The 288,358-nt window shown below is 42.7% G+C and overlaps 2 protein-coding genes and 1 pseudogene across 4 annotated transcripts; all 3 read left to right on the plus strand.

Annotated features, from left to right (window-relative positions):
* Window positions 1-17,129: 17,129 nt before the first annotated feature.
* On the plus strand, window positions 17,130-142,625 carry Atp13a4 (ATPase 13A4). Of its 3 annotated transcripts, none has more exons than XM_059277258.1 (30): window positions 17,130-17,409; window positions 64,576-64,749; window positions 75,383-75,529; window positions 79,232-79,302; window positions 79,388-79,468; window positions 81,090-81,159; window positions 82,614-82,748; window positions 85,189-85,258; window positions 94,187-94,321; window positions 96,748-96,918; window positions 98,580-98,737; window positions 99,362-99,550; window positions 101,789-101,850; window positions 103,834-103,984; window positions 105,704-105,790; window positions 106,027-106,180; window positions 107,286-107,397; window positions 111,168-111,292; window positions 116,194-116,357; window positions 117,365-117,487; window positions 118,759-118,838; window positions 120,197-120,239; window positions 120,550-120,659; window positions 122,771-122,867; window positions 124,725-124,797; window positions 130,653-130,824; window positions 131,490-131,683; window positions 132,728-132,816; window positions 136,206-136,286; window positions 142,202-142,625. In XM_059277258.1, the coding sequence occupies exons 1-30, from the start codon at window positions 17,347-17,349 to the stop codon at window positions 142,400-142,402; spliced, it is 3,582 nt and encodes a 1,193-aa protein (XP_059133241.1). In that variant the 5' UTR covers window positions 17,130-17,346; the 3' UTR covers window positions 142,403-142,625. The 3 variants fall into 3 exon arrangements, with proteins under 3 accessions (XP_059133241.1, XP_059133242.1, XP_059133243.1); XM_059277259.1 differs by lacking the exon at window positions 17,130-17,409 and adding an exon at window positions 23,134-23,304 and having other exon boundaries at window positions 75,483-75,529; XM_059277260.1 differs by lacking the exons at window positions 17,130-17,409; window positions 64,576-64,749; window positions 75,383-75,529; window positions 79,232-79,302 and having other exon boundaries at window positions 79,384-79,468; window positions 82,649-82,748.
* Window positions 142,626-163,328: 20,703 nt separating this feature from the next.
* Atp13a5 (ATPase 13A5) lies at window positions 163,329-287,322 on the plus strand. The gene is made up of 30 exons (XM_059277338.1): window positions 163,329-163,619; window positions 183,633-183,806; window positions 185,596-185,742; window positions 185,947-186,017; window positions 186,126-186,206; window positions 194,474-194,543; window positions 199,446-199,580; window positions 205,125-205,197; window positions 206,120-206,248; window positions 211,798-211,968; window positions 214,497-214,654; window positions 217,174-217,362; window positions 220,985-221,046; window positions 224,401-224,551; window positions 235,111-235,197; window positions 235,799-235,955; window positions 239,629-239,746; window positions 245,387-245,511; window positions 246,496-246,656; window positions 248,391-248,507; window positions 249,587-249,666; window positions 251,966-252,008; window positions 254,862-254,971; window positions 258,569-258,665; window positions 261,351-261,423; window positions 271,046-271,220; window positions 273,930-274,132; window positions 282,390-282,478; window positions 285,105-285,185; window positions 286,871-287,322. Exons 1-30 carry the CDS (start codon window positions 163,560-163,562, stop codon window positions 287,129-287,131), a joined length of 3,648 nt encoding a protein of 1,215 aa, XP_059133321.1. The 5' UTR covers window positions 163,329-163,559; the 3' UTR covers window positions 287,132-287,322.
* LOC131922830 (large ribosomal subunit protein eL29-like) lies at window positions 242,759-243,252 on the plus strand (annotated as a pseudogene).
* Window positions 287,323-288,358: the final 1,036 nt, after the last annotated feature.

The raw sequence follows: 288,358 nt of genomic DNA on the forward strand, positions 1-288,358 counted from the left end.
CTTCAGCGGGGCGGTGGTGGCGCACGCCTTTAATCCCAGCACTCAGGAGGCAGAGGCAGGCAGATCTCTGTGAGTTCGAGGCTAGCCTGGTCTACAAAGCGAGTTCCAGGAAAGGTGCAAAGCCACACAGAGAAACCCTGTCTCGAAAAACAAAACAAACAAACAAACAAAAAAATTTTACTTCATTTTATTTTGGGGGGAGGTTTTAGGGGTGGATGGTTGATACAAGGGGATAGAGAGATGGGTGGGATCAAGATACATGGTGTGAAAGCCACAAGAATCAATAAAATGTTTTAAAAAAGCAAAAAACAATCAATAGAAATGTATTCATATCTTGATAATGAGTTGATATGTGATAAGAAATACATTTTCTGTAATAATAGTCTATAAATTATCTATCTCAGGAGAGAGAAAATGAGGAAAAAGTATGTTCCGTAGTCTATAAAACATTGAAATGCGTGTGTGTGTGTGTGTGTGTGTGTGTGTGTGTGTGTGTGTGTGTCTGGTGTGTGGTGCATGGTGCATGTGTGTGGTGTTGCATGTGTATGATTGTGTCTGTATGTGTTTGTATGTGTGTGCGCATGGTGTGGGTGTGTGTGTGTGAGAGAGAGAGGAGGCACATGTGTGCCGTGGCCTGTATGTAGACATTGGAGGGCAGTCTTTCAGGAGGTGGCTCTCTCCATCTACCTTGATTTTGAACCAGCGTCTTTCTCGTTTCTGAGACTGCATTGTGTTCTCCAGGCTAGCTGACCTGCACACTTCCAGCTGATTCTCCTGCTCTGCCTCCCATCTTGCTGGTGTTTGGAGACTACAGATGTGCACATCTGGTCTTTCACATGGGTTCTGGGTATCTAAATCAGGTCACTGAACTTGTGCAGCAAGTACTTCTACCCAACTGAACCATCTCTCCAGCCCATGAAGCATTTTTTAATGTACCTTTTTTTTTTTTACAGTGAACTTTATTATGGAATAGTTTTAAGTTTAAGAAGAATTGTGAAGACAGTATATTACATTCCTGTCATGTATTGATCGTCATGGTTGATTAAGTTGATGTTGGTAATTAGTTTTAACTATAGTCTATAATTTGTTTAGATTCTTTACTTTAATCTATTATTCTCTATGTGCTCCAGGATCTCATGAGGATACCACATTGCATTAAATTGTCATATATACTTAGTATATTCCTGGCTCTGACATTTCTCAAACTTTCTTTCTTTCTTTTGAGGGCTTTGGCAGTTTGGAGGGGGTCGATCTGGTCTCTTCCAAGGGACCTGAGTTTGATTTCAAGCACCCACATCAGGTAACTCATAATTGCCTGTAATTCCAGGGGATCTGACACCCTCTTCTGGCTTCAAGGGACACCAGCACACACACACAGCATACAGTTACACAGACAAACACACATGTGTGTTAATTAATAAACTTTAAAAATGTGCATAATGATACTCTCACACTCAGATGGGAATGATGGCGTAATGGAGGCAGATTCTGGAGGCACCATGCTCTTCTTTTTGCATTGAGGATGCACATTAGGCATGGCCTGCTATTGTGGGTGTTGATTTAATCACCTGGGTAGAGTGTGGGTTTGGTCAAATTTCCTGACTGCAAATCTTCCCTTTCTCCGCTGTTAGCTACTTTATGTTGCTGTGGATAAAAAACAAAAACAAAAGCAACAAAACAAAACTTGATCAAATCATCTTAAAAGGAGGAAATGTTCATTTGGCTCATAGTTTTGGAGACCTTAGTTCACGGTAGGCTGGTTCCATTGCTATGTGCTGTGATGAGGTAAAGCCCCATAGTAGAAGGAGGAGAAAGATGTTCATCTTATGGCAGCCAGAAAAAAAAGAGGGGAAAGGAGAGGGTGTGAGCAAAGCAGTCTGTCCAGGAACAAGACATTCAAATTCAAAGGCATTGCTTCAGTGGCCCATGTCTTTCCACAAGGCTCCTCCACCCCCTGACAGTCCATTTGGCTATGAACAACATCAAATCATCTCTCATTTTCTCCAACTGGACGCTTAGGCTCCAACATACGCGCTTGTGGGGGACATTTCCTATCCAAACCATACTATTTTAATTTTCTGTACTGTGCTGTTCGGAAGGAAATCACCACGAGAACTCTACACTTAAAGATGGGCAGTATGTAACCCTCCTTCAGGGGTCAGTATAGCACGTATTATTAGGATCCTTCATGAGAAATTTATCTCTTCTACTTCATACGTTCGCTTATTCTATTCTTTATTACTAGGAGTGAGAACAATGAACATTTATTTTCAACTCTGAATTACAATTCAGTATGACCACTTATAAATTCATGGCTCAAAGTGCTGCAACGTTGGCCTCCTAAAGTTCTTCCAGTCACGGCTATACCCAGCTGGCATGTATCACCAAGTTTTTAGTACTTTACTTTCTGTAAGAAGCTCCAGGTCCATTTTTTACATTTACTTTCTTAGTCCTAGAGGCAACCATTCCCCGCAGTTGCCCTTCTTGGAGCAGGGTGTGAGAATGTTCTAGATGCTAGGTTTACATCCACTTATGCACACACTTGAGCATACCTTTCATTCTTGTGAGAGTCCTGTTAGTTCTGAACCCTGTTGGGTAGAAAAGCAACCTTTGTAGTCAGCCTTCCACATCTCCTGGCTAGCATAGATTTGGGGTGCCTATGAGACGTTATGTGCAAAAATACTAGCTAAAGCAGAAGGGTGTCATTGTGATCTGTAGTCTGGTGGCAGGTTTTGTGTTGAGTCTCATTTCTTACCTCCCAAAGAAAGAATCAGCTTTGCTCCAGGAATCAACAGTTCTCTGAAGCTCCTTGGCAGTCAAGGCATAGTGGACGAGGCATTTCAAGGGTCTCTTTGTAAGTGAGGGTGCCACCACAGACCAGGGGTTTACATGGTGCCACCCTACCCAGACTCACAAGATCAGAGGTGGGGAGGCTTTTAGAGGAAGCTGCCAGGCTGACCTCAGATAGAACCAGGATCCATCAGTCATGTTTGGGAGGCATAGGGGCCAGGTGGAAAGAAAGGATCAAAGGCCAACACTGGGATAAGAAAACTAGGAAGATGGTGATTGGTAGAAAAATGGGGGTTCCAGACCATGCTACCTAAATTCGCACTTCTCAGAGTGGAATAACAACTGCCCCACAGTGTTTTAATATTTCTTTCATAATTAGAATAAACTACGTTACATGTCAGACTCCCCGTCTTTGGGAATAATATTAATGTGTAACTCATGGCCTCTGTCAAAGAGACTGTGATATGTCTCATCAAGACAAACAAAAGACTTAGGCTCTATTGGACATCCAGTATAATTTAAATAAATTATACTATAGTGAAATATATTTCTAATATATTACTTTGTCTGATTATAACATGGAAGCAACTTTATTACAGAAAATTGGATGACATATTCAAACAAATAAAGCAACAAATTCTCCCATTTAGACGGTCACTGTTAGGATGTTTGCTAGTTCTCACTATCTCCCCATTGGATCCTCATTTTCAGTAAAATTAATGTTGCATATGATAATTTGCATACATCATTTTCCATTTAATATGTTATCCTTTTACATTATTCAGTAGTCCAGGAAAACTTTGTGCTTGGTGACCATAGTATTCTGTCATATGGATATATTCAACTTAAACAATGCTTTGATGCATTTTTATATACATAGATTTTAAATGCACCGAAGATGGTTTCCTTAGGAGCAATCTCTAGAAGAAGAATCAAGTGCTTATAATAACAATAAGTGCCTGCTTCACTGAGCTGTTGGCCTGACAGTGAGTTGTGGCGACTTACAGCGGTACAGGGTGATGGCAGATGCTCCTAGTAGGTGCAATAATTGTAGTATATGCTATATGATAAATATTATCAAATAATATTTCAGAATATTTTGTTTTTATTTTTAACAAAAGTCTAACATCAAACACTTTAAGAATCAATTGTTTTAAAATGAAAATTTTGTGACTCACAACACTCAGCTTTGTAAGTGACTTCTGGGGGCAAGATAGGCACATGTGATCAAATCTCAGGCTAGTGTGTGAGTGCCTGGGTGTGGGTCATGTCTGGAGAAGAAAGAGAAAGGGAGCAAAGCTCAGATGATGCTTAACATCTTTTATGGGCTTTCAGACCCCAGCAGAAAAGGTTCTGGGCTGGACCACCAGACAAAGTCATATAATATTGAAGGCAGATTATAAGACTCCTAGGTTACATTTATAGTGTGTAAGGAGGCAAGACAGTAGCCACTTGTGTTAATTATTCAGGTATGAAGAACGTATAGGCAGAAGACCATCTGTCCCATCACAATCCTTAAAAAGATCAAAGAAAGGAATTCCAGTGAGCTGTAATTAAGGATAATCCCTGAGCTATTAAGTTTCAGTAAATCAGAATACAGGATGAGCAAAAACAGTAGGTTGAGGAAATAAAGACAAGTAGATTACTTCTAGGAAGCCACTGTCTAAGGTGTGTTGGTAGATGTAGTGAGGAATGATTGTCATCCCACCACTTGGAAACTGAAGGAGGAGGATCACACATTTGTGGTTAATCTGGGCTCCATAGAGATACTCTCAAAAGCTGAAAGGAGCCCAGTCAGTCCAGATGAGAAAAGTTTATTAAAACTATATGTATTTTATACCTGTAGTTATGTGTTTTATATATATAAACGGTTAGTGGTGTGATTCCTTGTGGCTTTTCAGACATTCTTATAGTTGTTTTTCCCTCCCTCCCTCCTTCTTTATTCTCTGCTTACCCCCTCCTCCTCCCAAAGGCCCCCTCCTTTCCCCATTTCCCCTACCAGATCACGTGCATACTGCTGTTCCTCCCTCTATTGCTCCTCAACCCCCCCTTCTGGGAGTGGTCCTGGTTTGCTTTCCTGGTTTCTGTAGTTACATCAGGCTATGTAATCACATCTGAAGATTTGGGAGCTAGGAGCCTCCAATGAGAGAGAACATGTGACATTTGTCTTTCTGGGTCTGAGCTACTCACGCAACACAATCTTTTCTACCAAAGACTATCTAACAAAAACCCCCAATACCAGACATGAGAAGCCCCGCTTTGAGTTGTTGGCTGGGACTGTCTAAGACATTCTCAAAACATGCAGCCTATTATTGTTGTCATTGGTTCCCCCCAGAGATGGAAGGTAAGTCTCTATTGCTGAAAAAACCATGCACTTCAGAAACAGCACCCAGAGACCCCTGATCTGGAACTGACCTGAATATCCCATACCTGAGGACTAACTTCCATGGTACCCAAAAGCATCATGAAAACTTCTAAAGGAAGGAGGCAACCAACAGTACCCAGCCATGACACCTATGGACCACATCAATGACCAACACGGCATGATGACTTTTCGGATGTAGTAGTGGCATGTGTACCTTGGCAGTAACCAAAAACTCTTTGATTGGATTTAGGACCCTCTCAACAAGAGGGAAATCGTGCCTGATACTGGAAACCTGATTAACTACTCAGTGCTACTGAAGTCATGGTTATTGGAGGAGAATCTACAACCACCACTTTACTAAACCAGCATAAGAACAATCTATAAACATTTGTCCTTATGCCTACAGATCAGTACAGTCTTCTCTCCTCATTAGGGAAATGTCTCTTTGTAATACAATGTAGACCACTACGGAAAACCACAACCAATCAAAGTGCAGAGTTGTGGGACTTAGCCCCAGTGGACACATCTACAGAACATTCTTGCACATAAGGCCCAGGGAATGTTGAGGAAGAGGGGATGGCAAGAGTGTAAGAGCGGGGGGGATCAGGGAGTTTACTAGGAGTGTTATCACCTCGTATATCAAAAGCTGCACCTATAAAGCCTCGTCAAAATGGCTACCCAAATGTGAGCCGAACAAGGAGAACACTAAGAGACACTCCAGAGCAGGTGGGGACAAGCTCTGGAGGTCTCAACCCTATCCAAAGAACTATAGGCAGCTGAGAAAAGCTGAGAGCAGGAGAGGTGGTGGTTTTTCCCAGGGAAGAGCACACTGATTGCTTGTCCAGTGCTGAATGGTTATATATATCCCATATATGTATATATATATATGTATATATATATCACATTATATTTAGGAATACACACACACACACACATATCAATATAACAATAAAAAAGAGGCCATGAATTTGAAGGAGAGATGGCAGGGGTATATGGGAGGATTTAGAAGGAGGAAAGGTGGGGTGGAAATGGTATAATTATAGTTTCAAAAATGAAGAAAAATCCTGAAATGAAATGCATGGCTACAACCCAGGGGGGACCGAAAGCCCCTCAACACTCCTTTCAGCTGCTACATAGAACATAGGCACTCTGCTCTCTATCTGCTGATTCTACTTCTATTAACTCCCATGATGCTCATGGCAGCCTATAACCTGGAATGCAAGGGGCATGTGCCCCTGCACTGAGCAGGACTCAAGCTTTAGAATGTTGGAGGTGTGGAGCAAATAACATCCACTCCATCCTTGCTTGTTCAGCTTTGGATCAGGCAGTGAAGTGACCTGTTATGGATCTCACAGTGGGAGATAAGGACAGGGCATGTTTCCTCCTGTCCATCCCTAAACACTTGACCCTCTAAATAAGATGTGATTTATGCAACCTCCTGGCTGCCTGGTGCTAGTAGACAGGAGGAAGAATGTGGCATCTCATGGACAGAGTGGGTCACTGGGCTGGGAATAGGACCAGCCAATCTCTACAGCACCTTTTTAAAATGTTCAGTTAATTTCGCTCTCAGGGTTTTTTTATTTGCTCAGCGATGGTGGTCTCAAGTCAGACAGGAATGCTCCTAGAAGATGGCTATGATTCTCTCTCCTTCCAACACTCTCTGGGGCCCTTTCCAAGGTATCAGCGACTCAGGGTACTGTGATTTCCCTTCTACATTCAGTAGGCTTAAGCCATAGAAAAGTTAGGGCCACCATAGAAGTCAAAGGACCTGGTGATTACAGTCCATTTTGCCGCCCATATGTATCATCTCATCTCGCCTCATAGTAACCCCCCCAAAAGCTTATTTTGAGAATAAGAAATGTGTCTAGGACCATAGAGTAAGATGAGGCAATAACTGAGACCAAACCATCTGACACTGAGACTTATTGTCTTTTCTGTTTCACAGAAGTATATTAGAAATCCATTAACGAACTAGGCAGCCCTCGGGAGCAGAGGTAGACAAATCTGTGAGTTTGAGGCCAGCCTGGTCTACAGAGCGAGTTCCAGGATGGCCAGGGCTAGAATCCCACAAAGAAATCCCGTCTTGAAAAATACAAAAAGAGGAAAGAAATACAGCAATGTACTCACCCACCAGCTATGACGCACGCCACAGGTGCATCTGTGTATCCATGACCATCATGAACGCAGCTGAAGTCCTTACTCTCCGCCACTGGGCAGCAGCTTCCATCTGCGACTCTTAGATTTTCTCTTGGGAGCAAACTGTCAGTGTCTTATGCGGTGAGAAATCAGATACCTGGAGATGAGCAGCCTGTACTCTGCACCTCCTGTTCCTCCAGATAAATGCTTTCATAAGCTCCTACAACTGTGTTTCCCATGACCAAGGTGAGCTTCGCTACCAGTTGGTTCAGCTCACTTTGGGATTTTTGACTAAGCAATTTAAGATCTGGATGATTCTCTAGACTGTCAAAATTAGTTTTTCCACACAGTTGTGGGCACACACACACACACACACACACACACACACACAGAGTCTGGGAGACTGGGGGATAGTTTAGTTGGTAAAGTGTTTGTACAAACAGGGGACCTGAGTTCAGATTTGCAGACAGTAGAATGAGCTGTGTATGGTGGTATATGCCTATAATCCCAATATTCAGGAGTTGGGAGCAGGGTGGTCAGGAAAGGTTTTATTTTTTTCAATGAATATCCTAGGAAGATGTAGTCTGGCAAGGCTTGCCTAGATCTATCTCAGAACTACCAAATAATAACAAAAGTTACTAGAATGGAGTAGAGAAGAGCATACTTATGCATATGTCTATCAAAATGGCTTGTCTGAAGATTTTTGAACAAATAAGGGGTGTAAGTGAACATTTCTCTCCCATCTGCCAGTTCCCAAAGACCGCAGCTTCACAAATTACTACACAGAGGCTGAATATGGACTATAAATGCTCGGCCAACAGCTCAGGCTTATTACTAAGCTAACTTAACTCTTATACTTAAGTTAATCCATATTCCTTATTTACACTCTGCCACATGGCAGTACCTTTATTAGCATGGCACGTTCATCTCCTGCTCCCTCTTCGTCTTGCTGGCAACCCTTGACTCCACCTTTCTCCTTCCCATCATCCTTAGTTTGGTTGCGCTGCCTGTACTTCCTGCCTGGCTACTGGCCAATCAGTGTTTTATTAAACCAATTTGAGTGACAAATCTTTACAGTGTGCAAGAGGATTATCCCACAGCAAAGAGGGAGATATTTGTAGAGAAAAATGAATTAAAAAAACTGAACAAAAACTGAATATGAGTAAAAAAACTGTGTATAGTTATGAATGTCTGAAATACCAGAGTTGAGGAGGGAGAGTCACATGGATCCCTAGAGCTTACTAGCCATCCTCCCATCTCCCATCCACCCCCATCCTCTCATCCATCCTTCCCCTCATCCATCCATCAAACCAGCCAGCCAATTTAGGTTCAGTGAGAGACTCTGTCTCAAAAAGTAAGGTGGAGGGCGGTGGTGGCACACACCTTTAATCCCTGCACTTGGGAGGCAGAGGCAGGTGGATCTCTGTGAGTTCGAGGCCAGCCTGGTCTATAGAGTGAGATTCAGGAAAGGTGCAAAGCTACACAGAGAAACCCTGTCTTGAAAAACCAAAAAAAAAAAAAAAAAAAAAAACAAAAAACAAAAAACAAAAAAACAAAAAAAACCCCTAACCTTAAAGGGCTAAAGAGATGGCTCAGTGGTTAAGAGCACTGGCTGCTCTTCCAAAGGACCTGAGTTCAATTCCCAGCACCCACATGGTAGCTCATAACTGCCTGTAACTCCAGTTTCAGGGGATCTGACACCCTCACACAGACACACATGTGGGCAAAACCCCAATGTACACTAAATAAATAAATAAATTTAAAAAAAAGTAAGGTGGAGAGTGTTTGAGGGATCCACACTACAGTAGGTAAAAACTGACTCTCAAAGAGTGTCCTCTGACTTACACACACACACACACACACACACACACACACACACACACACACGTACATTAAAAAACATCTAAAGGGTCTGTTCACTTCAAATACTCCCTCATAGACTCCTTTATTTGCTCACTTGTTTAAGTTTTGAGTTCTTTATGTATTTTAAATACAAATTCCTAATAAGATGAATATCTGGCCAAGATTTGCTTTAGGTGCCTCTCCACTTTGCTGATTACGTGTTTCGTTGTGCAGAAGTGTTTAAAACAAGGGAATCCCATCAGTTAAGGCTTGCTATGCTTTTCTGAGCTATTGGAGCCCTATTTGGGAACTACTGCATGCCCAGATCTTGAAGTGTTTCCACTACACTTTCCCTGCCAGTGGTTTCCAAGTTTAGAGATTACACTAAGGTCTGTCATTCATTTTGAGTTGATTTTTGAGTAGGGTGAGTGATAGGGTTCTGTTTTAGTTTTTTTTTGTGTGTGATTATTTAGTTTTCTTGGCACTCCTAGTTAAACAGTCTATCTTTGTTGCGACACACATTTTTGGTGCTTTTGTATTGATGACTGTAGCTGCGTGGGCTTATTTCTAGCTCGCCTATTTCGTGGGTCCACAAGTTTGTTTCTGTGTTATTTTTTTGCTGCTTTTTTGTTCTGAAGTATATTTTGAAGTAAGATGGTATGATGCTTGTTCTTGCTCAGGATAAATTATCTGTATACTTCACTTCTAGAGCAGGACAAAATCTAGAGCAGGTAATCTAGAGCAGCTTCGATTACCAAGTTTTCTTCAAAATGTCATTATAAACTATTGGACATTTCACTGGGCAGGTTTATGTTATTTTATGTATCCTCACAATAGTCCCACAGGATTAGACATTGCACAGGACATGTTTATATTATTTTATGTATCCTCACAATAATCCCACAGGATACTTACTGTCATAGTATTATCTCATTTCATAGGTTAGAAAATTAAAGTTTAGGTTAATCAAGTATCTTGCCAAGTTTGCCACAGGCACGGAATGGTAGCTCTGTCATAAGATGCCTGATTCTTAGGGTAGACTTGGTTTCGGTGTAGAAAAGCTTTGGGAGATGAATGGCGGAGAGAACAGGGAACATTGACTTCAACCCTGAGTCCAAAGACTCTTTTGTCTAAACCTTTTTATATGCACCACATCACACACCAAGATGTGTGTACCGCTTTTACAAAAACCAGATGCAGGATCTCCTAAAGCCTTAGGGTCATTGACACACCCCACCAGTAAAGAACTATTTTCTGCTGTCTCCTGTGGGATGAATAAGGTGAAAACAGGCAGAACAAACAACAGACCATGTGACCTGCCTATAACAAGACTCCCGGTGCCAGAGAGACTGGTTGGGGATGAGGAGAAGTTGGCTCCGTTCCCAGGGGCGGAGAAGCACAGGTTCACTCAGTGGCAGATTCAGGTAGGAAAGGGGATTGCAGGCAGGGATGTCCCGAATCAGTGGCAGCCACAAACGCTTCTAATAGAAAGGAGGTCGTTGCGAGTTGAGCTGTTGCTTTAAAGTTACACTTGCCTTGGAAGCACATTTCAAAGTTACCTGCATATTATTAATGTTGAATTATTTATTTGCGTGTGTGTGTGTGTGTGTGTGTGTGTGTGTGTGTGTGTGTGTGTGTATGTACCATGTTTGTGCTAGTGCCATGAAGGCCAGAAGAGGGCTTAGGATCCCTAGAGCTGGAGTAACGGACAGTTGTGAGACCACTCCACCTCACACCTAAGGTCTGGAAACCAAACTTGGGTCCTGTGGAAGAGCAGGAAATACTTTTAACCGTGGCACCATTTCTCCAGCCCCCTTAAATGACCTGTTTAGTTGAGATGCTTTGTCAGAGTTGATGCAGGGCTTGAGGACAGCTCTCCTTTGATGCCACACTAACTGGGGGAAGGTTTGACCACCACGCTTCACTTTCCCTTCCCCTGGTTTGGAAATGACATCTCCCATTATTGATTTGTTTAGGACATAGAAAAGTGTGTCATGTAGAAATAAAAACCAAATTGTGTCCGTTGGTGATTTAAGTCCTCTCTCCTTAAAATATCATGGATTTATCTACTTGGAATCCCTTCTGACATCACCTCACTTGCTGACGACATGGAAAAGGGCAGCCAGCACCCTGAAATGGACTTTTGGAAAGACAGCCAACACAGAGACCCAGGGCACCCTCAACCTTGCTTCATTTCCATCCCCAGCACATGCTTATTCTTCGTTTCCGAGTGAGGCCTCTTCATGGCTTGCTTGTTCGCTTGTTCTGTTCTCTTTCCTGGTCACTCCAGACTCGCAGCAGAGGAACTGAACCCAGTCAGACTTCCTAGTCACAGTGCCTGCCTGTCTGACAGGAGGCTATGCTCTGTTATCCAGGCTCTGGCTTCACACATCCCAAACCTAAGGTTCATTGTGAGAACTACTGTTTCTCAGCCCCTGCCTGAGAGCCTGCCTCAAACCCAGACCCTTCCTAGGAGAGGACACCCACCTTTCTCTGGATGGGCTACCACTCCAAATTGGAACCTTGCCCCAGGCCAAAGGTTTCTCACCAGAGTTTGGCCTTTAGTGGACGGAGGCCACGGAGTCAACTTCTGTGTGTGTTTCTGAGTATGGCCTGTCCCATTTCTGTATTGGGTACACTTCAACCTCTTTACTCCTCCTTTGTCAATGGTCACTTGCTTTACCAAGCAGTTAACAAAAGACTACCACATGCATCAACTGCCTGGTGGGTTGAACTTTGTCGTTAATGCCTCAGTTTCCTTGGCTCACCAGCTAGACATGTTTAACCTAGGGGTGAGTGAATGCCATGTTCTAAGCCCTCTGCATGTTACACGAATAATTGGAATTGGCCCAGGATTTGACAATATTGCCATGACCATACTCATTGTTTAGTTCTGGAATATTCTACTTAAATCCCTGCCTTGCGAATGCGAACCTCTTTTAAATATTCAAAAGAGAGATTCCCCCCCCAAATACTCTTATGCTAGTCCCTTAAAAACAAACAAACAAACAAACAAACAAACAAAAAACAACAACTGAGTAGCAAGGTAGCTGTGGGTAAAACACATTATAGAAAGTGCTAGTCTTTACATGTGGCTTGGTTCTTGCAGATAGCACGACCAGTCATTTTCCAGTCTTTTCATAGGTCTTTCTTCACCTGAGCAGTGAGGATTTTCAAAAATTTTCAAATTTAAATACACTGCCATCATGGTGATTCTTTGGAAAGACCAAGTCTTGGTTCCTGTTTTCAAAGACTGTGTTTAACGACCTGGAGTTAATTGTCCTCACAGTCGCCCACCAACGTAATCTTCCCAGAAGGGAACCTTCTTACCTCCAGAAGGCAGCTTTTTTTATTTTCATGTTTTTTTTTTCTTCTTTTAAACAACAGCTAGCAAGAGAAGCTTTTGTGAATATGGCACAAGCCACCCCAAGCTGTCATGAAGGTCAGAACTCAACCCTGAGCCCAGCTGGTTGAGAGCAAGTCTTCTAGAAACAGAGTCATTAGCTTGCTCTTTTCTTTTGTAATTAATGGGGAGGCCTTGTATCTTTGTATTAGACCCTTTAATCCTAGTGTTGCTAAATGTTTTACAAACATTAATTAATTCAATTAAACTTCACACCACCACCTTGAGGCAGGTAATTCCTCCCTGGGATGTCTCGTCTTTGCGTGTTACAGTATTGTGTACCAAGTACACATTAGTGTGGATTAGGATAATTAATAACAACAAACCTCTGAATTTGGATCATGTTGGGAAGCTTTACAAATGTCAGATTTGGGCAATGAGGACTGAGGAGGAAGCCTGAGCCAGCTTAACGCCAGCGATGACCGAATAGAATCGATGCGCCTCTTTCCAGTTCGACAGCATGCTGAGGACGCGTGACCTTGAACAGTTCCTGTGACCTCTTTCTGACTCAGTTCCTACAGCTTTCAAACGGGGGCAATAATATATATTACTCACCACCCTGCCTCACAGAGGTGTTGCAAGGAGGAATGTTGTAATCCTCTGTGAGGTTCTCAGATGAAAGACGGAAATTAACATATGACGAAACATGACTGGACTTATCTTCACACCATCTAAATGGGCCAGGCAAGTGAAATATCAGCATCCTCACGACCTGGCAGAGAAACCAGTGCTACCATTATCCCGACTTAACAGCTATTACAGGCTTCCAGAGGTTGAAGACTGCTCCTGGGATAAAGGAAGGCCAGGCAAGAGATTCCAGATCGGCGAAGAGGTAGCTAATTACTTTTCCTTGCTTTTCTCCTGGCGCTTTTCTGTCTTACTTGGCGCAGAGTATTTGAGAAGAAGTGAGTGCTGAGAGAGAATCAGAGAATGGTGGAAACAACCTTCCCTCCTGGACAGCCTTCCCAGATCCCAGTGGTCGATGCCAGCGTACAACTCCCAGTTTCTAGAATGGGCTTGGCAGACTTGCTCTCGGCCTCCCTGGTCAACAGTCTGTTTGCTAACCATCTCATTTTATTCAGGACATCATCCTATTAACTCCATCCCTTCACAAAGCCTTCCCGGTCCTCCCTCCTTCCCTGAGTTTCCTCCGTCTTTTAAGAATCTTGTATGTGATTTGGGATTTTGGTGTTGGCCTTGCTTCCACAGGAGATTTCATTATTGAAGGTCATTTTCCCCTCCACATATGTGAGGACAAATAGCGATATGAGTTATACAAAACGGGCATCATCTGGATGGTCTGGAAGAAGCTTTATTCTTCCTCAGCCACAGGTTGTGCAAACATTCCATATTAGGACCCGGTTGCTTCAGCATAAGCAATTGTAGCCACTCCTACAACACAGGCTGACAGAACAGACTGTACATATTTATGATGTCACCGTTGTTCACTGTGGTAAGTCCAGACCCAGGCCTGGTATTCAAAGTCCTGCACGGGATGGCTTTATCTGTGCTTCTTGTCCCATCTTGCTCCCCTTACACCTTGTCTAAGGGCAGTGAAGGAGGAGAAAGTGACTCAGAACAAAGATTCCGTGTTTCTCTGTACCATGGATTCCTTCCTTCAAGGGTTCTTTCCCATGGCCTCTCTCCCTGCCCTGGACCCTATGTCTCCATCTACTGAATAATTTCCTGTCTGCTTTATAGTTCTTTCTCAAATGCTCCCTCCACAGAGAAGCTCTACCAGTCATGAAAGCCCAACACTCTTGCTGAGCACTTTGGATGTACTAAACAAACCTGTAGAAATGGTGCTGTCTTAGTAACAAGGACATGGATTGAGAGAGCTGCATCATTTTTGTTGACTTCAAGTGCCCATCTTGTCACTTGATAATTGCTTTCATGTACACACATTACTTATTTTCTGCACAGAGGTTTCCTCATCTGCTGAGTGAGCATGACCAGCACAGAATCAACCACAGTGCGTATTGTACAGAATGCTTAGAATGGTAATCTCTCCAAGGAAGTGCATGCATGCTAAATATGCTTTCCTACTGAATCTGCTCTGTCTCTGGGTTCCTGTGTGTAGCTGAGCAGGACCAAGTGAAGGCCAGGGTGCCCATGAACTTGCAGACACATGTAAAACTTAAGATTTGTAACACTGGCACTTTTGAGAGGCCTGAAGGAAACTTTTCACTACTACAGAGTTCTCAGTTCTTTGGGCCGTGAGTTTTGATGCATATTGATTTTTTTTTCCACTCCAAATCTTTTTAGTGATTGTAGGGATTTAACTTTCTACTCACAATCTTCTTAAATATTGTTAAGAGAATTTGTTTGTTGGGGTAAGAGTACATGCAGTTTCTCCTGTAGCCCCAGTCAGTTACTCACTTAACATCACAATTGAGAAGTTGCCAAGTGGATACAGGGTTCTGGTTGGAAGGAAACAATCCTAGTACTGCCAGTTCCACGGGGGTGGGGGGTGGGGGGGAATTAAATACATCTGCCCACTAGCTTTGCCACTTACCCTACCAGTTTGCAGAAGCTGAGATGCAATTGGAAATCTTTTTGTTTTATTATTTCCTTTGCTAAATATACTAAATGGTTGCTTGTTGAAATACAAACCAGTGTATTGTGGGCTGTTTACAAAGATGTACCATTACTAATTCTAGACTGTCTTCATTATCTCTGAAAAGAAACTATGTTTACATTGTGATTTTTTGTTTTTTATTAATTAATTTTTTTCATTTATTTTACATCCTGATGGCAGTTTCCCCTCCCTCCTCTCCTCCAATTCCCTCCTCCTCCCCCTGTCTTCCCTCTACCTCACCGATCTACCCCTCCTCTGTCTCCATATGATAAAATACTAATTTTACTTTTATTATTTGGTTAAATAATACTTATGATTTTTTGGAAATTCCAAGAACTATACAGTATACCTGCATACACTCAAATATTTATATACATTATTACTGTTACAATGAATTTTCTTAGCTTGCTTTTATTTTTTTTTACATTTATCTTATGCTTTATCATTTGCTCAAGAGCTCTCTCTGTCTCTCTCTCTCTCTGTATGTGTGTGTCTCCTTTCTTACACATCTGTATCTCAATCTCTAAGGGTTACCTATGTCAAGTTGGAGAGATCAGCGCCATCTGGAAGGAACAGTGTGTGGACACAGAAACCACCCTTTACTGAACATCTTCCCAGGCCCTATTTCTCAAAAACAAAGCTACATGAGGGAGATTCTAGTGTCATTATTTTTACTTTACATGCAAGCACATAGAGGTCGACGGAGTTTATGTAGCTTGCTATATCTCCAGGCAGCAAAGCTGCTACCTGGTAAGACCCAAATTTGAAGCCAAGTCCTCCAATTTTGAAGTGCATGTCACTAACCACTGTGCTACCTACCCAACGGATGCTAAAAATGAACATCTAGTCTAAAAACAGCAAGGATACTTTGTCAGTGCTGTCAGTACACTTTCACAGGTCACCGTTCCCTTCCCTCAGCATGCCTGCCATTTCCAGGTTATCAAAGTCAGTTCTTGTAGGTCAAAGGTCACACGGGAAGACGGGCTCAGAGATGTACCTGTCTTTCTATGCTTCTCTCAACACACCAGGACTCTCTACAGTTATCTCTGACTTATGTTCCAGCTTGCAGAGTAAGAACCTACCTACCTCCTAGCAAACTTATTTATCTATTTGAATCTTTACATTGGCCCGAGGATACACAAATGTGACTTGGTCATTTTATGCTTCTATGCTAAAACAAATTTTTGCGTAACTTGTGTATAAATAAAAAATGTATCGGGGGGTGGGATGGAGAGACTGCTCAGTGGTCAAGAGTACTCACTGCTTTTCCGGAGGACCTGGGTTAGATTCCCAACCCTCACACAGTGGCTCACAACCACCTGTAACTACAGTTCTAGGGGGTTGCACCAGGCATACACACGGTACATAGACATATATGCAGGCAAAACATCTATGTGCATAAAATTTAAAAAAAAATCAAAGAAACAAAAAGCAAACACCTCCCCCCAATTTTTTTGTTTGGCCACTTGAATATTTTGTTTCTGGATGTCTCTCAGAGTTTACCACAAACATTTGAGCTAAAAAGGATTGCCTAGAATAGTTGGTTGTACTTGTATGCCTTTACTACACGCTTTTCAAGAAAGCAAGCCTAGTTCTATACACACATTAAGTAGAATATTTATGTTGGTGTGTGCAAAAGGGAAATGCAATTATAAATATCTGTTGAGGTGGATGATGAATAATCTGTACTATTTGCAAGCATAACGAATGAGAATGGTCCTGAAAACCCATGGATTAAGGATTTGAATGAAGCAAATGAAATCCCAGCGCTGTTAGCCTCCCCACACCCCAGTTCCTTAGTTTCTGGGAATAAAGCAGCGACCTGGGAGTTCTTGAGCCGGCTTCTCCCGAGGGTCCTGCCAACCCCGCATTGTCCGGCTGGATTTGCAGTCAGATGCCTTAGGCTGGCAGACTGTGGGCAGGCAATGAGTTTTTTTCCCTGTAAGTTGGGTACAAAAAGATCAACATGGGAGTGGCTTCCTCGGAGACAGCTGCCTTGAGAGAATGCAGGAGCAGGGAACAGCCAGAAATTCCTCCTGGCACCAAGTGCCCGGGGGAGGAGTCCACTTTGCTAAGTATTGTCATTTGCTGAAAGAAGGTGTGTGCTCAAGAAGGCGTTTTTAACCTGGAGGATCATTAACTCTTTCATTCAGCGACCTGGAGGTGGCTCTGGAGTTGGTCCTGGAAGCGGCTGCAAGCAACGGTCGGGGAGCAGGAGCGGAGTGCGTTTCCATGGGGGACCACCTTGAGAAGGGCCAGCATGCTTTGCTCAACGAAGGAGATGAGAACGAGATGGTAAGATTCCAGCCACACTCTGTCCCCTTCTCCCAGTCCCCCTTCCCTAGCTTCGCACACGTACACACGTGAACACACTCACATACTTCACTGTGTGTTGACTCTGGAATTACAGAGTCAAGCAATCTCCCTGTCCCAGAAATGTAACTTCTGGCTGCTCGAATTTGATAGAATGAGCATATTGTGTTCATTTTTATCAAGATTGTTTTCATTTGAAGTGAAACAGAAGGGGAGAGGAACACGGGGCTTCTTGATTATTAATTTCTGAGTCTCCATTTTTATGGAAAGTTCTGTCTAGAACTCCCATTTCATCAGGTCCCCCAAGGTGAGGACCAGGATATTCCCTGAAAGGAAGACCTGAACCCCAAAGGCAAGGCAGCTGGCTGCTGGGTCTTTGACCCATTTCTTTTCTCACAGTCTTGCTGTTCAGCAGGGATGGTACAAAGCATAAATATTAACCATGATCAGCCTACACACATTTCATTTTACTTCAAAAAAACTTACTGCTGTCGAGATTGGTTACAGAAAACTTTGTGTAGTTCACAGTTTTAGAAGTGCTCCTGAAACTTGGGAACTGTTAGAAAATCAAAGATGATTCTGTTCTTGTTGAATTTACAGTGATATTTCTCAATTACAATGTAATCAAGAGAGAGTTAGAGATGTGCACTTGTATTTAATAAGGTCTTTTTACTAATTGTGTAAGCATAGCCTTTTATGCCGGTAATGATGCAATTAAAATGTGAAAATGTGATGCTCTCACTCTATAATAGCGTTTTATCTTCCTGGAATTAATATACAAACAACAAACCCGAAAGATATTTACTTAAAATGTTTTCTTGGTTAATTGCTTGAGTCCTGACTATTAAATTCTTTGTTCTAAAACTGGTCTTTCAAGTTTAATCTGCTTACGTGTTTCTATAGCAACAACATTTTTTTGGGGGGACATTCTGGAACAGATCCCATCTATCAAAGCTGAAAAAAAAATTATAAAGAAATAAAGGGCACCTTAATTCAGTTGGCTTTCGTAATCACGTCTTTACTTCTTTCAGACTTAACTATCAAGTAACAGTTGCTTTCAAGGCCCTACCCACATGTCACCAGAAATGACTTCCTGGCTTAATCTTGGCTTATGCTCCTTTCCCCTCCCAAGCATTTCCTTGAGAGACTGAAGTTGAGTCCTTATCCTCGTGTTGAACGCTCTGACCAGAAGGCAGGGACTTCTTCTGTGCCTTCCTCCTTGCTCGTTTGTAAACGCACCCATTTTTCTCCTCTTTCCTCATCTTGACCACACTTTGTCTTTGAAATACCATTGTGGATCACCTCCGTTCTTGAAGGCTAACCCCTCCCTAGCCTAACAAATGCTTCCGGTGGAGCAATTTGGTTACTAGTTGGTCTTTGTCACAGCACTGCCGATGGCGTGGGGGGTCAGCCCAGCTTTGTATGCAGCTGGAAGCCCAGATGAGTGCCTGGGCTGGGGAAGGGCCGCTGTGTGTTTTGGTCCGCAGTGTTTTGGACAGTAGTCTCAGCAGAGGTGCAGGCATTAGTATGCACCCAGCTCCTTGTCCTGTTCCGACTGCAGAAACCTGGCCACCTGCCTAGTGCTGAATCATTTTTCTCAGCACACTGTTCCTCACTTACAACAGTAAACTTCAAAAGTTGTCCATCATTTGTCATCTGTCTATCTATCTATCTATCTATCTATCTATCTATCTATCTATCTATCTATATTTATCACATATTTTTATTCTGGGTTCTGGCATACGAAGTATTTCCATGGCCATTTAGATTCCACCATGACCCTGGGAGGCCAATGGGGAGAGCAATGTACAAGGAATTTGCCTAAAATTGCCTCAGCCAGGAAGTCCAAGAGCTGGAGCATCACACAGACTAGCTGAAGCTGGTAGTTCTGTGTCTCTGGATCTGCACACAGTCCGTGGATACCTTTCCCGATGTTTGCTGGGGACACCGCCTCCAAATAGAACATATTGCTCTTCCTAATAAAGCAAGGGTAAGGAGAATGGCTGATCTTAGATCTCCTAAGCTATGTCGATTTACAGAATTTGTATTTGCTGAGTCGATTTGTCCCCTCTGACTTGTAGGCTAATCCCTTTTAGAATGCCAAGATTGTTTAAAAATGTGAGACACAAAACTGTTGACAGACTGTTTGTAAATGCCATGAGTGTGGACATTTCCAATTGTAATCCCTCAAATTTCAAGAAAAACTGACAATCTGGAGTTTCTCTCCCATATAAAAGAAGAATGTGAATATTCATAGGCTGAGAATAGATAGAATTATCTTTCAGTCCAGAATGAGAGAAGTGGGGACTAAAGAGCAATTGTAGGTGACCTGAAGGCAATGTTGCCAAGTGAAAATAAAACCCGAAAAGACAGAAGACCCTGATGGAGGACAGGAAAGTGCCCTCAGCAAGGCTCTTTAGCCAGGCACTTCTCAAAAGGCCTCAGAAAGATGTCTAGAGGGCACACCCTGGCCTTGGACTAGACATTCGCCTGCTCAAGCCCCAGTTTCCTTACCTATAAAAACAGGAGTGGTCCTTTTTACCCTAACTGTCCCACAGGGTTCTTAGGAGGAGTAGCTGAGAGCATCCATGTGGAAATGTTTTGAGAAGGAATGATTTTGGGGACTCATGAGCTGTTACTGTCTACACAAAGGTAGGGGTGACTCCTATCTAGACAATTAACCAGCTGAATGAACACCACTCCACAGCAACAAAGCTACCTTTTCTATTAATGACCAAATAAACATAAGTTTCTGTTTTCTGTTGAGATCACTTATAAATGGAGAGGTTGCTGTTCCCTTATACCTGTCTTGTAGGGCTCCTTGAGGGATGGTTCGTTTTTTTTTGTGAAGTGAGAGTATCAGGCTTCCTGGGAGTTCATGCCCCCACGAATTCCAGTGTTGTGCATTTCTCTTTGGAAATGACTTGGAAGTATTACTGTCCATTTCCTCACACATGACTGACAATGATAAGGTTGATCTGATCCAACCATTGATCGCGTTAATGACATCACTCTTTCTGGAGAAATGCTTTATTCTAGCAAGACTTGGAAACATGACGTCCCCTGATGTTGCTCATAGGTTCTTAGCAAGTAAAGGAAGAAACACTTGGCTGTTTTTCTGATTATAAAGGTGATGTATGTTTGTTGTGAAACTATTGAGATAAGAACTTGGGTCTGAAGAACAAGAAGATATGATCCACTAGTTTACACACGATTAATATTGCCATGTTGGTGACTTTCTTTCCAGGCTTACATAATGCATTCCTCAAACCATATCATCTAATGATTGTAGTACATTTTAATGTTATTGATACTCTTCTAATTCTGCACATGTGCTCTTGTAGTATGGAAATGCCAGGTAGTGGCCTACTGTGTAACTGTACATCCTGTGACAGTGTGTTGGTGCACTGAAAGGAACAATGTCGATAGCATTTATGCTACAGAATTCTGTGCATAACTGCAGTAGGCCTTCCATCCTGACCCTGCCAGCACATTGCTGAGCATACTGTTTTCTCATTAGTTCCCTCCTCCCTGTCACATGCATCCAGATACAATTTGGGTATTTACCTATTGTTTCTCCTATTCATTGTGCCCAAATAAAGTAAAACCAATCACAATCTATCTTTAATGAATGAATACAAATCCTTACACATATGCACTTTTTTTTTTGTTTGGAGGCAGGGTTTCTCTGTGTAGTTTTGGTGCCTGTCCCTGGATCTCACTCTGTAGACCAAGCTGGCCTTGAACTCACAGATCCTCCCAGCTCTGCCTCCCGAGTGCTGGGATTAAAGGTGTGTGCCAACGCCCCCCAGCGTACAAATATGCATTTTTAAACAAAGAATGGGATGTGTACTCCCTTTTGAAGGCTACCTCTTTTCGTTACAGCTAAAGATGCATGATGCTCTATTCTCCTTTTGACTCGGCACTGCATAGTTACTACCGTGTTTAACTTGTGTTTACATGAACAGTACTCCGTATCTCATGATGCTTACTTGTTAGTCCTAATTTTGCACTGGCTGTGATGGACAACCTTGGGCATTTTTGGACATTGTTCAGATTATTTCCTGAGAACAAATGCTCAGGGATAACATTGTAGCCTAAAGTCGATGCACAGTCTAACTTTTGACTGACACACAATACTCCATTTCTCCCTAAAAGCTGTGTTGTGAAATTTATACTCGGAGCAGCAACCTCTTTTTATGGATATTCCCTCTCTCCTACACTCCATCCTCCACTATTACTTTTTAATCTTTGGCTCATCTACTCTAGGAAAATGACATTTGATGGCTGTATTAGTTTCGAATTTCCCTGACGAGGTTAAACGTGTTAACTGGCATTTATGTTTTTCACTTAGGACCTCTTGTTTTTGTTACTAATGTTACTAGTACTGCATTAAACATTTAACCTTAAATGTATGCATTTTTAGCTAAGAGAATGGGATTGTTTTGTTTTGCTTTCAACATGATGCTTGCTGCAAACGAGTGGGGGTGATGTCCGAGGGTGTGTATGGGAAAGGGAAAAGGCACTCACAAGGACAATGTGTTTGGTGGTATGCTGGCAAATATTTCACGCAGTTATTATGTTAAGTATGAGAAACTACTAGTGAATATGGAAATGCAGGAGTCTCTTTTTCAACTTCCGGGTCATTTCTGAGTGCCTGGCCAGATACTAGTATTGCAAATCGCTTAGAGAGGTAGCCGCCTAGAGAGGTAGCGGGTGGTATGTGGGCTGAGCCACATTGGCAATCCCACTGTGCCATCACCTGTGAGTTGGGGCTGTTTGTCCTCACCAATTCTTTGGCTCGCCCTGATAGCTGATGTTTGTGTTTCTTCTCTAACACCCTGGAGCAGAAGCCCCTCCCCCTCCGACTTCACGGCCACTTACTTATTATGCTTCATGAGCACCTCTGAGATGCTTGCCAATGTTAACTAGTGGGCCCACAGATTGCATAGTGGAGGGATTGTGTTCAGGCTGAGACATTTTGTCAGCTGAAATGTTCAGGGAGCTGGGCCATTGGCCAAGTCTCATGTCTTTATTCTCAATTCATCGCTGCAGAACTCCCATGGAGCAAACTCATCTTTGATAGAAACTTGTGAGGAGTGGGATTTAATAACTTCTGGAGAGCAGGGATCCTGCTCAAGTCACCTTTCCATGGCCTTCCCCTTTCCTTCCCACAGCACAGTCCCCGGCACGAAGAGCATGGCACTGGACGGTGTAATCGCAAGCCCCATTAACCTGCAGCTTTCCACTCTGAGAAACGAGGAGGCAACAGGGCTCAGAAAGAGAACTGCCTTGAGTAATTAAAAAACAAAGCTAGAAAATTTGTTATTTATTTAAACCGGTCAATAATCCCATGTTTGTCAATTAGCTTTCCCCTTTCCCAAGTATAAACAGCTTATTCTTCGGAGTTAATTAGCCATACCACACTATCTTTCTGTGATACCTTGTTATATCCTTTCATTCATTCATGTATGAGCTCAACAGATATTTAAGCAACCTCTGGTCAGTACCAAGAGTCCTCTGGGCTCACCAGGAAGATCGTGAATGAATAATAAACAGCTTCTGCTTCCAAGAAGCTCATAGTTGAGTGGACAAGGCCAAGCACATAATTCGCAGGCCTCGAGCAAAATGAAAATGAACTGGCTGATGTCCAACAATTATGAAGAACTTCTGGGTGATAGCAGTGCATTACACTAAGCGCCGGGTCATTTTCAGTGTAGGGTCCTTTGTGACCACAGGGTATAAATACAACGAGCCTGTGCTGCAAGCGGTGTCCTCATGGAGTTGTGAACATACATCCGAGGGAATAAGGACTAGGGAGAAATTTGGTGACAGCAAACCTTAGGGAGAAAGGTGGCATGCCGTTTCCTCCAACGGGTAGGTAAGACCGTGTAGGGCTTTGTAAGACATTCCAATAATTTTCCTTCCCCAAGCACTGGTCCATGAAACAACTACTGGGCCCATGATGGGGACTATGTAATAGTACGTTCTTAGACTCCATTCTAGACCTACTGAATTAGAAGTCACAATGGTGGAGTTAGACTTAATTAGAATGGTTGGGTGCTGGCCTGATTGATACAATGTGGAAACCACAGAATATTTGCCACTAGGGGTGATATGGAGGGTTTTCATGGGGTGAACAAAGTTGGCTGGAGAAAGAACAAGTCAATGAAGAAATGTTTGAAAAAGTCTAGGCAAGAGGATCAAAACTAAACTAACGTGTTGTCAGAGAGGATGATGGGTAGAAAAAGGATTTGACAGTATTTAGGAGTCAGAATGAAAAGGAATTCATTATCCATAGACTGTAATCTAAGAAAGAGACGGTGAGGGACATGGCGCTAACTACAGATGGCTGAGAGTGTCCTTCCGTGAGAGGACATGATGGGATTGCAGACGGTTATAGTAAACAGTGAATTTTGATGCTGATTTGGGCCAAGTCTAGACTAAGAATATACACAAAGTAATTGACTTAATCTAAGTCTCACTATGCAAGCTCTGTCATCTCTTTTTTATTAATAGGAAAACTGAGGTATGGCACTGTTAAGTGACATGCCTAGGTTTATTTGGCTAAGTAAACGGTAAGTGATGGCTTCAGTCCTTGCCTTAGACAGTGGTTTGCTGTCTACTGGGTTCTCACAGTTCTAGATGCACAGTTTTACTTGTTAGCAGTAAAAAAGAGCTGAGCATATTGGAAGAAAACACCCCAGGAAGCTGGAGACCAGCATCGAAGTGTTGGCTCTGACAGTATTTGTTTTTATAACCACGAAACAAATTATGCTCACCTCTCTTTGACTTTGCCTTACAAGGCAGAGATAATAAACACCTTACTCATTCGAACCAGGGCTCAATGCAGATGATATCTTAAGGTTCTCTCCCACCCCCGTGTTTAAGAATTTAAAGAGGTACATGAAATCACTGTGTAGTTTAAAGAAAGTTTAATGCTGTTGATTTCTTCAAGGTGCTGTGGATTTGGTATTTTTCCTCTGTGTGTGTGTGTGTGTGTGTGTGTGTGTGTGTGTGTGTGTGTATGTGTATGTGTGTACGTGTGTATCTTTGATTTAGTTTTCTTGAGACAGAGTCTTGCTATGTAGCCTGGATGACTCTGAACTTATTACCCTCCTGCTTTAGACTCTCAAGTGCTTGGACTACAGGAATGCATTGCTACTCTTAGCAGTATGAGTTTTCCTAACTAAGGAAAGGAAAACACACTTGAAGATATTGTACTCAATGGGAACTAGAAATTTACAAGCGCTCTGTGGGCTTCTCATAGATGAGGGGGTAAAGAGTGTCAGTCAATAATTAATCAGCACCCGAACTTACAAGGTGTTGGGGCCCAAGGAAAAAAGCAAAGATGTGACCTGAGAAGCCAGGGACTCGGTAACGTGTCTCAAGGAGATATGCCCATGGGTCATGGCTTCAAGGCTCTGTGAGGATTCGCTCAAGTAGGACAACCCACTTAATGACCTACAGCTCCTTCTGAAGGCTCATCATATAAACCTTGGGAAACTGTCCAAACCATCACATAGTGAGAGATGAAAGGCTGATGAGGACATAGCCTCCTTAGCCCTGCTATCTGCCTAAGGCCGGTCTTCTGGACAATGAGCACAGCCATGGCTTGGATGTTCCCCCAGAAAAAGAACAGATAGGAGGCATCCTGTATGCTTTCCACAGCTATGTATCTCGAACACTCTCTGATCTTAGTGGGTACACATGGGGTCCTGGCTAAGACTGTCATCAATTTTTCATCTCTGGAATTCAGCTTTGGGACAGAGCCAGGCTGCAAGGTTTTGGGTACTTTATTCTCAAAATCAGTAGATGGATAACAGTGTGAATGATGAACTGTCCAGGATTGGAGGCCATCTCCAAAAGTACTCAAGAATTTAAGTTTGCATAGATAGTTTGAAACATATAGACACAAATAGTTACTCATATCTTCTTTTAAATAAAAGATGGTTGGTTTTTGCCGGGTGGTGGTGGTGTTGCAGGCTCTTAATCCCAGCACTCAGAGGCAGAGGCAGGTGGATCTCTGTGAGTTCAAGGCCAGCCTGAGCTACAGAGTGAGTTCCAGGAAAGGCACAAAGCTACACGGAGGAACCCTGTCTTGAAAAAAAAAAGATGATTGTTCTATATAGCCCATTTAAAATATTTTAATATCCAAAATGTGTTTATTGGGATCATTTTCCATGCATCTTGAATCAAGATGCTTTCAATGATTCCTCCTCCTGGAGGAGCATCCTTCTGTTAACCGTGCTTTTCTGCCTGTAGGCTGGCAGAGGACAGTAGAGCAGCCAACACACAGGCTACTAGGCTACTGTTTGTCCATGGCTAACAACCGTGGACACACACACACACACACACACACACACACACACACACACACACTCGTACACAATGATTTTATAATATCTTGCACATTTCACATCCATAAAGTAGGAATTGAGGCTCTGTACCAGGGGCTTTTTTTGTGTGTGTTTCCTCTTCTCCTTTTCTGGAGAAGGATGAAAGGGGACTCTGTAGAGGGCACTCCTCTCCTCTGGGACAGGCCTGGTCTAGTAGGGAGGCTATCACCAAAAGGCTATTTTTTTGAGAATTTCATATAATGTATTTTGATTATATTCACCCACAGCTCCTTCCTTAATCCCTCCCAGATTTACCTCCTCCTCCCTACCCCCCAAATCCATGTCCTTTTTAGAGAAAAAATAACCCATCAACTAATGTGTGCTTCCCACATCTTCCTGGGTGTAGGATCATCCATTAGAGTGTGGTCAACCTCCGAGGATCACACTCTTAAAGAAAACAGGTTCTCCCTGTCCCAGAAGCCATAAACTCTCCACAGCTTCTCAGTTAGAGGTAGGGGTCATGAACTCCTTCCCACTCCTGCTAAAACGTTGACTGGCTTGATCTTATGCTAAGTCTTATTCAGGCAACCATAGCTGCTGTGTGAGCTTATGTACACAGCGGTCCTGTCAAGTTCAGAAGACACTGTTTTGCTCTGGTCCTCCATGACCTCTGGTTCTTACAGTCTTTCTGCTCCTCTTCTGTAATGGTCTCTGTGCCTTGTGGAAAGGGGGCTGTATAGATGTCCCATTTGGGGCTGAGCATTCGGCTGACACGTACTCCCTGTCCTGGCTATGAATTTCTGAGGGAACCACCATCAGCCTCACAAAGAAACTGCTCTGATGAGGTCTGAAAGCTGTACTAATTTATGGGTACAGAGATATGAATTCAGAGAGCAGTTTGATGCCAGGCCCATTCAGCAAACTAACAGTAGAAGGCTCGCCCCTGGGTTTGTGAGCTCCTTAACCATAGATTCTTGGCCATATTTACAGTGCCAGGCATATGTTTCCTCTTGTGGAACAGGACTTATATCTAATCATGAAGTGGTTGGTTATCCTCATAACATGCCATTATTTAGCCCATGGGTGTATTTTGCAATTTTGGTAATTGTTACAGTTCAAAGTGCTCATGCCTGGGTAAGACTTTGATGACATCTCCATTCCCATAGCACACATAACACATAGCTAGGCGGGAGAATGCTTGCTGGCCAATGCTAACTCCTTGATTTTTCCAAGGCCTATGACCAGTGTGTGCAGCGTCTTCAGCAATAGGGTCTCACCGCCAAATTCTATTGGACAACCAGGAATAATGACAATAGCCTGTATTGTTTTGGGGGCCCTCTGGGACACCTATGACCAACAACTTGAGGGGATGTTAGCCTACTCCCAGAAGTAGACTTTTTATTAGGCAAGCTATGGCTTCTGGGATGAGCATAAGCCCCCGTGTAGGTGTCTTAGCTAGGGTGACTATCGTCATGATAAAACATCATGACAAACACAACTTGGGGAGGAAAGGGTTTAGTTGGCTTACACTTCTATATCATAATCCATCACTGAAGGAAGTCTAGACAGGAACTCAAACAGGGCAGGATCCTGGAGGCAGGAGCTGATGTAGAGGCCATGGAGGAGGGCTGCTTACTGGCTTGCTTCCCCAGGGTTTGTTCAGTCTGCTTTCTTATAGAACCCAGGACCACCAGCCCAATAATGGCACCACCACATGAGCTGGGCTTTGTCCTGTAAATCACTAATTAAGATAATGCTCTACAGACTTGCCTACAATCTGATCTTATGGAAGCATTTTCTCAATTGAGATTCCCTTTTCTCACACAACTTCAGCTTGTGTCAAGTTGACATAAAACTAGCCAGCACAGTAGGGTACCCCAGTTACATATATTGTATCATTTATAGGCTTGGTGATATGAAGGGGGAAGGCAAATAATGGGAAAGGATATTCAGTGGGGAGAATGTTGGGAGGAAGAGGAAGGGAGGGATGATTAACATTAAGGATGTTTGAAAGAGCCATATGGAAACCTACTATTTTATAGCACATTTCTTTTCCTTATTCCTGGGATTGAATGCAGACTTTTGTGCACAGTAAGCAAATTTTATTTCTAGCTCACTTCCCCAGCCAATGGCATAAATGTGTTTCAGTTTTGCTGTCCTTCCGCTTGGAAATACCCAGTAACCCAAAGATCTTTCAGCTGCGGGAAAAATGATCTGTAGACTTTTCCTTCATTCAACGACAAGAAACAATTTTTGTTTTCCATTTTCTCTAACCAGTCATGTATTCTTCTTACTGGCACTTTACAGAATACATCAATTTTTTTCTTCTTCCCCTCCCCTCCCCTCCTATCTCCTCCCCTCCTCTTCTGTCTCATTTCCTCACTTGCCCCCTTCTCCTTCATTCTTTCTTTCCTTTCTTTCTTCCTATGGGGACTTGTTGTGTTGTTCAGGTTCACCTGGATTTCCAGTGCTTAAATAATACTTCCACTTCAACATCCCAAGTATTGGGGGCTACAGGTGCATGCCACCACATCTGGTTCATCCATCCTTGCCCCCTGCCCCTCTTCCTTCTCCCCCTCTCTCTCTTTCCTTCCCTCTGTATCTTGATCTCCCTCTGTAGCCCAGTCTAGCTTCAAGTTTGCAATCTCGCTGTCACCATCTCTGGAGTGTTCTGATCACAGACCTCCACCACCACTCTCCTTTCTTCCTTTCCTTTTTGGTAATGAGGTATTTAACTTTTATTGATTCTTTGTCGATTCTGCATCATGCATTTCGATCCCACTTACCTCCCCATCCCCTTACACCCGCCCTCTGCTCTTACAACTATCCTCCCCAAACAAAACCAAATTTAAAAGAAAAACAACAACAAAGAACCCAAACCAAACCAACCAACCAACCAACCAACCAAACAAACAAACAAAAAGAGAGAGGAATCTTGTCCTGGAAGCTGTAATGTGGCCCATTGAGTCACATTTCACCCTTTAGTTCATTCATCTTTACTTGCAAGTGTTCATTGCTCTGAGTCATTAGCCTGGTTAGAGGCCTCTGGCTTCTGCTGTGCCACCGATAATGGGCTCTCACTGGGGCTCCTCCTGGCTATCCTGTTGCTGTCCTGTGTCATAGAGATCCTGCTGTTTTGGATCTGTAGGTTCATCCCCTTCACCTGCTCCAACCGTTCATAGATAGTAGTAGTAGATAGTAAGCAGCAGATAGATAGTAGTAGTAGATAGTAAGTGGTAGAGTGTCTTTTCTTCTACCTTTCTTCTGGTATCAATGGAGTTTTGCTTTTTTCCTGGGAGAATTTCCTCCTTGGAAGTAAATGATCTTTGTTACTTACTGTTTGTTTCAGAAGCTCAAGTCACTATGCAGAAAGAACCAGAGACGTGAGAAGGACTTTGTGCCCATCTGCTGGAGCCATTAGTCACCTTCTTCACACCCGTGCTGCCAAGGAGACAACCGTGCTATGTCCTTTCCATTCCAATCATCTGTCTTTCCCATGAGCACAGAGTGGTACATGTAGGGAGGAATTCTTAGTACCTATAAACAGGCTGGGCTTAAAATAATTTAGATATTACAAACTTTTTTCTAGCCCATATTTGACCTTCATGCACTTATTCACATTTTAGCTGATTTCTTTTATCTGTTTGTATGGCAGCCATCACCTTCTCTCCCATGATCTCTAAAAAATGAAAGCATCATTTTGTTCTGTCTCTTTTTAAGATACTTATTTATTTTTATTGTATAAGTATGGGTGTTTAGTCAGCATGTATATCTGGGCACCACATCTATGCAGTGCCTATGAAAACCAGAAGAGGATGTCAGATTCTCTGGACTTCCAGGTACAGATGCTTGTGAGCTGCCTTGTGGGTGCTGGGAGCCGAACCTGGGTCCTCTACAAGAGCAACACGTGCTCTTAACTGCTGAGCCATCTCTTCAGCCCCAGTGTTTGTCTTTTCTTGGAAGTTGGTTCACTTGATTGACTTGAAGTTTTAGCCGTTGGGTTGATTCAAGAAAGTATATGACTGTGGGATATCTTTTTTTTTCTCTTCTGGTAGTTATGACAAATGCTGTATTCTGTGCAGTGTTCTGAATTTAAAAGAAAAGTCTTTACGGGAGACTGGTTGAAGACTAGATAAACCATGGTTCAGGTAAACTGTTTGTCATAGTCATACCTAACCAGTTTGGGAACAGTGGCTATCAAAGAAAGTGTAGGAAGTTAGCTTGGCAAAGCTAGTCAGTATTGCTTACTCTTGGCATCATGATTTTCTATATTCTTTTTCTTACATGTCCTAGTCCTGGATATGTAACTGCTATAAGTTTTTTTTTTAAATAAGAATTTAAGTCAAATTAAAAATAATCTGTTTTCTCATCACCAAACCACAATCGATATAATAACCAAGACACTATGTCTCCTCCTAAAATTAGTACTTCGTAGTTAAGTTTCCTGAGGAAAGCAACTTAGATGATGCATAAGACAGTGATTTCACAATAACAACTATAAGTATGCTCAAGGAACTTTAGAGGATATGAATAAATGCTGAAATAAAAACAGTTGCATGGAATTAAAAAAATAATTCAAGACATGAAAATAGGATTTTATAGAGATAGAACTTCTGAAGAAAAGCCAAACTAGATTAAAATTTGAAACTAAAATTCATAACTCAAGGAAAAAGCTCAGTGGAAAGCTTTACCAGTAGAAGGGATCAAATGAAAGACGGATCAATCATCAGGGCTTGAAGAGAAGTAGAGGAACTCAATCATCAGGGCTTGAAGAGAAGTAGGGGAACTCAATCACCAGGGTTTGAAGAGAAGTAGGGGAACTCAATCACCAGGGCTTGAAGAGAAGTAGAGGAACTCAATCACCAGGGCTTGAAGAGAAGTAGAGGGATCAATCACCAGGGCTTGAAGAGAAGTAGAGGGATCAATCACCAGGGCTTGAAGAGAAGTAGAGGGATCAATCACCAGGGCTTGAAGAGAAGTAGAGGGATCAATCATCACGGCTTGAAGAGAAGTAGAGAAATTGAATCAACCAGTCAAAGAAAACATGAATCTAGGAAAATCCATGAGGAGACGATGCAGGAGATCTAGGACATTATAAAAAGACCAACTCTATGAATAATAGGTATAAAGAAGGAGAAGAAACTCAGGTCAAAGGTTCAGAGAGTATTTTCATCAATAGTGTAGAAGAAAATTCTCCAAATCTAATGAAAGAGATGCCTATCTAGGTGTGAGAGGTATCAAGGACACAAAAATAACAGGCCCAGAAAAGAAACTTCCCATGCCATATATGTGGGGGGCCCACAAGGGTTTCCTAGTGAGATCTGAGCTTGCTTTACACACAGGGCTGCGTTAGGAGATGGCTTGACCATGTGCGTGGTTATCAGGTGTTTGGAAGGGTCTACACTTGGCTGGGATGGGAGAAGTCTTTTGCTCCACCCCTTGGCATTCCTATAAAAAGCCCTTTAGAAGAGACAGAAGGGGCTGGTAGATATTGATCCAGGTCCTCCTGAAGCTATTCTGTGTTTCTGTCTGTGTTCTCCATACTATCTTTCTATCTAAATATTTCTTAACCCTCTCTCCTCAAGAATACCCTGGGAAAAAGTGGGAGCTGGCCTCCCACACATATAATAATCAAAATAATAAATGTACAGAACAAGAAAGGATATTGAAAACTGTAAGAGAGAAAGACCAAATCACATTTAAAGTCAGGCCCGTCAAAATTACACGACTTTTAAAAGGAGATCTTGAAACCCTAAGGGATTCAGACTGATTTCAGACAAGTTCTGAAAGACCACAGATGCCAGCCAAGACCACTATAGCCAGCAAAACTATCAGCCATACTTAAAGGAGAAAGAAAAGCTTTCCATGACAACAACATTTAAGGGATTTATGTCCACCAAGTCAAATCTATGGAGGATATTAATAGGATTCCTCCAGTCTGAAGAGAAAGTTCAACACCCCCAAGAGGGCACAGGGAATAAATGAACAGTTTTAGAACTGTTCATCAAAAGAGGTCTAAGGAAACTCCACCACCTCTACCCAATGTTAGGAATTAATAAACATTGTTCAAAGTAATTCTTAATTTTAATAGTCTCAATTATCCCTTAAAGAGACACTGAGTAGTAACAGAGAGAGTTAGAGAACAGGACCCATCTTTTTGCTGCCTCTGAAAAACATACCTCACCATCATGATAGACTACACCATGGAGTAAAAGATCGGGAAAAGATATTCCATGAAAATGGAACCAACCAAGAAACTAGCAGGCATAGCTATTTAATATCTGACAACATAAACTTCAAACCAAAACTAATCAGAAGAGACAGGAGGAACATGCCATATTCATCAAAGGAAAAATCTGCCAAGAGGACACTGCAATTCTAAAAGTCTTCCAAACATAGGGTGACCCAATTTCATAAAAGAAGGAATATTTAACCTAAAGACACAGATTAACTTCAACACATTAATAGTAGGTAATATCAGTGTCCCACTGTCACCAATAGACAGATTATCCAGATAAAAACTAAACAGAAAAACACTGGAGTTAAATGGCATCATAAATAAAATGGACTTAACAATGATCTATAAAATAGTCCATCTAAATGCCAACTAATATAAATTTCTCTCAGAAGCCCATAAGATTTTCTCTGAACTTGACAACATATTAGAGCACAAAGAAAATCTCAATACATATAAGACAATGGAAATAACATCTGTGTTCTCCCTGACCACAGTGGAATAAAGTAGGCTGCCAACAGCAATAGAAAGTACAGAAGCTACACAAACTCATGGAAACAAACAACACACCAATGAGTAACAATTTGGTCAAGAATAAAATCACAAAAGAGATTTAACAATTCCTAGAGATCAGTGAAAATAAAAACACAATATGCCCAAATCTGTAGGACATATTAAAGGCAGCCCCAAGGAGACAGTTTATAGCACTAAGTGCCTACAGAAAAAATGTTGAGAGTTCTCAAATTAATAAAACCTCTGAATGTTTTAGAAAGCCGAAAATAAACAGCACCCCCAGAAGGTAGACAGGATGAGATAATCAAAATGAACTTAATGAAAGAAATTAAAACTACAAATAATCACAGAAATGAAGAATTGGTTCTTTGAAAAGATTAACATGGCTGACAAACCTTTAGCTAAATTAACCAAAAGAAAAAGAGGGTCCCATTAACAAAATTAGATAGGAAAAGGGAGCTATTACAACAAACCCTGAAAAAATTCAGAGTCTCATAAAGATATTTAAAAAATCTGTATTCCACCACATTGGAAAATCTAAACTAAGTAGATGATTTTTGACATACAAATGATATAGTTAATAGTCCAAACAGACCCATAATAACCTCTGAGATAGAAGCAGTAATTAAAAATCTCCCAACTGAAACAATCTTGGGTCCTGATGGATTCAGTACAGAATTTTATAAGATTTCCAGGGAATTAATTACTCTTGGTTTTTCTCCAGAACTTGATGGTAAGATCCTATTGTTAAATACACCATATACTCAAGTCATAGAACATGTAATAGTCAAGCTGGTACTGACTGGGTTGTTTCAGCCCTACTGGCTAGCTTTCATAAGAGCTAGAAGGTGCTATGCACATTACTGGAGGAGGAAAGTAATCAATATTACCCAGCTGTGAATCCTGTGAGCCTCAATAAGAAAAGACCTGGAGAAACATGACCGCTTGTACAATAGTGGTATAATTGCTATGGGAGTAACCACACTTTCTAATTGTGTTTACTGTCTGCTCCACAAGATGTAACCCATGCCGGGCACTGTTATCGGGGACCAAGAGTCTGTGGCTAGATAGGTTATGACCCTTAGGGGAGAACTTATTACTATTGTTCTGCTAAATGAATATAGCATTAAATTGACTCCTAATGACTTTTGCGATACCCATTGTTTAGCGCATCTTTCAACCCTTATTAGAGAAGCTCATTTTTGTTAGTAGATGATGATTAATTCAGAGACCCACCACTGGCCAATATGCAGATGATAAGAGACTGTGAACTGTTCAACCCTAAATGGGACTTCAATATCACAGTCCTTGTTCCCAAGGCTCAGAGATCATTGGTAAAGAAAAAGCCGAGAGAAGTTAAGAGCCAGAGGTGGTAGATGACTCCACTGAAATAGTGTTTTCTGTAACATGCTAGGGCAGTTACAACATGTGAACTCATAGTGGCCTTGGCTGCATGCACAAGGTCTGCATAAGCTCAGGCTCTAAGATGACTTCTATTTCCAGCTCTCTAGCTCTACTCCATGGTTAAATGTCTAGCTTTTAGTATACTTTTTATACTAAGGTGGTTTTTTTGTGTGTGCATGGGGGAAGGTTTGAAAAGCTCAAAGACACACTGTTTCAGGCAAAACAAAGTTAGTTTGTTAGCTCAGTCAGAAGGTTCACATGTAGTACCATTTTCAGGCACATATTAACCCATGAGCATAGAAGGTGTCTCATGCTGGCTTTCTGTTTTCTTAATGGATAGACCTACCATTGCTGGTTTATTCTCTCATTCCTCAGGGGGTTCTCTGACAACTCTAGTGTTGTATATCCCCAGTATCAATCCAGTAGGAAAAAGAAATTTCCTTTTTCCAGTCTTATTCAAACACTCATTCCTTGTCAAGGGATCTGATGTACTTTTGCTCTTCATCTCTTCACATTCAGTGCTGTGGCCTGGAGAAAGCCATACTGTAGTCACATGCCTACTCTCGGAGTGAGTTAGACTAGTCCATCCGACATAGAGCACTTTAGCTGAAGATAGTGAGGATGTGGTCCGCCATGAGAAAATGGAGGTACTGGATACTGTTTTCTGCGGCTGAGCAGTCTAATAGAAATACAAATTAGTAAACACGTAATTGTCTGATAGACAATAAACAACAGGTAAACCAAACTCAGTAAATATGGTTTCGAATGGTCAGGTACTTGGTAGGCTGAGGCAGGAGGATCACAATGTGTTCAAGTCCAGCCTGGACTACTGATCAAGACCCTATCTTAAAAACAAGTACTTAAATGGTCATGTTCCCCAGGGTTGTTTATTTTCTTTGCCACAGGGTTTTTTTTTCCCACTAATTTGGATTTCTGTCAGCAGGTAAAAAAAGAGGCTTGCAGAAAGTATTTCTCTGACTTTAAAACTGAGATGTGTTTGATGATTAATGTGTAAAATACAGGAAATTCTAATACAAGAAGAATCACAGGATGTCATTATCCAAGGCAAATCCCATTAGTATTCTGTTTGATGTATGGACCCAGTCTTCTTCTCTTTTGTTTGGTATACTTTCTTGTGAGTGTTTTTGAAATTGGATTTGTAATAATAGTGCATAATTTTACATTGTTTTTCCCCATTTAACACTCATATACATATTCTTCTCACCAGATTAAAATCCTAAATAGACATTATTTAATAGCTGCATAATAGTCTTTAATAATTGCCCTTTGTTGTGCACACAGATGGTGTCTATTTATCACGATGAGAAACTGCAGTAAACATCTCTAGATACAAGTCTTGTCTGTGTCTCATAGAAGCTCTAACAGAGGGCAGTTTTTAGTTGTTGAATACCTCACCTTGTTGAGGTCTGCATATTTGTAGACTGCTAAGCTTTTAATTCCCCTAACAAGAGTAGAGCCTGAGATGAAAGAAGATCTCTTCTCGTCATTAGAGGCTCAACTGCCATGACTGGAGGTTTCATTACTCAGAAATTCTGTGTTTGCTGTTCACCAGTCTGGAGAAGTATGAAGAGGGACTGTGGGACAGGGAACTGAAGTTTCTCTTGACTTAAGGATCTTTCGAGCAAAAGACATCATGCTCATGTAAAGGATTGCTACAGCAGCAGACCCTGTTGGATGGGTGAATGGGGCTCCAGCAGCCACCTGGAGGCCTTTGCATTTCTCATGTGTAACCCACCCTCGCCCAACCCCAGCCACTGTTTCTATCCAAGGAGGAAGAAACAAAAAAGCTACAATTCCTTCAAATTACCTTGGCATAAAATACAATCTCCTGTGGCCACAGCTACAATATTTATTCTTTCATAGTCTCCAGTGTGAGGCTTTCTAATGTGTGAGGGGGAAAATTCAATCGTCTTCATTCTAAATTTTTTACCTACAATCTTAGTGCAGGAAAAATTTAAACTTTGCACTTTGCATGCTAACAATGTTTTAAAAATTGCTTTCATGGTGTCCATGAATAACTGTGTTAGTCAATTAAAAATAGAAAAAGAACATGTACATAAGTGGTGCAATATCTAATTATCACAAGGATACACTTTAAAAATTAATTTTAATGATTTATTGTTCAACTTGTTTACTGCTATATGTCCAGTGCTTGGAAAGTCCCTGACAACTTCCCAGTATACAGTAGATACTTTTGAGATAAATACTGAATGTTTGGTGGATATAACTGGTTTCAGGTACATTCTAAATTCATGTGAACATAGGACTTGTGACAATCAATTTTGATGATCAACCTGATGGGATTCAGAACCATGATGATAACAGAAGTATGTCTGTAAGGGGTTTTCTAGGTGAGATTAACTGAGGGGAGAAAACCTACCCTAAATATGAGTGGGTTCCCTTCCATGAACTGAGGTCCCAGACTGCATAAGAAGGAGAAAGTGAGCTGAGTGCCAGCATTGTCTCTCTGTTTCCTGACTGGACTTTATGCGACTCAGCAGCATCATGCTTCTTCCTCCATGCCCTCCCAGCCCACGTGGACTGAAATCTCAAACTGTGAGCCAAGATAAGCACTTCCCTATTTAAATTACTTTGGTCACAGCAGTGCAACCGACATAGCACATAAACCCCAATGTTAACAAGGAAGGATTAGAATTTAGAGAACTAGGTCACTGGGATTACTTTCCATCTACTTCACAGGTTTGCAGGGTTTCAGGTCAGGAGCCCCTTCAAGGGCTATCTAATGCTTTCTTATTGCTTACTTTTACCATCCCACGTGTTCCTAAATGCTCTCAGGGAAGTAAATTTGCTGAAAAGCAAACCATTTCCTTCTAAGACTAATCTACAAAACAACAGAACAAACCCACAACCTCTTCATTATGTTAGATTAAAATACGGTTCCGCTATTGTCAATCCATTAGTTCATCTTCTTTGACCTTCTCTGGCCACCTATCCAAAGTATACTTCTGTCTTCTTCATTGCCACAACTCACACCTCTCAGAATTCTTCCTAGCTGGTCCCTGTCCTCACGCCTCCAGACAGCTCTTTGTCAACCCTACCATACTCATTTCTTCAGATGCTCTTCATGTGACATGGTTCTTTGACATCAGCCTCAGAAGGTCTTAGAAAGCCATTATGCTTGATGACGTAAGGAAGTTTCCATCTCTTGGTGTCATTCTCCTTTCAAAATCCACAGAGATCCTGGGATTCCTGGGCATCAGTCAGGAAGGGTGAGGCAGGGATAACTGTCACTTCCTATCACTAAAGTCATTGTAGAAAAGGAGTCCAGAGACTAGTGACACCACCTGGTGACAGATCATTCTGATTGTGGCCTTATTGTTGTTCTTATCACTGTCATCATCATCATCATCATCATCATCATCATCATCATCATCGCCATCGTCATCGTCATTGATTATATATACTGACTACTGACTACTTATCACATTCAACATTCATTATTAAACATTTTGTCAAGGGGTGGGGGTAAGACAGGACTGCACTATGTAGTCCAAGCTGACCTGTCACTCATTTTGTAGCCCAGGCTGGTCTTGAACTTGGTATCCAGTAGTCTCAGCCTCTCCAGGGATGAAATTATGTGTGTGTGCCACCACACAGGGCTACTAGTTAAGCATCTTCATGTGAGTCTTTATTTTCAGATTTCAAAAATTCTGTTCAATATTCATAATTCGGTTACTATCACTGTACATGGAAATAATAAATGTCTTTTTTGTTCTCTATGGCGAATACTTACAAACTAGTGCCTGTGGGTAAAATATGACCCAAATTGTTCTTGTAAGTAAAGCTTTATTGGAGAACAACCACCTTGCCCTATTGACATTGCCTCTGTCTGTTTTGTAGCAGAAATGAGTAGGTGTGAGGAAGACCATATGACCCGCAGAGCTGAACATATTTTATTTTTTAAATGTTAAAAAGTTATTTAATTTTCTTCATACAATGTGTTTTGAGAATATTTTTCCCGCCCGATTCTCCATATCTTCCTACTCATCTATCTTCAAGTTCTCTCTCTTCCTCACCCACCCCAAATCAAAGCAAACAAACAAGCAAAAACCACAATAAGACAAAGAACAAAACAAGCATACATAAAAAACATGGAGTCTGTTTTGTGTTGGCTAACTTCTCCTGAGCACTGGACCTTTTCCTAGCGTGTGATTGATATACACAGTGGCAATTCACTGGAGAAACCCGACTTTCCCTTTCCCAATAGGTATCGATTGCAAATCGTTCTTAGTAAGGGCTGGAATTTTCTGTCCACTCGGCCTCTTTGCTTCTGGTACTTTGTCTGGTTTGCACCTATATGGGTATAGTGGGTTCTGTCACAGTCTCTGTGAGTTCATATATGTGTGAGCCTTGTGTCTGGAAGACAATGTTTCCTTGAACTCATTCATCATCTCTGGCTCTTATAATTTTCCTTCTCCTCTTCTGCATAGCTCCCTGAGCCTTGAGAGGAGGGGTTTGATGAAGACATCCCATTTGGGGCTGAGCTCTAAACGTCTCTCACTTTCTGCACATTTCTAGTCATTATTCTCTGTGTTAAATACCATTTACTGTAAGACGGAGCTTCTCTGATGAGGGTTGAGTGTTGCTCTCATCTATGGGTGTAGCAAAATGTCATCAAGAGTCTCTTTTTTTCTATGTTCATTTTATAGAATAATAGTAGTAGGTTTTCCCTAGGGCTTATGACCTGTGTAGTCTCAGTTTCTTGCAGTGTCAGGTATGGGTTCCATCTCATGGAATGGGTCTTCAATCTTCCTAAAAGTGGTTGGTTACTCTGTAACGTGTTTACCACTGTTGTACACTGTATCTTTCAGACAAGTCATTGTTGTAGGCCACAGGGATTGTAGGTGTGCAATGTTGATGCTTACCTGAAAACAGTTTCTTATTGCTATTAGACAAAAATGTTTGTTGACCCATGTTTATTATATTTTTGTTTCAAACTGATCATCATCATTATTATTTTTATTATTTTATTTTTTCCTTATTGCCATTGGTTAGAATCATCCAAGTGTTTTCATCCATAGGTGTTGTTTAGCAGAGAGCAGGAAGGACCTGAGCTGGGGTGTATTGAAGGGTCCATGTTGAGTAAGGAACTTCCTCTTCCTGTTCTCTGTTCTTCTTGCTTCTAAATAGATTCATATCTACAGGAGCTGAGAGGGTTATTCCACCTCTCCTTCATTTTGAAGATGCCCAGAGCTTCATTTACTGAAAATAGTACTATCATCTGTGGCCAAGGGCATGCAGAACCTTAACCCTATGCATGGAATTCTAGAAAGAAAGGTCACTCAAAACATAGACTAGTTCAAGTCTTTCATTTTGTTCTCTTTTGTTTGTAAAGGCACTAAGACATTCACATTCAGCTGTAAGAAATAATTTAGGGCTATCTTAGGTACCCTGTATCTAGGTTTCCTCATTGTTAGCAGTCAACAAAACTGTCATTCAATAATATAGTCAGGATAGTGAGAACTCGATCCTTCTAAAGATCACTCATGTTGTCTTTTCATAGCTACACCCACTTGCTTCCCTTCTGTATCCTTTCCTTAAGCTGTGACAACTAACACATTCTCTGTTTCTGTAGCTTTATCACTCCAACAATGTTATATAAATATAACCATACAGTCACATAAATTTGGAAAGGAGCTTTATTTTTTGTTTTATTTTCAGTATATTTTAAACTGAAATAGAATTACATCACTCCCCTGCTTCCTCTCTCCAGCTCTTTCCAGATACCCTCCCTGAACCCCTTCCCATTCCCCATCACCATCAATTTGATAGCCTCTTCTGTGATTATTATTGTTACATACACTGAAATGAGCTTTTGAAATAAGCTTCTCCAGAGGTACATTTATGTTGTTTATGTCAAGTTTTCCCCTTTTGATGGCTAAACAGTATTGCATGGTGCCATGGTTTAGTAACTGTTCATTCATCGAAGAACCTCTGTTTGTTGTTTCCAGGTGTAGCTTGCAGATGTTTTTCTCTATTTCTTTTCCTCTTCTCTGCAGACTCTTTCACAAAGAAAAAGGTTTTAATTTTCGTAAGTCCAGTGTTATAGTTAGAATTGATTATCAACTTGACACAGCCTAGAATCACCTGAAAAAGAGTCTCAATTGAGCCTTCAGGAATTTGGTCTGTGAGCATGTCTGTGAGGGCCTTTCTCGACTGTTCATTGGTGTGGGGAAGCCCAGCCCACTATTGGCAGCACCCCCACCCCGAGTCACAAGGTCCTGGACTGTATAAGAAAGCAAGCTAAGTATGAGTCTATGAGTGAGTCAGCAAGCAGCTTCCGCCAAAGTGTCTGCTTTAGGTTCTGGTTGAGTTTCCGTCCTGCCTTCCTAGAAGTCTAAGCCAAATAAACCCTTTGTGCCCCAAGTTGTTTTCAGTGAGAATGAGGAAAGCCCACAGTGTGAAATGTCCCTTTATCTCAAGTGTTCTGCATATCCTTTGAAGATAAAATGATTCTGAGTCTAAGAAGTCTTTCCTTACCCCTAGTCTTGATTTTCTCCATTTTCCTTAAAGCTTTATGTTTCATACTGAAGTGTGAGACTTATTATGAGTCACTGTTGGTGTGAGGTGTGAGAATTAGGCTGAGGTTTATATCCCCGCTTCTCTGGCATAAATGTCCAACTTTTTGAGCCCCCGTTGTTGAACAGCTATTTTTCCTCCATGGAATTGCTTTTGTACATGTGTCAGAAGTCAACGGTGTATGTGTATAGGTCACCTCCTCAGTTTTCTACTCTGTTCCATTGATCTGCACACCAAGGTTATGAAGCCTTGATAATGGCAGCTAGTTAATAGATCTTAAAATCAAGTGGATGGATTGCTATCATTTCATTCTTATTTTTTAAAAAATCATTTTCTCTAAGATAGTTTATGTTTCTGAATTTTAGAATTTTCTTGTTTATATTTAGAAAATATTCCTGCAATTTTGATAAGCATTGCATTAAATCTATATATCTATTTGGGAATAATTAAAATCTTTATTTAATTACTTACTTTAGTCACTTACTTTAATTAAAATCAACTTTGAGTTTTCAAAGACAAGTATGACAGACCCTTCACTTTATTCAGATTTCAGATTCTTTTTATTAGCATTGGAAGTATTCCACAAACATGTGTTTTCTTAGACTAACTCTTGTCTGAGTGATTGTACATAGTTCTGAATTTTTAATTCCAGTGTTCTCATATTCACTCTCAGAATATGGAAAGATGATTATATATATGTGTTTGTTGTATATTCTGTGAACTCACTTTAAAATTTTAGAAGTTTGTTTTGGTAGATTTTTTTTCATAGAACTTATCATGTGAAAATAGGGACATTTGATTTCTGTATGTCTTTCATTTCCCTTTCTTGTTTAGCTATAAATTCCAGCACGAAGTTGGGTTATCAGAGGAGACAGTAGACACAGCTGTCTTGTTTCTGATTTACACAGCAACACTCCATCTTCTAACATCAAACACATTTATTACATTGTTGTTTAAAAGATGTTCCCTGTCAAATAGAAAAGATTCTATTTTGTTCTTATTTTTCTAAGAACATTGCTTATCAATGGGTATGCATTTTTGCTATTTTAAAAAATATTGATTGATAGGATAATGAGATTTCTCTTCCTTAGCCTGTTAACATGTTGGTCTATTAAGCCAACATGGATTGATTTTATTTTACATGTTGAAGATGCCTCCTTTGGACTAAATCTTCTTTAGTTGTAATGTATAGTTCTATTACTGATGCTGAACTCTATCTGCTAGTGTTTTGTTAAATACAGTAAATAATAACGTTCTATTAAATAAATCAATGTTCCTGAGGAGTATTGTTTTATGGGTCACCTTTTCTCCTCTCTGTTGTTGTCAGCTCTGTCAATTCAATTGAGAGAGGTTTCACGTTGATGCTTTTGGAAGAGATGATGGTAGTAGTTCTTTAAGTGTTTGGTGGAATTAGTGAAACCAGTAATTTAAATACTACAATGTGAGTTTCCTTAACAGTAACAGAGCTACTCAGATTTTTCGTTTTCTATTAAGTTACAGCAGCGTCCGTGTTTCAAGGACCTGGTCCATTTCATCTGATTGTCTGATTCCTGCCTGAGTCATCAAACCCACGTGTGTAGCAAGCTTTCATTCATTTACATTCCTTTGATACTAGCAGCTCTTTTCTTCTCTTTCTTGCTTTTTCTCTTTCTGGTCTTCCCTTGTCTTTCTAGTGGTTTTCCAATTTCATTGTTCTTTTTAAAGAAGAGGCTGTTTGTGTTATTGAGGTTTGTGTTTCCTGTGTCATGGATTTCTGTTCCTATCATTACTGCTGCATTTGTTCCACTTGTTTGGCTTGTTCAGCTCTTCTTTTGCCAGGCTCTTGAGGTGGGAACTTAGATCGCTGTATTGGAATCTCGTCTTCTCTAAGACATACAGCCACTGCTGTAAATCCAGCTCCTGCACTGTTTGAGCCATGTCCCACAGGTTTTGGGACATTTCTTTCATCTTCCTTTAATTCCATGTCTTTTTAAAATTTCCTTTCGAGTTCCTATTGACTTGAATCATTTAGGAATGTGTAGGCCAGGTTCCCACTATGTCAAGATTTCTTCCCTATATTTCTGTTACTACTTTCCAATTTTATTCTGTAATGATTGGAAAACAACTAATATGAATTACATTCTTTTAAATCTGTCAGGTTTTTTTTAATGGTCTATAGGATGGTCTATCTTGGTATATGTTCCAAAAACGTTAAAAAAAAGAATGTTGTTCTCTTCGATTCAAGAATCTATAGATGATTCAAGAACATTGATGGTGCTCCTTCTAAAGAATTCTTTGATAATTTCATACATGTACATACTGAATGTTCACCCACCATTACTTTACCTATCACCCTCCTCTTCCACCGAAGCTCTTAGTACAAGATGTCTCCTATTTTGGTGACTTTTTCTTTATCTTTCTTTCTTTTTTTTAAAAAAAATTTATTTATTTATTACATATACAATGTTCTGTCTGCACACCAGAAGAGGGCATCAGATCTCATTATAGATGGTTGTGAGCCATCATGTGGTTGCTGGGAATTTAACTCGGGACCTCTAGGAAGAGCAGCCAGTGCTCTCAACCTCCGAGCCATCTCTCCAGCTCCTCTTTCTTTTTCTTTTTCTTTTCTTTTCTTTCTTTTTTTTTTTTTTTTTTTTTTTTTTAGTACACAAGATTGAAGTAAGGTTGCCCGCACGAGCATGAGTTGGGAACATTTACTGGAATGTGGCCGTTGTATCAGCATCTATATCGTTGAAGAAAGTGACACCTCCTCTCCTCCCCCTGCAACCATCCACTGCTCATAGTTCCTCAGTGAGGGGTAGGATCTCACAAGCCCCTAGCCCATGCAAGATGCAAGGGTGGCAGGTCCAGGCTCGTGCCGGTAACTATAGCTCGGTGGTTTCCTGAGTGAGATGGGTCCCATCACTAAAAGAGTTTTAGTGCTTTTCTCCAGCCCCTGCTGCTTGCATTCTCTCTGCCCCTACTTCTGTGATGTTCTCCAAGTCACACAGAGGGGAGACATAGACATCCTGTTTAACGCTGAGCACTTTACAGTCATGTATTCTCTGTACTTTGGTCAATTGTAGAATTACCGGGGAGTATTAACTGTTGACCACTGCAAGAATAATTTCTTTTTAAATGAAGGCTGAAGGCAACACTGATCTCTTTCCTTGTTTTATGAAATACTGAGAAAGGGGTGTTAAAGACTTCAACTACAATTATTGATCTTTCATGCCTCCTTTTATTTCTAATTGTTTTCTTTCTTTACCATTTTTCAGCTCTGTTCAGTGCATACACACTGTCTTAGTTAGGGTTTCTGTTGCTGTGAAGACACAGCGTGATGGAGGCAACTCTGATAAAAGGAAGCATTTATTTGGGGGGTGGCTTACAGTTCAAAGGTTTGGTCCATTATTGTCATGGCAGGAAGTGCATCAGCATGCAGGCAGACATGGTACTGAAAGGTAGTTGAGAGCTCTACATCCCGATTGGCAGAGAGCAGGAAGAGAGTGAGACACTAGGCCTGGCTTGAGCATCTGAGACCCCAAAGGCCATCCTCAGTGATACACTTCCTCCAACAAGGCCTCACCTACACCAACAAGGCCACACCTCCTAATAGTGCCACTCCCTATGGGCCAATGGGGACCGTTTGCCACATATTCTTGGTGGCAATCCCTATTGTCTTTTTATAACGTTCTTCTTAGTTTCCAGTAATTTTTTTTTTTTTTTTTTTTTTTTTTTTTTTGCTTATTTGAGGCAGGGTTTCTCTGTGTAGTTTTGGTGTCTGTCCTGGATCTCGCTCTGTAGACCAGGCTGGCCTTGAACTCACAGAAATCCACCTGGCTCTGCCTCCTGAGTGCTGGGATTAAAGGCGTGCACCACTATCGCCCCGCAGTTTCTGGTAATTTTTTTGTGGTAGAAAGTGTTACTTATCTCAAATCATAGCCTTTTTTAAAATCCACTTTTGACTAGTGTTTACCTAAGATAACTCTAATTTTTTATAGGTATATTCATTTTTATCTCACGTGTATGAGCGTTTTGCTGGTATGTATGTCTGTGGGCCGCACATGAGCAGTGGAAGGGAGAAGTGCTTCTTCAACTCCAGAGTGGGGTGTGAGAAGCAGAAATGAAAGCTTGGACATTACTGTGTGATTAGTCCCTTCACTCCTGAGGTCCTCCGTGAATCTGCTTTGGTCCGTCAGTCTTCTTATGGTTGTTTCCTGTGAAACGTCCAGGGTTTCTGGTTGATCTTGGTGGGAAGAACAGCGAAACACAAGCTACTCCACACTTTCAGAATTACCAATTTCATGAAAAATTTCCCTTTACTGAAAACATTTTACTTAGGCACATAAAAGATTATTTGATAGCTAATATCTTTCTTGATTTTGGTATTTTAAACATTTGTTTACATTTTCTTTAAGCCTTTTTTTTCTACATAAACTTTTTTCTGTGTTATTGAACTCAAACTTTGTTCATTCTAACACACTATAATTATTTCCTTAGGCCACTAAAATTTATTATACATGAATTTAATAATCGAATAACATTCTACATTGTGCAGATTTGTTCAACTTTCTTTTGCAAGGGTTGGGAAGTGAAATTCTTTCTTGTATGCGTGCATGCTTCATCCTTACCTTTAAAATATTTATAGACTTGTACCACTTGGTTTCAAATCGTTCCTCAAGACAGATGCCTGTAAATAATAACTGTATCATAGCACTGTAAATTATGAATACTTTTAAGGTTGTTATAAATTTGCCTGCTGCTTGCCAGGAGTTAGTGCCTCTTAGTGAGGGATCCAACCAGCTTGGTATAAGGTTGGGCTGGTTTGAATGGGAATGTCCCCCATAGGCTCACAGGTTTGAGTATTTGGCCCCTAGTTGGTGGGACTGTTTTGGGAATGACTAGGAGATGTGGCCTTGTTGGAGAAGGTGTGTCACTGGGGGCTTTGAGGTTTCTAAAGCTAAGGCCTGGCCCAGTCTCTCTCTCTGTCTTGGGCTTGTGGTTCAAGGGCTAGTTCTTAGCTGGTGCTCAAGTGCCATGCCTGCCTACCTGTCGCCATGCTCTCCCCGTGATGATAATGGACTCACTCTCCGAACCTGGAAGCAAGCCCCCCAATCAAATGCTTTCTTTTACAAGTTGCTTTGGTCATGGTGTCTCTTCACAGTGACAGAAAAGTAATTAAGATAATTATCGTCGTCAGTGTTCAGCACTTATTAAAGATTTTTTTTTTGTCCAGTTTAATAGGTTAAAAATTGAACCTCATGTTCACAAACCATTCAAAGTTTGGTGAAAGCCTGTCATCTATAAGTTTCTATAACAGGTACTTTTTTTTTAATCCCCATTTTCCTTTTTTTTTCTTTTTTTATTATTAAATTTTTTTTAATTCATTTTACGTATCAACCACAGATCCCCCTCTCCTCCCTCCTCCCGCCCCCAGCCTTCCCCCCAACTCACCCCCCATTTCCACTTCCTCCAAGGCAAGGCCTCCCAATGGAGTCAGTAGAGCCTGGTACACTCAGCTGAGGCAGGTCCAAGCCCCTCTCCCTGCACCAAGGCTGAACAAGGTGTCCCACTATAGGCACTGGGCTCCAAAAAGCCTGCTCATGCACCTGGGACAGATCCTGATCCCACTGCCAGGGGCCCCCTAAATAGTTCAAGCTAAATAACTGTCTCACCTATGCAGAGGGCCTAGTCCAGTTCCATGGGGGCTCCTCAGCTATTGGTCCACAGTTCAGGAGTTTCCATTAGTTTGACTGGCTATCTCTGTACATTTCCCCATCACGCTCTCCATATCTCTTGCTCACAGAATCACTCCTCTCTCTCATCGATGGGACTCCTGGAGCTTGGCCTGGTGCCCGGCTGTGGATCTCTGCATCTGCTTCCATCAGTTACTAGATGAAGGCTCTATGATGACAGTTAGGGTATTCGCCAATCTGAATACTGAAGTAGGTCAGTTCAGGCACCCTCTCCACTATTGCTAGCAGTCTAAGGTGGGGTCATCCTTGTGGATTCCTGGGAACTTCTCTAGTACCCTGTTTCTCCCTGTTCCCATGATGTCTCCACCTATCATGGTATCTCTTTCCTTGCTCTCCTACTCTGTCCCTGTTCCAGCTTGCATATCCTGTATAACAGGTACTTAATACCATTCTGAATACAAGGAGGAAAAAGGTATGTTTTGTTGGGGGTGGTGGCATGTGTCCATAATTCCAGTACTTGGGAGGTGGAGGCAGAAGGACTAGGAATTTGGCAACAGCATGGGACATGTATCCAGTTCCAGGCAAGCCTGTACTGTGGTCTCAAGACAAATGCAAAAATTAAAAATAAAAACAAGAAACAGACAAATAATAAGAACACCCAGCAATCAAACCAAACATAAAAGATAGGTTCTTAACCACAATGGATTAGAGTATAAGAATAATATTAGGTAGTAAGCATGAGCACTTACCCAACCTTGGGTGTTATGTTAGCTTTTTATGTAAAACATATTATTTCATTTTCAAAGGAACCATTGGGGAGAAGAAGCATGACCTGTTCGAATGAAAGCATGCCCCTTTGTGCTCCCATCAGCAACCATTAAATGCCACCATGAGAAGAGATGGCTTTAACAATGAGCTGGAAATGCCTTGTTCTCTGGCCTTAGGACATTCAGGGTGACAGCCCAGGAGTGTGTATTTTAGTAAATGCTCATGTGATTCTTGGGCATGTGGTTAGAAGTCCTAACTTTTGGCCCATCGGTGTAGTTATGGTTTGGAGATAGGAGCTGAATGACCACTGAACAAAGGATCTTTTTCATCAAGGGCAGGGAATTCTTTATCTAGCGGTGGAAAGTTATTTTGAGAGTGTCCAGCACCTAGTTTGGGTGGGAGGTTCTGACTCTCTGCATTCCTGTCTTATGAATAGCCATCACACCAAGTGAGGCTGGGACTCAACACATTTGGATGACATTTGTGCATCCAGTAAAACTTTCATGCCTCATGCTGCTCATCTTTTCTCAGCTTTATGCAATGCCCAAACCATACTGACTGAACAAACATATCAGCTCCCTGCAGCCTGGATGCTGAAGAGGTTTCAAATAGAGAACGTCTGATTCTGTCTCAAGAAAATGTCACTGTAACAGGAGGAACATGCATGTTTTTTTTTTCAACTAATTCAAACATATTCTGGTGCAAACTTCTCCAAATACTGTAGAAAACATGTGGAGGGTCCTTGAAATATTAAAATAGAAATAGTGTATCATACCCAAAAATATGAAACGAGTATATCAAAGACTTGGATACACTCCCATGTTCATTGCACCAGCGTTCACGATAGTTAAGAAATGACCATCAAGGGATAATGTGTCATACCTACATAAAATAATGTGATTAAGCCACAGATGTATGAAATTCTGTTATTTATGACACCATTGGTAGAAATGAAATCGTTATGTTAAATAAGCCATGCACAGAAAGATAAATACCATATTTTCGCTTATATATATAAGCTAAAATGTTAATTTGGAAATAGAAAGTACAACATCATGTACTTGATGTTTGGAAGGATATGGTGGTGGTAGGGGATAGAGAACAGTTAGTCAACACAGGAAAAAAGAAGAATGAGTGTCAGTGTTTTATAGTGTACCAGGGTCACTGTAGTTAGCAGTAATTTGTTATGTATTTCAAAATAACTAGAATAGAGAATTCCGAATGCTTCCAGCACAGAGAAATGAGTATTTGAGGCGATGGATATGTTAATTGGCTTGATTTAGCTATTACCCATTGTGTACATGAATCAAATTTCACAGTGTGCCTCATGGGTATGTACAATTACCATGTGTCAACTGACAAAACTCCACAAGTTCTACACAGGACATGCACTGGTCAGACTTTGAACTCCATAACACAAAATACTTGAGCAGAACAACTGGAGTGGGTGGGTGAATTTGATTTGGCTCATCAAGGTGACCAGAGAATGTCTGTGCTGTCTGACTTTTTCTGTTTCCCCTGTTTATTTTCATTTGGGCCTCAACCTATGGGATGGTGCCATTCATATTCAAACGAAGTCTTTCTTCCTTAGTTAATCCCTTTAAGACATACCCAGGGGAGTGCATCTTCTAGGCACTTCTCCATCCAATCGAGTTGACAGTCAAGGTTAAGCCTCACAGTAGCTGGAGGGGTCTAGGTAAATACTGTCCATACATTTCTTTCCCAGTCTCTCTCCCTTTCCTTTTCTGGCTTCCCTTGTCTCTCCTTCCTCATGTATCAAACGCCTGTCATGTACAAATCCCAGTGCTTTGTATTAGATATGTCAAGAGAAGTCTGGTTCCAAATCCAGTAGAGGACGGGGTATGGACCCTCCTGCTGTGGCAGCAGCATGCAAGTGCTGTCAGGACATAGGAAGCTGCATCCAACGTCTGGATGGCTTCAGTGAAAAAGTGCCATTTGAAAGGAACGTTGAACAGTCATGTAACAAGCCCCATGAGGAAAAGGACATTGGAAGCCAAAGAGACACTATGTCTAAAGATATTGAGATGTAAAGGAACAGAACGCCTTCTGTTCAGAGAACTGAATGTAGCTTGAAGCTGCTGCACAGTGTGCCTCTGAGTGTGGTGGGGCAGGATGGGGAGAACAGAGTGCTGAGACTGAAAAGATAATGGGGGAAGATAAGTCAGAACCTTTCATGTACTGTAAAGTGATTGAGGGATTTGAAGTGTGTGGTTAACCACACTTGTTTGCTCAAGTTTTATAGGCATAACACTTAAAGTCGAACATCTCATGAAGGCTGATAGACTTAGGCAAGTTAGGACTCTAGGGAGGAACTGAAATCAGATTTATGATTGAGGAAGAACACGGTGGAGCAGTGTGAGCAACCTCAGATGAGGACTGCCTTGGATGTAGTGGTGAATCTGGAAGCAGACTCCTTGAGCCAAGGTGGGAGTATCAGCAGGGGAAATCAACTTGAGAAACACCTAGAAGACAATCAATAGACCGTGGGCTAATTAGATGTTTGGGGAAGGAGGAGGAGAGAAGGAAAGGGAATTCCTAGAGTTCTGAGTCACGACTGGCTATGTAATGAATTATGCTGATTCCGGCGTTCCATTGTAGGCAACGTGTTTCGTTTTGACTTCTGATTAATTCTGACTCAGGAAGGGTCATAGAGGAAGTTGCTTTTGAAGAGTCCTTTTTGTTTTTTGTTTTTAAAATTTAGATTACACCTATTTACTTTGTGTGGGGGTGGGGTGGCGTGGGGTGGGGTGAGTGTATGGGTACACCCATATATGCCATACATGACACATGTGTTGAGGTCAGAGGACAGCTTGCAGAAGTTTCTCTCCTTCCACCACATGAGTCCTGGGGATTAAACTCAGGCTGTCAGCCTTGGTGGCAGGTACCTTTCTGGGCTGAGCCAACTGGCTGCTCCTGACGTCCCCACCTTTTCTTTCGAGACAGGGCCTCAATGTAAAGTCCAGGTAGGGCCGGGAGGTACTTGGGAAGCAGAGGCAGGCAAGTGGATCTCTGTGAGTTCAAGGCCAGCCTGGTCTACAGAGTGAGTTCCAGGACAGCCAGGGCTACACAGAGAAACCCTGTCTCGAAAAACAAAACAACAGCAACAAAAAGACCAGATTGCCTTGAAATTCATGATCTTCCTGCCTCAGCTTCCTGGTTGCTAGGATTGTTAGAGTGTGCTGCCTCATCGCCTGGCTCCCAATAGTACCTTTAAAGATTACTTAGACATGTTTTAATTTTTCCTGAGAGAAAGGACAGGGGTTGAAAAAACAAAAACAATTGCAAAGACAAGGCTGAACCCAGAAAACCTGCTTGAATAAAGTGTAGAGTTGGGCATCATGGAGCAGCCCCGGGAGAGCTGAATAGTTAGAGCCACAGACTAGGTGCAGTTCTGTCCAGTCTGATTCTGATTACACAAAAGGAGAGGAGGAAAAGTTACTGGATTGCCAGCAGTGCAGGAGAAGGCAAGACTCCCGTGCTGGTACATCACTGGCAGCCCTGAGATTCTGTTTTGGTTGTTGTTGTTGTTTTGAAATATGAATTAAACAATAAGGCCTCTATTACTACACACTCTAGAACAATACAAATGTCTTCCCAAGCATGAAAAACACCATGTGTAGAATCAATACTATCTATGAAAAACAGCAAGCAATCCAGGAAGATCTTTTATAGGGAGAGAGAGAGAGAGAGAGAGAGAGAGAGAGAGAGAGAGAGAGAGAGAGAGAGAGACAGAGAGAGAGAGACAGAGAGAGAGAGAGAGAGAGAGAGAGACAGAGAGAGAGAGAGAGAGACAGAGAGAGAGAGAGAGACAGAGAGAGAGAGAGACAGAGAGAGAGAGAGACAGAGAGAGAACTAAATTGACCTCACCAGGCCTGGGTCAAGAGAGACAGAGAGAGAACTAACTTAACCTCACCAGACCTGGGTCAAGTCCAAGTTCAAACCAGCAAAGGGGAAGTGTCTGTTATGAGAACCACCGTTCATGATTCTTTTCTATTTGAGGAGGGAGGGGGACATGAGATCAGCTTCTCTGAACACACTGCAGTGACGGATGCACACACTGGACCTACCAAGTAGCAGAAGTAGGGTGGCTCGTGTGACAGAAACTGGTAGTGATAACTCTGCCAACAGAGAGCACTGTGGCTCCGAACAGCTTCCCACACATGTGGCATACATGAACAATTTTTTTCTGAGTGGGTGTTGGAATGTACAAAGTTTGGCTCCTTTCAGTCAGCACCCTCCAAAGGCCTTAAGTGGCTAAAGGCCTTCTCATGTGGCCTGGCCACGTAGGCCTTTTTCCAGTATAAATGTTTTTGCATCGAATGGGGGTAGAATTATGTTTGAAGGTTTTCCCCACATTCTACGCACTTGTGAGACCTCTCTTTTCACGTGAAACTACTGGTACTGATTGTGACAGGATCTGGCGGTGAAGGTTTTCTCACACAGGTTGCACCTCATGGGGCTGCTCACCAGCTTTCATGTGCTGATACAGGCCCGAGCGGCTCACATAGGTTTTCCCATACTGCTTGCACTCAAAAAGCTTCTCTCCAGTGTGTACTGTTTGGTGAAGGATGCTGATGCCGCTGCCTTTAAAACACTTTCCACATTCCGCCGGGCGGTGGTGGCGCACGCCTTTAATCCCAGCACTCGGGAGACAGAGCCAGGCGGATCACTGTGAGTTCGAGGCCAGCCTGGGCTACCAAGTGAGTTCCAGGAAAGGCACAAAGCTACACAGAGAAACCCTGTCTCAGAAAACCAAAAAAAAAAAAAACCACTTTCCACATTCCTTGCACTCACAGGATCTTTCTCTATCTTGAACGGTGCCAAATGAAGGTAAACAGCATGAAGGCTTTCCCATACTTCTGCATTTGTAAGGCCTTTCTCCAGTGTGGATCCCTCTGGTGCAAAGTAACATCTTTGTGGTGGAAGATTTTCCCACATTCACTGCACCTGAAAAGATTCTATTCCTGTGTGCATCTTTTGGTGCTTCTTCAGTTGATAGAGATAACTGAACGCCTTCCCACACTCATTACACAGATGAGCTGTGACTCCATGGTGAATTTTTTTGATGACTGACTGAGGTTAAGTTCTCCTTGGGGGCATTCTCGCCTGTTCTGCAAGTGAAATGTCTCCTGTTAGAGTGAGTTATCAGGTGGCCGAGGGGAGTGAAGGCCTTCTGGAAGCCTGTCCCAGAGTCATTGCGTTTGAAGGACTTCTGTGTCCTCCATGATGTCCATGGGTGGGCTGGGGTAGGAAGGCTGATGATGCTTACTGGTTCTACACAGTTTTTCCTTGTTGGGGGATCCATAGTGCTGAAGGTCAGTGGGGTCTCTTGTCTTGTCGGGTTCTCCACACATACAGGGCTTCTCTGACACTTGTTCACAAGGAGTTTCCTCATCTTCCACTGCACGCCGACAACACAGAGAACTAGTTAGTGCAAAGTTTTTCATCATCACCTCACCATACAGGGTCTGGGTCACACTAAGGTGTTTCCATTCCTCTCCAGAGAAACACATGATCGATCACATCTTCAAACAGCACTAGGCTTTGACATGGCCTTTTACTCCTCCTGAGGTACCCTCCACTCATGGGGGTTGAGCCTTGGGATTCTTACAGGAACACTGAGATATTGTCTCTCCATCATGAAACAATTTGGTACCTTTACCTGATCTACAGTATCTACTATCATGGTTTTGTCTTTTTTGTTTTTTTTTTTTTTTGGGGGGGTGCATTGTAGGAAAACAACTTCAAAACACCATGCTAAGGAAATACCTTATTCTGTGTGGTTTAGAGTCAAACTTTAAAAGCCATATTGTGTGTGTGTGTGTGTGTGTGTGTGTGTATGTGTGTGTGTGTGTGTGTGTGTGTGTGTTTGATATGTATGTCCACATGTGTGTGTAGGTGTGTGTGCATATGTGATGTTGCATGTAGAGAAGTTGGAGGACAACTTTGTAGACTTGATTATATCTCCTTCTATCTTTACATGGGTCTGGGTATTGAACTTAGTTTGCCAAGAGTATACAGCAAGTGCCTTTCCCCACTGAGCAACCACACCAGCTCTAGAATCAACCTTTAATTAACACAAAATTATATCTAAATTTTCACCTGAACACAAAATAACAACACAAAAACTAGTTCAAAAATGAAAACTTAGATTACTTTTTTCCTGTGGGAATAAATGTAATTATTCTGAAATAAATAAACAAGTAGAGAAAATCATGAAAATAAAAGCAGCTGGAGATGAGGTCACGTTTCTGTTGTCTTTGTAGAACATCTGGAATCAGCAGGGTGTAGCTCTTGGCATGTAAACTTCTGTGGAAGACTGGATCCTCTGTGAGTCAGCTCTGTGAACAAGGGAAGAGCTGGGTTGAAGGAATATCAGAAGTACAATAATCTTAAGAGAGTGTCTTTACAGAGGAATATGGGATATTAAATGCTACACATTATGTAGCTATCAATATTCCATTGTGTAGCCATATAAAAGTTCATGAAATACATTGAGTTTAATGGATAATTACAGACACCCACTCACTACCTATCATGTGGTGTAAGAAAAAGAACAATGCCAAAGCAGCTTGAAAAAAGCAGCAGTGGTGGATGTGAACAAGCCCACCGCCGCCGCCGACATCAGAATGTAGTTTGGATATCAGATAAATACTGACTGAGCTGTGGAAATGGTGAGCAATGCATGAACCAGTGGACGGCAAGGTGACATTCATGGTATGGGTGCAGTTTGGTAAAAAAGAAGAAAGAGCAGGCACAAGTTGATGATTGTGGTGAATTCTGGGAGTATAGCTTCCCTGTTTTGAGCTGGGCAATCTGACAGTGGCTCCACTGGAGGTGGGTGTGTCAGGGAAGCCGGTGATACAGACGCAGAGAGAGCAGTGACCTGTAGCATCTCTATCCCGTCATCGTTGCAGAGCTCCTAAGAAGGTTTTCATCCCGGTCCTCCTGGCTCAAGTGACCGGTGGTGGCTCAGGGGGAGGACACACTCATCCTGGGGCATGATGTTTGTTGTCAAGGTCATTTTGCCACTGGTTAAAGAGTACTGGAGTGACTTTGGGAGATGACCATTTCTTCTCTGGTTTCTTTCTCCTTTATGCCCTTCTGAAGAATGCTTGTGGGGGTCTCAGTTCTGCTCTCTGAAAGTGGAGTTGGTTTGGATGTCTGTTAAGCAGTCACCAGGTCCTAGTACATGATTATCACTTCTGGCCTGTTGTCCAGGCTGGGCGTATTACAGTCTGCTTGCTTCGACTGAAAACTTTACATTGTAGTCCAAGCCCTTTAGTCAGTTACAACTTTTCCAGACCTGCTGTGTGGCAGAATCTCGTCTGCTTTGTGCCAGGGAGTCAGCAACCAACATGGCAGATGGAAGCTCTTTGGAGCTTTTAAAATCTGCAATTTAGTAACATCACACACACACACACACACACACACACACACACACACACACAGACAGACAGACAGACAGACACATACATATAGACACACAAATACACACAAAAAAACCACACAGACACACACTGGCACATATACACACAAACACACACAGAGACACACATAGATACATATACACACAGATACATACATACACAGATAGACACACAGACAGACAGGCAGACATGCACACACACCAAATAAAACTATCAGACGGAGAGAAGGGCTTCTAGAGATGAAAGGAGTGATGTGCTAGAAATGGCTTGGTAGCTGCTCCAGACTGTGGCAAGCAAAGCTGAGATCTGAATGATGTGGAGGGACCAACTGACCAAGATGTCTCTGAGAACTTACCAGTCAACGCTAAGTCCACTTTCCTCACAATAACAGATTCCATCTGAATGACATGGGCACACCCTCGATCCCACTTCATTCCTGCAGTAGTTTTTGGATACAGGGATTCTTACTCTGGTTTGTTTAGATGGGGGAGTCACTTCCAGATGATAACCTAACAAGTGGTAAACTAGGAGCATTACCTGTAAGTGTGTGCTGCCTTTCTCCAGCGCCCTCCTCCCCCTGTGGGTCCTGGGTCAGCATCCTGCACAGGGAGCAGGCTGTCTAGTTCGGTGGCAACCTCTGGTAATGGCCTGTCTGCACTCTTATTTTCTTATGACTCTTAGGTGTTGGGTTTTATTTTCTCTATTTCTCATACTTCCGGTATCAAATATGTCTATTTTTCCTCTCTTTACCCAGGCTACTTCTCACTAACTCAAATGATTCTCCTGTAATTCAATTCAATTCTGACTTTATCCAAAATTAGTTTCAAGCTCCATGGGCTTTATTCTCAGTCTGATAAGAGTGTCTCCAACCCAGGTGCTGGTCACAAGTATCAGGTCCCCAGGCTTCCCACCCTTAGGTCTGTCTTTGATACAATGTCACGTGGCTCCCATATGTCCCAAACATCTATGTTTGATAATGTACCAGAATGGTTCACAAAACTATGGAAAAAGTTGTACTTATTTATTAATATTTTTTGGTTATTATAAAGAATGAAAATGAATAGCCAGATGAAAATGTATGTGGGGTCTTGAAGGGTCCTTCCTCCGGTAGCTTCTGTCCTCATTGAGTTGAGGTGTGAGACCCTCTTGGTACTTCCATGTGACTGCCAATCTGAAGCTCTCTGATGCTATCATTTGGGTACTTATGGAGGTGGCACTACATAGAGAAGATTGGCTTTGTATCCACTCTCTAGCCTTTCCTCCTTCCCCTGAGACTGGAGGTGGGACCAGAAATTCCAACCCTTTGGCCACCAGTTCGCACACTGAAGCTCCCCTGAAGTAACCACAGCATTTCCTGAAGCCTACATTCATATCTCAGTGAAAGGGGCCCAACCAGAATAAAAGCATACACTGTGATCGTTTGGGAAATCTCTAGAGTTTTGGTTGTTTGTGTCGGGAACTGGGAAGAAAGATCAAATGTATTTCCTGTTATGCTAAGGACATGCCCAGCAAGTGATGTTTTGATTTCAGCATGACAGGAAAGCCTAGAAAATACCTCTTGCCCAGCACTGCCAGACCAAGAGATTAGGACGCTGTCTGCAGAAACCATCGTCGTCGTCGGTTTGGGTGGCCGTTGGGTGGAGTGCCTCTTGCTGATTTCTCCACACTCTGCAGTCTGAAGCTTGTGAAAACCTGTTTAAGGGGAACTTAGAACTTGTCCAGGCAGTGCACTCATTAGCTCAGTTGTGAACAATCAGCAAGTGTTCAATCCCTGTCTGGGTGACACCTTCTAATGACAGTATCAGAGGGCTGAGGAGGAGGAGGGCCAATCTTTATGAGAGGCAGGCTTGTTAGGTAGAAAGAATTTTAATTAAGAGGGATTTGAATCTGGTACCTACCAGCTGGGTGACTCTAGGTACATCCCTTGGCCTCTCTGAACCTCATCTTCCTTATTCTGACCCATGGCTGATGAGACTTTCTGTGTAGAGTTATGAGGGTGGAAGATATTTGGGAAAGTATGTATTTAGAGTGATGGAAACAGAAGAAGTTATTATTCACAGAAGCTGTGTTTTCATCTTTAGCCCACGTTTAGGTGAACAATCATCCACAGGTAAGGCTGTTACCACCTTGTCTGCTGCCAAAGGGTTGGACGGATTGCTTTCTGGACAGCTAAATGGGGAGACAAGGAAGAGTCTTCATAGCCCTGGATGACAGAAACCCTGGCTAAGAACAGGAAATGGAGTAATTAAAAGAAACGAAAGCCCCAAACACACGCACCTGTCCTGTCCTCTTTATAGTCGGGATATTCCCTTGATCTAATGCAATGACCTCTTGATATAAGGCCGTGACCTCTGCTCCTGATGGCTTCAGGATGCTAAATTTAGGGCAACTACAAAAGGCCCACCCATGGCTGTGGACCAGAAAAGATCTAGGTGTAGTTTGTAAGTGAAGTTTCCTTTGGGTAGCCATTAGATGAAGTAATAGCTACATCTTAGAACCCTAAATCCTTCCTAACCTAAAGTTATCTCTTCTTCCCATCTCCTCCCCTTTCCTCTCCTCTCCTCTCCCCTCCCCTTCCCTCCCTTGCATTCACCTCCCTTCTCCTCTCCTCTTCTCTCCCTTCCCCTCTTCTCCCCTTCTCTCCCTCCCTTCCACCCCTCTCCTCCTTTTATCTGCCTTTCTCTCCCTCCCTCCCTCCCTCCTTTTGTCCCTCCCTCCTTCCAGGGTCTTACTATACAGTACAGGCTTTGAACTCACTGCATAGCTCAGGCTGTCTTTGAACTCTTGATCCTCCTACCTCACATCCAAGGGCTGGGATTACAGGTGTGTGCTTTCATGCTCAGCTTCAGAGTTGCATTTTTAAACTGTGCACAACATTCCTATCATACCGTAAACTGTCATTCTGTCCTTAAGTGTCCTCCATGTTTCCAGACCCAGCACCTTCTTTGAAGGTTCGTTCCTCCACCTGAAGACCCTTCTCTTAGCCTCCTTTCCCAGTTACTGAAATTCTACCAGTTACTTCCAAGTCAATTTCAAGTAGCCATTCTCCTTCAAGGCTTATGCTAATTATCATTGTGGTAGGATCTTTCATCATTTGAAACTAATTTTGCCTTTTGTGCATTTCATATGACACTTAATATACTTTTTTTTGTCCTGAATTATAGCTATTTTAAAATTCATCCTCTCTCCTGCTAGACCTTTGAGGGTGATAGATTTATCTTTGGCATACATACCTTACCCATGGCCCTAGACGTAGTAGACAATTTTAATTGAACTAGAGTAAGACTTTCTCCTGGAGAGTACAACATGAAAATGCTTTGATGAGGTTTCCTTGGTTTTGGTGCTTGGCAGAAGTGCTGTTCTTTTGTTTTGTTCAGTAATCTTGTGATGGGGAGCTATGACCAGATAGAGTTGAGAACCAGGGACATGCCACGTCCCAAATAGAGAAGTGAAATTAGGTTAAATGAAATTCCGAGTAGCTTGGGGAGACTGAAGCTGCCATGGGGGCATGGAATTCAAGGAACTAGAAACAGTGTTCTTGGGTGGGATCGGGTGAGACAGAGGAGGAGCAGCCTAGGTGAGGTCAGACATGCAGGCAGGAAGAGGAAACCATGTGGGCATTTGGCTTCCTCAGCACCTCAGTTTCCTGATCTGTTGGACTGTATTGTAACCACTACCAAGCATGGTGTGTGCATCAGCTGACCCTTGTCACAGTACTGAAGTACCTGAGGCAGGCTGTTGATAACCAAAAACCAATTAACAAAAACCCAAAGCAAATCAAACCAAAAACCAACCAACCAACCAGGTTTATTTGGTTCATAGTTTTGGTGGTTGAAATAATAGCCTCAGGAGAGGCCGTATGGCAGGTATCAGGGTTGTGCATGGAAGGGAAGGCTTGCATCTCCCAGTGAAGTGCTAACCAGGTCTAACCTGGCTTAGGAATGAAATCAAATGAGACTGGTAACCCAGGGTGGTGTGGCCACAGACGAGGCTCACAGCTGATACGGGAAGCCAGAGAGTATTCTGGGCTCAGGCTCAGGCTGCTGTAACAACTTGCTGTTTCCATCACTCCAGATAAGCAGGTTTCTCTTCTGAGCCATGTCTGTGATGATATAGGGATGCTCACTACTTTCCACCCCTTAAAGGCTCCCGTATCTCCCAAAACTTCCACCTAGAAATCAAACTCTGGTCACACAAACCCTTAGGGGAGAAAAAAAAAAAACCTATATCCAAATCATAGCAGTAGTCAGTATTGTGTATGTATCCTTTCCTTCTGTAGAGTCCTAACTGAAAACATCCCAGTTCTCTGGCACTGAGAATGCCATCATAGGCAGTGGAAGCTAAAGAATTTCAGTTAGGTGGGGGAAAATGAAATGTCCACAGTGTGGGTTTTGAACAGTGGCACTGTTTTCCACTGTGAGGGATAGGAGGGTTGTCCTCCTCAGCATGGATGCTTCCCACAATTCCTGGCTTTTGGAACCTATATTCCAGAAGCAACATTCACCAAGTTGAGAGTGACCATGTCCTCTGGAAAACAAAATCAGACTGGATGGGTGCTGTGGATTGTTCTGTATGCTGTGAATATGTGTTGCTCTGATTGGCTGATAAATAAAATGCTGATTGGCCAGTAGCCAGACAGGAAGTATAGGCAGGATAAGCAGACAAGGAGAATCTGGGAAGAGGAAGGCTGAGTCAGGAGATGGCAGCCCACTGTCCAGAGCAGCATGTAATGGCACACAGGTAAAGCCACAGAACACATGGCAACATACAGATGAACAGAAATGAGCTGAGTTTAAGAGCTAGTCAGGCGTAAGCTTGAGCTAATGGTCGAGCAGTTTTAATTAATATAAGCCTCTGTGTGTTTGCTTGGGTCTGAGCAGCTGTGGACCAGGTGGGACACAGAAAAACTTTCAGCTACTGATGGGAATCATTGGCTCTCAGGGTGAGCGGAGAAGACACTCTTCAATCAGTGAGAGTGAAAACAGGACCTGACTGACATGTGGCCATGGCTTAGGGAAAAGAAAGCCTGGCGAGGACCACAGGAAGTGGGAGAGGCACTTGTTCCCTTAAAGGGCATCTCTTCTCATTCCGGATGGTTCTTTTTGCCCATTTCTTCCTAAGAACCCAGGAATTTATAATTAGACTGTCTATAATCTTTGGTTCATGACATATTTACGTTATTTGTTCATGTACTGCCTTAACTTAGTGATGAACCCACCACCTTATATAGTGTTTTGTCATCAAGGCTGCCCTTGAATTTATGATCCTCCTTCCTCAGCTCCCTGAGCACTGGGATTGCAGACATGTAAAGTGAACAGCCTGAGTGCTGTTTCCTTTAGGAACTGTATTTTGCATCATCCGACATAATACTCACTGTCTTGCCTATGAGTTCATTACCCCCTTTAAAATGAATTTGTTTTAAAGTGTATAAAAAAGTTATGATGCCGTTGTAATCCTTTGCACCTGCTTTTTCTACTGTTTTTCTCACTAAAAGTTCGCATGCATGATGTATGACTGAAATCCCACAGTGTAGGCAGACTGCAACACAACATCCCCACTCATTAGACAGTTTGGGTTATTTCGTGCATATCTTGTTGTGATCTCCAGCTGAGTCTCACAGTGTAAGAATCTGGGGATAATATTTTCACAATTTTGGGTGTACTTCAAAAGACAGTGTCTGCATAATAATTTTTATGTGAAAATAACTGGGGGACCAATTTAAAGTCTGAAGACTATTTACCAATTCAGCAGCAACAGGAATAACAGCAACAACAACAAAAACCCCTCCCGCTTCCTCACCCCCACTCCAAATTCCTGGGTTAGGGTACTTGGTGAGAATTTCTTACTTGAATCTGAACTTCAGATTAGCTTAGAAGCCTGTGGGATTCTCCCTTTGTCTAAGAGTAGCAAATGAGACATTACCAGGACAGAATTTTTGTAGGTCCTAGAGCAGAAGCGAGGAGAAAATCACAGACACTTAACACGGTCTACTACAACACGTGCAAATTACAGTGAAGCATTCTTTTCACACCCAACGTTTGGAAATAGGGGAAAGAGATTATCTTCAGGGAGGTAAAGTCTTAAAAATTTGATTTTTTAAAAAAGCTTTCAAATGCTTAATGAAGTCTGCAGAGAGATGCAAAGGTGTCTAGGCTAGCATGATTTGACTGTAATATGATTGAATGAATTAATGTGTTTAAAGGAAACACATAATGATCAGTCTGAGGGATGGTAGTAGAAAGATTCCAGAGCCCATTTTAAGAACCATGTTTGCACTGGACTCCAGACACAGGAAAATCCTGACTGTGGAAATGGTGCTATTGGAAAGCGACATGTTCTTGGTGTTAACACACCTTTTTTCCTGGTGGGCATGACAGCTGTGTTTATTGCCCTCTTTTGGCATGCTCAGCTTCTGAAATCTGCTGATCTTGAGCCCTCCTATGAGGGGTCAGTGTGCTGGAAGGTCCCGGGACTCCTAGGCTGAGGGCTACCTTGAGGACTTGTTGGGGTCTTACAGGACGACATCACACGGGGAAGATTCTTTGGAGATAGCTACTGTCCTGTTCCAGATGTCACTCTCACTTACACCTTCATGTTTTTTTGTCATCACAATCCTGCATTGACCAAGTCTTTGACTGTGTCAGGCCCACAGATATGTTTCTGAGGGTGAACTCCAGACGATCAGCTTGAGGTGGCCTCATGAACTTTCTAGAGCAGGGTCTTGCCCCTGTGAGGTGTGTGTATGTGTTTCTGTGTTTCTGTGAGGAAGAGTGCATGGGTGGGAGGTTAAGGAGAGCAATGCAGTGCTGTTCTGTGATGCCTGGAGCCTGCCATGAGTTGATTATTGTATAGCATTCTTTGGACATTTTTCTAATGTTAGTTTTTGGCTCATCAATCTCTTTCTGTGAGAGGTAACAGCAGTTGGGGAATTGGGGGGTAACAGAACAACTGCTTCAAGCATATCCAGAGATGTGGCAGACACTCCATAACATAAGAAGCAAAGTGGTACCAGATGACGATGATGGTACCATGCTAACCTTTACAACTTACACCCCTGTCTGTCAATAGCTCTGGTCATACAATATTTACTTCAAGTCAGTGAAATTAACTTATTTCAACAAGCAACAATTGAACATGCCTTGTGCACAATTTTTGACCCTTTCTACAGAAAATTTAACAGTGTATTACAGATCATGAGCCACTCAGGGAAGTGGCAGTGTCCTCCAGAGGGGGTCCAGGGTAGCCTAAGAGAGATGGATGGGGTTGGCTCGCCAGCATCACTGTCTACTCCTGTTATTCTGGGGTTAGTGATGGCACTAACAATAGGGCCCAGGACCGCATTTGGATGATAAGGGGGTGGGCCACCCGATGTGGATCTCTTTGCTTAACCTTACAGTTCTGTCTCTTCCCTCCTGTAACCTAGTAAGTGTCTAGAGACTAGAGACATTGTTTCACATCTGTCATGGTCCACATGTCTGCTATTTGGATAACACTTAACAAACTTGTTACATTAAGTCAAACTGAAATTAAGGACAGAGAAAGAAGGGACCGATTAGAAACAGCAGTTCACCCTATTTACTGTGTGTTGCAGAATCAGATTTGAGTTGTGTTGGGCCTTGTGCCTTGGGAAATACATTTAATTTTTTTTAACTATGTAAGAGGATATTTATAAAGTGCTTAGAGAGAGACTTGAAGATGCCCAAGAATTGTTAGCTGCAGCAGTGTGATCTCAGTAATTATTAGTTACAGGTAAAAAAAATTATGTATGATAACTTTGAACTTGAGCTTTCTTAACTAGAGAAGGAAGATACTAATTTCTGCTTACTCTCTTGATAATGAACATGAGGACACTTTCAAACACTAACAGAGAGGTAGGCACATTGGCACAGAGTAACTCATAAAAATGACACAGGGCTCCACTGCCAATATAAGAAAACATCTAAACACTACTTTTAGAAAGTGATAGAATGACGAGTCTGGGGAGTAGAAGCTGATCTATGCAAAGCTGTGGACCAGGAGAAGACATGGGAAGGACTCAGGGAGGCACATCGGTTAGAGTGGGATTAATAAGCATGGCTGCAGGTTGGATGTGGAGCCGAGCTGGTCCGGTCTTGGCAGCTGGAAAGCAGTAGCTTGAGCTTCCACAGAGAGGGAGGTACCACTTCAGGATAGATGTCTACCCTGTAAAATGAATTAAGAGCACTTCAGAAAAGTCATACTGAATTGGATAACGTGGACAGTTGCCCTTCATCTCCCATGACTGCACTAGTGTGCTAGGAAGGAATCTAGTAATTACACACTGGAGTACCTTGCAGCCAAGAGTCATAGACCCTCCTCTGTTGATGTAGTCTTCATCACGCGAGATAGAGAAGTTGGTGATGTCAAGTTTGATGTTTCTGGGAGCCCGTTTTCAGGTTCCTCATGGCTTTACCCAGCAGGTCCTCATAGAGAGGATGATTAGGACCATGGCCTGAGTGCAGGTGTCTGAGATGGTTTGCACTTGGCTGTGCTGGGGGGGAGGTCTTTTGCTCCACCCCTCAGTGTTTCTATAAATGCCTTAGGGCAGAGACAGTCATGGCCTGTTGGAATAGGTTCCAGGCCCTCTCGAGACTAACCTTATTTTCTATCTGTTCATCTCCATAATCTAAATCCTTCTATCTAATATTTCCTGCTGCTTGTACTCAAGAAAACTCTGGGGAACTGTGGGGTTGGTGGGTAAACACCCCACAGATGTTCAGTGCAGTTGTTACCTTAAGACACAGACTAGCAGAAGTACAGTGGTTAACACTAGGAATTCTTGGATCTAATTACCTGTAAATCAGGGCCTAGGGTTTCATGTCTGTGTTGGGGCTATTGGGACCAAGTCATAGTAATGTTATCAGGGGCATCATCATCATCATCATCATCATCATCATCAACATCACCACCACCACCACCACCACTTCCCCCACCATCAACATCACCACCACCACCACCACCACCATCTTCATCTTCATCATCATCATCATCATCATCATCAAAGCAGCAGTGGGAGAGATTCGGATGTAGACTTACACATGTTCAGTTATTTCCACCCTACAGTAACTTTGTGCTATCACTGTCCCATTTTTGTGGGTGACAGAGGGATTGCATAACTTATTAATATCCACATGCCTAGCAAATGGCAACACTGATTTCTGAAAATGAAGTGCCTCAGTCAGTCCTGTTGTGCTTCTACCCAGCACACTCCCTCGCTCTCCATTTCAGCCATTGTAACAAGCGTGAGTTCTACCTTGACTTTGTGGCATACAGTTGTGGGTCCAAGGCCACTCGCTTCTAGTAGTGCTTTTCTATTCTGCCCCAGATGGTTCTCAAAAGGAAGTTTGTCTAGATTATCAAATACCAGAGATGAGATCCCTCTTTTAATGTGTGTTTTTCAGGGTGGAGTAATCATCCTTCACAGCATGGAAGAGCTGCTTAACAACCACATGATCTCCACGGCATTTCCTTTTGGGTAGAAAATCCTTTTGTTACTGAACAAGGGAGTCGGAGCAAACAGCAGAACCACAAAGCAAGTTGGCCACTAATCCCCTGTGGTCAAATTCCTTCATTAAATACTGCTCTAAATTCAAGTCCTGTTTCCTGCTTCAACCACTCTTGAGGCTGCTAACCCCGAAGTCATTGGTATCATGTGGCTACTGTCATCTGCTAGTATCCACAGCTTGTCACATGGCTGTGGTCATGCTTATAACAATTGTGAATCAAATTCTAGGTGTGGTAGCTGACAGACTTGGGCTTGCCCAAGACTTAGCCCCAGAGCTTCTAGATGTGTGGCTTTGGACAAGACAGTATATCCGCTGTCTTGAGCTCCTTTGCATTATTTGTTCAATGAGGGGAGTATTATCTCATTTTAGGAATGACACAGGAGTAGGGGTGACTGGGGAGACTTAAGATCATATCTTTGAGCACCCAGGATAATGTGTAGCCCAGGGTAGCTTGGTGATTTGACATTGCCTTTCCTGGTTGAAAGGTTCCTTCTTGGAGGTCAGGAATCACATCTGAAACTTCTTGGTCAGGAATCTGACTTCATTCTTTCTACCCTCTCTCCTCCCATGCCTGTCTTCCCTCACCAGACCATTCACTCCCTACCTCCATTTCATCCCTAAAAGTAGTGTTTGTTCCAAGTTTGACCAACACTTGGAATCCTTTTTGTTCTATTTCAGGAAATATTTGGCTACCGGACTCAAGGCTGTCGGAAAGCTCTCTGTCTCATTGGATCCATCTTCTCTCTCGGAATCCTCCCTTTGGTGTTTTACTGGAGACCAGCTTGGCATGTGTGGGCAAATTGTGTCCCATGTTCCCTGCAAGAAGCAGATGTTGTGTTGCTGAAGACAACTGTAAGTATACATCTGTTTTTGTAGATCGTGTCCCTTTTTTTGGATACTGGGTTTTAAGATGTCTCCCAGGCAGGTGGTATATGGGAAGGCTCCTCCATCACTGTATACCTGCCCAGAACCCAGAAATTTGTCTACAACAGGATTTCTTAAGGATAATTACTTCACAGGGTAGTCCCTTTAAAATTGTGACTGTAGCAAATGTTAGAGCCAACATGTTGATTTACATGTTGATTGCTGAAGTAGTGGGTAGTGTAGAGTAGTTAAGGCAAGGCTACAAGCCACTAATTCCAAATTCCTACCGACCCTTGACTTTAAGCCTGGCACATAGATGCTTCTGGCCTTCACAGGAATGACTCTGGAAAAGGGACAAGGGAGTTTGAGAGATGAGGAGCATCCCACTGAAGAAGCTGCTGTCTCCCTGTGCTGATGAGGAGAACCATGGATTTTGATATGCTTGTGTCCTGTTCTGCAGAAATACTAGGGCATAAAATGCAACCATTTTGTCACTGAGGTCATTGCCAATCTACTATTTCAAGGCTGTGGCATCAGGTGAGGCTCTCCAAGCTTAGTTTCATGTCACTTCCTTGTGGCACTCATGGCACTGAGACCACATACATCATCCCCCCCCCCCACAGGAAAGCCAGGTCCAGAAGGGGAGGGGCTTTCTTATACATTAACTGATACAGTCTCAGTTCCAGCATTTGTACTGATAGGTGACTGATAGGTGGACATGGTACTCCTATTGAGAGAATGAAGTGACAGTCTCTTGGAGGATTCTTTCCTGACTAACCCTGTTATTCTAACAAGGCATTGGCACAAATGACCTGTGACAACAACCAATTTTGATAAATCAACTTCTATTGTAGTGGTTCTTAACCTCATGCCTTTAATACAGTTCTTTGTGTGTGGTGAGCCCCCAACCATAAAATTATTTTTGTTGATACTTCATCACTGTAATTTTGCTACTGTTATGAACTGTAATGTAAATACCTGTTATGCAGGATACCTGATATGTTACCCCTGTGAAAAGATCATTAGACTTCCAAAGGGTTGCTACCCACAGGTTGAGAACTGTAACATGAATCTTTTTTAAATCATATCTGATATCCATAAATCTTTTTTTTGTTTTTATTTTATTTTATTTTATTTTACAATACAATTCAGTTCTACATATCAGCCATGGATTCCCTTGTTCTCCCCCCTCCCACCCCCTCCCTTTCCCCCTAGCCCAACTCCCATTCCCACCTCCTCCAGGGCAAAGCCTCCCCCGAGGACTGAGATCAACCTGGTAGACTCAGTCCAGGCAGGTCCAGTCCCCTCCTCCCAGGCCGAGCCAAGCGACCCTGCATAAGCCCCAGGTTTCAAACAGCCAACTCATGCCATGAGCACAGGACCCGGTCCCACTGCCTGGATGCCTCCCAAACAGATCAAGCCAATCAACTGTCTCACCCATTCAGAGGGCCTGATCCAGTTGGGGGCCCCTCAGCCATTGGTTCATAGTTCATGTGTTTTCATTCGTTTGGCTATTTGTCCCTGTGCTTTATCCAACCTTGGTTTCAACAATTCTTGCTCATATAAACCCTCCTCTTTCTCGCTAATTGGACTCCCGGAGCTCCACCTGGGGCCTAGCCGTGGATCTCTGCATCCAGATCCCTCAGTCATTGGATGGGGTTTCTAGCACGACAATTAGGGTGTTTGGCCATCCCATCACCAGAGTAGGTCAGTTCGGGCTGTCTCTCGACCATTGCCAGCAGTCTGTTGTGGGGGTATCTTTGTGGATTTCTGTGGGCCTCTCTAGCACTTTGCTTCTTCCTATTCTCATGTGGTCTTCATTTACCATGGTCTCCTATTCCTTGTTCTCCCTCTCTGTTCTTGATCCAGTTGGGATCTCCCGCTCACCCAAGCTCTCTTTCCCTCAACCCTCGCCCTTCATTACCCCCACTCATGTCCAGGCTGTTCATGTAGATCTCATCCATTTCTCCATCATTGGGCAATCCCCGTGTCTTTCTTGGGCTCCTGTTTTCCAGGTAGCCTCCCTGGTGATATGAGTAGCAGTCCAGTCATCCTTGTTCCACATCTAGTATCCTCCTATGAGTGAGTACATACCATGTTTGTCTTTCTGAGTCTGGGTTACCTCACTCAGGATGATTTTTTCTAGATCCATCCATTTTGTAACATGAATCTTAAAAGGTCTTATTAATGGAAAAAACCTGGAGTCAGATACTGGGGTGAAAACAGAAAGATCAGAGAGACAGAACAAGCCACAGCCAACCTCACCTCATCAACTCCTCAGCCGATCCTGTTTCCATGAATCCTTAGACTGAAGGCCTCTGAGTCCTTATCCCTGAGGTTCTCAGTTGAACTGCTGCTAAAGGCCTCTAGTTCCTGGTTCTCATGCCTTATATACTTTTCTGCTTCCTGTCATCACTTCCTGGGATTAAAGGCCTGTGTCCTTCCTAAGCAAAGACATGAGATCTCAAGTGTTGAGATTAAAGGTGTGTTCCCAGTGTGGCCTTGAACCCACAGATCCAGACAGATCTCTGCCTCCCGAGTGACAGGATTAAAGGTGTGTGCCACCACTGCCCGGCCTTTATGTCTAATTTAGTGGCTTTCTCTGTTCTCTGTTCCCCAGATAAGTTTATTAGGATGCACAATATATTGGGGGGGGCACAATATATCACCACAGAGAACTGCTGCTCTTATGGGAGTGTAACACATTTTTATTTGTGCCAATCTTTCTAGATAAATATTTTATCTATGCAGCAAGAGAGAAGAGCAGCCCATTTGACAGCTGGTCAGTCAGAATCAAACAGCTCCCTGCCTCCTAATGAAACCAACAAAACAAAACAAAAACACCCAAACATGCCACATTGAAACCTGCTACCCAACACAGCTTGAGCTAACCTTTCATTAACCTCGGAGTCCAACCAAGTTTGTCTTTATTGGCTTGTGTTATAGAAACCAGCCTCGTCCTTTAACTGGATCCTGGTGTCTTCAAATCACTACATGATACGTGAGTGGTAGCTTAGGGACCAGCTCACAGGTTCGACTATAATCTAGCTAGATATTCTCGAAGAATACACTTCTAGACTTGAAGAGATCCAGAGGCTGTTGTGTAGTAAGTAGGACTAATTGGTATTAAACTGGAGCTTTACCTCAAGGCTCACATCATGAAGACTTGCAGAATGTTCAGGAGAGAAAAGTGCCAGGCACTTACCATTGGGCATTTGATGGATTAGAAAGTAGAGCCCCAGAAACAGGGTAGACTGTACCTAAAGTCACAGAAAGGGAGACAGGATGAAGTCCTCTGTATCCTAGGCCCTCATCCAGGGATGCTCCCACTACACTGCACTTAGACCACTTCTGTTCCCATCTCACTTGGCATCAGAATGACCTAAGGGCCTGCGGAAACAGATTGCAAGCTCCAACCCTCAACCCCTCAGAGCTGCCAATCTATAGTGTTTGGGTTGAGGCCCAAGAATGTGTGTATTTAAGAAGCTTTCAGGTGTTGCGAGACCTTTTGGCAAAGGACAAACAGTGAGAAAAAATTGCTATAGTTAGAACTAGTATCTATCAATTCACTTGTTCATTGGGAGAGGAGTAGAGACCAGGATATTTGATCTATGACTCAGCCATAGATGTTTATACAGTATGAAGAGGGAAAAAAAATCTAGATTTAGCCAGATGTTAGAAGTGGACTTCCTGTACATAGCCCGAGTGTCTCACCAAGGCAGTTGTATTTTCTGGGCCACTGAATGACGGGCCTTGCATATTCATGAAAAACTACCATTTGGGGTTCCTTTGAAAAAACATATTCCTCTCTCATACAATACATCCCTACCTTCTTTTCTCCTCCCTCTCCTCCTTCCAGCCCTCTTTCTCCTCTCCTCCCCTACCCCTGATCCACTCCTTCTCTGTTTTCCTTCAGAAAACAGCAGGCCTCCTGGGGTGTCAATCAAACACAGCATAACAAGTTACAACAAGACAAGGCACAAACTCTCATATCAAGGCTGGATGAGGCAACCCCGTGGGAGGCAAAAGAGTCAGAGAGTTATTAGGGTGTACAATACATTGGAGGACACAATATATTGGGGGACACAGAGAACCATTGCTCTTATGGGAGTGTAACACATTTTTGTTCGTGCCAGTCTTTCGAGATAAATATTTTATCTATGCAGCAAGAGAGAAGAGCAGCACATTTGACTGTCTTGGGGTTCCTTTTTTATGGTGGTGAGGATAAGCCCAGTGCCTTGCATGTGGTCAGCCAGTATTCCACCCCCGTGTTACGCACCCAGCTCAGGATCCTTTTATTAGGACATCATTCCATGTGAATTAAGAACCCATAAGGCTGACCCTGTAGCATGAAAGGAATTTAACTCTACATGGCACCAAACTGGCTCCCAGACAGCAACACTCTTGCTGCGTTAGAAGCAGAGCCACGGAAGTGGAGGAGCCACTTCCTGTAGCTCTGAAGGACTCTTGGCTGGCCAGCCCTTGCCCCTCCCCCATGCTGCTCACAGGGCCAGGGCACAGATGGAAATAAGAGGAAATGGGCAAGGAAACAGAAAATGTAAGTAGGAAAGTGAAGGAAATGGAGGGGCAAAGAGGTTAAAAGGAACAGAGAGGAGGAAGAGTGAAGTCAGAAACTGTCAGGCTACAGAAGAGCAGTAACAAGTAAAAACCAGAAGGTGCCTGTGCATGGGCTCATGGGAACTTGTGGGATTTGCTGTCAAAAGCCAGACTTCCAGTCCTAGCTCTGGAAGTTTGTTACCAGGTTTTCAGAACCTTGATTATTCCATTTGTAAAATGGGACTAGTGAAACCATTTACAAACTGTGAAGTAGATCATCCAAGCCAGTGTTCTGTGTGTGTGTGTGTGTGTGTGTGTGTGTGTGTGTGTGTGTATATGTGTGTGTGTGTGTCTGAGCGTATGTGTATGTGTATATGTGTGTCTCTCTGTGTGTATGTGTATGTGTGTATGTCTGTGCATATGTGTGTGTGTGTGTGTGTGTGTGTGTGTGTGTGTGTGTATTGTTCCTGAACCCCCAAAAGCTTTCTGTTCACAAGAGCTTGCTATTGTCAAGGCACATCTGTTCATCTGAATGTGTACTTTCTTCATCATCCTAGCATGCCTGTGCAGGGAACAGATGTTCTGGTACTAGGAGTCTACAGACCTATCCCTCACCAGCCAGGTGGTCTTTTCTAGTTTTTCTGTAGTTGTGTTTGCAAATGGATATACCCTGGAAAGAACCAGCACTTCACCAGTAGGTCTGGAAGCTACACCCATCATGAAGCCCCTTTCTTTCAATCAAGACTCTATCAAGCCCCTCCCACTGGCCCTCTAGAACTAATCAGAGACGCCTCAACTCCCTCCAATCTTGCCTTTTCCATCTTGATTTCAACTTTAATTTTTAATTACCTGCTCTTATGTGTCATTTGAAATGGATTTGCTATGCCAGAGACTCTCCAAATAAATGAGCTTCTAAATTGGTCTTTATGTAATTAGACAAGAACTCAATTATTTCCAACATTCGAGCTATCTGAGACTTAGAGAAAAAGATGCTTTCAGCATCAATAGTTTAAAAGTCTACTGCTAGGTTATTGCATTAAAACGACAACTTAAAAGATTTTGTTTGAATTATATTGCAATAGCTAGACTCTAACAAGTTTCCATTAAGAGGACGGAGTGACTCCTACCCAAAAACGCATTGTGTATCTGTTCTTCGTCTTATTAAAAAATCAGTGCTTGGTATTTATCATCAATCTCAAGCCGGTAAGATTACAGTTTATTATCACAGATACTGATTAACTAGTCATTTCTCTACATAAAAAGCCATGATGTGCTCGCTGGAAATTCTCCGTATTCAGCTTATTTTCAGCTCTTTTTTTTCTTATTAAGCAGTGCTAAGCACGAGATTTTTATCTTTTTTTTTCCCAAAAAGATGAGTGTAATTACAATCTTATTTCATAAATTTTAAAATGCATTTGATTCATCATTTACCTATTTGTGAATTTCAACCCATTTTTGCAGTGTTGCTTCATTTCTATGCAAATAACATGATTTACATTCGTCGGGGCCGTGAATTAAGTGCTCCTGGTGATTTCCATATCGTTGTTATAATTACAGACACACTTTCCCCTTCATTGTCATTGTGTGTCACATGTCGTCACAGCCCCCTGATCCGCAGAGGAGAGCTTCGTGATGCTTAGATATGAGGCCTAGATCAAGGCACCTCATTGTGATGTTCCAGTGAAGGAAGGCAAGGCCAGGGGCTTTAGTTCCAGTCTCAGAAGCTCTACAAAGCAGCCATGCAAATGCCATCTTGATGGCTACAGGTCCAGCAGGGCTGTCTGTAAGTAGTGCTGCTTTTACTTACAGGCACCTTCTCCCCTCTTCCTGCTCCGCGAGCTGGTCTCTCAAAGCCCACGCTTCCCACTCCAGCACAACACTTGGTTTTTTTCTCTGCTCTCACACATGAAGTTTCTCTAAGAACCACTCACGTGTCTGTTTGCTCATCCGTTCATTTGGTCATTCAGTAAGTGTTTACCAAGTTCCAACCAGGTACCAGACCTAGGCCGTGACCAGACAGATGGAAATCCCGTCCTTATTAAGAGACATTCCAGTGAGACGCCCTCGCCCCTGGGTAGAGCCTAGAAAGGGGGTGTTCCATCTCACTTACTGAAACGCCCTCATTCTTCAACGCTATACCACCTTCTCCCGTATGTCTTTGTAGATTCACTAGCCTCTCCAGTTCTGGAGGCAATTATTTTCTCTCCTCTTTCTCTGTTTTCATTTCTGACTGTCATGCTGGTATGGAATCTACTCTGTACTAATAGACTATTCACTTTTCAGCTTATATAGAATTCCATTGTGGTTATTCTAATTGTCATAACAACCCTGGAAAACAGTCATTATCGTGTGCATTTCAGAGTTGAGGTAACAGGAACCTCTCCATCCATTTTTCTTTCCTGCATAAACTCTGTGAGCATCAATTGTTGTGGGCTGCAGGTCTAGCTCAGGGGCAGGTATTTGGCAGGGGGAGTTCATATTGACAAATAAAGACATGATGCATGGAGTTCATCAGATTACCCCACAAATGAGTACGAAACTACTGAGAAGGTTAATAAGGAAAAACTCATGGTCACAGTAGGATTACATAATAGAGGCACAACCAGGTAAAATCTAGGAAGGACTCTTCTGATGTCTAAAAATAGGAGTCAAGAAGTGGTGGCGGCTGACGGGGACAGACACTTGGGGAGTGATCCACATAGAGGAACCCATGTGGGCAAGAGCTTGAACCTGAGCCTTCTGATTCTCTGAGCCGTACATAGGTCTTTCTTTCATTGCTCTGACAATGCTATGCTCTCATGATGTCTTTCCTTTTGTTGGATTATAAACTTTATGAAGAGAGAGGTCGGGGCTTACTTTTCCTCCTTTATAGTACCTGTGGCATACGGCCACAGCAGGTGCCCAGTACTTTACTAAATTAAATAAATGGAATTGAATCAATAATAAATAATCTTATGGTTCCCACTCATATTTTAGTTCTAGATACAAAAGTAAAAAGCTGTGTGGGAAGGCAGGAGGGTACAGCATCTTGATTCCCTCTCCTGACACCCAGTCTCCATTTCACTAGACATCCAGCCTGAAGGAGACAGAGCTGGCTTCTGAGGAATGACCAAATGTTGACAAACAGCTTTGAGGCCTTATTCTTGGGAACACAGGGCCATCAGCAGGGCTGGTTTCTGATGGGGCCTTGTCACGTCCTCACCTCCTCACCTAGCCTTTTCTGTTTATTTACACTTCTGCTTTCTTTCCCTTATCACATATGGCATCATGCTTACCGGAGTCGTGTGCCACCTGTGACCTCGGTTAACCTTAGTCACCTCCTCCAGGCCTCATCTCCAAATAGACTGGAAACTAGGGTTTCAGCATGTGAAATTGGTGTGTGTGATTTATTTCATAACTCGAAGGTACTTAACTCTTTCCTCACTGCCTCTGCAGGACAGTGAGGCCTCCACAGTTTCTTCCTCCTTGTGTAGACTAAACAGGGTGGTGCATGTCTTTGGAGTGCTAGCGAGGAGCCTGATGGCAGCAGGCATGCCCATGAGCTAACTCTTGGTGTCTGCCGCTCCAGAGATTTTGGAGGATTAGTTAGTTTACCCAAGACTCGCTGTCCACTCCGAAAACAACAAACAAGCCCAAACTCCCAGTGAAAACCCCAAAGACATGTTGGGCTGTTCTGGGTTTCCTTCCCCCTCTCCTCCTTCCCCTCCTCCTCCCTTTCTCCCTTCCTCCTCCTCCTCCCCTCTTCTCCTCCTCCCTCTCTCCTCTTTTTCCTCCTTCCCCTTCTTCTCCCCCTCTCTTCCTCTTCCTCCCCGCTCCTTCTCCTCCTCCCCTTTCCTTTCACACAGACCCCTCTGTCATATAACTTGGTGCTTTGTTCCTCCTCGTACTTTTTGGTCAGTGTGTCTTGGCAGAACTGAGACACTGGCCAGTCTATGATTCCTCCAATACACAGGGCATTCTCTATACACTTTCTGACTAAAACCAAAATTCCAGCTAATGCCAACCTTTGAGCTAAGTATCATTGGAAGATGAGATGAGTCTATCATAAACACCCACGCGGTAGAGGTCACTATTTTACACTGTACTGAACTCACCTCTAAGAAAAGTCCTCTGTTTTTAATGTCTCTTTGGACCATTAGATCGGATTACTTTTGATCTTAAGGCCAGCTCAGAAGCCCATTTTGTGTGTGGAGCCGAACTCTTACGCCACAGACGTCACAGGACTGGCCTAAACTGGAGAGCAATTATATTGCTTTTAAACTCCAAGAGTTGAAGTGGTTTTAGGAAAAGTTTAGAGTATGATAAGCAACAGACTCCACTTCATTTATTTACTTATCAAAGTTAAACTGGTATTTCCTGGTTCAAAAGGATGAGTTTACAAGAATTAAAAAAAAAAAAAAAAAACGCTGCTTCTTCGATTTGTCCGCCCAGGTCAAACACAAGTCTTCTCTGTACTTTCACCTTCTGGGAGTCATTCTTGAGTGGTTTGTAAATCTGCTCTTTGAGGTTCAAGGATTGATCAGGTTAATTCTTTTGTTGCAAAGATGTAAACCTGTTTAACGAGACCGAGGTATCAAAAGTTCAGACCTTCTAGACCAGTGGCTCTCAGCCTTCCTAATGCTCTACCCTTGAATCCACTTCCTCATGTTGATAGGTGGGCAGCGAAGGGCAGACAGGGGCAAGGATCTTGAGTACGCTGACAATGTAGAGGAAAGCTCACTCAGAGGAATCAGGATGCTTACCAAGATGTGAACCTTTGAGCTGGACCTTGGAGCATGGTTAGGCTCTAGCTACGTGACCACCAAGGAGAGGAGTGAGGGAGTGTGTTCCTGACCCAGGGAACAGCAGGAAAGAGGAGTTTTCTCTTCGCGATATCAAATACACCAAACCCAGGTACAACTACTGCAGCTTCTTCTTGTTACCTCTTGCATAATTCAATTAACTCAGGTATCTCCAAGGCAAGTGTGTGTGTGTGTGTGTGTGTGTGTGTGTGTGTGTGTGTATGTGTGTGTGTGTGTGTGTGTGTGTGTGTGTGTGTGTGTGTGTGTGGTGAGGATGAACCTCAGCTCTAATCTACATTCCTAGTCGTTAACTTTCTGGGTTAGGCTTCCATCATCATCATTCTTAGCCCCCAAGGTTTATCAGACATCAAGTGGGTGCCTATTTATCTTTCAGATAGCAGTTGCTCTTAGGATCACACCAGTCTCCAAGGGAGCTATGTGATACCCGTTCCCCAAGCTTGTACACCTACTTTCATTCTATGAGAAATACATCAGTCAACTGCAAAGGAAATGATTTCATTTGGGGTCATGCTATAAGGGCGCTTCTTTAATCCCACCTATCTTAATAGGTCAGTTACCTCTGTGCACACTTAATGCATGTGGTCAGTGTTCTTCAGCTTTTCACTGTACTCTCATTGAGCAGGGTCTCAGAACACCCCACCAAGGCCAGCTTACAGTCAGGAAACCTTGTTTGTTACTTCAGTGTGATCTAGGAGAAATAGGAGAGTGGAGAACCTTCCAAAGTCACTGTGTTGATAGTTTAGAAATTATTTTGTTTTCTCTTGAAGGGGGTGTGTCAGTGAGACTGTTCAAGAAAAAGTGGATTTTGAGTTCAGTCTTGAAACATAGGGGTGGTTCCATTCATTAGATTTCCTCATGCTCACAGGAACATACAGTCCCTTGAAATACATGAGGTTTGTTTTCTTCACTGAAATTGCCAGCTGGACTGAAAGGTCATGGCAAACTCTCTCTCTCTCTCTCTCTCTCTCTCTCTCTCTCTCTCTCTCTCTCTCTCTCATGTGAGAACGTGACTCTTCCTGTCTGGCTTTGGTCTTTGTGTTAGTGCCTTGGATTTCTGTTCAGATTCCTTAATAAATGACCACAAATCTTTGTCTCTCAAGACCCAGTGGCATTGTACGTCAATTTTTAATGATATACATTTCCATCTAGAATGTTCATTAGCTTTATAACTCACAACATTATACAAAATGATATTTTGCAGGAGGAATTTTAGCCTGATGACTTCTCTTAACTTCCTGGGGGTTTTGATGTCTATTCCCCAGGATGAATTCAAAATTTATTCTTGGAAAAAGGTAATGTGGATCTCCTTGTCAGCACTGAGCAGAACGTCTGGTCTCACTCCTGACCACCCTCTCATTACAGATGAGGAATACATCATAAACAGAGCCATACGAAAGCCAGATCTAAAGGTAAGTAAACGTAGTCTCTGAGATGCCAGAGAATTAAGGAATTGTTTATTTCATGTGTGTGAGTGTTTGCTTGCATGTACATATGTGTGTAATGTGTGTGCAGATGGAGTACAAAAGTGGCAGTTGAATATCTTAGAATTGGAGTTACAGATAGTTGTGAGTGCTGATGTGGGCCCTAGGAACAGAACCCAGGTCTTCTGTGGGAGGTACTCACTACGGGCTACTCTTAAAGCATCATTCCTATTTTATAATGTGTGTAACAAGGCTAGTGAAGGTAATCCTTGATGGATATACTAAGGAGTTTGCTTATTTCTGCAGAAGACCTCAGTTTGAACCGTGCTGTCCAAACGTGTTGGGGTTGCTCCCCTTTGTCTCGTTAAATGAGGACTGCCTGGGCTCTGACTAGTTCACACTCATATTAAAACGTACTTTTATGAGGCAGAATGTTCTCTTTCGCAGTTATACCCACACAGATAGCTGTTTAAATTAGCCTTTGAAGCTAAGGTCGAGGTTTTGAAATGAAAACAGTCAGTTGCTGAGCACCTCTCTACTGTCATCAGCCAGCTGTCTTGAACTGCCAACATAAACATACGCAAGATGTCAGTCTCCTCCGGGGAGCAGGGCCGCATCTGCGAGGTGGCTTTTCAGCTGAGAATGAGGCTTCCCAGGTCAGCCTTGTACGTGGCTGCAGGGTTTTTACTGCCCTGAAATATTAGCACCTTTAATAGTCCATAAGGCAAATGAAGAAATCCCCAAATAAACAGAATTCAAGTAAGGGCAGAGGTCCCCAAAAGGAAAGTTTTGATATCCAGTCTTGATGTCTTTATCATGTTAGTATATAGGAGGTTTGCTAGCTACTTCCTTCTTGACTCTTAAGTTTCCAATTTAGAAAATGAAAGTCATAATTCTCTTTCTGCCTTTTTATCGGGGCTGCTATGAACCTCACATACAGAGTCAAATATTAAGGCGATTTGTGGACTATAACAATCAATATTCATAATAAAGTTGGAAACTTCCATTAGTGTTAGAGTGTTAGGTGCAGCCATGATGACATTGGTGACAGTGGAAAGAGCATCCCAAGGTGACAGTCATTTAGGGTCTTCAAAAAAAATGGAGACAGGTTTTCAAACATTGATGAAGAGGAGGCCTGGAGGACTACATTGTAGGACTGGTAGCAAAAGGAAGACACTCTTATATATGTTCCAAAGAAGTGAAGAGCCAGTAGGTGGGGGAGCTAACTATTTGAATTCCTGAGCAGAAACCTGAAAGTCACCCACAGCAGATGCCCCATGTCCTAACTTCTCCTGGGGTAAAGTTCTAGAAAATGGGCAAATAAGGAAACTCACCTGCCAAAGCCATGCCTACTGTCCTTTGCCAGCTTCTGGCAATTCTGAGGGTGACGAAGGAGATAAAGTCCGGGCAGAGAAGTTGCTGGTGGGACAGTCACAAAGACTCTCCAAAGGTCCATTGTGGACTTTCAGAATTGTCCAAAGATAGCCGACCATTCCATTTTACAGCCTGAGGTTAAACTTACCAGTCACTTCTTCATTTCCCTTTCCGCAGGCTTGGTTGGTGGGTATTTTGTATCTATTATGTTGTCTCTTTTCCAGTCTGGTTTGATGTGAACCCAGTGTGTGTCAGGGGGCTCCTCCTACCCACAGTTTGTCCCTTAAAACGTTTCCAACACAGATCATCAAATTTGTAGAGTTAAAAACACAGGCAACCCTCACTTTGAGCACTTTGAATCCTAAAGTCATGGGACTTTCAGATTTACTCTGAGGCTGGCTTGAATCATATCCTGTGAGGACAGAGCCTGAAATGCCAGAGCCAAGATTCCAGCTCCTAGAGTGACATAATCAAAACCATTGTCAGGAGCAAGGTGAGGACGACTGAAGATATTGTGTGATGAGCACTAAGTAGAACCACAGGGGACCTTCAAAGGGAATTTAAATTGTGAAGGAAGAAACTGGAGGTTCCAAACTGGGCTGTGTGGGCTAACAAGCCCCAGGACTGGTTACTTTCAAATGTTCTTTGCTCCCTGTGTTTGACAGCTTATGGAGGACGGATTTTTCCCAGTGGCAATTTGCTCCAATTTCGTATGGAAAAATCAATTGGAAATAGACATGTTTTCAAATAGTTTCTTTTGTAACGAACCTCATTGGAATTTTTACAAATTATAACATTTAGCGCTTTTGCTTGACTTCCAATGAGAGAGACGGGGGAGGGGAGAGAGAGAGAGAGAGAGAGAGAGAGAGAGAGAGAGAGAGAGAGAGAGAGGGAGAGAGAGAAAGCTATACGATCATTGTATAGAATTACGATTCAGTAAGGCTTTGGAACTTAGAGATTTAAACTGTATTTTCTAGTTGACATGTGCTTTTACATAACAGTCATTTATTTTACAAAAATGTATTGAATACTTTTATTACCCACCAGTTAGAGGCTTTCCCCAGCTTTAAAATATACCTGATGGTTGACTATGACATTCATAAAAGTAGAATACACAGAAAGGAGCTGAATGGAACTTAGACCTAATCTGGTCAAATGCTTCAGTTTATTCCTGGGGAAACTGAGGCACAGGGAAAGTTAGTTGACATTCTCAAGGACACAAAGAGAGGCACAGCCAAACAGGAAGCCTCAAATGGCGTCCCTCAATTTTGGCCACACATTAGAATTACCTGGGGAAATTGAAAAATACTTATGCTCAAAGCACACTGTGGAAAGATTAAATCTTGGCCACGGGACTCAAACTTTAAAGCTCTCTAGATGCCTCTAGCAAGTACCCTGGGGGTGATAACCATTGCTCCACAGCAAACCAGGAGCCCCACAGTTTCTCTTTGTGCTTACCAGGTCGCCAGTTCTTGGAACTTGTATCACATAAAAAAATTGCTTAAGGGAATCAGAATAATGGTCACAAGGTCACCTCTTTCTCGGAGCCCTACTCCCTGGAGTACAATTGGCTGCCACAAGGTCTTTTCTCTCCTTGTAGGCACCTTGCTCCCCTTCATCAAGTCTTCCGTAGGCTGCTCTACAAACCCATCGTCTGCGAGGCAAGGATGTCTCTGACTTATTCTAGCATCTGGACTGCTTATCATGTAGCCTTAGTTTACCTCCCCAGCCTTACCCTTCATTCTACAGTCAAACAGGACCATTCTCTTGCCTCTTGCCTTTCGACTAACTGGCATATGGTCTCGTTGACCTACTCTCTTCAGTCTTCATTGGACCAAAATTCTTCCCACCCTTTAACATTGCAGTTCTGATGCTATCTCTTCCATGATGCCTTCAGCCACCTGTCTTTTCTGTATTTCTGCAGCATTTTAACTTCATTATATATACTTATATATAATATCATATTATTTATTTATTAAATATGTTTCTTTGGCCTATCTATTGGACTATGAAACAAACATCTATTTTGTAATTTTTTTCCTCATTAGTTTGCAAGGTAGTGAAATGTGGAGACTGGGTTTCATTTATTCACATATTTATCAGTATGGTGAAACATGCTGACCAGATGATGACTGCTAATCAAAATGCTGTTCATGTGGTGGAGGAGACCAGGATGGAAAGTTAGGAAATGAAAAAATTCTGAGGAGCATCGCTAACTTTGCTTCTTCCAGAAATGTCTCTTAGTCCCCGGGTTGCCGTGCATACTCCAATCTTCAAACTGTAGAACTCTTGTAATACATTTTTTTCTTTTTGTAGGTGAGATACATAAAAGTGCAGAAAATAAGATATGTTTGGAATAATTTAGAAGGACAGTTTCAGAAAATTGGGTAAGTTGCTTCAGCAAGTGTCTCCAAAGAACGCAGGCATTGTCTCACAAACATCACTGCTACTGGATTCTTTTTATTGTTTTAGCTCCCTGGAAGACTGGCTCAGTTCTGCAAAGATTCATCAAAAGTTTGGACTAGGTCTAACATCAGAAGAACAGGAGATCAGGTACTACAATGCACTGTGTCTATACTGGCTCCAAAGGGCTGAGATTGGTTAGCCAGGTAGCTCTACATGGTCTTGATTCACTAATAGCAGAAAAGGTGTGTCCCATGCATGACCTCATATATCTTCAGAGCAATCTTTTTTTTTTTTTTTTTAATGGAGTCAGGGGGTAGGACAGGTATGACCACCAATCCAACAGAAGAGATATGCAGTGTGAGGCTGAGAGAGATTTCATGACTTGAACAAGGTCACAAAAATGGAGACAGACAGACAGACAGACACACACACACACACACACACACACACACACACACACACACACCATTGCATGTGCATGCACAGGCACACACAGTGGGGGGAACTGACTGAGCTCCACATAATAGCATGTATAGTGATTTGGATCAATGTCATGCAAGGTGTGTATGGAGCTCCACAATCCAAATCAATCACTAGGCACAGAAACAGGGTTTTGAGAGGGCACTTGACTGTCCAGAACCTGTGCCTTTGAGCAAATAGCTTTTTCATTTGGGTCTTAATCCCCTCGTCATAAATAAGGAAAGGGCTGCAGAGATGGTTTGGCCACCAAGGGCACTGCACTTACTGTTCTTCCAGATGACCCGAGTTTGGCTCTGAGCATTCAGTTCAGGCTCCTCACAACCACAAGTAACTTCAGCTCCAGGGGATGCAATGCCCTCTTTTGGCCTCCATAGGCACTTACACACACACACACACACACACACACACACACACACACACACACACAATCTTAAAAGCGGAGGATAGAGACCTATTCCTGGTTTTTGGAAGAGATGGAGCTCATTGCAGCCTCATTTTTTTCCCTGCATGTTTGTAAGCAATGCAGAAATTGCAGTAGGTCCCTTACCCCTACTGAAGCAGAGTCTTGTTTTAATGAGATTACCCAAATTATGAGTGTTTACACAAAAAATGGAGGACGATAGCCTATGCATTTTGCAAAGCTGTTTTATCTGAGGGTCTAAATGGGAGGCACAGAGAATGGTTAGTAATATCCATAAGAAAAGTATTCATAAAGTGCCGTGTCTCTGCATAATCAAAGCAACACAACTCTGGATTTTCAGTTAGTAGGATGTATAATTCTGCATGTTGAGCTCTTTCAGAGAATCAAGGACTTTTCTGCTCACATTAAAACAAATATTCAGCCTCACAGAACTCCTGAATATGAGCATAAACAATAGGTATGGTATTTCCCCATCACTAAAAATATTCTACCTTCATGATCTCCCCATTCCATTTCCATGGAACAGTGGAGGAGAGAGAGTTGAGAACATATGAGTTCTGAAAGCATTTGAGAGAAAGTAGGTAATGTTAGATATCAAAAGCACCATTTAGGGAAATATTTAGACTTCAGGGAGTATAGTTCAATGGAAGCAACATAATCTGGTTTACTGCTTTTGCTCCTGGGACCCCCTCACACTCTTCAGTTACTTTGAGACACATGGGTGGGCTATGTAACAAGAAATACTTCGATTGACCTGGGAAATGAGAAAAGGAATATAGAATAGACCTTTTCTCTAAATGTGCGGGGGAAGGGGGTGAGATTTCTTTCATTGCTGTGACCGAGTAAATTGTGGTCTCTTCCCTGCAGGAGGTTAATATGTGGACCTAATGCTATTGATGTTGAAGTCACACCTATCTGGAAACTACTCATCAAGGAGGTAATTTTTCCAGGACTTTGCCTGGACATTGGGGAGAAAGTGATGAATCTTTGCTCTGGCCAGGTGGGAATCCAACTTGTTAATAAGTGACTACAATTTGTGAGCTTCTTTAAGAGAATGCCAACTCTGCTTTCTGGATACATCGTGTACTCTTTTCCTTCAAGCTCTTTGGGCACACTGTACTTCACAAGGCGGGCTGTGACTCTCATGTGTCCACTTCTTATCTGAAGACTCAGATGAATGCTGGGGTTTCCCCCTTTTTTAAAACACTATGCTGCTTATCCCATTTCAATTCTGTGAAACTAAAATCACATTTATTTTAGGAAAAAAGTTTTCTTAGACAACATATGCAATTACCTAAACATTCAAAACTGTAGGGAGGAAACCATATTTGTTTAGCCTCTCTGAGGTCTTCTGATCTCAATGTGTACGAGAGGGAAAGAATGGCTTAACCATCACTTAGTAAGATAAAAATGTTCTCTTGTGCTTTTATTGTGGGGTTTATTATTTTGAAACCGTATAGCAGTCCTCTGTGTCTTACTGATTGATATTCCATCTCCATTCATCTTTGCCTTAAAAAGGCTTCCTAAATTCGAGATACTTTCTTGATATTTCTAAACACGTTTGAGAATGACAGAAGACCAAGCAAATTGGTTGAGAAAGGTTCTGTGGGCTGCCTCCCTTGCCCGAAGCCAGGATTCCTGTTCCTGTGAGGCACAACATATTTTTAAGTCAAGCAGGACTACAACCATTGATGCTGATGTCTGTTCCCTCCCAGTGAACTAGATGTGTGGCTACATTGTGCCGTGTCATCTTCTCTCCCTACTTACGGAAAAATGCAGACTTGCTTTCCATCAACCCATCAATGAAAAGTTCTTTAGTGCCATTATATGTGGCAGCTGGTTTGTCATAGAGTGGACAACAGACAAAGTAGCTTAATTCTGTAAACCCAAGTGTGTCACCTTTCTGAAGTCCAGGGAGTATAAACAGGGGACGATAACATCTACTCTTCATCAATTACTCTGAGGCTTACTTAGCACAATGACATGCGAAGCACAACTCTGCAGATTGCTAAGTGTAGCCGTGATTAAAATAAGTGCTCCGGGGTCAGAACGCTTTAAGGATTTAGATTTTTGGCTCCATGACAGTCATAGCTGTGTGACCTTGAGCAAATTTCTCAAGATCTGAGGCTCCATGTCCTTATCTTCATAGTAGAGATAAGTAATAACTTCTGGTTAATGAGGTAATTGTGGGAAAGAAATGAAAAGATTCAGGTGATGTGGCTCAGCACATTGTGTAGCACACAGAAACTGCTGATTACATAGAACAAGAAGAATAGCATATCGCGTGGGGTGATTTAGGCCACAGTGCTGATTAGGAAAACAAGCCAATGAAGAGCCATGTGTGAAGCCCAAATGCCATTCTTGTCTTCCTGTCTTTATGTCTGCTAACAGGTTCTAAATCCATTTTACATCTTTCAACTCTTCAGTGTCTGTCTGTGGTTCAGTGAAGATTACAAAGAGTATGCTCTGGCCATCATCCTCATGTCTGTCATTTCCATAGCTCTGACCGTGTACGATCTTAGACAGGTGAGTTCCCCTGGGTCCTGCGCTTGACTTCCCTGGCTTGCTCTTAGACGAGAATCTTGAAATAGCGTGGCCCCATCCGTGTGAAACAAGACCATGTTCATGAAAACACAGCAGAACTGCCGCTGTCCAGAGGGCGACAGGAAGGGAACTTCCTGTACATCCCAGTCCTTGGGAAGATGGAGGAACCTGTGTTAATATGAAGTCCTTGATCTTTTTGTTTGTTTGGTGTTCATCTACCCAAGTTCTAGTTCACCACTTCAATTTCCTTATACTTATAGCAGGGGGTCTAGGTACTGTTGGAAGAAAACCATGTGGAACAGATATGAGTTGATCATTTATGAATCCATAAGTACCAACCTCTTCCTGGCAAATTTTCTATACACCTCTCATTAAAGTGTTCTCCCACGCTATGAGAATACATTTCAAACTGTCCCTCTTCAGAGATGCTTGTCTTTTCATCTTTGCTTTCTCAGCAAACAATCTCACAAGTTATTTTACAAAGCTGATGGAAGCCTAGTATGAAATTTGCTCAACTCCCATTTTGCCAAATGCTCCATTCTCTTCAGCCCCGGCTTCCCTTTCCTCTCATCACAGTGGAGGACATGCCTAAGAGATCATCATCTGTCTGTGCCCCAGACACCTGCTCTTACCTTTTTGGGTGTGTTCATGTAATCCACAGATGACTCTTCTTTCTGCACCTTCCCAAGAGTTTATCCATGTTTAACATTCTCCAGCTTCATCAGACTTAAACACAAAACTCCAACAAAGGACCATTTTCTCTGTACTCTTCACCCATCTTCAGTTACCGATGTAGCTTCCTTCTTCCTTTGAATAAAAATCTTGGCTCTTTATGGACACGCTCATGAACTGAACACCTGTCTTTCACTCTTTACATGCTGACATGATTTCTCCTTTCATGTCTCCATCTAAACAACTTTTGTTAAGAGCACCAATACAATTCTAAAGCCTATAGGTAATTTGAAGTGAAATAAAAAAAAAAGACATTTAAACTTAGCTAGTTATTTTCTCTTGTACAAGGAACGATAGAGTAACACAGTAAATGAAAATAGGATCCCTTTCCACAGAAAGAATCACCAGTGTCCAAGCCTGGACTTTTAGGACTTACTGGGGCCAGATGTTCTTTACACTTCAGCAATATTTTACAGACACACACACACACACACACACACACACATACACACACACACACACACACTCATCTGTTTTTCAGAATGAAAGTATGCCACATGCACTATTTTGCAATTGCACTTTAACTGAATATATCTTTAATATTGTTCCATATTGACACATACTTTCACAGTTTTATAACTGTGTGCTGACTATTTTGGCTACTGATAGAGTCTTAGGTGGTTTTTAGTCTTCTGCTACTAAAGCAAAGCTGCAGTGAGAATCTTTATATATATGGTTTCCCATACTTTACATCTGTAGTGACTTATATTACATAGAAACGTGTGTATAGCTTATTGTTTGTAAATATATTTATCTATTTGAGTATATGGCAAAAATACGCAAATATATTTAAATACATATTTTTAATATATATCTTTAAGTAAATTTGACAATAAGAGTCATATTTCTGTTGTTTTCCATTCTATCTTGTTTCTTAACATAGCCTTAGGAATATAAAAGGCTGCTTAATAAACGTTGGTTGAGTGAATGCCCACATGAATGAGAGGATGACTTAGTAGTGTAACACTCTTTGGCCTTATCCTACTGTACTAAACATTCTTAGGGCATAGTTATCAGATTTAAAAATAATTCAGAGAGTGTCTTTTAAAAATTTCCCATATGTATGTGATTTTGGTCATTGTAATTTCTCTCCCCTATTGCCTTCTCTCATTCTTCCCCTATCCCACTGAAACCCTTCCTCCAGCAAGGCCCTCCTCTGCTCTGATGATTGTGTGTGTGTGACCCACTGACTTCACTTAGGGTTGCCCGCATAAACATGGATTAGGAGTTTCTTTTTGGAGCATGGTCAACTTACCAGTGACTATACCACTGAAGAAAACTATACTCTCTCTCCCAGCACACCATTAACTCCCCACAATCCTCCTGGGAGAGCTGGAGCCTTGTGAGCCTGTCCCCTTAGGAAGTGTCTCAAATAATAATAGTAGGATGAAAAATGAAAACCTGAAATGATTGGAAAACGTAACCAGTCAGAAGGTCATTCACACAATGCTTTCTTATTAAATGTGGAATAAAACATTTATTTATTTTTGTCTCTTTGTCTTGATTCACTCTCAATGTAGTTCATTTATCACAAAAAAAACAAACCAGTGGGAAGACTCTGTTCCTACCCGGCATCTCCAGCTGGTAGTCTAAAGCCCTCCCGTGTTTACAGAGGGCTAGCTCTATACTGAGCAATACCTGGGGTCTATACTTACACAGATAATGTTGTCTGTTCTCCTTCTCTCTGCAGCAGTCCGTAAAACTGCACCATCTTGTTGAATCACATAATAGCATCACAGTCTCTGTATGCGAGAGAAAAGGTAAGTTACGCTATTTTATACCTAAGTGTTATATCCACAGGCAATCAGAAAGTGACTTGGTTTCTGTTTTCTGATTGTTCCCACCATCTCATCTGCATGTGCATTGTTCTTATACATCTGCTCATAAGAAAGAGGAATCTGAGATCTCTTCACCATAAGAAGGAAACCCATTTCATAGAGGTTGAATTTGCAAGGTACATAATTCAGTAGATTTTGACATATGTGTATACTCACAAAAGTACGGACATCATCAAGCAGACAGGACGACTTGTTGCCTATAGTTGTCTTGAGTCCATTTGTCCTTCCTCCCCCTTTGCCTCCCTCATACACAGTAGTCATTTATCTGCATTCTGTTGCTATAGGTTAACATCTCTATTTAGAATTGTACATAAAACACATTCTTTTGTCTTTTATAATATATTTTGGGTTAGTTTGGCAAGAGGAGAACAAAGTTCACGAAGATACATCTGCTTTTGTTAAGAGTATCCATCATACATTCTTTTTTATTTCCTAAGGTATGCCATCAGATGGGTATACATACATTCATTTAATTCACCTGTGGATGGCATTTGGATTATCTCACTTTTTTTTTTTGTTACAAACCACAGTGCTGTAAACAGTCAAGTGTGGGTCCTTTCACAGACATATTCTATCATCCCTTGTGTGTACCTAGTTACAGAGCAGCTAACCCCGGGGTAGATGTTCAACATTTTAAGAAGCTAATGAATTGTTTTTCAAAATGATTGTAGCATTTCCATTCCTACCTGATGTGTATGATAGTCTCAGTTCCATATTCTTGCCCCCACTCAGTGTGGCCAATCTATGTAATTTTAGCCACTTTAAATTATGGAATAAAATAAAGTATCTTATTACTTTAATTTGCATTTCTCCAATGGCTAATGGCCCTGAAGATCTTTTCAAGGGCTTATTTGTGACTCACACGCCTTTTTTGAAGTATCCATTTGTGTCTTTTGTTAAGCAGATTGTCATATTATTAAATGTTATCAGACATCTCCTCTCAGTCTATGATATATCTTATCATTTTTTCACAGCATCTTTTAAAGGGCAAATTCTTTTACATTTTAAAGTCCAGCTAATGAGCCTTTTCCTTTAAGGATTATACTTCTAGTCTAATTTCTAAGGCATCTTTGCAAATTTTAAGGTCACTGAGCTGCTCTATACAGTTTTAAGCTTAAGTTCTACATTGTGTTTTCACTATCTGCTTTGAGTCTGTTTTAGACTGAAGTTCACTTTTCTCCATCAGGTATTTAAGTACTTTGATGCCGTTTGTTTAAGAAGATTGATTCTGCACTAGCATGTTGCTTACAAATCTTTGCTAAGTGCCTGCTGTCTATGAAGGTGGACCACTTTGTGAACTCCATGTTTTGTTTTTTCACTGTCCTGCCAGGGTCACACAATGTCATTGATAATATGATCTGAATAAGTCATGTTAGTGCTTCAGTTGAATTCTCTTTCAGTGCTACTTTGGTGTATCATGCCTCCCTCCGGGGTTAATATGGATTGTTAATTTGGAATGGTCTAGAATCACCACGGAGATGAACTTCTGGATGCACCTTTGAGTAATTATGAAGATCAAGCTAGCCTCTCAGCCCGCCTGTGGACAATTATCTTTATTATGCTAACTGGGGTGAGATGACTCACTTGGACAGTGGGTGGCATGACTCTGAGGCCCCAGACTGAGTAAAAAGGAGAAAACATACTGGACACTAGTATTCCGCTTCTTTCTCCTTCTGACTAGATGCGATGTGGCCAGCTGTCTCAAGCTGTCAGACTTCTTTCATGGTTGGACTGTATTCTCTCAACCTGTAAGCTGAAATAAATCCTCCCCCTTTGAGTTGTTTATCACAACAAGGAGAAAAGTAAATAATACAGAAAATTAGCACTGCAAGGTGATGTTGCTCTGATAACATGACCATGTGGGTCTTAGGCCTTTGAGATTATGTGTGCCTACAATATGGAAGAGTCTGGTACTTTTAGGGAGAAAAGTCCTAGCGTGTTAGAAATAGAGCTTAATGTGCCATTCTGATGGGAACCTAGAAGACAAGAAAAGCTGAGAGAAACAGACAGTGGCTGCCTGTGCTCATGAGGTTTCAGAGAGGAACTAGGACTCCATCAGAAATTGGGCTGGGGTCATTCATGTGATATTTTGGTTTAGAATCTTGTTTCATTCTGCCCATGTCTGGAGAACTTGAGTAAAGTTGAATTCAAATGTAATGGACTAATTGGTTAGGTGGAGGGTATTTATCGACAGTAAAGTATTCACTGGCTGTTTCATGGCTACCCTTTCCTGAACTTATCCAGGTCTACAGTGAAAAGGAGCAGAAATGTGGGCAGAAGGATGTGAAAATGTGCAGTTGGTTGGGGAGGCAGAGAGCTTGACCAAATTGAACTTTGGAGCCACAGCACATACTGAAAAAGAGGCTGTAATTATTAAAGAGAAGTATTTTGTTCTACATTGGGGTAATAAGAAATATACCCTGGTGGCAAGACCCCATTCATCAAAGGTTGAAACTTGAAATGCAAGCTTATTTGAAAAAAGAGAGTTGAAATTGAGGATGCAGCTAACAGGAATCCCTGCTCCTATAAATCAATGGCCTAATTAAGTTTCCCATGGTTCATCTGATGGGGAAAGTTGCAGGTGTGGAGTAGAGCTGGCCTAAGAAAGAGGCTGTGTATGCTGTAAGTGACAGAAGTGGAAGAGTGGGGTTACTCGAGCCCTGTGGAGCCCATATGATTACATTATGAGCCCCAGATGCTGCATATGGAGCTGTAGGATTTGATATTTGCTCCGCTGCATTTAGATCATGCATTGCTTTAAGCATTCCTTCCTAAGGTCCCATTCTTCTCTTTGGAATTAGAATGTTTATGGCAGTGGTTCCCAACCTGTGGGTCATGACCCATTTGGGATTCGAATGACTTTTTCACAGGGGTCACATATCAGATATCCTGAATATCATATATTTACATTAAAAATCATAATAGTAGCAAAATTATAGTTATGAAGTAGCAATGAGATAATTTTATGTTTGGGGGTCACCACAGCATGAGGAACTATATTAAGGGGTCACAGAATTAGGAAGGTTGCGAACCACTGGTTCATGGTGTGACATTAAGTGCTAAAGGTATGCAACTTGTAGCTAAAAAAATTATGTTTTAATGGTTCACAGTTAAGAGTTTGTCTTATGTCTTAGAAAGACTTGAACTTCGGGCTTTCGAATGGCATTGAAATTGTTAAATTGTTAAAGACTTTGGAGACTTTTAGAGACAAACTGGAAGTATATCACATTATGAGCTAAAAAGGAAGCTTCTAAATGATAAGAGTGGAGTGTTATGATTTAAAATGATGTGTTGGAGTGACAAGTTGATAAGAGATGGTTTGTGATGATTACTATTATTGTCAACTTGACAAGATCTAAAGTCACCCATGCGTCAAGTCTGTAAGGGATTATCTTGTTAGTTTAGTCTTTGAGCATGTCTATGAAAGATTATCTTGATTAGGTTAATTGAGGTGTGTTGTCCAACCTTAACCGTGGGTGGCACTGTTCCACAGGCTGGGGTCCTAAGCTGAATAAAAAGGAGCAAGCCAGCTGAACACCAGTATTCATCTCTTTGCTTCCTGACTGTGGATGCACTGTGACCAGCTGTCTCTGGCTCCCACCACCATGAGTTCCTCTTTATGATGGACTGTATTTTCTTGGACTCTAAACTCTTCCTCAAGTTGATTATTGTCAAATATTTTGTTGTAAAAATGAGAAGATATAGTAACAAATACAGACTATTCTTTTCAAAATGACTTGGAAAACAATTTCTTTAATTGTTTATTTCTTTAAACTGTGATGAGATTTTGATTGGTGTTGTGTTAAGTCTGTAGTCAATGGTAGAAAATTAACCTATTTACAGCTCTGGATATTTTCTGCAGAGACATAGATTTCTTTAGGTCTCCTTGGATTCCCCTCTTCGGTAGTTAGCAGCCGTCCGTGTGTGAACCTTACACATTCTTTCTCAGATTTATTCTTAAGTATTTCAGAATTTCGATGCTATTATAAATATTATCAAAAGTAAATATTTATTCATTCTCTACTTATTCCCAGCATGCATTTACTGAGAGTGCTCAGCCAGAGTGTTTGGTATCTCATTTTTACCATGTAAGTCTTTGCTCATAGGTATTTTTCCAAAGCATACCTAGTGAAGAGTTTACAATAAAGTAAAGTATGAGTTCTTGATGACACTTACGACTTGAGTTTAGAACTATAAATGTTTTATTTTACTTTGAGGATTGTACTTGTGTTTCCCCTTTATACTGAAAACTCCAGTTCTCAGTGACAGCAAAGAATGGTTCATTTGTTTTATCCCAGTATATACAATCATCTCAAAATAATAAGCTGACATTCTCAGCAATGAAGTAATTCTGAAAAACAGTTTACAATGTTTTGAAGAGTTCCCCACTTCAATTGTGATAGCTCATTAGAAACAGAGCCAAATATACAATTTGATTTAATAAATTATGCTTCAATATCATTCAAAATAGTTCTCCGCATGGTTCTGCCAACAATGTAATAGATTCATTTCACTCATTTGTTTTAGGTTTTTAGCATCAGCTTTTCAAATTTATTTTTATTTTACATAGATACTCTAAAAATACCACCATGTTTTAAAATTTAAATTTGTGAGATAGAAGATATTCAGGCTAGTTCCACCTCTTTCTCTCCCCTTTGCCTTGTTTCTTTATCATAACTACTTTTGTTATTTTTAAATTTATTCTTACAATTAGAAATATAAGCAAATTATATAAAAAGCAATAGCTTATATTGTGCATGCAAAATAGATTATATAATTACACTGGTGTGTTTTTATGAACAAAGGTATACCAAATCTAACTATTCTGCACACACCTATGATTCCATGGACCTTTTATAACAGGATATATACACATTCTTCATTCCTTATGATTCACAGTCCTCTCATGTGGAGGAACCATTATTAATTCAGTCAGTCTGCTATTGAATGTTTTCCCAGTCTTACACCATCATAAGTAACACTGCAATAAAGAGTTTCTGTGCATGGCCCTTCATATTTTCATCAGTGTATCTTTGGTATAGATTTTGAGATACTAAATTTCTAGATTAGAGAATAAAGGCATGCACACTTTTGCTAGGTAAATATTGCCAAATTTCATTCAGTAGAGATTGTGCCAGCTTGCATTTAGATTGGCAATGTGAGGGTACCCATTTACTCACCACCGTGCCAACAGAATGTGCTGGCAGATTACTTGATTTTCTAATCGGAGGGGTAAGCAATGTTATCTCATGCATATCTGCCTCCCTACTCTTTTCGTTCAGAGACATTATAAAGAGAGACCGTTCCTATTTTCCAGAATGACTTAAAAACAAGTTCCTGAGATCATTGAGATGATTCAGTTAATACAGCAATTGCTAAGCAACCTTGAGGATGAGGGTCCTGCTCTTTAGAACCCATGTAAAAAGCTGGCACATGTGGAAGCCACCTGAATTCCCCGTGCTCAGGAAGCAGAGAGAGGGCATCTCTGGGGCCAACTAGCTAGTCAGAATCGTCAGCTCTAGGTTCAGCAAGAGACCCTGCCTCAAAAAAATTGAGTCAAAGGTGATGGAGAATGACACTTGATGTCAGCCTGGAGCGTGCACATTTGCACATGTATCCGCCCACCCATATGAAAACGTGCGTACACATGTATGTATACCACACATACACATAGACAAAAGAGAAAAGAAAATAAATAGTTGACATGTGGCTCCACAATTTCAACATAGCTCACTGTGCATTCTTTAGAGACCAGGACATTCTCCTGAAGAAACTGCAGTGTCCTCAGGAAGCTAACTGACACATGCTAACATGGTCTGCTCTTTGTCGTGTTTTCTCAGTAATGTTCTCTGTAGGAAAGGGATCCAGGATCACACAATGGTGTTATTTGCCATATATATTTTTCACTTGGTTCTTCTATAACCCATATTCTCCCATTCTGGGTATTTTATAAATTGTCACTATGTTTGGATTCGGCAAATCACAGATATGATGGCATGTGTGTGTGTGTGTGTGTTCCTTCTTATCAGGATATACATAATTTAAATTTGTTCTATTACTAATGATGTTAAGTTAGGTTACTTTAATTATATAGTGTCTGCCAGCTCTTTTTTTAAGTATGCTGTTTTTTTCCTTTGTAATTAATAGTTATATTGTTGAGAAATATTTTCAGACTATATAAATAGACTATCTCCATCAAATTTTCACCCACTAGTTTTATTATCTACTGATGTTTCCTGACTTAATTATTGCTTTTATACTTGATAAATAAGGATTTTCTAATTTGAACTTCTTAATTATTTAATTGCCATCTTGCTGCGAGGAAAAATCTATTTTTCTTTTTACTTATATACCCACTAACCTATGCCATTATGAATTCATGAAGCCCTATTTACTCAATGGCTTTATTATTCTTTATTCTTTATTATTATTTACTTTGTTAAAATCTTTTCAGATTTAGGCAGCCAGCCCCTTTATGTGGATTTGATATCTTTTTGGTCTGTCTCCATTGTTTGAACATTTTCCTATTTAATGGCACAGTGTGTCTCCAGCTTATAATTTACATTTGCCAGATTGTAATCAGCTTTTTCTTTAAGATATTTTCATGGTTTCATTTAGGGGGTGTGGGGCTGTGGTTGAAATTGAGAACTCAATATTTGGGCATGTAGTGTGCTTGTCCTTATTAGGGAAATCACTGCCCTTAGGCTTCCTCAGAAGAATATTAGAGAGCATATATTAACAAACTGACCAAGTCATATAATGTATAGACATTCCTACATATTTGCACATTACTTTATGATGTCCCCAGCTCCAAGTCATAGGGTCTTTTCAAGGCTTATGTCCTTAGTACTTGAACTTTTTTTCTTTTTTTCATCTATGAGAAACCTGGCTCTCACTGACTTCAGTAGATCTGCTTACGGTATTGGTTCAGCCTGGGTGTGACCAATCTTCCATCACTGTTGATGCTTCCACTACGTTCAGTCTCACTCCCATGTAAACACCTTCATCACCTGCCCAGACCCCCAACATTCCATAGCAGGGTACCACTGCTATGGTTGTATGGTGCCTACCTGGGTTCTGTTGGTCAGAACCAAGGGCACGCACATGACCTTTCATCCCACCTAGACTCCAACACCACCAGTAGCCTGCAAGCCATCTTTCCAGCCATGTGTGTAGATACATTTCCTGACGCTGTGTTGAAGTACCCTGACAAAAGCACCTTGCAGGAGGAAGGGGTTATTTGGCACACAGTTCCAGGTTGTGGCCTGTGGTGGTTTGCATGAAAATGTACCCCCCTCCCCATAGACCTAGATGTTTGACTACTTGGTCCCCAGTTGGTGGAACTGTTTGAGAAGAATTAGGAGGTGTGAGTGTGGTCTCAGAGGTGTGCTACTGGGGGAGGTCTTTGAGGTTTCAAAGCCTTGTGCCACTCCTAATGTGCTCTCTGCTTCCTGTGTATGGCTCTAGATGTGAGCAAGCTCTTGGTTTGCCGTTCCAGCAATCAGGTCTGCTTGCTGCTGTGCATCCTTACCATGATGGTGAGGGACTTTTATCCCTCTGGAATCATAAGCACCCAATGAAACATTACTTCAATAAGTTGCCTTGGTCATAGTGCTTTTATCACAGCAGCAGAAGATTAACTCATACATAGTCTTCATGATAGAGAAGTCGATGCGGCAGGACCATGAAGCAGCCAGTCCCATTGCATCGACATTCGAGAGAAGAGAGCAGTGGATTAATGTTTGCTAGTGCTCAGCACTCCTTCTCCCCCTCATCCGGTCCAGGCCCCAGCCCATGAAGGGTGCCACCCACATTCAAGGTGGGTGTCTTAGTCACTTTTCTCCTGCTGTGGTATAATCACCATGACCAAGGCAACTTAGAGAAGGGAGGGTTTATTTGGGCTTAGACTTCCAGAAGGTTAAGAATTTGTCACTGTCGTGGTGGGGACGTAAGGCAGCAGGCAGGCACGGTGGCAGGAAGAGCTGAGAACTCCTGTCTCTAACTGCCAACAGAAAGCAACGAGAGTAAACTCAACATGGCCCTGAGTTGTTATGCTCTCAAAACCCCTCCCCATGGCATACTTCCCCCTCTCAAACAGGGCTACCAACTGGGGACCACACATTCAAATGTTTGAGAAGATAGGGAGCATCTCATGCTAACCACCACAGTGGGTCTATACTAACCTGTCTGAGGCTACCCTCCCCAGAGATTTCCATAGGCTAACTTAATAGACAGTCCCTTGTTGAGATCGTCTCCCCAGATGATTCCAGATTCTGTTAAGTTGACACTTAAACCTAACCCTCACGGCAGCCTATATACTCAGCCCCATGACCTTTCTGAGACTGAATAAGGGAAGAAAGAAATTCAGGCATCCAGGCAGGTAACCAGGAAGGAAGGGAGGGAAGAAGAAAGAATGAATAAAACAAGCAACCTTTCAAATCTTGGGCATGCAACTTGTGCGTGCGTGTGTGTGTGTGTGTGTGTGTGTGTGTGTGTGTGTGTGTGTGTGTGTGAACTGTTAGTATCTGGCAATTTATCACACAGTTTCTGTACATCTCTTGCCTGAAGATGTCTTTGTACATGAAAAATATTAGTCATTTGTCTGTAAGCATCAAATATGTTTTCTGAGTCTGTCATTATCTTTCCTTGGCTTTTTCGTCCTTGCCACTCTGGGAGCTTTATTCCACGCGGTCTGTTTCTTCCCTTCTTTTTGTCTTCAGAGTGTGAGCCGATGCTGAGGACTAGCCTCCCTTTTTACATGTTTTAGCTGCTTCTCTGAGAATCCACAGCATGGAGCGGTGGGACTGTTGACTGCGGGAACATAACCTGACTGTCTGCTCACACTTTCAGCTGGAGCCCAAGACCTGGAATCCCGCCTCCTGGTGCCTGGAGATTTATTAATTTTGACAGGGAGCAGAGTGCAAATGCCATGTGATGCCATTCTGATTGACGGCAGCTGTGTGGTAGATGAAGGCATGCTGACAGGTACGGCTGGAGCTCCGTGTTCGTAGCCTCCTCCGGGCTGGCTCAGGGTGTATGTTATCATGGTTCTGGTTGGCTCTTCCCCTACCCGAATGACAGTCTTGCTCAGGGCAAGCTATGAGGCTCCTGTGTGACCTTTCTGCTTCTGCAAATCTTGCTTAGTCTTCCTGTGGTTGTATTTGTGAGTTCAAATCAGGACTGTTTTCTATGCACTCAAGTCAGCGCATTCAGAATTTACTGAATTTGTAGCATTTTCTTCCTCCACGAAAGGTTATGGCAACCTCTCGTTTTATCTGAAAAGATTGTGGGGATCATCAGATCTTTCAAAATCATGTCTTTTCTTTAGCATACTTGCATAAAATTCCCCTTATAAACTTGGAAGTTCTGAAAACCATCAATGACATCCTGAAATTCACAAGGCCAAAGCCAAGGGCCTCATAATTCTCACTGAAAATGTTAAAAAGTCCATGGTGCAACCTTGGACAGGTCTGTTACTCTCAGAATGTACACTGTGTGTTTTGCACTGGCTTTATTTCATTTTTAACTTGCATGATGAGCTGAGGAGTGGACCTTCGAGGTCAACAACCTACCTCACAGTCTTTGCAACTGAGATTCAGAGGGAAGAGACTCACTCAAGCTTGTATCATGATGATTTTGCACTTGCAAAGCATAATAATGGCATTTCTGTAAGATGAGGATGTTTTCTTCAGGGATGAAACTGGGACCAGTCTAAGCACTTGTAATGTTGTGTGGTTCCCATTCAAGTCCATAGCAACCCCTTTGGTTCCAAGCTGGCCCAAAAGGCATAAACAGAGACAAGAACGTTCATCTCTCTTCTGTATGAGCTTAAAGATAAAGTGGGTGGCATCATGGCAGATTAGGTTTATTTCCCAAGTATCCACCGACTCATAAAAGCCCATCAACGCTGGGACCTTCCTAATGCCCAGGACTATTTCTTAATGATCATAGCTCCATGCTGACTTTTTACTACCTGCTCTGCAAAGACCAGTTGGAGGCTCTGAAGGCTTTTTCCTCAGAACTGTCCCTGGTTGCTTCCACAGCTTCAGATTTACCTTGTATTAGTACTCAATTCTCTGAAGTGTGTTCCTCCCACCACACTGGCACAAGTTGCCAAAGTCACAAGTGCCATGTCCAGTGACTTTGCTCCATCTTGTTGACTGTTCTGTCTCATTTGGCTATTCTGACTCTCTCCCAAACTCTCCTTTTCCTGGCTTTTTCTAACATCCTGCTCTCTCTAGGTGCTTCTAGCACTGACCACGCCCATTCAGTTTGTTCTTTATCTTCTCTTTCTCTGTCTCCTTAAGTGCTGGCACTGTACTTTCACCCTTTGCTTGATTCTTAAATAAACTCTCTCTCTCTCTCTCTCTCTCTCTCTCTCTCTCTCTCTCTCTCTCTCTCTCTCTCTATCTCTCTATCTCTATCTCTATCTCTATCTCCTCCTCTCCCTCTCCTCTCCTCTCTCTGAAGCTTTACTTACCATGTCCAAACTGGTGAGTTCTGACTAAAAGTTCTGAGTGCCAGATCCAAATAACTATCAACCACACACAAAGCTTTTCAACATGGTTTTTCTACAAGTAGCTCCAGTCCACAGTGGCCCACAGTCAATTTCTGGTCTTCTTAGAATCTTAACTTTTATTATTATTGCCTGTCCTCTGTTCTGCCTCCAAGCTAGGGTCCAGGAAGCTGTTTTAGTTCTCTGTCTCTATTCTATGACCTGCTGGTGTAACAATTCTCTCGATTTTTGTAGCATCTTACTTCATATTTCTTGAATCTAGTACTTTCTTTCTTTTTCCACTCACCTGCTGTATTTCAGGCTCCATCCCCTCCAGCTATGACTTTTATGATCACCTCCCAGCTGACTGTCCACCCACCAACCCCATAAGCCTTGAACTCATCTTTTGCATCATGGATAGAGAATTTTGTCTTACACGTCATTGTAACACTGCTCTACAAACTAAAGCAGTTAACCATCCCCCTGCTTCCTGATGCCAGGGCCTACAGAAACAAGTTCAACACTTAACTGTGTCATACTCGGGGTTCTCCATGTTTGAGCATGTGCATAGGCCTTATGGCTTCGCACTCCCTACATCCCACATTCCATATCACACAGCTTGCTCTTCCATAAATGTCTTTTCCCAACCCATTTGAATGCTTATGTTTAGCCTAAAGCACATATAGTATTTATAATATGACATTTTACTTATTTGGTTACATACTGCCCTCCTTTTCTAAAGCACAGAACTCTCAACAACGTGACCTATACTTGTCTTGTATCCCTAATACCTAGGCTACCTTGCTCCATGGTAGGCTCCCGATGAAGTTCTGTGACCCACGAGAGAGTGTAGATGTGATTGACAGGAGGAAGGCATCCCACCTCACAAAGTGAGCTAGATACTTGTTTCCTATAGGAGAAAGCATCCCTGTCACTAAAACTCCATTGTCCCAGATGGCTAGCTCTGCACCCTGGAAGATGCAGACAGAAGCAGATCCCAGGCGGCACGTTCTCTTCTGTGGAACAGAGGTCATCCAGGCCCGGGCATCCGGCTCTGGGACTGTGAGAGCAGTGGTCCTACAGACAGGTGAGCATCTTCTCTGTAGGCTGTTTGCAATGACACCTTTCTGCTCAGTGTGTCTAACACCTTAAATTGATCAGGTTGGGACCAATCTTTGGACAGCACAACAAGTATGTGTAAGTCTGTATGTTTTCAATGCTGACTTGCTGACTGAAGGGTGGCATCTGCATCTTAGTGACATAATAGCGGCACAGATTACAGTCATCACTGTTTATGTGCTTTGCAGTTTATAAACACTTTCTGTACATCAAGCCAGCAGCAAAGATGCATATTGCTTGACCCCTCCCCATTGTGCACATGAAGAGTCTGAAGCTTGAAGTCAAGTGGTCAGTTAAAGACCAATAAACTGAAAACGGGCAAAGCTGGACCAGAAACCCAGCATTTCCAACCAGAATCCCAAGTTCATTCCATGTAGGGAGCTAGAAACTAAAAATTTAACCGTGAAAGCTATTAGAAAGGTATAGAATGTGGGATGCATCAATGCATCAATATTTTACTGGGCCACTCAATTTCAGTTCAATTGAGGGAGACGTGTGTGTGTGTGTGTGTGTGTGTGTGTGTGTATGCATGTGTGAGCACTCCCAGGGTCACTTCCTTAAAATTAAGCTGTGCTCTGAAGAACTGTGTTCTGCCCTGGGTATGGCAGACCCTATCACTGGTGTGTACTGAAGTTAGAGGTAGGGGGGAAGAAAGCCAGGGAGAGGACTAGGCTCCGAGGGAGATAATACAGTTCCATGTTAGCCGTATGCATTGTCCTAGACAACAAAACCCTGTTCTCTTTAGGTTTAAATTTTAGCTTTAGATTCTTTAGAGCATTGGCTCTCAATCTTCCTAATGCTGTGATATTTTAATACAGTTGAGGTGACTCCCAACCAGAAAATCATTTTTGCTGCTATATCATAACTGTAATTTTGCTGCTGTTATGAATCATAACGTGGATATTTTTAGAGACAGAAGTTGGCCAAAGGGGTCGAGACCCACATGTTGAGAACTACTGCTCTAGAGAAGACCAAGGCAATGTAGACATTTAGAAGATTACTAACAGTGTGGTTTGTTATCTTGAAAATGTGGAACATGTGTGTGGTGGTATTGTGTTCCCCAAAATATTGTGTACCTTAATAAACTTATCTGGGGTCAGAGAACAGAAAAGCCACAAGATACTTAGGCTAGAAAATGTTTGCACACGCCTTTAATCCTAGCATTCCAGAGATAGAAATCCCTCTGGATCTCTGTGAGTTCAAGGCCGAATTGGAGACAGCCAGGCATGGTGACTCATGCCTTTAATCCCAGAAAGCAGCCTTTAATCCCAGAAAGCAGCCTTTAATCTCAGGGAGTGGTGGTAGAAAGCAGAAAGGTTTATAAGGCATGAGAACCAGAAACTAGAAGCATTTGGCTGGTTAAGCATTTGGCCTGGTTAAGCGTTTGGCTGGTTAAGCTTTTAGGTTTCGAGCACAGTTCAGCTGAGAGCCATTGGGATGAGGACACAGAAGCTTCCATTCTGAGGAAACAAGATCAGCTGAGAAAGTTGGCCAGGTGAGGTTGGTGAGATAGCTGTGGCTTGTTCTGTCTCTCTGATCTACCAGCATTGACCTCAATACCTGGCTCAGGTTTGATTTTATTAATAAGAACTTTTAAGATTCATGCTACACATGTGTTTGTCATTTCAGGGTTCAACACCGCAAAGGGGGACCTTGTGAGAGCCATCCTTTACCCCAAGCCCATGAATTTCAAGCTTTACAGGGATGCCATCAGGTTCCTCCTGTGCCTTGTAGGGACAGCCACCATTGGCATGATCTATACTCTGTGTGTCTATGTGCTCAGTGGGGTAAGCCTTTGTATGCTTTCACACACACACACACACACACACACACACACACACACACACACACATTCACTCTCCTCTACACATTTTATTTCTATGTGCCGACCTTATTTCTGTATGTTGACCTTTTTTCAAGGACAAGCAGACTTAGAGCAAGCTAAACTCCAAAGACTCCTTACAGGCACCCAGCTCCACCTCTGAGCCATTTGCTGCTCAGTTCTGTGATAGCAATCAGAGTATAGTACAGGAACAGTTTGTTTACTGAAATGACAGCATGATTCTGTTCTTGCACATTTCCCCATTCTTTACGCTACTTCATATTTAGTTTTAAAAGTGAAATATTTCATAAAAGTAGCATTTTGTAGCTATCAGATGAAGAACTCTAAATGCAACCAGATGCTCAGTGCTGGCAGAGCCACAGCGAACTGGTGCATCTCTGGTCACAGCAGGACGGATGTAGGTGTTCTTGGTGTACTCTGGAGAAAAGATATCAAGCACCATAAACATGGTCAGACCCTTTGCCCCATTGACGCCATTTCTCAGCATAAGCAGAGAAGGGAAAGTCACACGCACGAAGCTGTCCACTGCTGATTTAGTTCTAATGACTGGACACGCTTTCTTTTCCAGGAACCTCCTGAGGAGGTAGTGAGGAAAGCCTTGGATGTTATCACTATTGCAGTGCCTCCCGCCCTCCCTGCTGCCCTGACCACAGGCATCATCTATGCCCAGAGGAGGCTGAAAAGGAAGGGCATATTCTGCATTAGCCCCCAGAGGATCAATGTATGTGGACAATTAAACCTTGTCTGCTTTGACAAGGTATGTGTTTTTCATCCTCCCTCCCAGGGCCATTTATCACTGCTGTTGTAATGGATACATGCTTTTCTCTTTAGCGAGGCAGAAATAATAGGGAGGTTATGGGCATCTGACCTTATTTTATCTCTAGTTGTGCGGGTGTGATCTGGGAAATGAATTTTCTGACCCTGAGCTTTTGAAACGAGGGAGTAGACACTGAATCAATGAATCTTTTAGGGTCCTCTCAGTTGAGAGAGTCTATGAAAAACAATATATCAAAACATACTCTGGCCGGGCGGTGGTGGCGCACACCTTTAGTCCCAGCACTCGGGAGGCAGAGCCAGGCGGATCTCTGTGAGTTCGAGGCCAGCCTGGGCTACCAAGTGAGTTCCAGGAAAGGCACAAAGCTACACAGAGAAACCCTGTCTCGAAAAACCAAACCAAAACAAAACAAAACAAAACAAAAAAAACATACTCTGTTTCATGCAGTCAAAACCCCCACACAGAAGCACATGCACACACATGCACATTCACACACACACACACACACACACACACACACACACACACACACCACCCTCCCCCCATAATTTAAGTAGTTAATTATGTTTTCTGCTATATCTCCAATGCTTAGAACATTGCTTGGCAGTTGAGTCAATGCTCAGTAAGTAGTTATTGAATGATGGGATGAGGAAAAAGAAAGGGCTTATTAAACTGTGTGTCAATATGAAACTTTTGCTGACAATACAGCCATGCAGCAAACCCTAGTCTACATTCCCAGCTGCAGTTTACGCTTAAAATGAACTTTTGGTCGTCTGCCACTTCCCCCCGAGCAGGCTCTCCTTTCTTCTTTTCCCGGGGTTGTTTGTGCTGTATACACTAAGTAGGGGATAAAGTCGGGTTGTGAGAGGACTGGATAGAAACAATGGCAGCATAAGAAGGTGAGCAAAGGCCCAACATGGCGGCGGTAGGACAGCGCAAGACAGTATGGTCTGGACCCCAGCAGGATGCTAGTATTAGAAGAGAGAGTTTGTGAACCTTGAATGTCTAGTCAACACGATTTTATGTTTCTTTAAGCTACAGGGAACCACTGGAGGTCTTTGCTGCCTTCTGTTCCTTTTAGTTAATCATTATTTGTTGAAGTAAATATAAGATAATTTGCCATGTCAATCATTTGAAGTGCCTAGCATACCGCCTGCCACTAAGTACATTCTCGCTGTTCTGTGACCGTTAGCATCATCCATCTTGAGAAACATCTTTATCTTCCCACACGGAAATTCTGTATCCTTTAAACAGTACATGGAAGGCTAAGAACATCGATGGGATGCAAACTGTATTTTGTGATTAGTGGCCAATCAGAGAATCACACTGAGAACAGAAGGGTCGGATGGCCTATGTCACCGTGTGGTACCATTTTATGATCAGAGCAGTAATGCAAGGGAAAACTGTTTACTAAGGATGTCATATTGTGAGTTTGAAAAGAGAAACAAGAACGGAAGAGATAATTGTAACATAAATTTGAGCAAAACAATGAGCAGTAACTGTGAATCTTTTACATCACTATTATTAGCTCTTACTGTGGGCTTGCTATTAAACCAATCACTTCCTATTTAATATTCAAGACAACTCTATATGATTACGATCATGTTGTAGATAAGGATTCTGGTGTTGGAGGAATTATGTGATATTTCCAGTTACATAGATGGTATTTCAACTTATCCTGAGCTCTTGGTTGTTATACTACACTAAGACAATTATCATCATGTACTTTTTTATTAAACAAAAAAATCAGTTGGTTAGGCTATTTCTTTAGACTTCTTTTCAAAGTCTTAGCAGTGCTTTGTGGGTACAATTTCAACTCCATTACTCAGTTTTGATGACGTTCTTTTAGCTTCTGCTGTAAAAACAGGGATCTACCCATTTTGTTGTTTTAACAGTCTTACCAAGGCTTTTCTTGCTCTTCCATCTACAATTAGATGTTCAACATAGTCTCTTGGAGGTGAGAGGAGGTACCTAGTCTTTTTTACCACAGAGGACACAAAAGTTTACAGTCAATGCAAGCTTGCCATGTTTGAATTCACTGCAGCTTCTTCCTTGGAACCCAGATACCCACTACACAATACCTGTAATGTGGTTCTCCTTAAAGAACCCGTGTTGGGAATACCTTTGTGGTGTATATTTCTCTATTAAAATGTATTGTATTTGCCTTTACGACTGTGTGAGCAGATTTTCCATGCAATCCAAAGTCTTGTTTCTGTTCAGACAGGCACCTTAACAAGGGGCGGCTTGGATCCTTGGGGAGTTGTGCCCTGTGACCAGAATGGGTGAGTACCCTGGGCTAACCGGTCTGTGGTTCCGGTGACTTGCCTCTTCCCAGAGCCTTGCCTTTGTTCTCTAGATGACTAAGGGAGACACTTGAACTTTGGCTTTTGCTAAGCAATGATTACTGAAGTCCGATCTTTTTGTTTCTCCCCTTAGAATGTTCCAGGTCTCTCTAAAGATGCATATTAGCCTCAAGTCCGTCCTATATCACCCACAAACTGAGGAGGCGAGGGCGAGTTTGCAAACACTCTCTGAAGTGAACTTTGCTTTAAGCCTGTTTGGCAGAGGCCGGTATTGGCCTGGTGTCAGTGATCTGGACAGCACCAGGACACTGTCCTTCACAGAGGTGACGTAGTAGGGAAGGCCAGCACTGACTCTGCATCCTGCTTTTCAGGAAGAGACTGTCTATGAGAAAGTAGCTAGTGTACCCTGTTTCTTCGTATCCTGATTCTGAGAACCGTCACCTCTGCCTGCCAGAAACTGCTCATTGAGAAAAGATTCCTTTGTGTTTGTGGGTCTGGAGGGGGAGAGGGCTAGGAGTGGCCGGTGGTGGTGGCGGCAGTTTTCAACTTGCTGTCTTAGAGATTTGCAGACCCAGCCCTCTTGTGGCCACATCTGAGTTTGATTCCATGTCTGCTGATCTTCTCCAGTGTCAACCTTCAGCGTGGTCAGAACTGAAGTATGGGGCATGCGGCACACTGTTGCTTGAAAATGAAAGCATTTCCCTCAAACTTGAGCCATAAAGTATTTCACGAATCTAAGGTTGATTGTAGTTCTTTTAGTAATGAGATATTTGAATTAATTATTAGAGAACTTCATACCGTGTATTTTGATCATATTCACCCCCTACTTCAACTCCTTCGTGACCTACATTCCCTTCTCTACCCCACCCAACTTTGTGTCCTTTTTCTCTTTTCAAATGTATCAAGTCCAGTTTGTGATCGTACTTCTTTTATATAATGCAGAAGACATGCATATCCATAAAGGATTTTTTTTTTAGGCTGGGCATAGAGGTACAGACTTGTAATTTTAGCTATTGAGGAGGCAAGAAGATTTCAGCCTCCAGGCCTGCCTGGGCTACAGAGCTAGCTCAAAATCCAAAAGATGCCAACACGAGAGGAGGGAGGCCTAGTCGATTCTGAGGGACTCTAAGAAACGGATGTTGCCTCTTCCTAGGAAGAAACTACTGTCATTCAGACAGTCTGTAATGTGACCCCACCCCACCCCAACTACTGTGCTACACGTTTGGGAAGGGGCTGCCCAAGAAGGCTGAAGAGGACATTCCTCTAGTGGGGCCAAGGATGAACTCAGCTACTTATTCTTTCAATTAGTGAAAGAGTCTTATGTACCACGTATGAGTTTTATTTGTGTGGGTTTTAGACAAAGTCACTTTCTGTAGGAAATCATGAGGCTAATAGTGGCAATATGGACCCAAAAAACACCATTGTTGAGGAGGAGATGCACACAGTCCTTTCCAGAATGATTTTATTGTTCATTTCTTTGTCATATGACTTGTGAATTTTCCAAGAATTAACCATTCATGCCTTTATTTATATGTTTATCAATCGTCTACGGTGGACCAAGTGTCTAATGTGTTAGGAGATAGATACAGAGAATACGCCCAGCCCCATAGGCTTGAAAGTGGTGTGTACCTAACACACCTGGAGTCTGCCCATGACTGCAGAGAAATGACCTAGTCACTGGGGCGGGAACAGACCTCAGAACAAAAGTGGCCTTCTAGTTCTTTCCAGCCTCATGGATTAAGTAAGTCTGGGAAGAATAATAAGTTGGAAAAGGAGCATGGGACAGCCTCTGAGCCTTTCTAGTATTCCTGAACAGACCTACAGGGCAAGATGGGTAACACACTGCTATCCTGCAGAGACTAGAGGGAAATGCAGCAGTGTGCATTACATCAAAGACCTCCAAGAAGCTCCATTTTTGGCATGAGGGCCCAGGACTGAATCTTTTTCTCTCTTCTGTCTCAGATTCCAGGCAGTCTACAGCTTTGCCTCAGGCAAAGCTTTGCCCCAGGGCCCACTGTGTGCAGCCATGGCCAGCTGCCACTCCCTGATCCTTCTTGATGGGACCATCCAGGGAGACCCTATGGACCTCAAAATGTTTGAAGCCACCAAATGGGTAAGTGTCTGACTTTTAGAGAATGCAAGAAACTTCTTTAATGCCAGCACAACACAAGCTGTATCACAGCCCTTTAATACTTCAAAAATGTGGGGTTTCCAACATGATGTAAAGGGCAAACTGGTCTAAACCAGGCTTTCTGATTTGAACCGGGTGTAATGTAGGTTTGCTGTGGGATTAAATGAGATGGTACAATAAAAATCTTTGGTATAGTTGTAAGTTCCAAAGTATTTGATGCCTACTGTAAGTTTAGTAGTTATCAATGCCATTATAATCCCTATGTAATTATTTCCTAGTTCTACCAGTCGGTGAGCTGGTTTCAGAGTTTTCTAGAGTTAATTTGGTGAGGTGATGATATGTTAATTATTACAATTTCACCTTTCTATAATATATACGTAGGTCAAAGCATCTCATTATATCTCATAAATGTACACAATTGTAGTTTCTCACTAAAAAAGGAAAGGAAAAATATGCATTCTGGTGCATGGGGATTAGAAAACACTGCTCTCCATAGTGCTTGGGTAAGTTAGAGAGTCACGGCAACCAAGGGTTTTATTCCAAGTTATTGACTATTCCTCTAATTTCCAAGACCGACAACAGAAATTGATTACAGAGTCATCCTCCCCACCCACGAGGTTCCAAACTAGATCCAGGAGCAGACACTCCTGTGGTGTAAGAATCTTGCTCTTTAGTTCTAGTTTCAGCTCCCCCACAACCGATGCTCAACCTTGTGCCGTCTTCCGGCGTGTTAGGACCTTGCTTCTCATGGCCGTGGCATGAGGAGATGGAACCAGACAAGTGATATCCATATAAAGGGTGCTAATCTGTCCTCCAAGGGAACTTTATTCGGGAATAGCCTGTAAGGACTGTCTCTGGCATTGCTGTGGCTGTGGCCAAAGCAGGGAGGAGACATGGTTTCGGCTTCTCTGTTACCGCTAAGCTTTTTCCCTGACATTGTGTGCAGCCCAGGCCCTGGGGACTGGGTGAGCACCTCTGGAAGAGATGACTCTGGAGCTTCTCCCTCCTCTAACAGATGTGATTGCCTTGCAGTCTCTCATCCACTCTGGAATACTGATTCTGTATCTCTAAGTAGAGGCTACAGTTTTCCTTTCTGATACTCTTTTTGTCAGCCACCCAATTAGATGATTACAAAGAACTTTAATATCTTTAGGTAAAAAGGTTTCCTCAACTATAATTTAGAATCATTATTACAGTTGTTCCTAGACCAGTGATCATGCATAGGGCAAAAATATGCCCTGCTCAGGCCCCTTTAGACAGATAGGGAACAGCAAGATCAACCGTGACTCTAGGGAAAGAAAGACCATGAGGTACCAGCTTCACACAAAATAAGCCTGGAGATTCAGACTCAACATTTCCAAGTTAAGCTCTTTAGAGGCAGAGAATGAACCTTTCTGCAGCAATTCCAACAGCGAAAGCCAGATAAATTGCATGAATAATTCAGAAGTGCATGTCCTTCAAGTTCCAGCATTTCCACTGCCTTGTGCGTTTTGTTTTGCTTTCCTGGAGTGGAATAAATCTGATTTCACTAGTCCAGCAGCAGCAGCAGCAGCAGCAGCAGCAGCAGCAGCAGCAAGAGGAGGCCCATCAACACACTGAGGTGGTTGAAGGCAGGTCTCCGCAAGAGGAGGGTGCAAACTTAGTATCAGTGTGTGAAGAATAAACAAACCCCGACAGTGAAATATCTCATTTGCGAAACAGGAAATGACTATTTCTGGGGATGATTTCCACATCAAGGGAATGCTGGCACACACCATGGTCGTTAAGCCGACAGACACAGTTGGCCAGGTAAGCCTTGCATGCCAGTCTTCCCATAGCGCTCACACGGGGGGGGGGGGGGGGGGGAACCTGTGCCCTACCCAAAGTGTTGGAAAACTCATGGATGTGTCTTGAACGGATGATGTGAAAAATGTGTTCTATTTCCCCATTGCTTGGTAAAACAGGGACCGAGGGTGGAGCAGTTAATTCCCAATAGCTAGACTCTTGGCCAGCATGTGCCTCTCCATTGCCCATCCACCAACCAGGTCCCAGGGGAAGGACTGGCCATCCTGCGTCAGTTCCCATTCTCATCAGCACTGCAGAGGATGACAGTCATTGTCCAAGAGATGCAAGGCGACCGGCTGGCATTCATGAAAGGTGCCCCGGAGAGAGTGGCCAGCTTTTGCCGACCCGACACAGGTTAGCTCATGGACGTGGGATACAAATGGCGAACTTCTCTTTTCAGCCAAACTTGTCCGCACAACACTCTGGCTCCGACTGCCAGCTGGACGTCACTTAGTGGTTGATTCATGGGTGTTCCACGCTCCATACCAAAAATCAAGCTTAAAATGTTCACGTCTGTATTTCCCAATTTTTCGTCTTGGGTAATGACCACCTCCACCACATCCCCCAGTTCCCTATTTAGGACTCATCCCTGATTCCTCCCTGCTAACTGCATTGCTACTCTTTGCATTTTTCCCCATTGATTGCCTTCCACAGCCTCCACCAGATTCTCAAATCCCTTTGAGAGCCTAGCTACGTCTTTCATGATCTGCGCTCCCCACCGTACATTCATGTTATGGTCTCCTGCTTCATCCCTCACGTCTCGGGCTTCCTCTGAGCTGTCTCAGACCCTTGTACCTGAGTACATCAGGGTCTCTCAGCCAGAAAGCACTTTCCTCCCTTCACCTGCCCACCTCCTCCCCAAGCGCAGGAGCTCCCTCAAAGTACTCTGCACTCTGTTGCATCGCCAATAATGGCAATGGTCATTTTGGGTTTCGTTTTAATATCAGTGCACTGTTTTTAACCCAACTAAATAGAGCAGGGCTTGTACATAGAATACCCTTAGCAAGTATTTGTTGTTTAAACTGGAGAATAAAGAATTCCACACATTCCCTATTCTTTGTTTTTTCAAGTGCTTCTGTCTCATGGTAGACGTTTCAGCTTTACTGGATCTTAAGATGTTAACACTGATAATACAGTTATGGTTACAATTTCCCATTGCCTTGCTTACATAACTTTTTTTCTTTGATTTTCCAAGACAAGGTTTCTCTGTGTAGCCCTGGCTGTCCTGGAACTCACTTTGTAGCCCAGGCTGGCCTCAAACTCATAGTGATCTGCCTGCCTCTGTCTCCCGAATGCTGGGATTAAAGGAGTGAGCCACCACCGCCCGGGTTTATGTAATTTTTTAAAAGCATGCTTTCTTGGGTAAGAGTTGGATTATTGTGAATAATTTCTCTACCCATGCTGGCTAAGTAAATGCTGCATACTAATACCGTTTTCATTGTTGTTTGTTTTTAAACAGTACCATCTAGCTTTATTAGTGAACTTCAGACTTACACGACACAGGGGTTCCGGGTCATAGCTCTGGCTTACAAGAAGCTGGAGAGTGACTGTCCCACAGCTGCCTTGATGAGGTAAAAGGGGAAAGCTTTCCTGAAGAAGATGGTTTGGGCAAGATGCATCTGACTGGGACGGGAGGCCAAAGTTCTGAGGCGGGCCCAGCACAAGGCCATACTCATCTTTTGTCTTTGGTGTCTCTGAATATGGTGAACAGGGATACAGTCACCCAGCCCTGCCCAAATCACAAAGCCAATGTGAACACTGGCAGAATGTATGAGATACAGCTGCACAAAATGTCAAACATAGGGTGACCTTAGGGCTTTGTGAAAAGTTATGTGGACATAACCAGTGTTGTAAGGGTTTGAAATTGTGGTCCTGATCCTGATATAATGTAAATTGGTTAAAGCTTCACATTTGCTTAAAAAAAAACCTTTGTAATACAAGATACACAGCTATTGAAACAAATAACATGTCAATTGGGTTTAAGTAATCTAGGTAATGTTTCTGGAAAAACAGGAAAACCTTCCAAAGGGTCATACTGGAGAAAGTTTTGACATGTGTATCTTGAAATAAGGATGCACAGTTGCTGAAATGGACTTCAGCAGCAACAGTTACACTTTGTTGTTGTTGTTGGGGGGCTATCCTATTTATTTTGCCTTAAATTCCATTTCTAGTATTTTTGTCTGCCACTACTATTACTGCTTTTGTAGGGTTAATCAAGGCTCATTTTTAATTTTAGTGTTTGAAACTCAAATAGTCCCACATACTTATTTTCAAATTCATCTGACTTAGCATTCTTTAGTTGTAACTATATTTTGGCCTCTTCCCTTAGCATCTTTGAATTTATGTGTGCTATTTTCTGCATACATTATCTGTAAAACATACCCTCCCATGTAGGAGTTAAAAGGAAGAAGAAAACGGTCCATTACAAAAAAAAAAATAGTTTAATAAATTCTTAGCAAATGCCAGTAAAACTAAGGGAACAGGTTGTGGGCTTGGGAGATGGCTCAGTTGGGACTTGTCTTGCAAGTGCAAGGACCCGAGTTCAATCCCAGAACTCACTAGAAATGTAAGGTTTGGTGACCCGTGCTTGTAATCACACTGATGGAGAAACTGACTGTCCCTGGGCAGACTGGCCATCCTAGCCTGGGTGGAGAGCTCTAAGCCAGTGAGACACAACACTGGAGACTGTCCTCTGGCCTCCACGTGCACACACACACTCATGCATACACATCCCTCTTCCCCAGTGAACACACGCGCGCGCGCGCGCGCACACACACACACACACACACACACACGGAACAGTTGCTTATATCTGAGAATAGATTCAATGAGACTACAGTTGACTTCCTGCAGTGTTCTGTGTAGCATAGCCTCAATGCCTCACACAGCCTTGCTGCAAGGAAGACAGCTCAGTGAAGTCATTAACAACTCCGGGGAAAACATAGAAGGAAATGGTATAACTTCACCTCAATATGCATAGTAGTGATATTCCTGCAAAATTTCGGGGTTACAAAAATACTTCGTGTTTATATGAAAAACATAGCTGAGGGAAGTATACTAGTAACATTTTTATTACTATTTAGTGCAACAATATTGACTATAGAGTGATAGTATGTCCACTAACAGTAGATTGACGATTCAATATAAATAATACAAACTGCTGGTGACTTAAAACGTCCCTGAATGCTCAGTCAAGTATTCAAGAGGTGTGAGGGATGAGTAACAGCTCTTGGTGTGTTCATCATTGCACACAATCCTGCACACGTGCTAAGACTTCCCCCCTGAAACATCGCCTAGAGTTACTTCTGTCTGTGTCACACCCACCATTCCTTCCTAGTGTAGCTGCTACAGGCTGTACAATGCTGTGACCATTTCTTTTCACTTCTTGGCTCAGATTTAAGAAGAGTGAAGGGATGTTAGAGACAGCAGGAACTTTGGAGAGCCAGCTGGAGAGCCAGCTGGGGTACCACATGGGGACAGCAGTTTATTTGAGGTCACACAGCAAGGCAGTGGTGGGCTCAGGCTGGAACTGTGGTTTTTGATCGTGTCATTCACTGAGCTCTACACTGGCCACATGCCAGAGGAGCTAGAAATGGGAGTTCCAAGATGGCCTTGGGTGCTTGACCTTGCAGCCATTTTCTTGGCCCAATGTGGTAATTGATTATTGACTCAGGTCACATAATCTCTGAAAATATCTAAATCCTGTGGCCTAAGTATGAGGCACAGAAAGACTGTAAAACTCTAATCAGGCTTCAGTTAAGTTATCCTTGAAGGGAAGTTCAATTATCTCCTTCAGGAAGACAAATCACTATACCGAGAAATGCCTGTCCCCTCCTCCGACCCCACAGACCTCTGATTTTTGTGCCTGCCATGACACAATTTCCAGCTTTGTGTATGAACAAGGTGGCCATGCTCAATGGTTTCCTCCCAGTTGAATGTGGAATCTTAGAGCTGGAATTCCTGCAACCTCTGCAGAGTTGCCCCCTTTCCTCACCTAGGAGGTGCTTAATAGGCACTGATGGGTCTCACTGTCTCAGTTCCCAGGAAGAACGCAGAAAGAGCAAATGATTTCACCTTCCTTGTACAGCCAAACATGATCACCAGCAGGCAGCAAAGTGTTCCGAGTGGGTGGTATTTGCTGAGCGGTTCCTGCATGTGGGCATCAAGTGGGCATTAATGAGCAGAATCTTGACTCAGGTGGGCTTCCATTCCGGGATTAGAGGCAGATCAAAAAGCCAATACTGAAATTGCATGAATAAATAGAGAACCGGCTAATCCGGTTAGAAGTGAGATGTAGAGAGAGCAGCTGTTCCTCTTTGGAGAAGCCTTGGAGTCAGGCAGCATGAGGTGGTACTCAGGACATGCGGAGGATGTCTCCCACAGATCCTGGAAACTAATGTTTGCCATGAATTGAGAAAATCTCCAAAAGTCTGGAGCAAAAGTCTGGACATGATTGAATGCAGAGCATATCCATGGTGAGTGGTCCAGCTGGAGCCAGGAGGAGAAGTTATTGATGACTGAAGTTGGACTATAGTTTGGAAGATGTTCGTACAGGGACTGAAACACTATGCTCAGCGTTATAGGGAATGCCACCCTCCTAGATCTGCTCTGAGGTGAGGAGCTGAAACGCATCACTTCCTGCCACCTAGTGGAGGAAGGTGCCACAAGGTTCTGGGAGCATCTCCAACAAAGCTGTGGCCTTAGCTGGTCCACAGGCTGGACACACAGGACAAGCTTGGCATGAAGGCTTTAGCAGTTGCTGTTTTGATCTGCATTTCAGCATGAACAGGGAGTGCTGGGGTCGTGTTTCTGTGTCTGTGTCGAAATAATAGAATCGTGGGAATGTTCAAGTCTCCGACCCCAAATGCATTTCCTACACTTGATCCTGTAGATGCTATCATGGCAGCCTCCCTGAAGTGTGGGGGTATTCTATGCAGAGGAGTAGAGCTTCCAGCTGAGGAAGAAGCAAGGGCCCAGCTTAGCTTTAGTAAAGGGCCCATTCACTGATCTCTACCATACCTCACGAGGCTGGAATGATATCTGTACAGCCCTGGTTTCTGGAGAAAGTCACATTTTGTTTTATTTTTCTTGTTTCTCACTTCATTGTTGTGACTTTCTCTCCACTCTGTGGTGAATAAGTGAGGAGAGGCGTGTCAGCTCAGCCATCGCAGAGACCCCAGCAGTCATGGCTAAGTGTAGTTAGACCCCTGACTCTTCCTGCTCCCAGGCAGGGTTGTTTGTGGCCGGGGACAGTGCTGGAGTGGGGCTGTTCCAGTGGGGAGCCCAGTCTTTTTGTCGTCGTTACTGTAAGAAAGCCCCACATGCTTTTCTGTTTAATCAGGGAGAAGGTAGAATCAGACCTGATATTCCTGGGATTACTGATCTTGGAGAATCGACTGAAGGAGGAGACAAAGCCTGTCTTGGAAGAGCTCATCTCTGCCCGGATACGGACTGTGATGATCACAGGTATAGAGACGAGTGAAAACGGGGGAACCTGGGAGACACATGGGGGGTTGGATCACTTAGCAAACATTGCACCAATACCAAGGCATCAATTTAGGTGTCAGGTGTTGGCAATAAAAGGGCCAGGCTACTCATCAAGCTTCCATCATAGTGAAGCAAGAGAAAACCAATTCATCAGGTAGTAGAACGAATGTGTTGAGGTATACAAATTGGGGCCCTCTGAGGACTAGCGTGAGGATCTAGTCCCATCACACCACATTGGAGTCTGAAGCAAGAGAATTACCACAATTTTGAGGTCATCCATGTTGACACAGTGAATTTCAGGCCAGGTTGAGTGGCAGAATGAGACCTTGTCTAAGGAAAAAGTAAGCAAACAACAAACCCACAGCAAGAGGCTGGAGAGGTGGGCCAGCAGTTAAGGCACTTGACGCTCTTGTGGAGGAATAGGGTTCTGTTACTAGTGCCCACATGGCAGCTCACAGCCATTGGGAACTCCATCTTCAGGGCTTCTGACTCTCTCTTCTGGCCTCCATGGGTACAGGGCATGCACATACATACATGCAGGCAAATACACACACACACACACACACACACACACACACACACACACACACACATACACACAATAAAACAAAAGGAAAAGAAATCAAAACAAACAACAAAAAACACATAACAAAATAAAACCAACAAAACCCCAGATAGAGAAGTCTGGTAAAGGATGTCTGGCCATCCACTCTGCACAAAGTACTTCCGAGAAGCCTCTGCAAGTGGCCGTGTTTGAAATAGGAGCGGGATAACAGGAAGATATGGGCCATGCAAAGATGACGGTTTTTGTTGTCAAGTCTTCAGAGAAGAATCGTAGTCGGTGTGGTCTATAAACTATGCTGGCAGCCCATCAGTAATGGAATCTCTAATTCTGTTTAAAAAGAAAAAGAACACGCTGTCATCTCAAGTCTACTTTGAAGTCTAAGATCTCATAAACAAGGAGGTAGTGGGAAGGGATCATTCTAGGGAAATATATGACATTACTTAATGAATACTCTTGAACTTTTCAATAAGGGAGATATTACAGGTGAAAAACTGATTTCCTAATTTATATTTCGAATGTCTTGTCTTTGGTCTTCTGCTGTCACAGTGCCTTAAATTCCATAACTTGTGTCATTGACATACATCCTCTCCAAAGCACTCACACCTCCTGAGTCCCAGTCTAAAGCTAGGGTCTCTAAAAGTCTTTTGTTTTGCTTGGCACTTACCCACTCCTGAATCCAGACCCCACAATCCACAGCACTGTGTATATTTTGCTTTCTTCCTTTCTAAATTCCAGTCTGACTCCTCGGCCTTCTTGGGGGTAGTTTGGTACCCATTAACATTTTCTTTATCCAGTAGCCCTTGCTATTTCGAACATCATTAGCACTTACATTACATATTGCCTTAGTTAGGGTTTATTGCTGTGACAAAACACCATGAGCAAAAAGCAACTTGGGAAGGAAAGTGTTTATTTGGCTTACACTTCTATATCACTGTTCATCATCAAAGGAAGTCAGGACAGGAACTCAAACAGGGCAGGAACCTGGAGGCAGGAGCTGATGCAAAGACCATGGAGGGGTGCTGCTTACTGGCTTCCTCCTCATGGCTTCTTGCTCAGCCTGCCTTCTTATAGAACCCAGGACCACCAGCCCAGGGATGGCCCCACCTACCATGGTCTAGGCCCTCCTACATCAATCACTACTTAGGAAAATGCCCTACAGGCTTGCTTACAGCCTGCTCACTCTTCACCTACATGTAGCATTTCTTCTTTAACTTCAGAGTTCAGGAATTATTAACTGGGTATTCTCATATATTTTTCTTTTCCTTTTTAAAAACTAATTCAGTCTGGAACATAGCACTTTTAATATGCTTTTCTTCCTCTGATGAAAATATTCTCTACGGTTCATTTAATTATCCCCTTTGTTCTGACTTCATTATATTTTTATTCTGGAATTTCTATTTTTTACACGACAGGTCATTACAGGCCTGTGAAAGTCTCCTGGATCCATTCCAACAGTCTCTTACTAATTTCCTTACAAACTGCTGTAGTTTTATATCTTGCCCCCTTCTTTATGGTTTGAGGAGGGGTCACTTTCCGTCTCCAAATCACGATATAGTCCTCAATAATGAGCAGTGATCATTACCTCCCTCACATCACTGGTTGAGCTGAGAAGTGCTTCGGATTGTGTCTTCATATGGGTGTGGCTTTAGAGGTAACCCGCTCCTGGCCTCACCCTGGTGCAGCATTTGGGTTCATCTGTCTGCAGCAGCTGCTGTACCTCACCAGGCATCTGCTCTGTTGCATCGTTTCCCATCCAGCTGCTGGGGTCTCTAGACTGCTACAGGTTTTCCAGTTTCCCTGCCATGCCTGGGCTGTTCATCCCACTCAGCAGGTCTTCTTTTGTCTTCCTGATTTTTATGACAAATCTGTGGTCATTTTAAGCATCATTATCTTGTGTGCAATGTGCTATTTTCCCCTAACAGCCTTTTGGTTTTATCTTTGACTTCCAGCTGTGTGAGTATCCTATGTCTGGGTATAGTTTTCACAGACTTTAACCTATTTGGGGCTCTCTGAGCTTCTTGCATTTACAGATTTAAATGTATTACAATCATTGGGGAGTTTTCTTCTGTTATTGTTACACACACACACACACACACACACACACACACACACACACACACACGTTTCAATCTCTTTATCCTCTCATCAGTCTCTACTGAGAAGAATGCACGTCCTTTTAGTAACTCAAGCCTCCGTTCATTTAAAAAGGTGTTCTTTGTTCTCTCAAGTGTGTAATGACTCTTGACCTACTGAGTGCATTGAGTGTATTAAACAGACCTAGTGAATAAAAAGCCTCAAGTGTTACAGTTTTCATATCTAAATTATTAATTTTAACCATACATATTAATTGATTGAATATTTCCATTTGTTTTATAAATGGTCACCTTAACTATATAAAGGATGCTTACAATAACTTCTTTTAAATTTATTTATTGTCATCATTGTGTGTATTACGCGTGTGCTATGGTGCACAGAGGACAAATTAGTGGAGTCTCTTCTCTCTTTCCACATTCATGAGGGTTCCATGCCTGGAGTTCATCATGAATAGCTGATTTTTCTTCTTCTTCTTCTTCTTCTTCTTCTTCTTCTTCTTCTTCTTCTTCTTCTTCTTCTTCTTCTCCTCCTCCTCCTCCTCCTCCTCCTCCTCCTCCTCCTCCTCCTCCTCTTCCTTCTTCTTCTTCCTTCTCCTCCTTCTTTTGTTTTTGAGACAGGATTTTTCTGTGTAGCCCAGAATGTTCTGGAACTCACTCTGTAGCCCAGGCTGGCCTCAAATTCACAGAGATTTTCTTGCCTCTGCCTTCCAAGTGCTGGGATTAAAGGTGTGCATCACCGAGCCAGGCTAATAGACTATTATCTGATCATTTCAACATAGAGTCGGTCAAGGATGGCAGTGTTGGTGCTGATTTTTAACACTGATGATTGACCAGGTTGGTTGTTGTTACTGAGTATACCCAGGGTCTCAAATTTTGTTGTAAGATTTTTGATTTTTTTAATACCTTGTGTAGAATGTTCAGTCTCTTGCCTGTTGTAAGTAGGCGTTTCAGTATTAGCTTTTTAAAGTGTTTTTGCTATTTTCATCTGCCTCTCTCAAGTGTTCAGGTATTTCTCTGGCAAATAGGGAGTGACATTTCATAGTTCAGTTCTTGAAATTCTTGCTTTCTGTTGGTCTGCACCACACATGACCTGCTCCACATAGAGCCTGGAACATACATGGTTCAAACACTGAATAAGTTCCCTTCTGCAGCTTTTGTCTTTCCATGGTTTTCGTGACAGTCGACACCCTCCAAGGGCCCTTTTGTCCTGGCTACTCTAGCCAGAAAGACTGAGTTTCTCTTGGTTGTTGCTACCTGAACAGTTCAGAGTAAATACTAGGATATATACATACTAGTATACATACATACATACATACATACATACTGGGATAATATGTATATACAAACATACTAGGATACATACATAAATACACACTAGGATACATACTTAAATACACACTAGGACACATACATACATACACACTAGGATACATACATAAATACACACTAGGATACATACATGAATACACACTAGGATACATACATAAATACACTAGGATACATACATGAATACACACTAGGATACATACATGAATACACACTAGGATACATACATCAATACACTAGGATACATACATGAATACACACTAGGATACATACCTACACACTAGGATACATACATGAATACACACTAGGATACATACATAAATACACACTAGGATACATACATGAATACACACTAGGATACATACTCAAGTCGGGCACATCAGAGGAAAGAGACAAACACTTGAGAATCCCACCCCTTGTTAGTTTGCTTCTTCAAGCCTGATTCCCTTCCACAGTCTGCCAGCTTTTGTTTACTTTCCAAAGTCCTTGGGTAATTGCTTCTGTGGTTTTTGTTTAGTTTTCAGTTGTAATCAATGGGAGAGATAGATGGTAGCAGACTGACTCTATTTCAACCAGAAGAGGAGCCACTGGATATGATAGCAAACCAAAAGACTTCCTATACATTCATAAAGTTTGTAACAAATAGCAGGAATACGTTTTGCTTGTAAGTTTTCCTTCCTACTTGCCCACAAAAATATGTGGGTTAGTTATGAAGTAACATGATAAGAAAGAGCCAGAACCAGAAGAGGGATTATGGAATCCCAGGTCAGGCTGGGAAAGACTAGTAATTGCCGTCATAGCTAATGTAAGAAATGAACCCTTAGCCTAGCTTCCCAAGTCCTGTGTGCACTGGTGTCTCCTCACCATCATCTTGGGATGCTCTTTCTTGATTCTAGGCGACGATCTTCAGACTGCAATAACAGTGGCCAGGAAGTCTGGGATGGTTTCTGAAGGCCAGAAAGTCATTCTTGTAGAGGCAAATGAAGCCACTGGTTCTTCATCAGCATCCATCTCTTGGAAATTAGTAGAAGAGAAGAAACATATCCCACTCGAGAATCAGGTATACCTCAACACAAGGAAGGCACTCAGCCGGATTATCGGACTTGCCACACAGTGGTGGCAACAGTTGTGACTAGAACAAGTTTTGAGACAACGCCAAGTCCATAACCTTCTCCAGGTGTCTAACAAGTATGAACCTAGTCATGTCAGTTTTCCGCTCTTCCTACTGTAGTCTAAGGCACAGGCTGTCTTGGCTTCTGAAATTAATAATTCTTTTACTCTTAAAAACCTTTGGCTTTAGCTGGGTGGCAGTGGCGCACGCCTTTAATCTCAGCACTCAGGAGGCAGAGCCAGGCAGATCTCTGTGAGTTCAAGGCCAGCCTGGTCTATAGAGCAAGATCCAGGACAGGCACCAGAACTACACAGAGAAACCCTGTCTCGAAAAATCAAAACAAACAAACAAACCAACCAAACCATGGCTTTTTACTAGAAAGAATACAGTAAGCAGAGCAGTGAGCTCAACTTCCCACACTTTCCCTCGCCTATCAGCCACTCCATTGGGTTCAAAGGGGACTTCGTCCCTTGGAGAGACCCGCTGTGTGCACTGGATAATCAGACTATGTCTTCAGGGTAGGAAAAAAAATTGTTCCTTTATCTCCAGTCTTGTTAGTATTCTATTTCCATTGTGTCCTTATAGAGCAATATTAATTCTGTTAGAAAAAAAAAACCCAACAAGTTCTCACTTCCAGGCGAGGGTTGTTAAGTTGCCATGCTTTTGTCTTTGATACTCGAAGTGTGTGAAGTGCACTCATCTCTGGGACTCGCAGGGATCACACCACGATGAGAACAGGACGTGAGTGAGTGCTGTCCTCTCATCAGCCGCCGGTGCCTGTGGCGTGTGAAGATCAGTCCAGCAAAGAAGCAGTCCTTCTTGGAGGGGTCGGGGCTGGAGGGAGACTTTTGGAGAGAGACCCTGGTGTCACTTCAGTCCTTCCTGTAGGATGTGCTTGTGGTTCTAACCACTGGAGCGATCGGAAGAACATCAAACGTTTGCACCTTGCTTTGCAGGACAATTACATCAACATCAGAGAAGAAGTCCCAGATCATGGCAGAGAAGGGAGTTACCATTTTGCCCTAAGTGGAAAATCCTTCCATGTTCTAAGTCAGCATTTCAGCAGCTTACTGCCAAAGGTCAGTTTTAAGGAAACAATGACATTTCTGTGAGGGTGATGAACATGTCACTTACATAGCCCGATCCCAGATAGTTTCAAAAATTGAAATAGATAAAATACAACTAGAGTCGTGTGGTGGTGGTGCACACCTTTGATCCCAGCACTTGGGAGGCAGAGGCAGGCAGATCTGAGTTCAAGGCCAGCCTGGTCTACAGAGTGAGTTCCAGGACAGCCAGGGCCACACAGAAACACCCTGTCTCAAAAAACAAACCAAAATAAAATTATACATAAATAAGTAAGTAAATAAAATAAAGAAAAAAGTACAAGTTAGTTATACATTTCACAAGAGAGGGAAATATTTTTGCAAAGTTACTGGTATTTCATACTAGATTTGAAAATAATAAGCATGAGGAGTCAGCTTTATACCAGCCCTAGGACTAAAGCAGCAGCATGGAGGATTGGTTTGGGGCGGCACTCACCATGTCGTCATGGTGAGGGCATTTAACAGTTCAGTAGGCACTCAGCAGTGGGGGCAGAGAGCCAGGCAAGGATAGGAGAGTGCTATTATGTGTGTGGTAGATGACTCTTGTTCCAAAGGGGCCAAACTTAAGACTCTTTTACAAAGAATAAATTTATAAGAGAGGCAAGTAACTCATTTGCAAACAAATGACTCTGATTGAACACTGAGCCGAGTTCACAGCCACAGAGAGCAAGGAGCACATTGCTCTCATACTGGAGAATTTGAAGTGTGGAGAAGGGAAGCAGAGCAGGCCATCTGACCTTCAAACCGGCCATGTTCCATGGCTCACGAAGTTTGGGGTACCAGCTGAGCTTCCTCATTGGTCAAGTTCAGAGGCATGACTAGGGCACAGATAGTCTCTGCGTCGCCACCTGGTGGTTTTCTGCCAGTTGGGAACAATTTTTGGGAAGCAGTGTGTGTTTGCTTTCTCCTGGGGCCCTGCTCTGTTTCTCTGTTGTGATTGCCTGGATTCCATTGGTTCAATTTTCCATGAAGCTCAAGACTTTCCAGAATCATATTCTCCATGGCAGCTGGGTTAAATGGCATAGGGCATCATTTTTATAAATACTTGTATTTTGTTTCCATTGGATTTATTTGGTAACAAAAGTCTCAATGTCCATCTTCAAATACAAAATAAATAATAAATAGAAGTATTTCCTTGGGAACAAGCTTTTTTCCTATTCATGGACATTACCAGCAAATGTTCTATTTTCAATTGCTTTGTGTGTAACTTGCCATGATAAAAAGATTTCCTTTTTTCCCCACGCTAGATACTGATGAACGGGACCATCTTTGCAAGAATGTCTCCAGGTCAAAAGTCAAGTCTCGTGGAAGAATTTCAGAAACTGGAGTAGGTTCTTTGCCTATGATGAAGTGATGGAGGCGTGGCAGTCATGGGGGATGGACCAGGCACAGGGAGCTGTATAGTTGGGTTAGGACAGCGGTTCTTACCCTGGGCAATGGACCAGGCACAGGGAGCTGTATAGTTGGGTTAGGACAGCGGTTCTTATCCTGGGCAGATCACAGTCACCGGGGGAAACTTAGAAAAAGTAGTAGTAATGGTTCTACACTTCCCAGTGGTACTGGCTTAATGGCTCTATGGGGCTGGAACACAGCATTTTTGCAAAACTCCCCACACCATTCATCTTTGCACTCGAAGTTGAGAACTGCTGTATGAGAATGTAGGGCCATGATAAGGTATGGTGGGAAATGAGACAGGAAAGGCAAGTGGAGCCCAGCCATTGAAGGAGCAAGAATTTAGGCTTTATTCTGATAAGCCACCATCACACTTATAACACAGAGAGGTTCATCAAATCCCTCAATACTAAAATATTTCTTTGCTAAAGTATCCATTCTCTCACATCATTAGAATGCTTCAACACCGAAAGTCTCCTTTTACAGATGAAATGAGTGTCCGGTGTTCATCCCTTTGACAACTTATTTCCTGTTAATAAAACCTCATGGGGGACCATTATCAATGTGATGCCCCTTCTAGCCCCATCCTCCTAACGATGTGATTTAGTCTTCAAGGAAGCTTCTCTACCCAAGAAGCCCCATCTTCTCATGTTGAAAACCACGAAGGGTCTCAGAATAAACTAGTTACCTTATAGCAGTGTGAAAGCCAAGTTTACAGCATGTGCTGTGAGCTTGCACAAAGAAACCAACCACTCATAACCTAAGTCAACGGTTCCAGACCTCAAGCAGACTTCTGCTTTCTTTCTTAACTTCTGGGCCTGGCACTTCATTTCTCAGCTGAGTGACCACTGACAGGGGACATTTCCTCCAACAAGCCCAGTCTTGGTTTCTCTTTTGACTTTCAAATGCTTATGATTATGACTTTACTAGTCACTTTCCAATCTAACATTTGATGTTAAAAATGGCAAAACGAGGACATAAGACTCCAGACCTGGTTTCTAGATAAAATCCTGTGGCCCCCCCAACTGTATCATCTCTTCACATAGTTGTGATCACTACCATTTTTTGTGGAGGGAAAAACTGTTCTCAAGTCAGTGAAATGCCGGTGAAACACTGGGAAGTCCAGTGATGTGTGTCACACATTGCTTTGACTAGTCTCTTAGGGGGAGCTTTCCTACAGTAAATTGTTTAACTCCTTAAGTAAGGATGGTTACTTCTTTTTTTTAACTAGAGAAATTAGCTTTATGGATAAACTAGCTTTGATTTCCTCTACAATTCATATTTCTCTTTTAGCTACTTTGTGGGTATGTGTGGTGATGGAGCCAATGACTGTGGGGTAAGTAGCTGTGGCCATAATTTCTCAAAAATACTTGGGATGGATATCATTTTCATAGACGTATTAAACTGACACTAAGGACTTGGGAAGGTTTTGATCAAAGCCACAAAATAGTCAATGGTTGCTGTATGTTAAGTAAGGTAGAGCTTGGTTTGGAGTTCCCTCTTCCTTGGGTAGGTGTCCTGGTGACACCTTCTCTAGCGCCACCTCCTTCTTAGGAGGAAGACAGGGTAAAGTCTGGCTGGGGATCGCAGATTACCTTCTGTAGAGGTGGGCATACATCGGCACTAAACCGACTCTTTGTTTTCAGGCTTTGAAAATGGCTCATGTTGGCATCTCTCTGTCAGAGCAGGAGGCATCAGTGGCCTCGCCTTTCACTTCCAAAACTGCAAACATCGAATGCGTTCCTCATCTCATCAAGTAAGCAGTCACTTAGCCCAGTCTTGTTCTCGCTTTTGACTTCCAGGTGCAGGTAATATTATTCTGAGGAAGTGGAAGAGCTATGTGTTGAGAGGTGCTTTCTGTAAAAGTACATTCTCCTGCCTAGTGGACTTCAAAGGAGTTCTAAATAACATGGGAGAGGGTGGTACCATTACCAGTAAACGTCGTTGGTTGGATTGTTTTTCTAAAGGGTTGCCTGTAGCTAGAGTTTTCCTGCCTGGCCCACAGTCAGGACAAATCTCTCTCACCTGCCAGTCCCACAGCCGCTCAGACCCGACCAAGTAAACACAGAGACTTATATTGCTTACAAACTGTATGGCTGTGGCAGGCTTCTTGCTAACTGTTCTTACAGCTTAAATTAATCCATTTCCATTAATCTATACATTGCCACATGGCTCGTGGCTTACCGGCATCTTCACATGCTGCTTGTCCTGGTGGCAGCTGGCAGTGTCTCTCTGACTCAGCCTTCCACTTCTCAGCTTTATTCTCCTCCTTGTCCTGCCTATACTTCCTGCCTAGCCACTGGCCAATCAGTGATTTATTTACTGACCAATCAGCAACACACTTGACATACAGACCATCCCACAGCACTTGCCACTGCTTTGACTTGCACTAGCAATTACTAGTTTAGATGCTTTGTCTTGGGAGATCAGGAAACCCCACTTGATTTCCTTCCCTCTTGGCTCCTTGCATTTCCTTGAGATACCCTCTTCACCTCCAGTTTTAAAAAAGTCTTTATTAGTCTCTGGACTATTTATCAGTCCCACTGAATTTACCTTGGTCCTGTGTTTGTAAAGCTGGTGTGTTTGGCTTGAATGATAGAAACAGCATTGTAGCCGATCTTGGTCATCACAGCTAGCAGGTGTTTATAATTTAAAATGTACTTAATAGTCTATTATACTTAAAAAAAAATAGCCTGCAGATGGAGACATGGCTAGTATTTCTATTGTAAATAAAGAAGCCAAGAGGAAGAGAACATAACTGGTATACCTGTGCTCAGAGACCACAGAGAGCTGGAAATCATGTGTTTTATCAACTATTATACTTTTTTCTGCTGTATTAATGTAATGATTTGGCTAGCTTCCTTTGTTTAAGATGTTTATCCGTGCACTTGAGTAGGGTTTGTTGAATGGGAACTTAGTGCTGGGATTTAAGGGAGATTAGCAAAGACAGGTCTTACAGAGATTCCTGTTTGCTATAAAAAAATGGGTTAATGTGAAAGGTCTTAATATGACTGGGGAAGAGGAATTGGTTGCTTTAGACTGTCTTGGGGAAAACTTCACTTTAGGTGAGAAACGGGAAGAAATTACCTCCTGGGCAGAGCTAAAGGCAGCAGCAGAAGATGGTTTGAGGATCAGGTCTTGAACTCATAGGGAGTTAGTACACCAATCGTGAGTAAATTGAAGTCTACTGCCACCCCTATAGGAAATAGCAAGAAGTGATAAATTCCATGTTTTGTGCTGGACTGTGGTATTTTTTTCAACATCAGCCAGCAACACCAGCACAAAGGAGCATGCTCATTGTGTTCTGTCTGTTGAAATCTGATGCACAGGTAATTTGAGCGCACACATTATTTTTAGTTCAGTTTTAGAAAAAGTTGGAATTGCTGAAGTGAAATTTGGATCAAATGTTTGCCAAATTCACGAAGCACCTGCTTGAAAATGCTCCTAGGCCTTACTTATTTCCCTAAGTTCACAGATGCAGTCACTGAGACAGGGGGATGGCCTTCCAAATCACAGTCGCATGTGCATATGAGGTCTGAGACCGGCTCCCAGGTCTCCTGGCTGTGAGTTCAGGCACTGAAACAATTCCATGCATAATGGACGAAAGCAACTGTAAACCGGAGTCCATGGGCAGGTCAAGGCTGTGGACACGGGCCCGGAACTGCTCTTTCCTGAACAACCAGCCATTTAGCTCCCACTGGATCAAGGCTGTCCAGGGTTGGAGACGAGCTATCATAGATCCAGATGTCTGGCTTTTTATCCATTTGTTTTTATTGCTGTGCAAAGCCTAGATGAGAAGAAGCACAGAATGACATCCAATTTCTCTCCATCATTTTCCTCACTCACTTTCGTTCTTTTCTTCCACAGGGAAGGCCGCGCAGCTCTCGTTACATCCTTCTGCATGTTTAAGTACATGGCCCTGTACAGCATGATTCAGTATGTTGGTGTTCTGCTGCTCTACTGGGTATGACTTGGGACAAAGCCTTGTTGAGTGAGAGCCGAAGCAAGCAGTTGTTCACTCGATGAAAAGAGGGTGTGGGTGCACCCAGGAGCCTCCTAGAAGTGTCCTCGAGAGTTCACAACACAAATCAGGACTAGACAGACATGGTGGACAAGCTGTGGCTTTCTGCTATAGAAACAGGTCACGGGGGGGGGTAACTGAGGAATGGAATGGAGTGGCATGTTTATTCTCACTGTTGCTTTCTCCTGTGTGGACCAGACACCTGCTATTCCACTCCCACTGGCTACAGAGTGGATTCTGGTGCTGGAGTCGTGCTCAATAACCGGTGTTTGAGCTCCCTTCTCTGTTCCTGTGATAAAATATGGACCAAAAGCCACTTAGGAGAGGGAAGGGTTTGTTTGGCTATCCATCCCTGAAAGGAGGAGTGTGGGGCAGAAAAACCAATGGAGGAACATTGCTTCCTGGCCCAGTGGGCTGAGCCCTCCTCTATCAATGAATAATCAAAAACACATCCCACGGGCAGGTCCGCAGGCTAATCTGATGGAGGTAATTTTTCAGTTGAGGTTCCCTTTTCTAGGTATGTCAGGTGGAAAACCAATGTTAGCCATCCCAGCAGGCTTCCCTAAATATTGGCGATTTACAATTTCAGGGGTGTAAACATACAATAGCAGCACATACTTATGTACCACATAGACATACTCCGGGAGCATAGATAATAGAAAAAAAACAAATGGAGGAAAATAAATAGGCAGTATCGAGCTTTGTATATACCCTAACTTCAATTTACCACAATTAATTTAGTGATATGTTTGCACGATTTTAGTGTTTAACAACTAGAGCTTAACATTCATGAAAACTCAGCAATTGACTTTCAAGGGTAAATAAGCCAGCAAAGCTCTCATTCTTAAGTACACAGATCTGAAAATTGGTGAATTATGATATAAAAGTACGTGTATTTTGTGGTGGCTCTTATTTTTTTTTAACAGGATATAAAAGGAGAAGAGATGTCACTGTTGTTTGGGAACTCAAGATGTAATTCTTCCCAGTAATTCCGAGGAAGGGGACCATCCCTGCAGATATCTCATCCAGGCTCCCTTCCCTTCATGTCTGTTTTCTCCTAGGTCCATCTCTTGGTCTCACTGCTTTCAGATAGGTTTTCAGACTCTCTCATGAGGGGGCTGGAGGTTAAGCTGCTTGTAGGAATTTGATCCTATTTTGGAATGCTTTATTTATTATTTTGGAATAGTTTATTATCCTCAAAAGTATAATTCAATATGGCATACTATGATCTCCTTTCCACTCATGTGTGAGAGCAGGGGAGCAACATCCTTGAAGACGGGGCCTTGAACACTCTTTTGCAAGAATAGAAAGACAGTTTATTAAAAGCATGTAACTCTCGCCTAACAACACCCAAGACACACGTTGTGAATTCAGTCACTCTAACTTCCCATTAGTGAAAATTGTGTAAGGCCACCAAACAGCTGGTACACATGACTACTGGAGGGGGATGCATGGTTTGTTGTGCTGGACCAAACCCACATTTTCTGCTAGTCAGCAGAAAAGGGAAAAGATGGATCTAGCAGGTGTTCCCCAAAAACTGGGTAGCCCTGATGCAGGGGACCCCACCTGGGAAGCACACCCAGGAGGCTCTCCTGGAGTGAGAGGCTTTCATGGACTGGGGGAACCCCCTCTCCCAACCACCACTGCTCACCAACCCAAACAGGTCTAAGATCATGCCACATCCCAAATAAGCTGCTTGAAAAATTAAAGTAGTAGGGAGACACTTAACGCAACTTTTGCTAAATCTTATCCATAAGAGCGCCATTTTTTTTTAAAATCTGCTTTCCTTTTTGTTTCCAGGAGACAAACAGCCTTTCAAATTACCAGTTTCTATTCCAGGATCTGGCCATCACCACTCTTATTGGTGTAACAAGTAAGAGCTTTACACCTTTCTTCCCGGAGGTTCTTCCCCTGCTTCCGTCCCTCAACCCTGGGAAGGTTTGTCTGTCATGAAGACAGCAGCAGTAGCAGGAATGTATGACTTAGTCTCAGAGACACAGGGTGGGGCCACAGAGTGCTCAATTCTATGAAAAGAAAATGCTAACAAAGGGAAAAACTAAATTTTTGCCTTTTCCACAAAATAGAGCATTTCTGCAAATGGGCACCAATCAATTAGAATGGGAAAGCACCTTGGAAACAGGAAATGGGTGGAAACTGACTTCAGCTTGCTTTTAGGTACAGGTGTAGTTGAAATGTGTCCCACTTGTAGAGCTGAATGGCTTTGATCTTTCTGACCTCCAAATTGAGGCTGCTCAGCATGGAAAGTGGCACTTAAGGGCAATTCTGCCATTGTAGGACTCCTGCTTCCCACCTTTCTAATGAGTATGTGGATTGTCTCCTACGTAGGGAAAATTTCAATTTATGAATGCATTTTCAAGCTATTTTAGGCTTGCAGCAAAGAGGACACAAGTTTGTACCTTTCCCCTGAGTGTACATCGCTCCATCTTGCCCTCAACCTCACCCCTTTGTCAACCTCACCCCTATTGTCAACCTCACCCCTGTCCCAAGAGAGGCACATTAGCCGCAACTGCCTTCCACACATCAATACATTATGATTCCTGCCAAGTTCATAGTTACATTGGGCTTTAATCTTAGTCTCCAACTCTATGAGTTTGGACATGTGTCAGGTGACAGATGTCTGTCATTGCACCATCAGACAGAATGTTTACCCTCAAATGTTTCATGCTCCATTTGTTCTCCCTCCCCAGAGCTTCTGACAGCCACTGTAGTCTTTTCATTGTCTCTACACTTTTCCAGAAACTTCAGCAGTTGGAATTACGTAGTCAGTAGGCCTTCAAGCTCAGCCTCTTTCGTACAGTAATGCTGTACACTCGACCTTTCTATACACTTTACATAGCTTGATGTTCACCTCTGTAGCAGACTGAATGACATTCTGTGGTCCCTGTGTCATAGTTTATTTCTCCATTTACCTACTGAAGGGCATCTTGGTGCTTTCATGTTTTTATAGTTTAAGCATAAAAGTGCTTTGAATGTCTGTGTGCAGGGTTTCATGTGAACATAACATTTCAGTTACACTGTCCACTTTGGTTCTCAAGTTCAACAGCGATACCCTCTTAAGAGCCACCCCAGGCACCGGTGTCTGGGAGGGTGCCCATGCCTAACTCTCCACAAAGGTCCAGATCTTTCGTTAGCTCTTTGACATGTGCTGTGGCTCTGCTTCTCTGCCTTTTCTCCCATGATTTTAACGGTTCTCGTGACAATTCACTCTAAAAACATGTTCAGAAATACGAAAGGACATGCTCAGGTGGAGATAACTGCTAATTCCACTTCAGCCACTACCCGCTGCTTGCTGCTGCGAGGTTCCCCTTGCCTTTCTGCTGTCCACAGCGATAGCCACTTCTCCTTAAAACACCGGACTCTCAATATCACAGTGCTCTTTCCTTAAAGGGTTTCTTTTCGCTTTAGTGATACCACACTCAGCCGAATTCGTCTACCACGTAAGTGACACAGCTTCCATCTCTTTCCTTTTTTTTTTTTAATCTCCTTAAACCCTGTCCTCAGAGTATCTTGTCCTCAGGTTGCACCCTTGCTCTAAGGGATGTCAACTAGTCACATGACTTTAAAGTCATCTGTGTGTGATGAACGCCCAGTTTATAGCTATAGACGAGATGATTATCTGGAGCTTTGGAATGAAGCATCCAGCTTTGCATATTTAATGGAGCCCACACATAACATACTCGAGCCAACCTCTTAATTCTGCCAGACCTAATTATGTGAACTTACTGAGTATCATGTTTGTGCTACTAAGTGCTCCAGGCCTTTGGGCAGTCCATGAGATAGCACTGTTACCTCCTTAGCTGTTCAAATTAAAGACCTGTAGTCATTCTGGCTTTTTGCTTTTTTTTTTTTTTTTTTTTTTGTTTTGTTTTGTTTTGTTTTACCCTGTATGTCTAATACATATGACATTCCTGTAGTGGACCGAATAGGAATGAACCCCATAGGCTTGTAGATTTGAATGCTTGGTCATCAGGAAGTGACACTATTTGAGAGAGATTAGAAGGTGTGGTCCTCTTACAGCAAGTGTATCACTGGGGGTGGGCTTTGGGTTTTCAAAAGCCCCAGCGAGGCCCAGTGTCTTTCTTTTCCTGCTGCTTTTGGACCAGGATGTAGAACTCTTTGCTACTTCTCCAATACCATGTCTGCCTGCATGCTGCCATGCTCCCCACCATGATGATAATGGACTAAACCTCCGAAACTGTAAGCAAGCCCCAGTTAAATGCTTTTCTTTATAAGAGATGCCATGGTCATGGTGTCTTTTCACAGCAATAAACATGGACTAAGACAGTCCCAATTGGGTCTGTCTCCAAGTACATCCTGATTCCCTCCCTATCACTGTCACCTCATTTGTTGGGTGGGCTGTACCAGGCATGTGTAGCCATGTTCTCCTACTTATAGGAGTGTTAAGGATTTGAACCCAGGTCATCTCATTTTAGCAGCAAGTGCTCTTACACACTGAACTGGCTTCCTACTCCCTCAATGATTCTTTTAACATCATTTATTTTATTTCCTGTGATATTATTCCTTTTGGCTTCTTTTAATAATTTCTAATTAGTTTTTTTGACAGTCTCATTTCATTTAACTACTGTTTTCCTTAGATTTTTGTTCATAGTTTCACTTAGTTCTTTTTAAAATAACAATGTTTTCATGTGTTTTTATCTTATATGTATGGGTGTTGCTGCATTAACATCTGTGCATAATGCGTATGCAGTGCCTTCACATGCCAGAAGAGGGCATCTGATCCTCTGGAGCCACCATGTGGGTCCTGGGTATTGAACTTGGGTCCTCTGGAAGAACAACCATTGTTCTTAACCACTGAGCCATCTCTCCAGCCCCTTCATTTAATTTTTAAGAATATATACAACAGCTAATAGGAAATTTGCATATAAAATCTAATGCGTGGGATTCTTTGATGTCTTTTAGCTTGCTTTGTTCTGAGCATTATTGTGTATATAGTAACTTTGGGTATAAGATTAAGCTCCTTTTCTAGGTTTTATAGTTTTGTTTTGCTATTGGTTGGAAGTTATAGTCATCCATTTATTACTGAGTTCCCAAAATTGTATTTGCAAAGTCATATTGCTGTAATCAGAGGCCACTAACATCTCTGTTTCCTTTAGCTCATGTTTTGACAGAGACATCTTTGAACTCCAGCAGTTAAAAAATAAATGAGCAAACCAGCTTCCTCAGCTTTTGCAGATTGGATCTTGCTGTCGTGTGTACTCAGCACTTGACAGACCCACACTGAGTCTAGAGACCATGCAGGGCTGTGAGCTTTGCATCTGTAAGCATGAACCAAGCATCAGGCATGTGTCTAGCTTTTGTATACCAAAGCATACATAGATGCTATTGAATGCTCTGATTTCTCCAAGGTTCTTCAGCTTTCAGTGGTTATATTAGGCCCATTACATCCCTTATCTTTTGTAGAGACAATCTTGAGTATTTTCAAGCACTGCATGTCAATTTATTTTTATTTTTGCCCTGAATGAATTCCATATTAGGAGTCTCATATTAAGTGAACTGGAGATGAGAATCTGGAATCATTTCTTCAGGTAGTTGCCAGGTACGTTATGGCAGACCTGCACATGAACCTGTGGGTAAAGTCTACTGTGTAGCTTCCGTGACTACGGACCAGAGAGCATCTCAGGCAGGGTACCATCTTTAAGACTGATCCCCAGCTGGTGAAGGAGTGGGGCAGGCACATGCAGACATGTGACAAAACTCTCCTGTAATTTTAGTGAGGCGGCTCCGTGGGTAAGAGCACTCGCTCCCAAGCCTGACAACCTGAGACCCATCCCTGGGACCCACATGGTGGAAGAAGAAAATGATGTTAAAGTTATCTCCTACCACACACACACACACACACACACACACACACTCACACACACACACACATCATGGTGTGTGCTTGTGGGCACACAAGCAATAAACAAATAAATAATAATAAAATAATGAATGAATGAATGAACATAAAACATTTTTAAAGAGTTGAAAAATCCTTACCATTTTAAGTTAGGCCTTTTTTTTTTCTTAATTCACTTTCTGCTTTGTTGCTACAGACTTTTGTATATTTTCCAGAGCTCTGGCAAAGGTTGGTTTGGATGGTTTTGCGTATTTTCCAGTGTTCCTCTGGGGAGGGAGCTCTCAGTGTGCCTTCTTCATTTTCCTGATGCCATTAAACACTGGGAAGCATTTCTTCACCGTGATTGTGTTACAGACTGAACTTGATATTGATATCATGACGAATATTGTTCTGGAATTTTAATTGCTTTGATTAGGATAAATTTCCCAAAGTGGAAACCAAAAATGGAATGTTTTTCCATTTTCATATTTATTTCTTTGTTGGCACTGAAGTTTTGTCTCAATTCACATTCCTACAAAGTTCACTAAAGGGTGCATGCTCTCTTTCTTTCTTATCATTTAATAGTTTTTGCCAACTTAATCAGCCATCCCCCCCCCAAAAAAATAAAAAAAACCTAAAAAACCCAGGCATCTTGTGACTGTCCTGTGTCTGCTCTTTTGAAAACTTCCCCATGACTTGTATTTGGAACCGTTAACTGCTTTGTTCTCCCAGTTTATAATGCTGAACTTGATATTGATATCATGACGAATATTGTTCTGGAATTTTAATTGCTTTGATTAGGATAAATTTCCCAAAGTGGAAACCAAAAATGGAATGTTTTTCCATTTTCATATTTATTTCTTTAGATGTTTGAAGTTGTCTATTTCTTTAGATGTTTGCACCAGAGAAGTTATATCATTCTTTTATTTCAAGTTATTAGTTCTTTAACAATTTTGTACCATATGTATGTATTTATTTACTTATTTTATATATGTATGGGTGTTTTGCCTGCATGTATGTCTGTGTACCATATATGTGCCTGGTGCCTGCAGAAGCCAGAAAAAGGCATTGGACCCCCTGGAAGTGGAATTACAGATGATTGTGAGCCACCATGTGTGTGTTGGGAATTGAACCCAGGTCCTCTGGAAGAGCAGCCAGTGCTTGTAATTGCTGAGCCATCTCTCCAACCTCAGACATTATTATTTTTTTATCACATTCACCCCCTCACCAAACTCCTTGCGGTTCACTCTCCTTCCTTCCCACCCAACTTTGTGTCCTAAAAAAAAAAAAAACAAAACCTATCCCAATGATTTGTGCTGCACTAATATTCTTGTATGTGTGGCCTTCCATTGGAGCGTGGTTGCCTTAATTGGGGATACATGCTTAAGAAAACTGACTTCCTGTCTCCCAGCAACAATCCAGTAGCTCCTCAGCCAGGGGCGGGACTTTATGCCCAGTTCCCCTTCCCATGCTGGGATTTGGTCTGGCTTACACTTGCACAAATCTTGTGCATGCTGTCCCAGCTGCTGTGAGGTCACACATGCAGCCACCTTCTGTGTCCGGAAGACACTGTTTCACTGTTGCCATCGAGGGCCTCTGACTTGCACATTCTTTCTGGCCCTTCTTTTGCAAAGATCCCAGAGTTTGGGGAGAATGGGTTGTGATACAGGTGTCCAGTCTAGGACCGAGCACTCCACGGTCTCATATCCTCTGCGTTGAGCAGCTATAGGTCTCTGTGTCAAACACCATCTGCTGCAAGTAGAGGCTTCTCGGGCTGAGGGTTGGCAGGTGCATCGATCCTGCCACTCTTACCGCTAAGAATGCAACATTTTCCTGCTCTCATGCATGTAAACCTTGGATTTATTTTGTAGTGAATCTGAACGGTGCCAACCCCAAGCTAGTGCCTTTCAGGCCTGCAGGGAGGCTGATCTCCCCACCTCTGCTGCTCTCCGTTATCCTCAACATTCTTCTCAGTTTGGCCATGCACGTCGTGGGCTTCGTCCTCGTGCAGAAGCAGCCTTGGTACCTCATGGAGTTGCACAGGTATCGGTGTGGCCTCAAATCCAGCTTCTTGAAGTCTGATTTCTGTCAAACATCATCTGCCCTGCATGAAGAGAACCAACTGGGTCTTTACCTACCCAGAGTTTCAGTTCCTTTAAGTCTTTTGGGAAAATTTCCAACAACCCTCTCTCTGTGCTTTTATCACACACCATTGACTGTGTTGTTTAATAGTGAGGGTGGCTGGAGGTCATAACTCTCCTGTTTGTCCTAGTTTAAGGAGCCCAGTTTAGGCCATGTCTGGTGAAATGATTGAAATCTTTTCCTTTCAAAATTGTTCCTGTTCAATGATAAAGTATATGTCACCCTCTGTATGACTTAGGAGTTCTTAAATCTCCTAAGGGAAGACTCACAATTTACTCATCTCCTCCACCCCCTGTATCCTTAATATACATGATGGATGCACAGCAGCTTAATGAGCAAGTAGACAGTTGAATCTGCCTATGTATCTATTTACCACTTCAAACAGACAAGAGTATACATCTGTCTGCCCTTATTTTTCCTTTATTTTTGTGTCTTTTTTTTTTTTTAAACCACAATGGAGACAACTGAGAAATATGGGATGTTTGCTCCAGACACCGCTTGCCACGGTGGCCAGCAGATGCAAATGTGTTCTGAGGACTCTGTGGCTTTTTTGGTTTCCTTTATAGTGCCTGCACAATGAGAAATGAGAGCGTCTCAGCCATCATCACGTCTCCTAATGCTCCTGAGAAAAACCGAAGTCACAGCCCCTTTTCGAGTTTTGAGAATACTACTATATGGTTTTTGGGAACCATCAACTGTATCATCGTGGCCCTCGTATTCTCCAAAGGAAAACCGTTTAGGCAGCCTACCTATACAAACTGTGAGTAACACTGTCCGGAAGCAGCATGACGATGATTTGACCATCGCTGATCATTAGAACAGGCATGCTCAGGTCACTCAGGAACCAACCCGCACAGCTGAGTCTCAGCTAGAGTCCCCCCACTTCCACTCCAGAGCTCCAAAAAATTCTGGAGCCTCATTCCCCTGCCTCTCTCTCTCTCTCGTCCCATCAAAGAGAGGCTTTCTCTTTTCATCCTGTTTTGCCACCGGAAGTTGTCTTTAGGGATTTCTCTTGGGATCATCTAAGTTGGGAAGATCGATGCAAAGACCAATCTTTACTTGTCCGTGTCTGTCCGGATTCATCCTAGGGATGTGAGAAGGGGCACAGCCCTCAGCCGGGATGGCATTGTTTGGTGGCAGACTCGGAGTAGGTCCAGCCCAGAGGAAACTCATTATACAGCATTGGGGACATCCTTAGCTGGCGGAATTTGGGGCAGAGAGGTTGTTTAGGAGAAGTGGGTGCCCTAATTCGTTTCTGAGACATGTATTTGTGTATTAGTATTAACCCTCTAATTTAAAAAATTCAGGAGCACAAGTTGAAGGATCAATGTCCTCATACAAAAATGTCCCAGGAAAATTATTTGATCTTTTTCCTCATTGGGATGAAGAAGCAGTTGAATGCTTATCTTTATACAATCACAATTTAAAATTTCATGTATTTATGGCATTCCTGGTTTTCCAGAAATGGATTTGAAGCAGATGACTTGTGTTAAAGCCAGCTACTTGAATGCCTTTAAAGCACTCATTGAAAGGGCATTTTATCATTGCTATTCTCTATATATTTACCACCTGCACTAATTGAAACATAACATACATATAAAAAAGGCCCCCCATCAAGGACGTGCATAGAAATTATGGAGGTGAGACCCATTGCATAGAAATGAGTGCCTTCGTTCAATATGCTGTATTTGGATGCAGAAGTCAAGTAAATGTAATCAGTGTTAACCTAGAATATATCAGTCAATAGACTCATGCTTCACACAGCAACTTCCCAAAATGATAGCCTGTGTTCTTGTTTCCTCAGATATATTTGTCCTTGTACTGATTTTGCAGATGGGTGTATGTCTTTTCATTCTATTTGCGGATATTCCAGAGTTGCATAGGCGTTTGGACGTAAGTATCTTCTCCGGAATTATGGTGTCATGTATTTTTGTCACCGGCTTCTGAAAGCAGGTCACTGTTGGAACTGACATGGACTTCCAACACCGGTTATGTACTTTGGAACTGGCAGAGTTTGAAAGAATGCTAAACTGTATCTAATTTTTACTTAAGCTAATCAGGAAATAAAATTCCATCAAGTGTTGATTCTGAGACTAGAGATAGCCTTCAAAAAAAAATATTGAACCATTTTTCATTGAAAACAAAATCCCCTGTAAGACTGGTAAAAATTCTACTTATATATTTTCTCTTTCAAATGCCATTTAAAGAAACTTTGCCTGCAACCATCTTTAGGTTAATTCTCAAATCTGTACTTACTTTGAAAAATCATGCTTCTCTGTATGTTCATAGTTATATCTGAAAGGGTGCTTTCAAAGAAGCTTGTTCCTGTATCTCAAGCTCTCTCTTACATTTGAAAAAATGTAACCAAGACAACTTTGAAACCCTACAAGATATCATAATCTTACCTACTCAAGCTAGGAAAAGCTGGCACTCTGCAATAATAAAGGAGGGAATGTTTTGGTTTGGCGAGAGCTGGTGTGGAGTCCATGGCAGTGGGGCTACAAAGGATGCTGAAAAGAGGCATTGTCCAGTTTAAAACCAAGCCTTCTTATCACATAAACATGGGTCTATTTTAGAAAATGTGGAGTATTCAGGGAAGAAAAATGATAATACTATCTGCTATCTTTCCATCTTTTAAAATTCATGTATTGTAAATGGGTTTTGCCTCAAATTTATAAAGTTTATTATGAATTGAAGCATGTTGTTTCACAACCTAGATTTTTAAAAAATGAGTAATACATTCACATGGTTTAAAATTGTTTTTAAAACGTAAATACTCTAAAATATCCTTTCCAACCTAGCTTCCCTCTGGAGGCAATGCATGGTATCAGGTTTTTTTTGTTTTGTTTTGTTTTGTTTTGTTTTTGTTTTTGTTTTTTTACATATATTCACACTTTATTTTCTACATATGCAGAGAAGTACATGTATTTCTTATTTGTATGAATCTTCTCCCACAAAAATTTTCACAATAGTAGCAAACTGTCCTGTTTGTCAATATTCTGGGATGTACATATCAAAGTGGGATGTGTTATGCAAGAAATTCATTGTAGAAGATATCTGTGGGAGAAAAGGGTAGAAGCCAGGGAAGACAAGGAGAGGCATCACACTGCCACGAAGACCCCGAGAAGAGTTGGTGTGACTGTAATGACTTAAGGATTAAGCTGAGATTGTTCATCAGGAATGTCTGGCATCTTACAGGAGAGAATCTCAAGAGAATCCATGCCATCCTCATTTGCTGGCCCTGAGTAGCCCATGGGAAGTACAGTGTTGGAGTGGAAGTTGTGGTAGATTTTGAGTATAGTGTTTGGGTTGCCAATATTTATCTTCCCATCAGCGGGAGATGTGAATGGAACATTTTCATAGCTGTGTGTATTTATCTTCCCATCAGCAGGAGAGCTGAATGGAATATTTTCATGACTGCTACAACCACATACACAATCCTGTACCTTATTTCTTTCATGTAACAGTGTTTTTTGGTAATTATGTCATGCTAGCACATAAATTTCCATTGTTTTAAGTGATAACATAATATTTTGTTACATATACGTATGTATATTTCGTGGTATAGATTGTATATGTATCACAAGTTATGTGCAGTCCTTTATTAATTAACATGTAACTGTTTCTAAGCTGTTACCCTTAGAAAGACACAGTAAAAGAACCATGAACATATCTTTTTAGTCATGTACAAGTATGTCAGGAGTAAATTCCTAGAAGTGGATTTAAAATAATAATTTTGAGAGCATTGTTCTCCATAGGATTGCATCAGCGTTTACTCCCATCAGCATATGAGGCATTGTATAAGACATGTAATACACAGCAGAGTGTACTTTGCTTATCCATCCAACCATCTATCCATCCATCCATCCATCCATCTATCTACCCATCCATCTACCCATCCATCCACCCATCTATCCATCCATCCATCCATCCATCCATCCATCCATCCATCCATCCATCTACCCATCCATCCACCCATCCATCCACCCATCTACCCATCTATCCATCCATCCATCCATCCATCCATCCATCCATCCATCCATCCATCTACCCATCCATCTACCCATCCATCTACCCATCCATCCACCCATCCATCCACCCATCTACCCATCCATCCATCCATCCATCCATCCATCCATCCATCCATCCATCCACCCATCCATCCACCCATCTACCCATCCATCCATCCATCCATCCATCCATCCATCCATCCATCCATCTACCCATCCATCTATCCATCCATCCATCCATCCATCCATCCATCCATCCATCCATCTACCCATCCATCTACCCATCCATGCACCCATCCATCCACCCATCTACCCATCCATCCATCCATCCATCCATCCATCCATCCATCTATTAGTTCATTCTCATACTTATGTATCTGGCACTGTGCTTGAAGAGGGGTTGGAAGAAGGCAGAGGAAGCGTGGAAAGAGCTTGATTTCAGCTCCACGTGCTCCTTTGGCAAGTAACCTTGTAAGGCCACAGGCTGTGACACTATAGGCATAGCCTCAAGAGAGCAGCCCTGACCCAGTACTCCAATGCAGGACTTGAATGAAGAGAAACATTGCATTAGAAGGCAGAAGGCCACCTTGTCCACAGTGGAGGTTCCACACATGTATCCTCAGAGATGCCTGGGAATAAAAGTCACATTCCTGCATTCCCTCTTCAAAACAACACAAAACAATCAGATAAAAAAGGGTTTGCTATTATTTATTTTCATTGCAAAGAGACCAAAATTAGAAAATGCAGAAATTTTAGATAAAAGAAAGAAACTGAGAGAAAGAAAAGAAAGGAAAAAAACCTAGTCATAATCCTCAAATGATTAAATATCAGTTTTCCACACTTACAAGTTTTTATGTATATGTGTATGTACAAGTATATGTATGCAATACGTACTATATACACGTGCCATTTATATTCTAGATTTATTTAATCTGGCATGTCTGTGTGTCAGTGTGTGAACTTGTGCAAATACATGAGGGTGTCATGGAAGCCAGAATCGGGTGCCAGTCCACCTGGAGCTTGGGTTACAGGTAATTGTGAGCCGCCTGATGATGTGGGTTTTGGGAACTGAACTGTTGAGCCTCCAAATGAACACAAGTGCTCTAAACCCCTGAGCTACCACTTGCATATGTGTGCGTGAGTGTGTGTGAGTGTGTGTGTGTGTGTGTGTTTCCACTGTGGTTTATAGCTCACACAAATGCCCAGTGTGAACATGGAAACTTTTCCAGCGCATGTGTTCTGAGACTAACTGCCCTTTGTCTCTTCTCCCAGCTGCTCTGCACTCCTGTCCTGTGGAGAATCTACATTCTCATCATGATCAGCTCCAACTTTGTTGTGTCCTTTGCTGTGGAGGTGAGTGCCCCTAGGCTATGTGTTGTGTGTGTGTGAGTGGGGCCCGGTTCTTTAGGAGCTTGAGAACGAAACAACTTCAAGGTGCAAAGGCTCGACACTGTGATGGTTGGTTCTTCCTTTACTCTACGGGCAAAGGCATGGGACAATGTGCACGCACATCATCAGGCGGCTCACAACTACCTGTAATCCAAGCTTCAGGTGAACTGACACCCGATTCTGGCCTCCACGATACCCTCATGTATTTGCACAAATTCACAGGCTGATACACAGACACGTATAGATTAAATAAATCTAGACTATAAATGGCACGTGTATATAGGACAATGTGCAGTGTGCTTTTCTCTGATGAAGAAGCAAGCATTGGGTCTTCTCATCTGCAAAGCGTGGCAGGGAGGATGCAGTCACAATCCTTGAGGTTCTAGTCATTCTTCACATTCCCCAATATGGGCACAAACAGAATGATTCACATTTTAAAATTGAGATATGATTTGTGCACTATAAAACTCACCACTTTAAAGTAAACAGTTCAATGTGTTTAGTATAGTCGTTGAGTGTTCAATCATCAACATTACCTTAGTTCCAAAAACCGTTCCTCACCCCCAAAGAAATCATGCAACCCATTAGCAATTGATTTCCATTCCATTTCTCTCCTTGACAACCACAAAAACACTTTTTGTCTCTGTGGATTTTTCTGTTTGGGAAATTTCAGGTAAATAAAATAATTTCGTACATAGTTTTATTTATTTATTTATTTATTTATTTATTTATTTATTTATTTATTTATTGTCTTCAGTACTGAAGACTGAACCCACAGTCTTATACATGCTAGGTAAGCACTCTACCACTAAGCCATTCCCACAACTCCCCATTTTTTGTTTGTTTACTTTTAAGGACAGGGTCTTACAATATAACCCAGGCTGGTTAGAATCCCCAGTCTTCCTGCCTCTGCCTATTGAGTTTGGAATTGTTGGTGTGCTCCATTTTGCTTCAGAGGTGTGGGCCTTTCTGTGTCTAGCTTCTTGCATTTAACAGCTTGTATTGTTCCCAGCTGTGAAGGGAAACAAGTCTCACAGTGAGCTCTCACAGCTTTCTTTCTACAGTTCACATTTGCTCCGTTTTCTTAGTGAAAAGAGCACGTACCCACTTTTATCTCTAACTGTTTCACCCTCTCTTCTCTCAGTGATTATCAGACATAATCTGCCTTCTTCAAAGCCTGGTATTGAAAAGTGGTACCTAATGAAGGCATCTGTAGAGAAGAGAAATGTGGAGTTCTATCTGTCTCCATTTTTTCTCTGAACTGTAGAACTATCGTGTTCCAGCAACTGGGGTATTCACAGTGGGCTGTGGGTTCCTTACAACCTGACTTCACAGCTAGTGCTGTGAGGACAGAATCTCTGGGAACATTCCACCCTGTGCAGAGCAAAGACCACCATAGTGGTCAGTGGAAGAACAGAGCCCCGAATCAGGGCACTGTACCCTCTCTTTGGAGGTTAAACCAGGTTATGCCACAACAGAGCGGGCATCATACTCATCGGACAGGCTTGGTAAAATGGGAAGCACAGATCATCAAGACCCCCCCCTTCCCCTGCTTTGCTGTGTCTGGCTCAGTAGATGTGAGAGCCTGCCCATCCAACAGGTTGCCGGGTGATTCTGCTGTGATGGGTTCTGGCAGCACACTCTCCAAGCACTATGCCAAGCCATACATTCTCCAAAGCAACCAGATTCCTGTGGGTGTCCTCAGATTGAGTTGCAGAAAGGGGGTTCCCACCATTGAAAGCAGTGGTTCTCAACTTTCCTAATGCTGTGACACTTTACTATGGTTCCTTATGTTGTGGTGATCCCAACCATAAAATTATTTTATTGCTACTTCATAACTGTCATTTTGCTACTGTTATGAATTATAATGTAAATATCTGATATGCTTTGGGGAAGTCACAACCCACAGGTTGAGAACTGCTGTTTTAAGGATACTCTCCCGTACATGTCTTGCTGATTACTCTTTTCATTTGAAACATATTTCTCCATATCTGCATATTGACATTCTGTTCCATCCTCTACAGCACAATTGCAGGACTGACCTCTTCATGAGGTCATGATCCCTGGGTCTGCTAGGCAATTAACAAAACTCGCTAAGTGCAGCTTAAACAGCAAAGACATTTACCAATTTGGGAACCAGACTTGAGGTGGACACTTCAGGACTCTCACATACCAGAGGTCTGCACCTCTTGGTACCATCAACCTTCACTGTGTCTTTTCATGCTTCCTGCTCAGGTCTCTAGCCCAGTTGTGTGACACATCTGTTTATGGGCAGAAAACAGGGGAGGTTTTACTTCCTCAGATATGAATGTACTACCAGGAAACACAAGTTTTCTATGGCGCATCAGACTTCTTCATATGCCTCATTAGTTAGGGCTGTCTCATTGTTATTCTGAGTAGAAAGGCATTCTGGGTAAGGGAATCCATGCTCGAACAGGTTGACTTAGATGGTTTGCTTGTCTTTCTTCCCCAGCTGGTATATTTTCAGCAAAGAGCACAGGCGCAGTCAGTCCTTCTGGTGTGAACCCTGGTTCCAGCTCTTTGTTGATGCTTGACTTTGGGCAAATTATTCTATTTCATTAGGTTTGTTCCCTCTACTGTAACATGTTACTAGAAATCATACCTTTCTTTATATACATACAGATGGAAATGTGAGCAATGAGAAGCACGTAGTATGTGTTGAATAGTCATAAACCTATCTGGACATGGGGGCAGGGCTGCCTGTTGGTAATCCTAGAACTTGGGAAGCTGGGGTAGGAAGATCAAGAGTTTGAGGCTAGCCTGGGCGGTATGAGGAGAGTCAGTCTCAAAAGTCCAAACCTAAACAAAACAAGCAAAAATAAAAAAGAAACAAGGCTCCTCAAACACATCCAAAAACAAATACAAGAAAAACACAATGTAGGCAAGAAGCCATCTTCATCTCTTATGACACCATTTCTTACTTTGTTTCTGTCACTCTTTCAACCATGTCTTTATACACTTGTTCTTTCCACAACAGTTCACTGACCTTGTGACATATCCCAGGGTATTTCACCAGGAGAAAGCTAACAGAGGGATAGGACTTACAGTCTACAGGCAGTGAGCAGACACGTGCTAAAGTTAGTTGTGCGTTCATGCCTTCTCTTGCCATTAAGCTCTGCTGGTAAGATCTCGCATTAGTAGCTATTGCATTTAAAATCCTACATTTTATTGCATTTAATCCTGCAATCACTGCAGTGAAAATTCTAGCTGGGGCTGAGTAAGAGTCATTTAAATTAAATGTTAGCAATGACCTTGTTCATACCCAGCAGTTGGGATGGGTCACTGATACTCATAAGAGCAAGGCATCTTCTTTGGTTCTCATGTTGAGTGAGAGATGAAGATACACACATGTGTGTTTACTATGGGTTGCCAGCAACTTCTATATTGAAAAATTAGACACCTTAGACACCTTTCCTATGACATTCAGTTGTTCACTAACCCCTTTCTCTGTGATCAGCAAGTGCTTAGAGACAGGGTAGAATTACTGAGTCTTTGATAGAGGACTATCATGATTGAGAATGATGGAGGCTGTTTTCCTACCTCATGTGGCGAATGAACCTAAGAGAGGAGATAAAGACTGTCATGGGCTCAGCAAGATGTCTTTCCTTTAAGTGACTCTGAATGTGTGCCAGAAAGTGCAAAGGAATGCTGGGTGAACTGAGCTAAATCCGCCTTACTGGCCTGCTTGTGTTATACATAGTCCAAACAGTTTTCTCAAGGGTAAGCATAATGTCTGACTCTCTTTACAGCATTTTATGTATTGTCTGGTTTGCTGAGGCCTGGCTCTAATGCTAAGCTTAGAGTATCCCAGAAATCGAGTAGGTTCAAGTGAGATCTTAGTGTATGAGTCTCACTCCCTGCCTGTTCAGAAGCACGGGAGCTGATATAAATGGTTTTAATAATGCCCATCTTTTTTTATTACTGTGCATGCATGTGTACGTCCATAAGTACTTAAGAATTGAGTAGTTAGTTGGAAGAGCTTACAGAGAATTCTTTTAAAGAAATGGCTTCTCATCAAAGCTTTGCTTTGCTTCCAGCTATGCATTTCATTTACAAGGCAGAATCGCAAGGCGGATCACCCATCAGTGAAGCTTTAGCTCTTCTTTGGAGAGTGGAGAGGGGTATAAGTAGCATGTTAGAAGGAGAAAGTTTCCACACAACATGGAGATTCCCATCTCATCTCTCATGTAATTTCTTTGAAGAAATGCTTAGATTCCCTACAACTGTTATATTTAAAAACTCAGAGTTGGTACCAGTGCCCCTGCCTTCTCCCAGCTCCAAGGAGAGCTACAGTACTCCTGTTATGGGCAGGCAGACTACAGGTTGGCCAGATGCTGAAGATGGCTCCCTGGGTCTTAATTCCTTCCAAGAGGCCTACCAGTGTTCAGAGGTAAAGACTCTGGCAAGCTGTGCTTCCTATCTTTACTATGCACAATAAGACTAAAATAACAAAGATGGGCAGATTGTAGGAAAACTACATCTCCCATAGTTACTCATTAACTCAGTGCACAAAAGATACCTGGAATGGACATCAAAACCAGTTCTAATTTTATCAGTTTGTTCTCCTTTTCTTTTATGAAAATATCTAAGATGCTCAACTTTTGTACAAACTATGATAAGATGGAACGCGCGAGTGCGCGTGTACACGTGCGTGAGCACACACACACACACACACACACACACATGCATTCTGGTGCGCGCACACACATGAACCTCTTCTGTGATTTGGCTTATGACTAGTTTTCCTTGATGTTCACATTACTTCATGGAATAAAATGGCAGTTCAAAGTGTTTGTAATAGATTTGTGTGTGTGTGTGTGTGTGTGTGTGTGTGTGTGTGTGTGTGTGTGTGTGGGTGTGGGTGTTTTGCCAGAATGTGTATCTGTACACCATGTGCATGGGATATCCAAGAAGGATAGAAGAGGACTTCAGGTCCTCTGGAACTGGAGCTACAGATGGCTGTGACCTGCCATGTGATGCTGGGAATTGAACTCTCGTCCTCTACAAGAGTTACTAGCAGCTAGTGCTCTTAACTGCTGAGCTGTCTTTCCAGCCCCAACTGTTTTTTGCTATGCATCACTTTTATAATATTAACAAGGCATTTCAGTGAAGGTGAAGGCAAGTGAGCAGGGCCTCAGCACACAACCATTAGTTAAAGGAGTAGTTCAGGGGGCAGGCAGAGGGTGCTAGCCCTGCCCTGCTCTGCGCCGCATTGTAAGGGCAGTTGTATAATCCTTACAGCACACACAAGGAAGGGATTATTATTTCTAGCTCAACCGGCTCAGGCTAATAGACTTCCTCCTTCATGCTGGGAGTTGGTCACAGGTGCCAGCCTAATGACTTGGCCATAGTCTTACAGTTATGAAGCGAACCTATATTTCTCTAACCCCAAGACTGAGGCCTCTATTTAAATTTCATTGGCCTGTGCTACCAGATGGCAATGCCTTGCAGAGGTGTATCAAAGACACATCCTGCATCTTTCTACACACTTGGTTCTATGAGATGCTAAAATTTTTTTTTAATAAAATGTCACTTTATAAGGCATAAAGTTAGATGTGGTATGGTGTGACATACAGTATTTGAATGATTTTAAATTCAACTTAGATGTGAGATTCCCGAGAACTATCTTGGAGGTAGGCTGCTTCCAGCTGAACTCCCAGGTTTTTGAAAACCCCTTCTTGTAGCTGAGTTCCTTAAGTAGAAAAGTTTGAGAATCCAGCTGCAAAACTTCTTAAGATTTGCTTAGGTCCCAGGCTTTTGTTAAGCTGGATCCAGGCAAACGTTGAAAGAGTATCTGATTGTGATCTATGGAATTAGGTAACTTAAATCACAAAGATGGTTTATCTTTTATCTTACAGGAGACCATTATTGAAAACCGGGCGTTGTGGCTAGCCGTCAAGAGGTGTTTTGGTTATCAATCAAAAAGCCAGTATCGGATATGGCAGAGGAATTTGGCAAATGACTCAAATTGGCCCCCACTAAACCAAACCTCCTGCTCTGACATGCAGGGGGTGTCCTACAGCAACCCTGTGTTTGAGAGCAACGAGGAACAACTTTGAAGGAGAGCAGTATCTGAACAGTCATCAACATGAAGATAAAAGGACCAGTTTCAGAGACATTGAAGCAATTTGACTCTTCACACTATCAATTGGAGTTTGTTGCGGGGGATAAACTTCCAATGCTTGGTGACACATTAAAGTCCATCTGCTTAAATGGAGTCTGTGCAGGACAGTGTCCCCAGAAGATGTCTTTCCTCCTGGGTTCTGGAGCATTGGTGGCTCCTATTGAGAATGAAGTAAGGTTTACAATGGGCCAAAAGACTGCCAGGTATCAGAGGGAAAATATATGTTAAAATAATTCTTTCTAAAAATAAATGAATCTAGGGAAGGTCATACACCGTGTGCTCTGTAACATAGTAAGGGTCAGTTTCCAGTTGTCACTCGATGGGAAAACTAACGCAAGAGAAGCATCATCTAGTCTCACCTGGTTCCAGACTCACAGCCTTCCTTCTCCTTTTGGCCTTCCTCTGCATATTTGCTACAACGACACCCACCCCTTCATCCCAGTGACTCCTCACACTAGAGATTTTCTCTTGCTGGGACAGCTGTCCCCAGGGTGGTGAGCACTTCAGAGTGACGTCTCTACCGTTGCAACACGGGGACTCTATGTTCACTGGAGCAGGGGTGGAGGGTGGAAACTGGAGACAATATGGGGAAGGGTCCCTGTTTCACCCTCAGAGCAGCAGCTCTTCCCACTCCTACCCTCAGGCCATTAGCAGAGGCTTGGCCCAGGAGCTGGGGAGGGCTGTCTCTTGTACCTAGGTAGGATTAAAGAAGCCCTGTGACTAAGGAGGCCCCTGCTTAGAAGAGCTTCACCATTGTTTTAATACTGGGCTGTTTCTATTTTGTAAATTTTTGTGCTAGAGTCCCCCTACTTTCAGGCCCTACAATGGTATACTGGTCTCCCTTGTGTTCTGGGGACAAGGCAGAAGGGTATCAAAGGGCCTAAGTATTGATTACTCCCTGACTGTATGAATGAACCCATGGGTCAGGGGCCCCTCATCTTCCTTACGCTCTGCTCTGCTATTTGGAGGATGCCCCTTCTTGTGTGTTCTGCATTATATGTTGACAGTGAGCAACCTGGGTCTTTCTGGCTTAAGACTGACCTGCTTCTAGAAAACAAAATTTCCCCTTATTTTACCACCACGGACAACTGGATTATACGGGATTGACTCAGTATAGAAAACACCCGGATTTCTCTTAGGCCTGTGGGAAACATTGAACTTCAGGACAACATCCACACATACATTTTTTTTAATTTAAAAATTAAGCTCATACAATGTATTTTGATCTTTTTCCTCTCCTTCAACTCCCTGCCAGCCCCACAGACCTTCTCTACTTCTAGACATTCAATTTCTTATTCTCTTTCTCTGTCTCAAACAAAAAAAAAGAAAGAACAGAAAAATAAAAAGAAACGAATATCAAACGAACAACAAACAGTACAAAACAAAAAACAAAAACAAAAAAACCCCAAACCTAAACAAAAGCAAAACCATGGTGATCTGGGGATACATGCCTTTAATGGAGGCAGACAGACCTCTGTGAGTTCAAGGTCAGCCTGGTTTACACAGCACACGTAGAATTTTTAAAATAAGACAAAGTGTCTATTATAAGCATGAAATTCTTAATGAGTATTGTGAGAAGGGGCCATCACTCTGGCCCAGAAGGTCTTCACTGTTTATTTATAGCTCCTCAAAGTATTCCTCTCCCCACTGAGCTCTTGTGAGAGTTTGGGATTCCATAACTGCAGCTGATTTGGGGGACATAGTGTCTCCTAGTCAGAGGATACCTCATTGCTTCTGCTTTTCAAATAAGGCATGTAGAAAAGTCCCTGTCCCAAGGCTGTGGGCTCATTATCCCCCTTGATCCTGAAGGAAATATTTCCGTTTGCTTCTCCACCGATATGGCGGCTCTGACAGTCTTTATAGATTGACAGATTTTCTTATGTTCCAAAAGAGAGGGCGAGTGCCTCTGGAGGTCTACAATGTAATCATGAAGAAGGATATCACAGACAGTTCATGCTTAGATGATTCCACTGCCAAGGGCTTTTGCGCCCACTAACTGGTTAAGTTCGTACAGTTCTGGGACTCCACAAGGAAGGGCTTACCATCCTCACCAAACAAGAGATATGAGGAGACCCAGGCCTCACACAGATCTCCTAAATAAGCCACATGCTGCTGCTTAGCAGCTCCCAATTGCAAGACCCCCGAAGGGCAGGGTGTTGTTCAGCGTGACCTCACTGTTAGGCAGAAAATGGGCTTCTTACTCACAGGTTGAATGAAGCAAGCCTTTAGTAATAACAGACCTCTGTTTAAATGAATGCCAGGTGTACTGCCAGGCCCAAATTAGAGGTATATATAAAATAAAAGCAAAAAAATATAAGCATTTGTTGGTCTTTCTGAACTTTGAGTTGCTCTTGCCTTGGTCCTCAGAGGTTCCATTGAAAGCAATTTATAAATGGAAGCGTGGAGATGGCTGAGTGGCTGGTTCTTCACTAGTTACCCACTCTTAAAAGCCATTGCCAAGGGACTCAATTTGATGGCTATTTTTGGGACATCTTAGAAGCAGTGACTAAAAGAGGAAGGTAAGGTCAGCCTGGGGGAAGCCCCGAAACTAGGGAAGCTGCACTTAAGTATTTGAAGAGTTATCATCCAAGGGAAGGACAGGACTGTGCTGAGCAGGCAGATGAAGAGGAGGGGATGAAGAACGCACAGGGACAACTTCAGGCTAACAATGACCATTGCCCTCAGGGCGAGCACACAGCCTGAACTCCGTGACATCAGAGACGCAAGGGACTTCTCCAAGAGTGAAAAGAGAAGGAGGTCACACGTCTTAGTGTGGGTTCTGTTGCTGTGAAGAGACGCCATGGCAACTCTTATAAAGGAAAACGTTAATTAATTGGGGCTGGCTTCCACTTTCAGAGGTTTAGTTCATTATGTTCATGGTGGCGTGCAGGCAGATATGGTGCTAGAGAGTGAGCTGAGAGTTCTACATCTTGATTTGCAGACAACAGGAAGTCAACTGTCACTCTGGGCGTGGCTTGAGCATATGAGACCTCAAAGCCCGCCCCCACAGTGGCACACTTCCTCCAACAAGGACACCTATTCTAAGAAGGCCACGCCTCCTAACAGTACCACTCCCTATCGGCCTGTGGGGCCCAATTGCATTTAAACTACCACATCAAGTATCAGCTAAGACTCAGCTAGCTGCAAGATCTTTGTCAGGCTTGGCATCCTCGGTGTCTCTTCATTATGCTGTGATATGGACCAAACAGGCAGAATAGGACATGTGTTGAAGTGGGGAGGGTATGAAACATGAGCAAGTGTCCTGAACATGAATGTGGCACTTCCTGCCACTGGTACACTTTTCTGTCCAAGACTTGGAGGAAAAAAAGGTTTGGTCAAATGATACAGATCATTTGAGGGATCCCCTGTAACCTGCAGAGAAGTACAAAGACTGGGTTCTCCTGCTTACATGCACAGAGGTCTGAGACGAACATGTGTCCTACTTTTGTGTGTTTTCAGAAGCGTGCATGTGCACACTTGCTCATGTGATGAGGGAAAAGTGATAATGGACTCAGAGCTTTTTGTTTAGTGTGCGCCATAATAAATAGCCCGCAAGGAAGATACAAGTAAAACCTATAACCATGGTTTGCTAAAATCTCTCCTCTCCTCTCCTCTCCTCTCCTCTCCTCTCCTCTCCTCTCCTCTCCTCTCCTCTCCTCTCCTCTCCTCTCCTCTCCTCTCCTCTTCTCTCTCTCTCTCTCTCTCTCTCTGTCTCTCTCTCTGTCTCTCTGTCTTTCTCTCTCTCTCTCCCCTCTCTCTCTCTCTCTCCCCTCTCCCCAGTCTTTCACTCTTCTTAACAAATAGATATGGTCCATCCCAATAGTGTCAAGTCAACATAACATCTGTCACAAAGCTCCAGACGGTCATGATGTCACAGAGGCAATTACTTCCTGCTTTACATACAGGATGTGTAGTTTATAATATTTATTCGCTTGTTTAAACTTCATTATCATGGAGAAAAGCAGGGTGAAATCTGCTGTCTTCCTCCTTTAGGTGAGGCGTCAGACACTCTCGGAGTCTCGTCATATAGCCAAGGACACGCAGCCAGGGGTAGAGGGCTGGAGTCAGACACAGGTCTTCTGTCAGCGGGTTTCCCTGCTGTGGGGTTCTTTAACATTGTTTTTCTCCTAGATGAGGAGCTGGGAGCACAGAAAAGCGGGTGTCATGGGAACTATCCAATGCAGTTGCCATCATGAGTATAATTTCCTCCAGGAAGAGTTTTTAGTTTCTCACAGAAGTTCTCCGGAACTGCCCCATCCATCACAGAAAAGGTCAGCTCCCACAGCTGAGAGTAAAGTCATAACCGTTTCCTGTGGGCAGAGGAAGCCTTGGTTTCTGACTTCAGCCTCCACCGGCAGAAACTGACATTTCTGTTAGAATTTGCTCAACCTCTGCTTTGCAGAGCTTCTCGGGGTCATCTAGATTCTCTTTTGGCTTTGAACTATGCTCAATTCATGTGCATAAAAAGATGTTTGAAGGTTGCCACCATACAACATCCGTCTGCCCTTTGGTTCCCATTACACTTGTCCAAATGACCTTCTAAGTGTGATCAATAGAAAGATTCTCTTTAAAATTAAACATATGTGCAAATAGCCAGAAGAGAACGCAACTCTTTTATTATTATTATTTAATTTTATAATTTAATTTAATTTTACATATCAGCCACGGACTCCCCTGTCCTCCCTCCTCCCGCCCCCTTTCTCCTGCCCTCCCCCCAATCCACCCCCCATTCCTATCTCCTCCAGGGCAACGACTCCCCTGGAGATTCAGCTCAGTCTGGTAGATGCAGTCGAGGCAGGTCCAGTTCCCTCCACCATTCACCCAGGCTGAGCAAAGTGTCCCTGCATAGGCCCCAGGCTCCAAAATGCCAGCTCATGCAGAACAGGTCCCGGTCCCACTGCCTGGGGACCTCCCAAACAGTTCAAGCTAATAGACTGTAACTCTTCCAGTGCTGCAGTGATAGCCTTCGGAGTGAGCCTCCAGACCTTCCCCTGCACACCACGCCTGGTGCTCCCCGTGGTGGTTTAGAAGAGGAACACCCCTCCTAGTGTCAGGAGTTTAAATACGTGGTCCCTAGTTGGCGGAGCTGTTTGGGTAGGTTTAGGGGGTGTGGCCTTGCTGGGCTTTGAGAATGTCAAGACTTAACGCCGCTGTTTCTAGCTTGCTCTCTGCTTCCCGCTTGGGATTCAAGCTGGGAGCCCTTAGCATCCAGTTCTAACTGCCATGCCTGCTGCTGCCACACTTCCCTGCCATGATGGACTCATCCCTCTGGAATCTTAAACTCAAATAAACTCCTCCTTCTACGAGTTGATATCGCTGCCTCCAGGACCAGCCTCTAGGCAGCACAGGGCTTGAAGGGAAAATCCACAGCATTGGCGGATACTGGACGTTTTTATCTGAGGGGGTCAGGCAAAAAGACACTCGCACATTCTCTTGATCGTTTCCTTCTTTATTCATCAGTCTCTTCTGATAGACTGACTGGGCTGGATCTGGCCAATTGGATTTGGCTGGCTTCGGGAGTGAACAGTCATACAAAAGCGTATTTATAGATTGTTACATAAAATATTTCCTCATACCAAGGTCCCTAACCTAATTTACATGTCTTACTGAGGAAGATCACCACCTGCCTCCATGAATCTAGTTCTTCATTAAGCATTGGGTACAATATACAATATTACAAGAGGCCCAGGTGTGCCTGAGGTGTCTTGTGACCAAAGTCATGGGATGGCTATAAGGCCCCCTCAGCAAAACAATCGTTGTTTTCCACAAGGGTTCTTGAAGGTCGAGGTACTTCTAAAAATCATCTGTTCATTCTAATCTCTATCCCATACAGTGATTTTGTTAAATTCCTACAGAGTACAGGAAGCATGGTTTGCATCTCCCTTACATGATTAAAAACAAAACCATCCCAATATCCCATATACATTTATGTCTAAGGAACTTATTGCAGATCAACAGAGAATAAGCAGACAGAAAGTATCTTTTCACAGACAACTCTCTTGCTGGCAGGCGGCATGCTGAGGTTACCAAGAAAGAATTCTATCGTCTGCCTTGAAAGTTAATCTTACAAGGAATCCTACAGGAATCACAAAGCTAAACTTTTGTACATAAAAGACAATCAGTTGGCTGTACTTTAGGCCCTCAGGATGTATACCCATTTCTCAATAGCATCTTATATCAGGAGACTGAGGGCAGGAATATGTACAAGGAGTTAATCATCACCTTTTATCAACAACCAACCTTAACAGTTGGGCGCTTTGTATTTTTAACCTCAGCTATGTATCCTTATGAACATTAGATTGTTCTCCGTGTTTTTTTTTTCATCTTAAAGTTATTGTCAAAACATCTGATCTAACCTGAAGTCATTACAAGGCTTTGTTTCAGCCAAATGATTGCACATTGAGACCTGTAACTGTATCTTTTTGCGTTAAGAGAATTGGGGCCAGCCTGACTTCCAGAGAATTCAATTATTCTCCTAATCAATGACCTGAGCTGTGATCTAAATCAGCTCCTGAGGTGGAACTCACAGTGAAACATATCCTTGTATTTACTTTTATTCATCAAGGCACTGTATAAGCTAACATTATTATCAATTAGACGGTACAGCTTAGGGAGGAAGTCATCTTTATAATAACACAGGTAAAAATGTGCAATAGAACAGGATGTTTCCATGAGATAAACACATTACCTCAGTGGAGAATTTCTCCACCCAATTCAACCACTCAGATATCAAAGACAGCAGCAGCAAATATGCAAAGACTGAGCAGAAGCAGAAGACCTTCTGGGGTCTGGGGTCTCAGAGGGCCTTACCCACCCGAGAATTATCCACTAGAGGGTTGCCTCCTGGTGGGCCAACACCCTGAACCTCAATCATCACCTGCTTTCCCCCGACATGGCTACAGGGGCAAATTGCCTTAGTCATAGTGTTTTTACCACGGCAACAGGAAAGTCACCAATACATCGCCCGAGGAAGAGTGTCAGGAAGAGTGTGTCTGCCCTCTTCTCTGTCTTGACCTCTCTTATTCAACGTTCTTCAGGCCCAGAGCCGTTCCTCCTGCACATTTCAGCCACATACCACTTCTTCCAAAAAGCCCTTCTTGGCCCTTTTATATGGCGGTCCCGTTTGGTTTGTTATCTGCACCATATTTACACAGCCCTTAAGTGACTGTGATAGAAAGAGACTGTTTCAGGGCACTTCATGAGGAAATCAATGAGCTGAGTCTCAAATCCAGGTCTTACGGCTTCTAAATCAAGATCTTCATAGTGTCCATCAGTAGCCAGATTCTGCTGGTCAAATTAGCTGATCCACTGGCAAAGAGAATGCATATTATTGTTGAGCTTGGTCCACATTCGAATACAAAGCTCTCCAGAAGCCATCCAGACTTTCAGCTCTGTTCCCATGCTGTCTCCTCCCTCCCTCCCTCCCTCCCTCCCTCCCTCCCTCCCTCCCTCCCTCCCTCCCTTCCTCCCTCCTTCCCTCCCCACTTTGTGGTGTTGGCTCTATGGATGTCTGATGGCTGTGTTGTGGTAAAGGCCACACATGTATTATTAGGGACAGTGTTGTGCTTGTAGCTGTGGGCAGAGAGCCTTACTCCTTCAGTTGCAGTATGCACTGAGTAATTGTGGGGACACCTTTCACATCATACTACAAACCCGAACTGTCATCAAGGGGTTTTGAGATGCACACAAAAACAAGTGAGCTATGAAGAGTGCCATCCATCCCCCTTCACTGAGGCTCTAGGTCTCAAGCCCTCTCTTGGCAGTGCCCTGTGTGCAGAAATTCCTCTCTGCCAGGGCTTCAGTCACTTCCTGACTACAAGAGCGTCTATACTGACTTCCTGACTGACAGCTCTCCTCTTTCTCCTTCAGATTCGTGTTGAGTTCTACTGTCTAAATCTGATGATGCTGTGTCCACGGTAGAAATGCTTGCTGATCTAAATTACCTGCCATATAAAGTACACCTTGCTCACTAAGGAATTCAAGGTCCTTTGTCCTGCCCAGCTACGGTCTCATTTCAGATTTATCCCCTTCTTGGACTTCCTGTTGTTGTAAACTCAACTTTCTCTTTCCAGAACCAGTGCTCACTTTCCCAGCCTAATGCCCCGGCTCACACTCTATCCAAGGAACCAGCAATTCTTACTCGAGTTTCCACACATCCAAATCCCACCTATCTCTTCATATCTGATGAGAATGGCTCCCTGGAGTGGGGTGTCCTTTTGTCTGCAACACTGGAGCGGGGCCCTTTAGTCTGCAACACCCGTCACATCCTACGCACAGCCTTCTTGTACAGCTCTACATTTTAACCTTGCATGTGTGCTCTTAAGGTGTCACAGCTTCTGCTCCTCCCACTAACCCCAACTTTGACTAGAAAGCACAATCTTTGAGGATGGGGTCCCAGCCAGCATCATGTCTTCTTCCTGCTCTACCTCTAGCACGAGGTCATGCTCAGTGAGCAGCTGTGACATGGTGGAATAAAAAAGTGTAATCTGGGGTATTCTGCCAATTGATTTTTCTTCCTTTGTCTATGAACATCTGTTTTCCATCCAGTACAAAGAAGCTTAACTCAAACAATAGCACTATGAATAAAATCAACCATAAAGGCAAAGCACAGAGATTGTAGTCTTGTGTCTCATGCGCGTGGCTTTTCATTGATGGAGTGAGGGTGTGGAAGCGTGGTATAGAACTGGAAAGCTAAGCAGCTACTACAGAGACTGTCTCAATATGTATAAGACATATGGTTTTTAATAAGGATGCAAGGGCTTTCATAGGAAAATACTCAACCCAAAGAAACAATCGAAGTAAACCAGCTTATTTAAAAGCCAAGTAAGGCCTATAAAGGAATTGAGGGCAAAGTTCAAGGGCAGAAGGGCAGGCACTTTTATTCTGTTCTCTGATTTCACCTCACTTTGAGGAAATTTCATAGATGTCTAAGGAAGCAAAAGCCATGAGTAAAACACACACACACACACACACACACACACACACACACACACCACACACACACACACACACATATATCACACACACCACCTACCACATATACACACACCACACCCACACCACACCACACCCACACACACCATACACACACACACATTCCCCCACTGCCCTGCCCATGCACAGGTGGGAGAGAGACGGAGAAAGGGGATGAATGTAAGATTTATCCTATGGTCTGTGGTCTGCATATCAGAATGTAATAAAAGCAGAGTGGAGGGAATCTAAACCCTCACCACCTGGTGCATAAAGGTGAAAGATGACCAAGTAAACACACATATCACAGAGTCCCGGGATCCCTATCAATCAATCTCAGGGTCAGGCAAAACTCACACATGCTTGACCATGGAAGGTGATCACCTCCAAGTGATGACAATGACCTAGTGCCTTCAGCAGAAGTCAGGGGAGGGAAGTCATGCTCCGCCTAAGACAACGTTTTACATCCCACGTGAGGGGCTTCTGTGACCTTCTCAATGACTCAGGAGGGGCTATGGAGCGGAGGTTTCTGCCGTCTTGTTTTGGACCACCATGCTAGGTTTAGGGGGCCACAGGACTGTAAAATACAATGCTAGGAAGGAGGAGACTTCCACAAAATGTGAGTTCTGATAGAGCAGAGGTCAGCCGAAGAGCACCCAGGGAGCGCATGTTCCGAAGAAGCACTCCCAAGCAGCAAGGCCACGCTCAGTCTCAGGACTGGCAGCGCAGGAGGAGGGTGGCTCATCAGCTGGCTGAAACTCAATGCCGAGCCAGCTTCCTCTTGGTCTAGCCAAAGCCTAGCCCTGAGAATTGGTTAAAAATAAACAACACAAAGAATTCAGGCACAGGGCATGACTGATTGGAAACCAGTTTCATCTGGGGACAGCTTTGCAGGCTTGAGGTCTCCCTCAGTGGATCTTAGATTCCAGCTGGGGCTGTATACCGAGAGGCATACTTGAGAACCCCAGGTTTATGTGGTCCCACATTCATCTTCTCACCATGAGGAGGGAACTTCACGGGTAATCGGCTTACAGTGTACGTACGGATCAACAGCAGGGTATGGGGGTGGGGCACTGGCACCCGATACATTGTTGGAAGTCATCTTAAAAATATCCCTTTTGAACGATGGCATATAGAATTCAAAGGATAAAAAGAATTTAGACGGGCCTGACTTTAAATTTAGTTTAGTTTTATTTTGATTTGTAATTTGGATGAAATGGTCACTAACTCCGTGTTGTCGTTTTCTTGGCTATTTGGTGCTGGAACATTCATTGTCACCTTATTTATAACTACAAAAAAAAAATCAAAGAAGAGAAAATGCCACACAATTTATTTTCTTTCATCTCTCGGGCTATAAGGAGTTTTCTCAAGTCTTGCTCTGGTCCATCGAATAGCCATTCCATCTGCTGTGTGAATCAATAAAAGAGTAAATAAAAGAATGTGTAAGTGAAGAATGAATGAATTGATTAACACATTACAGAAGTATATGGCTGAATGCACACAATTCTCCCTTTATTGAAAATGTAGCAGTCCGGGTTTCTCTAGCTGTTTAAAGTTACTATTTTCTGAAACATAGTTTGGGTATTCTTATTTAAAATAAAATATAACGATAGGCCAGTTTTTATTTCCAGAATGAACTACTTGCACTTCAAAATAGCTGATTATTTTCTAGACTTCATTTTCAGTCTCTCCTTCCATCACCTGAAGAACTATATGCTAAACTAACCCTTCCCGGACCTCTACAAGAGCACAGATGTCCTGGGAGAGGCAGGGCTTGGGCAAAGCATCCAGACGTACCAGGCATAGTTTTAAGTAATGTTTACGTGGCCTCTTTGCTCCCACACTGTGAGTCAGCTCATTCACTCCAGGGAAGAGTTTATAGCAACCCGTCAGCTTCCTTCTGGAACACGGTTCTCAAACTCGACCCAACATGAAAATCCCCAAGGAGCTTGTTAGAAATAAACTCCTGGCCCAGCTTCAAACAGACAGTTGGAGTCAGTGCGCTGGATCCTGCAGAGCTGTGTCTTCATCAGGCTCCCCAGGTGATTCTGAGAACTCAAGTGCAGGGACTTAGGGCTAAAAGAATAACTAAATGGTTGTCTTTAAATGTGCATCAGTCCCTGTTGAGACTCATTTACAATTTTCCCTGCTGACTTACCTTGCTTTGAAAGAACTTTGGGGTGTGTGTATATATTGGAAATGCTATTTGTCATCTTGCATTGTCTATATTATAAGGCAGGAATATTATTATATTCCAGGTGAGGAATCTCATTGACAAATTTCTCTCCCATAGATAAGCCTGTTGATCCCCACCCTTTGCTCTGGCTCTAAGTAGTGTGTTCTTGACCACAACATCTCCCGTGAATTCTCCTAGTGAGTTCTGTGAAAAGGCACTGCCACATGTCAGCAGCAGAAACCCGGAGGGGTCCAGTACTTGGCATTCATTCTTCAGGATAGCTGAGAACTAATGCAAGAACTCTGTTGCAGGTTAGGTTACTCACAACTGATTCGTAAGAAGTCAGTTTGTGTTGGGACAGCAACACCGAGCTTTATATTTTCAGGACAGATTCTGAGTCTCAGTTACGTGTGTTTTCAGCCTTTATAGCCACATAGGTCATCCCAGCTGTTTTCTTTCTGGGGGTTTTGCCATTGGAAAGTGCATTTGGACCCTGGATCTTCCTGTGGCGGAGGCAACATCAATTTTACTCTCTGTTCTGCAACTTTCACTCATCTCTGGTTGCTGGTGTTTTGGGTAGCAGCAGCCCGAGCAGAAAGATGAGTTTAGTGCCAACCAAGGGAAGGGGCGGCCAGCACCCGGCATCTTTTGGGCCAGGTCAGACTCAGGTTGGTGACTTACCTGACAAGTACAGTTAACATTGGCCGGTCACTCTTCTTGACACTTGCTATTCTCGTTAGTCAAGCCACAGCCACACAACTAGCAGGTGAGTAGATTTATTCTTGTGGTTTATCATACTGAAAGCCCTTTAGAATAAGTAAATAAAATAGAGATTCTATTCTTGTGTCGTTGAATGCACAGAGCATGAGGAAATGTGGCACATGCTTACTGGAGGGCTAATAGTGCTCAATACATTTCCAGCAGCATAAAATAAGATATCAAATTCCTGTGTAACTATTCTAATCACTTCATCAGAAGGCAGGGTCATGTTATATCCATCAGAGTTGCATAGAAATGTTTACATTAGGGAGAGAAGAAACTTGAGGCTTCAGAGTTGGAGACTAAGAATCAAGAAAGAGAGTAGAGTGATGGAAACTGCCCATATGATTGGCAGCTTTCCTCCCAAAGAGAAAGCAGATTAATGATGTCTACCTGGACAGTGAGGTGGAAACATGCTTTTCTGAAGCTGGAGTCCTGTGGATTTATCTGAGGAAGTGTCCCAGAAGAACTTGGTGAGAGTGGGAGCTAATCAAACAAGAAAGCAATTCCAAGTTTGGATTCTGAATATTACTAGGGAGGCTTATAATGCAGGCTCCATTTCAGTCTCTTCCAGTTCTTAGCAAAGGAGTAGGCCTTAGGACTTCTGCCTCCATCAGCCATTGGCTTGAAGCTGCTTAGGCTTATGGATAAAGAGTAAATTCCTGGCACTTATTGGTACAATAAAGGGAACCAAGCCAAAGGGCTCCAAGGCAATTATCTAACAAGCCTTGTAGAGCTAGGTCACCCGAAGAAAATCTGCTAGTATTCGGCACCCAAGGCTTCTAAGGAGACCTGAGCAGACAACAGACAACATGTACCATGTTGGGTTTTCATTCTGCCGCTGACCAAGCCAAGGACAAGCAGATTACAGGTGGAAATGGGGTCATCCACTCTTACGGTATGTACTGAGTGCCCGCCACAATTGCCTTTCCCTGGGTTAGATTCTTAGGTCTGATGGTGAATGGATTGCTCATTGAATGTGGTGGGCTCTTATTACCTTGGGTTGGGTGCCACCAGGATAATTCTCAAAGCACAGCTGGTAAGCCTGCTGGACAGTGAGAGAGGCCTAACTCTGGATATATAAAGAATGTAGAAAACAGAACTGATTCCATAAGAAGGCAAAACAATTAATATCTACTTGGTGACTAAAGGGTCAGTGATTTAAAAATTCTGAGCATAAGTAATAAGATGAGAAGAACCACTTCAGTGATGCACAGTGGATTAACAGTATCTGGGGAGTGCAGAGCCCCATCTTATAACGAAAACCAAGCATAGCATAAGGATTAAACCCGAGTTGTGGAACTTGACTCTCTGGAGAGCCATAAAATGATAAGTCAGCTCCCCAAGTCCTGTGTCTGCCCTGGTGGAGGAAGCAGGAAGGGCAGCCATGCCTAGAATAGGTACAGAAATGAGAGCCCCAGAGAAAGCAGTGACACAGAGGGAGGGAGCCCTTCCTGTAAGTGGAACACTGCTTCCCCTTAGTTCCTTCTACTGTAATCAGCAGACCCCGGGCTTCCTTGTTTTCTAGTAGAAGCTACAACTATGTCAATGATCAGCCACTTTCAAACACAAAAACTCTGGAAAGAAATCTCCAACCAGATTTTACAGAAGGAAGAGAACTCGGAGGAGACGGCTAAGCAAGTACAGGGCATACACCAAGGCACATACATTTAACAGTGGAAATCAAGCCTGGATCTGGCAGTGAGAGGTGAACTTCTCAAGCTCCGTGACATGTGAAGAACACATAAGATTTGGACTCGGATAGCACTAGTTTATAGTGTAGCGACCCCAAAGACAGAATGTGGAAGAGGCGTCAAACTCAGATTTCTATTGCAGCTCTATTCACCAAGTTATGGAATCAACCTAGGTGTTCAGCAGGTGAGTTAATAAAACATGCATGTTGCACCACAGAGTATCATTCAGCCCCACAAAGGATGCGATTTTATCATGACCTGCAACGTAGATAGACAGGAGGTTGTTAGATTAAACCAAATGAGGAAAGTATATAGAGGTCAAGAGCCTCTCACATATGGAAGTTGATCCCAGAGAACTGAGAAGTAGAGTAGAAAATTATCAAAACATGGAAAGGGTGCCCGGGAGAGAGATCGGAACAGACATGTAGGTGGATAGAGCAATAACTTCTAGTGTTGTCTAGCCCAACAGGACAGGGTTGACAAAAAGTTAGTTGTGTATTTCAAAATATCTTCCAAAGAAGATTAATATAAAAAATGATAGACAGATTCCTGAAGTGACAGATAAGGCCAATTACACTGTCTGATTTCTACACAGGTATTGAAATGCCTCACACTACTCCATGAATATGTATGGGGATGCATTAATTAAGAGTGAAAACACATTTTTGAAAAAGGTTTGGGTTCAAGAGTGCATCTCCAGGAAACTGAGCTCAAGGGCAAGTCTTGATCACCTCTGGGTCTCAAGTTGAGACGAGGACAGGGCTTCCTGTGCAATGATTTTTCACTTGGAGGTGGAACTGAGCCCAGGAAAGTGGAAGAGGTTGCGATCTGGTAAGGTTCCACCAAGGGATGTTTTTGATGACTATACAAGATCCAATTCCTCAACTAGACAGCTCAGATGTCCATCCTCTGGACATCTAGTTGGACAATTTAGTTGTACAGATTTTTCTTCAAAGCTCCTCTTTAAAAATTAGGATAAAAGGATAATATGAGTCGTAATATTTTTGTATGATTAAATACAAATTTCAGTTCATACCTTGAAATATATTACTGAGCTTAAATATTATCTTTGAAGTTATATTTTTTCAAGAATTTATTTATTTATTTTTATTTTATTTTGTTTATTTATTTTTTTTTGGTTTTTCGAGACAGGGTTTCTCTGTGTAGCTTTGCGCCTTTCCTGGAACTCACTTGGTAGCCCAGGCTGGCCTTGAACTCACGGAGATCCACCTGGCTCTGCCTCCCGAGTGCTGGGATTAAAGGCGTGCGCCACCACCGCCCGGCCAAGAATTTATTTATTTTTAAAATTTATTTTAAAATTATTTTATTATGTATGCAGTGTTCCTCCTGCATGTATGTCTGCAGGCCAGAAGAGGGCACCAGATCTCATTACAGATGGTTGTGAGCCACCATGTGGTTGCTGGGAATTGAACTCAGGACCTCTGGAAGAGCAGTCAGTGCTCTTAACCTCTGAGCCATCTCTCCAGCCCCTCAAGTATTTACTTTAAAAGAATCATTTATTCTCCCCACTTCGTGTGTGTGTGTGTGTGTGTGTGTGTGTGTGTGTGTGTGTGTGTGTGTGTGTGTAGAGGTCAGAGAGCAATGCATGGAAGTCTGCTTTCTCCTTCCCACCGTGTGGGATCCAGGGGTTGAAGCCAGGTTGTCAGGCTGAGCTATCCCTTTACAAGTTGAGCTATCCCACTGGACCATTTGAATTTTTTTAAAGTAGACAGTAGGTTATGAAAGAAAATGTCCCATCAATGTGATGATCTAGTAACTGTCCAGGCTTTACTTTTGGAAGGAATTATACTTTTACTAAAACGTAGTTATCGGTTGTTTCAGTATTGCTCTTCATTACAATAGACATTTTTTCTCCTTTTAGAAAAACACCTTGAGCACAGTCAAAAAGAATAAATTACTTCTTTTTGCATAGTGATGTTCATTTAAGAATTTCTATCGGCTGTCATATCATATATACAAAATACAGTGGAAGACCGCATTTACTCTGCCTATTTCTCATCTAGTAATTGCTGTTACTCGTTTTGTTATTCAGTTGAATTATTTGTCACATAAAAGAGGGCAGTGGAAAGAATTATCTTCTTTCAGCGTCAAATAAGCTGTCTCACACCGCTGTCTGGTTTCCTGGGGTCCCAGGGTTTGTCCTGGGAGCACACGCTCAGCACACCGCCTCCTTTCTCAGGCCCCAGCTTCCACATTGTTGATGCTTGGCAGTCACTTGATATACAACACTCTGCGCACAGGCAGCCAAGCGGGCAATGCTCATCTAACAACATTCTTTAAACATGTCCTTAGGCCGGGGGGTGGTGGCGCACACCTTTAATCCCAGCACTCAGGAGGCAGAGCCAGGTGGATCTCTGTGAGTTCGAGGCCAGCCTGGTGTACAGAGTGAGATCCAGGACAGCCACCAAAACTACACAGAGATACCCTGTCTCAAAAAAAAAAAAAAAAGTGCCCTTAGGGCTCTGCAAATCCATCCCCAATCATCTTATTTAAAAATGCCCCTCCCCCATTGGCCCCTTGTCTCCCCAACTCCTGAGACCTTCCTCCCTCTCCACCCCCATCAGCTCTATTCCTCTCATGGACATACATAACTATAGACCCAGCTGTTCCTTAACCTCTGAAATGTCAACTTTGCAGAGACAGAGACATTTTCCTTTTACGTATACATACGTGTGTGTGTGTGTGTGTGTGTGTGTGTGTGTGTGTGTGTTGCACACATGCCCCGGTGTACACAGGGAGGTCAGAGGACAATGTGTGGGGATCTCCTCTCTCTCTCTCTCTCTCTCTCTCTCTCTCTCTCTCTCTCTCTCTCTCTCTCTCTCTCTCTCTCTCTCTCCCCCCTATGGGGCCTGAGGATCAAGCTCAGGTTTTAAGGTTAAGCAGTCAGTTCCTCTACCCACCGGGCCACCTCACTGGCTTTTTATCTTCCCTTTCCACAGCTCTCCTCTCAACACTTTGAACAGCGAGGGAGAGAAAGCTTAGTACACATATTTTCAACAAATTTATGAAGAACCGTCATATAGATTAAGTCTGATGTAAGTAAAATATTGTGCATATGTCATATATGTGTGCTTTATTTTGGAAAGAGAAAACTCTATATACATCATCTAATTCTCCAAGTTCTGTGTTCAGCTGAAGAAGCTGCTGGACTGGACATCAGTCATGGAGTTCTCCTTCTGTCTCAGCCCTGTCTGCTGTCAAGCCCTCTGACACAGCCCACTATCCCCTGAGAATAGAATCCTGTTGCCTTACTTCTTGGCTGGGCTTTGAACTCACTATGGACAAAACTGTTGTTTGCTCTGTTTCTGATCCGTCTTCAATCCTAACACTGACTCATATGCTCAGATGCTCTTCTTGAAATAAATTAACAGGGCAAGAAGTTGGCAGGCAATACAGAAAGGTTCTTCTGGGGGCTCCAGTGGTGGCTCAGTGTGTTAAGAGCACTTTTTGTGCTTCCAAAGGACCTGAGTTCAGTTCCCAGCACTCACGTCAAGTTGTTTAAAATGCCTGTAACTTTGCTCCAAGAGATCTGATGCCCTCTTTGGTCTTCATAGCCACTTGCACATCTCTCTCTCTCTCTCTCTCTCTCTCTCTCTCTCTCTCTCTCTCTCTCTCTCTCTCTCTCTCTCCCTCTCTCTCTCTCTCTCTGTCTCTCTTTCACACACACACACACACACACACACAATTTAATGCCTCTTAAAATTAAAGAAAATATGTATGTTGTTTTGCTTGTATATGTGTGTGTGTGTGTGTGTGTGTGTGTGTGTGTGTGTGTGTGTGTGTATACCACCTTCATGCCTGATGCCAGTGGAGGCCAGAAGAGATTGTTGAACCACATAAACTGCAGTTACAGACCATTGTGAGCTGCTATATGGGTGCTGAGAATTAGACCTTGGACCTCTAGAAGAGCAGCCAATACTCTTGACTGATGAACCATCTCTCCAGCCACTTAAAGACCTTTTAGGAATTAAGTGTCTCTTTCCCCTTTATGACCCTTGATAATGTGATTGTGTTTCTATCCATCTATGACTTTGTCACAAAATTCTTAGTTTATTGATTTTCTGCTTTGAAATTAAAGGTAGAGAATAGGAAAGATCACAATTACACTTTCACTGTGAGCAACCATATTTACGTGTATTAAAGACACGCCTCTATTCTGTTCTGTCTGTAGAGAATGTGTGGGTTGTTGTGGTCTTGTTAGGATGTAAAGATGGAAAAATAAAGGGCTGGTTGGGTCTGCCTATGATCAGAGGGGCAGGGTATTTGAGTCTATGTTTTGACCGTGTACCTAAATTCACATGTCTCTTTACCTGTATAATTGTTGCAAAAAGGTCATTCAGTGAGATACAATAACCTCTCCATAGCCTGACAGCTGCTGCAGAGACTCTCCAATGTCTGATCCTCCTCATATTTGTAAGCCTCCCAGCCTTTCTCACTTCTGCCTTGCACATTAATCCTTCCATTGTGGTGCCAGTTTGCTCTTTTCTGTACTGTGAGTCTGTAGAGATCTGGGCTGACCTACCCTTTTGCTGCTCTCTGAGACTGACTAGGTGGCCACCAAATCCCTTTCTCCTTCCTGGCATTCAGCTGGTTCCTATTCGTAGTTCACTTTGCAGGGAAGTGTGGTCATCTGTCTAGATATGGGCCATCTTTTGGCATTAAGTACAGAGTACTTCTTCCAAGACTGGTCTATAGAAACCTTAACTTACTGCCCTCTTGTGTCCCCACCCTTCATAAGAATGTACCTCTAAGAATTTACAAGTTGAAGATTGCAGTGTTAAAGATGTAAAGCCCCGAAATGCTGAAAACTGTTACTGTCTGTCTTAATTAAACCATTTTCCTCATGTAGGTAACTCAATAGTATTGATGAAGTAGAATGTTCCAGTAAGGATATGGTGGTAAGAGGAGACAATAACAAAAGAATTTGAGACCTCGATCAGCCATCCAAATCTGGTTTCCCGTTAAAGCAGGGTTTCTCACCCTTTCTAACACTGAGACCCTTTAATACAGTTCCTCATGTTGTGGTGACCCCCAACCATAAAATTATTTTGTTGCTACTCCCTAACTGTAATTTTGCTACTGTTACAAATCACAATGTAAGTATCTGATATGCAGGATATCTGATATGCAACCTCCAAAGGGGTTTTGACCCATAGGTTGAGAACCACTGCTTTAAACTGAGAAGTGGGCTTTGAGACACTTGTTTCTGCCAAAGAGAGTGGGAGGCGTGGTTCTAACCTACTCTACCTTTCCCACCATTCTTCATCCAGTAATACTTACACGCCAGAGCTGGGAACACACTCTTTCCTCCTGCTCATACAAGCCCTGTGCTTGAAGCCCAACATCCTCAATGGTGGGAAAAGCGAGAGAAAAACAGGGACACACACACACACACACACACACACACACACACACACACACACACAGAGAGAGAGAGAGAGAGAGAGAGAGAGAGAGAGAGAGAGAGAGAGAGAGAGAGAGAGAGCAAACAAACAGACAACAAAATATCTTTTCCTTTCACTACCTGGATAATCTGCCCCTCAGCTGCCCTTAGCTGCCTTTATTGTTACTGTTTAGAATAGGGTCCTGGACCCACTTTAGATAAGTTATGACTCATTGGTGCATTCATTTTAGACATATTACAAACACAACCCTGAAATTACTTTAGCAAGAAACGTGAGTGGGATTATGGGTAAAAGGTAAAGAGTGGGCGCGCATGTCTTTCTCTAGAGCTTACCGGAATGCCATCCTCAAATCTGAACCTGCCTTGACTTTGGACTACAACATTTGGGGCACCATTAGGTTTCTGGACAAGGGTCACCTCAGTCACTTTGCTGACATAAAGAGCTGTAACTCTGTATGTGTTCTCATCGGTGATGTCATCCAGGGCTGGGAATTGTCGGAGCCTGCCGACAGTCAGCTGGGTGGCTGGGTAGAGGCATGTGGATTGAAGAGACAATGAAGAGGACAGGAAAGAGTCGAGAGGCTTGCCAGTCAATGCCGGACAGCCCCTAGTTTATTTCACAGCCAGCTTATATACAGTTTTGAAGGACAGAGGTAGAACAATGCACAGCGCAGGCATTCAACCACTATCTATCCCGTCCTTGAGTCAAGGAGCAGGCAGTTTCATTTTCTATCTCGATGTACCTCTGGCTAGCATCAGCAGCTAGATAGTGTGTTCCTTCCTGTGGGCTAATCATGACTTTCTCACAGCCCTTCAAGGAGGCTCCGCAGGATAATCAGGACTTTCTCACAGCCCCGGAGCAAGCAAGCTTGAACTCTATTGACTCAGAATAGACTTCAGATTCAAACTGGGAAACTGAGTCAGTTGTGGGCTCCCACAGGGAATTACCTTGATCTGTCCTGAATGTCAAGGAGGACACATGAGCTCATTCAGGCAACAGGTGATGCTTTTCACCTTAGTCAACTTTCTTCCGCAGACAAAGGATTCCCTTCAGTGGATAGATGCAATGAACTACACGGAAAATAGTGAAAGTTTGGTGTGTGTGTGTGTGTGTGTGTGTGTGTGTGTGTGTGTGTGTGTGCGCTTAATTAAAAATTAACCAGTTAACCCAAGAATGGGTCCATTTTTCTACCCCCTTTGAGAAAAACATCAAATTCAAGGGTGATTATTCAGGGGGTGGAAAATTCAGGTTACATCCTTAATAATCATCTCTCTTACTTTTCTCTCCCCCTTCTAGTTTTGTGAGCTGTGGAATCAAGTTATTCCGTAGTTATTCCAAAAGTCTCTTCCTTGATTGGTGCTATGATTGCGAAGATGATTGCCTGTCTCTCAATGGAGGTGGCAGAAGTTACATTTGCCCTTTTGCAAACATCATTATGAGCCCTTATATCATCCCTATGATTATCATTGACATTTTACATATCAGAAACCGGAAATTCAGGTTATAAGTGATTTATCCAGGGTCATCAGTAGAGCAGGGATTAGAACTCCATTTTTTCCCCCCTGATTCCGGAAGGAGTCTTACACCCCTTCCTCCAGTTTCTATTACCACTCCGTGTTCACAGCTTCTCTAAATTCCACGAACTTCCACAGCGCTCACAAGACAAATAAGACTCTGTTGCCTTGTGTTTTTAGCACGGTGGCCATTCCCATTCTTTGGTGGGGACTTTCATGGGCTGCATGTGAAATTACTTTTTGGTGCAACTGCTTGCCCCTGCCCCGCCCCCACCCCCCATCATTCCCTCAGGCTGGAGGCACTTCACATGTAGCTCGGTAAATAAACACTCGGAAGAAAAAAAAACACACATCAAGCAGATAAATTAGCAGACCAATCCCGTGGCCGAGGAAAGCCTTGCCTTTCTCCTTTGTTGTTGTAAAGGGCAAGGTGCCAGCGGGTTTTGTAAGCACCTGAGAGGAGGGATGACAAGCAGCGTCTGAGTCGCAGACACAGGTGGCCCTGACATTCCCTCGCGCAGTGGTCAGAAGGGACCCACACATGCTGCTCTAGATGGAGAAGAGTAAGAACGTCCATCAGGCTTTGCTCAATGAAGGAGAGGAGAATGAGCTGGTGAGTCTTCCCCTCTTTTCATGTCTTCTTCAAGTGGCCAAGGGTTGGTTGCTGGGGCAGTAGAAGAGAGACTGAGGCAGCAAGGCTGCTGTTTCTAGGACCTGGAAGGGTCTGGGTCTGGTAACACGGGGGAACCTGGAGGGACTGAGCAAGATGTAGCTCTGGATGGCAGAGTCTGTGAGCAGTGTCCGAGACACTTTGCAGAGTCCTGGGCATGCGCTCCCCCGTTGAGGTTTCTCCCCCTGACCACCTGGGTCACTATGGCATTGGAGAAACTGGTGAAATGGGAACTTTCTTTTCTTAGTCTCCTGTTGGCTTGTTGGCACAGCCCGGACTATGGCGATGTGGGAGGAAGTCCCCGGGTTACTGAGATCAAGGGGGCCTCGAGGCACCAAGTGCTGAGAAGCGGCACCGAGTCTGAGACTTTCGCACACTCGATTTTTCTCTTTCTTTTCTGCTTCCTTTTCTTCCTTCCTTCTGCCTCTTATTCTACACTTACATAAATCTTAAAAAATAGCCACTAAAAATGTGAAAGTTCTATAGTGTCCATTTGATGCTGGGCAGTTTATATTTATGATTTCACTTAATCCTTACAACCCAGCACTGAAGGAACTAATCCTATTTCTTAGAAAAGCAATCTGAGACCAAGGAGGTTAGGTAACTCATCCAAGGTCATTAGACAGGTTGCAAATCCAGCCCAATCTTTGACTCTTTCTACCCCGGCTTGTCCACTCTCCAACAGTGTCTCCCATAGGGACAATGAGAATAGGAAACGAGAAAATGGGAGACAGTTGGGAAGGGACAGGAGAGTGAACAGAGGCTGAAGTGAACCCCGAATCTTGGTTCATCTATCAGAAAGTGCCAGTTTCCCTCTTCAGTCCTTACAACATCTTTACCTGTAGCTCCACTATTCTCATTTATTAATCTTATATATTTATTATATTATTAATTAATTATACTTCTTTATTAATAAGTAATTAATCTACAGATATGCTGTGCAATAAGATGGCTACTTTGTGGTTTTTTTCAGTGCCAGGAAAGCAGCTGGTCCAAATAAAAAAGTCTTCTGGGTGTTAAATACATGTTAGACTTAGAATTTAGCTAAAATACCCTGTTAATAATTTCCATATCGGTTACAGGTTGAAATGCTATTTTAGGGTAGACTGAGTTGGATAGAATCTATCATACAAGTTAATTCTATCGGCTTCTTTTTCCTTCTTGGAAATTAAAAATGACAAATGTAGTCCACTCTTCTGCATCACTGTACGGCACTGGACTTCATGATGGCATCATGTTTTAGAATCCTTCCCCTCTGCTCACCACTGCATGGTCTGATTTTTTTTTCCCTATAAATCAGTGGTCCTGAAAGCTTCATGTTGCTCTTACTGTTTCCTAGCTGTGTGTTGCATTTGGCATTTTAGTCCTCCTATTTACAGAGGCAATCAAAAGACTGAGTAATGGGGCAGATGCTAGGTTTCCTTTGCTTTTACAGTTGAGCAAATATTTGTAGAGATGTCCGCTGGAAACCTCTATTGGGAGTATTATTGGGAATAACCGTGTTCTGACACCCTTACGTTGTCAAGGCATTCTGGGAAGCAGGTTGGCAGTGGAGTCTCCTCCCCAAATCTTGCTCTGGGCCAGGCAGCACAGCCTGCCTGTGACCTTATTCCAGCCAGTCGGTAACTGGGCGAGGTGACCAAAAATCTGTGGCCCAGTTCCAGAAAATTCCTGTCCTACAATCAACTGCTCAGTGCTGTCAGGCCTGCAGAGTTCAAAGAAGGAAAGCCAAAAATGTTGGAGCTTTTAGTCAAACCGCCAGATGATAATGTTGTGGAAATGAATTTTCTGAAAAACAACCATTAGATCAAAGTAAACCTGGGTCTGGCTTAGTGTCCACATTGAGGCTGCAAAAGAGTGACACTTCAGTGTCTCCTCACTTGCTCTTCCTGCGCTGAAGGTTCTCCAGGGCCCAGTGTGACTTCTACTTACACTCACCACTTTAAGCTGACAATCTGTGGTGAGTATGGGAGGGAATTTGAAGTGAAAAGTAGACACTGTTAGATCAAATAATAAATTCCTTCAGTCCAACACCCAGGAAGAATTTTAAGCAGATGGAGAAGGCCTGGGAATTATTCCAGGGCAATCTGGGGTTATTCTGCTGGGCCCAGCATAGCTAAAAAGCATTATGTTAGCTTGGAGAACTGAGCTCCAGCCTCATTCTTGACTCCCACTCTCGGGCCGGAATCCTCCAAGGCAGAGTGACTGAACACTGTCCTGCCATAGTTCCGGATGATTTGACGCTCATTCTGCCTGTACAATGCCTGGGAGCGTAGACACGCTAACTGTGCAGGCCATTGCTGACCTTCCCAACCTCCTCCCTCTACTTCCCACCATCCTCACTATAACCCCAGCTCTCACTCAGTCTTTTTATTTTCTTCATTCTAAATCTGGGCCTCTCCCAGGGCCTTCCCCCAGCCCCACCAGTCACAGAGAGATTTTTCTTCTCTTTTGTCAGTTTTCTTGAAGAACCCACAGCTTCACTGACAGTCCTCGAGAGCATTCATACCACACTCACATCCCGCAAACTGTATCACAATGGGCGGGGAGATGAGTTTCGCCTCAGGATGACTTGGGTTTAAATTGTGGTTGTTAGATGAGTTATTTAACTGGAGTTTTTTGTCGCTGCCACTTTGTTTCGAGAGATATTAGGTGAAAAAGGCAGGAAACAGGCAGCAAGGAGTCCCAGAGTCTGGGATGCATTACAGCTCCTTCTGAGCCCTTATGGAGACATCATTGTGTTTCTGTTCCAACACATGGGGATTCATGGACTCCTTCATGTGCATGTGCGTGTGCATATGTGTGTGTGTGTGTGTACATGTGTGTGTGTGAATGTGTGCACAGATTCTCACCTGAGTTTTCTTCTATTGAACCTCAGTAAGGAAAGTGAGAATGGTATCGATGAACGACACATATTGTTTTATTTTTCTGTGTATAAGAAAGCTTATTAAACCTCTGTCCACAAAGGTGGACATATTTGTAAGTGAAGAATTAAGTCACAAAAGCAAAAGTGTTATTAAAATCCATGCCTGTAATTCTCACAAAAATATCCCAAATAGGACAAAGATGTTCATCTTTGATTTTTTTTCACCCGGTTGTTGAAGCTGAATGATGAATTTAAAATGGTTTAGAATTTTTGTTTTAAAAGTGAAATACTAAACTCATATATAGCAAAATATAGGAAGGGAAAAACAACATACAAAAGACATAAAAACCATCACTTTTGGCAGACACTCTGAATCCAAAAATAGTACAAGTCTTCACATACCGTTGCTAAACCAACTTATACACCACCACACTACTCCCATAGGGTTGCCAACAGTGAGCGTCAAACACAGCACTCCAGAGGGCCCAGGCTTCTCTTTTTTTAAAGCAGGCCTGAGTTGAGACAACAGTTACTCTTGGGTAGATGTTGGACGTGGGCAGGACAAACAGGAGAGAGGTTTCGTCTGTCATCTTAGCCCAGTTACCAGTAAAGGCCCAGCACTGAGGCACACAACACTCAGAAGTCTTTCTGTTTCTCTACTGATTGGAAAGTGAGGTCTTCAACAAGTTTCTTATCCTGGGGTACATTCCAGTAGATTCTGTCATGTTCTGAAACTTGAAGTGTGTTAATCGAGTCACAAGCTCCCTAATGTCAGGTACTGGACTGTGATCTTGGTGGCTTTGGGGGACTGGATGTCGGGAATGAAGGAGCTGCTGGCTGCCTCCATCCTCACATCACAGTTGGACACACTGCCATTCCTGAGGAAATCTTCGTCAGGTCCACTTCATGCCTGTGATCCGGGTAGGTCTGGAGGCACACTGTATGCACATTAGTGTCTGCGTCAGGGTCCTCCGTTGATGGGAACTCTTCATACTTTCTGAGCAGGGTCTTCACTTAGGTCTCATCAGGGTCACCAGTGCCATTTCCACTCACTTGAGTCACAAATGGTTCCCTTAGACTCTCCCCTCGTGCTGATACTGACTGCTTGGGTGTCAAAATCCCAAATGGGAACAACCCAAAAAGGGAAATGGCTCTTTGGTGTGGCGGACATAGAATGGCAAGGGTAGCATTTCACATGGGGGAAATGCTTGTCCCACAAACAGGAACTTCAGGATCCCGGATGCAGTCGTTGCTAATCAAGTGGTGTGGAAATAGACTTTGCTGGTTGCCTGAAACCGGAACTACTTGCCCTTCCAATACAACAAGTTTTGTGAGGGTCAAGTCTAAAATATGGAGAATGCTATGACAAGAAAGGGGTTCATTTACATTGTGTTTAGGAGATGCAAATGGAAGAGGCAGGCAGATAGGATAAGTTGTATCAAGTGTGTTTCTCTTTTCTCTGATGAAAGCTCGGAAAATGGTAACTGCTTGAGTGCCACCATCATAAAGGCGAAATGTATGAAGAGTTGCTAAGAAAAATCAGATGTGAATACATAGATCATTGCGTACAATGCCATACGTTACTTACACCCATTAAAGGAATCCCCTCGTTCTCTCAAAAGACATCCAAAGGATCAATATTGAAAAGTACATATTGAAATATAAAAGGTAGTCCTACTGGTTTTCTAGTGATACCTGTTAATGCCTTTAACAGCTTGGATGAAAAGAAGCTTATCAATTTCCATGTGACATCTGGATGTGAGGGAGAGATAATATCAGCGATGCAATCAAGATGAAAACTTCCTTTAGGTCTGATTGTGGAAGAGATGTGGTAGATACACTATAACAGGTCTCAGTAGTTCTAAATGACTAGAAACATATAGGGTGAAGCATGGCAGAGATATGGGCTTGATGGCTATATATGAAATAGTGATTGAAATGTTTGATTTTTACCATGAATGAATTTTAGTTACCCGTGTATATAGCCATAAAAATTGGTCCTAGGAGATCTTAAAACCAGTCTGTTTGACAGAATGGTAAAAATAAAAATGGTTCTGCTTAATCTGTGCTTTAAAAGTAAAGTTCCAGGAAGTTATTTTTAGTGGCTGTCTTAGTTAGGGTTTCTACTGCTGTGAAGAGACTCCATGACCGTGGCAACTCTTGCAAGGGAAAACATTTAATTGGGGCTGGCTTACAGTTCGGGGGGGAGGGGAGAGGGCCTGGAGAGATGGCTCAGTGGTTAAGAACACTGACTGCTCCTCCAAAGGACCTGGGTTCAATTCCCAGCACCCACATGACAACTCACAACTGTCTGTAATTCCAGCTCCAGGGGACCCGCCACCCAGTGCACATAATGTCATCATGGCGAATGGCATGCAGGCAGACATGGTGCTGGAGAAGGAGCTGAGAGTCCTGTATTTCCTTTCAAACTACCACAGTAGTAAAACTCAGACTTTCAGAAAAAATTTTGAGAACTTATAATTCTATACTTTATATTGTTTCAAGAAGCTAAGGTCAGTAAGTGGCACTAGTTGGCCTACAAGGACATGCATGACCTGTGAAGAACCGAAACCCTCTAAAGCACATAGCAGACTCCCAGTTGCCAAACACATAGAATTGTTGACTTTTTCTCAGCAAAGAATTGCAACCAAAAACTTTCTGAGGCTCCTCTTCTGATCAGTGGAACTCTTATTCCCCAAATGGCCTGTCATAGAGCATCTCACGCTGTCCCCTGGCCTTAATGTAGGGCAAACACTGGTTCTAGAAACTGTCCCTGCTAGCCGGTCGGGCATCTCTTTATCCTGTGGTCCACACTTGCTGCTGTCTCCTATTTGCTTCACCAACAAATTCAGTTTGTTTTATTTGCAAATAGAGTAATTTATAAATACAAGTCATATTTATTTTTTTAATAGCCAACCAAACCGATTTCACAGATTCTTAGGAAAATTAAATGATAGATAAATAGATAATCGAGAAAGATTTTACATAAGCAAAGGTGGCCCAAGACCTCCTCTTCTAGGTATGGTGGCTCATGCCTGCAATTGCAAAAAAAGAGGAGGAGCCAGGAGGGTCAGTGAAAGTTCAGAGCCAATCTGGTCCATGTAGTAAGTTCCAGGCCACAGGGCAAAATTCTGTCTCAGACCTCCACAAATCTAAATAAAACAAAGACTTCCTCTTCCTACAGAAAGTGCTGTTCATCGAATGAATTCAAGCTATGATGGGCAAAGGTATGTCTAGGCTGGTATTCAGTGATAGCATCCATTAAACATGTAGCCAAATTGAGATAAATGGTTTGTGAATAAAGACGGTACCAATGTGATCCATCTAATGTGCATAATATTATCTTAATATTAAAAAGAACTTTGACGTCCTGTCAGAGGTAGAGAAAAAGGCAGAGTTGTAGAAATGTCTCTCCTTGAACATGTAAAGGAATATGATGTGGTATGTCCAAACAGACGAAACAAATGGAGAATTGTTAATAAATAGGAAGGTAGTATTGGGGTTGTTGCTTGAAAATAAAAACTAAAATGTAATGAATTCTTCCCTCAAAGAAGAAAACAGATATCTGATCTCCTTGACCTTGACTAAAGTGACTAAAGTTGGATGTTTGCACAGAGAAATGCTCTAAGGCCATTAGAACATCCTCGCCCATGAAATAGCCAAATGTGTCACAGTAAAGGAAACCACAAACAACAAAACACAAACAGAAGCAAAAGCAAACTCAACTGCTGTTGCTCTTTCCAGAAGGCATCTGTAGTAGGGAGAAGGCTTTTGCTACGTCTTGGACTTTGTACCATTAGGATATAAGACTGAGTGAACGTGCTGTAAGCTGTAAAATAAAACATTCATTCCAAAGCACCTCATTCACATACTGCTGTGCCTACAGCTGTGGGATACTCAACCAAATATTTTAGATGGCTATACCCGTGGACAGGAAATAAGAATAAGAAGAGCTGTGAAAACTGATTAGTTAGTATTCTAGACACAATGAAAATTCAGCAGCAGGAATGTCCCAAGGCAAGGAGCCACAGGAGTGGAAGGATTCCAAGAGGTGATACTTCAGGATTGCTCTCCCCAGGCATCTCATCCATCATAGATCCTCCTCTGTTGGCAAGTGCAGGAACTACCTATGTGAGAACAAAGCAGCACTTTAAGAAGTGCTTTCTACGGGCTAGTACCTCATCAGATACCTATTTTATACTTGTGGAAAGTGGGGCTCCGTGAAGTAACACAGATAGACAAGATCACACAGCAGAGGCATCAGAGGCAGGATGCTCTAGTATACCACCATATTACACTGCTTTCTCCTCGCAAAGCTGTGTTCCCCCTCCCCCATGTGTGTATGTGCATGTGAGTTCACGATTTAATACGCAGTTACTACAGTCAGCTAATCTTTGAATTAATTTGGTCTTTCCTCAAGCCCTTTTCTCCAGTTTCATACACCTTCAAGGCGAGTGGTGTTATTCGGGCCTCTATTTGACTTCCACTTTGACAACTTGTTCTCTTTGGGAAAAGTAAAAGATCTACTTAAGCCAGCGGATCAATCACCTTTAGAAATAACATTTTGTTCTGCATGTTGCCCGTGGCCAAATTACTCTACAGTGAGTTCAAAAGAACTAGCCACTAATCTGTGGAAATTTTGTTGAATTGTGTAGCACCCGTGACGATATTAACTCAACATGTACTGAGTGCTCAGAACACTGCAGAGACCACGGAGCATGCTTTTTGGGTTGTCTTATTACTATCTCACATCTGCAGGAGGTTGTTGATTATTACCGTTTATGAAGGAGGAAAGGGAGGCATCAGAACATGTACAGTGGGCTTCCCGAGTCATACATCTGGCTAAGTAATGGGGTTGATTGGAGTTTGATTGTCTCATGACATGTCCTCAGCCTTTAACTGATATCAAACTGTTTCTGTTGTGTTTTATAAGCAGCTACATTTTTCACATGAGAAGTCCAAATTTCAGCCAATTTAAGTCATAGTTGGTAAGTGATAGAGAGAGGAACAAAAGAAAAGAGCTTCTAGAAGGCACAGGGGTGTGGTGTAAAGAACAGGGACCGTCTTGTCAGAACTGCATAGAAACTTGGCTCTGAACTGTGACATTACACAACAGTCTTTGAGAAACAGCATGTGTGTGGGAGCCTGTTTTCAGGTTCCTCGTGGCTTTACCCAGCAGGTCCGTATAGAGAGGATGATTAGGACCACAGGCCTGAGTGCAGGTGTCTGAGATGGTCTGCACTTGGCTGGGCTGGGGGGGATGTCTTTGCTTCACCCCTTGGCGTCTCTATAAATACCCTGGGGCAGAGACAGTCAGGGCCCATTGGAATAGGTTCCAGGCCCTCTCGAGGCTATCCTTTATTTTCTATCTGTTTAGCTCCACAATCTAAATCCTTCTATCTAATGTTCCCTGCTGCTCACACTCAAGAAAACTCTGGGGAACTTGGGTTTGGTGGGTAAACGCCCCACACATGTGTGTATCTCATTGGAGCTCCTAATTCCGGGTTCTGTGTCCTGGATTTAGAGAATACAGTAAGGGCTGAGGTCCACCCCCTGGCGTCTGAAATTCAGAGCTCTAGTCAGAATCAAAGAAATGAAGGAATGGTGGTGTTTAGAGAGAAAACAAATGGACTCATCTGACGTCCTCCACTCCCCAGTGGTAGGTCTGGTTCCTCGACTCCTGGAATGTAGGTTGTTGCCATTGCCAACCCTGACTTGGCGTGCAGCAACCAGTTACCTCTCCTTTGCCGGAAGCTCTTCCCTAACCACCCATCCACAATGTGCATCCATCGCATTGCTTACGTCTCTCCCGTCGTCACCACCGCTCCCCCAGGGATGTGCTAATGACATTATCCAGAGTAGAGAGATGGAAACAGACTTGAGGGAATCAAAGCCCGAAATCACATGGGTAAACTGGGGGCAAAACCCAGCTTTTGCAAGGAACCATGTATAATGGATCGGGCGTTCTTATCTTCCCGTCCACTTCCCTGTATCTTCATTTGTATCACCTCTGGTTATTTTCCTCCCTCGCGTTTCTAAACTCCATCTCTTGGTGGACTTTACTGGTGTTGTATGATAGATACACATCTTTAGGGGAAAAAATTGAGTGGCCCTGTCTGGAGGAATAGTCACCAAAATTAAAGGATACTCGAGGTTGATTAGCATAAAGGAAATGTATTATGCTAGGCTGTGATCAGAAAGCACTGGTAAGCCAGGGAGAGCATTTGAACAAAGGAATGCCAGCTAGAGCAGCAATGCTTTCACTAGGACCTCCAGTCCCGCAGCGGACCTCATGCCCTGGGGAAAGTGCAGAAGGGATTAACAAAGGCCTCTCACCAAGGTTCACGAGGCTCATTGGTCAAGGAAGCAGAAGCATCGATTCTCTTCCTCTTTGCTCAGGAAGGTGCATGTTTCAGAATATTATGGTGGTGTTTGTAAGTCCCATCCTTCCTTTCCTTTCTCCCTGCGTCTTCTCCCCTCCTTCCTCCACCACTGTTCGCTTCTCTTCCTCCCATCCCCATGCTAGTGACTCAGCTCAGGGCTTTCCTCACACCAAACAAGCTTTCTGCCAGTGAGCTTTATCTCTGGAACCTTTTGTGACTTTTATTTGGAGACAAGGCCTCATTGAGTTTCCCAGTTTAGCCTCAAATTCATTTTGTACCCCAGGCCGGCCTTGAGCTAGATCTGCCTCAGCCTCCCAAGCAGTGAGATGGCATTTTGGTAATAAGATGTTCCCAGCTTAAAAAAAAAGTCCTGCAAGTATCTGTCTTAGGGTTTCTATTGTTATGAAGAGACGCCATGACCACGGCAACTTTTATAAAGGAAAGCATTTAAATGGGGCTGGCATACTGTTCAGGGGTTTAGTCCATTATCTTCATGGCAGGAGGCAGGCACAGGCAGACATGGTGCTGGAGAGGTTGCTGAGAGTTCTACATCTTAGCAGGTAGCAGGAAGAGAATGGGTCTATGAGCCTATGAGAGTCATTTTCATCCAAACCACCACAGTATCTTCACTTATCTTGGCAGTTCTTTAGTAGGGATGTGATTTTACCTCTATTTTCATGGAAGTCAGCTCCTTCCCATGATTATATCAGGGAGCAGCCACAGATTTATCAGGCCACCAAACTTTCTACTTCTCATGGAAATACTATTTATTTATTTATTATTTTGGAGACAGGGCCTCAGTATGTAGCCCTGGTTGGCCTGGAAGTTGCTATGTAGTTCAGAGTATCCTAAAACTCACTAAGTACTAGGAGGCAGAACCACCAAGGCATGCACCACCAAGTCCAGACTTTTCATTTATTGGAGCTTTAAATTTGAGGTCCATTTTTCCCTTTCTCAAATATTCCCATTAAAATCATTAAAGTTCCTTCCATTTGCTTGGAACACAGTGTCATAAACAAACCCACTCCACTTCTCTTTCTTTTACACCTTTTATTGCCCTGCATAAATACAGTGATGTCAGTGAAGTACGGTACTTAAGCATACATTTCAGTGGCTGCTGTCAGTCACTCCTGCTCCTTCTTGAACTGTAGCAGACTCATAAACTCCTTTTTCCAGTACTTGATTTACTCACTGTGTTGTCTGGAATCTATCCACATTGGTATAAATATGAGAGGTTACTTTTTAAAAGTTGTTTTGTGGTATACCATGGATGACAGCACATTTATTATCTGTCTTCTTTTGACAGACTTTCCTTGGCTTTCATAAATATAGCTGGTATGAATATTCTTGTTTAAGAAGCTTTCTTCTTTCTTTCCTTTCTTTTCTTCTTTTGAGACAGAGTCTCGCTGTGTAGCCCTGGCTGACCTGGAACTCACTAAGTAGACCAGACTGGCCTCAAACTCATGGAGATATTCCTGCTTCTGCCTCCCAAGTGTCAGGATTAAAGGCATGTGCCAACACCACCCAGCTCAAGAAGCTTTATAAAGATGAATAAACATTTACTTTCTTGTATAAAACTCCAGGAGTTGAGCAGAGTACTCATGCCTGTAGCAACACTGCCTTTAAAAACCTTTACACCAATTCACATTTCTAGTGACTTCCAGTTGAATGCTGGTTACCTCTACCAGCTGTGCCCAATCTTCACTGCCTGAAGTACTCAGTATTTTTCATTTTAGCTGATCTGTGATCTATCACGGCGTCAGTGTAACTCCAGCATGGTATGTGAGACCTCTGATTTATTTCTCTCCTGGATGGTCTCTGCTGTACTAACCTGTGACACGTCATTGTGGCCTTCATTCCTATTTCTTTAACAAAGTCCCAGGCTTCCTCTTGAAGGCTGTAGATCATTTACAGGCTCCCTGAAGTTGTCTATTCAAGTATTTCCCCCATTTTTCAGTTTTATTTCTTTTTTGATTGATTTGCACTTATTTTGTGAATTCCAAATACAAATCCCCTTTTCTATATAGGATATAAATGAACAGGCCTTATAAATGGCTAATCCATCCTCTCCAGAGACCCTTTGATAAAGCTGCCCTTATGTTCAATGCAAATACATATATATTTTATCTTAAGAAATATTAGTCTACCTGAAGTTCTCTTATGTCTTCTTTCAAGGGATTTGTTTTCCCATTTAAATAAAGTGGATTTTTGCTTATGACACACAGATGAAGGGGAACCCATGTCCCCCAGCATCCTTCCCTTCACTCCAGCCCTGCTGAGGCAAGTACCTTAAGCCTCTGAGTGCAGTGGCTTCTCCTCTGGCAGGACAGTGATGGTGTTTCAGGCCCTTTCTGTATCCTGTCCTGTCATTTATCATTCTTTTTTCCATGTCCTGCATACTGCATTTCCCTAATTACTGCGGCTTTGTAGAAAGTTTCCAGTTCTGGTGATGTAAGTCCTCCATGCTTCTGCTTTGCCCTGAGTTATTTTCTTGACTACCCAACATTCTTGGTATTTCCCTAGAAAATTTAGCATCATTTAATCAGTGATCACAAAAGCACTTAGTGATCCTTTAAGTGGGAACGTTGTGTCATTTCCCACATTCTTATCTCTTCTCGTTTATTTAGATCTTACTTTCTCAGCAGGAACATGGAGTTCTCTGGTCAAAAGCTTAGCACATCTTTCTTAGATACAGCACAATGCAATTGAATTTTTCTTGATATTATTTGTACTCAACTTTCAAATTTCTATGAATATATACTAATACATATGGGTTTTCTAAATTTACCTACCATCCTATAACTTTAATGGATTCACTTATTAATAGTTACAATCACTCGGGAGGCAGAGGCAGGGGGATCTCTATGAGTTCGAGGCCAGCCTGGTCTACAGAGCAGGTTCCAGGACAGCCAGGGCTACACAGAGCAACCTTGTCTCAAAAACCAACCAACCGAACAAGTACAGTTTCAATCTATCTGCACTTAAACAAATTACTTGTATGTAAATATATACACCTGTCTTTTTCTTTGCCTCTGGTACTGACCTTTTAATTCTTGCCCCGGAATGATAACACAGAAAGCACATTGGCTTTCAAATCACTGCATTCCTCAGACAAATACCATTGGATAATAATGTTATCTTTTCATTATGCCACTACATTATATATATATATATATATAATTATTTTATGTATAGTGACATAGATCATATCCTATAACTTTCCTTTCAATGTGCTTATTCAACTGTCTAGTAATTCTGGCCTTGTTATGACAAGCTAGAAACATTCTTTTCTTAAAAACTTACTTTTTATTTATTCTTTATGTCTTTCACATCATGCATCTCCATCTCATTCATTTACCCGTTCCTCATATTCACTCTCTGCCCTTGCAACACCCCCTGCCAAATAAAATAAAATAAAATTTAAGAGAAAAGAAGAAGGAGGAGGAGGGAGGAGAGGAGGAGGAAGAGGAGGGGAAGGGGAGGAAGAAGAGGAGGAAGAGGAAGAGGAAGAAGAGGAAGAAGAGGAAGAAGAGGAAGAAGAAGAAGAAGAAGAAGAAGAAGAAGAAGAAGAAGAAGAAGAAGAATTGAAAGGGGAAAATTAATCTCCTCATGGAAATGGAAGCCGTAGTGTGACAGTGAGTCACTCAGTAAACCCTTTTATCCATATGTTTTACTTGTACGTGTTCATTGAAAAGAGTCGCTGGTCTGGTTTCAGCTACACTATGGATGCTGGGCCCTCACTCGGACTCTTCTTGGTTATCCTGTTGTTGCCCTGTGTTATGGAGACCCTACAGCTTTGGGTCTGAAGGACCAGTCAGAACCAGTCCCTTCACAAGCCCCAGCAGATCATAGATGGAGTAGGCCAACTCAGAACCCTGGTTCTGGGCTTGGGTAGTTGCAGGGTTGGCCAGCCCACCAGCTTTTCCTTGTCCTCATCACCAGGGTGAGCTCTCCTGCACTGCCCTGGCTAGTTCTCTGATAAGCAAGAGTTGGGACCAGTTCTCCTGCTTTCACATCCTGAGGGTTGGTTCTCCCACACCTACACCTTCAGGGTCAGTTCTACTGTATTGCCCAGGCCAAGTTCAGGGTCTGCCCCCCTGAGTGCTGCAGCTGATGGGGCAGGGACATTTCTGCTCTTATGGCCTCAGGGCCAGATCTCCCACCTGCCTCAGGCTCTGATGGGGGAGCATTTCTCCCCCACCCATGCTGCTACAAGACAGATGGGTAATGGAGATAGTTCTTCTGTGTTCACACCTTCGGGCTTGGATCACCCATACTTCCGCCAATAGGGCTGGCTCTATTGTGCTGCCCAGGTACAGGGCCTGCTCTAGGAACATCCTTATAGCCTCCATTTATGAACGAGTTTGTACAAGAGCAGTTTCACTTCAACCTCGAATACTGAAAGGATTCTCAAGTCACTTTGGTTTAAAGAATCAATTAGTGATAGATTTTCTTTTCTTTGTTTAGAATTGCTGTGTTCTTGTTGAATTTATCATGAAATGTCCTCTTCCCTCATATTTCCTTCCCTAAATATCTGTGACAAAATGTTTTGTTTGACATTAATGTAGTCACTCAGCTTTTGTTCATTAACATTTGCACACTACATTTTTTTCTTGTTCTCATAACTTTCTTATTTATATTTAAAGTGTGTCTCTTATCATCAGCATATAGTGTACCTTTTATTATTTAGCTTAACAACTTGTTTTCATTCATGGTATTGAGACCATTTACGTTTAATGTAGTTTCTGATATAGTTGGGTTAAATTTTATGCTGCTGCTATTTGGTTCCATCCATTCTGCATAGCTTCTCTTCATTTAACATCGTACTATAGATGCCCCCAGGTTTCTACATTAATATCATACCCTCTCTTTTTAATGGCTTCATTACAGACCACTGTTCTGGTGTTTCAAAACTCAGTGAACCATTGGCTAACATTTCATTCCACCAACAGTTTTGCTGTTCCAGACAATGCTGCACTGAGCATCTCTTCCCTTTTATGTGTTATTTCATCAGGGCATCCTTCCAACTGAGGAATTATTGATTAGAAGTAGAAACATAAATAATTCTTGATAAAATTTGGAACTTTGTCTTCCCCAAAGAGTTGTTCGAATTCAAGAGGTTATCAGTAGTCTGTGGCTCTCCTGGCTTCATTGCAGCTTTGCTAGGCTTTTAAGTCCCCTCTTTAATAAAAAAAAAAAAGTTACACAGAAAAAACTAAACAGGCAACAGAAATGTGATTATTAGTGTCACTGCTGTGTGAAAATAAACAGAAAAAAATGTGTTTATGAGTGAGCTCTTTCCAGCTACGAGCTGGACTAATATTCCAATTCTAATATGCTTCTGCTTTGCACACACCTGGCTCTTGATGTTTGTGAGTAACTCAGAGTGCATATCACGTCGTAACATGCAAACTGGCATATTTATGCTATTTGGATCTTATTAACCTATAATACACAGGTAAGACCAGGAGTTATAGAAGCAGATGGAGCACAGGGAGAGGAAGAGATCTTGGAAATATTCATACAATTATGGAAATCACATGTTTCTAAATTAAATCAGAGCCTTTCATCAATAACATCAAACTAGGGCTGTATTACCTAGCCATGAGCACCTTCCTCTACATGAGTTGTGTAGGAGTGACAGGAACTCTCCAACTTGTGCTCATGATACAGCGCATGCAAGTAGAAGCTGCCATGGCTGAGCACAGCAGCCCCATGCTGCATGTCTTCCTAGTTCTGCAGAAGACTGAGCTGGAATTTCCCAGAGATGAATGAGCTACCTGAGGTCATGCAACCCATAATAAGCAGAGCAGTGACTCAAACTTACATCTTACTTTGTAAACTTATGACCTTTCTACTCTGTCTAAGGGTTGCTTTCAACAACTCTTATTATACTCTTTATCTACCACTGAGTTATTAGGAAAAACTAATAAAAAAGGTCATATGGAAGATTAATACTTTCCCAAAGAATTAAAAAAGAGAGTTGTTATGTGATGCATGATTTAAACTGGCATAAAATCCAAGAGGTTTTATTATTAAAAACACTCCATAAACATAGTAAAACAAATCTGTTGTGCTGATATTACAACTCTGTGATTTGGACATGGGAATTTAGAGTTGTTGGAAGAAAAAAAAACAGCAAAAATTCCCAGGTCAGCTTAAAGCCATTGTATAGTGCTTACACCATACATTTATCTCTGTGTTAGTGAGTGTCCATTTCTGTGACAAAATACCTGAGGTAAAGAAGCTGCAGGAAGAAAGACTGGTGTTGGTTCATGGTTTCAGAGGTTTGGTCCATGGTTGTCTGGTTCCATTGTTTTTAAGTCTGTGACTGTGACAAGGCAGGAACATGGCAGAGAGTCCGTGCAAAGCTGCTCATCTCATGGCATCTAGAAAAGTCAGAAAACAACTCCTCTCCCTTTCCCCCTCCCTCTCCCTCTCCTTCTTCTCCTCCCTCTCCTTCTTCCTCTCCCTCTCCTCCTCTCCCTTTCCCCCTCTGCTTTGTCTCCCCCTCCCCTCCCCTTCCTCCTTCTCCCCCTCCCCCCAACTATCTCCGTCTGTAAGATATACCATTCAATAGCACAACCTCTATTGACCCACATCCTCCAACCAGGCTCTACTCCCCAATAGCCCTCTCAGCTAAGAACTCGCCAGTGCATTAATCAATTGATGAAGTAAATACATTTATGACCCAATCGTCTCTCAACTGTGCTCCTGAAAAAAAGTCGTCAACACATGAGCATTCCCTGTAGGGTGGCACTTTGTAACCCAACTGTAATAATCAGTGTCCCTCAAGTATTTCAAAGTACTCTAAAAGTTTGTTTTTCTGGAATATAAAACCATGCTGTGAACCCTCATTGAAAAGGGTAGAGACTGAAATTTGGTTTTAGATTACCAAGACTATTTCCCATTAAAACAAATCTCAAATTCATTTAATTCATGACAAATATTAGCCAACCTATTATTATTTTATTTATTTATTTATTAAATTTTATAATTTGATTTAATTTTACATATCAGCAACATATTCCCCTGTCCTCCCTCCTCCTGCTCCCCTCCCTCCCTCCATCCCCCCCCCCCCAATTCCCATCTCCTCCAGGGCAAGGACTCCCCTGGGGATTCAGCTCAACCTGGTAGATTCAGTCCAGGCAGGTCCAGTCCCCTCCTCCCAGGCTGAGCAAAATGTCCCTGCATAGGCCCCAGGTTCCAAATAGCCAGCTCGTGCACTAAGGACAGGTCCCGGTCCCACCGCCTGGGGGCCTCCCAAACAGTTCAAGATAGTCAACCTATTATTAAAGGTACAAATACCCCAGCATGTTATTCCAAGAATAAGTAAGTGCCCTAGCATATATTGCAGACAGTACAACATTGTGGATAAAAGTTTTGTGGCTGGCTTGGTGATTATGGCATTTCTGTTTTGAGAACATGCAGTGGACCTTTCTGTATCAAAGGTGCTGGAATGTAAGGGTGAAGGTTCTATGTAGACACCTTCTTTTTCCTTTCTTTTCTTCCTCCTTTTTTTTTTTTTTTTTTGAGACAGGGTTTCTCTGTGTATCCCTGACTGTCCTGGAACTCCCTCTGTAGATCAGGCTGGCCTCGAACTTAAAGATCTGTCTGTCTCTGCCTCCAAGTGCTGGGATTAAAGGTGTGCACCACCACCACCTGGCGACATCTCCATTTTCAATGAGTTTGAAGGTGTTGTCATCAGCAATGGGGCCTTGCTGTCAGGTTGTGGAAAGCAATTTATAATTTTGGCAACAGCCTGGGTTGTTTATGGAGTCACATGGGGCCCTTTGGCCAAAAACCCAATTAGATGTAATTCAATCTCACTACTGGAAGCTTCATTTGGTGACAGCGGATATCTAGTTTGGTCTTTGTCTCTCCAATATTTGACCATTTCATTTAGATTACCTCCATATATGTATATATTTTCATAAGTTTCCACTGTACTAGGTTTTCATACTACCCCTCAAATGACCCTTAATATTACCTGTCTCTGCCTGAATTGTCTCCCACAAACTCTATTGCCCTCCCTCTCCCCACTCATTCCTCCCATTCCAGCTCCCCATCCATATTTATCTATTCTGTTGCCCTTTCCTAATGAGATCTGTTCCCTCTAGTCAGTCCAGTATTTCCTAACCTACCTAATGCTGTGACAACCATTTAATACAGTTCCTCATGTTGTGCTGATCCCCAACCATAAAATTATTTCATTGTTACTTCATAACTGTAATTTTGCTACTATTATGAATTGTAATATCGATATGTGATATGCAGGATATCTGATATATGACCCTTATGAAAGGGTCATTTAACCCCCAAAGGGTTGTGACCCACAAGTTGAAAACTGCTGGTCTAGTCCCTTACTCTATAACCTATCCTCTGTGGGTCTAATGGGTTGTAGCTTGATTACCATTGACTTCACAGCTAATATCCTCATATAAGCGGATATATACCATATTTGTCTGAGTCTGGGATACCTCACTCAGGATGATTTTTTTCTAGTTTTATGTATTTGCCTGTAAATTTCATGATGTAATTTTTTTCCTTAGCGGATGAGTGATACTCCATTGTGTAAATGTATCATATTTTCTTTATCCATTCATTTGCTGAGGGACATCTAGGTTGTTTCTAATTCCTGGCTGTTACGAATACAGCAGTAATGACTATCACCGAGCGAGTGTCTCTATGATAAGATGAAGCATCCTTTGGGTAAATGCCCAAGAGTGGTATAGATGTATCTTGAGGTAGATTGAATTTACCATTTTCCTGAGGATCCACCACACTGATTTCCATAGTGGCTGAACAAGTTTGCACTCCCGTTAGTAACAGAGGAGTGTTCCCTTTGCTCCACATCCTTGCCAGCATGAGCTGTCATTTATACTTTTGATCTTAGCCATGCTGACATGTGGAAGATGAAGTCTCAAATTAGTTTTGATGCATTTCCCCCGTGGCTAAGGATGCTGAACATTTCTTTAAGTGTTTCTCAGCTATTTGAGCTTTTCCTCTATTGAGAATTCTCTGTTTCGATCTATACCCGATTTTTAATTGGGTTATTTGTTTTCTTGATATCTGTTTTCTTGAGTTCCTTATATGTTTTGGATATTAGCCCCCTACCAGACGTGCAGTGAAATGCTTTCACCATTCTGCAGGCTGCAGCTTTGTCCTAATGATGGTGTCCTTTGGTATTCAGAAACTTCTCAGTTTCATGAGTAACGAACTAGCAACTGATTTAACTTAAGACCCACTCCACATGATGGAACCCATTCTCAAACTGCTTGGGCAACCAAGAACCTGAGACTAGATAGCCCAGGGATCTAGGATAAAACAAAACAATACTTGTTTAAAAAAAAACTATAGTGATAAAATGACTCCTAATGATACTCTGCTATACTCAGAGATCAGTGCCTTATCAATAGTCATCATCAGAGAAGCTTCTTCCTGTAGCAGATGGGAACAAATACAGAGACCCACAGCCAGACACTATGCAGAGAGTGAGAGACCTTGGAACACTCAGCCCTAAATGGGATGTCTCTATCAAATCTCTCCCTTCAGAGCTCAGGGAACTCTGTGGGAGAGGAGGCAGAAATAGTGTAAGAGCCAGAGGGGATGGAGGACACCAACAAAACAAGACCCTCTAAACCAACATGAGCAAAGCTCATATGAATTCACAGAGACTGAGGCAGCATGCACAGGGCCTGCACAGGTCTGCACCAGGTCCTCTGAGTGCACATTACGGCTTCCAGTTTGGTGCTTTTATGCGATTCCTGAGTGTGCAAATGAGGGAGTCTTTTATCTTGTGTTCTCTCTTGGGCTCTTTTACCTCTGTTGGTTTGTCTTTCTCAACTTCGATGTGATAGTTTTTGTTTTATCTTATCATATTTTATTTTCTTATATTAAAAAAGTGAATGAATGAATGAATAAAAACCAAAGCAGTAGTGTAAAGGTTAACAACTGAAATATCACTACAAATTGGTGGTTTTTTTCATGGAGGGGGTTTATTTTGTTTCTTTAGTTTTATTGTTGTATTGGGTTTTAGTTTTTTGGGGGAAAGAACTTAAAGCTGAATGGTTAGGGAGGAGAGAGGATTTGGAAGGACTTGGGAGAGGGGAAGAATATGATCAAAATATCCTTAAATTTAAAATTGTCCTAAATAATAAAAACATAATTTAAAAAGAATAAGTAAGTGCAATTGACCCGTTAAGAATCTTTCATGTCTGCAGATAGCCCATCAATTTACGTTATATTGGTTTAGAAAACAATACATTTATTCATACTTTCAAACCCATTCAGTTAATATTATAAACATATGTGAGCATAGATAAAGGTGGATATCTGTGGGTCATGTCCGTCTCAATTGCTTTCTTTAATATTAACAATTTCTTTAATACCTAAACAAAATAAATCTGATTTAAAACATGAAGCATATTATAAACACTTGAGGTGCCTCTTACAAATGCATAAAAGCAAGTAGATCTTCCTTTTTCCTTCCGTATAATGTTTAATTTCACTTGGCAGGGCAGTAGGAAGGCTTGTGTTTCTCTTTCCTTTTATTGTATCAGCTGCCAGATGCAGTCAACCTGATTCTACCAACTGATGCCAGATTTCTCTCTCATCCAATAACTCTGTATCTAAAGTGTGTATCCCTAGAATCAAAATGATGTTTATGTGACTACTGAAACATGGGATGCTCTATTTCTTATTCAGGAGGTGTTTGGCTACCATAGCCAGAATCTACGGAGAGCCCTGTGCTTTGTCTCAGCCGTCCTGACCCTTGGGGCCCTTCAGCTGGTGTTCTATTGGAAGCCTGAGTGGTGGGTTTGGACCAGTTGCATCCCATGCCCTTTGCAAGAAGCAGACACAGTTTTGCTGAGGACAACCGTGAGTACTTTTCTGTTATCCATTTCAAATGCCATGATCATCACAGCAGGACAGATTCTGCAGATTCTCACGTACACGTGGAAGCTATGAAGTTGACAGCTATGAAGTTGACATTATAGAATAATGATTACCAGAGCCTGAGAAGGGGAAGGAGAGAGAGGGGGGAAATGATTAGTAGGTACAAGGCTACAGCTGAATAGGGGACTACCTGCTAATATCCCATAGCATCATAGGATAATGTGTGGCTGGCAGCAAATTGTAAAAATAGCTAGTGGAGAGGGTTTTGAATGTTCCCAGCAAAAAGAAGTGGTAGATTTCTGAAGTGGTTAAGAGGCCAATTACCCTGGTTTCATCATTATATACAGTATGGTATATTTAAAATTCATTACATACCCCATTGCTGTGGGAGTGTTCCTGGGGAGACACGAATAATTGTCTATTCATTAACAACAGACCAAAGAAATGATTTCACCCCAGTCTAGCTAGTGAACCAGTCATTTATTGGAATTGTGTTATATATTACACACATACACACACACACACACACACACACACACACACACACTACTTATAGGATTGTGGGTGACTCATAGTAGCTGCAACACTGAAAAACCCACCCCATTCTTAGAGCTCTTTGCTTTATCTGCAAACAACTAGGCAAGTTGGAAAGTATTTTCTTTCTGGCAATTGTTAGTGCTTCTACAGCCAATGGGAGGGGCCTCCGGAATCTTGTAAATTTCAGGAACTTCTTCAGACTTGTGAGTTTTATTTATTTCCTGAGTCTTAAAGGAGAGATTTGTGTGTGTGTGTGTGGGGGGGGGTTCGATACAGGGTTTCTCAGTGTAGCTTTAGAGCCTCTCCTGGAACTCACTCTATACACCAGGCTGTCCTCAAACTCACAGAGATCTGCCTGCCTCTGTCTCCCAAGTGCTGGGATTAAAGGCATGTGCCATCACTGTCCGGGTGGAGAGAATGTTCCAGTTCAGAGGAAATAGCTATACAAGACCCATAAATACATGCAAGTACCTTATCTCAATTAAAAACTTAAATATGACTTTTAAGGAAGAAAAGTACCACGATCACATCTTCAACATTGCATCTGTGGTCTAGCAATGTCTAGTCAGTGTTCTGGAGGCAAGATCTCATCCATTCAAACAGTTTAGCTAGGCCAGAACAGGGGAAGCAAAGACTACTTTTACAGGCTTTTTGTTATCTCTTGTCTAGCCCAGGAATGCTGCCAATTCCTTCACTTCAGCTTGGGGGAGTCTCTGGTGTTTCAGGCTGATGGATGTTGCTCCTTGCCATTGCCTGGGCAGTGGTTGTCATTATTACAACTCTCAGAGACCACACAATGTGGGAATGTTCAATTTTCAAAAATCCATGCTTTGGAGTATACTAGATAATTTAAGCTTGTAGAAATCATTTAACGGTAGCTAGAGCCTGGTATGGTAGTGCATACTTGTGGTCTCAGCACTTGGGTAGCTAAGGCAGGCTAGCCAAGAGGTTAAGGCCAGTCTAGAATTTACAGTGAATCCCTGTTTCGAAATAAATAAACAAATAAAATAAAAAAGAGATACAATCATCTTGGAAAATTTCTAGACATAATGCTTTCCTACAAAGCTTTTTTCCCATGTCCAGTATTTCTCAAACTTCTGTGTCTATCAGAAGCCACTGGAAGGCTCATTGGAACAGACTGTTGACTCTACTTCCTGTCAAGTCTAGAGAGGACCTAAGAATTTGCATTCTGACTGAGATCTGAGATTGTCCCTCTGTTTGTTGACTTTTCAAGGATGAATTTCGAAGATACATCAGGAAAAAAGTCTTCTGCCTCCATTTATCCACGCTAAAGTTTCCTATAAGCAAGAACCCAGCAGAACCTCTGGTGGCAGACCGCCACTCGGTCATAAACCAAGCTGTAATGAAGCCAGAATTAAAAGTAAGAGATCTTACCTGTGGGATGTTATGGTACGTTTGTAGAGACAAAATAGAGTGTGTGTCTGTTGGTTAGAGCTCTGACTATAACACGCTTCGGCTGGAATGATAGCTAGGTGTGAGACCCACATGGGAACACTTGACCAAGTCCCATTTGACGAGCTTTCCTCTGTGAATGACACCTGCTCCTTCCCACTTGTGGTTGCAGCTACAATGCATCCAAGTGCAGAAAATCAGGTACGTGTGGGATTTCTTGGAGAAGCGGTTTCAGAAAGTTGGGTAAGTACGGCCTTTTCTCGCCACTACCTTGGGACACAGCTGAAGAACACTGGCTACTACACTGGTACTGTAAACTGATGTGTGGTTCCTATCCCAATGACGTCCTAGGTTGCTGGAAGATAGTAACTCCTGCTTCGACATCCACCATACATTTGGACTGGGTCTGACCAGTGAAGAGCAAGAGGTCAGGTAGGTTCGTGATGCTTACTGAGGGGAACTCGGCTGACGTGACCCTCCTTGGCGTGCTGCTGGCACAATGCTTTGATGCCATTTGCTGGCGTCAGAAGGACACTGTAAATTCTCTCCTTAGGCAAACTTATTAAAAAGACACCAAAAGAGCAAAACAAATCAAGTAAAATGGGGCCCTTTCTCTCAGGCTTGTAGAATAGGCTTTATAATAATCTTGAGTCATTTCAAAAACCTTGGCTTCTTAATCCTCCCAAATTGACGGAGAACTGGAAAGACACTGTTCAGATCGCACTTTACTGTGAACAAGCAGCTGTGGAGATAACCATTTTACTGTTGTTGACTTGGCTGTGTTATTCAGTGTTGTGTATGGGGTACCTTGAATAGCCCTGGGCTCATGATAGGCATGAAGGGCTCCAGCAGACCTGGCCACGGCAAACATGGAGCTAGCAGGCCTTGCCCTTCCCCCTTCCCTCTCCCTTGTAAACCACGGATTGTATCCCTAAAGCTAGCCACCACGCTCTGTTCCTTATTTGTACACTTTCTTATGCCAGACTCATTCCTAAGGCTGATCCCAAAGGTCCAGCTATCAAAGTATCAAAGTCCAGCAATCAAACGCCCCCACTGGTTCACCTAATTGATATGCCCAATCAAAACATACCCCCGCATCCTAGCCCATTCTAACCCAGACATCCCCTTTTCCTTCCTCCTCTTAAAAAACCACACCTGCAAGGTCGTTTGCTGCTGTTTTCTGCCTGAGTTAGAAAGCAGTCACTTTCATTTTTCTTCCCCACTTAATAGAGACTCTCCGTGAAAACGTACATTTAGGTGACAGTTTGTGCCTAATCTAAGGTCGGAGAGGGAGCGCCCTGGAGTGTGTGGGTCCCTTCCTTACTGAAAGGACCTCAAAGTTGTTGGTACAAGACACCCCAAGATCAAGTTCTCAGCACAAAGATTTGCCCCAGAGGGACAGCGGACAACCTCTGGAGAGAGAGAGGAGAAACACATGGCACATAGGAAAATGGCTGTTGATAAAGGGAAAGGTGGAAACCTCCTGTTAGGATGAGGTGTTTAATTTCAATTGGGCGTGTTAATTAGGGAAGCCGAAAGGGGGCTTTTGATTGCTGGACTTCAACACTTTAATAGCTGGACCTTGGTGGTCAGCCTCAGAGGAGGAAGTGGCCAAATAAGGGAATAGACCTTGGTAGCTAGCTTTGGGAATGTGATCTAACAGTTCAGCAAGGCAGAGGGGATGGGGGAAGGGCCAGGCCTGCCAGGGCCGTGGTTGTCAGGCTTGGGCCAGCTAGAGGAGCTAGTGTTTTGCAGAAGAAACCAATAAATGATGGTATTCACGGATTTATTATCTGTGTGTCTCTGATATGCCAGGTACTTTGCAAGGGACCAGTGATCTAGAGAGAAAGACATAGTCGTTGATGGGCGTGGGGTGGGGGTGGATCATGAGGCTAGTGTCTGTAGGCTGCCAGAGATGCGGAGGAGATGTTCACTTAATGTACTAGCCAGAGGGAAAAGTCCCTGCTTCCCTCAGCTCCTGTTTGAAATGGCCGATCCTGGCGAGCCCCAAAGGAAACAGCTGAGCCCTTCTGATAATCTTAACAAGCCCTTTAGTTCCTCAGACACTTTTAGGGACATTATTTGCCAGGCATCACTGTGATCCACCAGAAACATCAACTGTCAAACTAAGAAGAGACGTATTGTTTGAATGACTGCTTCTGGGCTCTACTCCCACAGCTCTCAGAGTTCTGTGGGAGTGAGAGAGTACATACGAGACAAAGAACTCTGGAATTCTAGCAAGTGCCTCACACTACCTCTTCATTACATTTTAAATACTCATTTATTTTGTGTGCATGCCTGTGGTAGCATAAGCGCTACAAAGCATGTGTTCGGAAGACACTTTGCAGGAGGGAGTTCTCTGTCCTACCATGTGAGGCGCAGGGATCAAGCTCAGGTTAGCAGGCTTGGCAGAAGGAGCCTTTACTCACTGAGCCATCCTGCTGGTCTGCCCACCACCAGAACCCTTATACAAAGTCTAAGAATCATGAAGTGCTGGTTCCAGTTTTTCCTTTGTGGAAACACCACGAGAAACGAAGCAGGCAACGACACCAGACAATACTGCAAAATGTCTTAGAAATGGTATCATTATATAAGACTTCGGATGAATGTTTAATATGCTGAGATACGAAACTTTTCAAAGTCATTAAAATGAAACTTAGTTAGTAATACTTAGCGCGAAATGTTTAGAGGATTGATCTAGAACATTTTAGAGATCTTAATGATAGATGTCGAGACATTCTGCACGAGAAACCATTTCCACAAGAAAGATTCCCCAGTGGGGTAGCTAGCTCACATTTGTCCTTATTTATCAAATGCCAAGCTTTAATAAACATCATACATAATTAAATTTAAATGTGGTCCACACAGTAAAGAACTTGACAATCTAATAAGCAAGACAGAGTATGGTATCCCAAACATGAAGAATCGAGAAATAATCTCATAAGCAGAGGCATATTTTATCTTGTGGGCATGCCAGAGTGAAGGACAAAGAGAGTCGGTGGATGTGGCACATTTCCCCTGCATTCCTTAGAGTAAGCTGGGGGCCTTTCCAGAGAAATTAAAAGTGACTGATTGATTGGACGGCATGCAATTTCAATAACTGAATCTGAGCTCGCTTGCACTGAAAAACAAGAGCTCACTGCAAGAGAAGCAGCAAGGAAGGCAGGCAGAAATCTGACAGGATGACACGCTACGGCATCTGAATGCACACTTCTCTGTGGGGTTCCTAGCAGCCTGGCAAAGAGCGGATGAAGGATGTTCATAATTCTCACTTTTTAGCAGCAAAAGCTTATCAGACCACCAGGAGAGTTGATTTTACCCAGGAGAAAAAGCGCCAGAAGGCATCAAAAATGTACAAGTAAATGGACTTAGGAACTGGATTGCTCCAATCCCCACTTCTCATGAGCGGGACTCAGCTTCGCATCACCATAGCCATCCTGGACAGGTTCACTGACAGCTGAGTGCTTCATTTCACAAGAATGGAGTCCTATGAAAACACCACATCTACCTGATCCGCGCTAGTCTTTCTTCCTAGGACAGGGTTAAGGTAACTCCTTCACCTTCACCCATCCGGCTCCTGACTCTTTGTTTAGGCTCTGGAAAACACAAAAGCAACTGTCTGGCAGTAAACTCCGGACACTCACCTCACAGGTGACTCAGGAAGAGATGAGAACATTGACAGCCAGTGTTTGCCAGTCTCTAAGTGGGAATATTTATTCCACAGCCGGTTCGTGTCATGAGTGTGGCATCACCAAAGAAGTTGGGAGGAGCCTCTCCCAGTTGATTCTGTGGTTCTTCAGGGCCAAACTCAATTAACTTGTCCTACCCTTCTGAGGAAAAGCAGGTATGCTTGCTAGGGACCCCAAAAAGGAATGTGAGGGATGAGCAGCTAAAGAGTTATATTTGACACCAATGGAAGCTTCACCTAGCAGAAGCCATTTCATGAAAAGATGGGCAACGAACAGGAAAGAAAGATGGAAAGCCAATGGAGGAGGGGAGGAAAGAGAAGTTGGAACTACCATGCGACTTTGCTGTGGTACACTTCAGGTCTTGATGGGAGTGAAACTTGAAAGAGAAATAACAGTTACTCTTATGCCTTTGAAAGTTGCACTCTGGAAGAATGGTCCAATCACACACACTCAGCCTCCTCCTCCTCCTCTTTCTAGAAAGGAGCAAGTAATGGCTTGTTGGAGGATGGGAGAGAAGCCTTAATTTCTCTAGAAGCTAAAAACATTATCTCAATTCCTAACATTCAACTAGGAGTTAGTAGGTTATCTTAAAATACTACTTATATTTCATTTAAAATACAAGTTGATAAAAATCAAGTAAATTGAGATCAATGGTCTCTTTTTAATAAGTTGGAATTTTCAGGCCCACAGTTTTGAGAGTGTGGGTCTGTTGGAAGTATAAAACCAAATAAATCCAGTGCTCATCTTAGAGCAAAACCCTGTGGAGATGGCAATGAGTGTAGGTCCTGAGCCTTGCAGATGAAATGATGGAGATGATGCCTAGATTTCGATGTACCTTCACCACGATGCCTTATACCCTTTCTGGTTCTTTCCCGTCTGGGCCTTTGTACATGGAATGCTGTTCATATATGGGATGCTCAGGCATGCCCCATCAGCAGAGACTCCTGAGAGCACCTCACTAGCTCATATCGAGGGCCAAAATCCTGTATGAACTGGCTTTCCCTGACTATATGGAAGCTTGTAATTTAGAAACTGAAGCACATTTCATTAGGAAATGAAAGAAATTGACAGACGAAGGATGAGGACCAGGATGAAAAACTAAACAACTGTTATTACACGTCATTTAGAGACATGTAGTATCTTTATATCACTGTTTCATTAATGAGCAGGGAGATTTCTTCCAGGAAACAATCTCTCAAAACATACCCATAGTGTTTTGTAATGGGGAATTTCTAGGACCAACCCATTTATTGTACTATAGAATTATATCCCAGGCTCAGGGTATCATAGCCTGTGCATCTTAGACCCCCTCCCTTTGTAAAGCAGGAGTTTCAAGGGAGTGAGTAACTGGCCAGCAGACTTTTCCTTTCCTATAGAAATGAGTCACGGTGGAATCTTCTGCTTGGCCTTGACTCTTTGGAAAACTGTAGGAATCTCTCCTGCCAGAGATGCCAAGTGGAAAGAGTGGGCAAAGCTGAGTGCTGCTGTGAAGTTTCAGAAGTGTACCAGTGACTGTAGCTCATTCCTACTTCCTTGATAAGGACCACCCCGACTCCAGTCTACAGGGCTCCAGGGCCTCACACAAGCTCTCTAGCAATTCTTTTTGAGAGATATATTGATGTATTCATCAGAATCAGTAAAGGAAAAAAAAACCAAGCTAATTGAAAGGGGGAATGGATTATCCCTCAAAGGAAAATACTCCTAACCTCATGCTTGGCATTTCAGAATTATACATTCCACAAGATCTGAATATCTCAGAACTGGAGGAAATCCCTTGTGAATCCAGAAGCATAAACCACAGAGAGCATAAAATTCCCTTCCAGAGTTCTCAGCTGTGGACTTGGTCAAGACCCATCCTCTGAGAAGGGGCTGTCTGTCATCACAGCAGCCTCTTCCCTAATGGACAGTGACGGATGCATGTTAGGGAAACCGACTTAGCTGTGTGTGGCCTACACTATTTGGTGAGGCCACACAGAATGGTCTCAACCTCTCTTCTCTGCCACCTCATCAGATCTTTAGTGGTGGAATAGTACTTTGACCTTTCCCTGTGTGACTTGGCGTCAAGTCTAATCTTTCTTCTGGTTGCTCCACCATTGGTCAACATTCCTGAGGATTCTCTGTGGCTAGCTCAGAGATTGATATGGGTACACAGTCTCTAAACATCCTGGAATTTCTCTTGGCAAAAGACAGTAGACCTGACAAAGCGGTGAAGAATAGGCTGGCTGGTATTTTATCACGACCCAGATGAGCCCCAAAGCGTCAATCACAGGCAAGGCTTGATCCTCACCATCCCATCCTTCCTTTCTCCAGGACCGGAGCTTCCCTCAATGGCAATTTCAGGAACGAGTTCACCAGACAGGGAGACCAAGGGTGTCGGACCTTCAGCTGCGTTCTCAATTGGGTTTCTGTAGCCTCAGTATATCTTTAGTTGTGCATTGGGATTTTGAACCTTGTCCAGGGAGAAAGTACTCTAGACATGGGTCCCCATGATTTTCATTAACTCCAACATTTTTGGGAACATACTCTATGTCTAGTCCCAGATCCTAGAAAAAACCAGATCTGAAAAGCTCTCCTTCTTTTAGTTGAAGCTATTTGAAGAGGAAAACATGTAAACATAAGTTTTAATTTAATGAGGTAAGTGATGTTACTTTAAAAAAGTGTTGCTGAAGGAGAGGAAAAAAAAGTATTTAACTGTATCAGACAGTCACACTTTAAAGACAGCTGCCATTAATTTGGGATTTGCCATGTCCTAGGCACACTTGTGACAACTGCTTTGCATATTTATCCTACTAAGATACTGATCAAAGTTTTATTAGGCATAGTTTATCAAGTTCATTTTCTTCAGATGAGGGAACCAAGGTTTTCCTCCCACCTCCAATTTGGCTATTCATTCATTTAAACAGATGATTCTTGACTGTGTTGTATACGTTAGGCTCTATTTTTAGCTCTGTGGGATTTACTAGTGTCCTGCAAAAGGTTACATTATAATGGCGGAAACAGCCAGTTAAACACATTGGAAAAATAAGGTATGGGCTGTGGAGGTATCTCAGTTGGTAAAGCGCTTGCCTCAGGGGCATGAGGACTGGGGTGTGATCTCTGGAATCTATGTGAAGGGAGTCTACATGGCGGTGCTTATTTGTGATCCCAGTGTTGGGAGGTGTTAGAGACGTGAACTGAGGTTTACTAGCCAGTCAGCTTAGCCCACATGGTGTGTTCCACGAGAGACCTTGTCTGAAAAAAAAGGTGGACAGCCTCTGAGGAAGGACAGTAAAAGCTTTCCTATGGCTTCCCCATACACAAGTGGATGTGGACATGCACCGGCCCACACATGTACGCATGAACACACATACATACAAATAAGGTCTATGATTAGACAATCATAAGGTAGGTTAAGGAAGTTAAGGAAAATTAGGTAGGGTTCTCCCCACCCCCCAAGTGCTAAGGAGCAAACCCCAGGTCTTGCATATGCTAAGCAAATGCTCTACCATGACACCATACCCCCTGGCCCAGGGGAGGGACTGTTTTAAATAGGATTGTTATGGAAGACCTCAAGAAGGAATTCCTTTTTAGAGACTTGTATGGAACAAGGCAGTGAGCCATGCAAAGATGCGAGGAAACTGATCTAGGAAGAAGGAATAACAAGGGCAGAAGCTTGCTGAGTGTGGAGCTGGGTGTGCTCACTCACACAGTTCCGAGCCACTTGGCTGGGTTGTCAGGTTTGGCTTTTAAAGGGTTGAGTAGCATTTACAAAGGGAAGACTGTGGGGCGAGCATACTATGTGGGGGGTGAGAAGTGGGGTGGGGAGAGGTAGATGGTCCAAGCCTTGGGTTCTGACAATGGGCTAATAACTGATTATTGTCACAGACTCAACCTGGCTTGAGTTCAAGTCTTTTGAGGTTCCAGAATGAGATCTAGGGTTCATGAATTCACACAGCAGTGTGGCTCCTCTTCCTCTCTGCCTCTTCATCCCCTGAGCCTCAGCATCCACCTACATTACAGTTAGAAGACCTTAATGTAAGTCATCTCTGTCTGTGGCACTGAATAACTAAAGTTGGTGTAACATGCTTTGAAAGTCAAGTCAACTTGAGCTCAGTCAGTTCTGAGCTACATGATAGCAAGACCAAAGGCCCCTCATGTAGGCTCTCCCTGTTGATATTTGCAGAAGTGGAGTTGTGAAGTGATGTCATGGAGGCCATGATTGGGAGTAGCCTTCTTTGCTGGCTCTAAGAACTTGAGACAGTTACTTAATTTGCTCGAACTTGTTTTCTTTATAAACAGTGATCATATGCCATGTTTGTTAATATGATACTTAAAAGTTCCGTAGGTATAATTAATATTAGCTGTGTGACCCTTGGGCTAAAGGCCCACAGTGAACAACTTTTATTATTGGTAAGATTCACCCTTTAGAACTCTATAGAACACTGTAAGGATCAAATGAATCTTTTGCAAAAACTTTAAAAATTATAAAACACAACCCCAACATGAGGGTTTTTCTTTTTGGTGGACATGTGTCCTGCACCTTGTGTGGGAAGCAGACACGGGCAAGTGACAATTATAGAGCACCTTCCTGGGAATTTGTTCTTTCTCTGGCTCACTGAATGGGTTCACATATGAGGGACCTCCTCTGTAAGATGCCAGGGTAAGACAGACACCATCATTGATGTCTCGGGGTAAATTGAATGCCTGATAAATCTAAGAATATCTTCAGACCTGTGTCTTTTTAGCTGCTCTTAGGATGTAATCAAATTGTTTTTTTAAATGTCTTTCTAATTTCATTTTTACTAACTGAGTTGTATTAAAGACAGTTTAAAGCAGGAAAAACCAACTCTGTTCATCATGTACCAACTCTCATCTTAAGAATATATTCACGGCTTAGGATTCAGGCTATAGTGGTTATCAAGGCACAAGATGCATAAAGGACAGAGAGGTGGGGGGCTTGTGGTCAGCTTGCCTTGCTCACTTGTCACTGGGCTTCCAGGCTGACACTAACAGATGGTCAATCTCCCACAGAAGGTTAGTGTGTGGGCCCAACGCTATCGAGGTGGAGATCCAGCCTGTATGGAAACTGCTGGTTAAACAGGTAACTAGATCATTTTCTTCATTTTGAAAAAGAGAATCTGCCTCTTAGTTTCTTGGCCTCAGAGGGATTATAAATAGCACTTGCATCCCTTGGAATGGGAATGCTGTCTGTGTTTCATGAGGCTGCTCCCTGATACTAGCCTGTACTTTTTCTGTTTATTAAGGCTTCTTTTCAGCTTTATTTAATCTCAGCAAACACACACACACACACACACACACACACACACACACACACACACACACATCAGGATTTCTGACTGATCCTTTTCAATTGCTATCTATCTATCTATCTATCTATCTATCTATCTATCTATCTATCTATCAATCATCTATCTATCTATCTACCATCTATCTGTCTGTCTATCTATGTGATGGGGACATAGTCATGTGTGTGTGCATATATGCGTGTGTTGATCAGAGAACAGCTTACAGGGGTCAGTTCTCCCTTTCCACCAAGTTGGTCTCAGGGATCAAACCCAGGTGATAAGGTTTGGCAGCTTCACCTGCTAAATCACCCCACTGGCCCGACACCCCCTTTTTTAAAGTTTAAATGCACTTCTCAGTGAGAGCCAGGTTCCTGTTTCCTTGGTCGTCTTAAGTTTCTGTTCTGTTCTGTAGTAGTGTGGCATCGTAATCTGCTCAGGGTACTACAACACAATCACCCGGACTGGATAGACATCCAGGTTCAAGGGGCTGTATACTCAGACCCCGCTGAGGGCTCTTGCTGACCTGTGGACCATCAGCCTTTCCGTGTGTCTTCTCACAAAGGAGGTCTGATCTCTACCTCTCAGGACCTGTGTAACCCAAATTATCTCTCAACGCCCCACTTCCAAATACCACCACACTGGGGGTCAGCACTTCAACAAGGGAACTCTTTTGGAGAGGCCATAAGCATTCAGTCTAACCACAGAATCACATGATTATGTCCACGATCCCACGATTTTGAAATTTATCATTTTGGTCCTTTACAAATTAGTTTACTATTTCTATCTTCTTCTTCTTCTTCTTTTTTTTTTTTTTGGTTTTTCGAGACAGGGTTTCTCTGTGTAGCTTTGCGCCTTTCCTGGAACTCACTCGGTAGCCCAGGCTGGCCTCGAACTCACAGAGATCCACCTGCCTCTGCCTCCCAAGTGCTGGGATTAAAGGCATACGCCACTATCTTCTTAAGTGTGACTTTTTATTAGTTTTTTTTTAAAAAAATAATATCGTGTGTTTCAACATTTTTGTTAGTACTTTCGTGTAAATCAACCTTAAGTGGGAAAATGTCTCCCTTTCACTCTCTGAGCTTGCTGTCCTTCCTTGACGGCTTTGTACCTGCCTCCATCTGGTCCCCAGTGTTTTATTGGGTCAGAGCCAAGCCCGTATTGGAGGCAACAGTGTGTGCCCCTTAACAACTTAGACACTTTGGTCTGTGTCGGGCTTGGTGCAGGTCGTGGATGTGCCACGGACTCTGTTCTATCCCACCCCACCCTCAGCTGGCTTCGTTTTCAGCTCCACGCTGGGGCAGGAAGCATCTGATACCTGTACTTCTCACCACAAACCCAGTTTCAGTGCCCTATCTCTTCTGGGAGATGTTTCTGTCCTGACTTCCTCTAGCATCGAGCTCCTACCTTGTGCAATCTATATCTCTGATCCAGGCTGCTGCTCTGTGGCTCCACACGATGCTCCACAATTTAAATCCATTTAAATATGATTATATGTATCTGTGTTTATGCATGCTGTGTGAAGTGGGAATAGGCACATGGGATACCGAGGCTTGTATGTGTGGAGTCAGAGGACAACTTCTAGTCCATTCTGTCCTCTCACCTTCATGTGAGTTTCAGGGTTTGAACTCCGGTGCCCCAGGCTTTCACTGTCAAATGTCTTCACCCACTGAGCCATCCTGCCAGCCAAGCATATTTTTAGTCTCTTTCTAACCCTTGAAAATGGTCATTTTTGTTTCGGAGCATGGCTGTATCTGTCTAATATAAAATATTATTATCATTGTTCTATTTCTGGAGCAAACATCAGGCTACTATTATTTCAGCATTAGTTTTTAGAGTAGTGTTGTATTCCCAGCAAAAGGGAGCCGGTGCATAGCTTTCTCATGTGTTTATTTCCAGCCCGTACATCCACAGCCTCCCCAGCTGTGGAGAGGCAGACTGCCTTAGGAAACACTCCAAAAACGCATTTGAAAACTGTTAAGTATTTTCCAAAGTATCAGTTTAATCCTTTTCAAGGGTGTCTGGTATTTCATAGCACATATCAACCAGAACCTTAGTAAAATTAAAGGGAGATGGGGCAAATTACTTCACATTTAGTTTGAAAGGATATTGAATAAGGGGATTAAATTAATTATGCTGCTGCTGTTTTTTTTAGAAGAAATATTTGAGCAATTTTGTACTGTATTTCTATAAATTCAGAATCGTGTTATCATTAGTACATAATCTATAATTAGAGCATTTTATGCCAAGTGAACTAAGAGCTATAATTTGTAAGTAAAGCAATTGAGATGGGGATAATAAGAAACAAAAGCTTTTTAAATTTATAAATAATATCCACAAGGCTTGAGAAACCCTTAATGTGTAACTTTATTAACTTATTAAGTAGCTACCAGTTCATTGTTAGGAGCAAAGTGGAATTTTATTCAGTGTGTGAGATAATTACAGACAGTAGCAGCTGGAAAGAGTACCCCTGGTTTTAGCCAGTATGTCGTCTGATTTATAAGGATGATAAAGGGCCCTTCCTCAGGAAGGGAATCCACTTCCTCTTAGTGGGCGCTCTCATTCTTGCTGCCTCTCTGTGTTGTGGAACCTTCCTTCAGTTCCTTCCTAAGACTTGTTCTCTCTGTTGTAATCGCTGTGTTTATTTATCTAGGGGTACTGAGGTTGATCCAGGGCCTTGGGTATGCTAGAGACGTGTTCTGCAACTCAGCTTCATCTCAGCCCTCTGCTGTAATCATTCGTAGGAACGAGTAAGACCGAAGCGGGAAATACGGGGGGATAAACGAGCTGAAGGTGTTATGGAGACACGTGTGCCTGCTGTGGCTGATCAGCTTTGGAGCTGGTGACACCGTCCTCCGCGGTGTTTGCTAAATCCTTGGGAAAGCCACTGAAAAGAAGAGTATGGGTTCAGGACCCCCAAAGCCAAGTTCTCAGCATAAGCGAGATTTATTTGCCCTAGAAGGACAGAGGGTAGGGATAAGGGACAAAGACAAGAGACAGAGGACGAGAGAGAAGAGAAAGGGTGCAAGGGAGAGGGGAAAAGGATATTTGCCCTGAAGGGACGAAGAACTGTCTCTGGACAGAGAAGAGCAGACAGTGGTCCATAAGCAAATAAATGATGTTTTATAAAGGTGCAAGGAGAAACCGTGCGTTAGAATGAGGTGTTTAATTTTAATTGGGCATGTTTATTAGGTGAGCCAAAGGGGACTTTTGAATGTTGGACTTCAATACTTTGATAGCTGGACCTTGGTGGTCAGCCTCAAGAGGAGGAAGCGGCCAAATAAGGGAATAGACTTTGGTGGCTGACTTTAGGAATGTATTCTAATTGGTTTTTCTAGCCAGGCAGAGGGAGTTGGGGAGAAGGTCAAGGCCTGCCAGGGTCATGCTCACGTGCTTTAGCTGGCCAGAGTCCCTTCAGCTACTGCTGCTCAGGGTCCTTCTGGGATCAAGGGGAGGAGGACACTGATTCTACTGCCTCTAAAAGGATCTTCCTATGATCTGTGACAGAAAGAATATGCTATATTAAAATAGCCTGGACAAAAGAAGAATCTTCCATTTTCATAGCACAATCAATCTAAGTCTGTAGCATGAGAGAACATGAAAGATAAAGCCATGATTTTTAAGATGAGACTGAATTATGCTTTTCCTCCATTATGGGGTTGTGTGACAGTATTCCTGGGCAGACACAAGCAAATGTCTTCTCAACTCAGTTAGGGAACTGACAACAGGGCAAACAGTTTACAACACCAAAATCCAATTTGGTGAACCCATTAGTTTGATTAGGGTTACTCACAGGAATATGGGTGAGGGATTACTTATGAGTGCATAAATAATTCAAAGGGAGCTATACCAACAAAACTCCACCCTGGCATGGGTGACAGTTCACAAAATCTAGAAACCTAGAGTGAACTGAAGAACTTGCAGGCAACTCAGTGTGTTGGAATTGTCTTTTCCTAGTGGCTCAGTGGGGTTAAACCTTTTTCCAGGTACTGTGGCTGATCTGTGTTTCTTCCAAGCAGTTTGGCTGATCTCTATTTCTTCCAGGCTGTTTGGTCAGAGTGACCTTTAAGTGGCTCAGCTTACTCTTAGAAGTCTTCACTGCTTATAAATTCTTGGGGAGGGAGGAGTTTGGTGAATCCAGTCAGTTTCAGGAACTTCCTGAAGCTTTCCTAGTTGTTTACATCTATTCTTAGTGACATGTTCCTGTCAAATGGAGTGTTTCCACACCATCACCCCACCACCACCACCCCTACCATCACCACTACAGAAACACCCTGTTGTTTCACTTCCTTATAAACTCCCCTCCTAACCTCCTAAAATATCCTGTTGTTTCGCTTTTCCATTCGTATCCTATGTTTCAAGAAGTTTCCCCCCAAATGGAGGGTTTTAACCTGGAAACTGCTGAGCAACATAACGGATAAAAGGCAAGTTGCTAGATTTTGTTACTGGTGAAGTATTTTTTTGGAAATAAGAATGGGGAATTTTTGAGCATGTCTCTGGGTACTTAGAGTAACTTTACTTCTACCATATCAAATTCTATGTGCTTGGCGTTGCCTTTGCCTGTGTTAATTGAGTTCTAAGTGAATTCTTAAGTAGCAGAGGTCATCATATGTTGTTAAGTTGGAAAGGTGTTCTATAAAGTAATGATATAATTCTGATTGCTACCACATAAATGACTCGTGCTGTTTTTGCACCTGCAGGTATTAAATCCATTCTACGTGTTCCAAGCCTTCACCCTCACTCTGTGGCTGTCCCAGGGTTACATAGAATACTCTGTGGCCATCATCATCTTGACTGTTATCTCTATTGTCTTAAGTGTGTATGACTTGAGACAGGTAAGAACTGAAATCATGGTTGGATTCCAATTGTATTAGCTTCTGGCTAACCAAGCAAAGTCTGTAGAATTTCCACCCAGAGCACGGAGTAGTTCTGTCAAACAGAAGTCAGAAGGCAGCAACAGCAAACCTTACTATGGGACAGTTGGGGGACAGGGCATCGGGAGTGCCAAGCAGATCCAAAAGTCTTTGCAGAGTTCGATCATCAACTGGAGGCTTACCCGGACCATGTTGAGGACTCTGAGGTTGTGTGTGAGTTGGTGTGAGGAATGCTGCATGGATTGATGACAGTCTTACTGCTAAGATGGGGGAGGGCCAGTGACTCAAACTGCATATTAACCAAGACACAAGACACTGCTTTGTGTTTCTTTTTAGTACGGTAACCAAAAGCCAGGCGGCTAGATCCAAGGATAGATATAATTTAAGTTTTAATAGATGTTGCAGTGTAATTTTCTCCAAATGAAATAATTCTTCCTATCAGCAACACACAGGATCATTGATTTCTCCAGATCCTCACCAGCACTGTGTGATAGATATTGCTGTGTGGAAGGTTTCATCCACTGAGTGCTTAGTGTTTTAAATTGATGTACACTCACTAATTGCTAGTGGAAGGAGTCGTACTTTATTTACCTGAGCATTCTATTTTTCTTTTATATTCAAGGGCTTTTCATTTCCACTATATATGGAAAAGTCATTTTTAGTCCATCTTTCCTAGTTGATTTTGGCTTTTTCATACACTAAAGATTACACAGAGGCATATGCATTTCTCTTTTCCTCCATGGTTTCTGGTTTCCTGTTCTGCATATCTGTTGTGTGACAAAACTTCCTGGGTGGGGATGCAACACATACATCTACTCATTTTAGATAGGGATCCCACAAGAGACCAAAGTATGCATACCACCAAGTCCAACGCGATGAACCAAGTTTGGTTTGGGTTACTTATGGGATCATCAATTACTCAAAGGCAGCTGTGTCACCAAGGCCCACCCTAGCATGGGTGACAGCTCACAAAGCTGGGAACCTGGAGTACCCTGCACAGCCTGCAGGCATCTCAACAGGTTGGAGAGTGTCCTTTCCAAGTGACTTTGGTCTACACCTCTTCCTGGCAGCTCATCTGGTTTCTGCATCTTCCAGGAAGTTGGTCTGGTCTCAAGAGTCTTTTGCAGCTCAGTTTCCCTCTGTCTGAGGGGCAATCTCTGCTTTTGTTGCTTGCTCTGGAAGAGAGGGGCCTAGTGAATCTGGTCAGTTCCAGGGACTTCCTGAAGCTGTTTTGAGTTGTTTACCTTCCTGCTTAAGGAACTTCCCTGGAAGATGAAAAGTTTTAATCCTGGATGAAACTGTTGTACAGCAATATCCAAAGTTAGGTTTTTTTTTTTAACCCCATATCAAAATTAAACATTTAGTACTGAACAGATGGCTTAGTGGTTAAGAGTTCTGGCTACTCTGGCAGAGGACCCAGCATGCACATCGTGACTTACAACCGTCCATGACTACAGTTCATGGAATCTGATGCCCTCTTCGAGCCTCCAGGAGTACCAGGTCACAAGTAGTGCATATACATACATGTGGGCAAAATAGCTACACACATAAAATTAAATAAATCTAAAAAAAATTAAAAATTAAAATTCCTGTCTTCTCCTTAACAGAATCCTTAATTTACTTTGCCCCAAACAGTGAGCAACCTGGGAACATGAGCTTTAATAGCAGTGCTGCAAAGATTCCAGAAGAATGGGAATTAGAAGACAAACACTGATCTTATTAGCAGCTGGTATTTGTTCACGAAACTTAACTGACCTAACTTGTAAAACGTCTTGTAAAGCCACACCAAGTGAGCCTGTTTCCTTCACAGCTCCCATCATGGGCCCTCAACCATTAACCCTGTTTATGATTTCCTGGCTCACGATAGGTCCCTAGATCCATTATAACCATGTGTCAGGCACAACATTTGTAGAATTGAGATACATGCAATAGAATAGGTGGCTTCCCACCACCCGAGAGGAACTTGCTCATCTCCACGTGAGAAACAGTGGCCCTGTTTCCTGACTCCCAGGGAAGTACTGCACACTATTGCATTGAGCACGTTTTTTTTTCAAAACTGACCTGTGGACTTTGAGGTAAGGGTAAGATTTGGAGGAAAAGAGGCTAGCAGGAGTGAAGGAAGGAACAGCTAAGTCATTCTGCTGAGTTCATCGTTTCTGAATTAAAGCTAAGAAGGATAATCTTGCTGCCTGATTGCCCCTACCCCAAATCATGCCACTTGAAGAAAGATTACATTACCGAGGCTAAGAAACACTTGCTAAGAAGTTAGGAGAATGTAAGCCAGAGCTGAGTGCAAGCCTTAGACTGTGTTTACATTGAGGTGTATCTGCATACAGTATAGCTGGGCTCTACGAGTGCATGTGTGAGCATAGTACTAAGAGTATCACTATATCCCTTCACCCCTGGCTCTGCCTTCAGTCATGGCCTAGCAGGGCCCCGAGGCACCTGGGTTAGTGCACCACTTCCCACATCTCTGGAGAAAATCCAGCCACGGCAAACACAAAGATATCCAGCAGCAGATGTGGAGTAATAAGTGTATGCAAATGAGCTGTGGAAACTGATCCTGGTCCCACTGAAGAGGGACTGTAGAAACCAGAGGGGGCCCTATGAAAATCAGGCAATGAGCTTTGCAGCCATGGTGAACATCACAGAGCTTGCCTTCTCCTGGCTGGCTGGTTGTCATAGAAACCCATGCTTATGGTTTCTGAGTACCATTCGCTCAAAGAGAATGCTTACATTAGCCTACCCCTGTGATGTTGGGAGATGTAGAACACTCCAGGTCTATGAAACACACCTTTGCTGAGGGCCTACTGTGTCACAGAGTCTGGGGACAAGGATGAGTGCAGGGCCCCCTCTCCACCTTGGAAATTACGTGTCTCACGGGGGAGGAAGGGCAACAGGTAGCTATCATGGAAGTTGTCCGTGCTCCAGCACAGGTGTGGAGCCAGGAGCCGAGCGCTGCATCCCTCCACCCCGCCCCCCCCCGCCCCCGATCTCATCCTTGGGAGATCATATTTATACAGAGCTTCACATGAAAGATTAGAAAGAGCTCCCGAGTAGCAAGCTGGGCTGAACATTCTAGGGACCAGCCCCACCCAGCAGAGGCAGGGAAGCATAGCAGACTCCCTCAACACTAAGTCTGCTAAACAGATCCAGCTTCCCAGCATAATGAGGTTTGAGAATTACTGTCAAGCGCCATTAACTCATACTTCCCCACTTCCAAATGTGCTGATTAGCGTCCTCTTCAGCTGACGTGATCATGGCATCCACTCAATGAGTTTGCCGAGCAGAAAGCTAGTGAAGGGAGTTTAGCAGGGAAAAGAGCTCCGAAAGGGAGAGGAAGCTATTTTAAGCGTGACGAGGACTCACTTAAGGGTCTGCTTGGCGTCAAGTGGACCTCTGAGTGACTGTCGCCCTCGGTGCCTCCTAAGGGCGTGATTGCGACAAGTGACTTCAGCCTTTCCCACACCAGCCTTTAGCTCCTGTGTTTATATGTATGTCAGAGAGAGATTTTTTTGTTTATTTTTGTGTAGATCTAGCTTTTCCAAAGGGTCTTCCACAGTGGCTAATATGTAGTAGCAGCTTGATACTATGAGTGGTTATATACATAGTCATTTGAGTCCCTTATAATATTGTATGAATTTCTTCGATGAAAGCCTTGCAGGCTTGGGATAAATCCTTGGCATGTAAAATACACCAGCAGGCCGGGCAGTGGTGGTGCGAGCCTTTATTCCCAGCACTCGGCAGGCAGAGCCAGGAGGATCTCTGTGAGTTCGAGGCCAGCCTGGGCTACAAAGCAAGTTCCAGGAAAGGCACAAAGCTACACAGAGAAACCCTGTCTCGAAAAACAAAAAAAAACAAAAAAACAATACACCAGCAGAATGCCACTTTAAACCCTGAAAGGTAACTTCAGGCTAAAACCAGACGTTTACCAAAGAACCTACTCGGTTCTCAGGTGGCATTTTGCACACACTGTACGTGGCTGGCTACTAGGGTAAGCCATACCTCCAATTCCAGAATTTTGACCAAATCCAGGGTCCTTCACACAGAACCTTGGCTGACTCTCTCAGCTGCCTATGTAATGCCAGGTGTAAATGCAAGACTCGGGTAGTTACTTTACCGCGATGTATATGCACCTGATAGTAGTCACATTTTGTCCGCTCAGTTGACCAAATTAGGGAAGTTTGGTTTTTCATGTGGAACTGAAGTAAATACTATTCCTTCTCCCATATAAATCTTACTGTTGAATTCCTTACGTTCTCTCTGGGGAAAGTCACACAGCTGTGCACGATGACCATCAGTCTGGAAAAATTTGTAACGTTGAAAGTCATTAACGGAACATAGTAATTTAACCTGTCAAAGGAAGAAGTGCTCCATTCGGTTTATTTTAAGTTGAATTTGAATAGCGACAACAGGAACCAGCCTGGCTTCGTCTTAGAGACATCCGGTTCTCTGACACCCATTGGAAAGCGGCAGGATCTTCCTCCGCAGCCCACCCTTACCCCAGTTGCTGGTGCCCCCTTCCTCATCTGACACACCCTGTCAGTACGGGAAGTGTGTGGACCAATCCCCTCTTGCCTCTGCCTTCCGGGCCCCCTGTTACCCTAGGAATGGCCGCTTCCTCTCTCCACACTCTCTTCCATCTCCTCCACCTTTGATAGACATATCTCAAGAAACGATACCTCAGAGAGACTTTCCAGGTGCTGTCCCACTGTGGTTTTTCCAGCAGCTTCTTCCTTTGTAGCTGCAAGCACTCAGGTGCTCTCAGCATGCTGCTATTATTGCACAAAGGGTTTTTTGTAAGAATTAATTAGCTGGAAGCTTAAAATACCTCTTCCAAAGGCTTATGTTATCTCCCCTTTCGGATGAGCAAATTGCAGTCAGACAGACGCACAGACTTATTTGTGCTAGCATCCGGATTCCAAAGCTAGAGGCATGACTCCAGCCTGTCAGCTCACCCAGTGTGAGCAAGCAGTTTTACTGGGACTGCTCTTCCCAGTGGACAGTCATTTACAGAGCAAACTCAGACAAGCTCGTGGTCTGCTCAGTCTTCTTTCTCCACCTTGGTTACTCTACCTGTGTCCGGAATTCTGTAGTTGTGTATCATTTTTTTTTTCTAAGTTGTGTTAAATGAACAGGGAGAATTGCTCCTAAAGTCATGTCAGGAGGGCATGGGTGGGAGCAGGGGAGCTGAAGTATCAAAAGCCAAAGCAGAAGTTGAGTGTGGTGAACGTATCTGCAACACCAGCACTTGGAAGCTGAGAAAGGCAGACAGATTACTTTTGAGTTTGAAGCCATTCTTGGCTACATAGCAAGTACCAGACCAGCCTGGGCTACATAACGAGAGCCCATCTCAAAGACCAAAAAGAGCAAATCAAGTGCAAGCTGGGTTGTTTGCCCAGGTCATTTGGCTATGGCAGCAGGTTTATCCTTTACTGTATTTAGATAAGGCGGTTGGCAGGATACAGACTAGCAGCTGGTAAAACCTTGACTTTCTGTTGGCAGCAATCCATTAAACTGCACAACCTCGTGGAGGACCACAACAAAGTCCAGGTCACCATCGCTGTCAAAGGCAAAGGTAAGGGGCCCAGGCTACGGTCTCTGCACCACGGTTGTGCAGCAGACCCTTCGTCCTCATTATCAAAGACAGAACTTCTTTCTGACTAAACCCAGGACTGTGAGTATGAGGAGAGGAATGAAGCATCTGACTCATAACGTTGCAGGAGGCTAAGACTACAGATGCCTACCCCACATCTGTAGAACCCCGAGAGTGGCCGCCCTGTCCAGCTTGGAGCCCCAGGCCTGGCTCGCCTCACCCTCTTCCAAAGTTTGCTCAGACTACTCCTACACATCATCACATCATCGTCTTCATAGATTTCAGCTTCAAATTCCCTCTGCCCTCCATACTTCACACAGTTGGATATTCATGTGAACACTAAAGGCTCCTTTATCTTTTTCAACCAGCTATATCCCAAAGACCTTGCCTCATACATTCCAAGCTGTCATCTGGAAGGGAGGCTTGAATGGAGCCTTTTGATGCTGACTGCCTGCCCTCTTGGCATTTGCTCTGAGCTAGCTTGGAGTGTGGTAGCCACGGTTATTGGGTAAGGAAAAAGAACTGCAGCGAGAGCAGCAGAAGGTCTCAGGTCTCCTCAAAACGCTCTCAGGATTCCAGTGCCCAGACAGAGCAAGTAGCAGCCAGGGGCTCCTCCCTCTTGACCAATGTTCTGAAAAATATACTTTGCATGGAGCCTGGCTGGGTACCAGGTTCTAAAGAGGAATTTGTTACTCTTCATCCATTTCTAAGACCCAAGAAACAATTTCCTAATCTAATTCCCTGGTGATTTTCAGTTGAGTGGAAAGGGGCCTTGGGCAGGTGAATAGATAGAGTAGGTCTTGCCCCACTGGAAAATAAGCAGATGGGAGTTCTTAGTTATTTTAATTCTTAAGAGAAACCAGGAAAAGGCCAAGACGGTCATGGAAGTTTTGCTGTCACCTAGGTGTGCAGGAGCTGGAGTCCCGTCTCCTGGTTCCAGGGGATATTCTCATTCTTCCAGGGAAGATTTCATTGCCCTGTGATGCTGTCCTCATCGATGGCAGTTGTGTGGTGAATGAAGGAATGCTCACAGGTAGGCGGCTGTCACCCAGCATCCTCTTCCTTACCCTACAGCTAGCCCAAACATTAGCAAATCAGATCAGCTCTCCCTATTTGGCTGGGACCAAGCCCTGTGCTGAAACATGAAGGAGATAGGGGAGATCCATGCTGCCTTTTTGTTCAAACAAAGACCCAGAACGTGCAAGCAGACAGTGCTGGTTAACAATAGGAGTAAGCCACAGAGCAGGAACCTAGAGGAAACATTTACTATCCCTTGGAGCTTATTGCTGAATGGTGGCGTGAAGGAGTTAATGGAAGGAGGTTTGGGCACGTGAGCAGGTGGAAATGTAGTCTCTTCATAAATCTGAGAATAGTTCTATCTGCATAAAAACAAAGCACAGCCTAAAAAATTGTTGGGTCCCAGTCAAAAGGGAGGAGAGATCTGCCTAGCCATGCGCTCTACAGGTGGGAACTCCTTAGAACTGGGTCTCCCCGGAAAGTTCCAGTGAGCATAGGCAACAGCCTGCTGCTCTGTTCTTCAGATTCACAGGCCCCGTGGCTCTCACACAGTGGTTCAGAGGGCTCTAGTGTTCACCTACAGTTTTTAAAGTCTTCTTGTAATTATATGACTAGGAAGATGCTATTTATACAATTGCCCTTTAGTTTGGGAAGTCATGCAGGGCAGCACATTTTAACGAGAGACTATTTGGAAGCACGAAGCTAAAAGCTGTTTGTCCTTTGTGCTGATGGATGGTTAAACTTGCCTGCTTCCCTCTGGTAGAAAGCTGGGAAGGAGTGCACACAAACCTTGAACATGACCTCAGTGTAACGGAAATCCACTGTCTGCTCCTAAATTGTTCAACACAAGCAGATCTCAGTATTTACAAATGACTCCACTTAATTTAAATGGAGACAGGCTGTAGTAAACCTAGATAAGTTTGCTATGCTTATGAACTATCTCCTTTAATTGGCTGAAATCAACCTGCCTTGTGATGGTGGGAATGAATGTTGCCATGGTACCCAATGTGCAGACCTCCAGCTAAGAAACACTTTGGCTGGCCTCTGTCCCACGTGTGCCCGCAGCCTGAGTGTGCCTGTCCTCTGAGTGCTTCTCTTACTGGGTGACAGAGAGCATGACATGGGGACCTCAGGAAAGACAGAAAACAACAGTTCCTTCTCCTTTCATGATCTACAGGATTTGCCCTGAGTCCCAGGAAAAGCCAGAGTGTTTCAGAGAGTTAAAACTGATCTAAAATGAACTTGAATGACAATGGGCTTTTCCTATGCTCACTTATGGCAACACTAAAGTCACCAGCACCAATATCTGAATATTCTGAGTGCTGAGAAAAAAAGATCCATTTTAGAGTCAGACTCAGTGAAACAGAAGTATATATGAAACTAACTCTATGTGTCTTGTTAATTTCTTCGAAAGCACATAAATCCCAGCATGCACTGCTTTCTTTTGTGTGGGAAATGGACCCCACTGGCACACATACTGTGAAAGCATCCAGATAGAGCCATCATGTTGGAGTCAGATTCCCGGCTGAAATATGGTCAGTGCTAGGGTATGTGTCCACAAATACAACTCAGATGCATCTATTTTCCGCTTGCAAAATAACTACCTTTGCAGATACAGATATTTATGTAAAAAAAAGTATGTAAACACTCCTAGTAGCCTACAGTAACATGTTTTATAAATAACATTTCTATCTCACTTCATCATGCTATCAAACAAGTTAGGCTAGGCGCCATTAAAATGCCAACTTACAAATGAAGGAACAGAGTTGAACAAAGACCAGGGCTACTCAATGATTAGCGATGGAATCAGAACTGGAGGTGGCGCTTGTTCCCAAACACAAAGTGGCACTTGAGTGCAGAAGGTGAGTCTGAGGTGGGGAAGCGACTGTCACCATTTTGACCTTGTCACCCTTTACTCTACGCAGGTTCCCTCCCACAGCACCCACCCATGAGCGGCATTTTCTCCTGAGCTGTCACTGCTTTACAAAAAGCTTGACTTCCTTTCCTAACGAGGCTTGGTGTTTATTTTGATGCAAGTCAATGACCTTGCACCAGTTCCTCTTGACTCCATTCTGGCTACTCAAGTCCTCCAGGACATCAGGGTGGGGTGATACAGGTCTTCTTGTGGTTGTAGTCTCCCCAAGTCTGGGAGGCTGAGGCCTGACACCCAATTCTGATGGCCTCATTGAGTGTTCTCATAGCCCCCTAAGGTGCCCCTTTTCTTAGGAACACATGGTGCACAAGGCCCCTTGGGATCCCCTTTCCGTTCTTTCAGGACTGCTAATTTAGGTGGAAATTCAGGAGAGGGATGGCATGGGGAAGTGAAGGGCTTCCTTAATCTCTAGAAGTCTCTAGAATCCATGACCAAACTTACACATGATTTTCAGGACTCAGAGGCCAGTTTCCAACTTCCCTGTCCCTTGTACCTTTTCCTTGAGGCAATGGCTCCTTCAGGACCTTGCTTTCCCCAAGGGGGAGGAGGCAAGACACGAAGGGGCATATGACGGGGGAGAATCCATTCATACTTACCATTTTCTTAGTTTTAGCACGCGCTGTTTTACACCAACATTTTTCACGCTGTTCCATTTACTCTGCAGTTCTTTTAGGTGGGTGAATATGGGTCCAAGAGAGGAGGAGAAATAATTTGTCGATATTCACACAGGATAAAAGTAGTGCCTCTGAGATCCGGGCGCACTTGTTTGGCTGTTTATTCCCTGATTTCACCAATCTATTAGCAGAAAATCTACTGGGGATACAGCAGTGAGCAGGGTCGGCATAAGGTTGCTGGAGCAAACGGAAAACATGAAAGTCGGAAAGGACACACATTCCTAATAACCGCTTCACAAAGAAAAACACCTAAGCCAACACATCGCTTCCTCAGAGCCTATGCTTCTAGCCAGTGCCTTTTGGTTCTCTTGGGGATGCTTATGTGAGAGAGTGCAGCATTTTCCTTCTCCCTCTACTCATGAAAGAGCTGATTGATTTGAAGCCTCCGTTTAGGACAGATGCAGTGATCTGAGATGGATGCACAGCATTTTTTCCTCTGCAGTGTTTCTGAATTGATATTCTGCCACATGAACTTGTAAGCGATGGGTAGATCATACCTATTCCTCTCCCTTTTCTCACTTTTTTCTTTTCTTCTTGTCCCCCCTTTGTCTTGATGTTTATCTGTTTACTTGATCTGAGTTTCTGAAATGCCTTTATGTGCCAGGCACTGTACTAGGATCAGTTAGATAAAGGAAAGCTGGCTGCACTGGCAGATGATTTTCTGTCAAATGGTCCCAGTGATGCCATAAACAAGAATGTGGCATTTCGGGCATTGTCAGCATGAAGTGGCATCCAGCTCCGTGGGGACATGGGATATTCTCTATTTGACAGACGCTGAGTTCTCAAGGTCCCTGGCGCCAACTCTATAATTGAGAGTGCACAATCAAAGAACTTCCTTCTGAAACCTAACCCTCCTTGCACCCTAATCTTATGCAGGTGAATTCATCTCTTCTTGGACTTCCCAGAAAAGCCCAGGCATGAGAGTCTTAATAATACACGAGGAGTGTCAATCCTCTGTAAATTTATCTGCCTGGAGTGTCATTTCCGTAACAGTATCTCATGGTGACTTCATTTGATCAGTGCTTGTCTGATTCCAATTTCATTGGGGGTATATAAAAGAAAACTAGTTGCTACTATCATATCAGGCAAATCAATATTCTGGATTAATATTTCTTGTCATAAAGTAATCTGTAAGTATCTATGCATTACAGGGGCTAACTTACAAAATAGTGCGGTACAATTATTTGGAGACTTGCCAAAGGTTCTGTCTCTCCTATAGAGTCATTTTGGATGCAATTGGTAAATCCACACAGTGGAGGGGCAACATCACTGTTTTAAGGAAAATAGAGTAAGGACAGTGCTCAGCTCAGGGGATATGCTGAAGAATATTCAAGACTGCAATAAAATGTTATAGTTTCTTAAGCCTTACAATGTAAACATTCTCCTCGATAGGAAGCTAGCTTTGAAAGAACAGTAATAGAAAAACCGAAGTAATTGCTTTTATTTGACTCGGACATACATTTAGCAGATAACACATTTTTTAAAACCTATTATATGCCATAGAGTAAAATGAGGAGTATAGAAAGTTCTTTATGACAAAGTTCTCTCCCTCACAGAAAGAAATGTAAATATAATCAATATAATGCCATTTCTAGATTAGAAAGATGACATATTCTTTTGCTAATTGAACATTTAACTAAGGATTGATGGAATTTTTAATTTGTTCTAGTATGTTTTAAATATGGGAACTAGGAAGTGTTATCCACATTTTTTTTTTACTCTGAAATGTGTTCTTTTGAACTTTTAGCTTGCTTTCTTTGTACCTCCAACATTCTGTCTTACAGAATGTCACCTTCCTTGAGAAGGGAACAGAGACTGTGGCAGCCAAGAGTAGGAGGTGCTGAGAGGTGGACTGAGGGATCAGAAAGGGCCCTGCTCAGCTGGAGCCTGTATGGGGATAAGCCCGGGAGGCCATTGGAACTCTGGTGGGCTTTGGGAATCTAAAAAAAGTCTGGGGTTTATTTTGCAATGGCAAGGGGAAAAATTTTTTTTTCATAGAAAATGGAATGATGGTGTTCTAGATAGTTTATGTCAGCTTGACATAGCTAAAGTCATCTGAGAGGAAGGTGCTTCAATTAAGAAAGTGCTTTTATAATATGTGGCTGAAGGCAAGCCTGTAGGTCATTTTCTTAACTGATGATTGATGGGGGAGGGCCCAACCCATTGTGGGTGGTGCCATCCCTGGGGTTGGTGGTCCTGGGTTCTATAAGAAAGTAGGCTGACCAAGCAAGCCAGTAAGTAGCATCCTCCATGGCCTCTGCATCAGTTCCTGCCTCCAGGTTCCTGCCCTGTTTCAGTTCCTGTCCTGGCTTCCTTCAAGGATGGAGTACACTGTGGAAGTGTAAGCCAACTCTTTCCTCCCCAACTTGCTTTTTGCTTATGGTGCTTCATTGAAGCAATAGAAACTCCAACTTGAATGAATGGAATGGTGGCTTTGTTAGGAGTCACCTGGAAAATGTGTAGAAGGATTATAATTTTCCAGCTTGGGACCATGAGCTTTATGAGGACCAGGCTTCTATGCCCTGTTTATCATTATATCCCAGCACTTAGCAGAAAAAGTGCTTTATTTCTGGCACAGAAATTTGTGGAATAAGCAGGGAAAATGTGTGGATGAATTCATGGATAAATGACTACATGAAAGTCAAGTGGAAACATGTTTACAGCTTCTGAAACAATGCTGGGTGATGGATGCTTAGGATATGGCTAGGTGATAATTTAACTGCTCATTAAATTATGATAACAGACCGCACATTCCACATAGAGGAGTGATAAGCAGAGTTTAAGGAACTATTTTAACTAGAACCAAGCCTACCAGTGTATGAACTATGGGCATCGCTGACCAGTCAGCCATTTGACTCATGGGATGAGTGCTAAAATGGTTGTGGTGATACAGTGTGACATTGGTCCTGAAAAACTACCTGAGTTTACACAGAATCAACAAAATGCAACCTTCTTTAGGAGAAAGTATACCTGTTACAAAGACACCATTACCTCACACGGAGAACACCATGCCCTGGAAAACCCACAGCTTAGAGGACTACCGGAAACACGTGCTTTTCTGTGGAACAGAAGTGATCCAGGTTAAGCCATCTGGGCAGGGACCTGTTAGGGCCGTTGTTCTGCAGACAGGTGAGTGGATCCAACTTTTGTAAATTTAAGCTGTGCTGGAGGTGGGGAGAATTGGAGGTGGGAAATTTTGCTTAGGATTTTGGAGTTTGCCATATTCTAGTAATAGCAGCTACACTCCTTCCTAACCAGACCCTTATGATTCTGAGTTGCCATTACCTTAACTTGAATGTTCATTGTTAATCCCTTGTATGCATTGAGTGGCATGCATAGATGTTGTAAATGTCCTTAAAGGCTCGGGTCTGTAGGTTTCTCTTTGTTCCTCCATGCTTCCTCTTGGTGTTTCCCTGTAAAGCAATGTCAGCCACAACAACTAGGAAGGATTTTCCATCTCCGAAAGTTGCTTGCTGGATATCAAGTGCTCTGCGGATACTTCAGAGTCAGGGGTCTGTAGCCAGAAGGTTTCTCTAGTCCTGCCTGGCCTGCAGTCCCGCAGCCGCTTATAAAAGAATCACTCAAGGGCTTAATATTATTTACAAACTGTATGGCCTATGGTAGGCCTCTTGCAAGCTAGCTCTTATATCTTAAATTAACCCATTTCTATTAATCTATGTTTTGCCACGTGTTCTGTGGTTTTACCGGTCTGCTAGCATGTTGCTCCTTGGGCAACAGGCTGGCCTCTCCCCAGACTCTGCCTTTCTACTTCCTGTCTCTCTCCTTGGATTTCCCTCCTGCCTCTAAGCTGCCTTATCATAGGCCAAAGCAGCTTATTTATTAACCAACAGGAACAACACATATTGATAGCATACAGAAAGACATCCCACAGCAGGGGTCTACACATCAACGTGCCTTGCATCGCCTCTCTGTGAACAGCATCAGCATCTAGCCCAGCTGTTAGCATCATCTTCAGCATCTCTCTCTCAGACCAAATGGGCATCAAATCCTAAGGACTCTGCTACCACCTGCTGAGTCACGGTCCCCTGGCCTCCTCTGTCACGGTTGTCATTTAGGCAGGCTTCGTCACTTCCTGTCTACAGCATCTTACCAGAAATAGTCTTTGGACTGCTTCCTTTCAGCTCTTGCTCTGGTCTCTCTCTAAACTGTTGCTCAGCCTGTCATCACAGACACATTTCCTTAGCTTAGTTTGTACGTTCGTATCATGCTCAGAATGTTTTCGTAGTTATATTCATTTTCTTTTTCTCACATGAAATTACACAACCAAGGCCTCCTTTGACCTGGCCATGGCTCAGTGTGTGTTTGTGCTGCTACACACATCCATAGACAAAAAAACCCACATCTTTCTCTTTGGGGCTATGCTTTAGTTTGGTCTGTTATTCAATTATGTTAGCTAAATACTGTTTTAATTTAAAATATGACTTCTATGTTAAAACAAGTTTTGGGACCCCTCAGCCAGGTGTCTAAACAGAAACTAAGGTTTAAAGTCCTATAAAGCAATGCTATTTCACTTTAGCAAGAAGCTGAATTAAGAGACTATACTTTTCTATGAGTGTTTCTAAGTGCTTAGATGGAAACTTAGGGGAAACTATGCTCCTATTTTCCAGAGTCTAGAAAATAGTGTTAGAGAAAACGGTGTGTCCAGCAAGAAATAGGGGTAAAACACATCTTATAGTTATAAAACTAGCTCATATTTAAAATATAGACCAGCCGATCATTTTAGTCAACAAGTCAGGCAGAAATGAACATACATTAAATGCTACATAAGTTAACAAATTAACATTTGTTCCTTTAAGGAAGGTTATGATATGATGTAAAAGACAGAGGTATGTACTTACTGTAACTTCCAGTTAACTAAACTATGGGGTGGTGAGAGACGCCATATGACCAAGATTTGCAGGGAATAAATTATATCTGGTTCAAGTATGGACATGGAATTCAGGAAACACTTTTTGAGAAGGTGGCATTTGAAACCAAGTCTGATAGGGTGAGAGAGCATTTGGCCAATCATATGAGAGTTAGAGAGATAGGCACAAAATAGAAAATGCAAGGGTCTTCTGGGACCATTAAATAGTTAAGTTAGTCTATCAGATAGAAGTAGATGATGTTGAAGAGCACTTTCAGTACTCTGTCTAGGACTTTGAGCTTTGGTCTAAGGAAGTCAGTGCCTTGGAAAGCTTTGGAACAGAAGAAAGTCATGATGAAAAGCCCGTGCACTTATATTTTAAAGAAATCACTCACCTATGCCTTCTGCTTCTTTAAATTTTCAGTTCTTTTCTAACTTGTGTCTATTTTCAACACATACCTGCTTTAAACTTTTCTCTTGGCATCCCATTTTCTCCAGTCACAGTTTCCAACTTACAAGTCTGGTTTTTCTTAGCTCTGCAGATGAATGGATGGATGGTTGTACTCTGTTCCTCCCAGAACAAGAGAAATTAAACAGGGTTGAGGGAATGTACCTGATTGCTTTCTCTGACTTTGGACAAGGAAGGTAAATACACTGTTAGGTTAGAGCAATGCTGTTGTTTCCATATCGACCTCAGTGGCAAGGCCATGGCCACTCTCGACTCCAGTGGCATGGCCACGTAGGTTTGGAAAGAAGTGGAGACTTTATCCCTTTGTGATTATCTTCCTAGGTTATAATACAGCAAAAGGGGACTTGGTGAGATCTATCCTCTACCCGCGACCTCTGAACTTCAAGCTGTATAATGATGCCTTCAAGTTCATGGTGTTCCTGGCCTGTATTGGTGTTGTGGGATTTTTCTATGCCCTAGGTGTCTATATGTACCATGGAGTAAGTACTGCAACTAAATCTTGTCAATCATAGTTTTTCAAGAGCTTGAACTAACTCTAAAATGTTAAATAAGGTTGACTCTAGATCCCATAATTCTATGAACCAATGCTGCTGTCCCAGAGAATTTTCTAAGATTGTAGAAATGGTCTATGCCTACATCTCCAGAGTGAAAAGCCTTGGCTGGAAATACAGCTAGCTTAGTGATAGAGTGCTTGAATAGCATGTACAAGGCCCTGGATTTCATTCCCATAAGCACACACATACATGCACATGCACACACACAATTATATATATATATTCACACATATAAATATAACCATAGCATTTATTGGTGTGACAGCTGAATTTTCAATTTGTATTCCTGTTGGATAGCAGAGCTATGAAAAGTTGCACGGGGCCTGGAGAGATAGATGAGCAGCGAAGAGTGCTTGTTGCTCTTGCAGAGGACCAGGGTTTGGTTCCCAGCTCCTACACTAAGTGGCTTACAACCATTTGTAATATCAGCTCCAGGATATTCAGTGCCTTCTTCTAACCTTTTAAAGGAACTTGCATATATGTGTATACATGTATAGACACACACATACACACACACACACACACACACACACACACACACAGAGTTGTACAGGTCATTGGCTGCTTCACCATTTGATTTATAATGAGGGGTTGCTCCAATGGTGATGTAGGCAATATGGATGCCCAAAGAGCTTTATAGGGAATACATGTTTTTAACATCCATTCAAATAGGTGAGAAAAGTTTGTTAAACAGGTCAGTGGGCAGGAAGAGCACAGTAATTCAAATGAACAAAACACAGAAACACATGCGTGCCTTCTAGAACTGACAAGAAATTCATGGAGAAGCCTAGCAGGGTAGCAAGAGGTCAGAATGAAGGGGATCTTGAACGGCACATCTAGTTTTAACATTTCCCATGTAGTTTTGAAAGTGGTGTCCCAAGTAACCCCCACACACAATGCAAGTGACTTGCCCATGCTTTCTCTTTGGTAGTATCTGAAGCAGAATTAAACATTTCCTTCTACTTTCCAGAGCTGATGATGCTTAGTGGGATCCTACTTTCCTTTAAGCCATAGATACCAAGTTCATGTGGGCGCTCTATAGGGTACCAAGTTCATGTGGGTGCTCTCTAGGGTACCAAGTTCATGTGGGTGCTTCTCTTTGTTGGTAGCCAGGAAGGGAGAGGTTGTCATTGTAACCTCTGAGGGTTTTTCTGGTCCTGAGATTCTGTTCTGCTATGTATTCATGTGGCCTCTGAGACATGCCAGGGTCTGATGGGCTAGTTGAGGAGAAGAGATAAGGGCATTGTCCAAACTGGTAGTGCCAGTGAATGAATGCTGGGTGTTGGTGAATGTGTGAGTGACCAGGATATTGGTGGATGATGACATAATCCAAAGATTTTCTATATAACGCTCATGCTAAAACCTCTGAACAGTCACTTCAAACTGGCATAAGGCTCCAGAAGGGGGTGCTCCAAGGGGTCCTGTGCATTTGTCTCTGGTATGGAATCTGGGGAGATCTAGGCAGAATATCGAGACCATGCAGTCCAGAATGTAATGCAGTGTTCCAGTTTGATCTGGAGAGCAGCAGTACCAACCAGAAAAGCAAAAGAAGCCTTGGCACAGCCTGGAAGTGAAGGTTTCCTGGACAGAGCTTAACACGCAATCCACACCAAGGCCGGAAGTTGGATGTCAGGCCTTGTGGGTCAGAAACTTTGGCCCCGTGGCTGCCTCTGTCTGCTTTGGTTCAGAATTAGACAAGCTGGAGTCTGCAGGGTCAAAACTCCTCTGTGTGAGCAGCTGGAGAAAGTGGAGAACGCCGTGCTTGTAGGAAGCAACTAAATAATGTATCTGGTGCAGACATGTGACTGCCATAGTGAGAGAGACTAATCTCAGCAATGGCTTCCCCAGAGCTACGGTCACTCTGAGACGTTGTGACCTCGGCAGCCTTGGTTCCAGGGTCTGTCAAGTCACCATTCCTTCTGTCTATATACTGAGTGTCGCTTCTGCCCCAGACACTGAGCTGACCTTCAGACAAATAAGAATTCAAAGGTGAGTGAGCCACAGCTCCTGTATCTAGGACATTTGCAGGTTGGTAAGGGAGAGAGATTTAAAAACTAATGTCAAGCTTTGGAGTGAACTATCTGGACCAAAGACCTGCCCATTTGAGCAGAGTGGTGCCCATGTGAGCAGAGTGATGCCCATGTGAGCCCCCACGAGTTCAGAGGGTGTGATGAACGAAGGAGACATGGGTGTTCAGGTGGAGGGAACCTGAGTCAGAAAAGGTCAGGGAGACTTGGAATGGGGGTCAAAGGGTCTCCTTTGGTATATATCAGGGACAATATGTATATGCTTTAGGGACAACCAAGAGACACATGACCCCACCAAGAAAGCCCAGGAATACTCTGAGCCAAGGTCCAGGGCTCCCAAGTGTTATAGGAGGCAGCTGGAAGGAAGGCGCCATCCTGCTCTGTTCTACCCTATGTTCATCCTTTTCTCCTCTCCAGGTTCCTCCGAGAGACACCGCAACCATGGCGCTGATCCTCCTCACGGCCACTGTCCCTCCTGTGCTCCCTGCTGCCCTGACCATAGGCAATGTGTATGCCCAGAAGAGGCTGAAGAAGAAGAAGATTTTCTGTATCTCTCCACAAAGAATCAACATGTGTGGCCAGATCAACCTTGTGTGCTTTGACAAAGTGAGCTCCACACTTTCCAGGTTTGGGGGTGAGGTGGGGTGGTTTTGATACATGGCAGAGCTGGGAAGGACCTCGAAGAATATCTGTCCTGGTGAAATTATGTGAGCAATTCCTTTCATAAAAAGACAGAGTAGCCAATAGCCAGTGTAGACACTTCTCCTACCATGCTGTCTCCTTTTTTTTTTTTTCCAGGGGTTGGGGATCTGGGTTAAGGAAGTATTATGTCTGTATGCAGGGGCCTGGAGATGTGGCAGAGGGAGATTATATGCTGGCTGAGGATGACTGCTGTTGTTGGGCATGTCCCAAGATTCCCACAATTCTCCTATGGGACCCAGGAGTGACATCGGCATCAGCCCCCCCATGTACAGATTTTGTCCTCATCTTGGACAGGCTGAAGTGCAGTGGGCTTTGGCTGGTCTTTCCCTGTTAAAGTTTATTTATGTTTCAATAATTAATCAACACTTTGGCCACTTTTCCAACCAGTCCCCATCCTTGAGAGCCAATGTTGTGTACAGTGCCTGCAGAACATCACGAATGGTCCTTCTTCATTTTGAGGAGGGTTAAGTATTTAGCCAGGGATGTAGGGAATATGGGAGGAAGACAGCTATCATACTCTGAGATATGGGCTTGGTAGAGGTCTGAGCAAGCATCAGCAGGTGCTTATCTGTTGCACATGGGAGGCCACCTCGGAGCTGCAGAGTATGGGATGGCCCAGATTCTGAGCTGGCCAGTTCAGAGTACAAGGATGTAAAAACGACATCCAACATTCCAGGGACAGAAGATCACAGGATAGGGCTAGCAGCTGGGCATCCAGTGAAATGGTGAAAGCAGATGTGGCAAAGCTGAGCAGCGGGCCATGCCTCAAAGGAGAATGTGAGGCCTTAGAAAAAAATTAGACACGTGAAATCTTTGTAGAATTTTGTGTGTGTGTGTTTTTGTTCTTTTGATGTGAGATTTATGAGGAGGCTCTCAGTTACCTTTCTTGTCATTATGATCAAACACTTACAAGCATCAGCTTAAGCGGGGAGAGATTTGTGTTGCCTCAATGGTAGCCTATGTGGCAGGGAGGGCATCGTGGTGTTCACACGCAGCTGGGGCACCACAGGGAGCAGAGAGCTAGACTGGGAATGGAGGCAGGCTATGACTTTCAAGGTCTACACCCAGAGGTCCTACAGCCCTCTAACACAGTGCCCCCAAGTATTCAAACCCATGAGCCTCTAGGGGAGGGTCAACATTCAAGCCATAGCAGAAGGGATGGAGGAGAGACAGAGAGGGAGGGGGCCACCTGGGGACAATGAAAAGGCTGTTGTTCATGGTCCTGCGCCTGGAGAGTGAGGGGAAGCCGCCCAAGGAGACCTGGCCCCGCTGTCCTCAGGTGAAAGCAGCAGTCTCTTAGGTTATTTTAGTATCTCCTTCTCTTCCTTTTTCATTTGGCAAAACCAGTGCTCAGTCTCCATCGGCTAGGAACCGGAGAGTTAGCTGAGCAACAGCTTGACTTTAGTATTGTGGTCAGATTCCAGCTCCTTGGCAGTTTTTACATAGAGGTTCTTCTCAAACATCCAACAGCCTCATGGGTGCCTAGCCTAACCATGTCCTTTACATAATAATCACCTGTCCCAAAGACTAATCCCCCTCCACCCCTTTATCTCCTCATCCTCATGCCATGGGCAGCTAGACGGCCAGAGGGCCGGCTTCTGCACCCACTCAGCCGGTCCAATCTCACAAGATGTGGCAGCATGTGGTAGTGCTAGGATACCTAACAGGGTGTGGCAGAATGAGGACTCTAACCCTGAGTTCGAAACTAAGTGACTGTGTCGCTATTTCACGCAGAAAGCTTGAACTATAATTATCTTTACATTCTTTTTTCTAGCTTTACATTATAGAACTCTATCAACATGATGTTGTAATAGAAGACCCCACAATTAATCTCCAACCAGTGTTGTATCCCTGGGCTTCTGAGTGTGCTTGTTTCTATATACTCCCTCTCTCACCCCCATCTCTCTCTCTCTCTCTCTCTCTCTCTCTCTCTCTCTCTCTCTCTCTCTCTCTCTCTCTCTCGATTTGTTAGTTGTTCTCTAAGACAGATTCTCTATTCAATTCAGCCTGAGCTTGGGCTTGAACTTTATGGTAAGTTTTTCCTTTTCCATTCTATTCTCTTTAGATTAGGACTATAATTTCTTTTTCTTTCTACTTGAGGTTATTTTTGTTCTATGCGGTCATTTTCACATAAAGAAGTAACATGGTCTCATTTCTCTCGCCAAGTCTCCCTATGTTCGCACTCAAAACATGGATGCTTAAAAGCATAACCTACCAAGGAAAACATCTCAGTTAAAACTACGCTGCTAATTCTTTCTGAAATGGAACAACCCAAGGAGATCTGAATGGTGAATACACAGGTTGGCACCTTAGAAAATGCGGGAGGAAACTGTAGCAAATTGCTTCTTTACAAATAGTGCCCTTAAGGACCAACTCCTCCAAGCCTGCTGCCTGTCTTTGGGAAGGCTGAATGAATTCAAGAAAGAAAGATCCTTTAATTCCTTTAATGTGGAGACTAAGAGTAGGCTTTGTCTTCCCACATGCCTGGCAGAATTCACCAACATCCCTAACGGTGGAGGAAGGTTGTCTGGATTCTAGTTCAGTCTTCCAGGCTGTGGACCACTGTCTCCTAGTGGGGTGCAGTTGTCCAACTCTCCCGTGTTTGCTCACACATCAGGAGAGAGCTCTGTAAGCCCACATCTGTAAACCATCACGCTGATTGGATGTGTTGTGATGACAGATGGACGCCATCCAATTAAAAGCTAGGAAACGCATAGCAGTGGGTTTAAACAGCTCTCGGGGAGCTGCTGGTGTCTGTACTTAGGAGTGTCATGTCTCTCTGACCTGTTCTGGAGCAGCAGCAGCAACTCTACTCTGAGCAGGCCCAGGGTGGTTGGCCTAAGGCTGCCAGATCACAGGGCAAGCAGCTAGTGAATAGCTGGGACATGAGGAATGGCACAATAGACTCAGTTCTGTTTTGCTTCCTAGGTTACATAAACTGACAAATACTTTCCCACACTATGGAGTAGCTCAGGACCACTTTCCTCTTGACCAGAAAAGAAAACTCACTCACAGGCATTAATTAATATTTACTACTAGCATCTCATTCCTGTCTGTGGACCGAAAGTCCCTTATCAACATTTCATTACCATTTGAACAGTTACTGCATCCGCCATAGTTTTAGAAAACGTTAGTGAACCAAACGGCAAAGGGTGGATTAATTGGTCTTGGAAAGAGAAACAAAACAAAACAACACGCACAAGCTCTGTTTTGAGAAGGCAGTAGGTGCCTGCTGCAGAACCAGCTGTGAGGTGGCTGTTGTTGGGTTTTCTCTCACAGAGCCTCACTGCAATAACAGCAGCAGACGGGACAACAGGCAACCAGAGCCAAACAAAGCTCGTGCACAGTGTCACCTGGAAACCGGAACCTCCTGGGGATCCTTCACTAGATTTAAAAGTGAATGCTGATGAACAAGGTTGTGGATGACTGCATAGGCTGTAGTTTCTTGGAAACTTGGATTTTGTTTAAATTATGGTATCAAAGCTTTAACAATTCTGCTTGAAGTCAATCATATCTTTTTATTTAGACAGGAACGCTCACAGAAGATGGACTGGACCTCTGGGGGACTGTCCCTACGGCTGGCAACTGGTAGGACTCTAAGATGGGAGATGTGGTGGGGAGGTTACCGTGCTGATGTTCAAACCCACCCCTGCAGGCTTGAGGAACGTGATTCACATTGGCTCCCAATTAGTCTAATTCATTTAATTAAATGTGTCCCAAATTCAGAGCCAGACAAAGAAAGTAGATCTGCAAATCCAGCATGAAAAATGGAACAGAATAAGGTAGATGATTAAGGAACTGAATTAGTGAAACAGGGGATCAAGGAGTAGAAACAAAGCCATGCTTGAAGATTGCAAGGCTTCCTGGGTGGCTGGGCAGATGAGTGTGTTCAGAGACCCAGAAAAGGGCTCCAACGCCTTCCTGTGGAGCTCACAGTCTAATGACATGAAAACACATGAATGGACTCACCTTCGATGGGCCATGAAAATTATTACTATGAAGACAGAGAATCAGAATGGAGACAAAATAATTAAGTCCCTTGATATAACATACAGTTCTGATTTTTATGACACATGATGATTAAAGGTAGAAATTCATTTTCAATTTTTGTACACCAATGATGACTCTCTGAAAATGATGGCATATGAGGTAGATTTTAAAGCATTATCTAGATTGAAATTTTACAGACCTGGGCTAAAGGCTGTCATGGTAAAGCAAAGAAGATAACCATATAGATACATACCCCAGAGCAGAACAGGAGAGGGGAGGGAGAAAGGTCCTTAGCTCCTTCCTGCAGGGCTGAGGCATGCCTTTGTACCATCTGAATGGCGATGGCTTCTGCTTTTCAGCTTTGATTATCCTACTTCAGCTCCAAACAGTGGTTGAGGCAGCTGGAGCATCAGAGAAAGAGTCAGGCAGGGTTCGCCAAGCTAGTTATGGGGCCAGGTTTGGCACAGAGAGGGTGCAATGTTGTAGGCAATAGCCTAGGCCAAGCACAAAGAACGACTTGATTTCTACGACTTGATTTCTAGCTCTATTCATGTGTGTCTGCTCCTGTCTGTTCAGATGTACTGATTAGACCTTTGTCCAGAGAAGCACGGTGCCTGTAGTCCAGGGCAATGAAGGTGGAGGATGTTCTTCTGAACTTCCCACTCTAATCTTCCTCCTGTGGCCCTTGTGTAACACGAATTGCTAAATGGTCTTTAAAAAACCCAGAGGCAGATATTGGGGTAAAGCTGAAAGATCAGAGAAATAGAACAAGCTATAGCCAACCTCACCTTACCAACTCCTCAGCCTCCAGAGAGAGCTACTTCCTATATACTCACGCCTTATATACCTTTTTGTGCCCTGCCATCTTACTTTCTCTCTCCGCCCAGCTATATCACTTCCTTTTTCTGCCCAGGGCTATCACTTCCTGTCTGTCTGTACAGACCTCCAGACCTCTATGGTTGACTAGTGCTGGTATTAAAGGTGTGTGCCACCATGCCTGGCTAGGTTCCCAATGTGGCCTTGTACTCACAGAGATCCGATGAATCTCTGCCTCCCAAATGCTAAGATTAAAGGCGTGTGCTACCACTGCCTGACTTCTATGTTTTATATAGTGGCTGGCTTTGTCCTTTGATCCCCAGGCAAGTTTTATTTGTTAGAGCACAAATAAAATATTACCACACTCATGCATGCTGAAGCTTTCAAGGGGTAGGATGAACTAAATATAATCACTGTTCAGATTGAAACTAGGAGGAGATGAAAGTGCATGATGCCAGGCTATCCTGTCATTGAGTAGAAGAAACTTCAGAGACAGGATATGTGGAGCAGAAATTTCAGGAAATGGTGGTAGACTCCAAGGAACTGAGTAATGAGAATCAGTTGAAAGCTTCTATTTGCTTTTAGTTGCCTGGAACCACTAGACAGGTTTCTTCCTGTCCCAGTTACCTTGTGAATCCAAAGACTTCTTACTTAGAGAGAGCTCCATGGGTTTATATGCAACATCACAATATTATATATATATATATATTTATATATAAATATAAAAAATTATATATAATGTGTATCCCCAAACACCCTGAAATTTGGTTTTTGATTGACCGGTGGCAGTCTATATATTGAAGGAAAAATCCATATCCAACTCAAAGAAGGGTTGTGTAAACATTACTCTTCAGGTAGAATACTGTGGTTGAAAATTGAAAATCCCCAAGTGAGCAGAGGACCGTGAGCAGAGAAATCCCTGAACAAGGAGAGACAGTGCAAGAAGCTTAGTCTTGCTCTAGACTCAGGGCATGAGGATATTGGCAGGATGAGCAGCTGTAAGATGAGTTAGAGCTAGGGGCAGGTAGCCTTGATTAGCAGGTGGCTCAGATTGTGCCTGAGTATGATCCCTTTCATCCAAGAAATCTGTATGCAGCTCCAGGTATGTAGCTTGGCTTGTTTCTAGATAGCTTTTCTAACTTAAATTATCCCATTTCTCCTTAACTATGTTTTGCCTCTGGACTTTTTAACCTTTCCTCATTTTATATGTCTTTTCTTCTTACTCCATGACTGGCTGTGTGGCTGGCCCCTGGCATTCTCTTCTCTTTCTCCTTTTCTCACTCCTTCTTCTCTGGAGCCTAGATTTCTCCTCCTATTTATTCTCTCTGCCTGCCAGTCCCACCTATCCCTCTCCTGCCTCACTATTGGTCATTCAGCTCTTTTTTAGACCAATCAGATGTTTTAGGCAGGCAAAATAACCCAGCTTCACAGAGTTAAACAAATGCAACATAAAAGAATGCAACCCATCTTTGCCTCATTAAACAAATATCCCACAGCATAAACGAATGTGACACATGTTAAACTAATATTCCACAACACAACACAAAGCAACTCGCGTAGCAAATTTAAAACAAATATTCTAATAGAATACCACCAAAAGTTATACTAATGATAGCAGAAAAATATTAAAATTTCATGATGAAACTATCATGTTCCATAGCTGTGTGCGTATATACAAGCTCTGCAGCTTATAATGTAACAGTAGTCTATGTTCTGAGCCAAGGTGTTCTGGACATTGTTCCTTGATTTTGCCTGGTATGCTGGCATGTGCCATGCCACTTGGGCATGTTGTGTGTTCAGAACCAAGAGTGCAGTGAAGTCATGGGAGGCGACACAGGTAAGCACTGCACAAAACATCTTGGGTTCATTACACATTTGATTTTGAATTCATTTTGTGGTTGCTGACATCCAGAAACATTTAACTGTTGCCATATTTTTTACAGTCCCCACCTTCCTTCACTCAATCCCATATGGGCTGTGCTCAGAGTTTTAAGAAGCAGTGGTGCAGACTATGGGAAAGTCACTGCAGGGGGCGAGGGTAAGGGTCAGCTAGTTGGAGTGCTGCCTCGGTAAGATGTAAGGGGCAGATCATGCAACTTATTTTATTGAAAGTTCTAACACGATCTTCTTAACCAGTTTCCAGGCAGTCCACAGCTTTGCCTCAGGCCAGCCTATGCCCTGGGGCCCACTGTGTGCAGCCATGACCAGCTGCCACTCCCTGATCCTTCTCGATGGAACCATCCAAGGAGACCCTTTGGACCTCAAAATGTTTGAAGGCACTGGCTGGGTAAGGTGATGGCTGTATCAATCAATCAAATGAGGACTTGAAGAAACTCTCATTGGCAGAACTGGATCCTTCTTAATTCAGTTACAAATCTAGAAAATGGCCATACTTTATCATTAGTTATTGTTACAAAGGAATAACCATTGCAAATATAAATTTCCCCAAATTTCATCAGTATAGATTCATGATACAAAGTGATTGGATCTATGGCATTTTCTTCAATATCATGTACTTTGATGAGCTTCACTTTCATTATTCTCTCTTGACCTTCCCTGGATTGTCATTCCTCCGTGTAAATAGTCTCCTTTGTGTGTACATATCATATATACAGTGTGTGTGTGTGTGTGTGTGTGTGTGTGTGTGTGCAATCTAAGTCCCACATATGAATGAAAACATGCAATACTTGGCTTTCTGAGTTTGGTTTATTTCATTTCATGTGATCTCCTGTTCCATCAGTTTTTATTCCAAATGACATAATTTCATTTTTATGAATGAATCAAATGATGTAAGTATGCCACGGTTTCCTTATCCACTTACTTGCTGGCGTACACTTAGGTTGCTTCTGTAGCTTGGCTGCCGCAGACGGTGCTGTAGTAAACATTAGCGTGTGGACGTCTTTGTGATAGGTTGAGTTAGATTCCTTCAAGTGTGATCCTAGGAGTGATGAAACAGGATCATACAGTAGTTCTCCTTTTAGTTTTTTCAGAAATGTTGGTAACCATTTTCATAGTAGCTGAATGATTTTCACGACTCTCAACCGTCTCTGTAGGTTTCTTTTTCTCTCAATCCACATCAGTGTTTGTTGTGGCTTGCTCTCCCAATCCCAGCCTCTCTTCACTCTCCGTTTCCTTCACTGCTCAGAAGCGTGTTAACGTCACGTGATCCCATTTGTCAAGTTTCGCTACTATTTCCCGAGCTGTCAGAATCCTTTTCCAAAAACCTGTGCTTCCGTGCGGGTCATGAAGTGTTTCCCCAGGAGTACTAAAATTTCAGGTTTTAAAGTCTTTGATGCATTTTGAATCTTTATTTTCACCAGGTAGCGATGGGAATCTGGTTTTATTTTACATGTGCAGATCCAGGTTGCCCAGCACCATTAGTTGAAAAGATTGCTTCCCCCAGTATACATATATAATCAAAACTCAGATGGCTGAAGCTGGCTCACCACTGGGTCTTCTCTATTTCCTTGGTCTGCACTCTATGTTTACGTCAGCACCATGTTGATTTTGTTACCGTGAATCTGTAGTATGATGTGACATCAGCAGTTGTGACACCTCTAACATTGTTCATTTTGGCTCTGGTTTGCTTTTGTACATCCATATGAATTTTAATATTGTTTTTCTTTTCTGGTTCTGTGAAGACCATCTTTGGAATTTTTATGGGGATCACATTAAATTTGCAGGCTGCCTTTGGTAATATGGCAATGTCTATAATGTTGACTATCAATAATGTCTGCCTATCAATGACCATAGGAAGTCTATATCCATCTGGGTTGGAAAAGTCAGTCAAAGCTTCACTGCATTGTTAAAAGTCATTTGTTAAAATTTGAGTACTCTTTCAATGAAGCTTAATTTTTTCTTTCTTATTATTATGTATATATATATATATATATATATATATATATTTCTATTAGTTCTTAAGAATTTCATTCATATCCTAAGTAACTTTTGCAGCTGTTATGGATGAGGTTACTTTCCGATTTCCTTCTTGCTATTGACATACAGAAAAGCTAGTGTAATTTGTTTGTTGATTTTACGACCTGCTGCTTTGCTGAAATCTCTCATCACATCCAAGAATTTTATGGTAGAGGTACTCCGGCACTTCAATATAGGAACATGTCATCGGCAAGCAGGGATAATCTGGCTTCTTCCTGTTTGTATGGCTTTCATTTTTCATTTTTTGTGATTACTCTGGCTACGACTTCAAGCACTGGATTGAGTAAGAGTTGAGAAAGCACACACTGCTTTCTCATTTTCACTTTTCTAGGAAATTCAGTTTTTCCTCACTTGATCTCATGCTGGCTGTATTGTTGTCACGTGTGGGGGTCTCTGCAAACACCAGGACCAGCACAGCATTGAGATAGGGGAGGCACAAAGGAATTTGATTCAACATTTGGTTCAACAAGTTTGTTGCTGCAAACTTCAAGCGTCTGACACCAGGTAGTTTATTTTAGGTATATTTTAGCACAGCACAATCTAGAAAAAAAAAAATCTTCCTGGTGATAATTAACCCAATTGCGAGTGAACACCAAAGCTTAAGACACGATCACATTAAAACTCTTACAAAGTACAAGTAAATACTTGTATAAAAATGGGTTCTGTAGATTAACTAAGAAAGCAGGCTCCAGGTCAGCAAGCTCATGATAGGGGTCTGGGGGAAGATAGTGATATATAGATCAACTGAGTTAAATAATCTCAAGATAGAGGTCTAGGGGAGCTAGGAGAATGTGCAGACATCACGTTCCGTTCCCAATGGTTTCCCTGGTGCTTATCGGTGAGCACAGAACCTACAGTCAGATATAGTCATTATTCTGCTGATATCTATTTGTTCTCCTCCTGGTTTCTTCAGAGCTGTTATCATGAAGCCATGCTGAACTTTATCAAAGGTCTTCTCTGCATCTGCTGACATGATAAGTGATTTCTGTCCCTAGTCCATCTGTGTCTTCTACATGTACTGATCTGTCTGTGACTCACTGTCCTTGCATCCCTGGAATGAAACAACTTTGTTATGATACACAGCCTTTCCACTGTCTTTTTGATTAGTAAGTATTTTACTGATAATTTTTGGAATCAGATCAGAAAAATGGGCCTGTAGCTGGGTAAACTGTTTATTGGCTCCTTAGACACTGTCAGAGTAATCCTGGCTTCATAGGATTAGTTCACTTTGGTTCCCTTTCATTCTATTGTGTGGAATAATTTGAGGTACACTGCAGCCACTTCTGCAAAGCTCTGGGAAAATGTGGTGGTGAATTAGTCTGCTCTTGGCTTGCCTTAGTTGGGAGACTTTTTGTTGTGGTGGTTGTTGCTGTTCAATTTATTGATTGTCATGGTTCTGTTTAAGTTGTTTACATGTCTACATTCTCTTGGTCATATGTGTCTAAGAATTGACCTATTTCTTCTAGATTTTCCAGACTTTTGGAATATGTTTTCAAAGCATTTCCTAGGGATCGGATTTCACTAGAATCTGTTGCAATCTCCCCCCTTTCATCTCCACTTTTATTAATTTGGATCTTTTATTTCTGTCAGTAGGTTTGACTAAGGCTTTATTGAACTTGTTTATCTTTTCAAAGAACCAAACCTTTGATTGTTTTTTTTTCTGTCCTTTATTCTTCATTTTATTGACTTCAGCTCTACTCTTATAATCTATTTTCATTTACTACATTTTGGTTTGGCTTATTTTTTTTAAGAGGTAAGCCATTAAGTTATGTATTTGAGGTTTCCCTGATTTTTACATGTAGAATATCATACTAATTCATGTCCACTAGAACTAACTTTGCTGTGTCCTAAAAGTTACAATAAATCATGTTTTTATTTTTATTGACTCTAGGAATTTTTTAATTTCCTCCATGACTCTTTCAGTGACATATTGATCATTCAAGAGAATATTATTTATTACCCACCCATATGGGTAGCTTTTCTTGCTATCGATTTTCAGTTTTATTCTACTGTGAGCTTATAAAATGTAAGAAATGTATTTTACTTTTTAAGACTTGCTTTGTGGAACAAAATATGATCTGTTTTTGAGAAAGTTCCATGGGCTTCTGACAACAGTGCATATTCACAGCTGATAGGTAGGGTATTCTGCAGATATCTGTTCAACCAACCCATTTGATATGTTTGATTTACAGTACAGTCAAACAATGAGCTTTTTTTGTAGATTTTTCTGGGCTGGGTGTTTTATCTGTTGATGAGAGTAGGGAATTGAATCAATGCAGCATTATTGTATGTGGCCCCATCTGTCTTTTAAGTATATTTTATGAAATTAGATGCCTCAACACTGAACCTATATCTTTAAATTTTCTCACCTTCTTAATGGATATTTTCTTTTAGTAGCATATAGTGACCTCTTTTATCTCTTGTTACTAATTTTGTTTTGAAATCTACTTTATCAGATGTAAGACTGGCCAATTCTGCCTGTTTTCTGCATCTTCTTGATGTAGGGTTTATAGTTTTCTATTCTTTGATTTTCAGCTTTTCTGTGTGTTTACCAGTGAAATGTGTTTCTTGGAACCACCAAATGGTTCTTGTGTTCTGATTCAGTCATCTGGTGCATGTCTTTTAATTAGAGATATGAGACCACTAATATTCAGGACTATTATTGAGAGATACTTTCTATTTGCTGTAGTTTTATTTATTCTTTTTCTAGTTGAAAACTGTTTAGTATTTTCATGAGGCATTGGGGCTTGCTGATTTGTTCAGTTGGGTGTGTTTGACTCTTTCCTAATTTTTATCTATTTATCTGTTCTTGCCATGGAATTTTCTCTTTCTTGTGCTATCCTGTTGTGACTATCATCCTTCTCTGTATGTAGAATTCTTATAAATATCCTCTGCAAACTAAGTGGCTGTGAAATGCCTTAGTTTCTTCCTATCTTGGGATGTCTTTATTTCTTCTTTAAGTTAAAAAGTAATTCTACTGTATATAAAAATTTTGGTTGGATGTTTTATACTTCAGGGCTTTACATACTTCCTTCCCTGCTTTCCCGGCTTTGGGGCTTTCTGTTGAGAAATTTGATGCTATTCTGAAAGTTTTGCTGTTGCAAGAAAGTTGTGATTTCCCTCTTGCAACTTTTAACATTGCTTCTTTCTTCTGTTGTTTTAACATTTTAATAACAATCTATCTTGAGGTTGTTAGGGTCCACAAGAAGGCCCATAAAAGACCACCAGTCCCGTATGCAATCAACAAGAGCGTTTATTAAAAATTACCAACATGTTGGGGTCTAACTCTTTGACAAAGTGGCAAATGGTGACCCGGAGAGAAGCTCACTGCCTCCTTTTAAGCAGGGTTAGGGGAATTCCAAGGAGGGGAGGGCTTAAACAAAAAGTTCATAGGGTTAGGGACTTTCTAGCAGCAGGGTAGGGAAGACTATCTTTAGCTAAGAGAAGTCTGTGGGGTACCTGCTGATGATTTGCCCCTGAGTTGCCAGCTTCAGTAAACAAAAACTAAGACCTGGTCTCTCTCAGGGCTACTAGGGAGCCTGTCATGGCCCTGGTCTGGCTCCCCAGCCCTCTCAAAGATGTTCTTTTTCAGTCATTCCTATTTAGGGTTCTAAATGTGATATATATGTATATATACATACATATACATATATATATGTATATGTATATATCCATCCCTAAATTTGGGGAAATGAGTTCTACAATTTCATTGAATAATTCTTCTGTATTTTAATTTTTATTGCAAACCCCTCCTTCTACCCCTATGAATTCTTTGGGTTTTTTTTCTGTTGATCATATCCCAGATTTCTGGCAAGTTGTGGTCATGTTGTTTGTTTGTTTGTTTTTTAATTACTATCTGAATGTAACATTTTCTTGACCTTATCTTCTATCCTTGATATTTTTTTTTGTTTGATCTAGTCTATTAGTGGTGCTTTCCACTCTGTGTGTGTGTGTGTATTTTGACCGATTGAAGTCCTTCATTGCTGATTTTTAATTTATTTAAAATCTCAATTCCCATGCTGAATCCCTCCTCCCTCTGTATGCATGTGTGTAATGGTATGTGTGGAGGGCAGTGGACAGCCTCAGGAATCAGTTTTTATCTTCCACACAGTTTTCCTGTTTGCTGCTGTGCACCCCCAAGCTATCTTGCCTACCAGCTCCTGTGAGTTTCCCTTTGTCTGCCTCCGGTCTCACTGTAGGGACACTGGATTCACAGGCAGGTGGTACTGTGTCTGCTTTAAGAAGACTCTGGACTCAAGTCCTCATTCTTGACGACAAGCACCTTACCACCTGAGTTAGCGCCCCAGCCTCTACATCAGTTTCCTTTCTTCATTCATTTGCTTGTTTAATCCTCCATGACATCCCTGAACATTTTAAAAAGTGGAATTTTGAATCATTTGTCTGGGACTTCAGTGATTTGTTAGTTTTGTTTCAGGCGTTTAGGAACCGTAAGCCTTTGAAGGTGTCGTTACTCGATCTGCACGTCTGTTTGGGTAGATGCATCTTTCATGGTTTTCCCCATCTTTTGGTCATTTTTTTTTTTTCATGTGGATCTTCTCACTGAGTAGTTTTCTCTTGAGCTTATGATCGCTACCATTTAGAGGGAAGAAGTGAAGAGCAATAACAAAAGCAATGATTTGTCAACAATCAGGTAGTAGAGTAAAAAGCCATTGGGCACACCATTTACATTCCCAGTAAGGGTAGAAAGTGAAAGAGCTATTGATAGGATAAGGTAGGTATTTAAAGATGATTAAGATTAGAGATATCAGTCATTAAGAAGTGAAAATAAGAGGAAATGAAGTAGGAATTAGAAATAAAGCCCGTAGGCTTAAGCTTTGGGAAATAAGAGAGAATGGGATAGAATAGGTGCCAAGAAAGAATAATTGTAAATCTTAATCAAGTGACATCAAAACCAAAACAAAAAAATAGCAAAACAAAAAAATCAAAACAGTATACTAGTAGTCGATACTTTTCCTTGCTGGGCTGCATGTGGACTCCCCTCCCCCTAGGTCATCTTTGAAGCTTGCATCGCTGGTGGGAAAGTGGCTATTACCTGTCTGCTGCTCAAACAGCTTGGAGGGGAACGGCTGTATGCAGTGTGCTTTCGGTGTCTCTTCCCCACTCCCTGTGTGGACATGACTTGAAAGCTGTTCCCTGATGCTCGGAATGAGCATGTCCGGCCCTCCGCATGAAGTGTCCTCCTGGCTGCTGTCCTTCCTCCTTACTATGCTGGTTGGTCACACGTTCCACTCTATACTTCAGTGTCTACGATAGAGGCACACACATGCTTGTATTTTCTTTTGCAGTTGGATAGTCTTCTGTTTCCAGAGTTTGGGATGCTTTTCTGCCAGTGTCCGCAGTCGGCACAAGTTTGTGTTCAAGTCAGCGCTGTTTCCTTGTTCGCAGACGTTGAGGGCAGTCAGACGCTTAGTGGAGGGAGTGGGCTTTTGGCTTAGGAGGTGTAATGGTGCTGAATAGTCTGATTGCCCTGGAGGAGCAGCTTGCTTGTAGTATTCTAGTTCCCTTTCTGTGGCCACAATAAAAATATCCAGGACAGCCCAGAGCCCCAGGATAGAACCAAACACAACTGGTTAAAAAAAAAGTCAATGAAGTGATTAGTAGTGATATTCGGCTATACTCATAGATGGGTGCCTAGCCCAAATGTCATCAGAGAGGCATCATCCAGCAACTGATGGGAGTAGATGCAGAAAACCACAGCCAAACGCTAGGTGGAGCCAGGGGAACCCCACAGAAGACGGGAGGAAGGATTGTAGGAGCCAGAGGTCAAGGATACCATGAGAATACTGCCCACAGAATTGACTAAGCAGGGCTCATAGGAGCTCACAGTGGCAAACATGGACCCTGTACGGGTCTGAACTAGCTCCTCTGCATATATGTTACAGTTGTGTAGCTTGGTGTTCTTGTGGGGCTCCCAACAGTGGGAGCGGAGGGTGTTTCTGACTCTTTTGCATGTTTGGGGGACTCTTTTCTGGGAGGTCTGCACTCACTCTCTCTCTCTCTCTCTCTCTCTCTCTCTCTCTCTCTCTCTCTCTCTCTCTGAAGGGAAATGGAAGAAGAATGGATCTGGGGGAGAAGAGAGATAGGGAGGGACTGGGAGAAGTGGGAGGGAGGGAAACTGTGGTCAGGATGTAATGTATGAGAGAAGAATAAAAAGATAATACCTGGACAAAAAACAACTTAAGGGAACGAGAAGTTTATTTCAGCTTACAATTCTAGGTTACAGTCTGTCGTTGTGGGGAAGTCAAGACAGGAGCCTCAGACAGCTAGGCCCCTCACATCCACAGTCAAGAGCAGAGAGAAATGAATGCATGCATGTTCTCTTGCTTGCTTATTTGTATTCTCCTTGGTCTCTACCCGGCTGCACAGTTCAGATTCTCCTGCTAAGGGAATGATCCCACCATGAGCTGGGTCTTCTTCTATCACTTAATTAAGAAAACCTCTACAGGCATGGCTACAGGCCAACATAATAATTTGTCCCGAGTTGAGACTGTCTTTTCAGATGATTCTAGGTTGTGTCAAATTAATAATTACAGCTAAGTATCATACAGAGTTTCTCTCAGAATCAGATTCTCCTCAGCCCAGCCTATGAGGTAGAGAGGCACAGTGTTACCTTCTCCAGCATCTGCTCCTGCAGTACCTATGTTATTATTATGAATAATAATAATAATAATAATAATAATAATAATAATGTGTGAATCTTCTTTGGATGAATTCTGTTCTTATCGTAACAGGATTTGTCAACCTCTGTTTCAAAGAATTCTGCTACAGAATACAACATGGTATAGGAGTCCATAAATTCATAATTTGGGGAACTGCTCTTTAAACAAACTTAAATGTAGTTTTTGATTAGGGATCTTCTTTAAAATACTATGATTAATTTTGAATATTCAAGGGATAATATGGCACATAGCATTCACAAAACCTATTTGACCCTAATTCCTTCCAGATAGGCCAAAGGCTGATACCAGAGTTCCCTAATAACCTTGAAGAAACAGTAGTCTAAATCAGACTCCCAAATGTGGCTGACAAACATTTGCAATGTGGAAATGCAAGTAAGGAACTGAATCATTAATTGCAGTTGTTTTTGGCTGATTTAAATTTAAGAAGTCACAGTGTCTGGTAGCTACCGTTTCACACACCAACAAAGATGTTCGATGCTGCTGTGACAGCGAGTATTGCTTCCCACCTGTCCCTGGCGTGTGGATCTATAACTAAGACTATACGTCTCTGATCTCGTCTGTACCTTTGCAATAATAGTGCCTCCCTCACAGACTTGCGTGAGCACTGAGATTGTGAAGGAATTTGGGCATTGTAAAGTGGCAAACAAATAGAAAGTATTTCTTAGTAGCTCCCTTGATCAGCAACACTATGCTGACCTCCAAAGAAGGGTTTCAAAGACACTTAAAGTAATATATAAAAGGCATGGGAAGGCTGGGGAAAGGTCGCGGGTAGGAAAGTGCTTGCCATGCAAACACAAGAATGTGAGTTTGATCTCCAGGACCTTGGTAAAAAGATGGGCATGGTGTTGTAATCCTAGAGCTGGGGAGACAGAGACAAATGGATCTCTGAGTGCTTGTGGCCAAATAGCCTAGCCGAATCAGAGTCCTGGGTTCCAGTGGGAGACCCTGTCTACAACACATCACAGATACTGCATGCACCTTCCTGAACACTTGGGTGCACACATGTGCACACATGTGCACACACACACACACACGCACATCTCACAGGAAAACATTTAAGTTGAGGACGAATGGAAACAAGTGACCACCCAGAGCATGAAGCACAGCCCCTAAGAAGCTGATGCCAATGAATAACGGGAAGTTTGGGCTCTCTAGAAGGCCAACGCTTAAAAAGGGAAACCCACTATAAAAGGAAATTCCTAAAGTCAGTAAGTTGAGAGGAGATTGTTGGCTCCGAAAAAAGGTTTTGATGCAAAGACAAGATTGTGTCCAGTTTCCTGGATCTTATTGAAGGAAATCAGTGAACTACCTAAAGAGCAGAGTCCTTCTCAGCTCCAGAGAAACCAATGTAGTGATGACCTGCAGCCATTGTTACTACGAGTCACTTGGATCCTGATCCTAGTGATGTCTCCTGCCACCTGCACTAATGATGTACAAGTTGAGGTCTTGTGTGTGAACATGAATCTTTAATGCCACCTCTGTCAGAACTGTCAAGATGGTCAGCTCCACCTCTAAACACAGCACTTTTCACTGAGGTATAGTCTGAGTCCAATGGAGCCTTCAGTGAAGTATCCTTGGTTGCCTGGGAACCTTCTAAAAGCTGAAGGACAATATCCTTACAGATTATTAAGAAAAAATATAGTAAACTCCTTTCCAGTATTTTGATGTTGGTTTATGCTGATTTCTCTATAATACTGACGTCTAATATTTGGATGCTTTATCCAAGGAATAAAATCCATTTCCAAATGTGCTTTCTAAGTTGGTAGCAGCCAGCTTGCTAGCCTTCTAGCTAACTAAATGGGACTAGGGACACAGGTGTGACATAAAAACGTGCTCTTGTGTTTATCTCGGGGGGGGGGGGCACAGCTGCTAACATATCGGAGAGATGTTGTGCTGGACAGCACTGAAGAACCGATCTCCCCTTCCAGTCACCAGACACAGCCATTAGGAAGAGCAGCTACCCCACACAGCCAGCGCTTCCCCGCCCCTTTCTACTTGAATGCAGTCGCAGTATTTTTGACATTTTTACAATGAAGTCCTTATTGTCAGTGAAAACAACAGAAATTTGACGATGATGGTGTTTAAGTCAATATCTGGGAAGAGACACTACAGGAAAAGGGTTTTGAAAATATTAGCACACTGCACACGGAAAACGATTTCTTTTTATTTGTCTCCAAGGAAATCTTATAGATGTTTCATTTTATAACAGAATATGGAAGATTGCCAAGTGGCTTCCAGCAAATTTGGCATGTCAGATTCAAGCCCAGTAATAAAACCAGGACCCAAAGCCAGTCAGGTACGATTTTCTTCCTTAGACCATGTTATTTCTTTCCCCTGAACACTGGAGAAACATCTCCGGTTTATGCTTTTACCGTTCGGCTTTCTCCTAATGAATTCCATAGTTGGTAGGGCCGTGCCTACAGTCCTGACTTGGCTCATTAGTGTTTTCAGCAAACACTCAGTGAGTGTCCATGCACGCTGGAGCGCCGAGCTAGACTTCACAACAAGCCCTGCTGGGTTCTGCATGGGAAGAGCTCGCAGTGGTCGGAAATCAATAGCAGTGCAAGTCAGTGCAGTCCACCCTGCCAAGCGCTGTAATAAAGGCTGGCAAAGGAGCTGTGGGGAGCGGAGCTGGGGATGAGTAGTGTGTCTGGGAAAAAGAAGCATTCCATTACAGAGGATGGCCTGGAGGGAGGTTAGGATTTCTCCAGCCCAGATAATGCATTGAGGGAGTCACTCTTGAATAGACCAGAAAAGTATAAGCGTTATAGCAGATGTAATATGCCATGATGTGGCTGGGCACATTGGAGGCTCTAAACCCTTTTGGTTGGCATGCATGCCTCTGCTGCGTACCTCTTGAAGGCTTTGTGGTCCCCTTCCCTCTGATGTCCTTGCAGAGTCCTGTGGACACCATCACCATCCTGCGCCAGTTTCCATTTTCCTCGGGCCTGCAGAGGATGTCTGTGATTGCCCAGCTGGCTGGTGACCTTCACCTCCACGTCTACATGAAGGGTGCCCCAGAGATGGTGGCCAGGTTCTGCCGGTCTGAAACAGGTACTGACATTTTTCTCTTTCGAGAGGTAAAACCTTTAAAAAGGCCAGACGCAGAAAACGGACTTCCGCACCACCACAACAAAGCACAGGACGACGTAAACCACCACAGGCGGTAAAAGGAGCGGGTCAGTTAGGCAAAAGTGGCACAGGAGAGTCTGTGAGGCGGGGCGGGAGATTTGAAGGTGCAGAGGTAAACATCTGGCTTTCATACAGCCAGGAAAGTACAGCCACCATGGGATGACACGGCGGATGTAGAGCAAAACCGTAGGAGGTACATGGGCTGGATGACTAGAGTGGAAACCTGGGGTGAGATTTGAACACTTGACCAGATCTGAAGAATTCTCTCAACTCTAGGCAAGTGGAACAGGGCTGGCTCTGCTATTAGGAGCTGAGACAGAGCAATAGGAAAGGAGATTGTGTGTGTGTGTGTGTGTGTGTGTGTGTGTGTGTGTACGTATGTATGTCTGTGTATGCGTGCACGTGTGCATGTATGTATGCCTGTGTATGTGTGTCTGTGTGTGTGTACATGTATGTATATATGTGTGTCTGTGTACGTGTGTGTATGTATGTGTGTCTGTGTATGTATGCCTGTGTATGTGTCTGTGTCTGTGTCTGTGTGTGTATGTATGTGTGTCTGTGTATGTATGCCTGTGTATGTGTCTGTGTGTGTGTATGTATGTATATATGTATGTCTGTGTATGTGTGTGTATGTGTGTGTGTCTGTGTATGTGTGTGTTTATGTATATATGTCTCTATGTGTCTCTGTGTGTGCATATGTATGTGTATGAAAGAGGGGGGACTGTAGGAGTCATTTCTCTTCTTCCACCATGTACCATGTAGGACCCAGAACTTGCATCTGGTCATCAAGCTTGGAATCTTGTATCTGTTGAGCCATCTCCCCATCCAGGGAAAATTCTTCAATAATTTTTTTCCTTTTATTGAAAATAGATTTTTCTTACATATATTCTGATTATGGTTCCCCTCCCCCAACTACCCCCAGTTCCTCCCTGCCTCCCCTCCCATCCAGATCCATACCCTTCCTGTCTCTTGTTAGAAATAAACAGGCATCTAAGGAATAAATAAAACAAAACAAAAACCAACCAGAACAGGATAAAACAAATGGAAAAAGCAAGAGAAGCACATATAGATGCAGAGACCCACATGTGCACACACACAGGAATCCCGTAGAAACACAGCACTGGAAGCCATAATGTATATGCAAAGGACCTGAAGGTTAAAAAAAAAAAAAAGCCTTGACAACATTGTGAGACAAGGAACCGCCAAAGACACCATTGAGTTCATTTTGTGTTGGCATCTGCTGCTGGGCCTGGGGCCTGCCCTTCAGAGTGGTTTGTTTCCTTAGAGAAACTCCTTTGTAGAAAACCAGTTTTTCACTTGCAAGTGGTTATCCATGGGACCTAGCTTCTTTAAGGATGGGGGCATGTGTCTACTTCTCCTTCCAGCTCTAGGGGCCCAACTGGTCCAGACCTGTGTAGTCCTGTGTGTGCTGTCTCAGTCTGTGTCCATCAGTTTTTCTATGTCAGAAGACCTTGTTTCCTTGGTGTCCTCCATCCTCCTGGGCCCTTACACTCTTTACACCTCCTTTTCTGCAGAGGTTTCTGAATCCTGGAGGAGGGATTTAATGGAGACATCCCATTTAGGGCTGAGTGTTCCAAGGTCTCTCACTCTGCGCAGTGTCTGGCTGTAGGTCTCTGTCTTTGTTCCCATCTGCTGCAGGAGGAAGCTTCTCTGATGATGGCTGAGCAAGGCACTGATCTATGAGTACAGCAGAATGTTTGGAGTCATTGGAATGCTGTATTCCTTCAGGAGAGCATCGGTTTCCCCCCAGGTCCATGCCTGTCTAGTCTCAGGTTCTTGGCCACCCAAGCAGTGTTGAGAATGGGTTCCACCTCCTGGAGTGGGCTTTAAATCAAATCAGATCTTAGTTGGAAATATTTTTAAAAGAGAAATATTTTAGGGGAAAATGATTAGACTAAATTAGATGGTATTAGATGGTTTTCCCAGCAATTTTATCTTTCTGGTCCAGACTCTGAGATGAGCTGTGTTATTTAATATTCTCCTAAACATATGCACATTCTAAGTGGTGGCCAAATTTATAGAAAATTTGTGCATTCAAATAAATTCACTTGGATGAAACTGGCATTTTTCTCCTGTTTTTCATCTGCTTGTGATTAGCCACCAACTGTGCCCAGAATTCTAGATTTCATGAAAGTTTATTCTAACTTCTACATTTAGAGTCTGTTTAGTTTAATCTTAGAAGTCTCCTTTTCCTTTTTTTTGATTGTTTTTTGTTTGTTTGTGTTTGTTTTTGTTTTTTTGAAACAGGATTTCTCTGTGTAGCTTTGGCTGTCCTGGAACTGGCTCTGTAGACCAGACTGGCCTCGAACTCACAGAGATCTGGCAGCCTCTGCCTCCCAAGCACTGGGATTAAAGATGCCCGGTAGAAGTCTCCCTTTCTAGGTCAATGATGAAGGACTTGCCTAGCATGCACAGGATCTGTGTCTGATTCCCAGAAAGGGAAAAAAAGACCTCCATTTCTGCTTTTGATCTTCATCCCATAAATCCCATTAACTATGTCTCAAACAGGCTATAGAGTATATTAGGCTTTATTCGCTTCTGCTTTCAGCCATGTAGACTTCAATAGAATCTCCCTGTTGCACTTGCTCTGTCAGGAAGAGTCCAGCCTCCAATCTGCCATTCTTATCTCTACAACAGCCCATACAATTCTTCCTTTTGTCTCGACCTTTGGTCTTTCACCTCCCTCTTCTATAAAGAAACGAGGGTTAGAAGAATCCTTGAGGGTTAGGTCCCTGTCTTTGGGAACATTTTAGAAATATGCAAAGTCTGAGATAAATGGGAATTGAAGGTCCAGTCATCGCTCATGTTGTAGGTGGAAACCAAGGTGCGGAAGAGAGGCTTAATAGGTTGAAGTCAGAAAGTGAATTGGGAGTAGAATGGAGAACAAAACTTAGTTACTTCACCAGCTAAGCGTCGTAAGTCAGCTCTCATCTGACACTCTCATGCAGGCACATTAGACGCCACTAAGAATTTATAAACACAAAAACATAGTTACGCCAAGATGTGTAAGTGCTGATTTGTGTCAGCAGCCTTGTTAGGCAGGGATGCGGGCTGGGGCCATGGCTCAGTGGGTAGAGCCCTGGCTGGACAAGCTTACAAGACTTCCTGGCCGAGTTCGGATCCCTAGAACTGACTTTTAAAAGCCAGATGTGTAACATCTGTATCTGTAACCTTGGTGAGCCTGGCTTGTGGATGTGTGCTTTGCTGCTGTGTCCTGGTGAGGAGAGTACATCTCTGTACCTTAATCCCACTCATGAAAGTTCACCTTCATGACTTAATTATTTTCCAAAGGACCGTATACAAAGACAGCCATATTTGGGATTAGGTTTTAACATAGTTTGAGACACAGAATCAGGACATAGCCCAGCTGATGAACAGCACAATTTTACCCCTTTTTTTCCTCATCAGAGTAATGTGAAGCTGTTGGTGGCCTGTGTCTGAAGCTCCGTATTTTCTAGTAAAGTATTTTTACAAAGTGAAAGTGGAAGGAGGGGAATGCACCCTGCAGTCACTCAGGTGCTAGGTAGGTACTTCCTTGTGCTCTCACATTTCTCTCTCCCCCCTCTCCTCACAGTGCCCAAGGATTTCCCGCAGGAGCTGAGGAAATACACAGTACAAGGCTTCCGAGTCATCGCCCTTGCCCATAAAACCCTCAAGATGGAGAAGCTGTTGGATGTAGAACATTTGGAAAGGTATGCAATGGGAAATCCAGACCAGGGGAGGGTCTTCGTCCACGAAGGGAGGAAGCCCTGGAGATGGACTGACGACTGCTCCCATCACTAGGAAGTTCTTGGACAGAGAACTATTCTCATCCAGTCCTCGGCTTGGAGATGGGCAATTTGAGTAGGACATGCTCAGGTCACATGGTGGTTTGTGACAGAGCAAATATGGCAGCTGAGATTTCCCAGACCCCACATCGAAGCTCTGCCCTGCCCTGCATAGTATTCATCTTAGTCTTGGGTTTTTGTTCCCCTCACAATGACAAATTCTCATCCCACATGGACCTAGGTGTCTCTCAGAGAACACAGCTGAAAATTTGGAAGGTTTCCAACCCCCCCCCCCCATTTTTTTCTGGAATTTCTCAGGTCTGGGCTTTTTATTTCCCTCAGATCTGGGAGGGAGGTAGTGAATGCAAATTAGATTCCATATAGGAAATAAAACTCAATATTTTTAGTTACATTAAAGGGATGAATTGGCCTCGTTAGAAGATAATCTATACACTGTATTCTTCCACCTTTCAGAGGTTCATTTTAAGTGATCTACAGTAAAGGAATAGGAAAACTAAATAGATGATAGCCTATGTACTCCATATATTTGACGTATTAAATTTATATTTCTAATTCAGAGATTCTCATTCCCATATAATTGGCTCTATTGTATAAGGTACCAATGTATTTGGTTCAATGTTACTATCTGCAACCTGTCTTTCTAAGATAATTGGTGCCTTACATGGTACCTGTTTCTACATCTACAAAACATAGGATTGGGTTATCTCCAAGGAGCTTTTCAGATGAGAGATTTTTGTCTTTGAAATAGAATCATAGAGCTTACCCAAATATATGAGTGACATCCTCAGCTTTAACATTCCAGATGTTGGCTAGCCTTGAGCAAGCATAAAGATCCATAACACATGGGGTGTAATAATTTTTCATACATGAATTTGAATAATAGTGTTAAGGTCATGAGGTGAACCAGAGATTTACATAGCCAGTGATAGAATGTAGACAGCCCAGCTGTGACATACAAGCACAGCTGTATTCTCATTTAAGAGCCAGTAGGGAGATACACATTATTAGAAATACAAAATAAAAAAAATTAACTATGCTATCTTCCCACCCATTACAAGTTTTCCCAGGAGATATCAGGAGTCCAAAATGTTTGTTGTTATGTAGTTGTTTTTACAAAACATTGTTTTGATTTTTATTAGGATAAAACTATAGTAACAGTTTTTTTTTTCCAATTAGGAAAATAAAAGGTTCTTGAAAACTAGAGTCACCAAAGGAAATTAAGAGTTATTTTTGAGATAACTTAGAAATCACCCAACACTGAATTACAAAAGAAATGCTTCCTTAAGACCTCACCCTTTCTTGGTTGAGTAAATGTCTATTAACTTCTTGTCCATGTTAGATATTCAGGAACTACAGAAATGAATAAAATTAACCCCTTGACCCCAAAAATTTCATATCTCAATTGGGGAAATGGATAGTAAAATGCATCTGTAATATGTTATCTTATTGGTGGTTCTTAAATATCTTAGAGGGGAAGAAAGAATTAGCTGGAAAGAACCTTGAAAAACACACACCACCGTTTCACCTAAAGAGGTCAAAGATGTCCTCTGAGGAGAGATGTTTAAACAAAGATGTGAGTTATATAAGTGCAGGCAAGCCTCCCCAGAGGCTGGGCATTGAAGGATGGGGCAGTGGGTGCAATCGCTGATGGTGTGGTACAACAGCAAGAGCCCAGTTGCTTAGAGAACTAATTGAGGGGATGAACTGTAATAGAAACAAGAGCACCCCTTTATTCTTGCCATTGTGTCCATTGCTTGGTGTCATATCCTTAAAACTGTTGCCAAGGTTGATCTCAAGAAAATGGCCCCTTGGGATTTCATCGTGGAGTTTCAGTTCTCAGTCTTATGTTGATGTCTTTGGTCCATTTCCAGTTGATCTTGGCATATTGTATTGATTACCCTTGCATTGCTCTGACCCAATACCTGACAGAAGCAATTTGAGGGAAGAGGAGGTTATTCTGGTTCTCAGTTTCAGAGGGACTTTAGACAGTCATGGCAGGGAAAGCAGAGGAGAGTATGTCCGTCTGCTGTGCTGGAGTGGGACACAGAGAGATTCACATGGCAGCCAACCAGGAAGCAAAGAGCAAGGACTGAACCAAATCTGTCCCCAGCAACCTACTTTAATAAGAAAACATGATTCAAAGTTTATAAGGAGCATAACTTCATAATAAAAAAAAACCCAGTAAGTATGATTTTTTTGAAGGAGCCAAGGGCCCAAGTAGATACTTGTCCAGGACATTTGATACACATGGACATAAAGTGCATAAAAAGGCATTGGAATTCAGTCGGTGAGATGGAAATCCAAACCATAGTGAGATCATCGCATACCTAGGAAGATGGCTGATTAGGGACTGAAGGGATGGCTCAAAGGTTAAGTGCTCTTGCTCTCTTGAGGGATCAGTTCCCAACACTACGTGGCTGCTCACAACCACCCATAACTCTAATTCCAGGGGATCTGACACTATCTTCTGACTTCCCTGGTATCAGGCACATGTTGTTGTGTACATACCTACATGTGGGCAAAAGTTCACACATATAAAATAAGAACAAGTGAATCTTTAAAAAAGATGGCTGACTGAAGTGTTGTGAGAGTGTGGGGATGCTGGAACCTATCACACTGTTATTGGGAGTGGGAAATTATGTAACTGCTATGGAAAACAGCACAGGTTCAGAAATGAGTTACAAAGATGGTGGATTTATGAACCAACAACCCCCTAATTCTATGTCTGCACACAAAAGAATCGAAGCCTGGATCTCAAGGGGACACCCGACATCCCACATTCTTTGCAGTATTGTTTATGATAGCCACAATACAGAAACAATGTAAATGTCCATCAATGAATTGATAAAGAAAATATAGTATATACACACAATGGGATATCATTTAGCCATTCAAAAGAAGGGAATTCAGGGAGCCATGAGTTACTGTGCAGATGTGGCCAAGTCCAAGAACCATGCCACACACAACCAATCCTGAAAATGCCACAGAAATGGCATTAAGAAACAAACCCCAGTCATAAAGAGGTAAATTTCTTAAGGACGTTGACCCCCAAGTTCCTGAGTAACATGTGCTTTGCCAAGAAGCACAGCATGAAAGGCCTGAGGGAGATAGAGGCAAACAATGGGAAGGCAATGAGTTCACGAGCAGAGGACAGTAAGGCTTTTGTGGAGCCTAGGGTGGCTAAGCCCAAGATGCCGAAGGTTCCCAACCACAGACTGAGCTGTCTTGCTTTCATGGCTCACCCCCAGCTCGAGAAGTAGATTCGAGGCTGCATGGCCAAGGGTCACAGATGCTGCCAACTAAAGCCCAAGACTCAAACCAAGGCTAAGGCCACAGCTCCAGCTCAGGCCCAAGCTTCAGTTCCAGCTTAGGATCCCAAAGGTGCTCAGGCCCCTGTGAAGGCCCCATAGAAAAGGCTCCTATCTTTCAATGTGAAGACAGATGGACTAGTGAGATACACCTACCTGCTATTTGCAGATGGTCAGTGGCTTAGGCAATTTTTAAAAACAAACCCAAGGGAGGATTTGGGGGAAAAGGAGGGGGAGGTGACATGGAGAAGGTTGGAATCCCGCCCTCTGAGGCAATATGTCTTAGTGTGGAAGACAAGATGCTCACTGAAATACACCTGTCAGAGAAAGAGGACGATGAATACCACCTGATCTCACTTATTCCAAGTACTTGAAAGAGGCTCCTAGATTGAGTAAAGTGGCTCATCCAAGGCTTGGAGGAGAGGGAAGGTCAATGGCTGAAAGTTTGAATTCCAAAAGGTCATGAGTTCTGGAGATCTGCTCTGTTGCACGCTGCCTCGGGTTAACAGTAGTGTGTTGCACACTTACAATTTTGCTAGAAGAGTGTATCTCAAGTGTTCTTATCCCAAAGAAAAAACAGAACTGGGAGCGGAGGACACCTTTGGAGATGACTGGAACATCTCCTCTTTTGATGAGGGTGATGGTTATATAGGTGGGTATGGGTTTGAACTTATAAAATTGTGTGCTTTAATATGTCTAGGTTTTGTACAAACAATTCCACCGCTTCTTCTTCTTCTTCTTCTTCTTCTTCTTCTTCTTCTTCTTCTTCTTCTTCTTCTTCTTCTTCTTCTTCAATTCATTTGGGATCAAACAAACAACAGACAGCAGTACTGGGGATCTGATTTATGAGGGAAGGGGTATGCCCTGGGCTCCTGGCAACTCCAAGGCATTCAGGCCTCTTTTTTTAAAAATTATTATTTTGGTTTTTCTCTGTGTAGCTTTGGAGCCTGTCCTGGAACTCGCTCTGTAAACCAGGCTGGCCTCAAACTCACCGAGATCCACCTGCCTCTGCCTCCTGAGTGCTGGGATTAAAGGCTGTACCACCACCACCCGGCCTAAATGTACAATAAAATAATGGAATAAATAAGAAATTAAAAACAGACACAGAGAAAAACATTCCCGGAGTTAGAGAAATAAAAGGAAGCCTGGTGTGGTGGGGCATGCCTTTAATCCTAGCACTTGGGAAGCATAGGAAGCTGGATCTCTGAGTTTTTTGTTTTTTGTTTTTTGTTTTTTTTGTTTTTTTTTAAAAAGAGTTCCAGGACAGTAAATTCTATGCATTGAGAAACACAGCCTCAAATAAAAGAAAATAAAATATAAGACAATTCTACTTCAATGATGCTGTTAAAATAAGGTACTTTATGGATCTAGCAAAAAACAAGCAAAGAGGCTGGACAGACAGCTCAGTGGAGAACGTGCTTGCCACACAAGTGTGAGGACCTGAATTCAGTCCTCAGCACCCACATAAAAAGTCCTGTTCATTTGTAATCCCAACACGGATGAAGCAAAGTAGACAGATCCCTGAGCATCTCTGGCTTAGCGTGAGGGGCAAGCCCCAATGTCCAGTGAGAGGTTTTACCATCAAAGAAAACTAAGGCAGACAGAGTCTGCACATTTGCACACACATACACCCCCACATACACCACACGTACACTCACACACATACACAATAAGCAGAGTACACTTGCACACCTACATGCACACATGCACACACATAAACAATAAGCAGGATTAACTGGTGAAGTTTTCAGTTCTAGTTAATAAGAAAATTTTAATTCATTTTTATGCCCAAGTTAAAAGCAGTTTAGTGCTGAAAGGATACAGTCTGAACATAAGATACTGTGGTAGTGATGACATTCATGCAGAATGCTCCCAGTGACTGGTGACTGTCAAACAGATTTTTTTTTTTAATATAAGATCGAGGGAAAAATATTGAAAGATTTTGGAGATTAAAATCTTTACATAGTTAACCATTAAAAACAAGAATGAGAAGAAAAGAACACCATTTTTAAGATGTAGGTGGAAACTAGAAGGGATTGTTTGGGGGGAAGAGATAAAGTGTGGTATGGGGACAGGACCGCTGACTTTCATTATAAGCTGTTGGTTCTTTCCTTTGTTAATGTGTGCACTATTACATTAATAAAACATAGATAGAGGTTCTGAGGAAAAGAACTAAATCAGCCATGAGCACCACACTGCTACCCCTGAAAATGTTGATTTTCTCCTGAATCCTAAGGGAGAAAGTGGAGTCTGAGTTGGCATTTCTGGGACTTCTCATCATGGAGAATCGCTTGAAGAAAGAAACAAAGCCTGTGTTGAAGGAGCTGAGCGAGGCCCACATCAGGACTGTGATGATTACAGGTATGTGGGGTTCCGGAGCCCGGCAAGGAGCAAACTGAAAAGAAGCGTGACCTGAGCAAGTCCATGGGACTGAGGTTGAGGAGACCTGTGCTGCATGGCCCTGCCTCCCTTGCAGTACCTGCAAGCAGGAGCAGCAATTTTTTGAGGCAGTGACTGGATCCTATTCTCTGCACATTACCACTCGTCCTACCCAGGGTTCTATGAGTAGAAATATTTGTACACAGGCTGGAGACATGACTCAGTCAGTAAAGGGCTTGTTATGCAAGCGGAGCTGGGTTCAGAGAGCCGGCTGCCATGTGAAAAAAAGAACAGAGCAAGGTGACTCAGGCCTGATTCTCTGTACTGGGAGGTGGAGACAGGAGGAGAACGCTGGAGGTTTGCTGGGCAGATTAAGGAGCTCTGGGTTCAGTGAGAGCCTCTGTTAAAAAAGAAAACAAAATGGACCATGGTTAAGGAAGACCCTTCTGACCTCATATATGAACACACACACACACACACACACACACTACCACCTCCCCCCCCCACAGAGAGAGAGAGAGAGAGAGAGAGAGAGAGAGAGAGAGAGAGAGAGAGAGAGAGGGTTTACACATGGGACAGATGGCCAGGCATCATGCGTGGTAAGCAAACTCGAGTGTCGCCTGGTCCTCAGTGTTTCCTCTTATGGTTAGTACATCCTTAGGACACACTGTGACTTCAGCCTGGAGCCATGTGTTCACCACTGAGAGCTATCTGTTATCTCGATATTAGTCATAAAGAGCTCACACATGTCTTCGTTCCTTTATGCGTGGTTTGGAAATACACAGTGGGAGAGATGTTGAACTAGGTGTTTGCTCACTAAAGGCATACACTTGGGTAGGAGGAAAGGTAGTTATGAAACAGCAGAGAAAACACTAAATATATTCAGTGAGCAGCAACGAAGGGAAGGAGAGACATCTTCGCTCTGGTGGCCGATAGGTTTGTCCTTAAAGTCTCTTTGTCATCTAGGTGACAATCTTCAAACTGCCATCACTGTGGCTAAGAATTCTGAAATGATTCCTATGGGCAGCCAGGTCATCATTGTTGAGGCTAATGAGCCAGGAGACCTTCTTCCTGCCTCTGTGACCTGGCAGCTGGTGGGGACCCAAGAGCCCGGCTCTGCGAAGAAGGTGAGCAGATGTTCAAAGACCCCTGGCTGGGCCTGGGTTTGTGGAACACAGCCCTGGCATGGCACAACCATCTGAGTCCTGGAAGTTATCACAGTCACAATCCTTTAGGTGTGTGTGGTGTGTCTCGAGTGCGACACCCCGGAAAGTGTTTCCAGTGGCACTTTGCAAACCCAGCCGTACATGATCACCTGGGGAGTTTGCAAACTCCCTTCCTACCGCAGGCTGCAGCAATTGAGTCAGAGTCCCTGGATAGGAAGGAAATAAGCTTGCCAAGGCACACTGGCGAGCCACACGGCAGACACCAGATCAGAGACTCTGATTCTACACACACATCCACATTGCATGGCACCTTGCTGGAAAGCTGACAAAGGTAGAGCTTTCCAGAAAGCAAGCTTTCTGTTGGCTTGTCTGAGAAAAGCTCTCCCATATGAGAATGGCCATGACCCGACACTCCACTTTTGTGTCACTCCAAAGCATGGTCCTTCCAGCAAGGAATTACAGAGATGCTTCTTGGTTCCAGGCTGAACAGCTTCTGACATTGTTACCTAGACGGGGGACTTGGGGGCAGCACACAGACTGACACATAAAAAGAGTGGCCCTGGGTCATCGAGATGGGTTAATCTGACATAACCTCCACTTCTGGATGCTATGAAGGATGGCGGTTCTCTCTTGTACCTTGTACGGCCCTCTAGTATTCATTTCATGGTGAACCTGCTTGCTTCATACAGCGTCTGCATCTCACTGTGTTACGGAATGCTGGGCCTCCACTAATTTAACAACCAGCCTGTCTGTGCTCACATCCATGAGATTAATACCTCATCTGAGGTCCAGCCTCAGTTACAGCACAGCCTCAGCCCTTCCCCTCACCTCTGGCACTTTCCCTATCTTCCTACAAGCCAAGGAATTCCTGTCTTGTTTTAGTGGCTTGCGGTTGGCAGGGGAAGAGGAGGGTGGGTTCCCCACCTGTCGACCCTGTGCAGGAGTTCCACCCCTCCCCCTGCTAAACACAATGTTTTCTCTGATATGTGTGTCTCTAATGAATAAAATATTCGCACCTCCTGTACTGTTTAAGTCCGGTCCTATGGAAACATAAAGCCTGCTGATAAATCCTGAGAGAAGCCATTGTCAGGGACTGCCGGGAGGAGCTGATGGTCATCATCAAATGTGTCGTCCTGTGCTGTCAGCCAGGATTATTGAGCACAGTCGAGGGGGTACCTACAAGTGGCCGGGAGGGAAGGGTCTTGGAACCTGTGATAATGGTGCATGGGAACATAAGTGTGGGAGAGGCTCTGGGCACCATGAGGGAAGGGGGGCCCCTGTTTTAGTAGGGTCAAACAAAATTCAGAAGTCAAACACAGGAAAGAGCTAGGTACGAAAAACCAAACTATGCCTTCTTGCCATGAAGAAACCGAGTCAATGAATGGTACAAGATCTTAGGAAACACAAGGGTACATGAGGAAGAAGTCGAGAGACATTCTTGGCACCTTGCTATGAAGGCACAATCACAGGAAATGATGAAAGCTGTTAGAGCATCATGTATTTATATAATTCTGGGGGCGTAGCATTTTGCCTGTCTTCTTCCTGCAGGTTGAGGTTCCAGGGGCAAATGACCCGTCCCGCACTTGCTGATGCTCATTTCTTTCTGCAACACAAATTCACTTTCTTCCTCCGTGTGTCACAGGGAAGCGGGCACCGCTTACGAGCCCATGCGGAAACAATGCCTTTTGATTTTAGGAAACCTACATTGATATCGGAAACAGTTCTGCACCTGGTGGGGAAGGTTACCATTTTGCGATGAGTGGGAAGTCATACCAAGTGCTGTTTCAGCATTTCTACAGCATGCTGCCCAAAGTAAGTGCTGATGGAATGTGGTGCATCGTCAGTGTCTCTAAGTGAGTGGAACACAGAGAGTAAAGAAGTGACAGGTCACTGAGGTGGGCTTGGGTTTGTGAATGTGCATCGCTGAAAGCACCTTGACTTTCCAGGAGGTTCCTGGTCCTGTCTAAACCCACCAGATCCTGTGCAGACCCTTCAGTCTTCCATGCTGTTAGCTGCGCTCCCCCCTGTGGCCAGCCCAAGCTCAGCCTTCCCCCTCCCTCCATTCCCTGCCTGGCGCAACTTCCTAGTAGATCCACACATCAGCTTTCCTTGTACATCAGTCTCTCTGAAAGCCACTAGCCTGTGTCAGGTGGAGCTCCATTCCCCTGCTGCCTGGAGTCTTAAATCACAGCAGAAGGAAGCAAAAAGCACCAGGGTTTATTTTCAGAATCATTTATTATCTTGTCCTCTGTGCGTCCTGCTTTAAAATAGTGTCGAACAGGGTTGTGCTGTCAGTGTGGTGGAGAGACGGGGCATCCAAGCTGAGGGTTGCAACCATCTGTTAGCAGAGTCTAAAATAATCTGCCACCTTACCTTCCTTGGTAAGTCAAGGACTGAAGAATGTGGGGGCTAAAGGTTTTGAGAAAGCTCTTATTCCAGGCCCCATTGTGGAGATGGGAATCTGAAACTCAGAGAGGTTAAGTCACTGATCTAAGGTTTGCACAGTGAACTGGACTCATCAATTGCTCTCTTCTCTGTCTGTGGCGGCAGACAGTGTGTAATGAGATGAGCTGCATTTCCCAAAGAACTTCACTCCGATTGCTCATGTGCCTCTTAGTTGCTATGTTAATGAGACGTTATCCCTACTCGGGGGGGGGGGGGGGGAGAAAAAAAAAGTAATTGGGTCCAGCAAAGAAAGTAATGGAGCTGTGTTGGAGGACTTAAAGTTCAATATTAAACCATTAAATCTCTCATTCTGATTCCTGGCTTTGGGTCTAATGTCACACATCCAGCCCGGTGCTGAATCAATGGCCAGGAATGACTTTTCAGGATTTTCACTTTTGAAACATTCTCCTTCCTAAGCTTGCTACGATGATTGTCTTTCTCTTTAGATTCTGGTTAATGGAACCATTTTTGCAAGGATGTCTCCTGGGCAGAAATCAAGCCTCGTGGAAGAGTTTCAGAAATTAAAGTAAGTGACAGGTGTAAAAAGAGGCTATGGCTATGTCTTCTATGGCTGCCTAGCTGCCTACCCCCTAGTGTCTGAGGGTAACGCCATTGGTTTATGTTTCTATGGATCAGGTATCCAGATGTGGCTCAGGTAAGCCTTGGTTCCTGAACCAAGGGTGTAATTATGAAGGGACATAACCAGGTGTTAGCCAGAAGTGCTTAAGCTCCTGCCGTGTGTTGAAATAGAGATACTGGTTTTTACTGCTCCTTGGAATAAGTCATTCTCAACTCCTTGAGATGCGGGTCATTTCATGGGAAAGAGGCTAATGTCACCACTGACTTCCACATATAGAGTGAGAAAGCAAGAATAATGATAGAGGTGTAGAAGGGGATGGAGGGGAGAAGGTGGGAGGGAGGGACAGTGTTACTGTTCCTCATTCCCTAATCTTAGAATAGTTGGCTGCCTTCTTTTCTTTTGAAGCAAGTCACTAGGTCCTGCCCATACTCAAGGGAGTGGATTTCACAATGACATGAATTGCAGGAGGCGAGGACAATTGAGACCCATTCTAGACGCCTACTACCCCCAAAGAACACTCACTTTGTGGCCCGTGCAGCCTATCTCGAAGGAAGATTGCCTGCTTACATGCAGGGAGGAGAAATAATGAGGGTTTGTGTAGCTCAGGATGGGAAAGGTGGCAGTGTATGAGTTCTCTCCAGAAGTTACCTGCTTGATCCAGTAAGGGATAAATGGTCATTTCAGAGCCTCTTAGCTTGAGTGAAACGGCAGCTGGCAGGGAGCAGAGACAGAGGGCAGATTCAACACTCTCTCAGAGCACTGATGACCAAGTCACGTCTGAATGTGAAAGTCCTTGCTGAGGTCAGACCTACCTATTCATTGCTTGCTGAAAGCATTACGGTTTCTAGCCTGAAGGTTTCAGACAGCATAAAAGATACAAGGAGTAGTGAAACAAGATAATTGTTGCTTCCTCCTCACGTCGGAATCAGGAGACTGCCTCTCACTATCAGATTTTATTGGCTGAGCTTCATAACAAAGTCTCAAATGCCTCCCATTAGTTTCCCTATGCTTTCAGACTGCGTAAGTGGCCAGGTGTAAGTGGCTAGCTCATTCACATGGTCATTCGTTACATGGCATTGGCTAAAGAGAATAATTTTCCCTGTTTCAAATGCCTGAGAAACATTGTTGGGTGACACTCTGAAAGCCATGTGCCCCTGAAACACAATTAGCATAGAAAGAGACATACTGGGACAGAATGAGCTGACTTCTTGGTTACCCATCATCCCCTTTGCAGCTCTACCCTTAGCAATGCATATCAAGCTCTCTTTCTAAACCCAGGAAACACTAGGAGATATAAGATCCCTGGTGTGATGCAGACACTCGTCATGGGCTCTAAGTCTTGAGGAAGGAAGTCTATTAGATGACTACAGGTAGTGACGACACTATGACATGGTGTGCAAATGCTTGTGATGTCACTAGCCCAGCATTAGGCTGAACTGGTCCACATTGAACCACATTCGAACTATAGAGAAGGTCCAAGAGTGACTTCTTATGGGATCTTCTAACAGGACTTCACTTTTATTACTCATGGTGTGGTTTTGGAAAATGCCACTGAATCATTTAAAGCATTGCCATGAGCCACTGTTGATAATATGTCATTCATTCACTTGTAATAGAAGGCCCAATGCACTCTGCATAAGAAATCCCTTCTCCCTGGCAGCAACTTAAAATTCGTCCTTCCATTTAGACGCTGGTTACACACCAAGCTGATATACATGGGGTACACATTACCTCACTGCCACTCTGAGACACATCCAGAACACGTGTATTCTCTAGTTGTATCTGCCAAACCATGTGTCAGGGACTCTTCCTCCTAATGTTGGAACTGAACATTCAGCAGCAGTGAGAACAACTTGGCCAGGTTAGGCTGTGCTTTGCCTATTAGGCTGAGTGAGAAGTGCTGTAATCATGACCTCACTATAATCATGACTCCATGTCCTTGAGCGTGAAATGGTGGACATAATCAACCTGACTTTCTTTCCAAATGCGTGATTACTATTATGGCCGATGTCCGTGGTGTTATCACTGTCATTTCAGTGATTGAGACAAATTAAGTTCTGGGCCTTTTCTGTCTTGAACCAAGATTCCCCAAGTCATTTTCTTGATTCTACATCTGTTCAGCACACACACACACACACACACACACACACACACACACACACACACCTTGCATAGGAGTTAGTTATAATAGAAATTATTCAGGAGAACTTCTGAGCTGTTAATTTTTGTATCTTTTCCTCTGTAGTTATTACGTGGGCATGTGTGGAGATGGAGCCAATGACTGTGGGGTGAGTACCCATGACTTCTGCTAATACAGGCAGCACTTCAGAATCACTCTTGAGTCCCCCAAGGAACCCCTGGGGCCTCTTCATCCTTCCTCCAGCAGCCACTGGCTCATGCTAACCTTTTCCTGAGCAACAGAAAGAGGTGGCACCGCTTCAGCTGTCTTCTGACAATCCCAGAATAATAAAGTGACCTTCTGACACTCCCCAAGTTTAGACCCATTGTGGACTTTACAAGATTATCTGGTTTAAGCCTTTATTGTCACTTATAAGGAAAGGAAGCCTCTGGGAGGGGGCATGCTTTTGCACAGGGTGCACAGCTGGTAATGCCTTGGAGAAGAAAAAGGTTGAAACTCATAAAGTTTTTAATTACGTGAATTGCATTTATTCCCACCCAACCCACTCTGAGGTTAATTTTTGAAAATTAGTTTCTCCCAAATTGTTATGAAATCCTAAATGGTATGGTTTTTACACACTATAGCAAAACTAAAATTAAATGAGTCTCAGGTTATTCTTCATTCCCAGCAGGAGGGGAGTATGTGTTTTATATTCTGGCTTTGGAAGATGTGGGTAAAATAATAGTTGGCTTTGAGGACTATATATGTACTTTAATAGGTAAGTGTGGTACAGGAATTGAAGAACAGGGCTGAGGTTATAGTAGAATAGTAGAGCGCTTGCCTAGTGTGTGTGCTGCTGAACCCATCAAAATAGGACAAAACAGAAGAGGAGGAGAGGGAAGAGGGAGAGAGACAGAGGAATAAGGAAATTGCTTCATACTCTTTATATCTGTATGTATCTAAAAGCTTATTAGATATTTAAGATCTGGCCATTCATTTTACTTTCCTCTTAAATATTTTTTCCAGTGTTTGTGAAAAAAAGTGTGTTCATACTTAAAGACTTAGGATAAAAATTTCTACCTGTGTTTCATGAGAAGACAGTTGTTAGTCCATTCATTCAACCTAGGGCGAATACTTATTGCTATTAAGTATGTGACATTTACAGCAAAACAAAAATATCAAAAGGACAATTTCTGTTCCCCCAAAAGGCGATCATCTAATGGAGAAATCATGCATAAAATTAACCCTGACATATGGCAGATGATCTTAAATTACATAATAGAGGTAGAAAACACTAAGGGAGAAAAGAGGAGTGTGGTGATGTTCTAAGATTTATAGAGCTGGAATCTACTGCATACCAAACCATGCAACCAAGCACTATAGAACAACTTGAATACAAAATCTCATTTCACAGGCCTATGATTCCTGAGAGATTAGAGGCTTTCTGTGGCTTGTCTGTGGGCTATTCTACTGTGTGTTTGCTGAACATCTTTTAGCCTTCATATGAGAAGAAAAAGCCCTCACATCTGTGAAGCAACACATGTACCACCATGTGCATGTGGGCATATGTGGCCTGACTTGGGCATCTAGTGGTGATGCTGCATGCTCCACACTCTTTACCAGCAGTGAGCCAATTGGCTGGATCAATTAGCCGAGAAAGTTGGTATTAGATATCTTCCCCCTTCCCTGTTTTTTCCGTTAAGATGGCCCTGCTAAGAATAAGAACTGAGATACTGGAAGTCCCCAATGGTCATCCAAATTTTGTCATCCTTTTTAAAAGATTTATTTTGTTTTTCATTATGTGCAAATGTGTGTATGTGTTTGTGTGTGTGTGTGTGTGTGTGTGTGTGTGTGTGTGTGTGTGTGAGAGAGAGAGAGAGAGAGAGAGAGAGAGAGAGAGAGAGAGAGAGAGAGAGAACGAGAGAACGCAAGTACCTGCAAGGTCCAGATACCATGGAGACAGAACTACAGATAACTGTGAGCCTCCCAATGTGGGAGGAACTAAACTTGGGTTCTCTGCAAGAGTAGTATGCGCTATTAGCTACTAAGTCAGTGTTTCTCAACCTGTGGGTCTCAACCCATTTTGAGATGAACAACCTTATCACACACAAGAGTCCATATCAGATATCCTGCATATAAGATATTTACATTATGACTCATAATAGTAGAAAATTACAATTATGAAGTGGCAACAAAAATAATTGTATGGTTGGGGTCAGTACTACATGAGGAACTGTATTAAAGGGTCGCAGCATTAGGAAGGTTGAGACCCACTGTGACATCATCTCTTCAACCCTTCTGTCTTCCTTTTATAGACTTTGAATGAGTGCTTCCATTTCCTGATACTGTATGTGTGACACACAGATGGTACATTATGTGTGCATGTGTGGAAGCACACATACACATACACACACACACACACACACACACTTACACACACTTCTACTGTGGATCATAGCATAGTCAGTTTCTCTTTCATGGTGACTTTATGGGCCAGGGGAGACAGGGTATATAGATGAAGGGGTAGCATGAACAGAGATGTGACTATGGACAGGCACAGTTCCTTGGTTAGGGTTTTTAATTGCTGTGAAGAGATGCCACGATCATGGCAACTTTTATAAAGGAGAACATTTAATTGGGGTAGCTTGCTTACAGTTTCAGAGGCTCAGTCCATTATCATCATGGCGGGGAGCATGGTGGCATGTAGACGGGACGTGGTGCTGGAGGAATAGCTGAGAGTCCTGCATCTTGTAGGGAACAGGAAGTTGACTGAGACACTGGGTGGTATCCTGAGCATAGGAAACCTTAAAGCCCTCACAGTGACACACTTCCTCCAGCAAGGCATACTCACGCCAACAAAGCCACACCTCCTAACAGTGCTACTCACTGAGATTATGGGGGCCGATGACAATTCCAATTACCACACATGGTGTTGAACTGACATTTGACAAATAGCTTTATTATTTGAGTAGTAAGAGCCCGGTGTGAGGAGTCATGGTTTGACTTGGATGGATCATTCCAGGCTTTGAAAATGGCCCATGCAGGCATCTCGCTATCAGAACAGGAAGCATCCGTGGCATCTCCCTTCACCTCGAAAGTAGCCAATATCGAGTGTGTGCCTCATCTCATCAGGTAAGCTGCATCTCCCTCTCTCCCTCATCACCATGGCTCATTGTCTGACTCTCGAAATAGAATTGGAGACTAGCTTCAAGTCATAAAGGCCAGGGCAGGTGTGGGTCTAGTGCTGCCGGCCATTGACCATGGAATGATACCTGTTGCTTGAAAACACCAACAGGGCCACAAAAAATTGACTTTCAATGAGTTTTAAGAAATAGATGGGTGTGTCAGGTAGATTGCTAAAAGCTCACTTTGACATTTAAAATCTGATTGTGTGTCTTCTCTTTCTTTTACTTCTCTATACTGGAAGCCTTCTCTGATGTTTTACCAGGAGTTGGGGGTGGATGAGAAAACAGGATGAGAATACATTATTAGATAGCTTTCCCCAATACTATTGTATAACTCTAAAATAAAAATTCAAAAACATCCAGGATGTTGTTAGAGAAGGGGAAGGGAGGACACGTGTTTGCTTTCCTTTACTGCACCCATTTCTGATCTCATTTCTACGTACATTTTAAGTATAATGAAGAAGAAAGCATCCTGTTTTATATTTTGTTCATGTATCTTTCCCCTGCTGTTCCTGGAATACCTGGGGGTAACAGGGCATCTCCATGGCCAGTGGGCTGGAAGTCGTCACTCAGCTTACACTGAAACGTTCACCACCATGTTTCTTGGTGCCTTTGAGAACAAGGTGACTGGTAGGAGGTCATCAAGCCTGAAATACCCTGTCCTTCCTGCACATCAGCCAAGTGGGTCACATGTCCTTCGTCCCTGGGTATCTACACCTGTGTTCTTCTGTACCCTTGAGGACCACCACCCCCTGTTCCCCCAAAACATGATTGTGACCCAATGTATTATGCATCTAGAATGTATTTAGAATGAAGTATGTTGGTTTAGAATACAAGTAATGATATAAAATTTGTTAGGGGCAGATGGCTTATTGTTAAGACTTCAGGGTAGACTTTCTTTCTTTCTATATTTCATAGCCTCAGAAAATTAGATACAGTTCAGTGTTCGGCTCTTTTAGGCTCATTTTATCCTTTGGTATTCTCCACACATGTTTATTCCCGAGAAAGAATTCCAGAGGGCGATGAGGTATAAGTCGTACATGAATAGATCTAGGTCCACAGGCCTCTTGTCGTTCTTTAGAGTGTGAGCCATGGGTTGTTATAGTTCAAGTCCTTGAGGGAAAAGCTGCTATCTGTTTTCAATTCTGAATCAAGCATTATATCTAACTCTAAGCTCAGTATAACAGAACGTTAGATGGATGGCTGCAGGATGTGCAGATAGATGTATGAGCTACTAAAATTCATAATCATTAAGAGTAGCAGCGATCCTGGAAGCTCATGAAGACAGCTTTAATCCTGCCCTCAGAACCATGATTCGTACTTTGTTTGAATCTGGCTGTCTTAATTTTCTTGAAATTATATACAACTGCAGGGGGAAAAAAAAGATAAAATCATAATGTTTATGTCAGGCTTGGGAAAACAATCCTGGCTTTGCATTCTTTTCTCAGCCTGTTTTCTCCTCCATCCTTTGTTGAAAACAAACGCTAGCTGTTCACAGCCTGGTGGGAAACATCTGCCTGAAGTACCCTGGCCCATCTCCCAACCTAACACTCATCTTGCCTGAAGCAAGTAGTTAGTAATTTCGCTTCCAGGTTTGCCGGTTTATGTTTCTGCAGAGTTATAACATCTTTGAGCTGAGCAGGTGCCCATGTCACTAGGGACTAGAAACAAAGCTAAACCCATGTGGGCTCATGTCCGCCCTGGCAAGAGGAAGCTGTAGAACCACCACGCTGTGTTCTCACACTGTCCTCTGATCCACTACCATCCAACAAACCTCAGCTAAAGGACATTTCCCCACAAAGGATGAGTATGCAATTTTCCAAGCCAGAGTTTCTACAGTTGTCTTGATCTTTTGATCTCTTCTCCAGTTCAGAACATTACCTTGGTTACTTCCAGGAATATCACAGATAGCAAAAGCATCAGAACTCAAATGTTAGAGTTGCATCCATACTTCATAAGAGTACTAATCTTTTAGCTTCATGTGTGGAGAGCTGCTAAAATCACTCAATTTCAGGAGGCACATGTTGAGATAGAAGAAATTAGGTTCAAGTCAGTGCTTGACCTGGCAGATTATCATGATGCTGCATTATGCTTAGAATATACACAATAATATTCTTACTTCACAGAACGGACAGAGCCTGACTCATTTCATACCCTTTTGCAATGACTTTTGGTGTAATGTTGGCACTTCATAAGACCTAAGTAAAAGTGGGTCAAGAATCCAAGGGGGAATTAAGGATTGAGTAAGAGAAGGAAGAGATGAATGAAGGTTTAAATAGGTCATGGGTACAGTTCATTAGTTAATGCTTGCCTGTGGTGGATAAGATGCTGGATTTGATTCCCAAGCACTGCATAAACCAGTGGATGCCAGTAATCCCAGCATCCAGGAGGTGGAAGCAGAAACATCAGGAGTTCAATGAATAAAACAAGGGGCTCGGAGATACTGCTCGGGGGTCAGAACGTGTGGTATGCAAGCTTAAGAACCTGAGTTCAAATCCCAAGCACTGACATTAAAAGCTTGGACCCTAATAGCTCCCCAGCTAGCCACTTAGCCAAACAACAAACTTCCAACTCAGTGAGAGACCCTGTCTCAAGCCACTGGGTGAAGAGTGATAGAAGACATGTGACATCCTATTCTGGCCTCCACATGCATGTATATGTGTGTATATACCTGTATATTAACATGCATGTAACACACACACACACACACACACACACACACACACACACACACACACACATAGTACAAATAAAAATTCAAGAAAACATACAAAAAAAGATTAAAACAATTTCCTGAGGATATAGCTCAGTGGTAGAGTGCTTGCCTGGCATGTGGAAGGACCTGGATTTGATTTCCAGCACTGTAAACATAAAATAAAAAAGCTGAAAGAATGAATATATGGCTAAGTGGGTATATATCAACAGGCTATTAAACATGAACTCCTTGCTCAGCCTTAAGTGGGTCACCCGTATTACTTCCTCTAATGGCTCACTCACATCACGGAAGAGGGGACAGAAAGAATGTAAGAGATCAACAATAGGTCTATGTTATGAGTGGGAGATGGCTGTACCAGCTGCAGTTGCCTGCACAGGGCATGCAAAAGACCTAACCAGTAAACATTCAGTCACGAACTCTCCTGGGCAATCTCCGTGAGGCTCTAATGCCAGTCAAGGGCTGTCTTCAGAGATGTAATCAGTGGTGAGTTACTCATGCCTCAGTGGTTAGCTTCATACCCATGCTCATATGTGTGCCTCTGGTTAAACCTATAATAGAATGGCTTAAAGCGAAGCAGAAACAAAAATCATAACCAAAAGACACAAAAGTAGGATGGGGACTTTGTGCAAGGGGTAAGGGTCCTGGCAAGGGTGGGAAGGGGATATGGAAGGGTGGAGCAATGAGTTACCAAATGTATTGTATACATTATATACGTATGTGAAATCGTCAAAGAATGAAAAAATTTTTAAATGAACTCCCTTTGAAATATAAAGACTGGGAACTGTGTGGCCTATATAAGCAGATTTTGTGTTTGTTTGTTCTGAACAGGGAGGGCCGAGCAGCTCTGGTTTCATCTTTTGGTGTATTTAAATACTTGACCATGTATGGCATCATCCAGTTTATTGGAACATCACTTCTCTATTGGGTATGAATTAAAATCACTTCTTCTCAGTTCTAATTGTATTTATAGCTTTGCGATACAGATCCTACACCCTATTTAATGTTTATAAATACATGGAATCTCTCAGAAACAGTGGCCTACAAACTTGATAACCGGTGTGCTTCACGCTACCTGAGGCTAGAAGTGAGTAGCTCTGGATCTATTGTCTGGAACATTGGTTTTCTCTAGATAACCTAAGACTCTTGACCTCCACAATCCCCTGTCTCCTCCTTGGGGTATAAACAGAGTTTGAGAGCAGCCTAAATATAACTTGGCAGGAAATGGATCTGCCTCCAACTGTGGAATATTTTTGGTTAAAGACTCAAAAGAGATAAAAAGGAAGAGAAGTTTTTGAATTTGATTTTGAAGGATGGGAATGCTGAAAAATCTCTCACAGTGGGACTGTGCTCCTGAACCTACTCAGAATTGAATAGTGTTAGATGCATTGTCAGTGAAAGATTGGTGATTCCTTAAAACCACAAAGGACTCTAAAAAACAAATGGTGATAACTATTTAGAAGTTAGCTGCATAGAGGAGCTGTATATAGATTCAAAATAATCTTCATTATTTCAAGCATAGTTTGCTCTACAATAAAATGACCCAACAGACTCAAAGGACATTTGGGGAGTTCAGTTGTTTTATTGCTTCGGGAGGATATTTAGGAGGTGAATGAGGAGACCAGGGACTAGGGTATCTTGTTGACTACTGCTGGCAAGGACACACGTGGGAGGCTAAATGGCCAGTAGGTGGGGAGGGGTCAGGAAACCCCACTCAAGCCTTACCTCCATCCAAACTGCAAAGCTTTTGTTTTGCCCTTGGCAAGCTCCCACCTCTGAAAAGCTAGTGACCTATTTTCAAGGTCTCCATGGTTCTAGGATCGCTGTTCTTATTGAAAACTCCGAAGCTGCTGATGTGTTTCTGTTTCTACGTAATTTTCCCACTCAGAGGGGCAAGGGTAAGAGGAAGTAACCAGGAGCCAGGGAGATAAGTCAGTCAGCAGAATGCTGGCTGGGTTCAGATCCCCAGCACCCACATTAAAATAATTGGGCTTGGTAACATATAACTTATACTTCCAGTGAGGGAAGGCAGGCCCAGGAAGATCCTGGGTACTCAATAGCCAGGCAGTTTAGCCAACTGGTGAGCTCCAGGTCCAGTGAGTGACCATCTCAAAAAAGAAGAAAGAAAGAAAGAGAGAGAGAGAGAGAGAGAGAGAGAGAGAGAGAGAGAGAGAGAGGAAGGAAGGAAGGAAGAAAGAAAGGAAGGAAGGAAGGAAGGAAGGAAGGAAGGAAGGAAGGAAGGAAGGAAGAAAGAAAGAAAGAAAGAAGATAAAGAAGATAAGGTGGAGAGCCATAGAGGGAGATACCTGACCCTGACCTCCGACCTCCACACATGAGTACACAGGCACATACCCCTTCACATGCAAGTGCACACAGAATGTGTTCAATACACACACACACACACACACACACACACACACACACACACACACACGAATGAGTGCACACGCATATACACCCAGAGTGGAGGGTAGATAAAGAACAGTTGGGGATCAGGAGGCACAATGTACCTACGTTTTCACAAAACTGGGCACAGAGCTGAAGTGCCTGCGTTGGAGTTGAAATCAGTCCACTCAGCAGTTGTCCACTCCTGTTTGGAGCCTGATGGGTGTGTCCTCTGAGTACCTCAACCTGGAAGCTAGTACAGAGCCTTTAGAAAGGCCAGTGTCTGTTCACATGCAGACATTTGCAACACATCAGAGTCAGATTACAGTGTAGAACTCAGTCACTGGCTATAAAGCAGGTCCACGGGCCTGGCTGCTCAAGGTCCAGCAAGGACATTCCTTAAAAATAATGGTTTGACTTTTTGGCCTTATGAGTTCAGCTCCAAAATTGTGAACTGAAAAGCTAAATTCTTTGTGTACTCAGACCTCAGGAAGGAGAGACAGCAGACTAAAGTCTGCAGTGTGTTTACTTAGGGCAGTGGTTCTCAACCTGTAGGTTGCGACCTCTCTGTGAGTCCAGCCACCCTTTCACAGAGGTTACCTAAGACCACTGGAAAACACAGGTATTTACATTAGGATGCCTAACAGTAGCAAAATTACAGTTATGAAGTAGCATTGAAGTAATTTTATGGTTGGGGTCATCACAACATAAGGAACTATATTAAAGGGTCGCAGAATTAGGATAGTTGAGAACCACTGCTTTAGTAGGGAAAGGCCTTGTTCAGTTTGGGAATGTGAGTGAACTCCAACTTCATTATGTTGTCACTCAATCCATACTCAAGAGTGGAGACCTACACCGGTTAAATGAACTGGAGCCTTGACTTTAAATTTTGTTTAAAATTCCATTAGAAACTTTCAGACTTTCACATCTTGTGCTGAGAATTCAGCTGTCCGGGCTGTGATGATGCCTGCCAGGGCTAACGTGCCTAGTAGGAGGCTGGCTGGGTTCTGATTATGCCTCTGGTGATAAAGAAATGAGTTAAATACTGAGAAAATAGTTACTGGGGTCATTTAGTCTAATGAGATACTGATGGTTTTCGGTCCATACTTTCTTTTTGAAAAAAAGAGAGAAATAGCAGGTGCCTTCTGCGTGCTTTATAAAGAGTACTGTGAGGGGGAACCGCTACAAAACCAGGCACGAGACTTACACTGGCTCTTGCTTTTTCCAGCAACTACAGATCTTTGGCAATTACCAGTATCTCTTGCAAGACGTGGCCATCACACTGATGGTCAGCTTAACAAGTAAGTTGGTATGTATGTAAGTTTGTTTGTGAAGTCCCCGAAACACACAAGTGAGAACATCATAAGAAAATGAGAATGACATCATGACTAAAACTTCATTGTCTATAAATTTATTTAAAGCACCATTAGGAGTGAGTGGACGCTTGGGGTCTCCAGAGCTGCAGTAAAATAACCTGATGATAAATCAGGTCTTTGCCTTAAGAACTTGTCAACGTATTCTTAGTTCTTTGTAGTTTTGTGTCCTGTCCATAGAAAAATGGGTACGAAATCAAGAAAGGACTTTTTTTTTTTTTTAAACCCAAAGGTCACTTTCCATTATTCAACTCTGTTTCACATTGACAGAAAACTAGCTTTTTGCTCGGTCTTTGACTTGTGAGAACAAATGCTAATGTTTTATTCGGGTGCAGTTCTCTCGGAATCGAGGTGTGGCTCGCGTCCACTATTGCTCACTTCCTTCTTTAGAGGTGACACTGATATAGTACTTTTGATCAAGGAACCCGGGGCTTGATGCTAACTCTTAATAAGTGAGAAAGGTGACTGTCTCAACAGAGAGCAGGAAGAAGAATGGTGTTGTCACTTTCTCTTTGTTCAACAGTGAGGTGTTATGAAAAAACAACAGAAAAATATCAGGCGTCTCAGGATATTAATAACCTTGACAATTTTGTGTCGCATCTTAAAGTACAAAACTGATATTGAAGCCATCTATTATATCTACCCAATGATAAAATTTACCAGTCTCCATGATATAAGTAATATCAATTTTGATTATTAGGTTGAAGTGTCTATTCCAAGCCTATTTTATATTTTCTACTACATGTTACTAGCATTCATCTAACTGAATAATTTTGAATCAGTGATAGTGATTGTATGATGCAGGGTATTTTTAAGCAATTTGAATGATTTATTTATGAAGGATGCTGGAAAGGGAAGGAATCCCGGGAGATTCCAGAGCCTATACTAGGAGGCAGTGCCATAGGCTGAAGGCCATGGCTATCTTCGAGCATGCAAATATCTCCTGGGAACAAGACATGGCGTGTACAGATATAAATAACAAATGTAAATAACAAAACTGTGACAATATTGCCTTTTCCCAGTATAACCTTTACACTGGGACTAGGAAACATAAGGAGCCTTGATGAGGGTCATTTTATAGAGGTCACGTCCAGTGGTCCTCAACTTTAAAGGAAGCAGATGAACATCCACAGTTCTCAGCCTGGCAGTCAGGACCCCACTTCCAATCTGGCCTAACTCGGCTTTCAGGTTATAACTCTTCTGCTGCTTCCTCTCCCTTACCCTACATTGCTCTCAAGCTAAAAACTTGGCATCCCATATTTATCTACTGACTCTTATGAGTGCTACTTCCTTCCACTGGAAATGTCCTTCTTTTAGGAAAAGACTCCTTTAAAAAATTCAATTATGCCAGGCAGTGGTGGCACATGCCTTTAATCCCAGCACTCTAGAGGCAGGGGTAGGCAGATCTCTGAGTTTGAGGCCAGCCTTGTCTACAGAGCAAGTTCCAAGACAGCCAGGGCTACACAGAGAAACTCTGTCTCAAAAAGAAACCCACAAAAGCAAAAACAAACAAAAAATTAAATTATGTCTATGTGTTGTGGAGGTGCTGTGTATGTGAACACAGTACCCAAGGACTATAAGAGCAATAACCACTCTTATCCACGGAGACATCTCTAGTCCCAAGAAATTTTGTGATCTTCCCCTTCTAAACCTGAGCCATCAGCCTATTTATGTCCCAGGTGTCTGTATGTGTCTAACACAGAGGAAGAAAAGGATGCTGGTGTGAGTGGCTGCTGAATGATGTTTTCCTGTTGGGTGGAGGTTTGCTGACCCGAATACTTGAGAACAATGAGTGACAGTGCCAATTGAGCATGAAGAAAGATGAGGGCGACATCTCCACAGTATCCTTTCAAGAGATCCTTACTGGTCCTTCCACTGTGAACACATCCCCCTCTTTACCCATTAGCTGCATATTGATTCCATGAAAAACTGTAGCAGTGGTTATGAAGGGTGCTTTAAGGAGAACTGAAAGGTCTGTGAAGTCTTGTTTTCCTGTCAGGAGTGCCACACTTAATAAAAGAGAGTCATAGGAAGTATTCTAGGAAAGCCTGGATGATTTTGAGAGGACATTGTGTTTTTGCTCACCTCTTCATAATAAAGATGAGAGAGAGGAAAGACATGAAGGGAAGCCATATATCAGTCATTTTGTAGGTAAAGTAGAAGCCATGGAACTTATTCAGGTGGGAAGTATCATAGCAAGAAGCTGCCCAGTGAGGGCAGGCTACACAGAGGTCTTTATGGTATGTACTCCAGGAGATATTTGAAGGAAACATTCCTGAGGAGTCAGAAGGAGAGATTACCATTCACAGTAGTCCAGATGTGATTACAATTCACACCAGCACAGATGTGACTACCAGTCACACCAGCCCAGATGTGACTACCATTCACACCAGCCCAGGTGTGATTACCATTCCAGCCCAGGTGTGATTACCATTCACACCAGCTCAGGTGTGATTGCTATTCAAACTAGTTCAAGTGTGATTACCACTCACACCAGCCCAAGTATGATTACCATTCTAGCCCAGGTGTGATTAGCATTCACACCAGCTCAGATGTGCTTACCATTCACACCAGTCCACAGGGAAGCAGTATAGAACCCACCAATGAATCCTATACAGACGGCCTAAGTTTCAATAGCTGCTGATTTGGGAGCATCTGCCAGGAAGGAAACAACATCTGGGATTAAATAAGAGCTTTCCCCTGGATGCCCCATTCTCTGAAGCAGGTGAAAAGTAGGTGATAAGCAGGTGATAAGCAGGTGATTACACCAGGGAACCACAGAGGCAGCCAAGCCCTCCTCTCCCACTGCTAGTTCCAAGCCACTGAGCCGCTCACATCAAAAGGTGAGATCATTTCAACAGCTGACACTGACCAGGAAATGATCTACCTGGGCTGTGACTAAACTTATGGGGATGGGAAAACAATGTCTGAAAGCAAAGGGGGATGAACAAACAAAGGGAGCTGCTTCTCACTTTTAGCCTCACCGTCCCAGGCTTCCTCAGAGTTCAGCCCACTGATTGAATGTGCTGCCTGATTGTTGATTGTTGGATAAAGTGCTACCATCCTAATAGGACAGCTTCTGACCTGTCACCCTTCTGAGAAACTCTTCTAGAGGTAGCTATGGCCCTGGATAGAGTCATCTCCATCTCCAGCTGAGCCAGTGCTCAGAGGAGACACTGAGTTCCACAGGGCAAACAACAGAGATGAGAGTCAGCAGGGTTGTACCACGGAAAGGGGTGTGGTAGCCCCACCTCTATGTCAGTCAACTCCATAACTGATATCATGCAGGTGCATGTGGGAAAGCCCAGAATAACTCCATCCAATTCTGAAGCAAGATTAGAACTGTTGCCCATGGTTTTGAGTTTCTGAAGAAACCAACCTTGTTCAACACATTTTGATTCTTCTCAAGTGCTCACCAAGATGGCGAATCTTCCCAAAAGATGGAAGAGAAGGGTTCATTGTGAGATCATTCAGCATATTGTGAGTCTGCTGTTCCCTGTACTGTGATAGGCCCTCCATAAGCATCATTTTAGCTGAAGTGCAGAACCTGACAATGGCATTCCACTCAAGGAAATTACTGTTTCTTAAATAACTTGCCAAAGATCACAGAGATTGGGACACATGCAGCTAATAATATAAGACATGATATATTTTTTTTAAAAAAGTAAAAAAAAAAAAATGATACCAGGAGGGAAGTCAGTTAAGAAACTGCACACCGTGAAGTCCAGCTTGACCCTAATCTGGGTGGGAGTTTGTGCTAGCGACATGTTTGCTGTCTTCAACAAGATCCATTCAGACTACATCAAGAAAATATAGGAAGGAGGTGATCAAAAATATATTTCTTGCACACTGAAGGGTCAAACATGAGATTTCTTTGTTCTCAAGCAGCCAGCCCCTCTCTCTTCTTGAGTCCAGCTCTTACACTTTTAATCTGTGGGCCTCTACTCACCCGTGGCAAATGTCCCAAGAGGTGATGCTACAGTTGAAGTACCATCATTTATGCCTGTTCGCTTGTCTCCCCATAGCTAATGATATCAAACTTTCACTGGCCCTTCAGCAAGTCTTTTAAATAGAAAACATATTGATGTAACACGGCTTTAAGATAGTCCAGCCAGCTCCATTAAGACTAAATATTTCAGTAGATAGGAGGAGGCCACTTGGAGACAATTAGGTGTGAGCAGACATCCCTCCATTACACACATGCATCTTTTACATAAACCTCACCAAATGGCAGTAACCTTTTCTGCCTGTGATCCTTTGGAGACTCTCATGGAAGATATGCATCCAGGGAATCTCATGAGGCACACTCAGAGCTTTGCTTATAGATTTGGTGAATTTATGGCCACCTTGAAATTTGGCTTCCATGATTTATAATTTCTAATATAAGTGCATCAAATTATTTTAAACAATTAAAGACTATAATTTGAAATGGCAATTACTCCCCTGTAGCAGGCCCAGTGTGAGGTTTAGTGAGAGATAAAAAGTGGAACAAGGCAGGGTTTCTTTCTCAGAGAGTTCACAGTCTGCAGGGTTGCATGTGTGAACAATATGGTTTAATGTACGACATCCTGCAGGAGGCCATCAATATAAATGATACACTGTGAGAACTGAGAAAAGGGGTGATTAATTTTAAATAAAATATAGCATCTCATAAGTTTGTATTCTTCTGCATGCAATCTAATAACAAATGTCGTCATCTTCATTTTAAGAAAATCTGGATAATTGGAATTTTCCTGCCTGGTTATAAACAATACTGCTCTCCAAGCTGGTTCAGGAGTCCCACTGTGTCCTTTTAAACTTGAGAAATCCATTCTATTGCGAAAGCTGCAGACAGAGACCACAGGCTTTAGGATCAGACCCCCCTTTGTTCATATCATTGCTGTGCTACTCACTGTGTCCTTAAAAAAGAGAGTCTACTTCAACATGTTTATTCATCTGCAAAACTTACCTGTTTTGCATTGGTTTTTCAGGAAAGAAAGATAGTACTTACAAAAACACTCAGCACCATCTATGGAGTTTAATGGATGTCCCAAACCAGTAATCATTTTCTTCTAATAACCAGCAATATAGATTTCTTGTTAGAAATATTAGGAGTCTCTGATATAGAAAAAGTTAAAATACCCCAGTGTAAAAATATCAACCAGCTAGTTCCACAATATCACTGCATCACAACTCACCCCAAATTCAGTGGCTTATGTCATCAAGCAATTACTCTCCCAGTGCATGGGTGTAGATGTTGACTGTCATTCAGCAGATCTAGATTTCTCAGCTGCGCCACTATGCTTTACACTGTAAATAGTTTATTTCCATCAAGTTGAGCTCAGGTCAACTCCAACTTTCTCATTCTAGGGCCACAGTGAAGGGCTAGACGGTATATTCAGCAGAGTCTGACATGGTGAGCCATGCAAGATTGTTTGAAACTATTGCCAACATCGCCATGATCAAAATCATGCCAGCGAGCCCCAAATAAATGCCACCTCTGTCAAACCAATTCCCCAATCTCCCATGGTTCTTGTGTTGAAGAGGGACAAAAACTGTAATGAGCATGTGTGGGAGTGTATCAGTGGCGTAGGGTGACATCCCCCAGAGCTGTGGTGGCACCTGTGCCGAGTGCCCACAGCCTCCTCATGAACTTCATAGCTGCATCTTGGATGGTGACATGTAGGAGGCATTTTAAACTCTACAGCCTCTGCCTCCTGTGACTTAGATGCAAGTTCACTGCAGTTCTTCAGCACTGACCACCTTCCACATGGTATATGCACTTGTATGACCATCCACATTGTATGACCACAGTCTACTTCTTAGTGTGCTCCAATAGTGACTTCTGACACCAACTACACAGGTAGACCAAATATCACAGTTTGAGGACACAGCCACAAGAATGGCTTCACTTCAGACACCAGGGAACACTTTTGGTATTCTTAAACCAACTGTGTTTTGACTAGCTATCTACAAGTTAGAGGCTCCTCTACCCTCCATCCTATATTCAACAATTCACTGATTCACAGAACCCACACAAGTGTAGTATTTATTATCATAGTTTTATTTATAGAAAAATGATACAAGTTAGAATTAGTCAAAGGGAGAGACATGTGGGACAAACTCTTGGAAGGATCCTAAAGGTTACTTCTGCTGTCCTTCCATTGTGGAATCAGGATGCTTTACCCTTCTGGCACACACATGTGTGATAATGTACAGAATACTGAGAGCTCAACCAGAGCTCAAATAAGTTTCCAGGTCCAGGGTTTGTATTGAGGTTTCATTATCTAAACACAACTGATTGAATCATTTGCCATGAGGCTGAACTTAATCTCCAGCTCTTCCCCTCTTCCACATCAGGCAGATATGTAGCCTGAAGGCCCAGTTTTACAGATGGTCTACAGGGTTGTGGCCAGTTTTGCTACCCCTACCACCCCTGCCACTTCTAGGTCAGGCAGATATATAGCCTAAAGCTCCAGTTTTCCTGGTGGTCTATAAGGTGGTGGCCAGCTGCATTTCTACATGACATCGTTAGCACCAATTCTCTTCAAAACCACAGTCATCTTTTAAAAGCTACTTTCAGACTTACTGTGTGTGTGTGTGTATGAGTGTTTGTCTGTCTGTGTGTATATACACCACGTGTGTACCTAGAACCCACAAAGGCCTGAAGAGAAGCAGACCCCCTGGAACCTGGAGTTATAGACAGTTGAGAACTACTCTGGGAACTGAACCCAGGTCCTCTGCAAAACAATAAGCATTCTTTAACTACTGAGCTATCTCCCAGACCCTAGCATCAGTCATCTTAGCATAAACTGTCAGGGCCCATTGTGAAAAAGAAAGATGTTCCTCTCACCTAGCAACTGTCAAGGACTCAAAGGATGTATCTTAGAAACTAGGGACAAAAGCCTATCCTATTCTTTCTAAAAACAACCTTTTTAGTTCATTCTTTGACAGTTTCAAACAATGTCTTTTTATTACATTTCCTCCCTACCCGACCCCTTCCAGCCCCATCCTCCACCTCCTAAGCTCATCTCCTCTTTAAAAAGAAACTGTCATGTCCAATTTGTGCTGCCCACATGCTCATGGGTGTGGGGCCGCCCACTGGAGCATGGCCAACCTGCCATGGGCCACACCCTTAAAGAGAACTGACTCTTCATCAGAAGCCATAGCAAACTGTCAGTAACTCCTTGACTAGGGATGTGAGCTCATGGCTTCTCTCTCTCCATGCTATGATGTTGTCTTGCTTGATCTTATGTCATTATATATTATTTATATAGCAGAGCTGCTATAAATTCATGGATACAGTGGTCCTGTCATGTCCAAATGACATTGCTTCAGTCTGGTCCTCCCAGACATCTGGTTCTTAGAATCTTTCAACCACCCTCTTTGGTGATAGTCCGTGAACCCTGTGGGTGGCAGAAGATAGATGTCCCGTTTGTGGTTGAACACGCCACTTATTCTCTGCACTTTGATCAATTGTGAGTTTCTGTGCTAACCATCATCCACTGTACAAATTTCTCTTATGAGGACTGGCGAAAAGGGAAGGTGTAGGTTGAATGGGAAGTTAGGGCAGAGGTTAGGGGTAGGAGAAGGGATAATTAGCACTAAAGATGTTTGAAAAAGTCATATCCAAACCCACTATTTTATAAGCGTCATATATATTTATAAAATATATATTTACATATTCATATAGAAGTATTAGAGTTACCTTACATAAGAGATAGTATTCCTAGAAGTCATAGGTTACCAAATGAAAAGCACAGTGTTAGGTATGGGATACTTCTCAGTTTGTTCATTATGAGTATCCAAGAGACACCCTCCAAAACAATATAAACTATTGACATTGCTCTGGTTTCCCATCACAACTTGATGGTAAGACCCTGTTGCTGAAGACATGACACATTTTGGTCATAGGACATAGGAAAGTCAAATTGATACAGACAAAGAATCTTCCTCCTTGCTAGACAGCTTTCCTAGTGCTGGAAAGTGCCGTGTAGGCTGCTGAGAGAAAAGCCATCAGCAGATCTTAGTCAGTTGTGAACACTGTGAACTACAATAATGACCGGAACTTCAAGATTCCTCCATGAGTGCAGTAGGGGCACACATGTTTTAGCGGTAACCATCCACTTTCTGCTTGTAACTAAGGACCAATCCACGGGAAGAAATATAGTGTGCGTGATACTATAAATATGGCTAAGAACTCATGGTTGGGGAACTCACAGGCCTCAGGATAAACTTACTACCAGTATTTTGCTAAATGGATATAGGATCAAACTGTACTCTAAATTAGTATCTTTGTGCCCATCATATTCTTTGGTAATAAAAATACCAGTCTCTGTGTATCCACTGGACTTAAAACTTGGAAGGCAGAGTAAAGTGACCCTGCATACGCCATAACCTCTAACATTCTGCTGGGAAAACACATTGAAATGAAACAGTAATGCCTCAGGTAGTCATAGAGCTTTAGAATAAATTAGTTGGAAGGGCCTTTGAGAAGCACTTAAACATTATGTCATACTCTTACTTTACATGAAGTACCAGAGAGTTTGCATTGCTATCCCAGACCACATAGTGAACAGAAATCTACTTTAGAGTTTTATTATCCCAAAGTTTACATCAATTCCCTCCCATCCTACCTCTACATGCATGACCATAAGCTAAAGTACATGTGCTCTAATTTCTTAAAATTACAAAGAAACAAGCTGAGAAAGGGGATGAGATGAATAATTGGAAGGCAAGGATTAAAGCACCAATTATGTAAACCTTTAAATGAGATGTTCTGAATTGTTAGCTCTCCATGCCTCTTTCCTGCTCTGTCCTGAAAGGCAGAGCACATGCCATGCTCATTGGTTTGTTAGGGCATGAAGCATCTACAAAGGGTGTAGTCATTTTTTTTTTAAAAAAAAACTTGTTCTTTTTTTGCATTTATAATCACTTTAAATGACAAACCCCAGATTTGAAAATTCAATATATTTTAAAACCATTATCTGAAAACAAAATTTTTATGAGCCCACCTCCTCTACCAGACCAAATGGAATGTGCAGTAGCAATTCCCCCTGACCTGTGTATCCAGAAAAGAACCAAGCACAGCTTAAGATCTATCACAGTGCCTGGCACATTGAAGTACTTGGATACTATTGGTTCAACAGCAGAGTGAATGCTTTCTTTTAATTACCATACAGAGATGAGTTAGGATGAGTGACTACTTAATCCCTCATTCCAACTATCCACCTTCCTCCTTCATGAGAGATGTTGGTAGTGCTCATTTTGTTTTATGTATCATCCCTGCTGGGTCCATAGAAAAAATATGGGCACTGTGCGGTATGGTAAATATATCAATTACAGGACCTTTCAGCCCATTACATTTTAGTTCTGAAAGTAAAACCAAAGCACAGAGGAGACCAAGATTAGTAGAAATGGATATACAACGACATAATGGCTGGTGTAGGTGTAAACCTTTGACTGGTGTTTTCTCAAGCTGAATCTTACTCAGAGACTCAAGATGTTACGCATATTATCTTTTATCCTCAACAACGAAATTGTAAAGGAAAAACATGTACCTGTCTTCCAGTGAGCATAAATCATGCCTACCCGAAGCTGGCTCCATACAGACCAGCAGGACAACTGCTTTCTCCTCAGCTGCTACTCTCAGTCTTCCTGAATTCCTGTTTCACCTGCATTGTACTGGTGTCTGCATTTCTCTCTGTGAAGCAGCAGCCCTGGTACTGTGAGGTCTATCAGTACAGGTGAGTTCATTCCCTTCGGTTTCCGTTCTGAAACTGATATAAGCAGTGCGCAGTGACATTGTCTAACCCGGTGTCAACACAGACTCTAAAATAATACTTGCATACTGCAAATCATAAATGATAGAACAGAATGCATTTAATAGGTAGCATGCTGGGTGGGCATGTGGAGAGGGCAGGGAAAGGTCTGTCACCATGGTTGCTGATGAGATGCTCTAACAGCTAGTTGACTGAATGTATCCATTCCTTGGGGTGTGGAGTTCATGTAGAATGACGGTTGGTAAACACTCCCTGCACAGAGTCAGGGAAGAACATCTCAGGCTTTCTGAGGAGGGTAGTCTTATTGCAACTAGTTGATGATGCTATTATAGTACAGGAACAGCCATAGGCAACATGTAAACTCAAGCTTTCTTTTTCCTGAAGAAATATTATTCTCCTTTTGAACTCAAGCATGTACCATGAACCTAATGGCATCGGAACCCCAGAGCACAGAAACATGAATGGAGAACCAGCAAGTGGTATTTAAGGTCTTCATTCAGACTCCAAAGTCAGCAGTTCAAGTGTGACTTAGAATATACAGTCCTATGTAGTTTCAGAACCAGAAGTTCCCCCAATTTGAAGCAAATACACACAGAGAAATATGACTGTGGTTGGAAATAGGAGGAAGCAGGGTGGAGCCATAGAGGCATGGCCAGGAAATCAAGATGGCCCTGGTTCTATACTTGCACCTCACTAGCCCTCACTTTCCTCATCTGCAATGTAATTGGACAGAATTATATACTTTTTGGTGTTAAGCTCTGAAATCCAGGGCATCTCGCCTATCAACCCACCCATCTCAAGAATGCTGGTTCTTTGCAAACAGTATTTAGCAAACTGAACATCTACTATATACAAAGCACATGTATTGATCTTAAGACCCCAAGATACTAAGAATTAAATATGGCTGGGCATAGTGATGCTTACCTATATTCCCAGCACTTAGAAGTCTGAGGCAGGAAGATCATGAGGTCAACACCAACTTCGGCTATGTAGCAAGACATTTTCTCATTTTGTTAGGGTTTCTGTTGTTGTGATATACTACTATGACCAACAGAAACTTGAGAAGGAGAGGGCTTATTTTCTGCTTATACCTTTAAGATCACACTCTATTGCTGAGAGAAGTCAGGGCAGGAACTGGCAGAATCTGGCAAAACCTGGAGGCAGGAACTGAAGCAGAAACTATGGAGGGATGCTGATTACTGGCTGGCTCTTCATGGCTGGCTCAGCCTGCTGTCTTATACCACCCAGGACCATCTGCCCAGGGATGGCACCACCACAATGAGCTGGGCCCTCCCACAACAATCACCAATCAAGAAAAAGCACTACAGGCTTGTCTACAGGTCAACTTGATAGAAGAATGTTCTCAATTGAAGTTCCCTCTTTCCAAATGACTGTAGCTTGTGTCAAGTTGACGTCAAACTAACCAGCCACTATTTCAAAGGAGGAGGAGGAGGAGGGGGAAGGAGGAGGAGGAGAATAGAAAGGGAGGAGAAGGAGGAGGGAGAGGAGGAGAAGAAGTCTCCTTGCATTTTTTGCATTTGAGTCCACATTTGGAAAATAAGTTATAAGCAGTTGAAAAGTAATTTAACAGTTTCAAGCTAAACAAGAAAGCAAATTAAAACCATTTTTCGGGTTTCATTATTGTAATAAAGGAGAGCATTGCAAATAAGTCAATCAGAGCTGACAAAGCCTGAATCTTAAAGACATATTTTGCTGAATAAATATTGTATGATCCCACTATGCTAGATGCCAAAAAATGTTGTAAATTAACTAATATAAAAACACAAAAGCAACTCATAATACATGGATGAAAATTAAAAAAAATCTCAACCAAATAATTTCAAAATACTGAGCTAAATGCAGCAAGAAGGAAGAACAGAGGAGAGGAACTAGAACTGATTCCCATCCAAAGTGAGTTAGATATGATGAGGGTTGAAGAATAAATAACACTGCAATTAATGGGAACTGCACATCCAACTAAAAAAAAAAATGTGTAGTATTTCAGGAAGAGCAGATACTGTGTTAGGACAATAAGGGGTCTTGGTAGGGAGCTTGCAAAAGGTAAGACCAGAAAGCTAGGTTGGGGGCAGAATGTGCAAGTCTTCTAAGTCAGGCTGAGAAGTCTGAGCTTACCTTGTCAGTTTGCTAGAGCTGGAGATACCTCACAATCAGAAGGCTATGCTGGGTCTTTACTGTGATCTCTTAGCTACTGAGGAGAGTGTGGAGTAGGGCCACACCTCAGGATGCAAGTCAGGAGGCTTACATCAATAAATGAAAGAGAATACACACTCACACACATATATACACATACACAAATATACATAATACATACATATACATTCATATGTGTATTCTTATACATACATATCCATAAACATAAACACATACACACACATTTACTATTTGATTGACAGGAATTCCATAGAACAATTTCTATGGATGGTTGACAGATTATCTGCTCTCTCTGGAGGACAGACAGGATGACCTTGATTTCTTTTTAATTTTATTTCTGCTTTGTCATTGTAAGAAGTGAACAAGCTGTGTCCTGTCAGCCACCAGCAGGAGCAGGTTAAAAAGCTGAAGTCACCTGGTAATCATTAAATTACTTTGTCAACTAACGGATTCTTAAAAAAGTATAGAACTATTTCATAAATGCTGACAATTCTTTCATAGTGAATGCTTTCTGACCAACCAAAGTAACTTCTCAACCAATATGAGTTTGGAGCGAAACTGGACCGGAAACGCGACTCTGGTTCCTGCTTCCGTTCTAAGTTTTGAGAGCACTACCATGTGGCCCATCGTCACCTTCAACTGCATCTCCGTCGCGTTCATTTTTTCTAAGGGAAAGCCATTTCGGGAACCCATCTACACAAACTGTAAGTGGTTCCATTCTGAGCCTTTTTCTGTTCCCGCTTCCTTCCTCGACTCATAGTTTACCAGCAAACGGGATGTTGCCTCTCTCTAGCATGATAACGAAATAAAACGGCCTTAGACGGGAGAGCCTGAGGGCAGTAACCTGCTCGTTTGAGGATTCACAGTCATTATTAAATGGTCAAATGAGTCATCTACAATCGTTTGATACACAAGCTTAGATGTAAAGAGATTCTGTAGAAGGCCTTTAAGAAACTCACAAAACCTCTTAGTGGCTTCATAAAGCCAGAGTGGTTGCATTAAGTCTCTTATGCCTCCGTTTTTCTCATGTGTAGAATGGGAATGTTATATGACCTTCAGTCTTATGGTGAGAATTAAAACAAAGCATTTTATGTAAAAAGTCTAGTGCAACACATAAGAATGTCCCCACATTTATAGCACATGCTTTTAAAAAAGCCTTACTTCTTCAATACATTTCTCTAAGCAGAATAAAGGCAAGTCCAAAACAAAACCCCCAAGGTGTTTGGAGCTACACTCAAGACCTCTAGGCAGGAAAACCAACAAGCTAGAGTATGTCCTTCCACACTTTTGGATGTAGAAGTAGACACTGTTAGTAATTATGCCAGCTCAAGCAGAACCTTAGGAAATCCAGATGTGTGGGCATCTTGTCTACCACACAGCTGGCTGAACATTGTAAAAAATTCCATGTCAAAGCATACTCATACCATGTGGGAATGTAGCTAAGTTACTAGAAGCCTTGTCTTGTATGTCCCAAACCCCAAGTTTAATCCCCTGTACACACAAACCAGGAGTGGTGTCACATGACTACAATCTTAGTATTTAGGAGGCAGAGGAAAGAGGGTGGGAATTCAAGGTCATTCTGGGCTATGTGGTGAATTTGAAGCAGCTTGGGTTACAAAGAATAAAAACAAAACAAAACTCCTATAAATCATTATAACTGGCCCTACGATTTCCTTAAGCAAACCAGTTCAATTATTTGGTGAAAGCAGGTAAAAATGTTTCAGCTTTTGAGATATGATTTATATTGATTTCCAGGATATTTGTAGCAGTTATCATTGTTGCTTTTTAGATGGTCATTTTATAACAGTATTCTCGCGAAGGGATATGAAAATACTGTACTAAAAACAAACTTTTGCTGACCTGATAAGACTTTTTAGAGCATGGTATTTCATTTAGTGTTAATTTGGCTTTTTATCTTCAGTGAAGGGAAATACAGAGCTGTATTATTAACCATGTCATCTATGGCTTATCTGTGTACATTTTAATCTATTTTCATATTAGATTTCTGCTACTTTCCTTATTTATCTGTATGAGATGATTATTCCTTTGTAGTTATTTTTTCCCATTGCCTTTATGCAGAGAAAGGTTTTTCTCATCACAAAACAGGGCAGATTACACTCATTTATTTTAAAAATATTTTAAACGCTTTTTAAATTTTAATACAACATGATATGATTACCATGTGAGTCAAGTTAGTTTACCCAATTAATCAATATTTAGCAGATTTTTGTTCTATTGAATATCTAATATTTCTTTCATTCACTTATTCCCCCACTAAGAATAATACCAGCTTCATCATATCTATGTTCATGTAAGTTATTATTTAATTCTAGGTAACTTGTATTAGATACTGTACCTTTGTGTTACCTCCATATAGTACGTATTTTTGCAGAGTTACTCTGCTTTCACACTGTCTTTTCTATCTCACTGATACTATGCACAATGGCACTTTACCAAGCATAGTTTCATGGTTTATTTAATAAGCAGCCTGTGGGCGGTATATTCTCATTTTTCTTCTTTTATTTTTTTAACACTATCTCACTTTCATGTTTTTTTTTTTCTTCCAAATGAATTGTAAAATAAAGCGTCCAGCTTCAAAATTTCTCACTTGGGATCTTGACACTTTGGGAAGAATTTATGGATTTGTATAATTTAATCTTCCCACGTAGGAGCAGTCCACATTTGTTTGTTATTTTCTTGTTATTGTGACCAAGGATGCGACAAGAAACAGCCTGATGGAGGAGGCCCTTGTTTGTGGTGTGGTTTGAAGGGAGACGTCATCAGGGCCAGGAGGGCACAATAGCAGAAACATGCGATGGTTGGTCTTGCTGTGTTCACAGTCAGGAAGCGAAGTTGACAGGAAGTGGGCCTGCACTATAGAGATACCTCCAGGCCTGCTCCTACTCACCCGCTTCATCCAATGGTGCTCCACCTCCCTAAGGTCCCACAACCTTCCAAAGGAGTGCCCACCAGCTGGGACCAAGTTCAGATGAGTGAGCCTGTGGGGGATATTTCACAAGCAAAACATACCACGCCTCACCTTTATTCCCATTTCCTATTTATCCATTAATGTCTGTAGTTTATTCCACTATAGGTTCTGTACTTTAAGAACCTAATCCTGGCCAGGTGGCAGTGGCACACGCCTTTAATCCCAGCATTCGGGAGGCAGAGCCAGGAGGATCTCTGTGAGTTCGAGGCCAGCCTGGTCTACAGAGCGAGATCCAGGACAGGCACCAAAACTACACAGAGAAACCCTGTCTTGAAAAACCAAAAAAAAAAAAAAAAAAAAAAAGGAAGAACCTAATCCTGTTTGCCTCTCTGTCTGTGTTACGAATGGCTTCTTCCTGTTGTGTTAACAACTGCGTGTCACTGTGACATGGGAAGGATATAGTATTACTTTTACTTTCCACCCAGACTCCTTCCTGCCCTTTGTTGTTACCTTATTGGTGAAATAATTAAGGCCACTCCACGTAGTTAAAAGGAGATTTATTTAATGGCGTAACTTACAAGTTAAGGGATAGGTAGGTCGCGGGGTCTGGGGAAGGTGTATCGCAGTCCAGCGGTGTTCTCTGGAGCTCTGCTTGGCCCACCTCCACCGTCCAGGGTCCCGGAACAGAGAGAGTGTCCGCCGATCCAGATCTCGGGTCCCCAGGCACCTCCCTTGGCCCTGCCTTGTAGGCGTGACAGTTGCCGAAGTCTCAATGGGGGTTGGAACTTCCAGATCAAAGCTGGAATGGCTACCCACTACATTACCTCGAGTCTTAAGTGTTTTAGAAAAACACGAATTAGTAAGTTCAAACAAAATTATTCCTTCTTCTTTGTAAACAACTAAATATCTACCTATGTCTTCTAATGAATGAAACCCAGAATTCAGCACAATGTCAGATAATATCAAGGCTAGCGGATGAATATACACCTTAATAGCAACACTTGTGGTTATTGTCACTTACATTGTTTATAAATATATTCTTGGCTGTTGGTGAAATCATCGTGGAAAGCTTCCATTATGTAAAGAAAATACTTCTAATCAAGAGAGATTTTAAAATCCGGTTAGGAGACGTACTTCAACAATGTCTTACCACCATCTACCAAGATGAATACTCGTTTTTGTATCTTCTTATCCAGTGTACAGATGTGTTATATTAATCATTTTGTTATTAAATCATATTCTTGAAAATATCCTACTTCCTTGTAGTAGATTAAACTTTTACTAGATTGAATTTTGTAGCTTTTTTTAAGAACTACATTTCATGCTGTATTTTTCGGAAGGTTTTTTTTTGCACATTTTTGTTATGTTTGGCTTTTAGACAAAAGCTTGACTTTTTTTTTCCTCTGTAAAGATTTTAATATACAAGAATGATTTCTTCCTTGACAGCTTACAAAAATCTAGCAGTAAATTATTGGCTCTAAATCCTTCCTTTGAGAAGGTGTTTTAAGGATTGATTTGGGTTATAATGTTTTAAATAATATATTTTTGCTCATATAATACCATTTCATTGATATTATCAAACTTTATCATACAGTTTGGGGTAGGATTTTTCTTAAAGTTTTAATTGCTTTCTGTGACCCTTACTATGGTCTTGATGAGATGTATGTATGTATTAACCAGCTTTCACTAAGTGTGACAAAATACCTAAAAAAACATTTTAATGGATTTTTTTTTTTTTTTAACTTCACCTGTGGTTACTCAGGTCTGTGTGTCTGGGGCTTCAGTATGGAAGAGATACCTTCAGGGAACACAGGGTAGAGCAAAGCTGCTCATCTTCTGTAGGGCAGGAAGCAGGAGGAAGCAGAAGGGAGTGGGCAAGCTGAGGCATGGTGGTTGGGGGAGGCGAGAAAGGAAACGGCCCGGGTGGGGTGGGGGAGCCAGGGACAGCATGGACCTTTCAAGTGTACGGTCCTGCTAACTTTGTCCCACTGTCTCAATTTTCTACCACCTCACAACAGCTCATTAAGCTGTGAGCCTGCCAGTGGGATAATTCCTGGTTAGCTTAGCCCCCTCCTTATCTACCTGCCCCTTGAAGGTACCACCTCTGTGCTGCACTGGAGACCACGCCCTCGATTCCTGAGCCTTTGGTGAATGTTTCAGATCCAAATCACAGGAGTGTTGATCTTTCTTTTTCATCTTGCCTTAAATGCACTTTTTCTTTTCTTTCTTTTTCTTTTTCTTTTTTTTTTAATGGTTAGTAACAAAATAGCTCTCAGACTTTTAATTCTGTATTGATTTTGATTTTCTCATTTATTAAGATTTGTTTTCCCTTCTTTCCTTGAATTTGTTTTGAGTTAACTTCACGGTCCATGTATGTCTCTTCATCTTTTTAAGAGTAAGAAAACATTCAAGACTAGTCATTGATTCCTTCTTTATATTTTTCCCTACAGTAACTTAGACCTAGTTTCTTCTTTTGCTTAACACTTTTCAGAACAATAAATTTTACTTGTTGCGGGGGCGGGGGGAGGGTGTCAGATTTTTCTTTCCTTTTTTCTTTTTATAGTTCATAAACATATATTTTGTTTCCTTTTTGATATAATAGACTTTAATGAGTTTTCTTATTTGTATACCTGGGGTGGAGGGGTGCATTTCAGTTAAACTCAGTCACAAATGTCTGTTTTGCTAGTTGTGACTAGATGGCCTCACCTCCGACGCCTGCTTTGGAGTTTTGGTGATGTGTATGTGAAGCTCCTGGCTCTAAGTTCTAAATATGCAGTTACTGTTGAAGCACTTTCATTTAATTGTATTATCTGGATTCTCTTTGTTCCTGAACAAGTTTGGCAAAGCTGTCTTCTCAAAGGATTTGAGATCATGCTGGTGCCTCCCTCTGATCTTTTATTTCCTGTCAATGTCAGAGTTTCTCATCATTTCCCTCAGTTTTGAAAGCAACGTACCCTTGACTCTTGTTGCAACAAATGAAGATTCTGCTTTATATTTTGAGGTTATTTCTTATAGTCCTGATTTCCAAGGTACATGTATTTCACAAGTAGGATATTCTCACTACCTGGTACTTTAGTAGTGAATACAATACAGGGGACTTTCACACAGAGAGAGTGAATTAGAGTTAGATTAGTTACAAAATGGGGACTGGAAGCTTAAAGGAAAACTGCTATCTTATGGTAGACACATCATCCTATCCAGTTGGGGGATGTCATGTGTGTGCTATTGTGTGCATGTGGAGGCAAAGGAGAGAAACCTGTGGGAAGGAGCCAGGGGACTCCAGGGATTGAACTCAAGCCCTTAGCTTTGGTGGCTGTCCTAGTTAGGGTTCCTATTGCTGTGATGCAGTGGTTCTCAACCCGTGGGTCATGACCTCCTTTGTTGGTGAATGATCTTTTCACAGGGGTTATCTAAAACCATTGGAAAACACAGATACTGGTATTATGATTCACAATAATACCATAATTACGGTTATAAAGTAGCAATAAAAATAATTTTATGGTTGCGAGTCATCATAAACTGAGGAATCATATTAAAGGGTCGCAGCGTTAGGAAGGTTGAGGACCACTGAAACACCATGACCAAAAGCAAGCTGAGGAGGAAAGGGTTTATTTGGCTTATACTTCCACATTGTAGCATAACATTGAGGGAAGTCAGGACAGGAATGCAGACCCAGCAGGAACCTAGAGGCGGGGGCTGATGCAGAGGCCATGGACGGGTACTGCTTACTGGCTTGCTTATCATGGCTTGCTCAGCATGAACCCAGGACCACCAGCCCAGGGATGGCACCACCCACCATGGGCTGGAACCTCCCCCATCAATCATTAATTAAGAAAATGCCTCACAGCCAGATCTTACGATGGCATTTTCTCAACTGCATTTCCTTCCTTTCAGATGACTCTAGCTTGTGTCAAGTTAACATAAACCCAACCAGGGCAGTGGCAAATACATTCACCTCCTGTGCCACATCACTGATGTAACTAATAATTCCAAATGAGAAAGGTTTTATAACCAAACATTCTAATACACATAATCTTCAATTTTTTTTTTTTAAAGTGTGTGTATATGTGTGCGGCAGGGTCTGGGCACATGTGACTGAAGGTGTCCATGGAGTCCAGAAGAGGGCTTTGGACTTGTGGGTGGTAATGAGCCACCCTGTGTTGATGCTGGGAACAGAGCTTAGGTCCTTTGTAAGAGCAGTATATTCTCTTGAACCCCGAACTGCCCCAATGCATACTATTACAGACTATAAACTTCTGAGTTAGACTTCAGAAGCTTTCAGAAGTACTAAGATGCATAATATAAGTGATTTCATCTTGAAATAACGAAAATCATGCTTTTCTAATCAGTGTTTGAGAGCTCAACTTTATGATGACAAGACACAGAAAAAGTACACACTTATTTTTTTTTTTCCGTAAACAAGTATGAGTATTACCAACCCTTCCTTTATTTGAAAACAGGGTACAGTGGTTGTGCAGTATTTGCTTCTTAAATCACTTCCCCCCATAGAGCCCCACTCTTTATCAACAGCGGCTAACCACGGAGGGCAGACACTTGTTTCTTCATTGCATTTTTTTTTTTTTTAACCAAAGCCGAAATAAGAGAGAAGGGCCTGCTTTGCAGATCACTAGCCCGAGGACACATTGAACATACAAGACTCAGCCAGTCACTAATAAGAATCGGGTCTTCAGCAGGACTAGCAGCTGATGTCACCTTCCTTTTCTAGTTTCTGGGTCCTGGAAACTCGACAGTGGAACAAATGCAAAAACCACGTTGCTGTCTCCTGTGATCTTTGTATCACCATCATGGGCACTATTTGAGAGACTCTCTCTGTCTCTGTCTCTGTCTTTCTCTCTCTCTTTCTCTCTTCCTCACTCTCCTTCTAAGCAAGTGTGATCATTCTTCTGGGAATGTTTGGGGGAAATGCTAAGGGTGGGTACAGGTGCTTAAAGGTGAAACCGACCCTGGTGTCTCCCGAAACGGTTTCTGCGGACTCATCTCCGGTTTCTAGTTGGTCAAGATATAGAAAACCTAGATAGGATTTAAGAATCAGCTCTATCATGGTAACACTCAGTGGATTCTAGTGCTTAGAGCCCGAGGCTGTATCCCTATCCAAAACATTCCCAAGGCACTATTTGCAGAGTTCTTTGGGCAGACACAGGAGTGGGTAGGCGTTTGTGCTAAGAGCAGAGATTTTGATATAATACACTGGAGATGCTTATATGTTCTAAAAGTCAAGCAGTTGTCGATACAGGAAGGGAGAAGTCCAGCAGCTTTGCATATTTTTCTAACTTACCTTTCCCAAGTCAGAGTCCCAAAGCCCCAGATGCAGCCCCACTTCTGAGTGGCCACAACCTGGTTGAGAGATCAATTGCGATCAGACAAATCAGAATGTGATGTGTGATATGAAATAAACTTTGTAAGGGAGGGTTAGGGAGTTGGAAGAAAAGTGGTACGTGAATTGGGCTTGTTACATGGAGGAAATGAAATGTACCATGGTAGAAGGAATATTGCCTACACTGGGCACTTAAGGATCTCTTGATAGAAACAGGATGTGAGTGGGCAGAGGGGTTCAGAAAGGCTGATGGAAAAGGCTTTCACTGGAAAGCCCCGAGTGCCAGTGGCAGATTCTTGCACCTCATTCTCTTGGAACTGAAGAGGAAGGTGCTATCGGGACTGGGTACATCCTACGTGTGTGTCTCCCTAGACGGTGTGAGCATAAGCAGGGTTTCTTGGTAACCATTCAGTCAGGCTGGTCATGGCAGGATGTTTCCACCCAGGGGACACTCAGTCAAGATGATTCCTTCGTGGAAGTTTCTATAACATGTTTGATTCCCTCTTTATGAGGAAAGATTTTAATATAACACCTTTATCTTATAAACATTAGAACATATTTTAAAGCATATGATGATGTATCAAAACATCTGAAAATACAGCTACCATTTGCCCAACATGAGCTGATTGCTGGCATGTGCCAAGTTTATGTGAGGCATTCTCTTAGCACCTGAAAATAGTGTTTGGTGTTTCCTCAGATTTATTTTCACTTCTGCTGACATCTGCTGTGGGCCTCACAATTTTCATTCTGTTTTCTGATTTTCAAGATCTATACCGTGTAATGGAGGTAAGTGTTGTACATTATACATCTGCTATGACTAATATGTGCCAAAGCTGGACTTGCATTGCAGTTTCTAAGTCAATCATTATTCTCTCTGACTCACTAAACAGTATGAACTTTTGTTTCTTAGAAGAGAAAACATTTTTGTATTTCACATACATTTTGATATTAATAGTGTCATCATTTTGGCATGTTTATAGTGTTCATGCCTAAAACATTATTTGGAACCAGAAAGATGACACAGAGTAAATGTGTCTGCTACCAAGCCTGATGACCAGAGTTCATTCCCTGGAACTCGCATGGAAGAAGGGGAGAACCAACTCCCATAAGTTGACCTGTGACATCTACATGTGTTTTGTGCCATGTATGCCCCCTACACACACACACACACACACACACACACACACACACACAGAGAGAGAGAGAGAGAGAGAGAGAGAGAGAGCGCACATGCATGCTTGCACACTAAATGTAAAAGAAATATTTTAACTATCTTGTTTTAAAACTTTATCTTGCGGTATTTTATCAATACAGTGAAATTAATGCACTAACATGATAATTCTCCAAGCTTAACTGTTTAAAACATAGTAAAAACATTTAAAATGTAACTGTAAAAGAAAAGGGTTGGGGCAGTCTTATTATACCAGGAATTGGCCGTAGAGAGTATTATCTAAGTGGCCACCGTTTGATCTAGAGCACACTAGTTTGAAATTAAATTCATCAGGAAGTTATTAAAGCTGTTCTTAGATCCAGTCTTGTGGGAGGCCTCTAAAAGCTGTCAGCCTATAGTTTTGTTTTGAAGACTAGGCATTCTTCACTGAGATGTAACTTGGCTGTCTGTCACCATGCTTGAATGGAATGTAAAAGTAGAGCTGGGAGAAGGTAGGAAGGAATTCTCACTGTTGCTGTGACAGCCATGAAGGCCTCATGGAAGAAACATGGGTTGGTAAGGGCCCAGACACACAGGCTGGATCTTGCCAAGTCAGGCTGTTTTGGATGTTCAGAACTGCCTCAGCACTAGGAGAAAGGGCTGAGGATCTTTTGGTTTTCAAAGAACAACTTTGGTTCCGGCAACAGAACAAATGTGGATGGTAGCAATGAAAATCACAAGGCTTGCATTACAGAAGAGGTAGAAAGGTCTCTAAAACAGAGGCAGGTGCTGTGCTGGGGAGCGTGGAGAACAGGGGAAACTAACGGAGGCAGGCACCATCCAAGGCAGCCAACCCTCTTTGTACTTTCTGCCAAAGTAACAGGGGACGCTGAAGGTTCCTTGGAAGGACATTTCAAACAGATTAATTAAGCAAGGGCAGGAAAGCAAGGCAATGGAGAGACAGGAAAACTGGGGCAATCCTTCCATAGCCCATGAGTTACGGAGCTTCAGAATGTGCTTGGTTCAGGAACAGAAGCTGAGTAAGATGTTGCTCTGAGTAATTCGGAAGTGAAGAAAGTCTGCTGTTGTGAAGAATTCCAAACCAAGAACATTCCCAGGCCGGGGATGGAGAAAAGCCTTCCCCGTAACTGTGGAAGCAGCAATGAGATCTGAGTGGGCCAGGGTATGACCCAGCTTCTCCAAAGCCTTCCTTCCACCTAATGTGCTGTGCCTCAAAGCCCAGGTAGAGGCTGTCTCTGCTTGGAGAAACAAAGGACCAAATGGTGCCTTGAAACAGCCCATCCCAGGATGTGGATGAGACTTTGAAGGGAGTGGCTAGGCCAGTGGTTCTCAACCATGCTGTGACTTTTTCACACAGTTCCTCATGTTGTGGTAAGTCACCCCTCAACCACAAAATTACTTTAGTTGCTGCTTCAGAAATGTAATTTGACTACTGTTATGAATTGTTATGTAAGCAACCCCATGGGGGTCTCGACCCACAGGTTGAGACCCACTGGGTTAGGCACTGTGGGGATGGAGGGTTCTGTGATTTTAGACCTCAGATTCCTGCACATTCAATCTGACTTTCTGTGCATCAGAAACTGGGCTGTATAGCTCCTGACCCACTGTGGGTGTGGCTCTCATATCTAATAAACAGATGTTGCCTGGTGAGTCTGTGACCCTGCAGTATTTGTATGGGTTGTTAGACTTGCATGAAGCCGCTAGGTTTGGGAACAGTAACATTTGTCCAAAACATCATACTCAGTCAAAGCAACCTTAGTCTTTTGTCATGACTTATGATTTTTTACCTACAAGTCAATTTTGCTGGAGGAAAAACAACAACAACAACAACAATGAATTCCATGTGAATTTTTGCTTTAGGAGCACAGAAAACCGTAAGAATTGCAGAAGAATGATTTAATTTTATCTCCTCTCCACCATGTTTTAACGCATAAATAAAGAAGCCCACATGAGCTCCAAAGTGTCTGTTACTTCACTGCCCAAGGCGTCTTACTGACGAACCTGACAGACATCATCTGGCCATGGAGGAGCCCATTTTAGTTTAGATTCTGGCTTTGAGTAAGACCTTGGACGAGGTGTGCCAGCCTTCAGCTTTCCTATCTGCAAAGTAGAGAAAACAATGCCCACCCTCCAACTTCAGGGTTATTACAAATACAGAGATTCTAAGTAGTAACAAGCATGGTGTACTTTTTCAAAATGTAAAACATACAATGTATAATGGTGGCCGTTCTTTTTCAACAGTTCATCCCAACCGTCACATCATGGAGAGTTTCAATTCTGGTGGCAGCCTTTGTCCAGTTCTGCGTGATCTTCTTCGTGGAGGTAAAGTATTGGCTCCTATGACTTTTTTGTTAAAGGTAGATATGTAAATTCAGGGTCTCACTCTCAACACACATCCACTGTTTACAGCAACTTCTTCAGTCTCCCCAAAAGGGCCTTTTGAAGACTGAGCAGGATCTCGTTGGGAGGAGTTCTTTGGAGTATGGCTTAAAATTCTTAGAAGACTGCTGAGAAATATTCCTAGTGTCTTTCTCCATAGAAAGCAAAACATCAGTTCAGGTCCAACGCTTGTTGCAAGGGGCGCTGTGTTTACTCCCTACTCTTCTCAATCATCTAGAAGGGAGACCTAGGTGACCCAGCAGCTCTGAAACAGGAGGAGACGTTTTTCAGACAGAGTGAAGCAGCATCTTCAGGAGGGCTCCTCTAATGGGGGTGGGGGTGGGGGGGAAAGGAAGCCCACTTTCCTTGTCAGCAACTGTGACTCTTGGAGGCCTTCTCATGAGTGGTCTCTTCTAGTCAGAGCTGAATGGCTCACCCACACAGTAGATGGTTTGGATGGTGCTTTTCAAAAGGAGTTAGACTCGAAAAATAAGTAAGTCCTTGGAGGGGAAAGACCAACAAAATTAAGTAGGAGTGTGTGTGTGTGTGTGTGTGTGTGTGTGTGTGTGTGTGTGTGTGCAAATTTCTCATACTCTTTCATCCAGGAATTCCACCCTTACATCAAATTTTTTAAATGAGACAGAAAAATTTTAAATCCTAACTTGTATGAAGAGATGTGTGATAGTGTTATCTATGGCAGCAAAATATAATTCGAATGATGTGTTTAAGTGCTTATGCTGCTATTTGAAGAAATGCTGGAGTCTTTAAAGATAATAAGACAACTACAGCTTTAACTACAATAAAATATCTTGAAAGATATAATTACAGAGAAGTTGTATATGACAGAAAATCTAGTGTAAACAAAGGAAAGTACGATGCAAAATTGGATTAATTCTACTGTTTGTAAAAACTGCATAAAGAAAGAATAAAAGGGAATGCAAAAGGATGGGAAACAAAATAATTCTGAGGGACTAGAGAGACTTGATAATTATGAGTGCTTGCTACTCTTGCAGAGGACCTGACTTTGGTTCCCAGCACCCATATCAGACAGCTTACCACCTGGGTAACTCCAGTTCCAGGTCATCGGACACTTTCTGGCCTTTGTAGATTCTTGTAGGCACATACACATACGCCCACCCTAGCACACACATATGCATAAATAAAAATAAATTTTAAAAATATTTGATTGCTGCAGACTAATCCATTGAGTCAATAAAATTTGGCACTTTGTATGTGACAAGTGGTAGGACTCCATTTCTTGGTTTTTCTTCCCCTTCCCTCCCTTCCTCTCTTCCCATCTTTTCTTTCTTCTCTTTTATTTTCTTGATATGTGGTGTGTTATTGTTAGTTTGAGCCCCCTAGGGAAAGAACTGTCAGTGAATACCCAGCCAGGAAGTCTGCAGAAAGGAAAGGCCTCTGATGGTCAGCAGGTGTCTGTGCCTGGAAACATCTCAGCTCCGAGGGGGGGGGGGGGGGACGGGACGGGGACAGGACAGCATCAGAGGCAGCTGCATTGAGCTCAGCAGAGAGGAAGCCCAGGGTGCCAGGCTTCCAGTGCTGTCTGGCTGTGAGGGGCTCACTCGCATAAGCACAATGGTTTTACTGTCACCCCTCCTCCGATTTTTCAGGATGCCATCCTTCAAAATAGAGAGCTCTGGCTGTTTATAAAGAAGGAATATGGATTCTACTCAAAAAGTCAGTACAGGATCTTGCAGAGAAAGCTGGCAGAAGACTCTACCTGGCCTCCCACGAGCAGGACGGATTATGCAGACGATGGCAAAAATGGATTCTACATCAACAAAGCCTATGAAAGCACTGAACAGGCCCCCAGAGGGAAACTCAGGCTGGGAGGGCAAGCTGCAGAACAGCACTTTTGGACCAGACTATAACCTGAATAGCTGCCATGCTTGTTCCCCGACGACATCACCTTTTGTCTCCCAAACTAACTGTTGTGGAGAGGTAAAAATTGTATACCCTTCTCTTCTCCTCCATCTAAGCCTTCAAAGCACTTCAATATATCAAGCCTTGCAGCAAAGAACCTTGCATTCATTCTATCCTTCACTAGTGAGAGAAAAAAAAACTGCATGTCTCAGATCACCGTTTTAATAAACTATATTCATACTGTAATTTTTTTTTTTTTTTTTTTTTTTTTGGTTTTTTCGAGACAGGGTTTCTCTGTGTAGCTTTGCGCCTTTTCCTGGAACTCACTTGGTAGCCCAGGCTGGCCTCGAACTCACAGAGATCCGCCTGGCTCTGCCTCCCGAGTGCTGGGATTAAAGGCGTGCGCCACCACCGCCCGGCCATACTGTAATTTTTTAACTGCATTGTTCTCATGCAATGAAACTAGATGTATGGACATCAAGTGAGAAGAAAAGTCGAGGAAGTATTTAGTATTTGAAAATTTGATTGATGTATGAATTGACATTAAGTCTCCTTAATCTTATGTTAACTTGTGAAGCTCATTCTTGTATACATCTTGGCCCCGAATCACTGAATTCTCCCCGTTGTTGCATCTTTGGTATGACTTCAACAGAGAGAGAGAAAAAAAATGAATAATTCCACCCTGACTGCACAGAAAGCCAGAGTGGTGTGGAAATGGAGAACAATAGAGATAGGTGGAAATCACTGAGAATCATGGTATGGGTGTGGTTAAAATGTAAGCAAACTACACCAACTCTGTACATTCCCAAAGCTTCTTGTATGGGGCCAGCGAACTTGACAGTTCAGAGTAGACTAAAGTAATCAAATAAACTGTTTAAATGTGGTTTTCACTTATAAAGTATGCGACTTTTGTTATTATTACCGTTGATACACAAAAATAACAAATTCTAACTTTAGAAGTTTCCCTGAACTCACCTATGATCATCTTAAAAACAAAATTCTGAAGAAGGTTTTGATCCCCAGGATGAAGATCTGCTAGGCGGCCCATTTCATCATTTTAATTATCCAAATCATCGTAGACATCCATTCAAGACCACAGAAGAATGTGTTCTCCACACGAGTTAGTTCCTTTCATGTGTATCACCTGTGCTGTGAGCTTGAGCGGCAGTATTTCTGGTGACCATTTGAAATTAACTACTAGGTTTTCCTTTAAATACTACATCTGAGTTTGTTAA

The sequence above is a fragment of the Peromyscus eremicus genome, chromosome 12 (assembly GCF_949786415.1).
Source record: "Peromyscus eremicus chromosome 12, PerEre_H2_v1, whole genome shotgun sequence".
NCBI lineage: Eukaryota > Metazoa > Chordata > Mammalia > Rodentia > Cricetidae > Peromyscus > Peromyscus eremicus.

What these genes read in the sequence shown, in the direction of transcription:
- Atp13a4 (XM_059277258.1), top strand. Translation starts at nt 17,347, where the DNA reads ATGGGGGACCACCTTGAGAAGGGCCAGCATGCTTTGCTCAACGAAGGA. An exon ending in ACCTTGTCTGCTTTGACAAG is followed by an intron (nt 99,551 to 101,788) that starts GTATGTGTTTTT and finishes GTTTCTGTTCAG; the next exon opens with ACAGGCACCTTAACAAGGGG. An exon ending in GCAGCCTACCTATACAAACT is followed by an intron (nt 131,684 to 132,727) that starts GTGAGTAACACT and finishes TTGTTTCCTCAG; the next exon opens with ATATATTTGTCCTTGTACTG.
- Atp13a5 (XM_059277338.1), top strand. Translation starts at nt 163,560, where the DNA reads ATGGAGAAGAGTAAGAACGTCCATCAGGCTTTGCTCAATGAAGGAGAG. An exon ending in CATCGCTGTCAAAGGCAAAG is followed by an intron (nt 205,198 to 206,119) that starts GTAAGGGGCCCA and finishes GCTGTCACCTAG; the next exon opens with GTGTGCAGGAGCTGGAGTCC. An exon ending in GTTCTGCCGGTCTGAAACAG is followed by an intron (nt 235,956 to 239,628) that starts GTACTGACATTT and finishes CTCTCCTCACAG; the next exon opens with TGCCCAAGGATTTCCCGCAG.